The 288,358-nt window shown below is 44.7% G+C and overlaps 3 protein-coding genes across 4 annotated transcripts in view; 2 read left to right on the top strand and 1 right to left on the bottom strand.

Moving 5' to 3' along the window:
- caskin2b (CASK interacting protein 2b) overlaps positions 1–110,007 on the top strand; it is a 208,091-nt gene extending 98,084 nt beyond the window's left edge. For both annotated transcript variants that reach the window (XM_078401164.1, XM_078401163.1), the window contains exons 3-21: positions 24,151–24,202; positions 50,585–50,682; positions 52,517–52,662; positions 54,127–54,222; positions 61,594–61,724; positions 68,281–68,389; positions 70,394–70,502; positions 71,143–71,237; positions 72,149–72,266; positions 74,810–75,019; positions 80,191–80,309; positions 81,845–81,920; positions 87,496–87,590; positions 89,408–89,518; positions 91,908–92,009; positions 95,100–95,238; positions 95,858–98,158; positions 101,771–102,113; positions 104,898–110,007. In XM_078401164.1, the coding sequence (XP_078257290.1) occupies positions 24,151–24,202; positions 50,585–50,682; positions 52,517–52,662; positions 54,127–54,222; positions 61,594–61,724; positions 68,281–68,389; positions 70,394–70,502; positions 71,143–71,237; positions 72,149–72,266; positions 74,810–75,019; positions 80,191–80,309; positions 81,845–81,920; positions 87,496–87,590; positions 89,408–89,518; positions 91,908–92,009; positions 95,100–95,238; positions 95,858–98,158; positions 101,771–102,113; positions 104,898–104,991 (4,544 nt within the window). In that variant the 3' untranslated portion in view covers positions 104,992–110,007. The remainder of the gene's footprint in view (positions 1–24,150; positions 24,203–50,584; positions 50,683–52,516; positions 52,663–54,126; positions 54,223–61,593; positions 61,725–68,280; positions 68,390–70,393; positions 70,503–71,142; positions 71,238–72,148; positions 72,267–74,809; positions 75,020–80,190; positions 80,310–81,844; positions 81,921–87,495; positions 87,591–89,407; positions 89,519–91,907; positions 92,010–95,099; positions 95,239–95,857; positions 98,159–101,770; positions 102,114–104,897) is intronic.
- Positions 110,008–116,091: 6,084 nt separating this feature from the next.
- Positions 116,092–205,202, bottom strand: tmem94 (transmembrane protein 94). The gene is given in 32 exon segments (XM_078401162.1): positions 116,092–120,248; positions 121,859–122,029; positions 124,995–125,088; positions 126,979–127,073; positions 129,997–130,142; positions 130,734–130,815; positions 135,489–135,574; positions 136,717–136,794; positions 144,589–144,778; positions 146,552–146,660; positions 147,358–147,457; positions 147,983–148,098; positions 149,931–150,066; positions 152,268–152,449; positions 153,513–153,730; positions 154,692–154,794; positions 160,922–161,095; positions 162,826–163,153; positions 163,443–163,646; positions 164,926–165,099; positions 168,133–168,237; positions 170,870–170,926; positions 171,617–171,733; positions 174,177–174,263; positions 178,788–178,890; positions 179,271–179,422; positions 181,956–182,158; positions 184,462–184,598; positions 188,225–188,352; positions 192,101–192,217; positions 205,111–205,170; positions 205,173–205,202. Coding segments are annotated over 32 exon segments (4,155 nt in total). The 3' UTR covers positions 116,092–120,175.
- A 268-nt stretch (positions 205,203–205,470) lies between these two features.
- LOC144594914 (transient receptor potential cation channel subfamily V member 5-like) lies at positions 205,471–272,544 on the top strand. Its single transcript, XM_078401843.1, has 16 exons — positions 205,471–205,930; positions 210,465–210,860; positions 243,767–243,864; positions 249,617–249,739; positions 250,119–250,259; positions 251,664–251,762; positions 253,766–253,932; positions 256,785–256,934; positions 257,031–257,243; positions 260,342–260,428; positions 262,476–262,552; positions 264,391–264,556; positions 264,945–265,011; positions 265,886–266,154; positions 268,612–268,718; positions 271,586–272,544. The coding sequence occupies exons 2-16, from the start codon at positions 210,763–210,765 to the stop codon at positions 271,824–271,826; spliced, it is 2,103 nt and encodes a 700-aa protein (XP_078257969.1). The 5' UTR covers positions 205,471–205,930; positions 210,465–210,762; the 3' UTR covers positions 271,827–272,544.
- The last annotated feature ends 15,814 nt before the right edge of the window (positions 272,545–288,358 follow it).

Raw genomic sequence — 288,358 nt, 5'->3', positions numbered from 1 at the left:
TTATAAAGGTGTATAAAATCGAGGGGATTAGATAAGCTAAATGCACAGAGACTTTTACCTAGAGTAGGGGAATCAAGAACCAGAGGATGTAGGTTTAAGGTGAGATGGAAACATTTAATAGGAAGTTGAGGAGCAACATTTTCAGAGATGTCAGTGGGTATATGGAACGAGCTGCCAGAGGAGCTAGTTGAGGCAGGTACAATAACAACATTTAAAAGATACTTGGACAGGTACATGGAAAGGAAATGTTTAGATGGATATGGGCCAAACAGGGCAGGTGGGACTAGCGTAGATGGGGTATCTTGTTTGCCATGGGCATGTCTGAAGAAGAGTCCTGACCCATTCTTTACTTACTGAATACAGAAATTAGTAGCTGTGGCCGTTTGGATCTGGTTTTAATGCAGTTACTTTGTTTTTCTTTAGTTCTGATCTGAGATATATCCAGATGCAAATTTGCTGAGATTCATTTTGTGCTGACATTTCAAATTCCTTGTTGTGTGATGAGTGAGCGATGCCAGGCAGATGAGACACTGCATATCTTCAATAACAGTGGAGTAAATGCTGATGGATTATAATGTTTACTTCCATTGCGATTTGCAATTTGATGATGATGTCATCATTCGCAAGATAACATATTACTAACCAACACTTAAAAATAAATAGTGAGCATAAGCAGTAAAGTACACCTTGCATTCTGTTGAACTATTCTACAGGGGGATTGTAAGCATCCTGATGTATTCACCACAGTGGGTGATGACAGTCTGTACCACAGTCCCAAGATGGTGCAGGCAACGGGTTGTTTTGAGGCCACTCTCAGTGAGGTTAGAGGCAAAGGGTGACAGATGCCACTGCCACTTCTCACGGATCAAAGTTATGAAATTTGATTTGCCAAGATGGTGTTTGCCATGAATCTCGGAGAGTTGTACACACCTTGTGAACCCTGGTTTGACAAGCCCAGCTCTAAAGTATCAGGTGTGGACTTAAACTCACTGCTTTCTGACTTGGGCCTGAGAGTGCCACCTACTGATGATCAGCTGACATGGAATCACGGTCTGAAGAAGGGCCTCGACCTGAAACATCACCTATTCCCTTTCTCTGACCCACTGAGTTACTCCAGCTTTTTGTTACTCCAGCTTCGGTTTTAAGAGCATCCGCAATTCCTTTCTCACATCAAGGGTGGGGGTCTGATGAGGACACCCCTCAAATGAAGGAAGGGAATATGACCCCAGGGAGCCACATGAGTGGTAATGTTGCTATGTGTAAAGGAAAAAAAGAGATATGCTACCACTACTGGGTACAAAACTCGTATTATTGAATGTATGGACAGAGACTACGAATGCGTTAAGAGTCGGCGCTGTTTGCTTTTCTGTATAATTTTTATGAAGAGTAAGATTTATTTTTGGTTAAAATAAACAATGGTATGGCTCGGCCTTAGCAGCGAAGGAAATATGAGACGCCTAACGTGGTGGCAGAGGAGTTAAATTACCACAACATGCTGGAGTAACTCAGCGGGACAGGCAGCATCTGTGCAGGGAAGGAATGGGTGACGTTTCGGGTCGAGATCCTTCTTCAGAAGAAGGGGGTCTTCTTCGGAACCTTCCTGTTCTGAAGAAGGGTCTCGACCCAAAACGACACCCATTCCTTCTTTCCAGAGATGCTGCCTGTCCTGCTGAGTTACTCCAGCATTTTGTGTCTATCTTTGGTTTAAACCAGCATTTGCAGTTCCTTCCGACACAGTTAAATTACAGTGCCAGTATCCAGATGTCTGTATGAGCAATCCAGTGAGCCAAGTTCAAATCCTACCACAGTAGCTGGGACTGTATTCTGTTAGGAAAACCAGGGCAAAAAGGAATCAGGTAACAAAATAGGCCCTTTGGAATAGATAATACAGGAATATATGCTTGCTTACAAACTGCACATTGATGGCTGGTCACAGATTGCGTCCATGTTGTGAATTTCCCTACAATGCTGTGAGTGGCATGATTGGACAGGAGTTAAGCTGCTGCCACCCTTATGTCATGGATTTGCTTTGTTCATAACTGCTCCACAGTTAACGGACAGAGCGTCAAAGTAAGTGTGAGAGAGAGACAGAGACAGGGAGCATGAGACAGAGACAGCGAGCAAGAGAGAGAGAGAGAGAGAACGAGAGAGAGAGAGAGAGAGAGAGAGAGAGAGAGAGAGAGAGAGAGAGAGAGAGAGAGAGAGAGAGAGAGAGAGAGAGAGAGAGAGAGAGAGAGAGAGAGAGAGAGAGAGAGAGAGAGAGAGAGAGAGAGAGAGAGAGAGAGAGAGAGAGAGAGAGAGAGAGAGAGAGAGAGAGAGAGAGAGAGAGAGAGAGAGAGAGAGAAAAAGAGATGGGCTATTCTCAACCTGCCGTTCATTTTAAAGCAACCAGTCACATTACAGATGGTGTTTGTTTCTCAGTTGGCGTGACTGGTGGGAGTTTTGATCAGTCCAGGCTGTGCACACTTGCGCTGAGGAATCCCACGCTCAGGCTAATAATCTGCACTGACTCCAGAGAGCAATGTCAGGAATCTTGGCACAGGTCACGAGATAAATTCCAGCTGTGCTTCTCCTGCTCAGTGAAGTGGATGGGCAACTCGCAGCCAGTGGGAGTGGTTGGGAAGTGGACTACGGTGGGGCTTTGTCATCAGCCTGCACCGAGTTCCCCATTGAGCCCATGACGTGGGTCCACAGGGACTTCACGTAAAGTTGAGGTGCCCACAGGTTGCAGTTGTGGCAAGCCTTGGCTTGGTTAGTCTCCACACTGAAGGAGGTGATGTCCCAACCCCTGAGGTGATGTCCCAACCCCCAAATGAAACCCATCCAGCTGTACATGTTGAGCGTGGTCTGTGTAACAGAGAAGTGCAGGTCGGTGTAGTCTGTTTCATTTGATACCCCAAGCACGTCTGGCTTAAGTGCTGCTGTTGGTACCGACATAGTGGGCCGTGGTAGCCCAGCAGTTGCTTCATCTCCAGGGATCCCTGGTCTGATCCTGACCTTCAGTGCTGCCTGGGTGGAATTTGCAAGTTCTGTCTGTGAATATTATCCCAAAGAACGGAAATGTTCTTGGCCTCTCGTGTCGGAAACAGAATCAAAGGTGAGTTGATGGGCATGTGAGAACAAGAACAAATTGCAGCAAAACCGGAAAATCAGTGGAATGGGGCCAATAGGCCAGCTTCCTGGGACTTGGCGTTGACTCGATGGGCCAAAGGAGCAAACTCCTTCTGAGTTGTTATAAGTAATTGTCTTTTACATTGTTGCCTTGCATGACGAGGTAGGCATTATTGGGGGCGTGCAACAGATGAGCAGAGGAGGGTGCATTTGAGCCTGTGGAGCACAACGCCTGCTTTTATTATCCTGCCTCAGATACGGGCACTGTTTACAAGACCAGCCTTTACTGCCCATCACAGGGGGGGGAAGGCCTCCTTCTCAAACCTACTGCAGTCTGTGTGGCGGTCAGTGCTTTTGTTGCGTGTGGAAGGAAATCCAGATGCTGCTTTACACTGAAGAAAAAGCTGGAGTAACTCAGCGCATCAGACAGCATCTCTGGAGGAAAGGAACAGGTGACGTTTCAGATTGAGACCCTTCTTCAGACTGAGAGTCAGGGGACTCACCAGCTGATTAGACATCACGATTAGTTCAAGACTCAATATGAAGAAGGACCTCGACCAGAAACGTCACCTATTCCTTTTCACCAGAGATGCTGCCCGACCCGTTGAGTTACTCCAGCTTTTTGTGTCTATCTTCACTGCTTTTTTTGTGACGGTATGACCAATTGTGTCACATGAACTGTAGATGCATACCTGCACATATTTGTCGACAAGAAAAGTACTGGTGGTGAATAAGACATTGGGGGTGTCCTCTTTTCTCAGAAAACAAGGCTTCCCCCCTTGCTTTTGTGGATCGAGCCCACATCTGTGTCCCACAGTTTTAGATTTAGATTTCGATTTTTTTAGATTTAGAGATACAGCACGGAAACAGGCCCTTCGGCCTACCAGGTCCGCGCCGCCCAGCGATCCCCGCACATTAACACTATCCTACACACACTAGGGACATTTTTTAAAACTTTTTTTTACATTTGCCCAGCCAATTAACCTACATACCTGTACGTCTTTGGAGTGTGGGAGGAAACCGAAGGTCTCGGAGAAAACCCACGCAGGTCACGGAGAGAACGTACAAACTCCGTACAGACGGCGCCCGTAGTCAGGACCGAACCTGAGTCTCTGGCGCCGCATTCGCTGTAAGGCAGCAACTCTACCGCTGCGCCACCGTGCCGCCCTCGCTCCCCCTTCCGCCAGACGGAACAAGGATAGAATTCCCCTGGTCGCCACCTTTCACCCCACCAGCCTCCGCGTCCATCATTGCACCATCAGTCAGATTTTCCCATGCTTACCCCATCCCACAGAGACCATTCTCTCTGCAATTATGTGGTTTGCTCATCACTTCCCACCCAACCCTCCCTCTCGCCAGGCACTTTAATCTGCAACGGCAGGGGATGTAACAACTGCCCCTACACTTCCTCTCTCACGTCCATTCAGGGACACCAACACACCTACCAGGTGAGGCAGAGTTTCACTAGCACCTCATCCACCTTCATCTGCTGCACTTCAGTGCTTCCAATGTGGCCTCCTTCCATCGCCAAGACTAAGCGTAGACGAGGTGACTGTTTCACTGAACACTTGCACTCTGTCCACCGAGGCCCACTGGAGCTCCAGGTTGCTAACCATTGTAACCCACCCATTTCCATTCCGGCCTTTCTGTCCTTGGCCTCCTCCATTGCCAGAGTGAGGCCATACACAAACTGGAAGCACAGCACTTCGTATTCCGTCTGGGTGGCCAGCAACCCAACAGTATGAACGTTGAATTCTCCAATTTCAAGCAATACCCCCCTCTGTTTACAACCCCCCCCCCCCCCCCAACCCATTGCGCTCACATTTCTCCAACCATCTCCCACCATCCCAGTCACTCTGCTCCTTTCCCCTCCATCATATACCGATCTTCCATCCCCGAATCCCACAGTTTCCTTTTATCCCCTTCAGGATTGTGGAGGTGATGGAATCTCAATGAATCTATGGTTTTTAATCTTCTTCGTTCAGAAGTGATAGGAGAAGAATTAGGCCATTCGGCCCATCAAGTCTATGCCGCCATTCAATCATTGCTGATCTCTTTCCCTTTCAACCCCATTCTCCTGCCTTCTCCCCATAACCCCTGACACCCATACTAATCAAGTGATGAGTTTGAATCAGATTGATAATGATGACTTGGCATGTTATTGCAGTGCACCTTGTACATGTCCTCCTTGGAGCTCAAGCTATTCATTACGTGCTTTTGCCCAGTATCCTGAACACAACCATCTTCAGATGCTTCATCAGTAATCTTCCTTTCATCATAGGGTACAAGGTCGTGCTATTCACTGATGATTGCACAATGCTCAAATCCATTCGCAACTCAGCAGCAAATGAACACGCGCAAACCTGCATGCATTAATGTGGTAGATGGAAACTGGGCAAGGTGTGGATGGAGAGCAGGGTAGGGGGCACATGGAGGGTGTGGAAAGAGAGGGGTGAATAGAGAGTGATGATGGAGAGTGGGCAGTGGGTGGCTGGAGACTTGGGAGGGCGTAGCTGAAGAGTGGTTGGCAGGCAGGGAGGGAGTGGGTGGAGTGTCGTGAGAGTGGGTGGGTGCAGAGCGAGGCAGGAATTGGTGCAGTGAGGTTTGGATAGGGTGGGGTTTGTGGTGAGTGGGTTTGGACGGCGTGCAGTGTGGGTACCCCTTGACTTGTGCAGTGGCTCATTTCCAGTGTTCACTGCAGTAAGGCTGTGCTGTGATCTGCATTTTGTAAGCTGTTTAAGCATATTTACATACGGTACATTTACGAAATGTGTTATTTTCTTAAATCAGGACAGATGGCACAGTGGTTTCTAATTGGGCAATTAGAGAGGATGATGTGTTTGCGGGCCCTGTGGAATTAGACTCCAGAGCTCCACCCTCGGCCAGTAAGCCCAGATCCATACATAGAACAAGCTTGCCCAACTCCCAATTATAGAGTCAGCCAGTGACACAGCCCCACCTTTGCCGGCTTCAGTCAGTGTGGTGCTCGCTGGGTGCTGGGAGGATGGCCAAGTGGTCCACCGCTCCTTTGCTCCTAACTTGGGGATGGAAGAACATTCATCCTGAGCAACCGCTCCTGTCAGTAACGTGGGAGACGGGTGGGCCAGTGGAGGAGGGGGGGGCAATATAGTAGTTGGGGACAGGACTTCATTTCTCAGTCCCACAACGATTAAGAATCTTGCAGATTAAAGTGGGTTGGGTAATTGAAAGCTGTCCATACCCATTCAGCCGTCCTTTGACACAACGTTGAGTGTTTTGTCCTCTCCTCTCTGCCTCTCACCTTCCTCTCACCCATTCTTCCTTGCTTCCTGTGTTTGTCACTCTTCTTTCTTGCCCCCTTTGCTTCTCGTTCTCCCTGCACCTCTGTCTTTCTCTTGGTCCCACTTTAGTTGCATCACTCGCTCTTTGCCTTCCTCTCTCTCCCTCTCTCTCTCTTTGGCTTTCTCTCTATTTCTTTGTCAGACACCCTCCTCTCTCTCTCTCCCTGCCCTGTCCCCTTTTCCTTATCTATTCTGCCGTTTAATACCAAGGTCTAATTGTGACCGTGGCACCATATTCTTGTCTACCCCTCAGAAGCCTTTCACCCAGTTACTATCTATGTTGCCGTTTAATGCTGTTTGTACCTCCACCTTAAAAATATTCAGTCTCTACTTCCAGAGGAAGTGTTCTAAAGACTTACAAAGTTAGGGAACTCTCTGCAGGGAAAAAAATAGCCTCATCCCTGACATAAATACGGTATGATGCGATAGAACTTTATCCAGGTGGGAAATTGATCAGCCAACAGTCATAAAACACAAGATACATGAATCACGATATTAAAGTGACGAGTGGAAAGGATTGGGGATGTGCAAAGATTGGGATGGGGGAGGGGGGCCAGTCTATCCCATGACAGCAGGGGGGGGGGGGGGGGGGAAGGGGGGCCATTCTACCCCATGACAGCAGGGGGAGGAGTTCTACAGTTTGACAGCCACAGGGAAAAATGTGGTGTATTCTGGTGTGGAATATAAATGTGGTGTATTCCGGCATAGTGTATATTGAATATACCACATCTGAATATAAAAGCAGAAAATGGAAACTGATGGAACCATTCAGCAGGTCAGGCAGAATCGATGGGGAAAAACCCCCCAAAATCGTGCCCTTGTTCAAGCAAAACTCTCAGCTGTGAATAGAGAACCAGTGAGACATGGAGAGAACATGACAAAAAAAGGGAAGCAGCTAGAGGAACTCGGGTCAGGTAGCATCTGTGGAGGGAAGTGGCCAATTGATGTTTCGGGTCAAGACTCTTCCTCTACTGTTGTGACCCAGCTGGGAGACACGGTGGCGCAGTAGTAGAGTTGCTGCCTTACAGCGAATGCAGCGCCGGAGACCCGGGTTCGATCCCGACTACGGGTGCTGTCTGTATGGAGATTGTACATTCTCCCCGTGACCTGCATGGGTTTTCTCCGAGATCTTATGTTTCCACCCACACTCAAGACCTACAGTATGTTGGTTAATTGGCTTGGTAAATGTAAAAATTGTCCCTAGTGGGTATATGATAATGTGCGGAGATCGCTGGTCGGCACGGACCCGGTGGGCCGAAAGGGCCTGTTTCCGCGCTGTATCTCTAAACTAAACTAAACTAAACTAAACTAAAGCTGGAAATGTAGCGGGAAGCCCCGCTGGACAAGATGGTGGTGTTGGGAAGTGCCGAGGAAGGACACGGTGGCGGTGGTCGTGAGTCTGGGTAAGAACATGGTCGAAGAGTCAGCGAGCAGTGGGAATCACAGAGGGGGAGCAGTGAGGGAGGATCTCACGCAGGACTTCCTTTGAAGAAAGGAGGAAAAGTTCTTCAAAGAAAGCAAACCTTTCACAGTGGGTTAGTAAAATGGAGATACTAGAAACTATGAGATGCTGGAATCTGGAGCAAAAACAGAAGTCAGCAGGTCAGGTAGTATCCTGCGGAGGAAATGGACAGTCAACGTTTTGGATCGAGACCCTTCATCTGGAATATGGGGAGAAAACATTTTTTTCCCAAAGGTATTCTTTATTTATAATATATACAGTGAATACAATCAGAGGATTTTGCTAATTTTGCTATTAATTCAATGTCTATGAGTTTAGTTTAGAGATACAGCATGGAAACAGGCCCTTCGGCCCACTGAGTCCAGGCCAACCATCGATTACCCATTTACATTAGGAAGGAACTGCAGATGCTGGTTTAAACCCAAGATAGACACAAAAAGCTGGAGTAACTCAGCGAGACAGGCAGCATCCATCTCTGGAGAGAGGAATGGGTGATGTTTCAGGTTGAGACCCTTCGTCAGAGAACTAGTTCACGTTATCCCACCTTCTCATCCACTCCCTACACACTGGGGGCAATTGACAGAGGCCAATTAACCGACCAAAGGAAGACACAAAGTGCTGGAGTAACTCAGAAGGTCAGGCAGCATCCCTGGAGAACATGGATAGGCGATTCTTCAGGTCGGGATTCTTCTTCAGACTGATTGCAGGGGGTGGGGAGGAAAGCTCGAAGAGAGGAGGGGCAGGACAAAACGTGGCAGACAATAGAACACAGGCAGGGGGTGGGGGGGGGGGGGGGGTTGCTGGGCAGCTGATGTGGGGGGAAACCGGAGCACAAGGAGGAAGCTCGCGAGGTCACAGGGAGAACATGCAAACTCCACTGACGGCACCCGCAGACAGGATCGAACCTGGATCTCTGGTGCTGTGAGGCAGCAGTTCTACCTGCTGCACGACTGTGCCATCTTCTCATGCTTTAACACCATTTCAGAGTTCTTCCTTCTGAAAGAGTGAGTGGTACACCTGACGGCAACAAACTGGCTGCTGTAAGAGAACAGGAGACCAGGGCCAAGGTGATCACTTTAAGGAATATATTAAGTGGGCGCACAGATGAGGGATTCAGCTTTCTGTCACGCCTGCCTGGAGTTTGGAAATGCTCTTGCAACAGAGACGTAAGATTAAAGAAAACATTTTCTTAAAAAGCTGTAAAGGGTGTCTTGCACAAGTTTTTGTGCTGAATAAAGGCTCTGGTTGTTCTTCAAACTCCGCCTTATTTTCTCCCTTTCATTTTCCATCAAGTGATCTGACAACTATGTGGAGCGGGAGTGCGTGAATAGTGTTTAATTAGTCCTCTCACACGCTGTTAATCAGTGTTATCTGGAGGTGGGGCAGGAGGTGGGATGGGTGGGATTTGGTTGGTGGGGGTGGGAGGAACAAGAAAGAGAAGCCTTGCTTTGAACTGAGTGATTCTTATCGAGAGTCATAGTTCAGCTGTGGGTGATCCTGAGCGGCAGGGAAGCACTTGGGCACTTTTGAAAGTGCGTTTAGTTTTGGGCTTACAGAGTGGCTGGGAAATGCAGCACGAACACTTGTTTCCAATGCCTTCTCTGAGCTCTCCCCGGCCAGGAGGGACTTGACATCTTCGAGACCCACCGCAGACGGGAGAAGCAGTGGAGACGGCAAGAGGAGAGAGTCACCTGAAGGGAATTGGGGAGCGAGGGCTGATGCTGTTTTAAGCAGGATGCTGAGAGGTATCGGCGGGCCGAGGCATTTGCTGAAGACCTGGAAGTGAAGCGGATCCCCTTCAGCTCTTATTCGAGGGGGTTAAACAGGCCCTCGGACTCTTCAAGAGAGAGGTGTACATGAGGGGTGATGTGAGACTTGTTGATGGCTTTGTTAAGGGGGCGGGAATCACAAAGGAGAAAGTGCAGCTTGGTTGCACTGGAAGTAGTGAGTGCTTTTCTGTCTCCCCGTTCTGGAGCTCGACGGTAGGAGGGAGAGTGGAATTCCGGCAGCACGCCCGAGCGTGACTGGGCTCTGAATCTACTTGTTGCAGCAGAGCAAAGTTTCCTTTCAAATTCCCTCAGAGAGAAAAAAAAACCCACTTGGCTCGGGCAGAAAGGGGGACAGGAAGCCAAGTGGGTCCCGGGAAGCTGGGAGCACAGAGTGGCAAAGGATGGCACGGCGAGCAGCTCGCTGAGGAGGTGTGTTCCAGGGGCACTGCCACACCAGAGTCGCCTCCGCAGAGCTGAGATGACTGCCCGCAGATGCTGAAGGAGCTTCTTGCTTGTGGTATTCATTTCCAGGACACTCAAGCAGAGAGCGCCATGGGTCAGACCAGTTCCTGCACTCAAACAGGTTGGTGTCATTTAACCTTTGATTCCCATGCTGATCGACCGATTAAGCGCATAAATAAATCCCCTTTCTTTATATTGAATCCTCTTTTGGCCTTTTAGATAGACCTTTGAAGCACTTTTGATCCCCTTGTCTTGAGTGGCAATGATTCCTGTAGACTGTGCCAGTGTTGCCCATTTGCTCGGGTTGTCTCCCCCAAGTGGGAACCTGCACGTTGAGGTGGGCAGGTGACTTGGGTCCGCGGGGCGAAGAGATTGTACATCCGAAGATAGACACAAAAAGCTGGAGTAACTCAGCGGGACAAGCAGCATCTCTGGAGAGAAGGAATGGGCGACGTTTCGGGTCGAGACCCTTCTTCAGCTTTTTGTGTCTTATCTTTGATTTCGCATCTGACATGTCGCGTGATCTCCAGCAGAAACCTGAAGATGTAGCCGCAGCTGACTACCCCAACACGAACCCAGTATCTCCTGCTACAGTGGCACAGACTGTGAATCTGTGTGGGTAATGAGTGGTCCGTGAGTAGGGTGATTAATATGAATGAAGCTGAGTGGTCCAGTTACCATCCACTCTTTCTTATTTCAAACATATACCTTATATACACAGCAGATACAATTTGGACGCGTGTTTCTCTACATTGTGCCATGACATCAATGCCATCTATCTACACTGCATCAATGCCACTTGGTCTTCACTTTAAACTATGCACCCTTGAAGTGTTTGCAGGGCTGTTACACGGGGGAACCCAGTCCCTCAGCGTCTATGGTGGTGGGACCCTAGACTATGGTCGTTTCCCACAGTTACTCTATTGATACCCGGTACTTTGGAACATGCCAGTTGAACCATTGCACCCTTTTCAATACCTGCTTGTCAAATGCAGTCCACAAAGAGGTGGATGGTCATCTCATCCACACTACAGCTGTCTCAAACAGGGCATTGCCCCCCTCTCACTGCCAACCAAGAGACGTCTAGGTGATCATAGGGGAGTTGTGCCGATGAGGCATTCTGCCAAGCGGTTTGACAGTCTGCTCGGGGACACCATCCCACAGGACCCATCATGCCCTGCCCCCTCAGTGCCTGTAGCATGCTCCCAGCAGCAGGAGCTCCTGTCCCATTCCACGTGGTTGACCCTTGATCCCTGTAGGACCCGCAGCCCAATGTTACGCAGAAGGCCGATTGAAATCATGTCCCACAGCTAGCGAGGGAAACCTGCATGTGTGTCAGTGGTAGGTTACCTCAGGATGTGTTACAGTCAAGCAGGCTCACGTTATAATGTGATGTAGGAAACTCGGCAGCAATTGACATCCAGCAGCACCCAGTCAACAGCAGTGTTGTGATGCCTAGATGTTGTGAATGACACAGTGGCACAGCTAGTAGACCTGCTGCCACACATGACAAAACCCAGGTTCGATCCTCACCTCAGGTGCGGTCTGTGTGGAATTTATGTGTTCTCCCTGCTGCCAAGTGAGATTCCTCTTGGTGCTCTCATTTCTTCCCACGTCCCAAAGATGTGGGTTGGTGAATTAATTGGCCACAGTAAATTGCCACCTTGTGTGCGGGCCATGGTTGAATATGCGGGAGAGTTGATTTAGTTTTTTTTTAGAGATACAGTGGAAACAGGCCCTTCGGGCCACCGAATCCACGCCAACCACCGATCACCGCACAATAGTTCTATGTTATCCCACTTTTGCATCCTACACACCAGGAGCAATCTAAAAAACCTGCACGTCTTTGGAATGTGAGAGGAAACCGGAGCACCCGGAGAAAATCCGTGTGGTCACAGAGGGAAAGTACCAACTCCGCACAGACAGCACCCAAAGTCAGGGTCTCTGGTGCTGTGAGGCAGCAACTCTACCAATGACGGGAATGAGGTGATAATAAAATTAGATGAATGCAGTGTAAATGCGTGGCTGATGGTCCTTATGGACTCTGTGAACCTGTTTCAGCTCTGTATCTCTCCATGATTCTGTGTAATGGATATCCAAAGTCGTGTTTGAGATAAACATCAAAAAATCTATTTTCTCTTTTAAAGTTGAGCAGAGGATAAATAATGATTTGGATATTGAGGAGAGCTTGCTGCAGGCTCTCTGACTGCGTAGATCTCTCTCAGCAGTGCGCTGAGCATCAAAGCATCAACAAATCTATTTTCTGTAAGTGTAGTTTTTGTGCACAAAGTTTGGGAATGGACACCTGAATTCCGCGATCCTCCATCCTAGAGACTGGAATATTCCACGACTGATGCTTCCACCAGAAGAACTCTTTAGAACCAACAGAAGTGCCATTAGGATTGATGGTGGTCCAGAGAAATGGCTCCTGTCCCAAGGAATCCTGACTGCAGAAGGATGGACGTTAAGCATAAAAGATGACAAAACCAGTTATTGTACGAGGAACAAAGGTCGGGGAGTAGTGGGATAGATTTGAAAAGGAGGGAATGTGCTGAGCCTGTCTGCTGGTGGGCTGCTCACAATGCCAACACAAAGTGCTTTAAACAGAACAAACTTTGTGTAAGGAGGACCCTGCCCCCTCCCCCTGGTGAACCGCAGGGTGGACTGAAAGGCCCTTTCAGTCGAGCTCCTTTTGTAACCGAGACTGAATGCTGACTGCTCATTGAAGGCGAGGACCTGCATCTCGTAGCACCAAGCCTCCGTGGCACTTCTGGAAAGAGCCTCAGGGTGTGCCAAAGCTCTTTCCAGGTAAAGCACCTTGAAAATGGCAGGCACTGTTGGGGCCAATGGCAGGCACTGTTGGGGCCAATCTTCGCACGTCAACCTCCCATTACCAGCACTGAGGCAACAAGATCAGTGTTGTCTGGGTAGGGGAGGGGAGGAGGGTTTAATTTTTTGTTGTTGTCTGGGAACCAACTCATTAAAAAAAATTATATTTACCTTAGTGCGGCAATGTGATGCAGTGGTTAGTGCTGCTGCCTCACAGCACCAACAATGCAAGTTCAACACGAGTACATACAGACACCAACGTCAAGCACGCTCCCATCTATAGGATTGGTAGAGAGTGTGCAACCGCCCCTGCGATTGTACCTACTCTGTTTTCATCCCATGTCCCAGGGAGATGCTTGTAGCTAGATTGTCTGCTGCAAGTTACTCCCAGTGTCTGTAAATGGCAACAGAAACGAAGGAGAATTGTTAGGGATGTGAGAGAGAATAAGTTGTCGTTATACGGGAAAATACAGGGAGAGGAAATGGGGCATCACTCTGACGGGCCGAGTGGCCCCTCTCTGGGTCGCAATGAATCAGTAAGTCCCTCATGCTGTGGTGGGATTGCCAGCCTAGATTTCAGTCACTGTAAAGAAACATGAAGCTGTATTTAGCGGCAGCATCAATGCAAGACTGCTAGTGGCGATGGACTGCTAGTGAGTGCACTGAACGTTGCCAGAGCACCAGACTCAATGGTGATGACTTGCATGGTTCATCAGCCTGCCAACACTCGGGTACAAGGCTGGAGACAACCCGATAGCCTGACAGACCTCCTGTGTCACTGTACCCACAATACTGAGCACCATGGCGATGGGGGACGGGAAGGGGATACAACTGTTTAGAAGTGTTAGGCTGGTGTTGCAGTGTGATTGCATTCACCTCCTGAGGAGAAGCACTGGGCTAGCAGGAACGGCAGGAATAGTGTGTTGGCGTCGAGACATGGTTGGTTTGCTATGGAAAAAGTATATCATTACAAGTTCAAAGTAATCACCTGGACGAGCTGCTTCCCAGGAAACTTGCTTCAGCACCAGAGAACAAAGTCCCTTGGCAACCCCAGCATCCAAGGTTAATGAAGAATATTAAACGTATTCAAAGTGCATCATTCCCCCAGGAAGCCTTGTCTGTGATCGCATGACTTATGATGATAGGGTCCTCTGAGACACCTGCTAATCCACTTAATGTGAAAATGATTAATGAAGGTTATAGTTGAAGAGCGCTGAGTTGCGGTGAAGGAGGAGAGACCAGTATTGATGGGTTATGATCAGTCAATGCTGAGGCTTCAACGTTGAGTGCATGGGATTTCTAGGCATCCACCTTGTTGCAAACCTGAAACCTCTTCCCTGATTGTTTCTGCGTTGCGTTGTGTTGTGGGTTTTCACTCCCACTTATTGTAGTAAAAGATTTGCATTTGAATTTTGTGCACAGAACTACTTGAGCGCAGAAGGCTGAACGAAATGTGCATTTGACAACCTTCCACGTGGGGTAATGCATTAATGTATCGGGCAGTCCATTTTACCAACGTTGGCTGCTGAATAAATATTCGGTGATACTGAGGGAGAACTGCCTCGTCCTTCTTCAGAAGGCGATTCACTGCAGCTTCCTGACTGCAGGCTGCAGTTTGGTTTAATACCTCAGCCGTGCCAACAATGCAACTCTTCCTCAGTACTACAGTGGCAGCCAACTGCTGGTAACAATGCAGCTCGCAATACTGCACTGGAAGACATTTTTTTTAGGCCCCCCTCGGTCATGGCTGACCGTGGGTGATGCATCCTAGTTGGCTGTTTGCTCCACACCTCGGCTAGAGCAGCGTCGCTTGTGACTGAAGAGACCAATGCGGGAGTGGCAGTCTCTGTGGCAAAGGTCACGTTTGTGTGTGGTCTCTGGTCTGTTAAAGTTGCTGCGCTCCTTTCTGCGTGCCCGCTTGTCTGCCGCTGCGTTCATCAATTTCTCTTCCCCCATTTTGAGATGTTGGTTCAGGTTACGTCTCCACCTCGTACGGTCAGCTGCAAGGCTCTCCCAGGACTCCACATCGATGTCGAGCGCCTTCAAATCTCTCTTGCAGACATCCTTGTAACGTAGCTGGGGGCGGCCGATGGTTCTCCTCCCAGATGTCAGCTCTTCGTAGAGGATGTCTTTTGGAATACGGCCATCCTCCATGAAGACAACTGCTTACAGTAATACAGCACTCCCTCAGTACTGCAGTGGCAGCCAACTGCTGGTAACAATGCAGCTCGCAATACTGCGCTGGAAGACAACTGCTTACAATAATACAGCACTCCCTCAGTACTGCACGTCGAGGCAGCACAGTTCAGTGCAGGGTGCGGGCAGTACTGCACAGGGCAGCTGATGGCAGCAACGCAGCACGTCCTCAGTACGGACTAAAAGGCGGCACAGTTAACAGTGTAGCACGCCCACAGTATTGCACAGAACAGCTGGTGGTAACGGTGCCTCAGTATTGCCTTGGAAAACAGTGCCAACACAATGCATTCCCTCATTACTGTACGGATAACCACGTCCTGGCAACAATTCAGCTCTCCCTCAGTACTGCATGGATAAAAGCCGTCGGTAACATTACCTGAGACAGTGAGCTCGGGACTGTGCAGTGGGTGTTGAACTCACAGAGGGGAATGCAGTGCCAACTGAGTGATCTGCTCAGAGGGAAGTGAAGTCTGTTACCACTGACAAAGGAAAATAACCCACAAAGTCCCATACCACTATTGGCCTTTGATCGACGTCTGATCAGAGATATTAAATGAAGGTGAAGTCTTTCTCACGTGAATAGCCTATTGGTACAGATGCAGATGGGCACCAGAAAGTCAGTTCAAACAGATCCCATCCCCACTGTTTTCAGGTCATGAACTATTTCCAGTTAATATTTTGCGTGCCAGAGAAAGGGAGGATTGCCGTGGTAAGAAATTGAAAACTCCCTGAGAAAGGGAGTAGCTCGACGTTGCAGGTTGACAAGCTGGCGTTGCTGATACTGTCAGTGGGTTCTGTGGTCAGTAGCTCCTGCCGCTGAAAAGAATTAATGGTCGGTGACAGGTAGCTGAAGCTACAGTGGAGATAATACAGAGCAACTGTAGTAAGTGGGTCAGATTTGGGTGAAACCCCAGACATGATTAAGCAGGAAAATGGAGGCTGCTTTTAGAGGAACACAGCAAGTCAGACAGCATCTACAGAGGGAAATGGGCACCGACAATTTGGGTTACGACCTATCATCAGTGCAGACAAAGGATATCAACCCAAATCTTCAGTCCACTTCCCTCCAGCAGCTCTCCATTGGTGTCCATGGAGAAGCAGGCACCTGTGGCCACCTCTCTCTCCCAGCCTGGCTCATGGTCTATTCAACTGCTCACCATCTCCCCTGTCTCCTCTCCACACCCCTCCCTCCAGCGTTCCGAAGCTTCCAACATTCCCTTTCTACTGCTGCCGTCTGCAGTTTCCACATCAGACCCGTTCTCCCGGGACTCTGGAAATTTATCAAAGGCTCTCAGCAGTATTTAAATTAGTTACAAAAGGACATAGCTCATGTTAAAACATTATTAAAGAGTCATAGGTCACGTAAAAACATTATGAAATGACATAACTAAATTTCCTTCATCGTTAAATGATGAACAAACTGCGCAGTCACCATGATGAGATGATGTCAAAACAAGACACGAGGAACTGCAGATGCTGCGTTACAAAAAAAGACACAAAGTGCTCGAGTAACTCAGCGGGTCAGGCAGCATCTCGAGAGAACATGGAAACTGAAGAAGGGTCCCGACCCGAAAAGTCGGCACCTGCTCGTGCTCCGATATCGTCACTGACCCGCTGAGTTACTCGAGCACTTTGGATCTTTTTTTTAATATGTTTTGACTCTTTTTCAGATACCTGGAGCAAGGGTGTACTTGGGTGGCTTTGAGATGCTCATCACCCAGTATCTCCTCGAATGTCCGTCTTGAATGGCTGACGAGTCTCTTGTTCCCATTTTGTCCTTGTGTGTCAGTAAACATGACTGGCACTGTTAAAGGTACGCATGCAGTGCCTACTTGCAGTATCGTAGCTAGTGGTCGGCTACGAGGCACGAGACACCTTGGTGAGATACATGGGATGCAAGTGCAAATACAGGAAGGAGGGATGTCAATGGAGGGCAGTGTTGGATCACTGTGCAAATGGGGGTAGAGAGGAAGGCTAGGTCACTGGGCACTGGCGGCCATGTGCAAATGGGGGAATGAAGGATGGCAGTGTGTAAACAGGGAGAGAGGGCACTGGTGGCCATGTGCAAAAGGGGGAATGAAGGATGGCAGTGTGTAAACAGGGAGGGTACAGGTTGGCAGTACGCTTGAATTAATCTGAGAGAGGATGCGCGGGATGGCATTGAATATGTTGTCAATGCTTAAGGTCTGCATGGACGTGTTGATGATCCCCAGCGTTGCAGCGTTTTGGATGTACATGGGAACTGGTGGCTCGGGCTGGATGGGTTGGAGAATGAGGATTGATGGCTATGCTGCAGGACATTGCCCCATCAGAGTCGGGCAGCTGGACTGCTCAATGTCTTTAACAAGCAGCACCAGCTGCCATCTGTTTTGGCCAGAGGTTTGTGTTGGAGATCTGGGCCTGACCTTTCTTCCCAGAGGAGAGCAGGACTTTGATGTTGGCACTTTGTGGTGCCTCCAAGGACAATTGTGGGCGTCAATATATGTAAGACTGCGGTAAATAGACTCTTGATAAGCAAGCGAGGGGAAAGATTATGGTGGGGGGGGGGGGGGGGGGGGGGGTGGTAGATGGGAATGTGGAGTTGATGTTACAGTGAGATCAGCCATAATCTTATTGAAAGATAGCACGAGCTCAGGGCTGAGTGGCCTGCATCCCGTAATTCTTATGTTCACAAGTATTTACTGATGCCTGCAGGTATTCTAACTTGGAGCCTGCAAGGGCGCAAAATGCCACTCCCATCTGTTTCTATATTTGAGGCACAAAGGTCAGAGTATGAATCCATTCTGACTTTTAATTATTGTCAGATCCTGCCAGCCTTTCTCCAAATCCCGATTGGCTCGTGGAACAGCCACAGCTAGTTCCCAGAGAGGGAGTTATTAAAAATCGGCAACAGTTCAGCAGACAAGAAATAACTATTGCAACCCAGTGTTTAGAAACTGTAAACGTGCTATTATGAATTCCCTGGTTTAGCATCGAAGTGTGACCTTTCAAGCCCTCGTTGTCTTGGTAACCGTGTCGACCCCGGTATGGAATGGCACGGACTGGGTTGCTAGGTATTGACATAGGCTGCCTTTCATTATGACAATTGATAGACTGGCCAGTGGTGTTCCACTGATTAGTGACGGAGTGTTGAAATGCTATAACTTAATCTCTCACTGATCCACCGATGTTGCAGGCAGTGTGTCCAGACATCCACAGGTTGCGTTGAGAGCTCCACGCAGGGAGTTTAGTTAAGTTTAGAGATACAGCGCGGAAACAGGCTCTTCGACGGAGTCCACACCGACCAGCGATCCCCGCACGTTAACACTAACCTACACACACTAAGGAAAATTCGCACTTATACCAAGCCAATTAAAACTGATATGAGACCAAAGAGTTGTGAATTTGTGGAATTCTCTGCCACAGAGGGCAGTGGAGGCCAATTCACTTGACGAATTTAAAAGAGAGTTAGATAGTGCTCTAGGGGCTAGCGGAATCAAGGGATATGGGGAGAAGGCAGGCGCGGGTTACTGATTGTGGATGATCAGCCATGATCACAATGAATGGCGGTGCTGCAAATGGCCTCCTCCTGCACCTATTTTCTAAACTTACAAACCTGCACGTCTTTGGAGTGTGGGAGGAAACCGCAGATCTCGGAGAAAACCCACGCGGTCACGGGGAGAACGTACAAACTCTGTACAGACAGCAGCCATAGTCGGGATCGAACCCGGGTCTACGGCGCTACAAGCGCTGTAAGGCGGCAACTCTACCGCTGCCCACATTGTGGTGGATTGTGTTGAACCTCATTGTGGTGGATTCTGGCCTGGTGCTTCATCATCCAGCACGGCTGATTGTTCCCCTCACTTTAAACTGACATCAACCCATAAGAGGGAACTGGGTTAAATGCTGCACAGGACTCACAAAGGGCTTGTGTCTTCTCACCATGTGAGTGGCAAGGTGGAGCAGCGGTAGAGTTACTGCCTTACAACGCTAGAGACCCAGGTTCGATCCTGACTACGGGTAGTATCTGTACGGAGTTTGTATGTTCTTCCTGTGAGTTGTGTGGACTTTCCCCGGGTGCTCCGGTTTCCTGACACAATCCAAAGAAAAACAGGTTTGTAGGTTAATTGGCTTCGGTAAAAATTGTAAATTGCCTCTAGTGTGTAGTGTGTGCTAGTGACTGGTTGGCGAGGACTCGGTTGGCTGAAGGTCCTGTTTCCGTGCTGTATCTCAAAACTAAACTAAAAATATGCATTCCCATCATAAATTGTCTTCACAAAGCTTTTCTCAGAAGAATTTTCATGGTAAAATTGTATTTTTGCAACACCTCAACAATTTTCAACTATGTACTTCTTTAAACCAAGGCAAGGCCCAATGGACAGCAGTTGGGAATACCAGATATTACGGGCCAAGAAAGGTTTGGTTGGCATAGTAAGGCCACGAGTAGAACTGCTTCCTCACAGCTCCAGCGACCCTGGGTTCAGTCCTGACCTCCAGTGCTGTCTGTGTGGAATTTGCATCTGTGCGAGTTTCCTCCGGGTGCTCCGGTTTTCTCCCAGATCCCATGCGAGATCACCAGGTGAGTGGTAGAATCTGGGAGGGTTTTTTGTGGACATGGGGGAAAAACAGGTCGCAGGGAAAACTTGTGAGGAATGGGATTGTTATGTGACCTAGCATGGACTAGATGGGCTGAAATAGAGTCCCAGGTTGCAAGGAATATGGAAAATAGCCCCAAAAAGCTTTTATCAGGCAAGCCATGAAACTGGACACAGAGTGGGTGATGAACTAGATGATCATAAGCTTTGTCCGTGAGACAGAGTTCCAAGAGAACTTTGTAGGTGAGCAGTGCAGAGAGGCTGAGGGGAGGTCTAGGCAAGAAGCACATTATAGACAATAGACAATAGGTGCAGGAGGAGGCCATTCGGCCCTTCGAGCCTGTACGCACCGCCATTCAATGTGATCATGACTGATCATTCTCAGTCAGTACCCCGTTCCTGCCTTCTCCCCATACCCCCTGACTCCGCTATCATTAAGAGCTCTATCTAGCACCACATTGGAGTGGTGCAACACCCTGAGAGCGTCAATAGGCTGGAGGGAGCTGCAGTGATACAGAGAGGCAAAGCCGAGAGAGTGTTTGAATGCAAGGGTGTGGATTTTGCCAGATTGCGAGATCAACAAGTGCAAAGTAATTGACTTGCTGGAAGTTAGAGTGTGCGACACCGATGCAGAATATAACCCAGTCCTGTCTGCTTGGTAAATGCCAGTTTTAAGTGACAATTACCAGAGCCAGACAAGAGGCTATAACTCACTTTGCTGACATTAAGCCTTGCATGAAACTCTCATCACAAGCTGCAGCTTCTCGCAGGAGCCCATCGTAGTCTGGACAGTAAGAGATTCATTTATGTAATTCTATCGTTCCCTCGCTAATTGTGGAGGAACACGACTGGCCGGAGTGTCAGTGGTCATTCTGAACGGCACACATGTACAGCTGGGAATGATATTAGGAGGGCTTTGGAATAGTCCTCTCTGAAGGTTTGAGTTTCAGCCACATAGACCGGGCAGGTCGTTCCCTCCGCACGACTCCCCACCAGCCCAGTGACCCCATCAGCAGGTGAAGGAAAATGTATTAGCTGCATTCTTCCCAACAGCGGGGATTGGCAGCAAAGAGTCGGCCTGAAATAGCCGGGCCAGAGGTTGGTCAAGGCAAATTGTTCGTCAACAGCAGAGTGGGATGGTGTACATTCTGGCCGCCCACTCGGCTCAGCATTAATCCAGTCTATGCATTCTTGGAGTAGGAAGCAGAGTCAGGGCATTGTGTTTAATTAGCGCCCTCCACAGCCTCACAACATTCCAAAGCCGTCTGAAGCTGATGAACTGTCAGCACTTCTGGTAATGTCAGAAATGTGAGACAGTTTGTGCTCTGAGAGCTCCCAAAGCAATAAGATAATAATTTGTGAGTGATATTAATTTAGGGATTGATATCGTTCAGCGCACGGGAAGTAATTCCTTGCTGTTCTTCAAATAGGCCGACAAGGTCTTATAACGAAGGGATTCAGCCCACCAGGTCCTTGCCAGCTTCCAAAGGAGCAACCCCATCAGTGCAATCTCTCCTCTCATGTTCTTCTATCCCTGCATCCCCTTCGCCTTCATATCTGCCCATCAACTCTCCTTTGATTCTTTTTGCCATTAATCTGCAATCAGGGGTCATTCACAGCAATCGATTAACCTATCCGCAGAGGTTGATATGTGAGAGGAAAACACCTGGGGAAGTTTACACGATCACAGGGAGAACATGCACACTGTGCTCAGACATCCCAATCCCGGTCTCCTGAGTGGTGAGGCAACCACACTAACCTGCATCCGTGTGCTGCGCTTTCTGTCTATTTGATGGGGGAACATGCAAACTCCGTACAGACAGCACCTGTTGTTAGGATCAAACCTGGGTCTTTGGCGCTATAAGGTAGCAACTCTACTGCTGCACCACTATGTTACTCCTGCCTACCTTCACATGCCTTAAGACATTCAGCATTTCCTCGATCGTAATACTGACTGTCCTGGATACACTTCCATTAACTGTCCCAATGTTAACATCTCATCCATGTATAAAAGCAATGATGGATGAGGTTGGAATGTAGTAGGGCAGGCCCTGGTTTGAGTTGAATTTTTAGTTTGGTTTAGAGACCAAGTCCACCAAGCCAACCGGCAATCCCCGCACATTAACACTATCCTACACGCACTAGGGACAATTTTTATATTTACCTAGCCAATTTACCTACATACCTGTACATCTTTGGAGTGTGGGAGGAAACTAAATATTTCGGAGAAAACCCAAGCAAGTCACGGAGACGTATAAACTCCGTACAGACAGCATCCGGAGTCGGGATCGAACCCGGAGTCGGGATCGAACCCGGGTCTCCGGCGCTGTAAGGCAGCAACTCTACCGCTGCGCCACCATGCCGGCCTAATATTAATTCAGCAAACACAACAGCAAATGTAGTGGACAAATACTGGGCCTGTATCCTATACAAAAAGTCTAATGATATTTTGTTAATAACTTGCAAAGTGCCCAGGTAATTGAGTCAAAAGCAGCCTGTGATGTTTGGCCTGAACGTGAGCACAGCTGCCCCAGGACATCAGCGCTGCTGATTTACTTGCTCTTTGTTTCCAGCTAGTTCATTGTGGTGTGTAATTTTGGCCAATAGTTCATGAAAACAGAGCTAATGATTAACTGAGTTGAATTGGTGGCACACTGCACTGATCTTGCATTCAACACAAAAAACACAGCTAAATCACCGTGTCTAGACCAGCAAGCAGCCGGCTGACTACTCCATCACACCGAAGGAATTTGCATTGTAGCAAGGCCTGGGTCTCCCCAGCATCAACCTTCCTTCTATTGGAGGTGGTTGGGCCCACCCTACACTGGAATTGTTGACTGAGGAGGGACCTCATTGAAACATACAGGATAGTGATACAGCCGCCTAAACCTACCTGATCTCACGGTTGCTCAACACTTTAATTCCCCCTCCCATTCCCACACTGACCTTTCTGTCCTGGGCCTTCTTCATTGTCAGAGTGAGGCCCAGTGCAAATTGGAGGAACAGCACCTCATATTTTGTTTGGGTAGCTTACACCCCAGCGGTATGAACATTGACTTCTCTAACTTCAAGTAGCCCTTGCTTTCCCTCTCTCTTCATCCCTTCCCAGTTCTCCTACCAGTCTTACTGTCTCCGACTACATTTTATCTCTGTACCGCCCACTCCCCTGACATAAGTCGAAAGAAAGGCCTCGACCCGAAACGTCACCCATTCCTTCTCTCCAGAGATGCTGCCTGACCCGCTGAGTTACTTCAGCATTTTGTGTCTATCTTTGATTTAAACCAGCATCTGCAGTTCTTTCCTACACAGCACAGTGAAAGGCTTGGATAGAGTGGATGTGGAGAGGATGTTTCCACAAGAGTCTAGGACTAGAAGACATAGCCTCAGAATTAAAGGACGTTCTTTAAGGAAGGAGACGAGAAGAAATGTATTTAGTGAGAGGGTGGTGAATCTGTGGATTTTTTTTGCCACAGAAGGCTGTAGAGGCCAAGTCAGTGGATATCTTTAAGGCAAAGATAGATAGATTTTTGATTAGTACAGGCGTCAAAGGTTTTGGGGTGAAGGCAGGAGAATGGGGTTAGGAGGGGGAAGATAGATCAGCCATGATTGAATGGCGGAGTAGACTTGATGGGCCTCATGGCCTCATTCTACTCCTATCACTTATGACTTTCTGACTTGCTGTGATATGCTTCTTTCACCTTTTCCTAAGCTGTGTAGACCAGAACTGTGCCCAATGGTCCTGGACTGACAAAGGCTTGATACGATTAACACAACTTCCCTGGTTCTGAGTTCACCATGCCCCATGGTGATGTGTGAAATCTGTTCCTCTCTGGAAACATTAACACTAGATAAAGTATAAGTGGGTCTGTGGCCGTCATTACGGGTTAACTTAAGATGACCATTTAAGAGCAAGTGGATTTTTCTGTCCGTTTCGATTATCAATGACAAAGATTCACAGGTCCCTTAGAGAGCAGTTTTTTTGCTCTTTCAACTAACTATATTCTGTAATTTATGTATGATTTATGTTTGCATGGATGTCTATGTGTCTGATACGGTTGCAAGCAAGACTTGCATTGTATCTGCACCTCATCGTACCTTTTGCATATGACAATAAACTTGACCTATCTTATTGCATGTGGAACTTTATGGTGATTTTTCTGACAGTGATAGTTCAATGTTAGACCTATGGTGTCACTTGACTCAATTCTCTGTTTATACTCATTATCATTAAAAATCTGTAAATGCAGAACAGAAATTGTTGTCCGAAGGACCATTTGGCCCCTCTACCCTTCATGAAGATTGTGGCTGATCTGCTCCCCTCTGCTTCATGTTCCAGCACCGGCCATGTGTTTCAAAGTCTGCAAGTCTAGCTCTGTAACCGAGATAGTCTTCTCCTGTCTAACTCGCTGTTCTTTCTTGAATTACAGAGCTCCTGGGCTCCACAAAGAGGCTGAATGTTAATTACCAAGATTCGGATGGGTGAGTACCAAGAGCATCCTGTTTGCATTAACTTTGCCAATGAAGAAGCTATAAATCAATTTAGCCACAGGACAAAGCAATAACTTGGGGAACTTTCTTACATTGAGTGGCCAGTACTGCCTATCAAAAAAGGAGATGCATTTACTGGGGAAAGTTTCACAAAACACACTCCAAGTATCTGTTTACCTGGAACAAGCTGATGTTATCTGTGCAGTTGATACCATCTACATGAAAATACAATGGGCAGTTGGTCTGTAGCTGGATCTGCTGTTATGCAATATTCAACAGTTCTGCCCAGTTCTTGCTGTGAAATAGTTGTGGTTCTGCCTGATGCAAAAGTGATAGGAACAGACCATTCAACCCATCAAACCTGTTCCACTATTCAGTAGAAACAAAGACCTGCAGATGCTGGTTAATACACAAATGGACACACAGAACTGGAGTAACTCAGGCAGCATCTATGGGACAATACGGACAGGTGACGTTTCAAGTGACATCTTCTTCAGAATATCACCTATCCATGTTCTCCAGGGATGATACCTGACCCACTGAGTCACTCCAGCACTTTTTGAGTCCTTTTGTGTTATTGTATTCAGATCATATCATATCATATATATACAGCCGGAAACAGGCCTTTTCGGCCCTCCAAGTCCGTGCCGCCCAGTGATCCCCGCACATTAACACTATCCTACACCCACTAGGGACAATTTTCACATTTACCCAGCCAATTAACCTACATACCTGTACGTCTTTGGAGTGTGGGAGGAAACCGAAGCTCTCGGAGAAAACCCACGCAGGTCACGGGGAGAACGTACAAACTCCTTACAGTGCAGCACCCGTAGTCAGGATCGAACCTGAGTCTCCGGCGCTGCATTCGCTGTAAAGCAGCAACTCTACCGCTGCGCCACCGTGCCGATTCAGATGCATCATAACTGTATTACATCAGGAGGGAAGGAGGGGGCATTGCCATTTCTGAATGTCCTTCATTTACTTTCAGCAAAGAAACATCAACCAAAATCTTCCCCATTTCTGGCGAAGGGTTTTGGACCTGAAATATGATCCCTGTTTCTATAGCCACAGATACTGTCTGACTCGCTGAACGTTTCAAGCATTTTCTGTTCTTATTGACAATTTTCAGTGTCTGCACTTTTGTTTTAATTTTAAAACATCAATTAAAGTTTGTTTTGAAGCCAGCGGCACCCACAGGATCTTGGTGCAGCCTTGCTATCAGATGATGCGATAACTGGGAACTGGGGGAGGGCTGGCATCCAGTCTTATAAAAGAAACAAGATACAGATCACTGAGGCATGTGCGAGCAGTTCGACCGCTAGACTGTGAAGAGATTAAACTCAAAACTTCGGGAAATAAACAACAGGTCATTCAACGCCAAAACACAGAAAATGCTCGAAACACCCAATGCGTGCGGAGGGAGAAACAGGATCATATTTCAAACCGATGACCACTCATGTGAGCTTTAGAAATGAGAGAGTGTTTGGGTATGAATTGTTCTGCTGAAGGGTGAGCATCCAGAGCATGAGGTGCCCCTCCTTCCAGTGCAGGTCGGCCATCTATTCCCATCAAGTTTGGATTTGTTTGGAGTTTACATCAGCACCTGAATGACGTAGGCACGGTGCTGGATTTCCTTGTGCTGAAGACAGTGGCCAACACTAGGCAAGATGCAGTCGCCAGAGCGATACCCGCTGTCCAGTACCCCTGCCAAGCTGGCTGCCCTCTGTACACGAGCTCAGCCCGTCAGTGTTGACGTTGTATTCAACCTTGCAGCCGACCCACACCTTATAAACCACCACGCGATGGCAGGATCGCAGCCAGGATCACAGCCTGGGGTACGGGCAGTGGGTGTGGTGTTCACATTGCTCATGTTTTGTTGTGTGGTGGTCCTTTGCCCCTTAGACCACAGGTAAATAACAATAACACAGTACTGACGCTCCTGCCTAATTGCCTCCAAATTCTCAGCAAAACACAAATGCCAGGGTGACTGGTAAAGGGCCTGCGATGTACTAGTTTAGCCAGAGAGCAGCCAGGAAGGTGAATTTGTTCCCAGTTGGTATAAATAGAACTGTACAGCAGAAAAACAGTCCCTTCGGCCCACAGCATCTGTACCGACCATGATGCCAATTTAAATTAATCCCATCTGTGGATGGCACAGTGGGCAGCACGATGGTGAAGCGTTAGACCTACTGCCTTACAGCGCCAGAGACCCGAATTTTATCCTGACTATATGGGTGCTTGCCTGTACGGAGTTTGTACGTTCTCCCCGTGACCTGCGTGGGTTTTCTCGGAGACCTTCAGTTTCCTCCCACACTCCAAAGCCATACAAGTTTGTAGGTTAATTGGTTTGGTATAAATGTAAAATTCTCCCTAGTGTGTGTTGGATAATGTTAATTTGCAGGGATCGTTGGTCAGTGTGGACTCGGTGGGCTGAAGGGCCTGTTTCCATGCTGTATCTCTAAACTAAAAAAGAACAAAATCTGCCTGCCTGCACGTGGCCAATATCCCTCCATTCCCAGCCTGGTCCTGCACCTGCCTCAATGCCTCTTTAAGCGTAGCTAGGAGTTTACAAGGAGTTGCCGTTGATGAGTAACAGTGAGTTATGAGAGCCAGTCTAGGTATGTGAGGTCTGTGAATACGGGGGAACATGGGATACATCTGGAGATAGCCACATCACTGAAGGGGTTGTGCTCCGGGAAAAATCCGAGGGTTTGCCCAAATCGTTACTCCTTGTCTTAGGCTAGACAGTGAGTGTTGATGGCTCAAAGGGCTCTGCCTAGCCTCGCTCCCCGTCTGCCTCCGGACCTCCTGCCTGGTTTTGGGAATCTCCGCAGGCTGCAATTGTGCGTTCTTAACGCTGTTTTGCCTGGTTAAAGAAAATAAAAGAGTTGCGTTCTTTCAGTGCACATCATAGTGTCAGGAACAGCACAGGTCGAGCACTTTAGGAGTGTTGTTGGTACAAAGCAGAAACAACAGCTCATGCACAACAAAATCCACAATCAGAGAAATGAAAACCATCAGACAATAAATTATTCCAGACAGAAGCATTGTCAGGAATAGGGAAAGATCCCTCTTGTCGTTCTTTTAAATATCTTTTCTGATTTACAACACAGACTTTCCCTCAAACAATTAATTGGCTGACAAAAAAAGGACTTTGAAGTGCTGCAGGCACTGACTATGTGCACTATGTGCTTGAGGTTTGCCCAGGACCTCCTGCCACAGCTTGACCTGGTGGGTGTCAGATGAGATCAGGGAGATGAGTCGGAACACAGGGCCTGTGCCCGAGGAGCCTGACTCAGGCATGAAAATATTTAAGCAAAACATGCAGTTCAACTAAGCGATAGGGCCGAGTCACGAGTTTGTTCCTGCTCGCTGGGTGAAGATGAACATCAAACAAACCTGTGGCAAGCCTGGCCTCAGGAGTTAGGAATCCCGACACGCTGATACTAAGAGGGGAGATGGATTGGCGGCTCGGTGGGAAGCAAGCTCTCGTGACTCTGTTGCAAGCTGCTCAAAAGGTCCTGCCTGGAAGCGATGATTAGTTGAGTTCCACCGGGATCCCCACCTGATTTTGCTTCTGCCCTTCCCCTTCTTCAAGCACACTTGACCATGGCTTTCACTGTGACGAATGAAAGATGGATGGATTCTTGATTGGGGCGAAGGCAGACAAATGGGGTTCGGAGGGAGAGATTGATCAGCCATGATTGAATGGCAGAGTAGACTGGATGGGCCGAATGGCCTAATTCCGCTCCTATCACTTATAATCTCCTGAAAAGTCATCGATGGCTACACCATGAAAGATTGCAGTGTCCAACAACACAAGACTCCTTTCCCAGTGTGCATTTATAACTCGAAGCAAAATACTTTTGAAAACGGCTTATCATGTTTTCCACATCCCTTATCCAAGAAAGAAATTCAACCTTAACGCGCCTTGAGCAATCCTATCCTTCCCTCACTTGTTCCCCTCCAGCACAGTCTCTCCCACTTTCCCATCTACTCCCCATGGTCCCACCACCAACCATAATTTCCTTGCCACTCACCTGCACGAGGGATAATTTACAGCGGACAATTAAGCTGTGAAGCAGCTCGTCTTTGGGATGTGGGAGAAAGCCAGACCAAGCAAGGAAAGACAACATGGTGACAGAGAGAATGTGAAAACCACACACACACACACACACACACACACACACACACACACGCACGCACACACACACACACACACACACACACGCACACACGCACACACACACACACACGCACACACACACACAAACGCGCACACACACACACACACATCTAGCTGTTGCTCCCCTGTGACGAGCAACTTAAACGGTCAGTTCCCAGCATGTTCTTGTAGCCTACCGCCATGACTCATTGGTGGCACCCTGATCACTAAGATGCAGGGGTCCTGTTGTGGGGACGTTCTGCACCGACAATCGCAGGCCGTCACTCTGTGCACTGCGGAAGGAGAGCAGTACCATCGGAGGTATTGTGCTTCAGGATAAATGTTAAACTGAAGCTCCTCTGCTGCCTTCAATGGGAATGATGATCCCACTGTTCCATCTTTGGCATTGCTGAGCATCATGGCTTCAGTTGCATCCTGGACATTAGCACAATATTTTAAAGAAAAGGACACAAAATGCTGAAGTAACTCAGCGGGTCAGGCGGCATTTCTGGAGAACATGGATAGGTGACGTTTCGGGTTGGGACCCTTTTTCGGACATCTTCTCTCCTACAATATTTTAGTCTTTATTATAAATGCCATTTGTTAATAAAACACGAATGCATACAAATATGCATACAAATTGGGGCGCTGAAATATAGTGTAGTTGAAATAAAGGCTCAACCTGTAGTCCTTTTTGACTATCAGACAAAGATTCACAGGTCGTTTATATCACAGTTTTTTTTGTTCATTCAACTATATTCTGTAATTTATGTAACATTTATGCTTTCATGCGGGTGTATGTGTGATACTGTTGCAAGCAAGATTTGCATTGTATCTGCACCCCACCGTATTGCTTATGACAATATACTTAACCTATCTTGTTGCATATGAAACTTTATGGGAATTTCCCTGAAATCCAACAGTGGCAACCTTTGGAGAAAAAAAATTTGATAAGTGGGGTAGTATTTTGTTGTATAATGTAAATCTTTCCTTTACTGTATGTTTACTTTACTGCCACTGTATGTTTCTTTTTTTCCTAGTCAGATGTGCAGCACTTTGGTCAACGTGGGTTGTTTTTAAATGTGCTATACAAATAAATTGACTTGACTTGACTTGACTTGACTTTACTCTCAAGTCAGCTACGAATTGTGGTAGCAACACACTTTGTACCACATGCTCATCTTTGCAAATAGGCAAATATTATTTTACGTTGTATATTTTGTGGCAACTGGATGTGGCCTTGATACGTTAGGTGAAAGGTTACTGCAAGGAGACAGAAGGCAGAGTTGAGGTTATCGTCAAATCAAGCATGAGAGCAAGTGGGAGGGAGGATGTTACCGGGTACAAAGTGAGGAATGAGACCGATGAGATATAATGAACCGAATGGCTGTCCATCTGTTTGGTAAGAAAATATATGAAAGCTTGCTAAATGTGGAGCAGATTTGAGGGCCAAGTGGCCTACAAGTTCCTTATTTGTACACTCACTTTGCATGCAAGACTTCTGGCACGTTGAGGTGCCCTAGAGATGGGAAAAGCCAGAAAAAGTGAACAAAATACTGATGGGTTCAAAATTGTAAGGAATATTGATAAAGATAAATGGAGAAAAAGTATTTCCATGGAGAAGTTGGACAAACTTGGATTGTTTTCTCTGGAGCATCAGAGGAGAGGAGGGGGCGGTGGGGGGGGGGGACCTGATGGAAGTATATAAAATTATGAGAGACATAGATAGGGTAGACAGCCAGAACCTTTTTTCCCCCCTGGGGTGGAAATGTCAAAGACTCTAAAGGAAATGTGCGGGGCAAGTTTATTGCACAAAACGGTGGGTGCTGGAACATGCTACCATGGGTAGTGGTGGTGGCAGATAAAATAGTGACATTTAAGGTGCTTTTAGATGGGCACATGCATAGGGAGGGACATGGATCATGTGCAGACGGAGGAGATTAGTTGAACTTGGCATCTTGTTCGGCATGGACTTTATGGGCCGAAGGGCCTGTTCCTGTGCTGCACTGTTCTATGTTCTAGAGTCTGTGGTCAGTACCTGGATGACTGGTGTTTTTCAGCGCTGATACAATGAGGCAGGCCCATTGATCACTACACCGTCCATGTGATAAGCAAACATCCATGTAATGAATCGTTGCGGCAACAAAGGGTGGATGATTGATGGAGTGGGCAGGTGTTTTTTTCAATTGAGTTGTGGCACGGCATGTCTGACTGGAAACAGTGCAGGGCCTTAACTTTTGAACGTGGAAAATTGTAAAATTAAAATTTAAACTTGTATAGGAAGGTGAATTAAACGATCGGGAAGATGCTACAAGCAAGATCTCCCCCCTCGGTGCTGCTAGCTTCCATTTTTCTAGGCGGCACAATGGATTGCAGATGTTGGAATCTGTAGCAAAAAATAGGAGAGCTGCTGGAGAAACTCAGTGGGTCAAGCAGCATCTGTGGAATGAAATGGTTTTGACCCGAAACATTGACTGTCTATTTCCATCTACAGATGTCGCCAGACCTGCTGCGTTCCTCCATCAGCTTCCCATAATTCTAAAGATAGACACAAGACGGTGGAGTAACTCAGCGGGACAGGCAGCATCTCTGGAGGGAAGGAATGGGAGATCCTTCTTCAGACCCATAATCCATAATTCTAGTGCAGCTCTGAGTATTTACAGATGCGTGAAACGAGGGCTTTATGGCTGATGTTTTCTGATCTCCCTGAGCCAGAGCAGGTGACACACGATGTGGTCAGGTTGCGTCTTGTCGGTGGAATGTGAAGCGGTTGAGGCTGCAGCTGCATAAGCCAGGAGAGTGCACTAATGGGCTCCTGTATTCCAGCGTGCTGGCAGTGTGAGAGAATGGGGCCTACGGTTTCTGCCTTTATCAGTGCGGTGCAGTTTGCCTTCGGGCAGCTGTCACTGGGATGCTGCCAAAGTGCAATATTTCAAGCGCGAGAGAGAGAGAGAGAAAGAGAGAGAGAGCGAGAGAGAGAGAGAGAGAGATAAACTGGCAGCACTCTGCAGATGTCGTTCCCGCGGGGTGTGATTTGAATCCTCGTGTCAGGATCGTGCCGACACTGGGAAGTTGTTTGCTCTGTGGAATTGGCATTTTGACCATCTTACCCCGGGCTAGAGAGGGGGGGAAATACCCCGGAGTATTTCCTGGCAATGAATACCCAGGAAATACCCCGGGGAGTATGATCATTGCACCCAGAGAGCTGATCATTGCCAGGAAGTGCAAGACTCGCCCAATTAGCAAGCATTTGCTTAACAAATCTTCACCATAACATGGGGTTTTATTTAATTTCTCATGTGTCACAATGGGGGAGAGATGGAGCATTTCAAGACTATTTTCTAAATAAAGCCCCATTAAAACATTGAAACATTTAACAGTCTTCCTGATCAGGTTATGGAGAGGTGTCTGCAGAATAAACAAGCTATTTAAAATGGGCAGCAAACTCCAGCACCTGTGCTCTTCCACCCAATCACTGCATTAACGACCTGTATATTAACCACTGATTTCTTATCATCCTGGGCAATTGGTACCCCCTGCAAAAGTTAAGGGATTGCTGTACAAATGTTCACATCATGAAAGTTTCTGCAGAAATTTAACCCCTTTTTGAATCAAGTGAACACCACAATATATAGGTTTCTGCATGGTTGGGGAGATCATAATGGGGAGATCATAATGAAAGAGTTGAAACTTTGCAAAGTGGCCCTTTCAAAGGAACACTGGTGTTGCTCCTCTGGCAGCTCATTCCATGTACCCATCATCCTCTGAGTGAAAAGTTGCCTCTCAGGTTCCTATTTCCTCTCTCACCTTAACCTCTGTCTGGTTCTTGATTCCCTTACTCTGGGTAAAAGACTGTGCATTCACCTATCAATTCCCTTCATGATTTTATGTGGCCTCCTTCACTGCAAGGTATAAAGTCCTAGCTTGCCCAATCTCTCCTGATGGGTCAGGCCCTCAAGTCCAGCCAATATCCTCGTAAATCTTCCCTGCCACTCTTACCAGCTTCATTGAATGCTTCCCATAGCACAGCAACCCAAACTGAACTCAGTGCTCCAAATGCAGCCTCGCCAATGTCCAACGCAACTGTAACATAAGGTCCCAACTTCAACACTCAATAGAAGATAGACACAAAAATCTGGAGTAACGCAGCGGGTCAGGCAGCATCTCTGGAGAAAAGGAATAGGTGACGTTTCAGGTCGAGACCCTTCTTAAGACTTCGAGTCAGGGGAGAGGGATCCAAGAGATATGAAAAGGTGAATAGAGCAAATTAATGAACGATATGCAAAAAGACAGATCAAAGCCAGCAACAATGATCAAGGAAGGGTGGAGCCCATAATGGTCCATTGTTGGCTGTGGTGAGGATGATAATGAGTGATACAAACAGTGAAACTCAGCAGGATGACAGTGAAACTAGTACGACGACTAGGGTGAGGAAGGATGGAGTGAGAGGGGATGCAAGGTTACTAGAAGTTTGAGAAATCAATATTCATCCCGCTGGGTTATAAGCTGCCCAAGTGAAATATGAGGTGCTGTTTCTCCAATTTGGCCTCACTCTGACAGTGGAGGAAGCCGAGGACACAAGGGTCAGTATTGGAATGGGAGGGGGGGGGGAGTCAGTGTTTGGCAACCAAAAGATTGCATAGGCCAGGGCAGACTGAGCGGTGGTGTTCAGCGAAACGATCCCCCAATCTGCGCGTGGTCTCGCCGATATAGAGGTGTACACACCTGGAACGGCGGATACAGTAGATGAGGTTGGAACGGGTGCAAGTGAACCTCTGCCTCACCAGAACTGATGAGGGCTAATGTACAAAAAGCTGTCTTTACCATCCTATCTACCTGTGACGCCACTGTCAGGGAAATGTGTACCTGTTCTCCGAGATCCCTCTGCTCTACAACACTCCCCGGAGCCCTACTATTCATTGTAAAGGTCCTGCCCTGATTTAACTTCTCAAAATGCATCACATCACACACTTATTTGCATTAAACTCCACTAACCATTCTTCCGCCCACTTGCCCAGCTGATCAAGATTCTGCTGTAATTTTTGATAATCACCTACTTTAGTGTCATCTGCAAATGTATTAATCATGCTTTGTACATTGTCATGTAAATCATTGACGTAAATCACAAACAGCAATGGGCCCAGCACCGATCCCTGAGGCACACCACTAGTCACAGGCCTCCAGTCCAAAAAACAACCTTTCACCACCACCCTCTGCTTCCTTCCATGAAGCCAATTCTATATCCAGGCAGCTCGCTCTCCCTGGATCCCATGTGATCGAACCTTCCAGAGCAGCCTACCATGTGGAACCTTCTCAAGCTTCAGAACGAGTGGAACCAATCTGAGGAGGGTAATTTGCTAGTTAGTGCAAACATAACCTGCGGCTCCGGCCCCAAGTTTGAAATTCCTTTTGCAAATCTGCCTGCCTCTCTACTACACTAGTTAAATTACTGGACTAATGACCCACAGGCTTAGACAAACAATCAAGAGACTCGAGTTCAAGTCCAGCAAGGCAGCTGTGGGATTAAAATTTACATAAAGTCTCAACTTGGTGATGATGACTACAAAAATTCTGGGATGTGATAGAACACAGAATAGTCCACCACAGCAATAGGCCCTTTGGTCAACAATATCTGTGCTGAACATGATGTCAAATTAAACAGGTGATCCATATCCCTACGTTCCATGCATCTAGAAGCCTCCCAAACACCACTGTCGTATCTGCTTCCAGTACTCCACTACCATCTCTGACAGCGCGTTCCAGGCATCCACCACAGTGTGTAAAAGAAATACCTGCTCCATTTAGTCTCCTTTAAACTTCCCCTTCTGACAACACCATGCACTCTAGAATTTAACGTTTCCACCGTGGAAAAAGGATTCTGACTCTCTACCCAATCTGTGGCTCTCATAATTTTATAACCTCGTAGGTTTAGGTTTATTATTGTCACATGTACCGAGGTACAGTGAAGAGCTTTGTTTTGCATAGTATCCAATCAAATTTGATAATGCTATACATAAATACAAACAAGCTAAGCTCAAGTACAAGAGGTAGAGAGGAAAGAATAGAGTGCAAAATATAGTACTTAACATTATAGCGCAATAGTTCCAGAGACAAAGTCCAATGTCTGTAGTGAGATAGAGAATAGGACTGCACCCAAGCATATGGCAGGACTGTTCATAAATCTGATAATAGAGTAGAAGAAACTGTTTCTGAGTCTGGTGGTGCAGCTTTCAGGCTAATGCATCTTCTGGCCGACAGGAGTGGGGAAAACTAGAAATGACTAGATGGGGAAAGGTCTTTGATGATGTTGGCTGCTTTTCTGAGGCAAATGATGGAGACAATGGTGGGGAGTCTGGTCTGTGTGATGGACTGGGCCACATTCACAAGTCTCTACAATTTCTTGCAGTCTTGGATGGAGCTGTTCCTCAATCAAGCTGTGATGCAACTAAACAGTATGCTTTCTATCACGTCTCCCATCAACCTCTGATACTCCAGAGAAAACAATCCAAGTTTGTCCATCCACTCCTGATAGCTGTTACCTTCTCCAAAGCCTCCATATCCTTCCTGTAATAGAATAACCAGAACAATAAACGATAGGCAATAGGTGCAGGTGGAGGCCATTCGGCCCTTCGAGCCAGCACCGCCATTCAATGTGATCATGGCTGATCATTCTCAATCAGTACCCCGTTCCTGCCTTCTCCCCATACCCCCTGACTCCGTTATCCTTAAGAGCTCTATCCAGCTCTCTCTTGAATGCATTCAGAGAATTGGCCTCCACTGCCTTCTGAGGCAGAGAATTCCACAGATTCACAACTCTCTGACTGAAAAAGTTTTTCCTCATCTCAGTTCTAAATGGCCTACCCCTTATTCTTAAACTGTGGCCCCTTGTTTGGCCTAACCCAAAGTTTTATAAACTGCAACATAACATCCTAAAGATAGACACAAAATGCTGTGTAACACAGAGGGTCAGGCAGCATCTCTGGAGAAAAGGAATAGGTGATGTTTTGCGCCAGTGTTTTGTGTCTTCGGTATAAACCAGCTTCTGCAGTTCCTTCCTACACATAACATCCTGGCTGTTTTACTCAATGCCCCATTTACTCAAGACCTGGTTCACTAATGCCAATTCAGGGGAGGGAATGGGGTGCCCTTCGCCGTCTGTCCTCTGTTTGACTTCCAACCCACGTGGTTGATGCTGAAAAGAGCTAAAAAGTCAAACGGTTCAGGATAGTTTGGGATTAGTCATTAATGTTGCCAGAAATGCTCACATCGCAAAAAGAAAATGACTGGATTAAAACAATAATCATCACATGACGCTTGGTATCAGTTTTTAATCCGGTCATGCTCCTCCCGAGAGCTTGGGACCTCCTCGTGCGTTAAAGATGTAATACAAATGCATGCGGTCATTGCTAAATGTTCAGATGATAAGCGTGGCAATGCACTGCCTGCCTGCACGGAGGGCAGAAGTGGACTGAGGAGCTTTTAAAGGAGACTGGAAAGCAACTTTAAAAGGACAATGAGGAGTAGGACTGATCATACAGGACCCAGACACAGTGGGCTGAATGGCTTCTCCTTGCTTATCCTTGGCAGTCCTTCAGAATCCAGGATGACTTGCTTCCACTTCAGTAGTATGGGTTCTCACTGGGCTGGTGCAGCCGGGGTAGAGGTGCTTGGTGGGTTAGTTGTGCGGGTGGGGGTGGTGGTGGGAGGGTACTTCGGCGATAATGTTCTAGATTCACAGCCACAGTATCATACAGCTGGGAAACAGGCCCTTCGGCCCAACCCCTCACTGCCAACCAAGATGCACCATCTAAGCTAGTCCTATTTGCCTGCTATATGAACTAGGTTGAACGATATGAGCTAGGTTGTCCAGTATTATCAGGCCCTTGGGTGACTGCCACCTCTATGGGGAAGCGACGGACTAAAGGAATTATGTGGTCCTGGTACCTTGCAGCCTCCTTCATTCACATTGTTTGGGGTGGGGAGGATTGGTAAATTATCCGGCCTTAATAATCTGAGGGATGAAGCTCCACCTGTAATAGAGATGAAATGGCAGTGGTACAGAGCAGCAAGGACTGAAATGGTCGTCTTATTTACCTGGTGATGCCGATCCCGTTTCCACTGAAGCATTTCCAGGTGAGCTGTACTCTAATGGAATCTCAGGTGGAAGCTGTGCACTCGATTGGTATCAGAACCGTCAGCCCTGGGGCAATGGGGTCCAGTTCAGAAAATCATATATTCAGTTCCACGGTGTTAGGTTTAAAAAAAAAACAAGTAGATATTGTCAAGCATGAAAGGGTTCAGCGAAGATTTACGAGGATGTTGCCAGGACTAGAGGGCGTGAGCTATAGGGAGGGGTTGAAGAGGCTGGGTCTCTATTCCTTGGAGCGCAGGAGGATGAGGGGTGATCATATAGAGGTACACAAAATCATGAGAGGAATAGATCGGGTAGATGCACAGAGTCTCTTGCCCAGTGTAGGGGAATCGAGGACCAGAGGACATAGGTTCAAGGTGAAAGGGAAAAGATTTAATAGGAATCTGAGGGTTAACATTTTCACACAAAGGGTGGTGGGTGTATGGAACAAGCTGCCAGAGGATGGAGTTGAGGCTGGAACTATACCAAGGTTTAAGAAACAGTTAGACAGGTACATGGATAGGTCAGGTTTTGGAGGGATATGGACCAAGCGCAGGCATGCGGGACTAGTGTAGCTGGGACATGTTGGCTGGTGTGGGCAAGTGGGTCTGTTTCCACACTGCATCACTCTGTAACAGAGGGCTGAAACCAGGCTGATACCTTGGTGCAGTATTGAGCAAGTACCGCACTGCCAGAGGGACGGTTCTTGCAGTATTATCTGCTCCCTTGTGAATGTTCCCATGAGAGCAGGAGATTCTTCCCAACATCTCTTAACAGTATCAGTCTCGCCACCAACAACAGAGGCCCGATCTGTTTATTCACTCATTGATGCTTGCGGATTCCTGCGTGCAAAACCAGTTGCCATGTTTCCCCTGTTATCCCATTGACTTCATAATTTCCTTCTTAGTTGTAAGAAGCCTGAGCACATCCTGAGGTACTCTTCAAGTGTAACGTTTGATCCCACTTTCTTACTCTTACCTTTCATCACTCTTTCTTTCTCTTCATGATTCCTCCACGCTAATCTTTATTCCTCTTTATTCTGTTATTCATACATCCTTTTTCACATATTTTTCACAGTTTCTTTCATACGTTGTAACTCTTTTATACTTGCGTTTACTTTTCCTTTGGCTGTCTACTCCCTTGCCTCTCTTTCTCTCCTTTTCTTTCTCTTCTTTCTCTCCTTTTCCCTCCCTCCCTCCCTTCCTCCCTCCCTCCCCTCGCTCTCTCCCTCCCTCCCTCCCTCCCTCGCTCCCTCCCTCCCTCCCTCCCTCCCTCCCTCCCTTCCTCCCTCCCTCCCTCGCTCTCTCGCTCCCTCCCTCCCTCCCTCCCTCCCTCCCTCCCTCCCTCCCTCCTCTCGCTCTCTCCCTCCCTCCCTCCCTCCCTCCCTCTCTCCCTCTCTCCTCCCCATGTCTCTCTTTGTGTGCCTCCCTCTCTCCCCACCCCCCCACTCTCTCTCTCTCTGTTTTACCTGCCTGTGTGTTTTTCTCCACATCTCACTCTCTCTCACACACACAAAAGGCTCTCATGGTGATGAGGTAATGGGAACTCTCTCTGTTTGTGTCTCTCGCTTTCTCTCTGTCTCGTGCCTCTATCTGTTTCTTTGTTTTGTTCAGTCCGTATCTCCGATTCTGTTTCCCTCATTCTCATTATCTGCCTCTTTCTGTTGTGTTCCCCTGATTGCATCTCTCTCTCTCTCTCTCTCTCTCTCTCTCTCTCTCTCTCTCTCTCTCTCTCTCTCTCCTCTCTCTCTCTCTCTCTCTCTCTCTCTCTCTCTCTCTCTCTCTCTCTCTCTCTCTCTCTCTCTCTCTCTCTCTCTCTCTCTCTCTCTCTCTCTCTCTCTCTCTCTCTCTCTCTCTCTCTCTCTCTCTCTCTCTCTCTCTCTCTCTCTCTCTCTCTCTCTCTCTCTCTCTCCTCTCTCTCTCTCTCTCTCTCTCTCTCTCTCTCTCTCTCTCTCTCTCTCTCTCTCTCTCTCTCTCTCTCTCTCTCTCTCTCTCTCTCTCTCTCTCTCTCTCTCTCTCTCTCTCTCTCTCTCTCTTCTCTCTCTCTCTCTCTCTCTCTCTTTTCACATGGTGATGAGGTAATGGTCCATGTCTCTCTGCTTTTTTTTCTCTGCAGCTTTCTTTGCATTAAAGAAGTGTGAATTACAGGAGCCCTGTGTCGGTGCAGCTCCCAGTCCCGAGGCTGACAGTTGAACTCTGGCAGACAGAGCTGGGTCTGTGAGAAGCCTTTGGCTGGAACAATGGGCTGCATTTATCCCAGCTCATCTCAGCTTCACACTCAGTCATCAGCTCAAGTGCAGGGATGAAAGTATCAAAGGCGTGGAATTGGGAAAGGAAGGAAAAGAGCCTGAAACTGACAGCCTGCAATTCGTCTTCACGTTACCAATGTCCACACAAAGACTTCAATTAAACGGCTTTAAAAAAAATAAATCAAATTTATGGTGGAAATCATCCTCTGAAATCCAATAAGTTTTGGCAAAGTTTATAAAATCGGAAGGGATGAAATATTTTATTTTCCATTTGTCAAACAGGTTTCAAACTGCACATCCCTACGAGTGTGTCAGCTGGCTTATTGTTCACTAGATTGGGTCTGAGAAAGGGGTTCCGCTCACTCTCTAACCCAGAGAACAGACCAGTGGGTGGGCACTTTGGTGGGCTGGCTTCTTTCTGCCAGTACATTGTGGAAGTTTAGTTTAGTATAGTTTTAGTTTATACTCTAAACTAAAACTGGAAACAGGCCCTTCGGCCCACCGAGTCTGCGCCGACCAGCGATCCCCACATGTTAACACCATCCTGCACACACTAGGGACAATTTACACTTATACCAAGTATACAAACCCAAGCTAATTAACCTACAAACATGTATGTCTTTGGAATGTGGGAGGAAACCAAAGATTTCAGATTTTTAGATTTAGAGATACAGCGCAGAAACAGGCCCTTCTGCCCACCGAGTCCGCGCCGCCCAGCGATCCCCGCACATTATAATAATAATAATAATAATGCATTACATTTATATAGCGCTTTTCATATACTCAAAGACGCTTTACAGGGATTTAGAGAACATAGGGAAGTGAATAAATAGATAAATAAGTAAACGAACAGAGAAAGGAGACAGAAGGTGAGGTGACCTTCAGTGGTTGAAGGCAGTACTGAACAGGTGAGACTTCAGTGATGTTTTGAATGTGGTGAGTGTGGAGGAGTCTCTGACGGTTTGTGGTAGTGAGTTCCATAGCACTATCCTACACACACTAGGGACAATTTTTACATTTTACCCAGTCAATTAACCTACATACCTGTACTTCTTTGGAGTGTGGGAGGAAACCGAAGATCTCGGAGAAAACCCACGCAGGTCACGGGGAGAACGTACAAACTCCGTACAGACGGCGCCCGTAGTCAGGATCGAACCTGAGTCTCCGGCGCTGCATTCGCTGTAAGGCAGCAACTCTACCACTGCGTCACCGTGCCGCCCCAAAGATCTCAGAGAAAACTCACGCGGTCACGGGGAGAATGTACAAACTCCGTACAGACATCACCCGTAGTCGGGATCGAACCCCCGTCTCTGGCCCTGCAAGCACTGTAAGGCAGCAACTCTACCGCTGCACCACCCGTGCCCAAGGTCTCATTTGTAATCACTCACAGAGGTCAGGACTGAGGCTTGAGTGCCGTATGATTCATTTACATTGTGAAGCCACAAGGAAGCTTCATCCTTTTTTTTGCGTTACGGAGCGCATAGCGTCATGGTTTCCTGGGATCGCCGTGAGGAGGCTTCTGTCACGATCCCCGACGCAACACTGATGGGAATATTTTGAGGGTCCCAAATGCAGAATGTATGAGTAGAAACTAATTAATGTCATTGTAACTGTTTCCCACAATGCTGCCTGTGGGCTGGGGGTGAACATCGGTGGAAGGGGGTTGCAGAGGCCTGGTCACTTGAAGCATTAAAGAATAGAAAATCATTTTTGAAAGATAAGGGAATTGAGAGCCGTACAGAGGTGGTACATGAGAGATGAGGTCTGACGTTGACCCATCCCTTCTCTCCAGAGATGCTGCCTGTCCTGCCTGGTTATTCCAAGATTTTATGTCTATCTTCGGTATAAAGTGGCATCTGCAGTTCCTTCCAACACAGTGGGCATTCTTGCATGTGCTGATATTTGGTTACAACATCGAGTTCTTGTCGGCCATCTTGACTGGATGTAGCTGATAAGAACATCGGGCCATTCAATATTTATCAACATACAACCAAGTGATTATCTTTGTTTCTCTCTTTATGTCCATTGGCACACTTACACGCGGAGGCATTGGAGCAGTGATGTCAAACACCATGCAATCCATATTTTGACAGCCCTCATTCAGAATTCATTTGCATGGATATGGTGGCTGACTCTGGGAGAAGCGTGCCTTCACCAAACAGCCAACACCCCTGGACCCATTCCAAAAGGCAGGTACCGGAGACAGCAGGCACGCAGTCTGTCCTGGAATCTGCTGAGAGCAGGAGCCAGGTATTCAGACACTGCTGTAAATGAGCAAATCTCCAGCCAACCGGAATTATGCAAACCCGTTTCCCATTCCCATGGATGGAATTACCAGCTTTTGTTCTTTGAATCCAAGAGATAAATGTGTTCTATTTAGTCTACTGCAAGTGTGAACTTGCCCTATCAACACAAACAACCTCCATCCACTGGAAGAGAAAGAAAAATATTCCCTTAGGTTGTGCCAGCAGACTGCTCTCATTACTTACAGAGGGTAAGTGGTTGGGGGGAGGGGGGGGAGGGGGGGAACTACGCAGCAGCGCTATGAGAACAGACATGTCTTAGGCGATTGAACAAGTATGATATGCCTGTTATAATCTGAGTTAAGGAAAAAAACAAACATTTTTCAGAAAGCAGGCTAACAATCAGGGCTTGACACTAATTTCACTGTACCTTAACTGGTATATGTGACAATAAACTGACCTTGAAACCTAGATCTCAGTGTGTAATTAGGTTTGTGCAGGAAGGAACTGCAGATGCTGGTTTAAACCAAAGATAGACACAAAATGCTGGAGTAACTCAACGGGTCAGACAACATCTCTGGAGAAAAGAAATAGGTGATGTTTTGGGTCGAGACCCTTCTTCCGACCCTTCTTCATTAGGTTTGTTGGATGTTGGAGATTTTAGGCTGGCCATAAGTCATCTCAAGGGGCATATGACGTAAGGTCTTTGGACTTATGGTTTTTGCGGTTCCCCGAGTACAAATGATGGGTTTGTTTTTTTTACAAGCTTCTGTTTGTAAAGTTTCTTCTTCAGGAAGTATGGCACATTGCTGTGGGAGCACTGGATTGGATTGTTAACTAGCTCAAGGGAAACTGACGGGAGACATTTGATATCTCTACGGCTGAAATTGGACGTGTAAATCCAGGGCTTCAAGCAACTCTGGTTTCACTAGCAATGGACTGGAAATGCCTCACGGATTGTATCAGGGCAAATTTCCCAGGAAGCTGCCCATTGAGTTTGTGCCAGGTTAACGTGGCAATTCGAATGGCCGTATGGAAATGAATGAGAAACTATTAGGCTGGGATGGTCAGTAGATCATATGGTCAGTAGTCATAGAGTAACACGGTGTGGAAACAGGCCCTTTGGCCCAGTTTATTCATGCCAACAAGGTTTCAAAACTGAGCTAGTCCTTTTGCCTGCATTTGGCCCATATTGTTCTAAACTTTTCCGGCCTATGTATTTGTCTAAATTACCTTTATACCCGGCTCCACAGATTCCTTTGGTGGCTCATTCCATATACACAATAGCCTCTGTTAGAGGAGATTCCTTGGGTCCCTAAAGATTTTTTTCCTTCTCATCTTAAACGTATGACCACTAGTTCTAATCTCCTCTACTCTGGAAAAGGTCTCATCCTATCCAGTGTCTCCTTATAATGCACACCTTCCAGTCCTGGTAACACCAGAGAATTAGAGTCATACAGCATGGAGACATGCCCTTCAGCCCAGCTCCTATAACAGGGCGACCAAACTGCACATAATACTCCAAATGTGTTCTCACTAACGTCATGATGCCCCAACTTCTGCACTCAACATCCTTGCAGATGAAGGCAAGAATGCCAAATACCTTCTTCAACACTGTCTAGCTCTGTCTAGCTAACCATCGAACCTGTGCCTCCCCCATTCTGTGTAAGAAAATAACTGCAGATGCTGGTACAAATCGAAGGTATTTATTTCACAAAATGCTGGAGTAACTCAGCAGGTCAGGCAGCATCTCAGGAGAGAAGGAATGGGTGACGTTTCGGGTCGAGACCCTTCTTCAGAATGACTCCCCCATTCTGTAGTCTCCTTAAAAGACAAGGCTTTGTCAGCCGTCATTTCCTGCCAAACATCAATTGTATTTTCCCCTTCTACTTAACCCTCACAGTCTGCGCAAAATCCAGCACAACCTCCCCTCAAATACATTCCGAGCAAGCAAGGCGGTGTAGTAGAGATCAGGTCCTGCTATTTCAGACCTCTGACATTTCTAGCATTGTTGCTGGGGATAGAAGCAAATTTTCTTGAGTTACCTTCGACAGCTTGGATTTACATGTCACCTTGGTAATAGATCACAAGGCATTGACAGAAGCCAAATCACCTGACCATGAGTGGCACAAGTTGACATTGGGACAGGTGATGAGTTTGGTGTTCAGGAGCGACAGAGGAGGAAAAACATTTCTGGATCTGGCAAGGTTTTGAAAGGTAATCCCAGGGATTGGCATCTAAATGCAGAAAGTACATCAGCCATTGGGAGTCAGGGTGCTGAATGGGCAAAAATGGAGGAATGCAAAATGCGAGGTACAGCGAGGTGGATGGCACCATGGAGAGAGTGTCTCCATTGTACCTTCAAGGCATCAGGTGAGCCCAGAGATGGTGTTTGAACAGGACTTGTAGTGACTTGGGTACAGGAAGCAGTTGTTAATCAAGAACGATAAAAGATGAAATAACCAATTCCTGGAATCTGAATTTCACACGGAATAAACAACTTCAGTGGAAGTAGATTCTGAACGTTTGGGTTATTTGCCATTGCAGGCTTCATTGGCCCACGGCAATCTGATGTGCTATGAGCAGCATGAAAGGAAGTATTCTACTGTAACATTTTGATAGTAATTTAGATGGCTCGATGATCATAGAGTGTATTTGTCAGAATGCAGGCTAATTATGGTGTGACCTTTCCCGAGTTCCGAGTGAGTGGTTGCCAATGAATGCTGGAGTCAGAGAGCTGGGCGATGAGTGGCCAGGGATGGAAACTTGTCGGCAGATTATCATCGCACAGACGCCTGTGCATGATGGAGCGTGATCAGAGAGTTTAGACAGGACCCTGCCTCGGAGTGGGATGCGATCAGGGTGGAGTAGGATCGTTACGTGAGTGACTAATGGGCAGAGAGGTGAAGTGCAACTGCCTCCCAGGAGAGCAGGGGACAGGGGTGGTATTTTGTTACTTCTCCCTCTCTCATTACCCTCTCTTTCAAAGGGCTGTGGAGTAGGTCGGCCAGTGCAGAAAAGCGCAAAGAAATGATGACTAGAGTCATCCAGCCTATGCCAACCGTCAGCACCCATCAAAACTAATCCCATTTTCCAGCGCTTCCGTTGGTTCAATGGTGCTTTTATCGTCACATGTGCAAAGTGAAATTCTTTTCCCACGAACAGTCCAGTAGAGTATTGCCATACCTAAGCGCATCTCCCATTAGCAAATTGAACAGAAATAGTCTACTGATCCCGCATGCAAGAGTCCCCATGCTTTGGCACCATTTTGGGCCACAGTTTAAGAATCAGTGGTAGGCCATTTAGAACAGGGATGAGGAAAAACTTTTTCAGTCGGAGAGTTGTGAATCTGTGGAATTCTCTGCCTCAGAGGGCAGTGGAGGCCAATTCTCTGAATACATTCAAGAGAGAGCTAGATAGAGCTCTTAAGGATAGCGGAGTCAGGGGGGTATGGGGAGAAAGCAGGAACGGGGTACTGATTGAGAATGATGAGCCATGATCACATTGAATGGCGGTGCCGGCTCGAAGCGCCGAATGGCCTACTCCTGCACCTGTTGTCTATTGTCTATTTTCAACGTCCATTCTGTGCTTGAGATCCTTGCCGTTCCAGGCAGGCCCCAGGCTGCTGCAGGATCTCCAGCCATCGCCTTCCTTGGACATCTGGATTGTCCAGCGAGCCGGCGTCCTCTCCTCGCCTGTCCACCTTTGTTCCCCGGTGGGTGCCTCCCGCAGCCGTTCTCGAGGGCGCGGTAGGCTAGACCCTGGTCCCTCTCCTCTCCTATTACCCTTGCCCCTCACCCGTCACGTCCCTCCTGGTCACCTGCTCCATCCTCTGGTGTTCGGGGGACGAGCAGGGGCCGGCTCGGTGGCCTCCCCCTTGTGGCCGTGGCCCACCGGGCCCTACGAGCAGGGGCTGGCTCCACGGCTACCACCAGCAAGCCGCGGTCCACGTGTCTTGCGTTTGGCTGCAGGTCACCGCCTTGGCAATGCCTTATCGACTCAAGTGCTCATCTTGGTGCCTACGTGTTTACTTTAGTTTAGAGACACAGCTTGGAAGTATGCCCTTCGGTCCACCGAGTCCATGCTGGTCATCAATCATTCGTTCACACTAGTTCTAGGTCATCCCACCTTCTCATCCACTCCCAAGGCCCTAGGGGTAATTTTACAGAGGCCAATTAACCGAGAAACCTGCAAGTCTTTGGAATGTGGAGGGAACCAGATCAGGAGGAGACTCGCGTGGTCACAGGGAGAACGTGCAAGCTCCACGCAGACAGCACCCGAGGTCAGGACTAAACCTGGGCCTCTGGTGCTGCAAAGCAGCTGCTCTACCAAGTGTGCCACTGTATCGCCCTGTAACACACCGTGACATCCTCAGCCCAGGTTACCCCATCATTCAGTGTGTTCTATATTCCAGCCACAGATCCCCTTTAAGTCTTCTTCCTACCCATTAAATCAATGCTGTCTGGTTTTATGGGCCTCCACTATGGAGCAAAGTTTCATAATAATAATAATAATAATAATAATATATTCCTTTATTTGCCCCACACATATGATCTACTCTTATCTGTTTCTCCTCATAGTTCTGCACACCTCAATCAGGTACCAATTCCCCATACCCCTCAGCCTCTACTGCTTGAAGAAAAAACAACCCCATCCTGTCCAGTTGCTCCACATAGCTTCAATGCTGCCTTCCGGGCAACATCCTGGTGAGCCACCTCTTTATCACCTGTAGTGCAATCACCATCCATCCTACAGAGCTAAACGCAATACTCCTGCTGTGGCAGAAGTTTTTGTTTTGTAATGTGTGGCACTATAACCTCCCTGCCCTAATATTCTGTAGCCTGGCTAATTAAGTCAATAATTCACTGAGAGACTGATTGATTTCAAGAGAAACCAGAGTGGAGATTCGTGCTGCGTTTATCCACTTCACTTTCTCTCCCAAGATGGTCACTGGAGCAGAATCTTTGGGCTCTTCGGGGTACCAGTGTCTTAATCAGAACCGTGGCAGTCAAGATCACCAAGCTGACGCAGGCCAGCAACGTTGTGTGTGTAAACCAGTAGACATTCCAGTGCAGAGTGAGGATGTGTTCAAGGCAAGTTGTTGTTGTTGTTGGCACAATTATGCTGAGGTGCTGGTACAATGAAAAGCTTGCTTGCAGCAGCAACATAGGCTAACAGGCACGTAAATGCAGATAACATGCAAAAACATAAATTGTACACAAAAAACAATGCATTAGTGCAAAGCACAATGGGCGGCACGGTGGCGTAGAGTTACCACCTTACAGCATTAGAGACCCGGGTTCGATCCTGACTATGGGTGCTGTCTGTATGGAGTTTGTATGTTCTGTGCTGGTAGTGGAAGGGTGGGTAAGCTACCTATCAGGGCAGCTGACTTTGCCCTGGATGCTGTTGAACTTCCTGAGTGTTGGAGCTGCACTTGTCCAATGAAGAAGAACCCTTCACAGTCCTGACCTGTTCCTTGCAGATGGTCAAAATCCTCTGAGGATTTGCGAAGAGATGAAATTTGTCCTCCTTCTCACCTCCCGTTCTCGACTCCTTTGAAATCAGTCAAACTAAAAATGGGCCGCTCAGTCTGAAGAAGGGTTTTGACCCGAAATGTCACCCATTCCTTCTCTCCAGAGATGCTGCTTGTCCAGCTGAGTTATTCCAACATTTTGTGTTTACCTTTGATTTAAACCAGCATCTGCAGTTCTTTCCTACGCATCTGTAGTTCCTTCCTACACAGTTGGAAAGAGCAGACGTGGTTTCTCAAAAACAAAACTAAAAATGGGCCGAGATGTTCATGAGAATTGGAGTGGCTTTATGCCTCGTGGTAAAATCCTGAATTGCTTGCAGTCTTTTTAAGGTGCTTTCCTGGACCCTCAGACTCTCCATATTTGAATTCGGCGGTGCAGATTCCGCCCCGACTGTCAGATGAGCTGCTTTTTGCAGCATGACAAAGGAACAAGTGGATATGTTGATGGAGCGACAAGGAAGAGGAGCAGCCAAGATGTCCTTGAGAAGCACAAACACAAGTTGGAGCGAATGGCTCATTCTTGTCCCATAAGCCGCAGTTTCACATTCAGAATTTGGCCTCAGGTGACGTTGAACTTAGCTTGTAATAGAGTCATAGAGTGATACAGCATGGAAACAGGCCCTTCGGCCCAACTTGCACCACACCAGCCAACATGTCCCAGCTACACTCGTCCCATCTGCCTGCATTTGGCCCATATCCTTCCAAACCTGTCCTATCCACTGTGTCAACACAGTGAGAGATTTGCTGCTGACGTTCGAGATGCTGGTGGGAACATCTTGCAGTGGAGAGAGATGCTGGTGTGGCACACTGATGATAGTGCCTACCTTGTAGAGGCCACGGGGTTGCACTGAGACAGCCCAGTCCTTTGTTCCATGTTTGCATACCCGGGCAGGCAATGGCATTTCCTTAGTAACATTGGGAAGCATCCTATCAGCCAAGCCTGGAGTGTGAATAGTTGGCTGCCTGCCGGGACATTCAATGCTCTTGTTTCATTTGATGCCTTTCTCATTCAGCGTAAGATGCTTTCACTGTGTTTCATGCTGTCTGGCTGGATTGTGCTTACTCCTCAGAATGCACCTTACTATATCAATGCTGTACTCTACAACACTTAGTTGCACATATATAGACACAATGGGCTGCAGATACTGGTTTTGAAAAAAATTGCTGGAGTAACTCGGTGGCATGGTGGCACAGCAATAGAGTTCCCGTCTTACAGAGCCAGAGTCCCGGGTTCGATCCTGACTACCGGTACTGTCTGTATGGAGTTTGTGGCATCTTCTCATGACCTGCATGGGTTTTCTCCGGGATCTCCGGTTACCTGTCACACTCCAAAGACATGCAGGTTTGTAGGTTAATTGGCTTGGTGTATGACTGTGTTAGTGTGCTGGATCGTTGGTCGGTGCGGATTCGGTAGAACGAAGGGCCTGTTTCTGAACTGTATCTCTAAACTAAAAAACTAAACTCAGTGGGTCAAGCAGCTTCTCTGGAGGACATGAATATGTGACATTTTGGGTTGGAACCCAACTTCAGATTGATTCTGGTAGGAGAGAGAAAGTTGGAAAAGAGAAGGGGGCAACACAAGTATTCATCTGAAGCAGCTTGGGCCTTTCACTATGTCTTGATTAATGTGTAAAATCAATCGTAAGAGCCCGAACAGATGAAAGGTGTTGAGCTGAAGAAGAGGTTGTTGCAATATGATTGAGGCTTTTGGACGAAGCAGAGGAGAAAGGGATGTTCAGGTGAAATGGTGATCCAAAAGTCATCTTACAAAAAATATTCAGTTTATTGTTTGAGGTGAATTTGCATGTGTTAATTGGACAAGCTTAATGGTTAAACTATGTTCTGTAAGTACAATAGATGGCCCATCTTGCAGGCCCTGATGGTTGAGGACCTCATTGAAACAGAACCTCGCAAAAACTATTCAGTGTTTTTTAAGTAAAGCCGTGGGAGTTTTCACTGCCACAAAGGAGGACCTTTGGCCCACCTGTGAAGAGGTATCCCCAACCATGCAAGTCCAGGTCCTCAAGCTCTCCCTGTCTCAGGACGTGACGTTGCTCCTCAATCGGTTGCCACTAAATGCACCACATCAGTCTCACCACCAAACATTCAGCTCAGTCAAGTAGGAAACATTGGGAAAGTGGCAATTTCAAGAGAGTAAAATATATTGTTTAGCTCAATGGGGTGTAATTAATTCGTAAGTAAAAGCCCCCCCAAAAAAAATCAAAATCTGAGACTCTCCGCAATTAGTGGAGGTGGAACAGCAAAAACGCTTTGGTGTGTCAAGCAAAGCACTGGCACCTGTTAAATTAATTTTCAGATGAAACCATAGAATAGACTTAGCGAAGGCTTCTCAGAAATAAGGGTGTGCTGGAGGAAAGTGACCAGAACAATGTGAGTTGAAATGTAATACAGCAGGTTCGGAGCTGTGCTGGCTGGAAGCAGCGTGCAGTGACACACGTACTCCATGAACAAGAGCTGAATAGACTCGGGATGAAAAGTATCCAATTACATTCACACCAGGTAATAACCATCTCCTACGAGAGCGAGTTTAACCATGTCCTCATATCCGGCAGATGCTATTGACTAGAAACTCAACTGGACTGTCACATAAATATTGCGGCCATAAGAACAGGTCAAGAGACCAGGTATTCTGTGGCAAGTAACCTAAAACCTTTCCATCATCTTGACCACAGGGCTGTTGATTTAGTGTTGGAAGTGGGATGAAGGTGCACAGCTCATTTTCAACTAGTATCGACTCAATGGGCCGGAGGTCGAATTAGTCACCTGTCGTGTAATTTTCTGTACATTTATTCTACAAGGATTGATTTATTTACATTTGTTCGATATTCTGTAATGGATGAGTGTAGCTTCATTAGCTCTTGAGAAACTAGGTAATATCCAGTACAAAGCAGCATGCTTTTCATTCATACTCTCTCTTACCTGCCCCTTCAACAAAACATATTGCAGTCTCTTGCCTGAGCTACTCCCAACAGTACATCCCAAACTTATAGAATCTCCCGCCTAAAATGATGGCTTCAGGTATGTGATAATACCATTGACTCTGTTTCTCTTGGAGATACTGCACACCGGATTCGGAGCACATTGTGGGAGATTTTTCTTATCGGTGAGTTTAAATCCTGGGGCTTCCTACCCATCAGCACATTGTGGGTACCTTCACCGCTAACTTTGGCTGTACCAGCAAGGTCCATGTTACTGATACGTAAAAACAGTTAAGTGGTTCCTATATTTAACCCATTCTTAAACTCAAAAGTCATTTGCATCCCTGCTAATAAGATGGTGACAAACAGTGCTCAGAGGAGCCACAGATCCTGAACGATGTGAGGAGGTGAACAATGAGAAAAAGGCAAGAGGAAGTTGGGAGGAGACGTCAGAGAGGTGAACACAGAGGGATTGGAGGTAGGCGATGGTAGTAATGGAATGCAAGAGAAAATCTGAAAATCGCCTTCAAATTGAGCTTCAAGCGGCTCAAACTAATGCAAAGACAAATCTGGCACTAAAACATGGAAACTGCTCAATGCAAGGAATAATCCAGAGGTGCATCAATGTCCGAGCAGGGTCTTGCAGACTAAAGCTTTGGGATCTATTCCAAAAACAATTGCAGTCATTGGACTTCAGAACCTTAAACAGATGAACAAAAATGGGTGGAAAGGAGTTTCTGATCATTCTTGTCTCATGAATTACGTTGTGCAAAACACAAAGTTCTCGAGTAACTCAGTGGGTTGGTAGCATCTGTGGAGGATCTAGAGAGGTGATGTTTCAGGTCAGGAAACTTCATCTGTAGATTCCAGCATCTGCAGTTCCTTGTTTCTTCATGAATTGTATTCTCCATCTTTATAATCAACATTGTGAAGAGATAAAATGCAGTGAGTGGTATTTCAGCAGTGCCTCCTCGGTCATCTTCGACCTGACCGTTCCAGGACAGGGGGAGGAAGGCAGCTTCGTGTTAGGCAATGATGGTACGGAGGAGGTCCAGGCCCCTGTTGGTTTGTGACTGCCATTGTTGAAGTGATGTTGTTTTTCCAACTGCAGGTTCTCCGCCTTGCATCATGCTGCACTTAGTGGGAGCACGGAACTCATTTCACTGCTGCTGGAGGCTCAGGCAATGGTGGACATCAAGGACAGCAATGGTTCGTGTTGCCTCTTTGCTTTGTATTTTGCTCATTGTTAAATACCTCATGGCTTTGTGTCTTCTTGTCATGGCATCCTTTTCCAGTTCTGCAATCCCCAGTTTTCTTTACTGTTCCCATTTTTCCTTATTGCAGCATTGGAGGCTAGTGCTCAGTTACCTCAGCCGGAATTCCCTCACTAATTCCGTCTCCTTTTCTTGTCCTTTAAAGTAACCCCTATAACCTACATTTGTCAGACTTACTGTCTGTGTGTTTCCTACAATATTTGACTACAATTATGGCATTTCAGAACAACATTGGCCCTGATTGTGCCATTGTAATGGCATTGAAATAGCCTGCATTTATGGTTGGCATCTGAAGAAGGGTCTCGTCCCGAAACGTCACCCATTCCTTCTCTCCCGAGATGCTGCCTGACCTGCTGAGTTACTCCAGCATTTTGTGAATAAATACCTGATGACAATTTCTGGTCTCTGCGCATGTATGCGGAAAATCAATACATGTTTAAATTTGTTTTAATGATAATGTAAAGCAGAATTTCTCTCTAAAAAGAAAAACATTACGTCTGAAAATATGTAGAATCTGAATCACCAAATACTGGGGGTGTTCAGCAGGTCAGGCAGCATCTATGGAGAGAGAAACAGCTGACCATTGACAGATCATCACAGTTTTATCTATACATTTTGATTGTCATTTCCTCAGAAAATTATGTAAAAAATAGAACTTTTTACTTTTTTACGTTTAGAAAGCTTGTTATATTTAATTTTCTACCTTGTAAATGCTGAAGCTTTGTTTCACATGCTGCATAATCTTTGACAAGTTTGTCAAAAGTTTGTGCTGACCATTCCTTGGTTTGCTGCCCAAGAGAAATCTTCATTGTGAGAACTTCTTCACAACACCAAAGGCCACAGCCCATCAGATCTAGGTTCCTCTCAGCAGAGCAACCTCATCTGTTCCACAAAGGAGGCCATTTGGCCCATTGAGCTTTACTAAACTCCATGTATACACCTCCCTACCTTCATCAATCTCATTTGTCGCCTCCTCAGAAAGTTTAATCGTGTTAGTTACCTGCCGTGTACAAAACCGTGCTGGCTATCCCTCATTAACCTATTATCTTCCAAATGGCAGTAAATCGTATCTTGAAGAATTCTCTCCGACCGTGTCCCTACCAATAACGCGTGGCTCACTTGGCCTATGTTTCCCTGGATTCTCCCTACTTCCTTCTTAAACAAAGGAACAACACTGGATCGTGTCCTCTGGGACGTCACCTGTGCCTAGAGAAAGTGAGTCTGCCCTATACAGAAATCCTCTTGGAACGTTTTATCACATTCTTGGTAATATAAACCCAGGTTGATTTATTTCCTCGCCCTCTGATCTCACCCACACCTGCGCCGGTCGCTGCAGGTCCTCTTTAGACCAGTAGGGGAGATAGTAGCAGCTTATTCTTTGTTATGCTGAAAATAAGCAATTTTGTCCACTTGGACAATGCTATTCTCCTTCGACCATGTCCTCTCTTCGCCTCGGCTTAATTTACCCGTCTTTGAGCCCTTTCACTGGAAACCTTAATCCATTGAACTCAGCTGCGAGAGCTCTAATGGTTCCAGCACCCTTAACCTCCTGAGTCAGTGCCCATTCCGTGTAAGGGATGTCCCCGTAGAGGGGAAAATGGACCATGTGAAACTCAAACTCTGGCACAGATCATTTGGGCCGAATGGTCTGATTCTGAATAGTACTTTTTTGGCGCTCGAGCACTAATTTTTCTGATGGAGCACCTTCGCTCGTGCATGACTGCTTGTTGATGATGCTCTTCTTTGTGCCTGTTTGGTGCACGGTACAGGAATGCGACCGTTACACTACGCAGCGTGGCAGGGGAAGGTGGACCCCGTGAAGCTGCTGCTTCGTGCAGGAGCTGTGGTGAACATGGCCTCGCAGGATGGGCAGATCCCGTTGCACCTCGCGGCCCAATATGGTCACTATGAAGTGGTAAGTGGTAGCTGCTCTCTGTTCCTGACCTATTGTCCTTGGGCGCGCCCATTGTTACCAACAGCGTACCCAGATGTTGCCTGGATTAGAGGGTATTGGCTATAAGGAGAGATTGGATAAACGGATTATTTTCTCTATAGAGCGTTAGAGATGATGGAATCCTGATAGAAGTATATGATATTGTGAGAGACATGGATGGAGTAGTCAGTTGGAACCTTTTTATCCAGGGTGGAAATGTCAAAGACTAGAGGGCATAGCTTTAAGGAAAAAGGGGAAAGGTTTAAAGCAGATTTGCAGGGGCGTTTTCTCACGCAGAGGTGGAATGTGCTGCCCATTGTATTGAGGTCCCACCTCATTCTTCTAAACTCCAGCGAGTGCAGGCCCAGTGCCATCAAACGCTCAGCATATGTTAACCCACTCATTCCTGGGATCATTCTTGTCAACCTCCTCTGGCCCCTCTCCAGAGCCATTACATCCTTCCTCAGATATGGTGCTCACAATACTCCAAACGCGGCCTGACCAGCGCCTTATAGAGCCTCAGCATTACATCCCTGTTTGTGTATTCTAACCCTCTTGAAATAAATGCTGGCATTGCGTTTGCCTTCTTTACTACCGATTCGACTTGCAGATGAACGTTTTGGGAGGCCTTTTTGGGACTAGTTAACAATAGTCAATCACAAACCAGACAAGGCTCAATTCCGTTACTGGGAAAACAATTTGAATGCTAATGTTATTGGAAAGTACTGCTCAAGTATCAAAGTATGCTCTTAAAATGGTTGTAACAGTTCTAGGATGATATTCAGGCAATGATGGTGTTGGGCCCAGGTGTTGTTTGGGCTTGTTTGATGGCTGGTTTAGGTTGACCAGGATGCAGTGAGCATTGCCTGTCCTATTTGCCATTGACTAAGGATTTGCCTGGGGCCTACACTTGCGGCCGGTGGGGACTAAGTGTTTGCATGCTGAGCGACTCCATTCTTTGCTTATGACCCTGCGTCAGTCAGAACAGGCAATAGGCCTGCAGGGACTTGTTTGTTTTCACTTAGAGCTCTGTGCTTAAAGGTGAGTGTTGCCTTTCATCAAGAACAGAAAACAAATCTTTCCGCTGCCTGAGGTCATGACTAGGGAGGGAGAAGCTAATCACCCGAGACAAGGAGCAGCGGGCGGAGGGTGTGTGGCCCGGCCCACCAGGGTGAAGGGTGGGACCTGGGAGCAAGCAGCACGTTGAACGGGTGCGTGGAGTGAGTGCACTTGCTAACGCACTGTGTGTGGGAGCAGGGACGTGACAAAAGATGCAATCGGAACGCAAAGATCCTATCTGGACATTTGAGATCTTTTGATTATAATTATATAGCCAAACAGTGAAGCAGGGAAATGGCTTAAACTGCATTCTGATATTGGTAGTTTGTGTTTGGGCCGGGTTGGTTGGCCTGGTGATGTCAACAATATCCATATCTTCTCTTGCAGTCTGAGATGCTCCTACAACACCAGTCGAATCCCTGCATTATAAATAAGCTCAAGAAGACACCACTGGACCTGGCCTGTGAGTTTGGCAGACTGAAGGTAAGACTGCTCCCTCTGTCATTGGGCAGTTGAGATGTCAGTGACTAAGGATCCGGACCAACCATTTCTCCAATGTCAAGCCGGCAATTCCTGTTTCAATAGCAATAGAAACGCAGCAGGTTTTGTGCAGCAAAACTCAGACACGCTTGGGGATTTGCTGGTGTGGACCAGCGTATTTTCTAGACCGTTTGTTGTTCCTCCTATTAGTTGCCCATCACACTTTTTTTTAGGTGTTATTCAATAATACAATGCATGGAATAGTGGCACATCAGTAGAGCTGCTACTTCACAGCACCAGAGACCCAGGTTCAATCCTGACTATGGGTGCTGTCTGTGCGTTGTTTATGCATTCTCCATGCGTGGGTTTTCTCCGGGGGGCTTCGGTTTCATCCCACACTCTGAAGATGTACAGGTGTGTAGGTTAATTAGCATCTGTGCGTTGGGTGTGAACGTGCGATGACGTAGAACTAGTGTGCGGGTGGCCCCCGTGGACTCGATGGGCCGAAGGGCCTGTTGCCACACTGCACCTCTGAACTAAACGAAAGTAAACTATGTTAATTACAATATTTTCTGTTGAACCTGGTGCAGTTTAAGGGAGCATAAGCAGGAAGGGCCCCAATGTGTTTCACGGGAGTGTGGGAATCTGGATCCATTGGGGGTTTCAAGGGGGTGCAACAAACATTGTTTTGATGAACCGGATGATGATCCATTGGGATTTCTAAATTGTCAAAGAGTGGAGTACTGTAACTCAGCCTGACCATTCACTTATTCCAGCACTATTCCACCACTAATCTTCAGTCAAATAGTGGATTGTCCCAAGTTTAAAATCATTGTTTGAAAGGCCAAAGTGCTGTAATTAAGAGAGGCTGCTGTATAAGTGTGGGAACTGCGAGCCAGATGCTAGCACAGGAAGTGCTAACAGAAGGGACATCAAAATGGGGGAAATGTGGGAATCACGAGAATCTCCGGACTGAGATGGGAGGATCGCGCGGGGATCTTATCTGAGGTGAAGAACTAGCAGGGATTGAGCATTTGAAGTATGCTGTGTGGTTGGGCTGTTAGGTTGAGATGTGTGGAGAGAATGAAGAGGGACAGTTCAGCCCTCTGGTCAGCGCATTCACATCTTTCCTGTAGTGTGGCAACCAGAACGGTTACAATATTCCACAATTCAAAAACTTAGAAGAATAAAAAAGTTCAGTATGTCTCCAATGATTATTGCCAATCTCTACAGATGTACCATCCTTTCCTACATTGCCACTTAGGCCCACATTTGCAAAAAAAAACTCCAAAGAGAACAGTCCAGGGAACACTATCCAGCCTCCCTTATAACTCATGCCCTGGCCTGGTCAATCCTGGTGAATCTTTCCAGCACCCGTTCCAGCTTAATGACATCCTTCCTATAACAGGGTGATCACACGATACTCCAAATGTGGTCTCACCAATGTGTGTTGTAGCTGTACGGTCTCACCAATGTGTCTTGATTCCTCCTCTGAAGTAGTTGAGCATGACCCTTAAACCACCATAGTCGCAAAGATTTTAAGTCGTTCCACCAGCACCTCTTAATCTCCTTTGAATGCTGCACATTTTTTAAATTTAAAAAATGTGCCCTGAATGTTCTGGGTTCTGTCTTGCGACTGGCCTTGTACACCGCTGGATATTCCCACCTCTGCTGTCATACATTCAGTTGGTCTCTGCTGTAGTTGGAGGGTTTACTGCAGCCTCGCTGTGCTGGCATTGTGTTCTTCAAGGAATATGTGCGATTCGAGGCAGCGGTTTGTATCCGAGCAGTGCCTCGCAGTACATGGGTGAGCTGCCTTTAATACTTGTCAACGTTATAATCTTGATGTGAAAATAACCGTCATTCCTGACAGGAGGAATGGACCAGATAAATGCTGTAGGAATTGTGCTCAGGCAGGGATTCCCCAGACAGGAGGTGAGGTGAATATTCAGGAGTGAGCAAATAGAAGCCCGTGAGCCAGTGGGTCAACTCAGTTTCACACAGTCACACGCCATCAGTGATTCCATACGTCAGAGGATTTGAATTCATTTGAACATTTGTTTTAATTAAAGTCTACAAATGTCTCAGTAATGTCAGCTCTGCCACTTGGAGAAAGCTCATGGAAAGCAGAATAGCAGCCAGCAAGGACTGGATGTTTAAAATCTCAATTCCTTTGAGCTGTGGTTAATCTTATCGGGTGGACATCTTTGAGTTTCGGAAAGCCGTGACCTCTATCAGGAAATGTGGATGTAACGGTCAACCTGTCACTTTCTGTGTCAGTGTAGCAGAGTGCATTTAAAAGGACGAAAGAATATTTAATAAAATAACACAGATTATCAGGCTGCATAGAGGCCTTGGTGAGTTAACCCCATATCATAAAAGGAGGTGGCCATCTCCTCTCTGGCTCTTCAGCAACAATCGGTCGTGGAGGATTTTGTTCAATTCTGAACTTCTTTCCGCATCGGAGAAGAAAACAGTTTATTGCGTGTCCTTCCAATAAGCGCTACACATCTTTTCAGTAACACTTTCACCCTGTTGATAGTACTCCTGTTGTTCGAAAACAGCACATCCTCTCAATCAATGCCAATCCTCTCTCTCAATGCCATAGAACACAAGCTCTTCAAATACTGAACACTCCAAACTAAAGGAACAAGCAGGGAATATCAATCTAACCCAATGGTGTCAGGAACTGGTTATTCAATTGAAGAGTGTAAAATTCCTGCATTAAGGCTCCAGAATTAAAACCTTTAGTGGTCAAATAGATGACGTGGCAGTCCAGTTTGGGTATTGGAGGTGTGAGCCTCGAATGCAAGTTTGTTTTTCATCGTTTAGTTTAGTTTAGAGATACCACATGGAAACAGACCATTCGACCCACTGCAGATAGACGCAAAATGCTGGAGTAATTCAGCGGGACAGGCAGCATCTCTGGAGTGAAGGAATGGGTGACGTTTCGGGTCGAGACCCTTCTTCAGATCTACGGCCCACCGAGTCCACGCGGACCATCGATCGCCCATTCACACTAGTTCTGTGTTATCTCACTTTCTCATTCACTCCCTACACACAAGGGGCAATTTTATAGAGACTAATTAACCTACAACCCCAAAACATTGATTGTTTCTTTCTCAAAGATTCTGTCTGGTCTGCTGAGCTGTTCCAGCGGTTTCTGTTCTTTCTTTCGCTGGCACAAATCAAAGGTATTTATTCACAAAATGCTGGAGTAACTCAGCAGGTCAGGCAGCATCTCAGGAGAGAAGGAATGGGTGACATTTCGGGTTGAGACCCTTCTTCAGACCCTTCCTCTGGCAGCTTGATCCATACACCCACCACCCTTTGTGTGAAAAAGTTACCCCTCAGATTCTGATTACCCGTCAAATTATCTTGAGGAAAGATTTACCAGTAAGGATGAGAGGCAGTGAGCAACATATCCTGAGTGTCCTAGTGTCACGGCTGGCAGTCTTGCTGGGCAGCTGCCCCATCTCAGCCAACTCTCTGGACAAGATGTTAAACGATCTTTAGAATTCTCCATCCAAGAGAGCCTCAGGTGCTGAATGTATTCAAGACTAATTAATAGTATAATTTCGTTCTGGGTCAATATATTTCCCTCAACCAACTGTGATTAAACAGATTATCTGGATGTTATCACGTTGCTGTTTTACAGGGTCTTGCTTCATGCATATTGGCTGTCATGCATTACAAAGCGACTTAATTTCAAAAATAAGCCATTGACTATAATTCATATGGGAAACACTAAAGTCATGATAGGTGCCCTTATTTGTGCATTCTCTTTTCACCAAAAAAGTAACGTGTGTAACCGTGTCAGTGACATCTGTGTATGTTTGCAAGAACAGGGTGCAACAATCCAGCCCATTGCATGAGTAAGTCCAGAGCTCACCGGATGATCATTAACAAAATTACTCCTCCCGCGGCCCAACAAAATGTATAAATTAGGGAGGAATTGTGCATCAAGTCATGTGGAGAAATAACCTATTATGCAAAAACGCAATGTCAGGACCCAGGTTGTCTATTATAAGCATAGGAACTGCAGATGTTGCCTGTTGCGTTGAGTTGAGTTACCCCAGCTTTTTTGTTTTGTCTGTTATAAGGATTGTTAAGAATCGACTGTTCCATTTGTTGGTTGTTTGGCCCTTCAAACCCTTGCCTATGTGTTTATCATTCTCACTCTTGCTATCCCCAAAGCCATCAATAGGAGAAAAGGTTACAGCCCCTGGTGTATTGAGCAGTCTGACCGTGCTGCGAACAAATGTATTCTTGGCTGTCAAAGTCTGATCCTTCCACAAATTATACAGTTTCCCCTGTGCTCAATTTATTTCACTATGTGATGAAATTCTGTACAAGATTTGCTTGTCGTCAGTGACTAAATTAGACTCCAGTGAATCAAAGTAATGTTAACCAGATTGACCATATGGTAGCTCAATGTTTTCTACACTGTGTAATTATTTGTGGGTGTACATGGAATGAGGGGTACTGCCAGTCTGTGTAATTAGTTGTGCAGGAAACTGACAAAATACCCTTCGCTGTAGCTATTACATGAGCCTTTACTATTGCTCCTTCCCAAAAGCATTTCAGCACACACATCATGACTTATTGTGTAGTCATGGAACAGATTTCTCTGTCTCATGCTCTGCAATTTGGCACTGGCTAACGCTGACCTCTGGATCTGCAGACCCTTTGCTTTAGTTAACCGGGTTTGTACCTGAGGCCTGGACTGCATTTGGCCACATGCTGTTTGGCTGAGAGTTTGTCACTCATAAGAAGAACACATGAAAATCAAAAGTAAAATGCAGAAATCTGAAAGAAAAACAGAAATTGCTGGAAACCCTCAGCTGGTCAGACACTATCTGTCGAAAGAACAGTTAATGTTTCAGGGCTAAGGCCCTTCCATTGTTATTATTCCTTCCACAGATGCTGCCTGACCTGCTGAGCATTGGCAGCATTGTGGTTTGTTTCAGTCTAATTCATTCCTAATTCAATGCAAATATACATTGCAGAGTTTGCCACGCTCCTCTGGTACGAAGGAAAATGTGAGGTTTCTTACAGGGAATTATTCAGTGTCCTCATTACTGGCCTGTGACTGTTATCATTTCAAGGCTTTAACCCACAGTGACCGTGACAGTTTATTGTAGTTCGTTGAACTATTTCTGCCAAGAAGTACGTTGTATATTTCTACTCTCTGCTCTCCCACCACCACTTCCAAGCGCATCGCCCCCTCTGGTTTTCCGCATGAGATGAGCCGTCGGTTAACGGGATGGATGTGCGCAGCTGGGTCATGGGATACACAACCCTGATTCACCATGCGTTCACCCTGGCCTCATTCCCGGCAGTCACAGAACGTGAATCATTTTGCTTGTCTCCCTGAATGGGGTGAATTTTTAGTTGGAGAAGACACACCTGGTGCCATATTCTTGGCAACTAGTAACCCCTGACTCAACGACAGGATGGAAGACAGTAACATTGGCCTTCAATGCAAGACGAGTTGTGTACAAGAGTAAACATCTTGCTCCAATTCAATAGGGCACTGGTGAAATACTAAATACAGTTTTGATCTCTCTATGCAGAGATGCATGTACTTACATTAGAGAGAGTGCAGGCTAGGTTCACCATGTTGAGTCCGGTAGATACAATTGTTGGGCACAATGGCCTTGGAGGTCAGAATCAGGCAAACTCACACCACTGGCAGCTAATCTCTGGTAGCGATCAACTGTGTTTGGCACCAGCTGAAGTTGCATCTCGATAGCCCTGCAGTTAAATGATCCAGAGATAGTTGCCAGCAAGGCTCGACTCTCAGCGCGGGTTAATTTATTGTCATGGGAACACCAGAAAACAGATGGTTCTATCAGACGAGCAGGGAAATAGGGCAGTTAACCTTTCAACACAGCTTGGGAAGAGCATAGTCCAGATCAGCATAAGGCAGGACTTCCAATATAACTCCTGCATTTCTAGTTCAATGTTACTATCTCAGTACATGCCAAACAGCTGGAGAAGTGATGTTGAAGTCGAGTCATTCTATAATGTCGGAAATATGGCAGTCAGTTGATGTAAAATAACACAGTCAACAGTGAAGTGATTGACATTGGTTTAGCATTTTGGCTGGGGTGCTGTTCCCAGCCCTGAAAACAAATGCCTCTTACTCCTTGAATGCTCACTAATATTTGAGTGGGCTGATGGGGCTTCAGTTTGATGTCTTATCTGAAATGTGCTCTCAATGGATCATCCACTCCAAAGGAGAACTTGAACCCACAACGTCTGGCCCAGAGAGGAGAATGGGAACATGACTTTCACTGGGCATGGAGTGTGGGAAAGTGATGTTGAGATATACAGGGGCAGGTATTTGAAGAGGTGGGGATGATTGGAAAGGATGACCGAGATGCTGGGAGGAGCCCGGAGAGTAGGGTTGAACAGAGACCCAGATGTCGGCCTTTCAGGGTGGATGAACATGCCCTTCAGGTGATGAGGTCACATTAATCAAATGGCATAAATCAAACACCTGTCTTCTGTCAACCATGGTACGGTAGGATGGTTCAGCGGTAGAGTTGCTGCCTTACAGCACCAGAGACCCGGGTTCCATCCTGACTGCGGGCACTTGTATGTACGGAATTTGTACATTCGCCCCACGAGCCAGCATGGGTTTTCTCAGGGATCTTCGGTTTCCTCCCACACTCCAAAAGACGTACAGGTTGGTTGGTTAATTGGCTTGGTATAAATGTTTTTTAAAAACCGTCCCTAGTCTGTGTAGGATAGTGCAAGTGTGCGGGGATCACTGGTTGATGCGGACTCGGTGGGCCGAAGGTCCTGTTTCCGCGCTGTATTTCTAAACTAAAATAAACCAGTTGCAAATGTCACCTAGAGTTCCTAGTCCTCCAGGTTTGACAACTCTAACTGCAGGCTTCATGAGTAACAGCTAGGGCTTATTCGATATTGAAGTTCAGCCAGGTCCATATTGGTTTTGGTCTGAACGGTGCTGTGTCCACAATGGATATTGTGGAAAAGAATGCACCACGGGAGAAGAATGAGGAGGAGATAAGACTTTTCTTTGCCTTCCATCACAGTGAGGGTGTGCCTGGAGCAATCACTGTGATGGCTGTTTGTGTTAAAAAAAATTGTAATTGTGTGTCTTGTGTTCTTTATTGTCTACTGCCGGACCCTGACGTGAGAGGACGCTGGCGCTGTTTGTTCGCCGCTTCTCCGTCAGGACAGTTCGTTTGTTTGTTTTTCTGTCTTGACTGTTTTTGTAAAGCGTCTTTGAGCATTTGGAAAAGCGCTATAAAAAATAAATGTTTATTCTTATTATTCTTATATTGTTAATCTCTCAACGGCTCTGATGTGATTTTCTCTCTCTCTTGCCTTACTCCTCAGGTCGCCCAGCTCCTGCTGAACAGTAACATGTGTGTGGCCTTGCTGGAGGGTCAGTCCAAAGACAGTGCCGATGCCAACTTCACCACGCCACTGCATCTGGCTGCAAAGAATGGGCACAAGGACATTATCAAGTACTGCCTTTCATTTTAACGCGCAAACCTGTTTTTCGCCCTGATATAAGATGCATTTTGGCTGGGGTAAAATACATGGTCGGTGTCATTCACGGGCCTGGATGCCTCAGTAAAGCAATTCAAGGGGTTGTTTAGCTGGTTCAGGAATTGGAACACCTGTGAGTTGTGTTCATATGGCTGGCTGCAAGTCCCTCTATTAACAGAAGAAATAGAACCATTCAGCCCCACATGTCTGTTCTGCCATTGAATGAGATTATAGCTGGGCTTTCGCCTCAGTTTTCTTCTTCGCTGTGGTTGAGAGTCCTGGTAGGGTTTGACAGTGCAAACTACAGGCCTTACAATTATATGGAATTTGCAGAATCACCTCCCACGTCCCATCCAGCCACCCTTTTCCCTCACTTACTGACTTAGCTTTCCTGATGTCCACAACCCCCTTCCACACCTTCTCCATCTCTTTACTTTCCTCCCAACTGTGAAGTGTCCTTTAAAAAGTCCTCCAACTATTTGGAATTGGACCATGTTGTCCAGTTGCCTGATCTGAAACCGGCAGATGCCGATGACTGTAGAAGGTGATCGAAGTGATCCGGGCAGGCTGATGGAGAATTGCTGTTGCGTGAGACTTATTCTTTTGTACGAAGCGCCACAAAAATCCTCCAGCGTTAGAACCAGGGGCTCCGAGGAGAAATTAATCTGTGGGTTTCACCACGTGAAGTGTTACATGAGTGTGGATAATGCCTGCCTTGAAATAAATCTGCAATGGCAGCAAACCCATGTGCGACTTTAGTGGACTGGAGGAATCATGATGAAGTCTGAACTACAAAGTGATGCTGACTGTCCCTAATTAGTCCATTCTCAACCAAATGGGAGTAAATCCTATCCCAAAAAATCCTCTTCAATACTTTTTCACCACTGACGTGAGGCTCTGGGGGGCTTTTATTTCCGGGATTTTCTCTACTTCCCTTAAACAAGGGAACAACATTGGCTACTCTCCAGTCCTCCAGGGTCGGGCCCGTGGCTTCAGAAGATGCAATGATTTTCTCCATGCTCCTGTAATCTCCACTCTTGCCTCTCTTAATAACCAGGGATAGAACCTGAGGATTTACCCACCTTAATGCTCTTCAAGAGCACAACACCAAATCCTTGTTGATTTCAAACTGTCCTTGCAAATGTGTGTTCTGGTCTTTTACAACAACAAACTGCTGATTCTGGAAATCTGAAATCAAAACAGAAACTCAGCAGCATCAGTAGAGAGAGGAACAGATGTAAGGTCATAAGTGATAGGAGCAGAATTAGGCCATTCGGCCCATCAAGTCTACTCCGCCATTCAACCATGGCTGATCTATCTCTTCCTCCTAACTCCATTCTCCTGCCTTCTCCCCATAACCCCAAACAACCAACCTAATCAATAATCTATCTCTGTCTTCAAAATCTCCATTGACTTGGCCTCCACAGCCTTCTGTGGCAAAGAATGTCACAGATTCACCACCCTCTGACTAAAGAAATCCCTTCTCATCTCCTTCCTAAAGGAACATCCTTTAATTCTGAGGCTATGAACTCTAGTCCTAGACTCTCCCACAAGTGGAAACATCCTCTGCACATCCCTTCTATCCAAGCATTTCACTTTTCAGTATGTTTCAATGAGGTCCCCCCCTCAAAGTGCTGGAGTAGCTCAGCGGGTCAGGGAGCATCTCTGGAGAACATGGATAGGTGACATTTCGGGTTGGGATCCTTCTTGGTTGTGCTGTGTGAGATGAAATGTTGTTTCTGAGGCTAGTGAGTTTGAAAACGATGCCAGAACTGCACATTAGATATTGTAGTATTATTGACATCATCAGGGGAGTTTTACACCAGGTCCGATGGTAACAAAAATAACACCAGGAGGTCAGGGGGCAAATTTCCCGATGGGCACTTTGGAAGTGAGCCTTGTCATAGGCCGCTGCCTGTCACACCTTTTTTCAATTGCACAGCACAGATCTTATCCCCAATGAGGGGTGCACTCTCTAGTTTGTATCGCCACTCACAGGGCTGTCTGAAGTGAGGTTTGAACCTTGCACCCCCTGACTCAAATGGGAATGAAATCACGGAGGCAAAAACTTTGTCCAATGAACTGAGTAATCACTATATCTTAAAAATGTATTGCTGCCACAACAAAATTTAATGACTGCCTGTAGATTGATAATTCCTTATGCACGTATGTTTACTCAGTGGGGTTCTGAGCAAGGTTTTGCCTACAAGTCGCAAGCAATAGTAGACCAAAACGATGGGGTATCTCAGCTCAGATACGTTGCATTTTTAAAGGTTCTGCACTGTCCCATCAGATACTCCAAATGCAGGCACAGTCCACCTTTTCCGGGGTTACATCCGTGCCCACGTGTCCCTGGAGAGGGAACACGCGGTGTCCACGGGGAAGCTGGAGGCCTTCCGTGAACGCTGGTCACCGCGGGAGGTCGAATATATTACTGACAAAGTTGGCGGAATTTTAATTTGATCATTGTTTTGTTTGTAAACTGCCGATACAGGCAGCTTTTGATTTGATCGCGTTACTATTTCATATGTTTGGTTTTGTTTTGGGAATAAAGTATTTGTAACAAAAGAAAGTGCAGGCACAGTGTGGGTTGGAAGCAGAGTTAGTCTGCATCTACACTAATCCAGCAAAGGCCGTGAATCGCAGCTCAGGTTGGATGTAGATTGTGCACCTGCTTGTGTGTAACTAATAAGGATATGTCAACCTTGTATCTTGCTGTCAAAACACCAGCCATTCTGTTCATTGCAGTCACAATGCTATTGATTAATGGTCAGTTTGTCAGTGCAAGGCTCCAAATCCTTGGATGGAGTCCACTGTAACACTTGAACCCCTGAGCGCACGTTGCCATTTCTCTCAGGGGGGAGGGGATGCAGAAGGGGCCGGGACTGCCCTCCCTATAACAGCTGCTGTTGTCCTTTGTGCATTAGCATTTGACGAGGTGGCAGCACTGATCTTCCCCAGTGGTCAGACAGGACTTCAGGCATAGCTTCCCAGACAGCAGCTCGTTAAATTATAAACAGACTTACAGTCGACCCTGACTCCTACCAGTCAGAGTGCCCCATTTCATGCATCCTCTGGCTTTCCAAGGACCTGGCCTCTTGCCAGGCACCGCGGACAATTTCTTCTAGTTAGGGAGTCATACGGCACAGAAACAGGCCCTTCGGCCCTTATGACCATGCTGACCGTTATGTTCAAATCTACGTTGATCCCACGCACCACCACTTGCTCCGAAGCCTTCTATGCCTGGGCTCGTCCAGGCCCTTTGTGGACCTGTGAAGGTTCCTGCCTTCATCACCCAGGCAGGTGTTGAGCTCCAGTCCCCCACCACCCTCTGGTGAGAAAACGTTCCTCATCGCCTCTCTGTTGATAACTCTAAAGCTTCTAACCCTTTAGCAGAGGCCCTCATTATTTCACACACCACACTTTCTTCCCCCTCAGCCTCTAGTGTCCCAAAGGAAACAACTTCAGCCTATCCACATTGGTCTGAGTTTCGTCTCCTGGAATTTGCCTGTGTTTTTCTCATCAATTCACCCAGAAGGATTTTTTTGAGAGTCTGGTCATTTCATCCATTATTAGGACAGACTTTGGATCCATATTTATTTAATGACTTGAATCTAAACCTAGCTATCGTGGTTTGAATCTGTTTCCAGGTTAATAGTCCAGGTAACTGACTACTCTTCCAATAACTTCCTCAGTGGGCAAATAGCTTGGTGGCTGAGGATTTTGAAGAGACTTTTTCTTTCACAAGCTGAGGACATTTAAAAGAATTTCACAGAGAGTGAAGCACTACTTAAAGTGTGTTGGCATTGCTGTGCAGGAAAGTTATCAGCAAATTTTCCACAGCAAGGTCCCACAACCTCAGAGTGAGAGTGATCGGGTTATATCTTTCATGTTGACCGGGGTATCAGTATTGGCCAGGGCACGGCCATCTATTGTGTGAATTAACATTTGGGGATCGTTCGTGTTCTGCTGGAGGAGCAGACTTCAGCCGTCTGGAAGCGGGGATGGGATACGGAGATGCAGCGATGGAAGTGAGGGGAGCCGAGGTGTGGGCATTGGGTGCCTTGTGGTTGGGGCTACTTAGTGACCTGACTGCCAAATCTGGGGAGTCTACGAACTGCTCCCCACATCCCTCACTCAGGCCTGGTTGGACATCTCAGTGCTCAGATGCCCGGAGCTGCCCTATTAAAAAAGAAACTATTGTCATCATCTCCTTGATGGTCAGAAGCAGAAATCACAGTATTCCCAGTACATGTTCCATGTGGAGCAGCACCAGGGAAATGATCACACTTTATCTGCTCAGATATATAATCACAGCAAGGTAGGAACCACTGGAGAAGTGTTTAACCATCTGCCTCAGTGGGCTGTAACCCTGCCTGCCAAGGGGGCTCTTGCTTGTATCAGCTTCAGGGCAGCTTTCATGGGATTTGTAATGTTGATGATTAAACAGTAATGAGGTGAGACACTCACAGCTTTACAGAGGCGTTAGTTTAACCGAGAATGCTAATTAGCTTGCAGCCTTCAGTCACCACATGTCATGTTAGCAGAGGATCAATTGTGGATCTAAGTGGAGCAAAGCACTCTCTGTGTGTTCGCAACGCTCTGCATGCATTAGGCTCCAAGCATCCACATATCGCATACACATCCACTGTTTGTGCTCATAGTTTATGGTGCACACATTTATTATTTATTATTGCACACAGGATTCAGAGCAGGTGGATAAGGTAGCTGCTGAGCAAGAAATCTGTGGAGGCATAGTTTTAGAATAATGGGTCATGTCTTTAAGATGGAGATGAGAAGGAATTTTTTCCTTGCATGGGGAATGTGAACTCCCAGTAGAGGTAGCGTTGCTGTCCTACAGCACCACAGACCCGGGTTCGATCCTGGCTACGGTGCTTGCCTGTACGGAGTTTGTACGTTCTCCCCGCGACCTGCGTGGATTTACTCCGAGATCTTCGGTTTTCTCCCACAACCCAAAGACGTGCAGTTTTGTAGATTAATTGGCTTGGTATAAATGTTAAATTGTCCCTAGTGTGTGCAGGGCAGTATCAGACTTGATGGGCCGAAGGGCCTGTTTTCGCGCTGTATCTCTAAACTAAACTAAACTACAACTCCAGAGAGCTGTGGAGGTGAGTAGTCAAGGCCTGTCAATCTGTAGGTGAGGATTATGGGGTGGGGGCAGTAAAGAGGAAATGAGAGCCATTATCTTATTGGGTGACAGGCCCTGCTTGAGGGCCAAATGGCCTTGGCATGCTCCTATTTATGAAGAAAGGTCTCGACCTGAAACATCACCCATTCCTTCTCTCCAGAGATGCTGCCTGTTACTCCAGCATTTTTGTCCGTCTCCTATTTTTGTGTTCCTTTGTTCTGACGATCTTAAAACACTCACGGTATGAAGGTTCTATTTGAATGTTAAACGTTTCTTGAGGAGGCAGGTATTACCAATGTATTTGAAAGGGTGGAATGGATGCACTTGGCCCAGAACTCATCAAACCTTCCATCATTGCCATAAATCGAACATGCCAATAGCTTTGCAGACAGACCTTTATCTGTGGTCCTGAAGTTCGGGTGCATGGGAGTGCTGTCATTTCCTCTGCTATTCACTCTCTCCCTCAACATGTAGCAGCGGTCTGTTTTCAAGAGAGAGTTAGATTTAGCTCTTAGGGCTAACAGAATCAAGGGATATGGGGAAAAAGCAGGAACGGGGTAATTATTTTGGATGGTCAGCTGTGATCCTATTGAATGGCGGTGCCGGCTCGAAGGGCCGAATGGCCTACTCCTGCACCTATTTTCTGTTTCTAAGGTGCCTCTGCCAATGCCTCTGGGGCCGTGCTCCTCACATCATGAAGTACGTTTGATCTTCGGGAACGGAACCTCTGTGCTCACCTCACAAATGGTCGCACTGAGATCCCCATGCACCCCTCAACTCGAGAGCGTTACACAGTCGGTTCACGGGACCCTCACATGATCTCCCTGTGGGGGGCCTTGCCCCTCCACCACAGGGTCCTCCTGTGCATGCTTTTAATGGGAATTTCTCAATGCATTCCTGATGCATCTTGTTTTGTGCGGGCATCCCCATGCCTGCTTTTGGCAGAGGATCCCTTTGCTCTCTGCCGATATGGGATTCACTTATCCCTCTCGGTGGAGTCCTCTTGCCACTCTTGCTATGGAGCCTCCCTGTACCCACCTCTCAGTGCACTGTGTTTGCTCTTTCAATTGTGGATTTCTATGCCGTCCTCTGCCTGAGGTACCACGCACCTTCGCTCTGCAGTGAAACCCTGTGGCCTCTCCCTGAGGTCTCCCACTGCACACTTTCCATTGTCATCCCTGGTATCCTTTCTGCAAAGTTGACTTGCACACTGTCAGAGGCTCCCTCACCACAACATGTCCTTGCGCACTCTCACAATAGTGACTCCCTCCACCCCACTCCTCCTCAGTCCCCTGCACTTTGTGCTGGGTCAATCTCCTAAGACTAACTCCGCACGTTCTCCCCGAGCCCGGCTAACCCTGCCATTCCTCTTTGTGTTCCAGGTTGCTCATCAAGGCTGGGATCGATGCCAACAGGGTGGCGAAAACAGGGACAGCATTGCATGAAGCAGCACTGTGTGGCAAGACTGAAGTAGTCCGATTGCTGCTCGATGTAAGTCTGCCGGGGGTAAACTCTGGTAAAGTAAATCAACAGTGCCCTCCAAGCTCCACAGACTCAGCTGTCCAAGCTGAGTTCCACAGAGAGGAGCCTTCAATTGTTCATTGGCCTCCAACACCCTCACCTACACCAGCCCTTCATCTCCCAATAGATCATTAGATCATTGTCCTTTGGATCACTCTGCGATCTACTTCAAGGTGACTCCATAACCACTTTCAGCTCCCTCCCCACTCCTCAAACCTCCTGTCCCTCTGTTGTTCCCATCTGCAACCACCCCTCCTTATTTGGTTCCACTCTTCCTCTTCCATTCCTATCAGATTCCAGATTCTGCATCCTTTTGTTCTCTACTTATCACGTTTCAGCCTTCTTTGCAAGGCTGCCTATCAGCCTTCAACCCCTAGTTGCCTATCAACCCCCCCTCACCTGGACCTGCCTACTGCTTGCCAGCTCTTGCCCCACCCTTCCTTCCTACCCCTTTTCACTGGCAACATCCCCTCTACTCTTTCAGTGCAGATGAGGGGTCTCAACCCAAAATATTAACTGCCCATTTCCCTCCGCAGATGCTGCCTGGCCTATTGTATTCCTCCACCAACTCTCCTGTCTTTGCTTCAGATTCCAGCATCTACAATCTCTTGTGCCTCGGACTTGTACACCTATCGTTCCCTCCAATGCCTCATCCTTCAGTGCCCATTCTCACTCTTTCCTCACCTTTAATGATTATTGAATCAAGAGGTTCTAATGTCCTTTCCACCCAGTCAATTAGATTTGAAGTGTGGCACCTATTACAACATAGGAAAAGGCAATTGTGAACACAACACATTCCTCCAAAACCCCTATGTGATCCTCAGAGGATCTACTTGTGAAATTAGTTTAGTTTAGTTTATTAGATAACCAGGGATAGATAGCAGTGCAAACGTAAGTACATAGTGCAACCTATACAAAGTCCATAGTAGATAGTTGCTGGGGCTGTGTTGTGGTTAGGATTGTGCAGTATGATTGAAAAGTGATGATTGATGGGGAGAAGCTGCCTTGAATCTTAAATTAACGGTTCTCGGGCTCCTGTACTTAGTCCCTGAAGGTAGCAACAAGATGAGCACGTGACTGAGGTAGTGTGGGTCTTCGATGTTTTGGTCTGTTTTTGTGAGGCGATGCTACCTGTAGATCCCTGTGATACTATGGGAGGTCTCTACCCACGATGTTCCGGGCAATGTTCACCACCTTCTGCGGCCTCCTTTGTTCTTGGGCGTTGGAGTGACTGAACCAGGCCGTGATGCGACCAGTCAGAATATTCTCGACTGTACGCCTGTAGAAGTTTGATAGGGTAATCTCCTCAATCCTCTGAGGAAGTAGAGGCAGTGAATAGCTTACCTTGTAATCGTATCAATGTGCTGGGCCCAGGATATGGTCCCAGGACAAACCCCTGCAACTTTGTTGGTGCCCTTTATGTGGCGACTCTTTGCATACTCTGTGTTTGGTACGCAAAACAAAGAATTTCACAGTGGCATGTCATACGTGATAATAAAGTATCAATCAATGAATCAGGGCTGAGGATTGATCGTGGGACTCTGGTGCTGTGAGGTAGCAGCTCCCTCCCTGTGCTTGCAGTAAGGTGTGAGGGGCATACAGCTTGCCCAGTGACGGCATACAAGGAGAGGGTCATTGAACAACCCAGCCCAGTTTGCCAGCAACTGGGCAGCTGCCAACTTGCCAACCATTCAGCAGAGTGTGTCTGTCAGAAATGGATAACTATTTTGGCTGGCAGAAGCACCGTCCTCAATCCCGCAGCCCATCCTCTCCCCACTACATGTCATGCTTTTCCATCTGGAATTAATTGGAATTAGCGCCAGTGTGTACCCAAGGGCTTTTGCTGGTTCTATGGGGCGCGTGAGGAGCGGGAGGCGATGGGGGGAATGGCTGAGGGAGTTGGAGGGAGGGTTGAAGAGGTTCAAGCCTTGCCTCGTCATTCATCTTTACTCTCTCACCCCATTCCTTGCGCAGGCAGGCATTGACGTCAGCATCAGGAACACCTACAGCCAGACAGCCCTGGACATTGTCAACCAGTTCACCACCTCGCAGGCAAGCAAAGAGATCAAGCAACTACTGAGAGGTAAAGAGGGGAGGGGAGGAGCTCTGTACTCTTGTCAAGCATGCTCCCGGGGGACCGTGGGGATGGGGCTTTTGAGATAGTGCTGAGGGAATGTCGGAATGGAACTGCGGGAATGTTGAGATGGAGCGCGGGACTGTTGGCAGTGTACGTCAATGTGTGGGATGGACACAAAATGCCGGAGTAACTCAGCGGGACAGGCAGCATCTCAGTCTGAAGAAGGGTCTCAACCCGAAACGTCACCCATTCCTTCTCTCCAGAGATGCTGCCAGTCCCGCTGGGTTGCTCCTGCATTTTGTGTTTATCTTTGGTGTAAACCAGCATCTGCAGTTCCTTCCTGCACACTGAACGTGTGGGATGTCGGGATGTCCCTGTGAGAAGAGTACTTTTAGAGTGCTGGGATGTTGGGAGTGTAATGTGGGATTTGGGGAACAGAAGTGGGAACTTTAACCACCTCTTGCAGAAGATTATAAAAGCATCCGGTGGATTCTTAGAACTGACTAAAGTGTGTAATAGGCAAATCACAAGCTGCCGACACGTCCACTCCAACCGGTGAGATGTGCCGTGCTGTGGGTGCCCAGGGGGGTGGGTGTTTCACACTTTCACGCCTCCTCTCATTATCTGGGTTTCTCTCTCTCGACAGAGGCCTCGGGAGTTCTGCAGGTCCGAGCCCTGAAGGATTGTTGGAATATTCACGACCTCACCTCGCTCAACGTCCGGGCAGGCGACATTATCACGGTGAGCAGCCCTGCCATTGGGCGACCTGCAGCAGGTCGGCTGTACGTGAACCTACCTGCTAACCATGGCTCTGTGTAATCCCAACCCCAGTGCAGCCGTGCCATATTGTACATAGCCGAACGTATTGCATCAAAGTGCATGGACACAAAATGCAGGGGTAACTCAGCGGGACAGGCAGCATCTCTGGAGAGAAGGAGTGGGTGACGTTTTGGGTCGAGACCCTTCTTCGGACATCAAAGTGCATGCCTCTGTGTATACTACACATCATAACAATGCTCTAGGGTATATGTCAGGGAATAGAAGGCTCCCTATGTACATAACAGGGTTCCCTGTCTGTATTATATGAAATAGCACACACCATGCCTGTATTACACAAAACAGCAAGCCTCTGCCTGTATTACAGGGAATCTGAGCTCCCTCCGTATATTATTAATAACAGGCTGTCTCTATATGTTACTGGGAGCACACAGGCCCCTTTCTATACCTCAGGCACCAGTCGGCTCACTGTATCTAGTATTAGGCTCCTTGTGTATATTATAGGCTATAACAGGCCCCCTGCCTATACGACTGCCAAGAGCAGTCTCACTACATATTCCACAGCATGTAGCATCCTTTGGTGCACCATGCCTGATGTGAAGGCCTCATATTTATTTGGAGCAACCCTGTGCCTCTATTTAAAGGGATTAACAGCAGTTTCTCTTGTATCCCAGGGTATTCCGGGCTGCCCTTGGGTAGAGAGAGTACTTGACTGTGTATTCAGCGGCAGCTTCCTGTGGTATGACAACGACAGCAGTAAACTCTCACTTTATTACGCTCTGCCCAGTCAGTGCAGCCACCTTCCTCTGTGCCACCCATACTTCCTTGACTCTCTGCGGTCGGTGACGTGGTCTGTCGCTCTCTCCCCGTGGCAGGTTCTTGAGCAGCACGCTGATGGGCGCTGGAAGGGCCACATTCACGACACCCAGAAGGGGACGGACTGCGTGGGCTATTTCCCCCCATCCATTGTTGAGGTGATCAGCAGGCGATCAGGTCAGTGCTCGTGCCAGCCAGGGCAGGGGGGGGGGAAACCTCATTCACTTTCACACAAGCGTCCTGCATTCTGCGATTTAATCACATTCAAGTGTAAGACGGGTAAACTTTTGTGGGATACTGATATAGAAGCTGGTGGGAAGGGACTGTGGTGTAGATTAAATGGAACTGAATCCAATACTCGGAGCCTGCTGGGGATATAAAAGGACACAATTTGTTTCCATTGTAAGGATGTCAATTTGGGACTAAGTTTTAGGATGTAGTCTAGTTAAGTCCAGTCATATGCACAAGTGCAGTGAAAATGTTGCTTGCAGCAGCAGCACAGGCACATAGAATCAGACAACACACAAAAACATAAATTATACACAATTTACACACATATTCTTCAAGATAATAAAAGGAAAGTAACTGTGCAAAAACAAGTCATTAGTGTATGAACATAATTAGAATAACAAGTCCACAGCAGTGTAGGAGGTGATCCGTAGTGTTTCATTGTGGAGGTGGGATTAGGGTTGTGGAGATCCGTTCAAGAACTTGATGGTTGCAGGAAAGTAGCTGTTCCTGAACCTGATGGTGTGTGAGTTCAGGCCTCCTGTCGAATGGGAGCAGTGAGAAGAGGGTACGGCCTGGATGGTGGGATTCTTGATGATAGAGGCAGCCTTGTTGATGGACTGTGAGGACAGTGTCCTTGATGGACTGAGATTGATGGACTGAGCTTGATGGACTGGTGACACAGTCCACCAAACTGTGCAGTTTCTTGCTTTGGAATTGATGTACCAGGCCCCGATGCAACCAGTCAGGATAGGTTGTACAATGCCTTTGTAGAGGTTTGTTGGCATAGTCACTGACATGCCGAATCAAAGAAGGTAGTGACATTGTTGCACCTTCTTCGTAGTTCCTTCCGTATGCTGGGCCCAGAAAAAAAGTCATCTGAGATGTTAATGCCCTGGAATTTGAGGCTGCTAACTCACTCCATTGCCAATCCACTAATAAAAACGGCTGTGTGGTCTCTTGACTTACATTTTGTAAAGCCAACAGGATGGGTTTCTGAGGCTCCTGTCATCTCAGTAGCCTGGCAAGGTTCACGTGGCCCATTTGGCCACTGGCCAGGCTGGCTACCCGAGCCCTAGAGTTGCTGATGGATCCATTCCCAACTCATTGAAAGGTGCCGTCCCTGATGTGGTCTGGCAGAAGAGCTCAGAATCTGACCTGGGAACGGCCTCCACCCACTCTGCCTGGGCCCCAGGGACCACTCAATCCTCAGAGTTACCTTGGCCTGGGGACCAGGGGCTAGAAACCCAGGACCATGATTAACCTGGTCTCATTTTCTTGCTCCCATGTCTCAATCAGGTTCTTATGCAGTTGCAGCAAAAAAACAAAGCTGATGGGAAATAGACGGGCGATCTTTCATCATTGGGACCTTTCTTCAGACTCCCTCCATAGATGCTGCCTGACCCGCCGTGTTCCTCCAGCAGTTTATTTTATTGCTGAAGATTATAGCATCGGCACTTTCTGGTGTCTTCATATCCAGTCGCAGTTGTACAAAATATTGGTTGGACTACACCTGGAGTATTGTGTACAATCATGGTCGACACACTACAGGAAGGATGTGGCAAACACGCGTTGTAATGTGTCACAGTACCACTGGAGACAGGTCTTCCACTGTACAGTGGTTGGGACAGATCCTCCACTGTACAGCGGTGGGGACAGACCTTCCACTGTATAAAACGGGGGTACAGTACCACTGCAATGGGTCTGTCACAGTATAATTCGGGTAGAGTGCTGGTGGGTCGAGTCTGTCAGTATATGACATGGGCATCACTGGTGGGGACGTATTACACTGGGATATATTGTCAGGAGGGGAATTATGGGAAAGGGAACAGGAATTGGGAGGACCAGAGGTGAAAGGGAAAGAGAGAGAGAGCGAGAGAGGAAAACACAGGCGGTAAGGGTTACTTGAAATTGGAAAATGTACTGTTCATACCTTTAGTTAGCATTGGTGACCTAATTCCCTGTTTGGACCATTCTCCCTGCTATGTACAACTGTGTTGCCCTTCATCGTCAAATGGTTTACCAATTTGTAGTTGTGTCACCTCTGATTTGATACCGGCTGTCATTCGACTAGTTTGAAGCAAAAGTCACTCGGGGTTGAACGGTTCACTCACGAAAAGGGAATGTGAGTTGGTTCAGTTCAATGTCCTCAGGAGATACATGTAGGTGAGTCATAGAATCTATGGTGGCAGGGGTTGTTGAGAGGAAAGTTGGGGGAATAGGGGAGGATTAGTGTAAATGTGTGGTTGATGGTTGGCATAGACTGGGGCCAAGGGCTTGTTTTTTTAATGCTATTTCTCTCTATGATTAATACTGTGGTGAGGAACGGCCATTTAGTAAGGCTTAGTATGTACTGAACCATATCCTAGCAATGCCATAGCTGGTAGGGGGTAAGGGGATGGACAGGTGGTGACAGGATGGAGTTGTACGATTGCATCTGTGGAGCAGTGATGGTCTGATCGGGCTGCCTGTTGTGCCTTCTTTGTATCCAGGCACCCTGACTCGCCATGCCTCAGTGCCACCTCATCAGCGGCAGCTCTTGCCCAAGACACACCAGCACAGCTCGATCACCTCACAAGCCGACGAGATGCAGCAGCATTACCAGCAGATGTACTCGCAGACTCTGCCCGCCCATCGCACCTTCAAATGCCCAGCCTTCAGCCGGACCAGTCACAACACCGACAACAGCAAGCTGTCTGAAGGTAACCCAAAGTCCAAGGCACTGGCTGGGAACGTGGGATTTCATATTCCCAAATAGCTCTCCGGCAGCTTGTGAAGATGGGACGAGGTGTGGGAACAGGAGTGGGCCACTCAGCCCATTGAGCATCCTCCCCAGTTCACACTTCTGAAGAAAGGGTCATCGACCTGAAACATTAACCCCGTGTCTCTTTGCACAGGTGCCGCCTCGCCTGCTCAGCATTTGTAGCATTTTCCATTTTATTTCTGCTTTCCAGCAACTGCAGGTGGAGGGAGGTGTTCGCCTTACTGCACTTGTCCTTCTTGGTGGTCAAGGTCAGAGATCTGGGAGACGCTGTCAGAGTAGGCTGGGCATGTAACTGCAGCACATTTTGTAGATGGTGCACAATGCAGACACTATGTGCCAGTTGTTGCAGAGGGGTTGAATGTTTGGCGTAGAGGATGACCAGTGGGCAGCCTCGTGTTGAGTTCTTCACAGTTGTTGGAGCCGCACTATCCAGGCAAGTGAAGGGTAATTCATCACTCCTGACTTGTGCCTTGTAGATAATAGAAAGGCTTTAGATATCAGGAGGTGAGTTATTCACTGTAGGATGCATGTATAGGATGTAAGATGTATATCAAGTCAAGTCAAGTCAAATTTATTTGTCACATACACATACACGATGTGCAGTGAAATGAAAGTGGCAATGCCTGCGGGTTGTGCACAAAAAAGAATTACAGTTACAGCATATAAATAAAGTTAAGAAGTTACTATAGTGTAGACAAAAATTTAGTCTCTGGGGTTATAAAAGTTGACAGTCCTGATGGCCTGTGGGAAGAAACTCCGTCTCATCTTCTCCGTTTTTACAGCGTGACAGCGGAGGCGTTTGCCTGATCGTAGCATCTGGAACAGTCCGTTACTGGGGTGGTAGGGGTCCCTCATGATCTTGCTTGCTCTGGATCTGCACCTCCTGATGTATAGGTCCTGCCGGGGGACGAGTGTAGTTCCCATGGTGCTGTGTAGTTCCCATGGTATATGTGGCTGTGGAAACATATATATGTTTCTGCATAGTGCTGACCCCCAGGCTGGGTTTGTGGCTTAAATGTGGGTCTCCTGAACAACCTGGGAAAGTGGCCTAGTGTTCTGAGTGGTTGTTCTAATTGGGAGAGCATGATTTCTTAATGATGCACTCAGACCTTTTGGTGGTTGTTTTATATTAGCAGTAAAAACGTTGACCCATTGGGTGTTCTTGTCTGTGGTAGGGAATGGCATGGACCTCTCACTCTCCACAGCCCACCTCTTTGTACATGCTGAGGATATCTGGGTCCTCAGACAACCAGATCTCGGTAAGCATTCTGCTTGCTGACCTGCTCATCCCTGCTCCCGTGACATCTCCTAATGTACTGGAGCAACTGTGAACATTGTCTTCCCACAGCCAATGCTTCTTGTTCAGTGTGCAGTATACTGAGACGATGCTTCTGCCCACCCTTCCCAATCCCCTAATGTCATGGAATGGGATATACAGTGCATTCAGAAAGTATTCACACCCCTTCACTTTTTCCACATTTTGTTACGTTACAGCCTTATTTTAAAATTGATTAAATTCATTTTGTAATCATCAATCTACACACAATACCCCAGAATGAAGCACAAACAGGTGTTTAGAAATCTTTGCAAAGTAATTAAAAAGAAATAACTGAGATATCACATTTAAATAAGTATTCGGACCTTTTGCTATGACACTCAAAATTGAGCTTGGGTTCATCCTGTTTCCATTGATTATCCTTGAGATGTTTCTACAACTTGATTGGAAATTGGTAAATTAAATTGATTGGACATGATTTGGAAAGGTACACACCTGTCTATATAAGGTCCCACAGTTGACAGTGCATGTCAGAGCAAAAACCAAGCCATGAAGACAAAGGAATTGTCCGTAGACCTCCGAGACAGGATTGTGTCGAGACACATATCTGGGGAAGGGTATAAAACAATTTCAGCAGCATTGCAGGACTCGAAGAGCACAGTGGCCTCTGCCATTCTTAAATGGAAGAACTTTGGAATCACCAGGACTCATCATAGAGCTGGCCGCCCGGCCAAACTGAGCAATCGGGGGAGAAGGGCCTTGGTCAGGGAGGTGACCAAGAACCCGATGGTCACTCTGACAAAGCTCCAGAGTTCCTCTGTGTAGATGGGAGAACCTTCCAGAAGGACAACTATATCTGTGGCACTCCACCAATCAGGCCTTTATGGTAGAGTGGCCAGACGGAAGCCACACCGCAGTAAAAGGCACATGACAGCCCGCTTGGAGTTTGCCAAAAGGCACCTAAAGGACTCTCAGACCTTGAGAAACAAGATTCTCTGGTCTGATGAAACCAAGATTGAACTCTTTGGCCTGAATGCCAAGCGTCACGTCTGGAGGAAACCAGGCACCGCTCATCACCTGGCCAATACCACACCTACAGTGAAGCATGGTGATGGCAGCATCATGCTGTGGGGATGTTTTTCGGCAGCAGGAACTGGGAGACTAGTCAGGATCGAAGGAAAGATAAATGGAGCAAAGTACAGAGAGATCCTTGATGAAAACCTGCTCCGGAGCGTTCTGGACCTCAGACTGGGGCAGAGGTTCACCTTCCAACAGGACAACGACCCAAAGCACACAGCCAAGACAATGCAGGAGTGGCTTTGTGACAGGCCTGTGAATGTCCTCGAGTGGCCCAGCCAGAGCCTGGACTTGAACCCGATCGAACATCTCTGGAGGGACCTGAACATAGCTGTGCATCGACGCTCCCCATCCAACCTGACAGAGCTTGAGAGGATCTGCAGAGAAGAATGGGAGAAATTACCCAAATACAGGTGTGCCAAGCTTGTAGCGTCAGATCCAAGAAGACTTGAGGCTGTAATCGCTGCCCAAGGTGCCTCAACAAAGTAAAGGGTCTGAATGCTTATGTAAATGTGATATTTCAGTTACTTCTTTTTAATTACTTTGCAAAATTTCTAAACACCTGTTTTCACTTTTTTATTATGCGGTACTGGGTGTAGATTGATGATTTAAAAAAAAAAGAATTTAATCCATTTTAAAATAAGGCTGTAATGTAACAAAATGTGGAAAAAGTGAAGGGGTCTGGATACTTTCTGATTCCACTGTCCTTAACCTGCCTCTAACTGCTCGCTCCCTCCCTTTACCTGTCCTGCTGAGCTCTTGTTTATTGATCCCAATTGTGCTTCTAAAGTAAATAAAGCTTACCCTCTATTGAAATCCCTTTTCCCCATTAATTGTCATCTATAGTTTATTTTTAAGAAATGTAAAGGGAAAGGACTAAGAATGACATTTCAGGGCTAGAGACAGAGTCAAGTCAAGTCAAGTCAATTTTATTTGTATAGCACATTTAAAAACAACCCACGTTGACCAAAGTGCTGTACATCTGATTAGTTACTATGGAAAAAATGAAACATACAGTAGCACGCAAACATAACAGCACATACAAAACAGTTCACAGCGCCTCCTCAATGAGCCTCAAACGCTAGGGAGTAGAAATAGGTTTTGAGCCTGGACTTAAAGGAGTCGATGGAGGGGGCAGTTCTGATGGGGAGAGGGATGCTGTTCCACAGTCTAGGAGCTGCAACCGCAAAAGCGCGGTCACCCCTGAGCTTAAGCCCAGACCGCGGGATAGTGAGTAGCCCCAAGTCGGCCGACCTGAGGGACCTGGAGTTAGAGAGGTGGGTTAGAAGATTTTTGATGTAGTGGGGGGAATGTCCATTTAGGGCTTTATATGTGAGGTAAAATGCACAGGTTGTGAGATGCCACGGTATGGGGAACTGAACGCTTCAGTGATGGGGGTGGGGAGTTGTGCAGAACTGCGGTCTCAGTAAGAATGAGACCTCAGTCTTTATTTCAATGCAGGATTTACTGTATAGGAGAAAGGAGAGTACGGGATGAGGCATTTGGAGTATAGGAACAGAAGATTCAGAGGACCACTGACCTTGCCTCCTATGTCTCTATTGCATCTGTGTCCCTTTATGCTGAGGTATTTCTCTGTCCCCTGAGTGTACAAGAAGCAAGTCTTTGAGGATGGGGTACCAGTGCCACACTCAGCTCCTCGCCAAGCCTGTTTCCCATCCATCCTCACACTCTATTTTCCACAGTAAACGCTGGAGTTCTGATGTTGAACCATTTGCAACATTGAAACTTATTATTAATCCGAGAAGTCTTCATTTCAGGAAACCTCCACCGTGTGTTTTTAAGGAATTTGGAAAAGTTCTCTGCATGGAAAAAAAGGAATGTTCAGGCAGTGTTTTACATAGCGGACATGTTTAAATGCTTGATAAGATCAATGAATAGAGCATCACTTAACACGGGAAGATATCCCAGGAAGTAATACAATTGATTGATGAGAATAGGATAGCAAGTCAAGGATTTAGGGGAACGATACATTTGGTCATTCAGAGGGTGAGTCAGGTGTGAAGGAGAGGACGTGGAGGAGTGTCTGGAGTATTCCACTGGATAGCGCTGTAGTTCTGTGTTACTGGGTGGAGGAATGTTTATCAGGCCTCTGGGCCCTGTTCTTCAGCCCTCAATATCCTGCACTCACCTGAGACGGGAAGCAGGCTTCAGTTTACCACATCCGACAAAAAGCACCTGTGGCCTCCAGAGTGCTCCCACGGGGCCAGGGCCGTCTTAACGCATGGGCCTGATGGGCACTTGCCCGGTGGCCCACGAGCATAGGGGCCCCATGCTGATCTGTGTATGTTAAGTGACTTGCAATAAATAAATACTACTTTTAAAATGTAGGTTCAATAAGTGCTTTTTTCGCAACATTTTCGGTCACTGTGCTTCTCACAGCGATCTGTAAGTGCTTTTCGCAACAATGTAGCACCCTAAGTCCATCGCTAAGTGCTTTTCGGTAAGTGCTTTTCACCGGCACGACGGGGGGGGGGGGCTGGTAGGGAAAGGGGGGTGGGGGAGAGTAACGGTAGGGGCCCCAGTACACTGCTTTGCCCGGGGGCCCATAATGCTGTAAAAACGGCCCTGCACGGGGCAGGTTACGTGAGGATGTCTATGGACCGGGGATTGCACCAAAGTGAAACAAATGGTCGTGTGGGTAGATCGTTGTTGCGCTTCGTGCCTTTCCACCGATCTGAGTGCCAGTGCTGAGGGCTGACAGCTAGTTGGAAGTAATCGTTTCCCTCTGTTTGCAGGTGACAGGAATAGCGTGGGAAGCACAGGGAGTGCGGGCAGTATCCGCAGTGCAGGCAGCGGGCAAAGCACCGACAGTGCCAATGGACAGACTGCCAGCAACAGCAGGGAGAATGGCAAGGTACGGGGAGCCTCGCTGCTCATCACAAAACACTGGCATGTGATTCAGACCGAACTATCAAAGCTGCCACAGCCAGACATAAAAATAGTTTTTTTCCCAAGAGCAGTAGCTCTACACAACAGCCAAAATGCCTGGAGCCTCTTTTTACTCTGGGTACTTTATTTTCACATGTTTAAATTATAATGTTTTATTTTTTTAATTGTCTGCTGTCTATTGTGTTTTTATACTTTTGCGAGCAAGGCACCAAGGCAAATTCCTTGTATGCACACATACTTGGCCAATACATTTTCTATTCATTTTTTTTAGTCAATGTGAAAATAGCCACTGGACCCTGCAAACCTGACCTCTACATTTGTAGATTCAAAGCACATCTCAGTGTATCCATCTCCCTTCTCTAGGAAGCTGTGGGGCAGGAAACCGATGACAATGGGTGCAGGATACCTGGCAGAGGAGGGTGGGCTGGGCTACAATGGGTGTGTGATGGGGTTGGTGATGGCACTGATGGGGTGTGTGATGGGGTTGGTGAGGTTGGTCATTTGGTGTCATGCCCTCTGCAGTTACTTTGAAGCTCCTGGAAAGGATTTGAAGCCGCTCCAGCTTGCTGTTAGCCCCCTCCATTGTCCACCGGTACAGTTCCCACCGTGACCGTCAGCCTCAGCGTCTCCACAGACTCCGATCCCCTCTGTCCACCTGGCCAGTCCTCGAGTGTGTTTCCCCCTTCCCCCTTCTATGGTTGGGCAACCCCAGCATTGTCATGGGACCAGCCATGGGTATTTTATCCTATTTCTATCAGCTGCCTCCAGTTCATGGTGTGTCACCTGCACTCTCTCTGCAACAGAAACAGTGCCCCATCTGCCCCCGCCCAACAGCAGCTGGTCGACCAATGGCTTTTATGCGGACAAAGGTTACACGGGAGAAATCATCTAATTTTAGAACAATGCAGAAGCAGACTCTCCCTGTTTCTCCGTACATTCGCCTGCTATTTCTCCCTCCACTCCCCCCTGAAACTCCTCCTCACCCTCTCCCCTCCTCCCTCCTATCTCCTTCCATCCTCCCTCCTGTTCCACTTCTCTCCCCCTCCCTTCCTCCTCCCTCTTCCACTCCACATACTCCAACTTTTTCAGTCAGAGAGTTGTAAATCAACCTTTTCAGTCAGAGAGTTGCAAATCTGTGGATTTTTCTGCCTCAGAAGGCAGTGGAGGCCAATTCTCTGGGTGCTTTCAAGAGAGAGCTAGATAGAGCTCTTAAAGATAGCGGAGTCAGGGGAGAAGGCAGGAACGGGGTACTGATTGTGAATGATCAGCCATGATCACATTGAATGGTGGTGCTGGCTTAAAGGGCCGAATGGCCTACTCCTGCACCTATTGTCTATTGTCTATTGTTCTTCCGCCTACCCTCCTCCTTGCTGTAATTCAGGGCATGGGCTGAGGACAGGTGACAGTACAGACACACGTGGCAAAATAAAACAGTTTTGAACAGTGAGACCAACGTGCCGACGCCATGCATCGACCTGTATTTGCTTTGTTTTCATGCAGGCAGCGCCCCCTGGTGGGGATCAGCAGGCCTGCATCAGTACAGAAAGTCCCAGCCAACAGATGGACCAGTCTGCAGGTAAGAGCCACCTGGGTGAACCAGCCTGATCTCTGCCTTTGACTGCGTCAAGGCCGCTGTGCACCATGCTGTAAACACACTGACTAACTGTGAACCTATCGTGTCTTCAGAGTGGGGGAAGCACCCCAAGGTGCGTGACGAAGTTGTGAAGGGGAGTTAAGTTCAAGACTGATTCAAGAGGCACACGGTGAATGTCACGCTAGCACGGAGAATAACAGGCATCCGTGCACAACATACAGTGTGCTGGGGAGGAGCACCGGCGTTCTGGGTGGAGATTGGGATGCGGAAGACTTGATTCAGGTTATTCCAAACACCTCCCACTGGTTTAGACGTTCCCTGGCCAGTGGTCTCTCTGCTGGGATTCGGTACGTGGAGAAGTTTCATTGCCTAATGCATGGGAATAGAACGATGCCTGCTTGGGCCAGTAGACAAGGGGCTGTGGTGGGCCTGTGGGGATCTGGTTCCAGGGCCCATCGCTGGGGGAGTGGAGCACCCGAGGCCCAAGTGTTGTGCTCCCTCATGCAAGCTCCGTTCTCTCATAGATGCCTTCTCTTCACTACTGTAGGACACGCCACACGCAGGTAGACACCAGGTGCTGGAGTAGCTCAGCGGGTCAGGCACTATCTCTGGAAAAAAAGGATGGGTGATGTTTTGGGTCGGAACCTTTCTTCAGACTGAAAGTAGAGGGGTGGGAACGAGAGGTAGGAGGTGACCTATTGGCTAGGAAATCGTCATCTGTTACTGCCCCTGGTTTGTTCTGGCCTTTTGCTAAAATAAAAATAGCCAATCCTGACGGTGCGTACAAACATATATGCAATAAATGCAAAAACAAATAAATACATAAATACCATTATATTAAGTACAAGAATTTTTAACGGTGTTGCCTAGTGCAAAGGTAGTGTTCAGTTCTCGTATGGCCCTGGGGTAAAAACTGTTCTTAAGTCTGTTTGTTCGGGATTTGATCGACCTGAAACGTCGACCAGAGGGCAGATGAACAAACAGACGGTGGCCGGGGTGGGATGGATCTTTTATTATTTTGCCTGCTCTACTGAGGCAGCGTAGGCTGAACAGGTGCTCCAGGGAGGGCAGTGAGCAGCCGATGATCTTCTGGGCCGTCGTGATGACCCTCTGAAGGGCCTTCCTGTCCTTTTCTGAGCAGCTGGCATACCATGTGGTTATACAGTATGCCAGCACACTCTCGATGGAGCAGCGATAGAAGGACAACATGAGCTTCTCCTGCAGGTTGGTTTTCCTGAGGATCCTCAGGAAGTGGAGTCTCTGCTGTGCCTTCTTTACTGTGGTGATGGTGTTGGTAGACCAGGTAAGATCCTCTGCGATGTGCGTACCCAGGAACCTGAAAGCGGGTACCCTTTCCACACAGACCCCCAAGAAGGGTTCTGACCCGAAACGTCACTCATCCTTTTTCTCCAGAGATGCTGCCTGACCCGCTGAGTTGCTCCAGCACTTTGTGTGTGTACATCTTCGGTATAAACCACCATCTGCAGTTCCTTCTGACACACCACGCGCAGGGGTAGGTCAGGGGTCTGGAGACGGAGATATGGTTGAGAGTTAATGCCGAGCAACGGTGGTGGTGACATGCTTAGGGTGCAGTAATTGTGGGAGTTGGTGGTCAGGGTGGGGATCGCAGGCAGGTCGGTGGTCAGGGGCCCGTCACAGGTGGGCAGTCAAGAGTGGGGGAAATTATGGGGTTAGGGGTGAGTCACCAGAGCAGTAAATTGAGCCTTAAAATGGAGACACAAGAAACTGGTCTGAAGAAGGGTTCCTCCCGATCCAAAACATTCCCCTTCCATGTCCTCCAGAGACGTTTCCTGACCCACTGAGTTACTCCGGCACTTTGTGTAATTACAATAATTTGAGCCTCTTGGGCAAGGTTTGCTAGATTTTTTGGGGGGGTGTTGGGGTGGAGTGGCACAGTGCGACCCCACGTGAGAGCTTTAAAGGACTGGCCGGGTGCTTCTTTGGGCAGTGTAGTCTCTGAACCACACAGGGAGCAGCAGCTTGAAAGGTCAGCTCAGGTTTCTGACCTGAGTCTCGAACCAGCGTAAGTGTTACTAACTGAGCCACGATCGATATTCAGAAGTGGATTCATGATTTGAAATCCATCCACTTTCCACCCCCTCCTCACTCATTCCTCTTCCCTTTCTTCCCTTCGTTGCTCCACTCACTCCTCCACTTCTATCTTCTCTCGCCCCTTCAACCCTCTCATTCCCTCCTCTCTCCTCCACCCATCCCTTACCCTCCCCACCTTCACTTTCCTCCTGTCCCTTCCATTCCTATTGCTCACCTTCCCGCTTCTTCATTCTTCCCTCCTTCCCTCCCTTTGTCTCTTTCTACCCTTCCCAATTTCCTTTCCCTTCCTCAACTCCCCTCACTTCCATCTTGTTCCCTGGATGAGTTGGACACATTGACCTGTTGATGGAAACATAACCATTTTAGAAACATAGAAAATAGGTGCAGGAGTAGGCCATTCGGCCATTCGAGCCTGCACCGCCATTCAATATGATCATGGCTGATCATCCAACTCAGTATCCTGTACCTGCCTTCTCTCCATACCCCCTGAACCCTTTAGCCACAAGGGCCACATCTAACTCCCTCTTAAATATAGCCCATTTTCTCGCATTTCTGTCCACTCCCCTCATTCCTCATCCCTTTCCGTCCCCCTTCCTCTCTCTCACCCTCCTCTTCTATTTCCTCCTTCTGCTCTCCACTCCCTTCCTCCCCTCCTCACCGCCAGAAGATAAAAACGGCCCGGCGGTATAAAATCGACTTACCCTTGTACGCATTGACCTTTTGATGGAAACAGGGCCATTTTCTCATGTTGCTCCTCTCTGCAGTGGTCCCACATTAGGTTAGTCTGGGACAGGACGGGTGTGCAGTCCGTGGGCTGAAGGGATGCCAGACGTGGTCATGTTGTCTGCCAGCACTCAGCTGCTCCACCCCATGTTCCAAACGCTGTTTGCCCCAGGTCTTTCATCCTTGAACTGCCTAGTAAATTGACAGGTCTAATTTACAACTACTTGCTATGGCATGTCTCTGGGTGGGAGGTGTGGCAGGTGCAGAGTTTACTCGCCTTCTCTCTACTTCCGAGGGCTGAATATCACTATATGTTCAGTAAGTCATATTTGTGCATCTTCACAACTGGGATATCCTATCTGAAGCCCACCCCCCCCCCCCCCCCCCCCCCCACCACCCACACACTATCATTCCTCTCTCCTGAAACCCCAAATCACGCAGCCACTGATTTCTAATATGATCTGTCTTTTCTATTTCTACATCCGCCTAGAATGCAGCTTTTGGATTTTGCTTTAAATGCGTTCTCAGGCCCTGGGCCAGAGGGTTGCATTGGTGGGATGCAGGCAATTTGCCCCAACTCAGCTGCTGATGCTGGGGAGAGAGAGGGCTGTTGAGCTGGGTGTGGGAGTTTGTGCTTCGAAAACGCCCAGCCAGAGCCAGTGATGCTGAGTGTGCCCTGGGGGTATGGTGGGAGGTCAGACCCCACACCATGCAAACTGATCCACATCTGGAATGGACAATGCAGCCTGTTGCCTGAGTTTGAAACATATAAGATAATTAGGGGATTGGACACATTAGAGGCAGGAAACATGTTCCCAATGTTGGGGGAGTCCAGAACAAGGGGCCACAGTTTAAGAATAAGGGGTAGGCCATTTAGAACGGAGATGAGGAAGAACTTTTTCAGTCAGAGAGTGGTGAAGGTGTGGAATTCACTGCCTCAGAAGGCAGTGGAGGCCAGTTCGTTGGATGCTTTCAAGAGAGAGCTGGATCGAGCTCTTAAGGATAGCGGAGTGAGGGGGTATGGGGAGAAGGCAGGAACGGGGTACTGATTGAGAGTGATCAGCCATGATCACATTGAATGGCGGTGCTGGCTCGAAGGGCTGAATGGCCTACTCCTGCACCTATTGTCTATTGTCTATTGAACGATTGGTTGAAACTGCTGCCTACAGAGGAGAGGCATAAATCAGGACACCGTTTCTCTTAAACCTTGAACCTTAAACCCGTCTGTTTCGGGTGGCACGGTAGCATAGCGGTAGAGTTGCTGCCTTACAGCACCACAGACGAAGGCTCGACCCTAACTGGAGGTGCTTGTCTGTACAGTTTGTACCTTCTCCCCGTGAGCTGCGTGGATTTTTCCCGGGAGTTCTGGTTTTCTCCCACTCTCCAAAGACGTACAGGTTTGTGGGCTAATTGGCCTGGTAAAATTGTAAACTGTCCCCAGTGTGTGTTGGATAGTGTTAGTGTGCGGGGATCGCTGGTCGGCGTGGGCTCGGTGGGCCGAAGGGCCTGTTTCCGCGCTGTATCTCTAAACTAAACTAAAACAATCGCACTTCTATTTACTGAGGCCTTTGAAATAGTTCATAGTGTAGTCTGGACAAGTTGATCCGAAGGTCCTGTGTCCGTGCTGTGTGACTCTGTGATTAAGAATCTTTTGGTCAGCCTGATTTCAAAGTTGGTGTAAATGTGAGTTACACTCGTGGGCACTTTACCTACTGGCCTCTCTCCGTCTGTTTTACCGCCCAGTCTCTGTATGCTTTATACCATCCTGCCAGCGTTTTACCCATGGCCCTGCACACGTTCCACCACTGGCCTGCCTGTGTTTGACACACCGGCCTGCAAACATTCTACCACAAGCCTGCCTGCATTTTGTTCACTGGTCCACACACTTGTTATCCACTGGCCTGTGAGCATCCTAACCACCGTGTGTTTTACACACTTTCCTGCACACATTCCACCCACCAGCTTGCATGCATTTTATCTACCGGCCTGCACATGTCACCCCAAGTCCAGTATGTGTTTCACCCGCTGGCCAGTGCACAAAGTGAGAGAGAAGTGCCTCAGATGAGTCTGCTGCTGACAGGGTGGGGAGAGGGGTGGGTGCACCGTGCAGTGAGTGAGGAAGGGCTTGTTAAAGTGCCGCCAGATTTGCAACGCTGTTGTGACTTCCTGGTGACGGGGAGACTGCTAATTCCCAGAGATCATGTTTCAAAGATAAAATGTCCATTTGGCTGCCGGGAGTGGAGCAACCTTCCTTTGACAACTGGCTTGCATTCCGCCCCACTGTTCCCCAGGCTTGTGTGAGGCAGCGCTCGCTGACATCGCCGAGCTGTGGAGAGAATCGGTCACAAAGGCTCAGGGGCACCTGTCCGAGCCGGACAATGGCTAAACACAGAGCAAAGCTCGCTCTACACTGTCTCATCTCACACTTCCAGGGCACACTTCTACACTGTCTCGGCAAATGTTCCCAGGACATGGTATTACACAGGTTAAATATCATTATGAATTCCATAATTGGCATTCTGTAGTGTGCCTCCTTCTGTGTAATTGTAATTCTGTGTTGCTCGCAACTTTTCTGGGAGAAACCCCAAAGGACTGTGGTTGCGACATGCAATGAACAGTTTTGTGCTGTGGACCTGTGCCAGTTAGAACTGGAATGAGACGGCCAAATTAACTGCATTTGTGGTCTGTCAGGTAGCGTGGAGACTGCTGTTTCAGCGTGGGCTGTTGTCTCAGTCTTACCACCGGTTAATCCTCTTTACAGGCAAGCAGAGACTGCCAGACATCCCCAACTACAAGTCTGGAGAACAGGGATACACGCAACAGTTCATTCACCCCGACCAACTGCTGGAGGGCAAGGTGAGTGAACCAGGAAAGCCGGAACACTTCCGACTTTAACTAATATTGCCTTTTGATTGAATTTGACTGCTTTGAAGGAATTAGGGTTTTGAAGTTTTGATTACTAATTTTGATGGGAATGTGGAGAGAATAAATGCAGAATTGTGTAGGATTGGAGTGAATGAGTGCTTGATAATGGGTGAGGACTTAATGGGCCAATGGCTCGAAATACACCTGTCCAGACATGTACACAATATACATGGTTACAAATACAACTAAACATGAACATGTTTTTCTATGCAGATTGGCACACGAGAACACAGCTATAGCTTATAGCTGAGTGCATTTGGCATTCTTTGAAAAATATTTGAAAGTCATTGATAATTTTGTACCCACACTATATAAAGAAGCACAATAATCTGCCACCATTCATTGAAGATTAATTCATTGAAGATTAATTCATTGATGGATTGAAATATACAGCGTGGAAACAAGGCTTTCGACCGACCGAGTTCACGTTGAGCTTGGTTCACACCAGTTCTATGTTATCTCATTTTTGTACCCACTCCCTACACACTGGGAGCAATTTACAGAGGGACGGGGGAGGAAACTGGAGGACAAAGAGGTCACAGGGAGAACGTGCAAACTCCACACAAACAGCACCCAAGGCCTGGATCACACCCGGGTCTCTGGTGCTGTGAGGCAGCAGCTCTACTGGCTGTACCAGCAGGCTTGAGAGGAACCGCAAGGAGGGAGCTGGCAAAGGTGTATTATTGAGGCCTTGTCGCGTTCTTTCCACCCTGGCTCAAAAATTTGGTTTGGAGAACTACAGTTGCCCTGCTCTGTCTTTCTGTTCCAACAAGCTCGAACTCCAGCTGGGGTTTGAATTCACCATCTCCCATTCTCAAATAACCAGACTTTGTCCGAGGGCTTGGCCGATGAGCTCTCACAAGCTTTCCTCACACCGGCAAGGTGTTTGAGGGAAAGGGCGCCGCAATCCAGCCCATCACTGTCTGCATCGTTTCCAAGCACCGCTCCCATTCCCAAACAACACTCATGGATCATGGCTCTTTTCTTTCTCAGCCCATGGCCTCTGAGGTTAGGAGTTGTGCTGGTGTTTGCTCTTGACTTGCAGTAGCTCCTTCAGCACCAAAGCAACAAGCTTGGGCTTTGCAACTCTGGCCAAGGCAAACCTTTCATCCCACCCAACAACCCCAGCTTGTGAAAAACTCCAAACACTAGGTCATACAGCACAGAAACCCTAACCCAATTTGTCTATGCCAACCAAAATGCCCCATCTCAGCTAGTCCCATTTGCCTGTGTTTGGCCCGTATCCATCTCAGTCATTCCTATCCATGTACCATTTGTAGTATTTTGCAGAAAGTTGTGTCACTCAGGGGTCTTGTGAGTACGAGAAATGTTTTTTGTTAAACGACAGCTATTGTCATGCAATCAGGTTTGGCATAGTTCAGCAAAGGAACCCTAGAGTATAGAATGATAGAGATATACAGCATGGATAAAGGTGCTTTGGCCCACGGAGTCTGCACCAACCATCAACCTTCCATTTTTACACTATTACTACTCTGACCCATTTTGTTCTCCCTACATCCCCACCAACTCCGTCACTTGCGTACCCAGTATGGACAAAAGCCAATTTTGGGTTCTGGAAGGAACATGGAGCACCCAGGGGAAACCCACACAGATTTAGCAAGACATGCAAACTCCACACAGATAGCACCACAAGTCAGGATCAAACCTGAGGGTGTGCCAGCCTTATACTAGCGATGCGCTGCGATTGGCAATATCGGGTGTGATGGCATTACCCCTTCTCTCTGCAGGACGCGGAAGCCATCTTTAACTGGCTGAGTGAATTCCAGCTTCAGCACTACACGGCCAACTTCATCAACTCTGGTTACGACGTGCCGACCATTAGCCGCATGACCCCGGAGGTGAGTACCAGGGACCGGTGGAAACATCACCCTGCTGCCTGGCAAAGCTCGTGACCCAGGCTTCCCCCGCAGTGGACCCACAGATGGGGAGCTTGTGAGTAGAGGCAAAGGCCCAATGAGGCAGAGCAAGGCAAGGTCGAGGAGAGCAAGAGAGACTGTCTCAGCACAGGATGGGCTACTTCAGCTCAGCGTGACTGCTGCTGTGAGCTTTCCTCTTAGTCTGCTTTGATCAGCTGATGGGTTTAGTGCCTCCATTTGTGAGTGAGAATGTGGCTGAGAAAAAGACATCGTGGTGCATACTGATGAAGGGTAGTAGAGAAACTAGGTAAGATTCACATGGGATTAGGGAAGGGGTGAGGTTTAGCCTCCGAATAAATATATCTGTCGGGTTGCTTGTGAAAATTTGTAGAATTTCAACAAACCCAAAATACTTTGAACCTGGAAGGGTCTCGACCCGAAACCTCACCCATTCCTTCTCTCCAGAGATGCTGCCTGTCCAGCATTTTGTGTCTATCTTTGGTGTAAACCAGCATCTGCAGTTCCTTCAGTTCCTTCCTACATACTTTGAACCTGCTCTCTCCCATTTATACTGCAGTCAAAATTAGTGCCACCGGCCGTTGGCCCACATAAGGTGCTTTGATGCCTTTCCCTTTGCCAAGGCTGTTTAGTCTAACCCCAATGGTTGTAACCCTTCTGGGTAAGATGATCCTTACAAATCCTTTTCCTTGCTCTCACAAGTGCCTTCACTGTCCTTCATGGACACTTACCAACTCGTCTTTCCATTAGTTTTCACCTGAATGGAATGTGCTGTTGATTACCAGCGGTAACGTGACTTAAACCTCTTTTGGAGCTCTCTCCTGAATTCCCCATCAGATATATGAATACATCTGGCCCCTGGCTATGTTTTTTCCCATGTGGGAACATCACAGTGCCATACAGTCCATGCATCCATGCCTGCTTTTGGTCCATTTACATTGGCCCTATTTGCCCACATTTACATTGACCCTATTTGCCCAGTTTAAGTGTATGTCTAAATGTTCCTTAAACCTAACGATTTTTTCTAACTCCACCACCTCTTCTGACAGTGCGTTGCAGTTATCAACCTCTCTCTGTGCAAATAATAAACCTCTCCGATCCCCCTTAAAATGTTCTCTCACATTAAATTGCTGCACTCTTGCTTTTGATACTCCTACCATGGAAAGAGGTTTCTGACCATCCACCCTTTCATGGTTCTCAGAATCTTGGCATCCTTGCACCCAAGTAATCCCTCCTTCATTCCAGGGAAAACAAGCCCTGCCCATCCAAACTCACCTCATGATTGCCCCTCTTGTCCTTTTTTTGCCCTTTCAAAGAAAGAACCCAGTTCTTTCATCTGAAAGAACCCAGTCAAATTTCTCCTCAGCCTTTCCCTTTGCCAAGGCTGTTTAGTCTAACCCCAATGGTTGTAACCCTTCTGGGTAAGATGACCCTTACAAATCCTTTTCCTTGCTCTCACAAGTGCCTTCATATTCGCTGCATTGCCATTTCCTTGATAAGCAGCTGAGGTAGACGAGGGTTGGGATAGCTTAGGGCCACAGATCACAGATTCACATCAACTATTTATTGACAACATAGTGAATATCAAAGGGAGGGAATGACTCTTAAACTCTCAAAGCCAAATTCCTGGGAAAACAGAAATAATTACAGAAAATTCTGGATGGAGAACGAAACAGTCCTAAACCTTTAACTATTTCTGCTTTTATTTCAGATTTCTAGTGTCAGCAGTTGGCTTGGTTTTCATTTACTGAAAAAAATAGTTTACTTAAAAAGCAAAAGAAAGAGACAGCTTAGGTGGCACAGTGGCACAACGGTAGAGTTGCTGCCTTCCAGCACCAGAGACCTGGGTTTGATCCTGACTACGGGTGCTGTCCCTACGGAGTTTGTACGTTTTTCCCGTGACCACGTGGGTTTCCTCCGGGTGCCCTGGTTTCCTCCCACACTCCAAAGACGTACAGGTTTGTAGGTTAATTGGCTTCGGTAAGTTGTAAAATTGTCCCCAGTGTGTAGGTTAGTGTACGGGGTGATTGCTTGTCGGCGTGGTCTCGGTGGCCGAAGGGCCTGTTTCCGCGCTGTTGTCCCTAAAGTCTAAAGTAAAAGCTTCTTCCAATAAAAGCAAGGTAACTTAGCCAGACAAAAATACAGTGAGTGGAGGATAGTTACACTGTTATCATATACATAAAATCAATACAAAGTACCAAGCTTGATTGAAGAATCCCTGCATGGCATTTGCTGCCCTGCCTAGCCCAGGGTGTGGCTTGGTCTGCCATGATTTGGAAACCACACAGCAAAGTGGGTGCTCACCACAGCTGGCTAATGTGATCAACACTAATCAGCACCATCCTGCACACAGGACCTGACAGCGATTGGGGTGACGAAACCTGGTCACAGAAAGAAGATTTCGACGGAGATTGGCAAGCTGAGCATTCCGGAGTGGCTTCCCGACTACAAACCAGTGAGTTATCCATGTGGTGTCCAGAGCTAATCCTACCAGAATCTTCCCCCACCATCTCTCCTCACCTTTCTTTTTTGCTCTCTTGTTGATGCATCAACCTGCTTATGAACCAGATTTCCTCTGAGTCCCCCTCCCAAAGCGAGGATACTGCCCTCACCCACATGGCTTTAGAAGTGAGCACTAAGAGAGCTGAGCCCATATTGACCATCTACCTTTCCCGGGACTGATGTCCAATTCATTGAGATCCGTTTTTAAGCCTTAATAACCAAAAGCGGACTGTTGATAAGCTTTGGGCTTATCAATTATTAAATCTACAGCTGTGTCACAGACCCTTCAACTCACCAGGGCCCAAGTTCCACACTCCTTTTAAACTTATTAGGATCTTGTTTCCTCTGCTCCCTTTAAATTCCCTTTGGTGGAATGAAAATTTCAATTATAGTACCACGTAACTATCTTTAAAAAAGTGAAATAAAAGTGTGTAATAATTTCTTAAACTCCTATTAATTAATTAATACCATTGATAGGAATAAGGGGGATAACACTTTTGCCACTGTGCTTCCAGTGTCGATCAGCATTGCAGGTCAGCAGTAGCTCATGTCATGACCCGGCAGCCGCTACATGGCTTCCAGGCTCACAGCTGCTCAGACATTTCCTCGAAGGCCACTTGCAGTGTTTTCCACTGAAAGCCGGCAGCTGTCCACCGAGACCTGTTACAACCACCGGCGTAGCAGAGTATAAGAGCCCCAGGAGCCCGCAAAGGCTGAGTTACGGGTGTAAATCATGAACGTCTGTTTGCAATGTAGCGTGGTTTAATTTCTAAATGGTGGGACTGTCATATGAGGAAAGATTGAAAAGACTAGGCTTGTATTCACTGGAGTTTAGAAGGATGAGAGGGGGTCTTATAGAGACATATAAAATTATAAAAGGACTGGACAAGCTAGATGCAGGAAAAATGTTCCCAATATTGGGGGAGTTTAGAACCAGGGGCCACAGTCTTAGAATAAAGGGGAGGTCATTTAAAACTGAGGTGAGAAGGAACTTTTTCACCCAGAGAGTTGTGAATTTGTGGAATTTTCTGCCACAGAGGGCAGTGGAGGCCAAATCACTGGATTGATTTAAGAGAGAGTTAGATAGAGCTCTAGGGCCTAGTGGAATCAAGGGTTATGGGGAGAAGACAGGCATGGGTTACTGATAGTGGATGATCAGCCATGATCACAATGAATGGCTGTGCTGGCTCGAAGGGCCAAATGGCCTCCTCCTGCACCTATTTTCTATGTTTCTATGGTTGGGACCTGCACATGCAGAGGGATGATGTGGAAATAATGGTTCAGGTGTTATTCCATCTACTGCCCTTCTCTGCAAAAAGACACAAAGTATATTCAGTTCCCTTGGAATGTTGAACTTCAGTGATCTCCCTCACCTAGTGAGAGAGATCACCAATTTCATCTGGAAGAAGGGATGTGTGCAGAAGGCCATGCCGTTGTTACTGGCAATGCAGCCCTTGGCCTGCTTTGAGTTTGTATTCGTGGATGCCATGAGGATATCCTTACCAACGTGCTGGCATTTCACACAATGTTCCTTGCTGAGATTCAGGTAGGGGAATTGCTCCCTGAATATCGCTGGTCCGGTACCGCATCCAATTCCTCTCTCTTCTGGCAGTGAGATCTGCTGTGCATGACCTCTGCTCATTCTCCCAGTCAATGCCCAATAATGCATCAAACGCATTGTGAAGAAGCCTTGAAATCGGCTCAGGTCCCTTGATCAGTTGCAGCACCATTCCTACTTGACACCTGAATGTTTGTACAATTGCAACAGCAGCTAGCATCCTTGACAACTCTCTCTCCTATGCTTCATCAAGTTCACAAGTTATAGGAGAAGAATTAGGCCATTCAGCCCATCGAGTCTACTCCGCCATTCAATCATGGCTGATCTCTGCCTCCTAATCTCATTTTTCTGCCTTCTCCCCATAACTCTTGACACCCGTTCTAATCAATAATTTGTCTATCTCTGCCTTAAAACTATCCACTGACTTGGCCTCCACAGCCCACTGTGGCAATGAGTTCCACAGATTAATTATCCTCTGACTAAAGAAATGTTCCTCCTCACCTCCTTTCTAAAAGACCGCCCTTTAATACTGAGGCTATGACCTCTGGTCCTAGACTCTCCCACCAGTGGAAACATCCTTTCCACATCCGCTCTATCTATACCTTTCATTATTTAAGTTCATTGAGGTCCCCCCTCAACCTTTTTGAACTCCAGCGAGTACAGGCCCAGTGCGGTCAAACGCTGATCATATGCAAACTCACTCATTCCTGGAATCATTCTTGTCAGCCGGCGGTTTATATTTATTCATCTGCTTGTGATAAGTTGGCATCATGAATGAAGGTTTCCATTAAAGGGCACACGCACACCGGTATCGAGTTGATATGAAGCAATATGATACGATCACAATATGTCTAAGAGTCTTAGGGCCGCGCTAGGCTCAGTCTCTGTCTCCTGAAGGCTTGCTGAGAGAGGTAATTTGGAAGGCATGTAGAATAAGTGAACCCAGCTATAACATTTCCAGTGTTCAAAGTCATTGCCAGTGATTGGATTAAGCTGCAAAGAATGACCACTATGCACAAAATGCATCAAAGGATCCCTGTACCTGTACCAAAGATACTAGAAGAGCAAGATGAACCACTCCGTCAAAATCGCCTATATTGAAGTGTAGTACGCGAAGGAGCGGAACGTCCGCCATTTTAGTAGGCAAAACCCACCATTCGCTATGCCTCTCGCAGTGTAACCAGTGCTTTGGGGGAACAGTATGTGTGATGATACCATTAAAACGCAGAAAATATCTCATCAATCAATTCACAGATTTTTACTATTTTTCTTTTTAAATGTTTCTGCCAGTTTCTGCCTACTAAAATGGTGTCATGACATACTACGGTTTTAGGGTCGAGTGGTCTACCTTGCTCTGCTCTATTATCTTTGATCAGTACCCCAGTATAGAGAGGGATTGAATAGGGGGAGAGCATTCCTTTGAACTAAACGTATGAGGAATCTGGAATCCACACCCTGCTCACCCTCGGCTACTCTGTCTTGCAGGTGGGTTTGTTTGAGTGGCTGAGTGCCATCGGCTTGCCTCAGTACCACAAGAAACTGGTGGATAACGGTTACGACAGCATCACCTTCATCAGTGAGATCACCTGGGAGGATCTGCAAGAGATTGGAATCACACAGCTGGGTAAGAATGGCTTCCGACCCGTTGCAATAGACAATAGACAATAGGTGCCGGAGGAGGCCATTCGGCCCATCGAGCCAGCACCGCCATTCAATGTGATCATGGCTGATCATTCTCAATCAGTACCCCGTTCCTGCCTTCTCCCCATACCCCCTGACTCCGCTATCCTTAAGAGCTCTATCTAGCTCTCTCTTGAATGCATTCAGAGAATTGGCCTCCACTGCCTTCTGAGGCAGAGAATTCCACAGATTCACAACTCTCTGATTGAAAACGTTTTTCCTCATCTCAGTTCTAAATGGCCTACCCCTTATTCTTAAACTGTGGCCCCTGGTTCTGGACTCCCCCAACATTGGGAACATGTTTCCTGCCTCTAACGTGTCCAACCCCTTAATAATCTTATACGTTTCGATAAGATCTCCTCTCATCCTTGCAGTCAGAAGCACAACACTTAGCGCCGTTTGGTGATCTGTGCATGAGGTCTCGACTGCTTTCCATTGAGCCAAGGGTCCCCTGACAGCTCCTCCCTCCGCCAGTCTGTGCTGACGTCTGTAACCCGAGTATGTCTTAACCATACCGTATGGCCGAGAGATTGCCATTTGAGTGACTTTGTGCATTTTTGCAGGGCATCAGAAGAAGGTGATGATCGCAGTGAAGAAGCTGCTGGATGTACAGAAGGCTCTAAATCAAGCAGAGGTGGAGGCCAAGACAGAGACACTGCGGCGCAAGGCTCCCAGGGCACTGGAGATTGTCACCATTGAGCCCTCTCAGGGGGAGAACGGGGAGTGTCATTCTCCGCACACTCCCAAGATGCTGACCTTCCAGGATAGTGAGCTGAGCTACGAGCTGCAGTCGGCCATGTCCAACCCTTGCTACAACTGCCAGGAGAGCCTCGTAATGAAGCAGATTGGAGCCATCTCCAGGAGTCAGGAGAGCATCGGCATCCGATCCCGAGGATCTGGCCATTCCCAGGAGAACGTTCTCAGGGGCACCAGGTCAGACAGCAAGTCTCAGGAGAGCCTGGGCAGCGGGGACGGCAGCAGTAGCAGCGGCAGCAGTGGGAGGACCACCTTCCTTGGCCACTCTCGGGACACCACACCCGCTCAGCTTGTGGGTCGAAGCCAGGATAACGGCAGGGCTTTGGGGAACTGCATTGGAGGCAGCCCGAACAAGGAAAGAAACGGGCCAGAAGGGCGAGACCACTACCAGAGGCCTGCCCCACCGAAGGGGGTGCCCACACCAAACCCAGTGAAGATACTGCAATCACAGTACCCACTGCCCTCATCACCGAGCTTCACTCCACCCCATACTCCAAGTAAAGGGAAGGCAGGCCTGGGCCTGGTCTACCCACAGCTTCCCATCAAAAGTAGACCCACTGTCTTCTCCTCCACACTGGAACGTCCCAAGGCCTCAGCTCAGAATGTCCCAAGGTCCCAGCACTTGTTGCAAATGCCAAAACCCACAGCCCAGGTGCTGGTCAACCAGGCTTTAATCTACCTGCACACCCAGTGTGGTGTCACCAATGGAGACGGGCTGGACGATGGGCCGCCATTGCCCAGCACCATGCCCATTCTGCAGTATCCCAGCCCGGGCACGGAGTTCAACGGCAGCAGCCGCAAGCCAAAGAAGAGGTCTCAGAGCCTGACCCGTTACGCCATGTCAGACGGTGAGCCTGATGAGGAGGAGCTGGACGTTGGGCCCGTCAGCTACTATGCCACCCTCACCCGGCGCCCGGGACGCTACGCGGCCTCCAAAGCCCAGAGCCCAATGGACAAAAACGTCATCCGCAGCCAGTCACTCGCCATCCGAGGGAAGAGGAAGGGACCTCCGCCCCCTCCCCCCAAGCGCCTGAGCTCCGTGTCCAGCTCCCACGAGCAGGAGTTTGAGCCTGAGATGGTCTCCTGCCCAACCTCTGCCCCCTGCAACGCTCCCGACCTGGTAGAAGGATTGCCCGTGCAACGGGATCCCATCGAGGGCAACGTGAGGAGCATTGCTGCCCTCTTGGAACTGACTGGCTCTCCTGGAGTCCAGGCCAAGCCTTTGGCCTTGCCAAAACCTTCCAAACCAGAGAAGAAGGAGATTCCGGAAGTGAGGAAGGAGAGCCAGCGGACTGTTCCCAAGAGCCCTGAGCGTTGCCATGGCATGTCCGTGTCGGTCAAGGTCACCCCTGGGCTGCCGGAGAAAGCCAGTGATTCAGCAGGCCGGTGGCGAACCGTCAGCGAACCTGCGGTCAGCGTGGAGGCCCTGGGGGTGGCCGGAGTCACGGAGGAGGGCGAGAAGGCGATGTTGGATACAGAGGACGAGCCCAAACTGGGGATAGGGGACCTTGAGGCCTCCTCATCGTCTCAGAACAGCTCCAGCGAGTGTATACCTTTTGCTGAGGAGGGAATATTGACCATCAAGCAGCGGCCAAAGCCAAACAATGGCCCCAACCGAGCGGAGGCCGGTGTGGACTCTGAGGCTGGCGTGGAGGGAGTGCAGGACAAGCCAGGCTTCGAAGGCCAGTTGGCGAATGACATGACCGACACATCTCCCAGGCAACCGGAGGTTCCCGAGTTCAACCTGACAGAGTCCGACACGGTGAAACGGCGGCCGAAGGCCAAAGAGAAGGAGACGGCAGAAGGTTTGAGCGGACCGGAGCAGCTGTCGCCCCTGCATTGCGGGCCTCGATACGCAGAGGCCCAGGCTGTGCACATTGTGGACTCCGGCCCACACCTCAAGACTGACTTGGACGATGACGCCTGTGTGGAGTTCAGGATCGCTGAGATTGAGAGGAGCATCCAGTCCTTGGAGAAGGGAACCAATCAGACACTCAGACCCCCACTGTCTCCCAAACCAGCCCTCCCCTACCTCCAGCAAACTCCCAAACAGACCGGCTCGGTGGCTGCTTCCAACAGGTCTTCCCCAAACAGGACGCCGGCCACAGGTAACATCAGCAGTGTTGTGGAATATATGGGGGGAGTTGGCAATCTGCGGGTTCAAACTCAGGCTTTGATCCACGTTGGAACTGCAAGCCAGATCAATAATGGCTAGAGCATAGAAGTTAGAGCATAGAACAGCACGTGCAAGAACAGGCCCATTAGCCCACAATGTCTGTGCTGAACACAATGCCAAGAACAATTCTTATCTTCCTGCACATAATCCATATCCCCCTGTTCTCTGCATATCCATCCATATGCCTCCACCCCCAGCAGCACACTCCAGGCCTCACTACCATCTGTGTAAAAAAACTTAACCCACGCATCTCCTTTAAACTTTGCCCCTCTCATCGTAAAACTGTGCCCACTAGTATTTGGGAAAATGTTCTGACTGTCTACCCTATCTACGCCTCTATTAATTTTATATACTTCTATCCGGTCTCCCCGCAACCCCCGATGTTCCAGAGGAAACAATCTAAGGGTGTCCTCATCTCCCTGCAGCTAATCCCCTCAAATCCAAGCATCATTCTGGCAAACCTCCTTCTGCACCCTTTCCAAAACCTCCACATCTTTTCTGCATTGTGTATAAAATCATGAGAGGAATAGATCGGGTAGATGCAGTCTCTTGCCTAGAGTAGGTGAATCAAGGACCAGAGGATATAGGTTCAAGGTGAAGGGGAAAAGATTTAATAGGAGTCTGAGGGGGTAACCTTTTCACACAAAGGATGGTGGATGTATGGAACAAGCTGCCAGAGGAGGTAGTTGAGGCAGGGACTACCCCAACATTTAAGAAACAGTTAGACAGGTATATGGATAGGACAGGTTTGGAGGGATATGGACCAACCTTGGCAGGTGGGACCAGTGTAGCTTGGACATGTTGGCCGGTGTGGGCAAGTTGGGCCTGTTTTCACACTGTATCACTCTATGACACTGGGGCAACGAGAACTGCATGCAATTCTCCAAATGTAGCCGAACCAAAGTCCTATAAAACTGCATTATAAATTCCTGACGCTTACATTCAATGCGTCAACCTATGAAAGCCAGCATTCTATATGCCTTCTTTTCTACTCTATCTACTTGTGTTGCCACTTTAAGGGAGATATGGACTTGGACCCCAAGATCCCTCTGTACATCAATGCAGTTAAGGGACATGCTATTAATCGCATATTTTCCCCTTGCATTTGACCTCTCAAAGTGCAACTCCTCATACTTGCTCGCGTTTACCTCCCTCTGCCATTTCTCTGCCCATTTCTGTCGCTGACCTATAGCCTGCTGCATACTTTGACAACCTTCCTCACAATCTGGGACCCGAGCAATCTTGGTGTCATCTGCAAATTTACTAACTAACCTGTCCACGATTATGTCCAAGTCATTTATATATATCACACACAACAGAGGTCTCAGCACAGGTCCCTGTGGAACGCCACTGGTCACAGACCACCAGTCTGAATATTGTCCTCCCACCACAACCCTCTGTCTGCTGTCAGTCAGTAAGCCGGTTCTGAATCCATACGACCTGTCACTGTTAATCCCGTGCACCTTACTCTTAATCTGGGTAAACAGATTTTCTCCCCACCTTAATCTGGATCAGTTTACCGTGGGGAACTTTATCAAATGGCTTACCATGTAGACAACAACCACTGCTTAACCCTCATCGATCACCTCCTGAAATAACTCGCTCAAGTTAGTAAGACATGACCTGCTGTGTACAAAGCCATGCTGACAGTCCCGAATTAACCCATTCTTTTCCAAATGGGAGTCAATCCTATTGTGAAGAATCGTCCAACTCCAATAGCTTCCCTACTGCTGATGTGACCAAGCTCACTTCCCAAAACATCTTATTCATAAGAAATATTATACAGGAAACATAATACAGGAAACATAATACAATCTGTACGTGTCTTCAGTTACATGTATTGTGTTCTCAAGCCAATACATTTGTGGCACATTTGAATAATGCTATAGTAATAATTTTATATGCTATGATAATAATAATGTTACATGCTATAATAATAATGTACACTGCAGACATCTCGTTGCACTGGGAAAACCAAAGTGTATCTTCCACAGTTGATTGATCTTCCAATAGCACTATGTGGAGTTGCCCTGGAATTTGGAGCTCTGCCATTGCAGACAACAAGCTGACCAGGTGCTGGGCTGAGGCGATCTCAGGGTCAGGCTAAGCTGTTAACCCTTCCACTGCCAACAGCCCACAGAACCCGCTGCAGTTTCTTCTTCAGGGACTAGGGAAGGGTGGAGGCTGCTGATGAAACGTGGAGCAAGGCTCTCGTGTCAACGTCAAGAGTTCTCCTTGTGAAGAAGTGCAGTGGAGTACTCTGAACTCTGGCTAATATGTCTCTCTGCCAATCCTATTACTACAGAGTGGCCATTTGTCGTTGTGTATTATTCGGACGAGCCGGCACGTTTGCTATTTGGTAATAATGACCATAATCTGAAACAAATCCCTGATGTGCTCCATGCAATGGAAGCCCATAAAAGGTCCCTTGCCAACGTAGTCCTTTGGTTAATCTAATTTGCCTCTGGATTCGAAGGCTTGTGTTATGAGGAGAGATTAAATATATATTTTTCCCTAGAGCGATGGAGACTGAGAGGTGATATGAAGAAGGCAGATAAAATTATGAGAGGCATAGATAGCCAGTGTGTGTTTCCCATGGTAGGGTGTCCAAAACCAGAGGGCATTGTTTTAAGGGAGGAGGTTTAAGGGGATCTGAGGGGTAAATCTTCTCACATTGAACATTTGGTATCTAGAATTAGCTGTCAGAGAGGTGGTGGAGGCAGAAACAATAACAAGAGGAGTTGAGTATAGGAGCAAAGAGGTCCTTCTGCAGTTGTACAGGGCCCTAGTGAGACCGCACCTGGAGTACTGTGTGCAGTTTTGGTCTCCAAATTTGAGGAAGGATATTCTTGCTATTGAGGGCGTGCAGCGTAGGTTTACTAGGTTAATTCCCGGAATGGCGGGACTGTCATTTGTTGAAAGACTGGAGCGACTAGGCTTGTATACACTGGAATTTAGAAGGATGAGAGGAGATCTTATCGAAACGTATAAGATTATTAAGGGGTTGGACACGTTAGAGGCAGGAAACATGTTCCCAATGTTGGGGGATTCCAGAACAAGGGGCCACAGTTTAAGAATAAGGGGTAGGCCATTTAGAACGGAGATGAGGAAAAACTTTTTCAGTCAGAGAGTTGTGAATCTGTGGAATTTTCTGCCTCAGAAGGCAATGGAGGCCAATTCTCTGAATGCATTCAAGAGAGAGCTAGATAGAGCTCTTAAGGATAGCGGAGTCAGGGGGTATGGGGAGAAGGCAGGAACGGGGTACTGATTGAGAATGATCAGCCATGATCACATTGAATGGCGGTGCTGGCTCGAAGGGCCGAATGGCCTCCTCCTGCACCTACTGTCTATTGTCTATTTAACATGCATCTTGCAGATATTTAAATGAGGAAGCGTAGAGGTATGGGGGATTAATGCAGCCCAGTGTACAGGTGGGCGCGATGGTCATCATTGACATGGTGGGCCAAGGGGCCTGTTTCTATGCTGCACAACTCTGACTCTGAGCAAAGCAGATTGGTAATTGTTTGGTCTCTTTTTATTTCAGAAGCCTGCCACAAGCAGTCTCCTCTGCCCAGCCTGCCCATCCCCCCAAAGCCTGCCCCAGCCCGAGGCCTCCAACTCAGCAGTCCCAGAGCTGGCAGGTCTCCGCAGGTCATCAGACCGAGCCCCACCACACCAAGGCTCCCATCCCATGCCCAGCTGCCGGGCCCAGCGGGTGCCCCAGGGCCCACAGCCTCGGCCGCTGGCGCGAGCAGGCTGACGGAGGGCATGGTGGTCCCACAGGCGGCACGTGCTCACCAGCGACTGGAGCAGACCAGCAGCTGCCTGGAGGCGGCGCTCAATGCAGTGGAGCAGAAACTGACTCAAGAGGATAATGGCAGAGCAAGGTAACCAGTGGCAATGAGCACCCATCTCCTGTCGCACCGTAGATACACCCCTCACTGAGTAATCCATCCCACAGTGGGGAGAGGAGGCAAACTGGGACAACAGCAGGCCGACGAGAAGGAACAGATTAACATTCTGCCACGCCAATCAGTGACTTCATGGCAGATCTGCTATCCTAACTTCTACCGCCAACTCATCTTTCTAAAAGAAATACTCTGCTCTTCCTGTATGACTTGATTGGAGTCATGGAGCAAGGAGGTCCTACTGCAGTTGTACAGGGCCCTGGTGAGACCACACCTGGAGTACTGTGTGCAGTTTTGGTCTCCTAACGTGAGGAAGGACATTCTTGCCATTGAGGGAGTGCAGCGTAGGTTCACCAGGTTAATTCCTGGGATGGCGGGACTGACATATGATGAAAGAATGGATCGACTGGGTTTATATTCACTGGGATTTCGAAGGATGAGAGGGGATCTTATAGAAACATGCAAAATTCTTAAGGAATTGGACAGGTTAGATGCAGGAAAAATGTTACCGATGTTGGGGGAGTCCAGAACCAGGGATCACAGTTTAAGAATAAGGGGTAGGCCATTTAGGACTGAGATGAGGTAAAGCTTTTTCACACAGATTGTTGTCAATCTGTGGAATTCTCTGCCGCAGAAGGCAGTGGAGGCCAATTCACTGGATGTTTTCGAGAGAGAGATAGGTTTAGCTCTTAGAGCTAACGGATTCAAGGGATATGGGGAGAAAGCAGGAACGCGGTACTGATTTTGGATGATCAGCCATGATCATATTGAATGGCGGTGCTGGCACAAAGGGCCGAATGGCCTACCCCTGCACCTATTTTCCATGTTTCTGTGATTCTCTTACCCTCTTATTCAATATCTGTCTTGAACATTTTTCTCAACTGCGTGTCCACACTCCAGAGTAGAGACTACCAGGGAATGCGTAACAAGATGTCTCCTCCTCTCCATCCTGAGTGGCTGAACCTCCGACAAACATTCATCGTCTACATCACCAAGTAGATGTCAGCTAAATGTTAAGGTCTAATCTCTCCTCAGGAGACTCCTCGCATCACTCTAATCATCCATTATTGCACTCCCTCCAGGTCTAAACCCTATACATCCTTCCTTAGATAAAGAAAGCAAAACTGAGCCCAGTTTTTCAGGTAGGGTCTCACCAAGCCCCAGGTTGATGGCTTGATCTAACACTCCCATCCTCTTTTGAAATCTGCCTCATAATGTTTGATTTCCTATTTGTTTGCTTTGACTGCATGTTAACTTTAACTGCATGTTTCTTGTGATTCTGCTACCAGGATTTCCTGAACTTTAAATCTCAACACTATTCATCTCATCTTTCTGGGGAAAAGAAAAAGTTGCCTTCCTATTTTTCCAGCACAAATGTTAACTTTCCTCCTCGTGATACATAATTTGTTACCCACTTGCTCTGCAGACTCTCTATGCGCCTCATATTTTACGCTCCCATCTAGTTTTGGATCATCAGCAAACCTGCGTATAATGTACGCAGTGCGCTCATCGATGTCATTCATGGAACTTGCATGCAGCCAAGACCCATGGAGAGTTAGCAGAAACATTCTTGCTATATCTTGCTGTCTTGAAAGTGAACTGTATTTTCTGAATCTTTCTGTCCCTTAACCAATCCTCAAGCCATGCAAATGTAATAACCCCTGATTTTGGATGCTAATCTTTTGTTTGGCATCTTCGCAAGGCTTTTTGATGATTGAACTATGCCATAGCTTCCTCGTCCCCTGCATTCAGATAGCTGGTTGTAATTAATGTAATAACCAAAAACTGAATGTGCCGGAAATACATCTAACCAGGCGACATCTGTGACAGGTGAACCTGCTCAGGATGCTCAGGAATGGCAAGGAGGCTCTATGATGAAGTGGGAGCGGAAGGGTTCGGTGACAGATGGAGGGAGGTGGGGTGCTTCCAGGCGAAAGAAGATGTTCAGGAAAAAAAAATGATGGCCCAGGAAAGATATGGGTGCAGAATAATTATCTGACATTACAGGAGAGCAGGGGGTGAATGCTGGACATCTTAAACAGAAATAGCAGGTGTGGTGATACTTAGAAGGTTTTGCTGCCAAGTGCAGGAAGCAGGGATATGTCACGAATTGAGAAGCGATGATGTTCACCCAGCTCACGTTAAGTTTCATGGGCACAGTATTGCAACCAAGGACATGGGGTCAAAGTAGCAGTGAGATGGCCTTACGCACTTGAGGTGCCGATCTTTCTCCCCAAGCTGCTACTGGGTTAATTGGTGACTACTGTTTTGGGGCATTTAGATTTGTGCAACCCTGCCAGAGGAAGGGATGGACATGGGTGAAGCTGGTGACTCACGACTCCCAGAGCCCAGCTCCAGTCCTGACCTCCAGAGCTATCTGTGTGGAGTCTGCGTATTTACCCTGTGGGTTTCAACGCACATCCCAAAGATGTGGGTGATTGATTAATCGCTGACTGTAAATTGTTCCCTAGTGTGAAGGTGAGTGGTAGAGTCCGGGGAGATTTGATTGGAATGCGAAGAGAATAAAATGGGACGGAAGTACGATGAGTGTAAATGGTCAGTGTAGACACAGTGGGCCAAAGGGCTTTTTCCCCTTGCTGTGCGATGCTATCTCAGCATCCACCCCTGCCCTGTCACCTTGGGTGGTATTCTGCCCCTAGTGGATGTCCGCGATGGTTTCTTCAGACTTTGACCAACTCTTTACATTGCTCGAGCAGATATTTGGTCCTCTCTCATTGCCGCCTCTGCCTTTGTTCCCCCCAGCTCCAAGTCCACGAAGTCTGCCGGCAACATCCTGGATGACATCGGAAGCATGTTTGATGACCTCGCTGATCAACTGGACGCTATGTTAGACTGACCAGAGTGCTTCTGGAAGCTGTCCCTTTCCTTTCCACAGTGAGGCCATCGGTCCCAGCAGAGAGCTCTGCACTGCCGCGGGCTGGAGGTGCCCAGGGAACACTGACTGGGAAGCCCATGTTAGAGGCAGGAATGGACACTGATAGACTTGTGCTGCATCTGATCCCCAGGGCCTGGTTGAGGGTGAACACCCCTAGGATTGGCTTCAGGCTGAATTACCTGCAGCTGCGATCATGGCAAGATGCTGGCAGCTTTTAACCAAGTACCTATGAACACTAACCACGGGCATCAAAAGACACTGCATTTATTCCTTTTATTTTTATAAAATGTGTATAGATATTTCCCACACTGTCGGCTTCAACTGACCCTGCAACGAGCACTTAAATGAGTTAAAGCACAATATGTCGACCTGGCTTGGCTGACGGAAGAGAAGGTTCTAGGTCAGTTGCACTGGACAAAGATCTACAAACTACTGTTGCTGAAGATTCATAATTGCACTCAATGTAAAAATACCCGTTGATTAGAATCGGTTAACCTTCGAGTGCTGCGTTTTACAGGCAGTCACAAGCCCCTTAGATTAAAAACCCGACCTGAAATGTTTCCATCAGTCTGAAGAATGTCCTGACCCGAAACATTGTCTGTCCATCCCTTCCACATATGCTGCCTGTCTCGTTGAGTTCCTCCAGCACTTTGATTCCAGCATCTGCAGTCTATGTCTACAAGTTTCAAAGATGACTGGTGGTCCACATAGAAAGAGGACACTACCTGTATCACCACCCAAGCTTAACACAATAATGTCTAATCTTAAAAACGCAAGAAAATGTTGTTTCCAGGTGCACAAAAGACAACTGTAGGTCATTATAATTCCTATTATTATTCAGGCAAAAGGTAAAGCTGCAGAACTCATCTGAAAGTTGGTGCCAACCAAATGTGCCAACAGGATTCCAGGTCCCACATTCTTGTACAGTGCCTTGAGGGTTTCCTTCACTACACTCTTGGTGCTATGTAAATGCAAGCTGCTGTAGTTCCCACAGACTGCGGAGGTGACCACGTTTGGGTTGAACCTTAAGATCGAATTCCATGCAGTTTGAGAATCCAAACCTGCTGTTGGCTCTAAGTGCAGAGTAGCCACCAATTCCTCGTGGGTGAAGCCTTCTGCCCATCAGTATCCATGTGGGAACTTGGCTTTTAATGATTTCCAGTGGACCATGATCCAGCATGCGTACTCAACCAAATCCCCCGACATTCCACTTTGGCATTGTTTCGTTTAGTTTACCTATTGCCATGTGCACAGAGATGACGTGCAATGCTTGTTCTGCGTGCTATCCATTCAGATCATACTATACACAAGTATAATAGATCCTCTTCAGGTACAGCACGCAGAGTCGCCATGTTCCAGTGCCATCTTGCAACGGCCAAGTCTCTGGAAAGTCTGACCTTGGCCCAAGGACACATGATTTATTGCAGCGCCAAGTACAATTAAATCAATAATTTATTTTGAACATTCCTGTTCAGGTTTGGTTCTCTCTAATTTATAGCTGCAGAGGCTTGGCATTTGCTGTGTAATCACATAGGTCATTGCATCCTTTCTGTGGGCTATTAGCAATGATGTTTGCTGGGCGATAAATTTGTCTCATCCTTTAGAACTTTTTATTCTTTCTCCTCAAAAACCTTTGAACATTCTGCTGCTGCAAGGTCCACTACAACATTGTCCTCGCCAAATAGTTTCTGGTTCGAGTGACTGCAGGCATTAATGCAGATTTTCTCCCCAGCCTGGTGGCCTTTCCTGCAATAGCCATCTGCTCACCTCCCAGATTCACTCAGGTGCTCTCCTTCATCCTTCCCTTTATAATGCCCAAGAGCAGGGCACTGATTTGTACCTCCGTGAGGGCTTCTGTCCCCGTATTTAAGTGTCTCTAGCTGATAGAGTGAACCATTGCCAGCTATGGTCAGCTATATGTCTTGTGTTTGATAGTCTGGTCCAAGTAGCCCTGATATTGTTGCTTCTCATTATCTTCTTCCCCTGAACTGTAATATTGACAGATGCCGTTAATCCCCCTAGAAAGGAGCATTTCTTATGAATACTTAATTCACAGTTCCGTATGTCAGAAAAGAATCATGAAAATTATTTGTGTATTAACAAAATGAACCTTGCAATGTAAAAACAAAATATTTTTCTAAAACAGCTCAGTGGCAGAAAGCGAGATATTTAAACCGAGGTCAGTATTTGACAAACAGGTCCTGGTTATTGGTCCAAATCTAATTTGGTTACAGAATCCCAGTGCATGCCCTGTAATTACCACCGCTCTTTTTACAAGTTTGTGTGCCTTTCCTGGCATGTCAGCACATATGTGAAAATGTGTGTGTGCGCGTGCATGTTTTTAAAAATGTGTTAACACTATAATTGCAGGCTGCCATGTAAAGCATATCAGTACAAACTTAGTGTGTGTATTATACTGATTACCGATGGTAATGGATTGCTGTGCCTCGGATGCCTGAAAGGATCAGAGTCAGGAGCACTGACCTTTCACAGCTGGGTTTTACTGAACCTGCCCCCTTTGCTTCAGGGAAGGAGAAAGGAATGAAGCATCTGCACAATTGGCACTGCTGTACACATTGGCACTGGCACTCCAGTCAGTGGCACCTCCTCATACGCGTAAGGGCCTTCCACTGTCATTGGGAATTGCATCGAGATCCCAGGCCATCATCAGTTTCTTGCAAGTTAATACCAAATGATGAAAGGCTTAGCTTTAATGTGGGAGGTGAAACTGTTTCCACTGGTGTATGGTTCGTAACCCCAGGGCACACATTTTACATTGGGAAAAACAGCATTGTAGTTCTGCATGCCTCGTTGACTTCTACCAAAAGTGGCAAGAAATGTCAAGGTGTTTTATACCAGTGCAGCTGAGTGGAGCTGCTACAGCAGATTACTCCAGCATTGCCATCGACCACTGTGCGTCCATTCAAGCCCTGGTAGAGTATGTGGCCCTTAGTGTAGGAAGAGTTACTTGTCTCTCGAGGATGCTTGACATTTTGTTATATATTTGTGCTTTGCCTGAAATATTTTCAAGGCAAGCCATTGCCACAGACAACCAACATTCCTGTAAGACTTGCAATTTGTGGCTTCGGTGAAAATTGCCCTTCCTTAGGAGTATAAATGGGAAACAACAAGAACACGGACAAAACAAAGCCCTGTGCTCCTGGGCACCTACCCCAGTTGGTTGAAAGAATGACCATTAATTGCGACTGGAGAGTTAGACTGAATTTCATTGCCTGTCAGAGTAAACAGCAGAGACCTGTGATAGACCCAAGATTAAAATCTAGAGGGACAGTCTGCCTTCAGAAATCAGCTGCATTGCACTGCATTATTTCCACTGCCTGTTCATTAGCTCTAGGAGCTGTCACAGTCTGGGCATTAAGTTTGATGGTGTGGGTGGAAGGGGAGCGGTTGGGGGAGAACTTCCAAATGGCACAGTTTTGTGTGACTGGATATTTGTGCGTTGGTTAGCCCTACCACACTCAGCTGCTCCCCGAACTCCACAGAGTTCTGATACAACTCAGGGCCTCTTATAGCTGAGTGCTAGAATCTGGAAGGGCGATTGATGGGAATGGGAAGAGAATAAGATGAGTGTAAATGGAGAGTTGATGGTTGGCACAGACTCAGTGGGCCACACAGGGCCTATTTCTGTATCGTATACTTCCGGGGATCGAAGACACAATCAGATTAATTCCCAGATTATTTGACCCCCTTCATCTACTACTACAGAAAATAAAATGGAGGATATGCTTTGGAATGGTCTGGCGAGATATGGGCCAAACATGGCCACATGGGACCAGCTTAGATAGGGGCATTTTAGTCAGCTTGGATGTTAGGCCAAAGGGCCTATTTCTGTGCTGTATGACTATATTTGGATCCAAGTGCTTTACAGCTCTGCACCAGTAAACCTGCCTTTGATACATCACATATAGCTGTGAGTGAGTGAGATGTCTAGCAGAGACTAGTGTGCAGTCCATTCCAACACAATTGACCATTGGGGAGGGCAATCAGTGTTTGGTTTCTCAGCAACTACTGGGTGAAACATCAATCCAACCGCACCCATGTAACACATTCACAGCATAAATATATGAGTTTGATGTTTGGCATTTACTTGACTCAAACTAAATGAATTATGACTTCAGTAGGTGTAACAGGCTCGACGCTTACAGAGAAGTGGTCTGATATACTTTAAACTGGCAATTGAAAAGTGGCTTTAGCGAGCGACCCTGGTCATTGTGATGCAGGGCGGCGCAATGACTGGATAAGCACAGCGGTATTCCACAAGGCAGATGGAGATGGCCCCAGTTACATGAGCACGTGTGCTTTGTTGAGTCTGTTGTTTGGACTGGCCTGGTGAGCTATGCCAGCCTGGCTCGCTCAACCTCCAGTGCAGCGAGGGCAGGGAGTTGCTTCGCAGGAAGGTCACACAGCCACCACTCACCGACACTCTTGTTCCTATAGGTTCCAGCTTGTAAATAAACAGCAGATTCCATAGCATTGTGGTGGTGATAGATGGGCTGGCCACAGTGGTGATCAGTGTACATCACACCCCGATCCAAGCACAATTCTGCCTGCTGTAGCAGTGCGAGTTTATTATGTAAATACCTATCTGCTCCTACCTTACAGAATAATATATATTTTTTGAAAATATTTTCTTCTCTTCCTATAAATGTACCAAATGAACTAGACAGAATCTACAGAAGAGAGACGGATTGAAAGTTGGCGGGGCGGACAGGGATACTACACTGGATTTATTAAGAATTCTTAACTGCTGTAAGATTAATTAGTGCACAGAATTATGGAACCAGTTAATGATAGCAAAGGGAGAAAGGCACAATGTAACAATGAAAATGCTGTTTTGAGCTATGTAAAAGCTTGATCTATGTAAAGTACAACTTACTGACTTGTATTATTGTAGCAAATGTGTATACTGTGTATTCTGAAATTTCTAACATTGTGTGATCAAGAATTTCAATTTTTACCTGCTTAACTGCAAAAACACAAGCTTGTGTGCAAGTTATTTCCCAGCCTTGAGAAATGGAATCAACAGAGCAAAGTAAGAATTGTGGCTAATTTCACTGGCCTGAAGTGTTCAGTGTGGTTTGTGCTATGTGCCGTCACTGGGCCCCTTGACGCAAGATTTGAAACAGGAACAAAACTGCTCCTTGCTGAAGCACCATTAACAACCCGAAAGGTAACCCTCTAGGGCGGCCCGGTGGCACAGTGGTAGAGTTGCTGCCTTACAGCGCTTACAGCGCCAGAGACCCGGGTTCCATCCTGACGCTTGTCTGTACGTTCTCCCCAAAACCGCGTGGGGTTTCTCTGAGAACTTCGGTTTCCTCCCACACTCCAAAGATGTACAGGTTTGTAGGCTAATTGACTTGGAATAAATGTAAAAATTGTCCCTGGTGTAGGATAGTGTTAATGTGCGGGGATCGCTGGTCAGTGTGGACTCGGTGGGCAGAAGGGCCTGTTTCCACGGTGTATCTCGAAACAAAACGAAGCTAAACCCAGGTCATGGTTGGTGAGGACAAGCGGCCAGGGGTGGAGCACCCAACGACTGTGTGGCCCCCACCTCTGCCCCTCCCCACAACTGGCTCCATTCATGACTCGGCCTCACACCACACTAGCTGCTTCAGTGAAGTACCGGAGGGACCCTGTGCAAGTGTGATTTCCCTGCAGGAATGAAAAGCAGGATGGAGATTGTACCCTGGCGATTGGAGTCTGAAACATTATTTGGAAATCCGCTATCTATTTAACTGGCTTCTTTCACTTATGCTTTGGACTGTCGGTGAAGAGGCTCACCGAATATTGAGGCATTAGCCTCATTTAACTTTGACCATAAGCAAAAGCAGCGGCCAACAGGTGATCGCTTCAGCTTCAATGTGGTTGCACCTACTCAGTGTATTTGACCCTGACACCAGCTCAATATATATACAGGAACCCACTATCCATCAATAAAAGGCATACCTCTTTTAGAGGGGTTAAATCATCTAGTTCATCCAGAGGCTTTTGCTATCTGGTTAAGAGCAGAAAAAAAAGCAAGTGAGAATTGATGCTACAAAGTGGAAGCAGGGCCTCAAACTGCTAATTACTCCAGGATATCCATTATTATATCTGCAAAGCTGCTGCTGTAAACCCTGCCCCTCTATCACCCCAGATTCCAGACTCTTAACTAATTCCTCATTCTTCAATATTAAAAACCCCACAAATCGCCTGAACTGGATTTCAAAGTCAAAACTTCTTACAATTACAGGTGACCTGTGCATTGTGGTCAAGATGGGGGGAGGGGGAGGGGGGGGGAGATAGGTTTGCTTTCATAGAAAGCAGCACATATCAGGATTTCCCAGAACGTGAAACTGTCATCTCTACCTGCATGTTGTTCATCGCCGGCAGCAAGATGCCCTCCCGGATGTGTATGATCTGGGAAAGAAACTAAGACCGACGAGGATATGAATTTCTGTGGCATGGACCGGTGGAGTCAGGGAATCTCGTCCATGTCTGACGAGGTGGACAATTTCTCGGCTTAAACACTAGCTGTGGCAGATGGGCATACAAGTTGCTAATGATGTAGAGGGCAGTGGGATGACTGGACCTTTAGCAACAAGGATGCACATTAACCAAAGTCAAGTTAAAAGTGCCTCGGATGCATCACATACAAGATTGCCACTGCTGTGAGTGGGATGACACGAAGCTGGGGGGCAGTGTTAGCTGTAAGGAGGATGCTAGGAGGCTACAAGGTGACTTGGATAGGTTATGTGAGTGGGCAAATGCATGGCAGATACAGTATAATGTGGATAAATGTGAGGTTATCCACTTTGGTGGCAAGAACAGGAAAGCAGACTATTATCTGAATGGTGGCCGATTAGGAAAAGGGGAGATGCAACGAGACCTGGGTGTCATGGTGCACCAGTCATTGAAAGTAGGCATGCAGGTGCAGCAGGCAGTGAAGAAAGCGAATGGTATGTTAGCATTCATAGCAAAAGGATTTGAGTATAGGAGCAGGGAGGTTCTGCTGTTGTACAGGGCATTGGTGAGACCACACCTGGAGTATTGCGTACAGTTTTGGTCTCCTAATCTGAGGAAAGACATTCTTGCCATAGAGGGAGTACAGAGGTTCACCAGATTGATTCCTGGGATGGCAGGACTTTCATATGAAGAAAGACTGGATAGACTCGGCTTGTCCTCGCTGGAATTTAGGAGATTGAGGGGGGATCTTATAGAAACTTACAAAATTTTTAAGGGGTTGGACAGGCTAGATGCAGGAAGATTGTTCCCGATGTTGGGGAAGTCCAGAACAAGGGGTCACAGTTTAAGGATAAGGGGGAAGTCTTTTAGGACCGAGATGAGAACTTTTTTTCACACAGAGTGGTGAATCTGTGGAATTCTCTGCCACAGAAGGTAGTTGTGGCCAGTTCATTGGCTATATTTAAGAGGGAGTTAGATGTGGCCCTTGTGGCTAAAGGGATCAGGGGGTATGGAGAGAAGGCAGGTACAGGATACCGAGTTGGATGATCAGCAATGATCATATTGAATGGCGGTGCAGGCTCAAAGGGCCGTATTGGCCTACTCCTGCACCTACTTTCTATGTTTCTATGTCTACCAGAGATGTGTGTGCAATCCACTCCAATAGGCCTGGGGAGAGCACATCTGTGTGTGTTTGCTTTCTCAACTACTGAATGAAACCTCTAATCAGCTGCACTTGGATAGAGCTCTTAATGATAGCGGAGTCAAGGGATATGGGGAGAAGGCAGGAACGGGGTACTGATTGTGCATGATCACAGTGAATGGCCTACTCCTGCACCTACTGTCTATTGTCACCCAGCTATCATGCCCATGTAACAATTCACAACACACATTCACGAGCTTAATGTTTGCCATTTACTTGGCTGCAGTACATTTCAAAAGGCAGCAGTTTGATTTGAGTCTATTTCGGTGTCGGAGTAGCAGCGGGAGATTTCAAAAGACAGTCTGTAGATTGCCTGAATTATCAAAAATGGCTAATTGAGCAGCAAATTAAAAAAATCAAAGGCAGGGTGCTGAGGAGCAGGTGAGTGGAGGCAAGTGTGAAACTTTGTTCATTCTCCTTGCCAAAGCCACTTGAGCCAGAGGGGGACAGGAGGTAAAGGAACAGTCTGCTGTTTCTTGTGCGTGTTGTGCTTTATTTTCTTGGTTTTAGCGCAGTAGTGATGGCAGGTAGAGTTGTGCATATCCTGCATGATATGGGAAGTCAGGGATACTGCCAGAGTCCCTGATGATTACACCTGTGGGAATTGTGTCCAGATGCAGTTCCTTAAAGGTTGCATTAGGGAACTGGAACAGCAGCTGGAAGATCAGTTCCTCGAATCCTGGCCACATCATTGTAAATGTAAAATTAAAAGTCATATTAATGTTAAGACAAAACAAGTTGTCTAAAGTGCCCATTCCTGTGCTGGAGTGTTCTATGTAAGCAGAAAGGAGTAATCCTTAACTCTGAGGGAACTACCCAAGATAATGACTGAAACTCATGCAGCCCGTCAAACCACATCGTAATGTACCAGTCAGCAAGAGATCAAACACTCCAAAGATACTATTTATTCCCTTTGCAATTTGTTTTACAAGTTACAAGCTTCCATAGTAAAAATTAAAACAGTGCAACATTATTAAATATCTCTAACATTTACACAATGTACATGATTTATAAAATGCCACTGAAACACAATTGTCTGTGGCATTAGAGGCTTTCAACCATCATCCATTGCCAAACTGAAGCCCGCACTAGAAGAAGACTGACAGTTTTCAACTGCATGTGCAAGTATAACTTAACGTTGGCCACAAAGCCCAAAGCCATTGGATCCAAAACGGCAGCATGCTGATTGCCAATAATAAACGGAAAGATTTACTTTCAAAACCATGGAGGAAAATAGATTACAGTCTACCCTTTTTATTTAAAAAAAACTATGCAGTGTTGAAAAGGAAAGTCCATCTTAATTACATCTGGAAGGCAGTTTAAAGCTTCAAATTTTGAGTAGCAAAAATAAATCTTTGTTATATTGAGTTTGTCCTTCTAAGAGTTATCACAACAGGGAGAGTGGTGGTGGTTGCACAGGCTTCTGTCAGAAAGGTAGATGAGATATGCCAAATGGCATTCTACAGTAAAACTCCAATAATCCAGCAGCCTCAGCAGTTCGATGGTGCCAGACTGGCAGATGTTCAGCACCTTTGGATGTTACTCCTATTAAAACCCTAACACATTTCCAATATTTAAAAAAAGATACTACACTGTAGTATAATTTCCTTGAAAGGGGCAAATGTAAAGGAAGCACAGGGAACAAGTGAAACATGGTAAAAAGGGAGGCTCAGTCAGTCAGATGCTGTACCATAGGGATTTCCAAGCAATCGGATAGTGGATTATCAGAGTTTTATTGTACTCTGCTTTCAATAGTCTTTGCCACAAGTCCAATCTGAAGCTATTATCCAATGAACATTCCAGTTATAATGCAAAAATCTCAACATTCAACCCAGACAATGTATTTAAAAACAAAAGTAAAAAATAATGCATTTGTGGTGCATGGTCAATAGTACAGTATTTACAAACCAATGGACATTACTATTGCACCAATAATTACTCAATTTTGCCTCATTCAGATCTAATGATGGACAAAAAGCACAACTCGAGATATGGGAAATTCACTGATGCCCCTTGCAGGACTCCCCGGGAACGCTGCATCACTACGAGGCCCACATTGCTTAACTAATTAACTACGGCCAGTCATTCAATAGATAATTAAGTGCATGCAAAGGGACTAGGGGACAATGAGGAACTGAATTAACATTTGTGATAACTTTAGAGATTAGAATCGTATCAACGCTACGTACTGTTCACCAATTTCACCCGAAAGGAAAGCCAGTATCGTCTACAGATCTCCATCAGCTGCTGACAATTTAAAGCTGTGATTTTGCAGTTTGGCACGAACAAGCTACAGTAGTTAACATTTAACAACGGGTGTAAGACTTAACATTTTTTTTGGCCTAGTTTTCTTCAAAATGACAAACGTTTGAACTCCTGTTTCTCAGCCAATTGCTGTGATCAGAGGCTCTCCCTCAGAGAGAACTGTGAGATTTCATCCCCAAAAGTACTTTTTACAACTTGCACCTTTTATAGCACGTTTCTCCTAGACAAACATGCAGATGCGCTTTAAAATAACAAAGATGAAGCAGTACCTCACTATCACCCTTTACAGAAACCAAAGACCTGTGTGCTATTCAAATGCTCTTAAAAGTAAATGCCAGTACTTTACACAAGATCAAGGAGAGTGGCACTGAGCTGAAAGATCACCCATGATCTTATGGAATAGTGAGACAGACTGCAAGAGTCCAGACTTTGCTGATCGCTGCTAGTGATTCGGTTGAAAAACAACCAGTTTTTATGTTTAAATGCCAAACATTTAACTGGGTTTCAGAACCATCCCAAAATGTACACACCAACATTTAGAAACCAAATTTGCTCAGACATGCTGTAGGACTCCCCACGGAGTCCACTGTCTCAGCTCAGTCCTGCTGGGTTTCCTTTGCACTTGTACCTGGGGACCCTGCACTGAGGCCTGGCACTGATTTCAATGGAGTCTGTAGGGCTTCTGGGAAGTAAAGGGAACGGTAAGCTCATCTCCTATTCAACACAACTGTTTTTGTCTCATGTATTTCTCAAATTGATCTTGGGTGGTAGGAGTTTAAAATGTAGTAATTTTCAATTTTACTTTTAGATTTTTGATTTAAATTACATTCAAATGTTGAAAAGCACTCAAGTTTTTACACTTGGCAAAACGGTGGCAGGGCCTTGCAAATCAGTCAAAGTTTGAGAGGAAGGTTGAAGGCCGTGGCTCCTTTCACGTCTTGCCATCAGAATCTGCGATGCTTCATACCAGCAAGATAAGGCTTCTGCATCCAGCCCAGTTATAGACACAAAATGCTGGAGTAACTCAGCAGGTCACGCATCTCTGGAGAAAAGGAATAGGTGACGTTTCGGGTCAGAACCCTTCAAAATAATTTCTGACGGGTTCTGACCCGAACTGTCACCTATTCCTTTTCTCCAGAGAAGCTGCCTGACCCAGTTACTCCAGCATTTTGTGTCTCTCTTCAGTATAGACCAGCATCTGCAGTTCCTTCTTACACATTTTATCTGGGCCAGTTATGCATAGGTTGTGGGTGGCAACTGTGGACAGTGGGCCTGCATCTGCAAGGTCTGGCCAAGGGCTAATTCTGGCATGCTGTTCTCAATGATCAGTGCAGGCAGGGCACACTTCATCAGCCTGTAACTAAAGGCAACACCAAAGGCGATTTGTCACTTCCCCGGCAGCACAAACATGTGACTAGGCAACCTGCCTGTGGGCAGGTAACAGATGTTTTCTGTGCATTATCGGGTGGTAACTTTGAAATCAGTGCTGTCATGAGCTGTCATGAGCTGTTTTTGAGGCCCCGTTTGGCTCCTTTGATTGTTGAACTTGACCTTTGCACACAGCTGCTTTCTAAACGCAAAATACATGAAAACAGAATGCAATTGAAAGCTGCTTCACCGCTCCAGTTCAATCAGTTACAGGGCCACAAAAGATAATGCCTCAGGAAACAAACTCCATGAGAACTCGACATTTGTATAAACTCCCACAGGACTATCACATGGAATAACTTGACAATCACAGAATGTCTGGCTTCCTGTCTAACACACTACCAGTGAAGTGAACATTCAACAGTACAATAACAATCTTGGAAAAAGCAGACGACAGGCACAAAATGCTGGAGTAACTCAGCGGGACAGGCAGCATCTCTGGAGAGAAGGAATGGGTGACGTTTCGGGTCGAGACCCTTCTTCAGTCATCCAGCATTTTGAGTCTATCTTCGATTTGAGCCAGCATCTGCAGTCCCTTCTTACACATTTGGAAAGAGCAGACGTGGTTTCTCAAAAACGAAACTGTTTTTTGTAATCACTGAATTGAACAGTGTAGCAAGAGATGAAATTTGGCATCTTTGAAGGCTTGTGTGAGGAATTGCAAGGCATTTTGTGTAACAAGATAAAACAAGCATTTGGTGAGCTGGCAATTTAATCTGTTGATGGTTCTGCCTTCCTCGCTAAGCCTTGCTGGAAATCAAAACACATTCTAAAACTCACTGGAGTTTAGCAACTGCATCATCAGGGGGTGATAATACACCACAAATCAGTTGCTATATAAACAATACCTGTGGTTAGTGCACTTGTATTACTTTGAATGATACACGTCACCTGACGAGCTGGTCCTTAGCACAAGAGTAAAGAGTTATGTGGGTGAAAGAGAATGTGCAAAACTTTCAGGCATTTTAATGTTACTTTCATATGTGGAAATGTACAACGATTAGTATATGTCACAATTCTTACAGTGCAAGGATTGATGTAATTCTGGAAATATTAAAGATTTAAACAGCTACAAATAGAGACATAGAAACAGGAGAGGAGATGGTGAAAGGAAAATGTGGCCGAAAAGCAGTGCACAGGCCTTTTAGAAGATGAAGGACTGAATAATACAATCCAGTCACATTGGTATATGAAGCCACATTATCTCTACAATCCAAAGTGCCCAATACTTAAAAAGGTTAGCAATTTAACTTTGGGTAGCCAAAATGGTAATTTGCGTTGGACAAGATGGACTGGCAATTCCTCTATGCCCATGTTAATTCACTAATATATGGCAGATTGAGAAATTGAGGGTTATTCAACGGCATTAAAGTTCAGTAGCACCCATGGTTGAATGGGCTGGATGCTACAGAATGAACCATACACCAGGGTAAGATCTTTTCCTATCACTTTCACTGGTGCAGAGAGCAAGATGATAAAAACACGGCAGGTTCAGGCTAACTGTGATCACCAGCATGGTGGGAGGGGAAACTCGAGTTTAGATTCGTGATACGTGTAAGGCGTGAAATGGAGGCTCTAGATTCAAAATTTTGGGGAGTGGTGGATGGGTGGGCTGTGCTATGAGACTGGGAGGAGAGTGGTTGTAGGGGACTTGTGACAGACAGAAAGCCAGCCAGTCAGGTAACCTAACCAAGTCGGGCTTGGAGTGATGGGCTGGGACAGGCTCAGATGGCAGCACTGGACAGCTGCAGAGGCTGCAAATTCCCCACAAGTAGCACACTTAACAATCGTATTGACTAATTGCTCCCTTTGCAACATCCCTTAAAGAACATGGCACAAGCATGATGTTATTCTGCATACATCCGATATGGATGTGTGTTGGCAGAACAAAATTGGTTCAAAACGGGAAATGCCCGGTCAAAATTCAAGCATGCCACTTTAGCCCAGAGACCATCTGATCATTCACTTGAGATGGGTAGTAAAAGCATGCTTTTTCATTTCTGTGCAACAATTTCTAGGCCAAAAGTTCATGAAACATGTGAATTGAAAGCCACTGATACCAAGGTTGAAAGGACAAGCAAGGTAGCACACTTCCTTCTTCACTTTAAACTAGGGATAAAATGAACCAGAAGGTGAACACACTTCCATAAAAGACGAGAAGCTGCAGCGCTATTTTCCTGCAATGTCCTGAATGGGAGTTGCAATTTTTGAGTACAAGATCGATGTACTTATCGAAACATATAAGATTATTAAGGGGTTGGACACGTTAGAGGCAGGAAACAGGTTCCCAATGTTGGGGGAGTCCAGAACCAGGGGCCACAGTTTAAGAATAAGGGGTAGGCCATTTAGAACGGAGATAAGGAAAAACTTTTTCAGTCAGAGAGTTGTGAATCTGTGGAATTCTCTGCCTCAGAAGGCAGTGGGGGCCAATTCTCTGAATGCATTCAAGAGAGAGCTAGATGGAGCTCTTAAGGATAGCGGAGTCAGGGGGTATGGGGAGAAGGCAGGAACGGGGTACTGATTGAGAATGATCAGCCATGATCACATTGAATGGTGGTGCTGGCTTGAAGGGCCGAATGGCCTACTCCTGCACCTATTGTCTAATGTGCACAGGCAGCAATACTACAATTTCCTTCTCGTCTCGCAGACTGTGCATATTCAGTGCTATAGATCTGACGTCTGGTGAAAAATCATTAACTTGGAATATTATCTCTCTACCCACAGATACTGCCGGAGTACTTCCAACATTGTGTTTTTATTTCAGATTTCTAGCAGCAATTTGCTTTTGGGCTGATCCAGTCAAATCAAGCAATCAATTCTTTGACTGTAAAATGACAGCATGTGAACTGATGATTTGAAACATTTAGCCTATTCCCTCACTCATCCAATATCGAATTACTTTGGGTACAATCTACAATACCTCTCAAATACAGTCAGCCGGGCGCTGTATAGACACACAGGGGCATACACATACACACAAAAACATGCCAAGTACTTCATTGAGCTGAATGTGCATGGCTGGGCTTGACAGCAAATCCTGATTCTGGTGGGGTCTGTGATCTAAAACCATATAGCACCTCCTAGCAGCATGCAGAAGTAACCTAACCAAGTGTGAAGGGGTGCTTAATGGATACTGCTGTGGCAGCTAGAACGTCCACAAGATGGAAGGAATTTAAAAATGGGAGGCAGCGATAAGATTCCTGCTTCCTAAGACACTTTAAAGGTTAAGGGCTCCGAGTATATCATTACCAGCTGCTACATAAGGGTCTCTTTCCTTATTGATCGTCACCTGAAACCCATAAAACTGGAAAAGGTGACTCTCAACAAATCCTTGTGGGGAGGGTTCACAATTTGCTTGTAAAGCCACAACCAATGTTATTTCCTTTGCTGAAGTCTCAGCTCCTCACTTCTGACACGGAGATGCATTCCCCCGCCACTGCTCGACAGACGCATGGTGAGAAAGATGTAATGTTGAATCTCTCTCCGGTTTCTGGAGGCCAACTGTTACATAAGGGTCTTTTTCCACTTTAGCTTACACTAATGTGCATTTCCAGGTGCCACTTCCTGAAGCTCCCATCTCTCTGCTCTGTGTGTTTGACCTGAGGTATCTGGTAAACCCCTTCAATTGATGTGAGGTTTTCAATTTCTAGTGCAGTTTTGAGGTCTTCATGCAGTAGTAAAACAGTGCTTGTGGGCCAGCTCCTTGTCTTGACCTATCTGAAGTCGGTGTAGAAGTTGCTGCTCCTCTCCAGTTAGCAGCTCGGCTCATCAGCACTTTTCCCAGTGTCAGAACGGAGAATTCATTCCTAGCTTGGTTTCAAACTGCAGCTTTTGCCTCTTCTGGTAACGGTCTTGTACTCTAAAGAGACAGGAAGACATGCTCGTTTAGTCCTGAATTAATGAAGTACATTATCCCCAATGGATGCAGGTAAAATAGTTGGATTTTTATGACACTCTGAAAGCTTCATGGTTACTTTTGCTGATAATGTTATTTTATTCACAGATCTATTAACTAACGTCAAATTCTCAAACTGAGGGGTGAAATCACTTTACGCAAATTACTCATTTCCACTTCACTAATATATCCATCAATAATTTCAATTACTTGACTGCAGACTTATAAATCTCAATTTTGGCCATCGTAAAAAAGTTGGTTAAAGAGCACACAGATGAGAACGAGGCACCAATTCTGAGAACACCTAACCAGTCTCTAACAGATTAATTAAATGAAAGGAAATGAAGCATACAATAGGCAAGAGAGTATTATTGTCATGTGTCCCAAATAGAACAATGAAATTCTTACTTGCTGCAGCACAACAGAATATGTAAACATAGTACTGTAAACAATATGATAAACGAGATTTTAAAAAAATCAGTGTATATACATGCATACCCACAAGTACACACACATATATATTAAAATATATATATACATATACATATCTATACACATATACACACACATATATATGCACACACACACACACACACACATATATATCCATATGCAAATATATATATATAAACACACACATATATACACACACACACATTTTATCACACAAAATATCACATTTTATGTACCTTCAACCTTATCAGTACATACATTATTCATTAAAATATAGGTCTATAAAACAATTAAGGGGAACAAAATCTATGATGTGCTACAGCGCAGTGAGGAAATAAGTCGTGAAAAGAATGTAAAGGCCCAAATTGCAGGGCCTTACCAAGGTCGAAAGAATGAATGGAGAAATAAATTCAGCAATGAGAAGGCACAAAATTGAAGTCTCAATCAAGAATCTGCAGCCTAACCATTTTGCCGTGCAGAAATTCAATCCAAGCTTCACAAGGAACAAGCTGAGCACCAAGAGACAGGGAACAAATGAATGACTGTGCAGCCAGAAAGATGTATGGAGAGAAGGGTTTTACAGGAAATGGATCAGGCAGTCAGCCATAAATATTGGAGCATTCTGGCCCTGTAGAACAGACCCAGTTCACAGCAATAACTTGAAGATGATGAGTTAACCCAAGACACTGTAGCAGTGTGATATCAGAAAGTTGGAAGTGGAAGCAAACTGGTTACTTATCAACTAGAATTGGGAATGGTATTTATCCAAAACAGTCCACCTTTCCATAGGATGAGAGAGATGAGAATGGAGCCCTACACTGTGCCCTACAATGTCCCATGAATAATCCCATGGATCCCATAAGATTTTCCCTGTATATTTTTATGACAAATTAATACTGAAACCATTTTCAGTATCAAAAATCAGAATTATTTTTCACTTGTACAGATTCACCAGCTGCAATTATTGAAAGATATCCTAAATTAAATGATCATTGTTAAGCTTACCAATACCTCAAGTAGCAAGAATGTTCTCAACCTTTTGTGGGATGACTCTGGCTGTAAGCTAACAACGAGCTCCAGGGCAACTGTTATTTCTGATCCTTGTAAACCTATGCACTTACCTTATTTCATGAAGCTTGACCACTTCGTTGATAAACACCACGAGAATGACAGACATTAAACCGAGGAGCCAAGAAATCAGTGGGATGTCCTGCAGGTCAAAGGTCAACTGGGTGTCCATATTTTTCCACAGCTTTAATTCCACCAGCACCAATACAATTTGGCTCATCAGCCTAGAGATCACAAAGGAAATTGGTTCAAGTACAATTCAGGTATGCAAATCCTGAGTCATGAACCTTTTGACAGGATGATACTTGCACGGTTGTTTATTACCTACAAAAATCGGCACGGTAGCGCAGCGGTAGAGTTGCTGCTTTACAGCGAATGCAGCGCCGGAGACTCAGGTTCGATCCTGACTACGGGTGCTGCACTGTAAGGAGTTTGTACGTTCTCCCCGTGACCTGCGTGGGTTTACTCCGAGATCTTCGGTTTCCTCCCACACTCCAAAGACGTACAGGTATGTAGGTTAATTGGCTGGGTAAATGTAAAAATTGTCCCTAGTGGGTGTAGGATAGTGTTAATGTACGGGGATCGCTGGGCGGCACGGACTTGGAGGGCCGAAAAGGCCTGTTTCCGGCTGTATGTATATGATATGATATGATATGATAATTTGCATACAGCTCTGTCATTTTGCTATACAGTCCTACATCTGTTTCATCTAACTTCATTTACATGTCCTTGTATTCCTTTCTATATAAACAAAGTTTTTCACTGCATCTCGACACATGTGACAAGTAAATCAATAGACAATAGGTGCAGGAGTAGGCCATTCCGCCCTTCGAGCCAGCACCGCCATTCAATGCGATCATGGCTGATCCCTCTCAATCAGTACCCCGTTCCTGCCTTCTCCCCATACCCCCTCACTCCGCTATCCTTAAGAGCTCTATCCAGCTCTCTCTTGAAAGCATTCAACGAACTGGCCTCCACTGCCTTCTGAGGCAGAGAATTCCACACCTTCACCACCCTCTGACTGAAAAATTTCTTCCTCATCTCCGTTCTAAATGGCCTACCCCTTATTCTCAAACTGTGGCCCCTTGTTCTGGACTCCCCCAACATTGGGAACATGTTATCTGCCTCTAATGTGTCCAATCCCCTAATTATCTTATATGTTTCAATAAGATCCCCCCTCATCCTTCTAAATTCCAGTGTATACAAGCCCAATCGCTCCAGCCTTTCAACATACGACAGTCCCGCCATTCCGGGAATTAACCTAGTGAACCTACGCTGCACGCCCTCCATAGCAAGAACATCCTTCCTCAAATTTGGAGACCAAAACTGCACACAGTACTCCAGGTGCGGTCTCACCAGGGCCCGGTACAACTGTAGAAGGACCTCTTTGCTCCTATACTCAACTCCTCTTGTTACGAAGGCCAACATTCCATTGGCTTTCTTCACTGCCTGCTGAACCTGCATGCTTCCTTTCATTGACTGATGCACTAGGACACCCAGATCTCGTTGAACTCCCCCTCCTCCTAACTTGACACCATTCAGATAATAATCTGCCTTTCTATTCTTACTTCCAAAGTGAATAACCTCACACTTATCTACATTAAACTGCATCTGCCATGTATCCGCCCACTCACACAACCTGTCCAAGTCACCCTGCAGCCTTATTGCATCTTCCTCACAATTCACACTACCCCCCAACTTAGTATCATCTGCAAATTTGCTAATGGTACTTTTAATCCCTTCGTCTAAGTCATTAATGTATATCGTAAATAGCTGGGGTCCCAGCACCGAACCTTGCGGTACCCCACTGGTCACTGCCTGCCATTCCGAAAGGGACCCATTTATCCCCACTCTTTGCTTTCTGTCTGTCAACCAATTTTCTATCCATGTCAGTACCCTACCCCCAATACCATGTGCCCTAATTTTGCCCACTAATCTCCTATGTGGGACCTTGTCGAAGGCTTTCTGAAAGTCGAGGTACACCACATCCACTGACTCTCCCTTGTCAATTTTCCTAGTTACATCCTCAAAAAATTCCAGTAGATTTGTCAAGCATGATTTCCCCTTCGTAAATCCATGCTGACTCGGAATGATCCCGTTACTGCTATCCAAATGCTCAGCAATTTCGTCTTTTATAATTGACTCCAGCATCTTCCCCACCACTGATGTCAGACTAACTGGTCTATAATTACCCGTTTTCTCTCTCCCTCCTTTCTTAAAAAGTGGGATAACATTTGCTATCCTCCAATCCACAGGAACTGATCCTGAATCTATAGAACATTGAAAAATGATCTCCAATGCTTCCACTATTTCTAGAGCCACCTCCTTAAGTACTCTGGGATGCAGACCATCAGGCCCTGGGGATTTATCAGCCTTCAGTCCCATCAGTCTACCCAAAACCATTTCCTGCCTAATGTGGATTTCCTTCAGTTCTTCCATCAATACCAATACCAATATTCTACTTAAATTTCTACCATTAAGTTTCCAACAGTAAACAATGTCTCCCAAGTTACTATTAGTAACCATCTCACATTGATAGCCTCTGGTTTTACACTTCCCACAAGTTGAAAACCATCTTCTTTATCAACTCATTTTATAGCTTAATAACCTCCATCCATGAACTCACTATTTCTCCCACTAACTGCTTTTTTAAGACATTAACTGTTTTCAGAGAAAAAAGACGTGATCTCAGAGTTACACAGTCATGGCACTCTATGCCTCGGGACCAGGGCCTTCAGCCCAAATCATACATGCTGCCAAACAAAAACAACTGGTAAATTAAATTCTCAATTATTTCAAATTGCATTTCATTCCAAATATCCTCACGTAGTTAGAAGCATCCCAAATCTTAACATTCAGGTTTTTTTAATTTGAATTATATTATGTGAAATGCAAAAGAAACTAAAGGGAGATAAACTTAGTCATTTATCCCCAGAGCAGTGAATAATTTAACACGACTTGCTTTTTATTTCTTATTAGTTAAAGAAAATTGCAAAGAATAAAAATAGACACATGTTCAAGGAGAATGGTTGCGAGTTGTAAAGGCAGAATCAGAACACAGGGAGCTTTACCTTGCTCCAGATGTCATCTAGAAGTACTAAACGGAGCACAGAAAGGGGTATCATCATTACGCATTTCACCTGAGGTGCATGTTCAATGTGTAAAGTGCTCTTCTCTGGTGATACTTACACTACAGGTAAAGTGAGACACCACCATAAGTTACTGAAAGGACTTTTCCTCCACAGGGTTTTGGACCAGTGAACATGGCTGATGGAAATGCAGACTGCAAAACAAATTAGAAACCAACATATTAGGGCACTATATTTGTACCCGAGTAAAGATAGAAGTACACTTAAATAACATCTTGTGTAAATAGGAACCTAGTTTCTCACAGGTAATTTGTTTTGCGACATGTTAAAACTCAGAGTAGCTCATGGTTAGTCATAGCGAGATACAGCTGGAACCAGGCCCATTAGCCCACACTGACCATCAACCAGTTATTTACAATAATCCTATATTGATCTTTGCTTTTTATTCCCATATTCTCTTCATCTCCACCCTGATTCTACCACTAGCATTAGGATAATTAACAGTGACCAAGAAAACTACCAATTCACATATCTTTGTGATGTAGGAGGAAACCAGAGCACCCGAAGGAAAAGTCTGTTTAGAGGGAGAATGTGCAAACACCACACAGACAGTATTCAATTCCAAGGTGAGAATTAAACCTGCATCTCTCGTGCTCTACCAACTACACCACAGTGCAGCCCAAATGGTGTTGACTGTTCTTCCACAAGGCCTTAGTTGAGACAACCCGCAGCAGAACAAGATTCTGGACAGTAAATGACGAGGGACACTGTGAATTGCATCCGTTACAGGTATACAACACAGTCTGTTGCTCCGGTGGAGATTAGAAGGGAGCATACACCACACAATCAGTGCTTGAACAGGACACAGCAAGAATAGAGTTCAGAAAAACACAACCGCCTCCTGAAATGGCAGCATTGGTAAAAATCACAGAACATCTCACTTGTATAATATCGTATGGGGTTGAGAGAGGATAATAAACTTGTAACGGTGGATAGCATGACATGTTTTACAAATGGGTTCCGTGAGATATTTATTGGTGTTTTTAGTTTTGTGATTCCCCACTTGTCAATAACGTATACACACAAGGATTTAATTTTCTTACGTGCTAATTTCACAGGATTTGCCGAGAAATCACATTCATCGATGAATTTGCCCACTGGGGCAGCAGAGTGGTGCAAATGGTAAAACTGCAGCATCTCAGGTTCGATCCTGGTCTAAATGCTAATTGTTTGGAGTTTGCAAGTTTCCCCTGTGCCCACTTGGGTTTCTGCCTACATCCTAAAGATGTGCGAGTAGGCAGGTTAGTTGGTAGTTATTGTTATATAGGTGAGTGGTACAATCTGACGGGATTTGATGGGTATGTGTAGAGAATAAAATGGGTTCAATGTAGGCAGCAACAGAGTCGTTGACTCGTAGGTCATGTTTTCACGTTGCATGGCTCAATGGAACTATGACAGATATTTGATTCAAAACGACAGGAGACCTGATGGTTTGCTGCTACATTCTTCTATACCAGTCTGCAGTCTTTAGCATGTGTGAATAAGCGTGAGCACCCGGAGAAACCCAGTGTCATGGGGAAAACAGGCAAACTTCATACAGACAGCACTGGAGGTTAAGATTAAATCCAGTTGGCAGGAGCTGTAAGGCAACTGCATTACCAGCTGCATCATCCGAAATATGTTAGGACATTATTTAATTCAAAATATAGAGTACTAAACATGCAAACAATGAGACACCTAGACAGTTTTGATCTAGTCTAAAGGAAATTTAGTCCCACACCTCCATTTATACTTAATTGTTTTGAGACAGTTTTCAACTACCATCTTCAAAGGATTGACAATTCATCTTGCAATTTAACTCAATTTTTTCCATTGTGAATTTTTTGTTTGCATGGATAGCTCGAGCATGCAAACATTGCTTGACCTTGCCTTTTAATCACCCAGAAAGTTGAGTTGTGCAGTTTTACAAGCTATATAGCTCCCCAGTGGAAAAACAAGGTGACATTAGATGAGTAGCAGGAACACCTCTGATAACCACATGAATTCCAAGCAGTCATCGACTCTAGAAGCAAGCTGATGATTACCTGTGTGTAGAACAATGAAACAGGCCATCACTTTCTGAGCCAGCAACAATCCATTAGAATACTTGTCAAACCATATTGGTGCTCCCTCTGCAGAACTAGAACAAAAAGCACACCATCAGTCCATAGTTGCATTGCCTTCCGCTCATCTCTACTGCACTATGCAGGGAAAGTGTAAAACAGCAGAGCAAGGATCTCATTTTTGTTTGTGCCTCTCTTGCCACTGGCAGTAATTGCTACTTGGACACAATTGAGATTGATAACCTTAGCTGCAGGAACTAAATCATCTGAAGTCCCTCCATAATGTGAGTTGCAGAATGTTATAATCCCAGAACTGCTTCTACTTTGGCTTCTTGTTTATACTATACGACACTACACGTTCCCAGTTCCTTGAGGATGGTGAACGACAAAGTCCCTTTGTTCATAACTCTTCCACCTTTGAAATTTTTAATTGGGAATGTCTGTGTAGTGCAGGTCAGATATGTTATTTACATTGCTCATGGTTGTGAGATGTTGCTTGGAAATTAACTCAATATTGGAAACCTGTCATTGCTTTCTGATTTTATGACCCAATGCAATCAATCCTCAGTCTGCTGCTAACAAGGACATTACTATTGACTTGTAATATGCTGGGAATACAAAGTGGTGATATCAAGAAAACTGCATAAAGCTTTGCCTTAGAATGATTTTTCAGCACAGATCATTGGGTGTCGACTTACACTTTGTAGTTTCTTCCCCATACCATTAGTGTTGATGTAGGAAAAAAAACTGCAGATGCTGGTTTAAATTGAAAGTAGACACAAAATGCTGGAGTAACTCAGCGGGTCAGGCAGCATCTCAGGAGAGAAGGAATGGGTGACGTTTCGGGTCGAGACCCTTCTTCAGATGGAATCAGTCTGAAGAAGGGTCTCGACCCGAAACGTCACCCATTCCTTCTCTCCCGAGATGTTGCCTGACCCGCTGATTTACTCCAGCATTTTGTGTCTACCTTCCATTAGTGTTGATACTATTTAATACATTTTAGGCTCCAACATATTAGTTAAATACTAAATCCACCATTTGGGTTGAAAAATAATTACACAAAAATCTCCACAATTTTTTAAGCACAACCAAACGTCTTACCAATAAGAAATAGTGCCACCTATGGGACAACTGTACACAGTACAAGTGACAGAGGCTCAACAGATAGTTTACCACATCTACACCAAACCCAAACCTATCAGGAGTAGACGAGGGCATTCGATTCAACTTGAGAAACCAGCTATCAAGACAGATGTGTACAGCAATTCATTCTTGCCTCGCACAATTAAAGCATGGAATAGTCGTCACCCTACTATAGTTACTCAACCAGACGCAACTAAATTTAAGGCAGCTCTTCTTCTCCAAGAAGCCCTTCTTGCTTAAGTCCATACTCCGCCACCTCCAGTTTAAATTCCATTTGGAATATTTTGGAGGACCAAGAACCAAGGCAAGCATGCTGCATGTGTTCAATATCTGCCGATCCACGTTTTGCCATTCAGGTTGATAGGGACTTGCACCCAGAGATCCATCTGTACATCAAATGTTCCCAGGGAGTCTGTCATTTACTGTAAACTTCCTCTTGCATTTGACCTCCCAAAATGCAACACCTCACATTTGTACAATTAAACTTAATTTGCCATTTCTCCGCCCGCATTTCCAACTGACTTTTTACGTACTGCTACATTTCCATTTCAGTCCTGGCCTGAAACGTTGATGGATACCACTTGATCTAGTGTTCTTACAGCATTGTCCTTCTGTTCTAAATCACAATGTGCCAATTCATTGAGAATTTTCTGTTCAGCCATTTGCTGTTCTCACTTGTTTTGTCTGGACTCTGAGATTTGGATAACCATGTAATATTCTAATAAACTATCTCTAGCAGGACCCACAACAAGAGGCACTGCGATGATACTTTAAAAATTGGCGGTAATAAATGTGGCATGGGTATGTATGTCAACTTCAATGCCGGAGTTTGGCCAAGTCTTCAAATACTCCTCATCCCTATTATCTAACACCACAACTAAATTATTTACTGCTTATCGACTTTGCATGTGATTTATTTCCATTAATTAAAAAAAAAATCTGATTTCTAGTTTGGAACATTTTTGCATTAAAGCCACTTATTGGTGTTTTATTTACAAAAGCAGACTCCTGTGATAGAAAGTATCAGAATTCTTCAGGAGGAACCCAAGGGTTGGCTTTGGCCACTCATTACGTGGCATCATCAAAGTCAGAAGGTTGTCAGTCCCAATCATTTGCCAGAGATCCAACTTCATAACCCAGACAAGCAAGGCAGTGTATTGTCAGAAGATGTGGTCTTGTGAATAAAAATTTAAAACGTCTGCTTTCAGGCAAATGTAAAAGATCCCACTGCACTATCTTGAAAAGAAGCATTCCTCACCACCAGTGCCCTGGCCAAATGTGATAATTGAACAAACACTCCTAAAATAGATGATTCCGTCATTAAGAGTCATAAAGTGATACAGTGTGGAAACTGGCCCTTCGGCCCAATATGTCCCAGTTACACTAGTCCCACCTGCCTGCATTTGGTGCATATCCCTCCAAACTTGTCCTATCCATGTACCTGTCTAACTGTTTCTTAAACGTTGGGATAGTCCCAGCCTCATCTACCTCTTCTGGCAGCCTGTTCCATACACCCACCACCCTTTGTGTGAAAAAGTTACTCCTCGGATTCCTATTAAATCTTATTCCCTTCACCATGAACCTATGCCCTCTGGTCCTCATTTCCCCTACTCTGAGCAAGAGATTCTGTGCATCTACCCGATCTATTCCTCTCATGATTTTATACAACTTGATGCGAGGAATGCTGCAGCAGTTAAAGAAATGACTGTAACTTAAAGAAGGCTATTGACTGTAAAGTGCCTTGTGCTTTTGAGGTTGTATTGGACACGGATCTCTAATCTAAACTAAAAAAAGATGGAATGCAAGCTTTTTATCCAAATTCAAACCTGCTCCTGGAGTTGGGGTATGGACACTCACCTGTTCATTATTGACAAGCAGTTGGTAACATTTAAAGATCTAGACTTATTACAAAACTCCTGCAGCATAAATCCAAAGCAAATGAGGTAGGCAAAAACAGTGAGGCTGAACTTGACCAGGAAGCACACAAGGAAGTGCTGCTGAGTCTGCAGAAAGGAACACAGAATGATACCATCACATCGGATATCAGGTGAAATTATATGTCTCAGCATTACGAACACTGACATTAATGCTTTGATGAAGATTCTTTCTTTTGAAAGTAATCGATTTTTCACTGTGACAGCATACAATTGTTTAGTGTTTACTTTGTGTGTGACGCCAATTAAATGCTGATTAAATGCCAATTATTAAAGTCTAGGGTGGAATGATCTTTCAAGTGAAACTGGACTGTAGCAATTTTTTTCCTATATTTAACAACTATGCAATGTCTCTTGGTAGCTGTCTTTTGCTCAAATTGCTTACATTAATTGATCCAGAAAAGGCCAGAGACACACGGGCCCATTCATCCATGCCAGTGCATAATGCAAATGGTATATCAAGTGATTTAATTTCCATGAAATGAACTAAAACTGTAATATATTGCATGACATGCACTTTGCTGATTATAGAGCCATACGTACATTACAGATTACTGCTTTAATATGGCCTACTACAGAACCATTTTTATATTTTTCCAAGGTTTGTCTTTTAGTACAAAATGCACACAACAGTGATTGCAGTAATGAATGGAGTCTCACCTTTTTTGGAATGGATACAAAGTTTTTTCCTGTTGCTGCTGTCATCACCGAACTGTCTGGAGGCTTCCCCAACAAGGCAGCACTGATTACAAAACAAAACTGACAATGAAAAACCAGTCTGATTACCTCCTTTCAAAACATGCTTATTTTTCTAAGATGTTCAACCTTCACTTTCTCGAAGTTATTGTTTTCACTTAACCATTCCTAGCACATTTGGAACTTGAAACAGCATCCATTTTGTGCCATTCCACAAATGTGGGTGTTAACGGATCAAATCACTTCACCGTGATCATTTCTTCTTGTTTTCTTCTTGGATTTGGCAAAGTACCCTCATGGACTGATTTTCAAATTTCCCATTTCCAATCCTAGAATCGACAAAAAAATTGAGAACTCCGAGAGATGATTACACCAAAATATAAAATTCTTATGGGGCTTGGCAATGCAGATGTAGGCATGATGCTTCCCCAAGCTGGGGTACAGATGTTATCCCCTCCGGATGCGAGGAATGTCTTTCCCCACATCATGGTCAATGTCTGCAACTGCCCACCCAAAAGGATTGTGGCAAGTAGATATTAGTGGATTTTTTGATGAATATATCAAGAGATCAGGTGCTGAATTGAAAGGTTACTGAGTGGCTAAGCAGGCACCAGAGGCTGAATGTCCCACTCCTGCTTCCATTTCCCATGTCACATACAATGCCTAACGTCACATCACTGGTTTATAATTCTGGTTTTCTTTTCCTTGTCTTTCCTGTGGCTGTCAAAAGTGGAATTAATTAAGGTGTAGACCTCCTCCTCCTCCTCCAACCTCATCTACTGAATCCGCTGTTCCAGGTGTGGACTCTTATATAACGGCGAGACCAAGTGCAGACTTGGCGATCGTTTCGCTGAACACCTTCGCACAGTCCGCCTAGGCCTACACGATCTCCCGGTTGCTAAACACTTCAACCCACCCTCCCAATCCCGTACTGACCTTTCTGTCCTGGGTCTCTTCCACTGTCAGTGTGGCCAAACACAAATTGGAGCACCTCATATTTCGCTTGTGCAGCTTACAACCCAGAGGTATGAATATAAATTTCTCAAACGTCTAGTAACTCTTGCTTCCCCTCTCTCGCCATCCCTCCCCCACCCTAATTCTCCGACAGGTTTCACTGTCCTCCTGATTAATTTTACTGTTGGTATGCCTTGCACCAGGCACAAGAAACTGCAATGCTGAAATTGCCAGCAAACAACAAAGTGCTGGAGGAACTCAGGGGAGACGGGCAGCATATGTGGAGAGAATTGACAGATGTTTTAGTTGTGACCCTTCTTCAGACTGACTTCCCTCACTTTCTCCCACCACCCACCCACCATTCCCATATCTCATTTTATCCCCTCCCCCGTCCCTTACACATATCCCTCCCCCCCCCCCCCCCCCCTCTCCAACTTTACATTTCACTCCCCTGTTCCTTATCTGACACTCTTTTGTCTTTAGCTTTTGATGCTATCTCACACAAATGCCACCAGCCCCTCCGCCCCACCCCCCAATCTGGCACCTATCACTTGCCAGGCTTCTCCTCCTCTCACTGCCAGCTTTCTGTTCCCTAATCCATCAGTCTGAAAGGTCCTGACCAAAAATGTCGCCTGTCCATTCCCTCCCCAGATGCTGCCTGGCCTGCTGAGTTGCACCAGCATTTTGTTTTTATCCAGGAATTGCAACCTCATCTTAATACTTCACTTATTTTCAACTGGTATTGCCCAATGAAACAATGAGTCCATTTCATATACCTTAACAAACTGGCAACCAATAAAGCAAATCAAAGCCTGTAGCTAAATCTAACAACCTGGTTAATGAAAAGATCACAATTCTCTTGACATGGATTGATTATCAAAGAGCTTCTGAGTATATGATCCACACCTTCTAGAGTTAAGTGGCTGATAATCGTAATTAATCTGTCCATGTATTTTTGTTACACTTTACTAATAAGGAGTCATAGAGTGTGACAATTTGGGATTAAACTTTGTTTATCTAATTAGGGGAGTTGCAAGGAGACTTGAGATACCGAGGTTCTGCTCATCCAGCACAGAAGGTTAAAGGAAGATTGAGCACAGGAGTTCCAAATCATAAAGAATTTTGACATAATATAAAGGCAGAAACTCCTAACAGATACAGAAAACAAATTAAAGGCAATTGGAAAAATGTAAAGCATGAAAATGTTTCTACAGCACATTGCTTTGATCTGGAAAGCACTGCAAGTAGGACCAATAAAAAATATTTAAAAAGTGATAAATACTTTGAGCACTGCTCTGGAAGGTTAGATTGCATGAGACCCTGGGTGAGTTAACTAACTGGATACAGAATTGGCATTATGGTAGGAAGCAGAGGGTGGTGGGGGAAGGTTGTTTTACAGATTGGAGACCTGTGCCTCGTAGTGTGCTTCAGCAATTGGTGCTGAGCCCATTTCTGTACTTCATCTATATCAACCATTTGGATGAAAATGTACAAGCTTGAAGATGACACTAAAATAGGTTGTATCATAGACAGTAAAGATGATCATCAAGAATCTTGATCGGCTAATGGAGTTTACTTAGATAAGTGCGAGGTGTTGCACTTCAGGTATCAAACTAGAGCAGGATTGGCACAGTCAACAATAGGGGCCTGGGGATATTGTAGGGCAGAGGGATCTAGGAGTACATGTACTTTATTCCTTAAAATTGGCATTGCAAATAGATAAGGTGAAGGTGGCAGCTTTTGGCACATTGGCCTTTATCAGTCAGGAAATTGAGCATGGAAGTTGGGATGTCACGTTACAGTTGTGCAAGACAATGGTGAGTCTGCACTTGGAATATGGTGTTCAGTTTTAGTTACACTGTTAGAGAAAGCTGCAGAGAGCGTAGAGAAGATTTACAAAGATGTTGGCCCGAGATGCAAGGAGAGGTTGGGCAGCTAGGTCGTTATTTCTTGGAGTGTGGGGTTGATGAGGGGTGATCTTATAGTGGTGTATAAAATCACAACATACATAGATAGGGTGAATGTACATAGATTTTTTTCCCCAAGGCAGGGTAATTAAAAACTAAAGGGTATTGGTTTGAGGTGAGAAGGAAAAGATTTATTAATAGGAACCAGAGGATCAACTTTTTTTCCTCACAGAAGGTGGAACAAGCTGCCAGATGTTCAAACCCACAACAATGTGATTGATTCTTCATTGCTCTGTGAAGTGGCCAAATAAACCATTCCGTTCATTGTTAATTCAAGATGGTAATAAATGCTGGTCTTGTCAATGATGGCTGAACCCATTGAAAATTCTGCTTTAAAATAGTACATAATCTATCAGCGATTCATTAAGTGTTAAATTGCTTATCCATGTATTGAAGTAAATACAGATGCAAGTGTAACAGTGAAAATGACATTCAATTCAGAAAAATTGCACATGCACCAGAGTTGGAAACATAGTGTTGTATAGAAGCACCCCCTGATCACATCTTGGTAGAATTGGGAGTGCAAAGAAAGATTTTTTTTAAATTTTAATATAAACAGAAAATGCAGTTGAAGGCACATTAATCAGAGCAGGGAAGGACTGTGTTGTATAACTGAAGGATCAATGAATCAGAAGTGTTTCAGAGTAGAAAGATTGGGATAAATTTGATCCAGTGGTCACTGGGTTGGGTTGACAATCAGTTAAATCATTGAGTTTGAGAGAGATTGATGCTGGGTTTCATTGGAAATGGCACCAGAGCAATGGAAGTAGGGGTAGAGAGTGGAATTGGATGTCAGAGAAGGAAGGGAATATCATGGCCTTCACTGGGACAACTCATGCGATCAGTGCGCTAGAGATATCTGAGATCGATGGGTGGAGTAGATCATGAATACTGACCCCAAAGATTAAAAGGTAAGTATGAGATTTACTTTAGGAGCATTGCAATCGGTGCTGCCTTATCTAGTTGTCCCAAGAGTAACTAATAATGGTTGTTCTCAGGGCAACAAGGTCCAATTTGCCCTCAGTGTTCCAAAAGGAGCATTACATATTGTTCGACATAGTTTGATATGCATCTGTTCCCAAAATTAAGTCAAGACCATGAGGGGCATGGTTAAAGTGAACATTAAGTCTTTTAGCACTGTAGAGGATTTGAATACTGGAGGGCATGGATTAAAGTGAGAGGGAAGATATTTAAGAGGGACCACAGGGACAGCTTTTCATTCAGAAGATAGTCTGTTTGTTCAATGAGCTGCCAGAGAAAGCTGTGCATGCAGATAAAATTATAACTATTAAAAGATATTTGGACAGATATGTGGATAGGAAGGGTTTTGAGGGCTATGGGCCACATGCAGGCAAATGGGATTAGCCCAGTGTGACACCTAGGGAAACATCGATAAGGAGGGCTTATTTCTGTGCTGTACAGTTCCATGACTCTGAAATAGGTGAAGCAGGTGCAATAACAACATTTAAAAGACATTTGGACAAGTGTATGGTGAGGAAAGGTCGAGAAGAATGTGGGCCAAACAAGGGCAAATATGTATGTTTCCATTTTCTTTGACTGTAAAATGTGGCAGGGCTATGAAAAGAAGGCAGGAGAATGGAACTAGTTAGCTCTTTCAAAATAGCACACTACTGATTGCATGATCAGAATAGACACTTTAATTATTCCTTCATCAGTATTTCTATACCCACATTATGTATTTATACATTAGGAACATCAATGTAATTTCCAATCTGATGAGTGCAAACTAAAAACTTTCTCTTTGCATTTGTTGCTGACAGGTGTCGTATATACCTACCTGAGCAATGGGTAGCAGAAGCAGGACAGCCAGAGAATATCGGTGGTGCCAAGTGGAGGTGGCAGCTGAACAAGACAGGCCAGAAACTGCTCAAATACAAGAAAGACTGGTTTAAATAAGGGGGGCATCATGTCTTTAAGAACCACATTAAGTCAGTAAACATTTTAAGGACAAATGCACTATTACAATAATGACATGGTCTATCAGACAACACAAGTCACATGGGGAAAGCATTATCCTTCTGAAGCGCCATTACACACACAGCCAACAACATGCCTAGATCGTCAGATCAAGAATTTGTTCAATATCTCAGAGGCAAGCATAGTGTGACTGAGCAAGTGAAATCTGAAAGATCTGAAGGATTAAACGAGGGGGAGAGCCAGCTGCTAAATGGATTTTCAACTCATAGTTGAACATCTCTTCGACCGTCAAGACAAACATTAAAAATGGCCATGCAGTCAAGGTGTAAGATGGAGGTTCTTGGGACCACCTGAATAAAAAGGGTTTATCTTGAGATAAAATTCTAAAGTGGAAATATTACATTGGCAAGGTTGACCATTGAAGTTTGAAGCGATTTAAGCACGTGACGAATCTCAGGGAGCCTTTCATCTGTTCTACCAGGCAAAATAGCTCAAATTAAACGAAATGCAATTATTTCCAAGATTGCGTGATCAAAATATATTTTTAATGCATTAAAGAACAATGAACTGCAGGACCGATGCTTGCTGATGAGCCACCCAAAATTAAATTAAAAGTGGGCAACACTGCAAATACCCTTATTCACTCAACAGTGAATAATTTTCACAAGATTTCAACCAGAGTTCTATTGGTGTCAGAGAACGGCTCATAGCATAACAGAGCAATCCCTCGTTATAACAGGAATGGGTACCAACTGCATCAGTTAAGGCAAAGAGAATCCATACAAGGAGCTACATAACTGTCCAACTACAAAAGCCAAAGTAAAAGATCCTTTGAAAAGGATTTTGCAGTTTATTGCATATGCTAGGGAGAGCAAAGAGAGGGAAGGATTTGCCTAGAAACAAATGGTATTAGGATTGAAGAGTAATGGGGGGACAGGGAGGTCAGGAGTTGAGTAGGGATAAGGTTCATTACTGAACTCTGCTTAGAGCAGAAGAATATTTATAATTTTGTACAAGTATTTAGACTGAAGTAAAGATCTTGCCCACATTAGGTAAATGTAAAGGGAAACAAAAACATATTTTCCTACCTGTATGAAAACAAGAGTAAGCTGACATTGTAAGAGGAACAGAAAGCATTTCCTGATTCCATATGTTGTGTGCCGTGCCTGTAGAAAGAAACGGGAACACCATAGTTAGAGTTTGAGTCATGGAGCTATACAGCACGGAAACAGGCCCTTTGGTCCACACCGACCAAGTTGGCATACTGATCTAGTCCCACCTGCCTGCATTTGGCCCGTTGACCTCTAAACTATTCCGATCTATGTATCGATCCAAATGTCTTTTAAAAGTCATAATTGTGCAGTTAAATGAAACCACAGGGTGATATTCAACTTTGCTTTACCTTTTGTAAATTATACACAAACTAAACATGTGGATACTAGCACATGTTGTGTGGACAGTATTTATTTTTTGTTTAACCATGTCTTCATTTGGTCCTGGCCTGAGTGACTGGGCAACTGAGTAACCTCGCCTGATGAACTGGTGTATTACAGCCACATTAGTTCAGATTAGAAGAACCAGTTTTCCACTCATGGATTCCTGGAATGAATACTTGCTCTCTGGCTACACACACAGGAAATTTGTGCACAATTGTGGGCTGAATGCTTGTCCAACACACATAAGAAATATTAGTAGCAGTGATTCTACCAAACCAGTCTTACAAAAATCGAATCATCTCCCAATGCTGTTTATGATGTCCACTCAAAATTAGCTTTAACATTTTACATTCTTGCAAAGGAAGATAGACTATGAGTCGGTGCAGGTCAATTGTGAAGATGGGGAAATATGCCCCAATATCCAAGCAAACATTTATTCCTCAATCCATCTCTTTAAGTGGATAGTTTAGTTTATTATTGTCACGCGCTCAGAGGTACAGTAAAAAGCTTTTTGTTGCGTGTTATTACAATCAAGCCTTCCACAGTGAGCCAGTGTATTATTGAGTGCATTTAGAGCAACATTAAATTGAAAGTCTCAATACCTCCTCTTAACTCACATCCAGGAAAGTCTGCAGAAGTTTCAAACAGGAATGGTGTAAGGTATGATGGCTTTCAAAGCAAATATTATGCACCAGGGGCATCCCGAATCAATGAGCGATAATGATTCCTCGATGAGGGACAATGGCTACATAGATCAGTCAGGACTGGGACTGTTTTCTTGGAGAGCACGGTGGAAGAGATTAGATGAAGTCATGGTGTTCACTTTTGTGAAGGTGCTGATCATTAGACACGTGTGGACTAATTGTAACGGGAAAGAGAATTAATAATGACACAAGGAGAGACATTTTTATACAGCACGTGGTTAGAACCTGGAATGCATTGCTTACAGATAGGGAGGAAGCAGGATCCACGATGGCCTTCAAGAGTGAATTACATAGATGATTGATGAGGATAAAGCATTGCAAGGCCACAAAGAGCTAGAGACAAAGGTGGTGCAACTGAGAGTTGTTCTGGTAGAACCAGTGCAAATATGATAGGCTGAATGGCCTCATCTGTTGTAGCCATTGTGAATTCCATAGAGTTTGAGACACCCTATTGGTTATAAAAATGTTACTGGTACTTGTTTTTTTCAGACTTGGTTCCAAAATTAACATCCTACTGCAGGAATTTAAAAATATCATCAATATATTTCTAGCTTTCCCTAGATTAATGATTGGCAGTCTCTGGGGAGGTACACAGCATAAACTGACTGGCAACAAGCCACCGAGATTGTATATAAATATCAGATTCAATTTGGTTCATCAGATGTCTTCTTGACAAATACTTCTCAAAGTGACATGAATATCTTTAACCTTGAAAATGCTGATCAGCCAAAATACCTCAGGATATATTTAGACAGAAGGCTGTGCTTAGGGGATCCCGTTACCAAATATCAGTGGGATCATCACTAGGACTGGCACCAATTCAGCAATAATCTTGGATAATGCAGTAAACAGTTCTTTAATCCAGTATGAATCTTGCATTGCATTGATGATAGGTGATAAAGCAGGTGTAGACTCTGCCCCAATTAGTATGCCATATTAAATAACTAGAACAGCCACCCAAATAGCTTCTTACATAAATCTTGATAGTGCTGTGATATTGCATTATAAAGACAAAGCCCAGGCCTGTTGCAGAATTAGCTGATCTCAACAGTTCTTTCAGAAGGAATTATGTCTATCCTCTAATTACCTCAACCAGGGATGGAAAGTTAGTTACAATTCTTGCCCCCATCTGGGACACTTGCTGTCCCCATGATGAAAGTCAAGAGTGGTGGGATCAGAATACAAACAGGATTGGGATTAATTATGGAAACACAAGGAACTGTAGATGCTGGTTTACAGAAAGACTACACAAAGCACTGGAGCAACGCAGTGAGTCAGGCAGCATCTCTGGAGGACATAAATAGGTGGCATTTCACACTGAAGAAAGGCCCTGAACCAAAATGTCACCTATCCATGTCCTCCAGAAATGCTGCCTGACCCGCTGAGTTCTTTGTAATGAACATATAATGAACACTTGTAATGAACAACTCGCACCTGATGCTCTGCAGTTGCGTCTATGCAATGCTGTTGCAGAGCACAGTTAAAAATGGTCACGGAACCATCCAATACAATACAATACAATACAATACAATATATCTTTATTGTCATTGTACCCAGGGGTACAACGAGATTGGGAATGCGCCTCCCATACGATGCAATAATTTAAGTAATTTAGACAACAGCAACCCAACGAAACGAAACAATTGTGACAGTTTTAGACAGGGTAAAGTGCAAGTTGATCTATGCGTTGTGGCCATCCGGCTCAGCAGGACCGGTTCATAGCAGCTATGGCCCTGGGGATGAAGCTGTTCCTGAGTCTGGAGGTGCGGGCGTAGAAGGCCTTGTATCGTCTGCCCGATGGAAGGAGTTCGACCAGACTGTTGCAGGGGTGTGAAGAGTCTTTGTGGATGCTGGTGGCTTTTCTGAGGCATCGTGTGTTGTAGATGCCCTCCAAGTCTGGTAGCTGTGTTCCGATGGCCCTCTGAGCTCTATGGACTACCCGCTGTAGAGCTTTCCTTTCTGCCTCCGTGCAGCTGAGGTACCACATAGGGATGCCATGCGTTAGGATGCTCTCTATGGTGCAGCGGTAGAAGGTCGTCAGCAGCTGTTGGGGTAGACCAGACTTTTTCAGTGTTCTTAAGTAGAACAGTCTTTGTTGTGCCTTCTTGACCAGCGCAGCAGTGTTATTGGACCATGTTAGGTCCTCCGAAATGTGAGTGCCCAGAAACTTGAAGCTGGACACTCTCTCCACACTGTCCCCGTTGATAGAGATCGGGGCATATTCCCCGTTATGTGACCTATGGAAGTTGATGATCAGCTCCTTGGTCTTGGTGGTATTTAGGGACAGGTTGTTATCCGAGCACCAGTCCGCCAGGTTCTGAATCTGAGTCCGTCAGCCAGCTGAATCTAAAGGCAGTGACAATATAAAAACCATGGAACCACCCAAATGGTTCTGTTTTAATTGCAATTCGAGTGTGAAACCCACTACCATATTAAATGGATGAGGCAAAGAGCAGAAATATGTTTACGGGGAAACTAGATAAGTGCAAGGAGGACAAAGTAATAGAAAATCGCTGATGCGATTAGCAGTGGGCCAAAGGTCGCATAAACGGCAACATAAACTTGCAGCTAAGTACAGCAAACAGCACTGTCAAACGTTGTTTACTAGCATGAAAGGTTTCACTGCAACATTTCTTTGATGCCTTCCAATGTGTTTATTTTGGAATTTAAGTGCTGCACTCTGGATTTAACTTCAGCACCCGTGGCAGTAAATGCAATGCTGCCATTTGATGCCATTTTACACATTTCTTGCTGAGATTATCGTGTCACAATTTTTTCAACGCTTGATCTTTGGCTGTTAAGGAGTCACATTCTTTCCACAAATGGATTAACCATTCAAGAATGATTGGTCCAGTTTTTTTTCCCTATTTTCTATTTTTAATCTCAACACATGTCAGGAGAACACAGCAGCTTCTACTCTTAATATGTAATGAATGTACGACACAGCATGTGAATTAATTAGAAAGTTGGATCATCAGAATCTGAGGAGACAATTCAGACAACTCTGACCTGCCACACTATGTAATCTGATACTGAGCGATTGGCACCTCAAAGTCATTTGACGGTTTTTATTTCACATCCCTTAAAACCTTAATCTCCCTCAGTCAAAAACCTCCAGTTGTCCCAGATTACAGTCATGCAGGGCAAGAAGTGGATGTGGAAGTCAGTGTCGTAGATTTCCATTATCATTGTGTGGATAGGTTTAAGGGGCTTATTGGCCTAATTCAGTTCCTCATGCAATAAATTTAAAATCATATCCTCCTATTATCAATAACTGCACCCAAAGATTTGGCCTATCCATTTGACACCCCTAAAACCTTAACCATGGACACAAAACACGCATACGCAAAATATAACATGATTAGATCACCCCACAATCTTATATTCTTGATCTCTTTTCGCAGTAATTATGACTCTTTAATGAAGAAAATCGACATTTACTCAAAAGCAAAATAGGGCACATCTGAAATAAAATACTGGAAATACTCAAGTTTGGCAGCATCAGCAGAGAGAAAATATTAATACTTTGGATCAATAACCTTTCATCAAAATTTGTGGTTTTTTAACCCCGTTTCTCTCTCCAAAGATGCTGTCTGAACCAAACTAAAAAAAGGTAAAAATGGAAAATGTTGAAAATATATAACCATATAACATATAACCATATAACAATTACAGCACGGAAACAGGCCCGTTTGGCCCTACCAGTCCACGCCGACCACTTTCTCTGACCTAGTCTCATCTATCTGCTCTCAGACCATAACCCTCCAATCCCCTCCCATCCATATACCTATCCAATTTACTCTTAAATAATAAAATCGAGCCTGCCTCCACCACTTCCACCGGAAGCTCATTCCACACAGCCACCACCCTCTGAGTAAAGAAGTTACCCCTCATGTTACCCCTAAACTTTTGTCCCTTAATTCTGAAGTTATGTCCCCTTGTTGGAATCTTCCCCACTCTCAAAGGGGAAAGCCTACCCACGTAAACTCTGTCCGTCCCTCTTAAAAGTTAAAAAACCTCTATCAAGTCCCCCCTCAACCTTCTACGCTCCAAAGAATAAAGACCCAACCTGTTCAACCTCTCTCTGTAGCTTAAGTGCTGAAACCCAGGCAACATTCTAGTAAATCTCCTCTGTACCCTCTCCATTTTGTCGACATCCTTCCTATAATTTGGCAACCAGAACTGCACACCATACTCCAGATTCGGCCTCACCAATGCCCTGTACAATTTCAACATTACATCCCAACTTCTATATTCGATGCTCTGATTTATAAAGGCAAGCATACCAAACGCCTTCTTCACCACCCTATCCACATGAGATTCCACCTTCAGGGAACAATGCACAGTTATTCCCAGATCCCTCTGTTCCACTGCATTCCTCAATTCCCTACCATTTACCCTGTACATCCTATTTTGATTTGTCTTACCAAAATGCAGCACCTCACACTTATCAGCATTAAACTCCATCTGCCATCTTTCAGCCCACCCTTCCAAAAGGCCCAAGTCTCTCTGTAGACTTTGAAAATCTACTTCATTATTAACTACACCACCTATCTTAGTATCACCTGCATACTTACTAATCCAATTTGCCACACCATCATCCAGATCATTAATGTAAATGACAAACAACAGTGGACCCAACACAGATCCTTGGGGTACTCCACTAGACACTGGCTTCCAACCTGACATACAGTTGTCAACCATTACCCTCTGGTATCTCCCATTCAGCCATTGTTGAATCCATCTTGCAACCTCACTATTAATACCCAACGATTTAACCTTCTTAATCAACCTTCCATGTGGAACCTTGTCAAATGCCTTACTGAAGTCCATATAGACAACATCCACAGCCTTGCCCTTATCAATTTCCCTGGTAACCTCTTCAAAAAATTCAAGAAGATTAGTCAAACATGACCTTCCAGGCACAAATTCATGTTGACTGTTTCTAATCAGGCCTTGTTTATCCATGTGATTATATATATTGTCCCTAAGTATCTTTTCCATTAATTTTCCCACCACAGACGTCAAACTAACAGGTCTATAATTGCTAGGTTTACTTTTAGAACCTTTTTTAAACAAAGGCACAACATGCGCAATGTGCCTATCTTCCGGCACCATCCGCGTTTCTAATGACATTTGAAATATTTCCGTCATAGCCCCTGCTATTTCTGCACTAACTTCCCTCAATGTCCTAGGGAATATCCTATCAGGACCTGGAGACTTATCAACTTTTATATTTTTCAAAAGTGTCCGTACCTCCTCTTCTTTGACCCTCATAATTTCCATCACTACTCTACTTGTTTCGCTTTATCACATAATTCAATATCCTTCTCCTCGGTGAATACCGAAGAAAAGAAATTGTTTAATATCTCCCCCATTTCTTCCGACTCAGCACATAGCTGTCCACTCTGACTCTCTAATGGACCAATTTTATCCCTCGCTATCCTTTTGCTATTGACATATCTGTAGAACCCCTTGGGGTTTACTTTTACATTACATTACTTTTACATTATTTGCCAAAGCAACCTCATATGTAGGTTATGTAGGTTAATTGGCTGGGTAAATGTAAAAATTGTCCCTAGTGGGTGTAGGATAGTGTTAATGTACGGGGATCACTGGGCGCCACGGACTTGGAGGGCAGAAAAGGCCTGTTTCCGGCTGTATATATATGATATGATATCTTTTTTTCGCTTTTCTAATTTCCTTCTTAAGATTCCTTTTACATTCTTTATATTCCTCAAGAACCTCATTTACTCCATGCCGCTTATATTTATTGTATATCTCCCTCTTTTTCCGAACCAAGTGTCCAATTTCCCTGGAAAACCACGGCTCTTTCAAATTATTATTCTTTCCTTTCCACCGAACAGGGACATAAAGACTCTGTACTCTCAAAATTTCACCTTTAAATATCCTCCATTTCTCTATTATATCCTTTTCATAAAACAAAATGTCCCATTTCACTCCTTTTAAATCCTTTCTCATCTCCTCAAAATTAGCCTTTCTCCAATCCAAAATCTCAACCCTTGGTCCAGATTTGACCTTCTCCATAATTATATTGAAACTAATGGCATTGTGATCACTAGACCCAAAGTGCTCCTCAACATATACCTCCATCACCTGACCCGTCTCATTTCCTAACAGGAGGTCCAACACTGCCCCTTCTCTGGTAGGTACCTCTACGTATTGCTGCAAAAAACAATCCTGCACACATTTTACAAACTCCAAACCATCCAGCCCTTTAACAGAATGTGATTCCCAGTCTATGTACGGAAAATTGAAATCACCCACAATCACTACTCTGTGCTTACTACTAATATCTGCTATCTCCTTACATATTTGCTCTTCCAATTCTCGTTCCCTATTTGGCGGTCTATAATACACCCATATCATAGTCATTTTCTCGGTCTGTCACCCTTCTTGCCCAGAGAAAGGTGTAATCTCAGAGAAGACGCATACACCATCAGCAGCACCTTTAATACAGCGAATGTGCTGTGTCGGCGCCTTTCGGAAAAGATTAGATTTCATGTGAATAGAAGACAGCATAAAGTCTCAAAAAGGAAGAAAAATATTGCAAAAGTATTTTTTTTGATATCCCAACGCTAATCTACTTTATAACGGCGCCTCAGAGAAAGGAGTTGTTCGTAATTAAAACATGTAAATTGCATCATAGGAAGTGGGTGGCAGGAAAATAAAAGTACACCATAATTCAGAATTCAAGTCAGTGAATACGAGTACCCAAGGCAAATGACCCGGAGAGGGAGTGGGGTTGGAACTGACAGTTTAAGGGGGATTATATTGCAACTTGATCAAACACGTCTACCTGTTCAATGAGCTTGATGATGCTGGTGCTTTCCTCCTGGTGAAAGGAAATGGAACATGGCAGGCTGTTCAAGAGGCTGGATAACTGCAGAGGGGAAAGCTCATCGGAATCAAATGAAACATTTGCACTGGTGGCGTAGCCAAAGGTCTCCCAGGAGCAGCGGTATGGGTAGAGTGGATCCATTGCAACACTGTCAATAAAATAAAAAATCACAAATGAACACCAAATATTTTTAAAAGATTACCCAATTGGTTGTTCTCACATCTGCCACACGGTAATTCACCACAAATCACTCGTCACAATAGGTCAATTTACTTCCCTCACCTGTTGGCTGGTACTTACTGAGTAATTCGAAGATAGTTTACAATGCTGCTAAAAAAAAGAACATTGAAGAACATTGCAAGTTCCCCATTTGGCAGAATTTGTTAGGTGTATCCCATCAAGCCTTGGAGACTTTTCCACCCTAATGGTCATCCAGAGATGAAAATGTCCTTAACCAGTATGTGGATAGTCCAACTCATGGAGGGGCCATACTGGGCCTTGTATTGGGAAACAAACCTGGCCAGGTGACTGGTTTTACGGAGATAGTGATCACAACTCCGTAAGATTGTTTTGAATAGGGACAGTTCAGGATGTCGGGAGAAGGTTTTTACTTGGGGCAAAGCAGATTACAATGTCATTAGGTAGGAGTTAGGCAGCGTAGATCGGGGGCAGTTGTTATTGGGCAAATCCACAGAGTCAGTGGATCAAAGTGCAAGGTCAGTGTGTTCCAGTAAGGAGGAGAGATTGTAAAATTGGTCAGGATGGAAAAGGAAGCGCATGCCAGGTTTAAGAAGGTGGCATCAGACAGGGCATATGAGGAATATAAAGCAAGAGGGAAATAACTCAAGCGGGTTTATTAGAAGGGCCAGAAGGGGCCATTAAATACAATTTGCCAGTCGGATTAAGGAAAATCCAAGGATTTTAATACACATGTTAAAAGCAAGAGGGTGACCAGGGAGAAGGAAGGACCACTCAAGGATAAAGGATGGTATCTATGCTTAGCGTCGTCGTAGGATGTAGACGAGGGCTAAATCGGTACTTTGCATCGTATTCACCAAGATGAACTTGGAGGACAATGAGATCAGTGTGGATAATACTACTTCAATCCAATCAGTTATTCATAAATCCATTCCTCCTTTTCAGTCGCAATGGAAAAATCAGTGTTCAAATATTGCAATTTATAAATTCACAAGCAATTGATGCATTATACTTCAGAGAAATTTTGAAGTTAACGTTCAATGATGATTAAATTATTCACCAAGGTCTATCATTATGCAGAGTCAGCTCAGATTATTGCACTCCAGCTTCCAAATTAGAAGTTGTGGGGCCAAGACTCAATGATGGAATATTGACATTGACTCTGATATATTGAATGTTGGAGTATCAGAGAAGCCAACATTCGCACAACATTGGAGGAAAAATGTTCTTTTTAGTTGGGTGTCTGCAAGAGATCCTCTAGCACTTGTGCATTTGCACCATCATTTCCTCAAAACAATGATCAATTATTCTGTAAATGTTTATCTGAATGTAAACTGTAATGGTTGTACTTAAACTTTCAATTTCTACATAACATTATCTCTCTCAAAATAGCTGTGGGAAGTAGGCAATATTAAGATTGAGACGTGTTCTTGGTGGCCAAGTCATCATCCCATACTTGAGCTCTTCTGCACTTGCTAGAAAGAGGACAGAAGACTCGTGGAGTAGACACAGGAATGTATTTTAAATTCCAAAACGTAACCTATTCCTTTTCTCCAGAGATGCTGCCTGACCTGCTGAGTTACTCCGATCATTTTGTGTCCTTCTGCTTTGCCAAATCTCCTTTGACTCTTGCTCAGGACTAGATCCTTTACACTTAATGTGTGCAAATACTGACTGGTCCAGAAATAGAGCGCACGAAATGAGAGGCAAATAGAATCCTCACCCAATGTCACTCTGTAGGAAAAGACAGTTGTTTCGGAAGTTGGCAGAGCTTCCCAGGCAGCAGATCACCTCTCCATGTTCTTGCATGATCTTCATCATCTCGCACATTGCTGGGGAAAGAACAGTTTAGGTCTAAAGGAAAACTTCAGAACTGCACAATAAAGAGAGTTCCTACATGCTGCAACCACAATGCAATCAAAACTCTTGCACTCGCTCACCCAACCTTTGCATTTTTTTCCCAGGACTTCCAAACCACAAATCTTAAACTGAATTCTGCTGATTTAAAAAAAAATTTTTTTTGTTCCTTTCACCTCCACTCCTCCGCCACCCATTAAGCTTGGAGGAATCAGATGTTGCAATGACTTTCCACAGAATCAAAAATAGCTACCGGTTTACATAGCACGGCGGTGCAGCGGTAGAGTTGCTGCCCTACAGCACCAGAGACCCGAGTTCGATCCTGACTACGGGTGCTGTCTGTACGGAGTTTGTACGTTCTCTCCGTGACCGCATGGGATTTCTCTGGATGCTCCGGTTCCCTCCCACATTTCAAAGACAGGTTTGTAGGTTAATTGGCTTCAGTAAGAATTGTAAATTGTTCCGTGTGTAGGATAAAACTAGTGTATGGGGTGATCGTTGGTCACTGCAGACTTGGTGGGCCAAATCCACAATTCACTGTGCATAAAAGCAATTTTTCCCATGAATTTTATTTTGCCAAATAATTTGACTCAGTGCCCTTAGGTTATCAGTTCAGAGGAGCATCACATATTAATTACTATGGTTAAGAGTACACTGCAGATGATCACTTACTGTCCTGAGTGCAGTCGGTGAACAGAGGGACCAGTAAAGGCACATTATCAATGTTCTGAAGATGTGGTCGAACTTGGTTGATTCCTCGTGGCAGTTTAGCCTAAAGGTAAGGTAGGGTTTAATTTCCATTACTGCAAGAGAAAAATTAAAAATACATGTAATAATGGCATATGCTGGCTATATTGGACCCATCCAAAGCATGGTTCAAAATGACAGGTTACCAATACGCCTTCATGTGCCAGTTATATTGAACTCCACTAGCTAGTGTTTCTGTGGGACATTTTACTTTACTAAATGCCACATTGCTTGTTGCTGTCTTTGCTAAAATTGCGCTGTGCAATTTCCTTAAAAATGATATCCTTGGATTCAAATCTCATGATTAACAAGAAACATTAGAAGGTCTCTGACCTTGTAGCATTCTTCGATAATAAATATTTAATTGTTGCAGATTAATGACCATTTCAAGAACATGCTTTATTTTCACTTTTTTTTTTACATATCCACATAACATATTTTCACATTTGTTCTAACCATGTGAGGCAAAGGGTTCAATGCAAATCTCAGTTTTTATAATGGAAATAGTCCACAAATTCAGCAGTGATCCATCACAAAGCCTCCAGCTTACCCTGTTATGATCTTCCAAAAGGCTGGGCACATCACTGTCCGTTGGCTGGAAGCTAATGAGATCAGAGTGTCTCTCTTCATCCACTAGTAATGCTCCCTCTGCATCATCCTTTGAATCTAAAAAGGTCAATGGTTATGATAACATTCAGCGGGGTTCAATTATTTCTCCTGACTTGAAGGAATAGAACAAACCAACTAACAGGCAAAGTTCATTCTGTGTAGCCTGTTATACAGTACAAAATATTTTGCAAGTTCAAGGTAGCTCAGTCCCACAATATTAAAGGCCATCGGAATTTAAGCAGTGGAGTCATATAGTTGATCATTAATTCATGCTGCCTTTAAAATAATGCAATTTTTGATCGTACAAAGATGTAAAGAATTGCTTTAAACATCAGTTCAAAGACAACAGATTTATTTTGACTGCTCTCTGTAACGTATCACAAGAGAATGATAAGTTGATGGAAGAGGAGCAATGATGGGTCCCTTGAAGACAGAAACAGGTGAATTTATTACGGGGAACAAGGAAACGGCAGACGAGTTGAATAGATACTTTGGATCTGTCTTCACTAAGGAAGACACAATCTCCCAGATGTACTAGTGGCCAGAGGATCTAGGGTGACGGAGCAACTGAAGGAAATTCACATTAGGCAGGAAATGGTATTGGATAGACTGATGGGACTGAAGGCTGATAAATCCCCAGGGCCTGATGTTCTGCATCCCAGGGTACATAAGGAGGTGGCTCTCAAAATTGTGGACGCATTGGTGATCATTTTCCAACGTTCTACACATTCAGGATCAGTTCCTGTGGATTGGAGGGTAGCTAATGTTATCCCACTTTTTAAGAAAGGAGGGAGAGAGAAAACAGGGAATTATAGACCAGTTAGCCTGACATCGGTGGTGGGGAAGATGCTGGAGTCAATTATCATATCATATCATATCATATATATACAGCCGGAAACAGGCCTTTTCGGCCCTCCAAGTCCGTGCCGCCCAGTGATCCCCGTACATTAACACTATCCTACACCCACTAGGGACAATTTTTTACATCTACCCAGCCAATTAACCTACATACCTGTACGTCTTTGGAGTGTGGGAGGAAACCGAAGATCTCGGAGAAAACCCACGCAGGTCACGGGGAGAACGTACAAACTCCTTACAGTGCAGCACCCGTAGTCAGGATCAAACCTGAGTCTCCGGCGCTGCATTCGCTGTAAAGCAGCAACTCTACCGCTGCGCTACCGTGCCGCCCATAAAAGAAGAAATTGTGGCACACGAGACCACACCAGGAGTATTGTGTGCAGTTTTGGTCTCTAAATTTAAGGACATTCCTGCTATTGAGGGAGTGCAACGTAGGTTCACGATGTTAATTCCCGGGATGGCGGGACTGTCATATGTTGAAAGAATGGAGCGACTGGGCTTGTGTACACTGGAATTTAGAAGGATGAGAGGGGATCTTATTGAACATATAAAATTATTAAGGGATTGGACATGCTAGAGGCAGAAAACCTGTTCCCGATGTTGGGGAGTGCAAAACCAGGGGCCACAATTTAAGAATAAGGGGTAGGCCATTTAGAACAGAGATGAGGAATAACATTTTCACCCAGAGTTGTGAATCTGTGGAATTCACTGCCTCAGAAGGCAGTGGAGGCCGATTCTCTGGATGCTTTCAAGAGAGAGTTCGATAGAGCTCTTAAAGATAGCAGGGTCAAGGGATATGGGGAGAAGGCAGGAACGAGGTACTGATTGTGGATGATCAGCAATGATCACAGTGATGGCTCGAAGGGCCAAGTGGCCTACTCCTGCACCTATTGTCTATTGATGGACAAGTAGAATAAGAATTATACACATGTGCAATTTGTACACTGAGATTTTATAGTGGATACCATGTTCTGCCCATATCACACTTATTTTACACAAGCTTCAGTAGAAAGTAGTAAAAGGTTCCCTACCCAGAAGGTCTTCATGCAGAGAGCCTGCATGGCTTGGGCTGGACTGTGGAATCTCAGAACCTGAGCCTCCACTGTACGGCAGCAGAGAGATGTGACAGTTCCAGCCTGTTTCTAATCCCATCTTTTCTGCAAATACCTGGACAAAAGAAGACATGATTAGAAACTAAGTGAGTGCTCAGTTGCATTCCCTTATATGAGAAGCTTTCCAAGGTAAGCACAGCATAAAGTATTTATTAGTCGTGTCATCAGGTGCAAGAGGACATTTCCCCCCCACACATTCATAGATATGAAAGCTTTAGGAATATAGAAAAGGTATAGGAAGGGTTTATAATAATAATAATAATAATCCATTTATTTTATATAGCGCCTTATCACATGCTCAAAGCGCTTTACAAAAACAATTAACATAGAAACAAACAGACAAACAATCCTGACGGAAAAGCGGCGAATACTCAACGCCAGCGTCCTCTCACGTCAGGGTCCGGCAGTAGACATTAAAAAGCACAGGACACACAGATACAATTTTTTACACAAAACAGCCATCACAGTGATTGCTCTAGGCATACCCTCACTGTGATGGAAGGCAAAGTCTTATCTCCTCCTCATTCTTCTCCCGTGGTGCCACGAGGTGATCGAGGCTCCCAACTTTTTGAAGCCCCCACCGGGCGATGGAAAGTCCCAGGGCCGAGCCGAGCAGGCCGATGAAAGTCCTGAGCCCCCACCGGGCGATGGAAAGTCCCAGGGCCGAGCCGAGCAGGCCGATGAAAGTCCTGAGCCCCCACCGGGCAATGGAAAGTGCTGCGGCCGGGCCACGCAGGGCGATGAAGGGCCTGCGAGCAGGTCGATCGTACTTCGCGCTTCAGGGCGGTCGAAGCTGCTACGGCTGGAGCTCCCAAAAGCCGGTCACCAGCCAGGGACCTGCGAACTCCCGATGTTGCGGTCTGCAGGGCCCACGGCCGAAGCCTCCGAGATGGTAAGTCCAGGCCCTGCGACCGGAGTCTTTGAGGTCGATCCCAGCTGGAGGCCGCCGACTCCACGATGTTAGGCCGTAGCGCGAACGGAGATACGACACGGTAAAGGTCGCATCTCCGTTGAGGAGGAGATTTGAAAAAAAGGTTTCCCCCAACCCCCCCACCACCCCCCTACATACACAGAATTAAAAATAAAACAAAACGTACATTTATCAACGACAATGACAGAAAAACAAAAAAAAACAGAGAGACTGCCGGTGAGCCACAGCTGCAGAACACAGCCACGCCCCCTTTAGAGGGGTATAGGCCAAACGTGGGCAGGTGGGACCCATGTAGATGGGACATCGTGCTTGGCATGGGCAACTTGCACCAAAGGGTCTGTTTCCATGCCATATGACTGACTCTATATGTGGAGATTTATACATGCAAATATAATTACAACACTGTGAAATACTGGAACAAAAGTCATGCCTGCATTGAATGCCTTTTATCACGAGAGTATCCTCAAAAACTTTGCAATCACTTAAACATTGAAAGTTTAATCTGGCTGATAAGTTTCATATAGTAACATCAAATGAAAAAATGTAGCACATAAAATATTTCTGATGTTAGACGACCAAAATTAGGTCATGCTCGGCACTTGAGTGGCGAGAATGTTATTTGCCACCTATCAGTTCAGGCCTGGATATTGTCCAGGTCATACTGTATTTGGGTGTGGACAGTTTCCTCATCTGAGGTGGCATGAATAGTGTTGAACGTGCAACCATCAGCTAACATCCCTACTTCGGATCTTATGATTGAATTCGGAAGTTATCTTGCTTTTTGGTTCCACAACGCTCAATTGGCAATTAAATGCTGGCTCAGCGTGCAATGGCCACATCCCTTGAATGTGGATTAGACTCGATGGGCCGAATGGTGTGATTCACCCCCTATGACTTATGAATGAACAATTAAAGAAAAGGAAATATCATTAACAGGTGAATGAATGCAACTCCTGGTCTTGGAAGAGATCAGGAGCCTGCAGGTATTGACAATGCAAGTCAGTTTTTTTCTTTCAAACTGCAAATGTGGAAACACCATGTCATAAAGCATTAAAAAAAAACTTTGAAACGGTTCCTTTCTATTGCACTGAAATTTTTTAGTAGCGGTCAGGTATTTGCACTCAATTCTCTACGACCGGTTCGATCTCGCAAAATCTGTACAAAATAATAGCTGAGTCTGTGTTACAATAATGCTTACATTCTTGCCTGAGTCATTAAAATATAAATGCGGAATGCCAAATGACATCAATTATAGCACAGCTAGCCATCTGAGATAATATTAGGCTTCAGGCCAAAACAGCAGAATCCAAAATTAGAAACGGTACCTTGCTTTTTAACTCATCTTCCAGGGAGAAGTAGACGAACCTGATGCATGCATTCACAAGGCTGTCGATTAGCCTAACTATGTCCAGCCGAGCTTGATATTGAGAGGAGACCATTCCTATGAAGATCTGTCCACTCAAACCTTGGATGCAGTCTTCCTTCTCCATCACTTCCACTATTCCCTCTGAAACAAGTAATGACTAGTAAAACATCATTTAAAAAAAACCTGATCAATAAATTCCATATTTTATGGATAAATCCCCTTAATTGAGATAGTGCAGGTTCTTTGTTGATAGATTGCAGGGTAGATACAAGGTGTAGAATTACTTGAAAGGATTGAGTTCGATAGTAATTCTCCAAAGGATATTGGATAAATATTTGGAAGGAAGAAATGTGCAGGGAAAGGAGCAGTAGGGCGTGCTTGTGAAGAGTTCTTTCGAAAGAAATCAACGGTTAAAAGGCCTACTTCGGTGCCTAAAGTCTGGCATGAGCTCGACCACGACTGCAATCGGCAGAGGATTGTGGATGTATGCAAAAATTGAATTTTACTGTACCTAGGTACATGCGACAATAAATTACCATTGAACCATTGGGATGTAGCCCAGTCCATCACAGACCAGCCTCCCCACCATCAACTCCATCTACACTTCAGCTGCCTTGGCTGTTCAGCTGCCTTGGCTGTCCAGCCAACATAGTCAATAACCATTTAACCTTGCTCATTCCCTCTTCTCCCTTCAGGCAGAAGATAAAAAAAGATTGAAAGCACATACCACTGGATTCAGGTGGAGTGCCTTCCCTGCTGTTATCAGACTACCGAACAGTCATCCAATAAGCTAGGGTGCAGTCCCTATCTTCCAACCTACCTATAAAATGACTGGACATACCTGGACGGTAGTGCAACCTATTCCTCAGAAACCCTGTAATCATTGTTAATGACCCCGCCCCCTCCCCTGACATCAGTCTGAAGAAGGGTCTCGACCCAAAACGTCACCCATTCCTTCTCTCCAGAGATGCCGCCTGACCCGCTGAGTTACTCCAGCATTTTGTGTCTATCATTGTTAATGTGGCAAGGAGGAGAAAATAGTATGTTGCACCATAAAAGAAACATTAATGTGCCATTAAAAAGGCTAACAAGTCTCAAGGCTTGAACTGGCACTGGTACCAATGCAGAAGGAAGAAACAAAATCTCTTTCACTACCACATGCACTACAAATAAAGACATTTAATTTTGGGAAAGCCAAAATTACCATCAGAGCTCCAGCTGTTCCGTCTGCTGCCATGTTTAATGGGTGTGGTTCCCGGTAAATCATAACAGGTGAAGATGGCATTCTGACCCGGCACCTGGACCAACTCGATGCATTTCCCGTTCAACTCAGAGGATAAGGTGCAGTGCATCGGCTTGTAAGCAAAAGCTGAACAGTATCCTGAGAGACATGTTCGTTGGTAGAAATCTAGCACTTTTTTCCTACGGCAAAATGAGGGGAAGACATTTACAAAATAGTGTACTGCAAAGTCGTATACCCTTAACCAAATAGCAACAATTGTTTTCAGAAAGTGCATGTAAACCTTTCCTATCCATGTAACTGTCCAAATGTCTTTTAAATGTTATTTATAGTACTTGCCTTAACTACCCCCTCTGGCAGTTCCATATATCCACCACCCTCAGATTGCCTCTTATATCTTTCCCCTCTTTCCTTAAACCCATGTCCTCTGATTATTGATTCCCCAACTCTGCGTAAAAGACTGTGCATTCACCTTCATGATCCTATACACCTCTAAGATCACCCTTCATCCTCCTGCGCTCCAAGGAATAAAGTCAAAGCCTACTCAACCTCTCCCCTTAGCGCAGGCCCCCAATTCCCGGCAACATCCTCGTAAATCTTCTCTGCACTCTTTCCAGCTTAACAACATCCTTCCTGTAGCCGGGTGACCAAAACTGAACACAATACACCAAATGTAGCATCACAACATTAACATAAATGCAAAGTGATTCTGTATAATCCTTGATTTGCTCAAATGTTCTGCTATCACTTCCGAAATATCATTTCCCTTACTAATGTCAGGCCATGAGTTTGCAGTTGGCAATTTACCTCCTTCCTGCTTTCTGAAATAATGAGGTTACATTTGCTACCTTCATACCTGTTTAAATTATTCTAGAATTTATGGAGTTTTGGAAGAATACAATGTGGCATGCATCATTTCCATTGCCAACTGCTTCAAAACACAACAAATATAGGTCTTCAGGTCCTGGGAATTTATTGGATTGCAGTCCCATTGATTTCTCCTTTTTTTACTAATGATGGTTTATGTTAACTCTTCATTCACTCCAGATCAAGTGTTCTCCAGTATTTCTGAGAAGCTCTGCGACTTCTTTGGTGAAGACAAATAATTGCTTAATTTCTCTATCAGGTCTGGGAGGAACAAACCTGTCGGAGCCAGAGAGGGGGTAAATATCTGCACCATCCCAGAAATCTGTGCAGGCCTCTAGGATGACATCAGCTGTGCCGTGAGATAACATCTGCACACTATCTATGAAAATAGAAAAGAACACAGTAAAATCTATATATTACTAAAACTCTCATCTTGTTTGTTCCCCTCTTCCTGTATGTTTGTTTGTCCCGTATGTTTCTTTGTGCCGTTTTCATCCAAAAAAAAACGGTACACGATAGCGCGACAGTTTTAGGCCCACCCTACTCACCATTCCCCCGCGGTCTCAATAAATCGACTTTTGTTAGTTTTTAACAACAATTTACCTAACTTTAATAAATGCGCTCTCACCCCCCCCCCCCGCGCTCTCCCTCCCTCCCCCCCCGTGCGGCATGCCCCACGCCTGACCTTCCTCCCGTCGTGCAGCGCGGCGGCAGAGGCTCCAAAAATATGGGCGTCGCCGCAGTGTTGTGTCTAGGGTATGGCAGGTATGGCACGTGCACTGGGCGCCACTTGAAGGGGGGCGCCACAGAACAGTTTCTATTAAAGTCAGACAAGCCATCCTCGGATAGTGAAAAAAAATTCTTCAGATGTATGATCTGTCTTTGATTATCATGAGTGAGAAGCACTAGGATAGCCAGATAACTTCCTTCAATTTAGTGGAATGCCTTCAACTTGTACAATGGTACAATTATTCACACTATTGAGTCACGCCAAAATATTGCAGACTACAAGACTACCATAGCTACAAGAGTATTACAGCGTTTCTGATTCCGGCTCAATCTCTAAAAGTGATCGGTATATTGATTCCAAAAATCAGTTCTTGGCCGATTCCATTAGACCAGCTGCAGTCTCCTATTCATCTACTATCTAAACCCGCATTCCGCTACCACATGACTTCACTCTCCCTTTCGGCCTGAGTCCACTCAGCGCTATTATCCGATTCCATTATCTCTTCTTGCATTATGTGCAAACAGATACCCCCGTACAAACGAGTCAGAGACCATCTCAACTACGACCCAATCCCCGTTCCCTCAAGGCCTTGCTACGCTCTTCTCTGACATGTTCCATCATTTCCCGCCGTTCAGCCCAGTTTTCTTCGGCCATTTGCCAATGTGACCAAATTCCTCTCTCCTTTGCTGCCTGTTGACATTCCTTGCCCACCTATCGTCATTTCCTCTATCACATCCTATATCAGATTCTTCTATGCTCCAATTTGACTACGGACCATGATCTCTGCCGGGCTTCCCAGCCTCTGTCCACTCCCTCCACCACTTTTCGGTTTAGGTTTACTCTTGTCACAGGGGACAGGAAAATCTCTTTCTCATGCTATCCAATCAGATCGGGTAATAAATCCAATCAATGTTTTAGGTGGCTGTATTTTAACAAAGGTAGCTATCTTATTTTTACTAAGATTTAAATGTTTCTGTATGTCAGTAACAATGTGAAACATTGAAAAAGTTAACAGCTTTGAAGAAAATAATTATTTTGCTGGTCCATAGTTTCTTGGTATTATGGCGAGTCCGAAAACTTGTTGGTTGTAGAAGAAGTTTATTGCAGCCGCAATATTCGAATACAAAGTTAAACAACAAGGTAAAGGACAACCATCAAAAACTTACTGTCTTCTTCGAAGACTTCGCCGAACTGAACATTTCGGGCGCCAAAAGCGCACATGACAACGCTGGCCAATCAGCGATGTCGCTCTCTGGACCAATCCCTACGGTCGCGCTCACACGTGACCTTGCTGGCCAATCTGAGGGTTCGACGACCCGGACCATTCTCTATGGTCGCTACATGACCCCCCCCAGAACCCGAGGTACGGAACCTAGCAGGGAGCCGGATTTCGCGACCATAACGAGTAAGGAGAGGGGCAGCCTGAACCACAGGAGCAGGGGATTCCGGACTTGGAGGAACTGCCGGAACGGGGGGTCCTGGAGGAACTGCCGGAACGGGGGGTCCTGGACTGAGCGGAACTGACGGAGGTCGGCCTCTCCTAGGGGTTTGGCCGACCAGGACTGGTTGATCCGGATCCAAGTGTGCAGGTTTGAGCCGGGACACCGAGACGAGCTCACTCCTGCCGCACATGTCTAAGGTGAAGGTAGCCGTTCCCTTACGCAAAACCCGGAACGGCCCTTGATAGACCCTCTGCAACGGGGCACGATGGGAATCTTTTCGCAGAAACACAAACTCACAGTCCTTCAGGGAAGGCGGTTCATGGACCATGGGACACCCATGACGTGAAGTCGGAACTGGAGCCAGGGAACCCACCCGTGCCCGGAGAGATGCTAAGACTGATGGGACTGGGGGCAGCTGGTCTGAGGGTTCCGGAAACAAAACTCCGGGTACTCGAAGTGTCGAGCCATATACTAGCTCCGCGGACGATGCACCGAGATCTTGCTTAGGAGCAGTCCGGATGCCCAGAAGAACCCAGGGGAGTTGGTCTACCCAGTCCGGGCCTTCAAGCCTTGCACTGAGGGACGCCTTAAGTTGACGGTGGAACCTTTCTACAAGTCCATTTGCCTGGGGGTGGTATGCAGTAGTGGGTTGTAACTTGGAACCGTACAGTTCTGCGAGCGCGGCCCAGAGGGACGAAGTGAACTGCGGCCCCCTGTCAGTGGTAATAACTGCCGGGACCCCGAAACGAGCTACCCAATGGAGGGCCAAAGTCCTGGCAAAAGAGGCTGCCGAGATATCAGACAATGGGAAAGCCTCTGGCCACCGGGTGAACCGATCCACCACCGCGAGGAGGTGGGTGTAGCCCCGGGAGGAAGGCAAAGGCCCGACCAAATCCACGTGGATGTGGAAAAAACGAACTGCTGGGACCTCGAACCCCTGTACGGGAGGCTGGACATGGCGCTGGACTTTAGCGGTCTGACAGGGAACGCAGGAACGCGCCCAACCCGCTACCTGTTTCCGTAGGCCATGCCAGACAAACCGAGCTGCTACTAAAGCAGAGGTGGAGCGGATGGACGGGTGCGCCAGCCCATGAATGGCATCAAAAACCCGGCGCTGAAGGGAGGGCGGTACTACCGGCCTGGGACGGGGAAGGGAAACATCACACCAGACCTTTGTGCCTTCCGACCCGCAGGCTACCTGAGTCAACTTCAATCCCGAAGTGGTGGACTGGTATGCCGAGGCGGTATCCGCTAGAAGCTGTGCCTCCGCAAGCTCCTGGGGATCCACCTCGCAGTCCACCGCCGAAATAGGGGAAAAAGCAGGTCTAGACAGGGCGTCAGCAACGGCATTAAGCTTACCCGCGACATGACGGACATCGGTGGTAAATTCGGAGATAGCAGTCAGGTGCCGCTGCTGGATGGCCGACCATGGGTCAGACAATTTGAAAAATGCAAATGTTAATGGTTTGTGGTCCGTAAAGGCTACAAATGGGCGGCCCTCAAGGAAATACCTGAAATGACGAACAGCTAAATAGAGGGCCAGAAGCTCTCGGTCAAATGCGCTATACTTCAGCTCAGCTGAATTTAGTTGCCGGCTTAAAAAATGCCAAGGGCTGCCAACGGCCACCGACCTGCTGCTCCAAGACCCCGCCCACCGCCACGTCAGAGGCGTCAACCGTCAGGGCCGTGGGGGCGGAGGGGCTCGGGTGGACCAACATGGTGGTGTCTGCTAATGCTGCCTTAGCTGCTGTAAAAGCCGACTCTGCGGCCGGGGACCATATCAACTCTACCGGTTTTCCCGCAAGGCACTGGAAGAACGGGCGCATGACCCGCGCAGCTGCCGGAACGAACCTATGGTAGAAGTTAACCATACCTACGAACTCCTGTAGTCCTTTTACTGTGGTGGGCCTGGGAAATGCCCGGATAGCCTCCACCTTCTCGGGCAAAGGGGAGGCGCCGGCAGGGTTAATTCTGTGCCCTAAAAAATCAAGAGAAGGGAGGCCGAATTGACACTTGGAGGGTTGGATAATGAGCCCGTGGTCTTGGAGCCGCTGGAACACAGTCCGCAAGTGGACCTGGTGTTCCTGCACTGAGGGGCTGGCGACCAGGATGTCGTCTAAATAAATAAACAAAAAGGGTAAACCCCGACCCACACGGTCCATCAGTCGTTGGAAAGCCTGTGCCGCGTTCTTTAAACCGAAAGGCATACGCAACCATTCAAACAACCCGAATGGAGTAATCGTGGCAGTTTTCTGTATGTCCTCCGGCCGCACCGGAATCTGGTGGTATCCTCGCACCAAATCGATTTTGGAGAACACCACCGCTCCTTCCAGCCCAGACGAAAAGTCCTGTAGGTGCGGTATGGGGTAGCGATCAGCCGTGGTGACAGCATTGAGACGCCGATAATCGCCACATGGTCTCCACCCCCCAGATGCCTTGGAGACCATATGCAACGGCGAGGCCCATGGGCTGTCGGACTGACGGACAATGCCCATTTCCTCCATCTTCCTAAATTCCGCCCGTGCCACCACCAGTTTGTCTGGCGGTAGTCTCCTGGCCCGAGCGAAAACGGGAGGGCCCTCGGTGCGGATGTGATGGACCACGCCGTGCTTGGCCGAAGGCGTGTCAAAACGTTGGATGAGCAGCTCTGGAAACTCCGCCAGGATCTCAGCATACGAGTCAGGGGCCGCGACGACGGCCTGGACAGTAGGGCTGGGCGGGGAGGCGATTGTCGGAGCGACGGGCTCCTCGCTGGCGGAGGGTCGGAGGTCGTTACCGCGGACATCAGGGACCAGTGAAAAAGCCCAGAGAAAATCTGCGCCTAGGATCGCTTGTCTGACGTCTGCTATGATGAATGGCCATTCGTACGTGCGGAGGCCTAACACAAGGGACATCTTCCGTATACCGAAAGTGCGAATGGGGCTGCCATTAACCGCGATGAGGGTGGGACCTGTCTTACCCGTTCTGGTTTCGAGGTCGGTCGGCGGCACTATACTGACGATGGCTCCCGTGTCTACCAAAAATTCTGTGTCCGTGAATCGATCGTGGACGTAGAGGCGTCGGTTCTGGCCAATCGCAACTGCCCCTATGTACGATCGGCCGAGGCATTTCCCGCGAAGGTACAAGGTGAGCGGCAGTTGCGGGATTCTCTACCCCATCGTAGGTGATAATAGCACCAGCCGCGCTTGTGCGGATCTTTTTGGCGGGCTTTCGGAGAACTGGCGGGAGACGCGGCGCCATCTTGATGTCGCTGTGGCGTGGCCACCGATGTCGAGACCTTGTTGATCGAACCGCTTGCCTTGTTTTTAGCCGCTATGAGCGCGTCCGCTTTCGCTGCATATGCTTCGGGGTCCTTAAAAGAACAATCCGTGAGCAGCAGTCAGACATCCTCAGGAAGCTTCTCTCGGAATGCCTGTTCGAACATGAGGCAATCCGTATGCTCACCGGCTAGCATCATCATCTCGGCCATGAGAACGGACGGCCGTCGATCTCCGAGGTCCGGTAGGTGCAGAAGTCTTTCAGCGCAATCATGCCTATTAAACCCGAAGGTTCGCAGTAACAATTTCTTCATTGCCTCGTACTTGCTTTCCGCAGGCGGATTAACGATGAACCGCATCACGCGTGTGGTCGTCTCCGGTGATAGAGCGCTGACGAGATAGTAATACTTCGTCGAGTCGGCCGATATGTCCTTTATATGAAATTGGGCTTCGGTGTGGACAAACCAAGATTGCGGTGAATGTGTCCAAAACAACGGAAGGTGAACGCTTACCGCGCTTAACTCCGGTGTGCCAGGCGCGGCATTCAACAACGAGGCGTCGTGTTCCTGCATAGTCGGTGATCGTCCAGATCACGTCGGGGTCACCAATATGGCGAGTCCGAAAACTTGTTGGTTGTAGAAGAAGTTTATTGCAGCCGCAATATTCGAATACAAAGTTAAACAACAAGGTAAAGGACAACCATCAAAAACTTACTGTCTTCTTCGAAGACTTCGCCGAACTGAACATTTCGGGCGCCAAAAGCGCACATGACAACGCTGGCCAATCAGCGATGTCGCTCTCTGGACCAATCCCTACGGTCGCGCTCACACGTGACCTTGCTGGCCAATCTGAGGGTTCGACGACCCGGACCATTCTCTATGGTCGCTACAGTATAGGTTTATTTTAAACAGATTTATTGATAAAAAAATATCTTTAAAAATTCACTGAGCCAAAAAAGATGCATAGTTTGTGCAAAAAAAACAAGTTGCCCATTAGTGTATCTTAAGGGAAAATTCTAAGTTGACTTGCAGGCCAGCGTCAGATACAAAATTTAATAACACTGAGGATAAGACTCACCGGTCAATGTATCTCTCACAAATAAACTGATCATGTGACTGAGTGGTGGTCTCCTCTTGTTTACATTCAAAAGTCGGCGTGGCACCGGTTCTTTGACCATCTCTGCTATCGGAAGTTGATACATGGTCAGATGATTCTCTTGCTTGAAGAGTTCTTTGGCACCAGGGGTAAAGCCTACAAAATAAAAAACACTAAATTTATTCCCACGTTTCGTTCAGAAAGAAGGAACTTCTTTCCTTACTTCCTATCTTAGTTGCTATTGAGGGTGTGCAGCGTAGGTTTACTAGGTTAATTCCCGGAATGGCGGGACTGTCATATGTTGAAAGAGTGGAGCGACTAGGCTTGTATACACTGGAATTTAGAAGGATGAGAGGGGATCAGTCAGAGAGTTGTGAATCTGTGGAATTCTCTGCCTCAGAAGGCAGTGGAGGCCAATTCTCTGAATGCATTCAAGAGAGAGCTAGATAGAGCTCTTAAGGATAGCAGTCAGGGGGTATGGGGAGAAGGCAGGAACAGGGTACTGATTGAGAATAATCAGCCATGATCACATTGAATGGCGGTAGGCCATTTAGAACGGAGATGAGGAAGAACTTTTTCAGTCAGAGAGTGGTGAAGGTGTGGAATTCTCTGCCTCAGAAGGCAGTGGAGGCCAGTTCGTTGGATGCTTTCAAGAGAGAGCTACATAGAGCTCTTAAGGATAGCGGAGTGAGGGGGTATGGGGAGAAGGCAGGAACGGGGTACTGATTGAGAGTGATCAGCCATGATCGCATTGAATGGCGGTGCTGGCTCGAAGGGCTGAATGGCCTACTCCTGCACCTATTGTCTATTGTCTATTGCTGGCTCGAAGGGCCGAATGGCCTACTCCTGCACCTACTATCTATTGTCTATTAGTTGTCCAATAACTACAGAATGAGAACATGGCCTTTAATTACTTATTTAAAATTGTTTACCATCTTCAGGCTCTTTTACTGTCAATCGCATCTCAACAGGTTATGGCAAATAAAAGGTATAAATGCATCCATTATACTGGAAGTAAAACAAGTAACTAACTCTGCATTACCAAGAAATTTAAACTGATTTTAGGATTGCCCGACAATTATTAATGTGGTATTATCTAAAAATCTTCAGTGACTATTAAAACATAGCAAGTTTGCAAAAATACAATTCAAATGCGATTTTTCTACCAAGTGGATACAACAGCATTCTAGCATATAACCAGAGTGTTTGTAATCTGCAACAGGCTAATTTACAAACCAGATACAGCATGAAATCTGTAGGCAAAAAATAGTCCATCAACAGCAGAAATTAATATTTTGTCTTACAAGCAAATCAAAGCACACTTTTTTGTTGGTTCTTCAATGTCACATTACCTCACATTTTGAATGCTCAGCTAAAATACTTGCTGCCAATTCAAATAGTTATCCTTGAGGAATCTTATACAATTGTATAAGATTTTCATGAGTCCACTCTCAAAGTTTCAAGAGGTTGTATAGATTTGCCATCTTCACCTACTCTTATAAACAGGCCAATGAGTTTATTAAAAAAAACTGCAGCTCCTGAAAATCTTAAATAAAAATGCTGGAAACACCAGTAGATCAAGCTCAACATGGAAAGAAAAAAAAGACTAATATTTCCAGTAGAAGATCCTTCATCAAAAGTATAGGCTCAGTTTTTTTTTAAACTTCTAAATACCATGACCAATTCAACCACATCAGCCATGATCTTACTGAGGGAGCAATCTCAGCTGTGCAGCCAACTCTTATTGCTATTATGTAGATGAAATAAAACAGTGTGTCAAATATGCGCAGATCAGAAATCACATCAATGTTAAATCCATTCAGATGTTGAATCTTAAAGTGAACACTTCAATTAGTTATCTTGGAAACACTGGACTATCCACATACCTATGAGCCTGGCTAATTCACAGAGCCCCCAAGGAACATGGATTGGCACGGCTGTGCCTGATGTCTCTTGCAGGGCGATATTGGACAGATGATCAGAGAAGCGGCACACTTGCTCTGTAACGGTGGAGTAACATAGATTGAGGAGGATGTTGAGCCCCAGTGGTTTCAGTGACGAAATGTGCAGTTGCCAGTTCGAGTCATCAAACTGAATACTGGCCGGATTCTGCTGGTCCTGAGAGAGGCTCAGCATTTCCAGGTGGTAATCGCAGATATAATCATCTGCTTCCAGGTCAAGGTCTTCATCAATACCGCTCACCTGTAAAACACACTGGACGAGATGCAAATTAAGTCAATACTCATGGCATCTATTCCTTGTGGCTTCAATATCTGCTGTACAATTCACCCAGACAAATTGAAGAGACTTAAATTGACATAAGTTCCACCAATGGGGTCAGAAATAAACAAAAATTTCAAATAATCTACATATTATAAACCATTCCCACCACTGGCCCATGTAAGCTATTGGCATGAAAAACACTTGAAAACTAAAGTTAACAAACTAAAAAGAAAATACTTGTATAACCAGAAATGTTTCGTACAATTTCAATCCTCATTACCTGTGTCGCATCATCCACCCCTCCTTCTGTGTCCTTGCTGAAGCTGACACTGGAGCCTGACAAGTGCTTGCATCGCCGATTGTCACTTCGTTTCCTCAACCGCGGAGTGCTCTCAGTCTTTTCCTCTTTTTCCTGCTCGACCTCATCGGTGATATGTAGAAATTCCAGACCAGTGTTGGGCAGTAGAGCATCAGCTTCCCTGGGCTAGGGATTTTTAAGTGTTGGAAATTAAACACATTCCTTTTCAACAAGCCCTGGACAGTTTTGCCTTTGAATGGCCACACTCTGCTCTTTCTACCTTTCTTTAAATGCCTACTCAACTTTCCTTTAAGTTCTGGTTGAATGTTTTTCTTTAAAGCAACAGAATCTAGAATACATTTATTTCACAAAATGCTAGAGTAACTCAGCAGGTCAGGCAGCATCTCAGGAGAGAAGGAATGGGTGACGTTTCAGGTCGAGACCCTTCTTCAGGTCTCGACCCGAAACGTCACCCATTCCTTCTCTCCTGAGATGCTGCCTGACCTGCTGAGTTACTCCAGCATTTTGTGAAATAAATACCTTCGATTTGTACCAGCATCTGCAGTTATTTTCTTACAGAATCTAGAATACAATTCACCATAAAATATTTTCTCATCTTCCCTCTGACTTTTCTCCATAACTCTTGATCTGCATCCTTTTGTTTCCAACCTTCAATCTTGCCACTGGAAAATATTCCTCTAATTACTCTAAACTCGGCCCAATTCTTAAATTGCACTAATACTCAAGATAGTAGCATTAGAATACAAAACTGAATGCTTAAGACAGCGAAATTTCAAATCTTCAATCATTAAAAATTGTACAAATGAACATGGTCCTATGTTGAGACATACAGCTTTTCACACCGCTATTGATTTATTGCCACCCATCAAACCAGATCGGCCCTGAGGTGCAGGGTTTGATCTTTACTCAGATCGTGCTTATTTCTAGAGGTGGGCTATGGATGAAGGTGGAGAAAAGAGCTACACGTCATCTGCTCCTCTGTGGTAGTAACATGGAAACAGCTTTAGTCATGCATGTATTCTGAGGGAAGGTTCTGGTTTGGTGAAAGAGGGAGTAGTGTAGAAGGATCAAAAACATTCAGGGCATATTATATGGCATACTGAAAACAGGAAGCACGATAATCTTAGGCCCATGCAATGCACGAATCCATCCTTTAACAAAGACCACTGATGAGTTTTGCAACTGTGGACATTCAGAGTTCTAAAGACACATGGTGGAATTAAATGTTCTCATTCTGTTCTCAAATTCAAATTGTTTTTAAATGTAAACTTTACAACACAATACTTTTTGCCAAAAAAAAGCTTGTTGGGTATGACAATGTTTTCTCTCCACAACAGGTAATCTTGAGCATTACATTTTCACAGTAGTCACACAAATATGGAATTAAAAGATTGAACAGAAGTTCTGGTTCTACTATGAATATCAGGATAAGGAAGACACTCACCTCATCCTTCTCTTCTTCCATCTCTGGATGACAAAATGATCTCATGGACATGTCATCTTCCAGGTCCTCTAGGCTATCATGTGCTGTCTCCATACGCCCGCTAAAAAACAGAACCGCTTCCGGACTGGGATTGGGCCAGGACAGTATTCCTTGCTTGTCCACACAGCAAAGCACCTAACAATTCAAATTGACAATTATAACCCTGAATTGGAAAACCCAAACAAATACAAGCTAACTGGGCTTCAGGTCTGAATCTAGAATAGGAGTGGCACAGCAGTGCAGCGGTAGAGTTGTTGTCTTACTGTGCCAGAGACCTGGGTTTGATCCTGATCAGGAGTGCTGCCTATTCCAAGTTTGTATGTTCTCCCTGTGACCACGTGTGTTTTCGCCGAGTGCGCCGGTTTCCTCCCACATTCCAAAAACATGCAGGTTGGTAAGTTAATTGGCTTCAGTAAATTGTCCCTAGTGTATAGGATAGAACTAGTGTACAGGTGATCGCTGGTTGGCATGGACTCATGAAGGGCCTATTTCCACACTGTGTCTTTAAACTAAATAAGGGAAGGTTTTGAAAGGAAGTCAGAGTCAGTGACGTGAAAAATGTTTTCCACAGGTGATACTGGGACAAGGAGACATAATGATAACAGTCCGAAGAAAAGTTAGGTTAAAACTTGCTGAAACAAAGGATGGTAGAACAGTAAATGATTCTCTCAATGAGCTCAGTTCGTCATCATTAAACAGAGATCAACAAGATTCGTATGATTATATGGAGACAAGTGAGATGGTCTTGATTTTATTAAGTACAGAAGCAAGCTCAAGGAGCTAAATGGTGGCCCCTGTTCCTGCGTACTTAGAATTTCCAACATATCACATTTCGGATTTCAGCACCAGAGTGCAAATCCCACATACTTCTGTGCACCTGCTGACAATCAGTAACCACATCATCAAAAAGTTACAACACAAGACCACTCAGTCCACACCAAAGATGAAATGAGAGTTTCTACCTCTGTAGTTCTTTCACACAGTGAATTCCAGGCCCCTGCCAATTTGAAGATAATTTTCCTCACCACCTACCAATTACTTTAAATCCAGCCACCAATATTTTTAATATGCTTTGCTACAGAAAATAGCTTCTTCTTTATTTAAATCAGATCCATCACCATTTTAAACATCTCAAATTAGCCTCCCCTCAGCCTCTTCTATTCCAATGAAAACACTTTATTCAATCTTTCCTTCATAACTAGTTTTCCAACCCAGCCATGACATCGTATATTTCCTCTGCACTCTGTTATTGCAATCACATCCGACCTGTAACATGATCACCAGACGTACACACAGCTCATGCTGCTTCCTAACTAGTTTTGTATGTGCTCCAAGTACAACCAAAGATACTAGAGGAGCAAGATGGACCACTCCATCGAAATCGCTTATACTGAAGTGTAGTACGCAAAGGGGTGTAACGTCTGCCATTTTAGTAAGCAAACCTTCGCTATGCCTCTCGTAGTGTAATCAGTGTTTTGGGGAACAGTATGTGTGATGATACAATAAAAATGCAAAATATATCTCATCTATCAATTCACAGATTTTTCTTATTTTTCTTTTTAAATGTCTCTGCAATTTTCTGGCTACTAAAATGGTGCCATGACATACTACGGCTTTTAGGGTCGAGTGGTCTATCTTGCTCTGCTTTATTATCTTTGAGTACAACTCCTCTGCTCCTATATTTTATGCCTTGGCTAATAATGCAAAGCATACCATCTTATTAGTCTGTCCTGCTATTTAAGGATATGTGGCTCGAAGAGCCGAATGGCCTCCTCCTGCACCCATTGTCTTTTGTCTATTGGACACGCATAGCAAAGTCACTTTGCTCTTCCACACCACTCGGTATCATACCATTTATTGTTTATTCTTGACTTGTTATTCCCCATATTACCTCATACTTTGATGTATTAAATTCCATTTGTTACATTTCTGCCCAACTGATCGTACAGTAAAACACTGATAATCCTGCACCCCTTGGTACTTTATGGTGCTGCTCAAGATGTTACTTTTAATAATATCCAGCCACTTTTATTTCAGTTTATTTACATGTTACACAGCGTTAATACATGTTCCAATCAATCCAACTTAGGGAGTGGGGAAATATAAAAGTGTTCCAGACCTTGACTCAGTTTCTGAAATGCCTAAACCCCAGTATCTGGAATCCCAACCCAGGCACCGGCTATACACGCAGATTGGGGTCCAGAACCTAGTACCAGCCTCACTCCGTACACCCAGCTCACATACCAAACCACGCAGATGATAGACTATCAAGATTTCTGAACAATCAGATGCTGTACTAACTGGAGTTTTTCCTGTACATCTTCCTGGTCGAAGGTTTTCCTCCTCAGTGCTTTTAAAACAGATAAATTATTTCCTTGCTTAGCCCCTTCAAAGAGTGTGTTTAAGAACTTCAGGAAGCCCAATGAGTGTAAGAGGCAAAAACTAAAAGCCTTTCAAATTCCAACGAGCTAAACATAATTAAATCTTTTTTTTTTTAAGTGTCCAGAAACAAGAGAAATTGGAATTTGGAGCAAAAAACAAAATGCTGGAGGAACTCAGTGGTTCAGCCAGCATCTCTGGTGGGAATAGACAGATAACAGTTTGGGTTTGGAGCCTTCTTCAGCTTGATCAGTCTTATCCAATGTCAGGCAGATGTAAACTACATTACAATATATTGGTGTTTGCAAGATAACTTTTTAAACTAAATTTCAAGTAGCAAAGGTTGATTTCCTTCTCAAAATCTCAGTAACATTTTTACTAATGAACATCATACTATTGTTCCTGCGACTGCAGGGATCTTGGGTACTTTTGTATGGAGTTATGACCGTGTGGGTTTCTCCGGTTGCTCCAGTTTACCTGCCACATTCCAAAGTTGGGCTGGTGGGCTGTGCCCACAGTAAAAATTGCCTCTTGAGTGGGCGGATGGCAGGAGGATCAGAAGATATTTGAGATAGAATAGATTACAGGAAAACAAATGAGGGAAATGGGACTGATGTAAATGTCCTGAGATCCTTCAAAGATATGACAGGCCAAATGGCCTATGCTGCAAAGAAATACCCTATGCCAATACCCCACACTGATTTTCACGGAAAATTTGTGTTATTTCTTGTATCAGACAAGAAGATGCCCACACTACCAAACATATGTACCAAAACAATCAATACTCACTGTGACAGAGCCCAGGTTCTGAAGCAGACTGGACGTGTAGCAAAGGGTAAGTGACTTTCCTCGCAGTAATGACCAGAAGTGACTCCAAATACAGGACATCATTTCCTGTTGGCAAGTACAGACGCAGAGATTAAATCGACAGGTGCAAATTATTAACTTTTACGAAAATGACATATGTTAAAAAAAAATCAAAATTACTGAGCTTTTTGAAAAGTACTTTTTGTATTTATTAAACAGCTGATGCATACATTTCTCATAAAAGAGAGATGGGGGATGTATACAGTGTTGGAGTATCACAATGGGTCAGGCTGTGTCTCTGGAGAACATGAATAGGTGACCTTTCAGGTCGGGAGGCTTCTTCACTTGGAATTGTTAATTCGTCCCAGCTGGATGTCAGCTCCGACTGTTTCGTTATTTAATTGACCTGTCTGAATAAAACATCGCCTATCCTTGTTCTCCAGAGATACTGAGCTACTCTAGCACTTCATGTCATTTTTGGAAACCAACATCTGCAGTTCACTATTTCTCTCTGGGAAATCACATTCCCACTTCCCTTCTCCAGCTCGGATTTTTCTATCATGATACCTAGATTCCCCTCAAACTCCTTCCTATCCCCTCTATTCAGCCTGCCATGTCCTTTCCCTTCAATTCAAGCAGGAAGCGAAAGATTGGTCAGGCCAAATAGCTTATGTTGCAAAGTAAGGCGAAATGTGGTTACTCCACCACCCAACACTGATTTTACGACAATCTTCCTTTTGCAAAAACAGTCTCACTAAAGTTCTCCCACAATATCGTCAGGATCTTAGGCCCCCCTTCGGTCATGGCTGACCATGGGTGATGCATCCTAGTTGGCTGTTTGCTCCACACCTCGGCTAGAGCAGCGTCGCTTGTGGCTGAAGAGACCAATGCGGGAGTGACAGTCTCTGTGGCAAAGGTCACATTTGTGTGTGGTCTCTGGCCTGTTGAAGTTGCTGCGTTCCTTTCTGCGTGCCCGCTTTTCTGCCGCTGCATTCATCAATTTCTCTTCCCCCATTTTGAGATGTTGGTTCAGGTTACGTCTCCACCTCGTACGGTCAGCTGCAAGGCTCTCCCAGGACTCCACATCGATGTCGAGCGCCTTCAAATCTCTCTTGCAGACATCCTTGTAACGTAGCTGGGGGCGGCCGATGGTTCTCCTCCCAGATGTTAGCTCTCCATAGAGGATGTCTTTTGGAATACGGCCATCCTCCATGCGGTGGACATGGCCCAGCCACCTCAGCCTGCGCTGCCTGAGTAGAGTGGACATACTCGGAAGGCCAGCGCCAGACAGAATTTCGGCGTTGGACACACTGTCTTGCCAGGATATACCCAGGATACGGCGGATGCTTCTAAGGTGGAAGGTGTTGAGTCTTCTCTCCAGTCTGGCATATGTAGTCCATGTCTCACTGTCGTACAGCAGCGTGCTGTTGTCACAGGCGTTGTAGACTGCTATCTTTGTCTTCACTGTCAGCTTTGGATTGGTCCACTCGAGTTGTGAGGCAAGCGAGAGTTGTAGCTGCCTTCCCGCTCCTCTTGTCAATCTCTGTGTCCAAGGAGAGGTTGTCGGTGATGGTGGAGCCGAGGTACGTGAACTGATGGACGGCATCGAGTTCGTAGTCGTCGATGGTGATGACGTCTGTATCCTCTCCCAGGACGTTCTTCTTCTTCAGGCTGATGGTCAGCCCAAAGTCCAAGCAAGCCCGATAGAAGCGGTCCATCAGTGACTGTAGTTCCTGCTGGGTGTGGGACACAAAAATCCCTGCTGGGTGTGGGACACAGAAAAAAGGAACAATGCTGTTCAGAACTAAAAAGAGCATTTATTTGGCCGTTATCTGACAGAACAAACAATGAAGTGGAGAAAAAGATTATGCAGAATGTTGTCTTCTAAAGCTCCCATCAGGAGTCAGATACATTTATTCTTTGTCTTTCCCTCCTTGCCAAATGCAGGAAAACAATGTAATCAAAGGAATTGCATGGGTGGAGAATGCCACATCAAATTAACTTCCATAATTTCATCATTACTTTTTGATCAAAAATAATGAAACAGCCAAACAGCTGGAGCTGCCTTTCAGCTGGGATGAATTAGCAATCCCAAAGTGAAATAAAATCACAAAAGTACCCTGGTTTAAGACTTTTTTTTTGATGTGTTGCTGACTCCTTACATAATACTAGCATTTGAGCCTGAGGAAGAGGGATTACAGTCGGGATTTAGCCATTCACAGAGGCATTAGCAGACAGCAATTAGAGAGAATGACAACTGGTTTGTGTCATTTTTCAACCCATGGCTCTGGTGACAGGCTTAAGGAATCACAGTTCTAATGAACATGCCTAGTTGAATGGAAAATTAAATCCTACTCTGTAATTGGGCGCCAACAGGCCACGTTGCCAGGGGAGTTTTCAAAGGATTTGACAAGCTGCACTTCACACCCCAGGTAACAGTTTGTCACCTGAAGCAAGTATCACCAGAAAGACCAAAGCAACAAAAACCAATAGCACACACAGCAAGTATGAAAGTGAAAGGAAAGCACAGCTGGCAACAGTTGCCAAGAAAAATATCAAAATGGTCTTGTTGACAAATAAAACCCATGCTCATTCATACTTATAAGCACTCCCACAACAGGCTGTGCTTCAAATACAATCGGCAAGGAACAAATGAAAAGTGCATCAGACATATACAGATTCAAAACTCAAGAAATGTAAAACAGCTATAAATCTCTACCTTTGTAGTAACCACTTCTGTGTAACTGCTAAGCGTATCCTCAGAGAATTTTGCCAACTGCATGGAAAGAATCAATAAGTTCTAATCAGAACTGATCAAAGTGCACCTCATTAAAGAGGAGTATCAAAACTGGCGGTTAGTGATGTGAATTCTGAAAAAAAAGCCCATTGTCCCAAAATGTTGACTTTTTGTCTCGCCACAGACAATGCCAAACCTGTTAAGTATTTCTAGAACTTTGCATTTTTATACCAACATGGATTCGGTCATCCAAATAGCCCATTTCTACGTGTCATAAAAATAAATTAATTAACAAACTATTTTTAGACTGTCTGAAATTCATTACGAATCAGGCAACCTGGGAACACCACTCAACTCAAACTACTTTCACAGTTGGGATCAGAAGGTGGACTCGCCAGTCATGCACAATATAAACATATCCAATGCACTCTGCAGCAGGTCTGAGAACTGTGTCAAAGGAACCATCAGAACACAGACATCTGTGCAGGCAATCTGATTTAGTGATATACCATTAAATTAATTTTCCTACCACTTAATTATCATGCAATGATCTCACAAAATGGATGAGAACTCATAACTTTATATCCACAACAGCTTTACAAATGTTAAGTACATTCACGAGCTTCAACGTTTACTTAAAATGAAAGTCAGTAAAAGTCATGCCCTCCTTAGCAGCTATCTTATCTGCTGTTATCCCACATTTAATTTTAGACAGAAGAAAAACCTTACCATGCGAACAGGAGCAGCCTTGGTGAACTGTGCTAGAACTCTAGCTTCTCCGTAGGCTGTGACCAGCACCCACACGACAGGAAAGAACAAGGGGAGAATGGGTAGAACGCCATTCACCTGCACATGAAAAGTAATCATGGCAAACTGATTATCTTGAATAACTGCGTACAAATTAACACCCCGCCCCTTCTCCATTAGGTTTGAAATCAACTTGCCTTCACTTGTGAATAGGAATTAAGGAGTCATGGCCAGATGCAGGAGACAATTCAGCAGCAATGTTATGTCTCAGGAGGATCATTTTAAAAGGTTTGGACATGATCAAAACACATCCAGCTAATAGTACAAGAATGAGGGAAGTTACAGGAAGCTAATTAAATTAATCCAGCAGTATCAGTGAGCTTTAAACTCAGGGAAAGGCAGATGCTGGCTTACAAAAAAGAGTGCTGGAGTAACTCAGCAGGTCAGTCAGCATCTCTGGAGGACATGGATAGGCAATGTTTCGGGTTGGAACCCTCCTTCAGACTAATCGTAGTAGGGGGAGAAAACTGGAAAAGGCGTGAGGGTGGTACACAGCCTGGCAAATGACACAGGTGAGAGGGTGTTTGAGGACAAGTTGTGAGGACAAAAGCCGGAAATGAAAAGGAGACAAAAGGATGTAAGATAAGGAAAGAAAAGGAGTGAAATATAAAGCCGGGGGTAGGAGTATAGGTGGAAGGGACGTACGGGAAGGGTACAGGGACATGGGATAGAGGGATAAATGGGTGCACAGCTGGGTGGGCCACAGGGCAGAGGAGGGAGGGAAAAAAAAGAGGGGGGGGGGAAGAATGATACCAAAAATTTGAGAATTCAATGTAAAAGTCAAACCACACTGACCACTAACCAGCTTCAGTAAAAGAAAAACTGCAATTCCTAACTGATCTGGTTTACGTGTGACTCCAGTGTTCTTAATTCTCTGAAATGATCTAGCTAGCTACTCAATTGTGACAATTACCAAGTCCAAAAGGCAGTATTGAATTTCACACCCAGTTAACCCAGAAATCTTTCCTTTCTTGGGACACAAGCAAAAACTGGAGAAAAAAAGCTGCCTCAAGGACTAGTTAAATATGAAAACAAAGGAACAATAGAAAAATATGTAATAAAAAGAGTATAATGAGTCTACATCTATATTAAATCTTAGCATGTCACATAAAAATCTCCAAACCGGAAAACAATGGAAAAAAAGATGATAGGATGCAAGCATGAATAACAGCAATTTAGCTATCTAAAGGGCAGTAAACCTACGTTTAACAGATCCCTTTATAACGGATTGCGGACAGAACCTCGGCTCAGACTCCCTGGCCGCTATGAGCACAGGCTTCCGAGGGCACCTGCCCGACTGGTAAGGTGCACCAGCTGCTGCTTCTACCACCGCTTTGATCGCTCGATTGCCGCCACCTCCTCCTCCTGTCGCTCTGTCTACCAAAGATACTAGAGGAGCAAGTTGAACCACTCCGTCCTAATCGCCTATACTGAAGTATCGTACGCAAAGGAGCTTAACGTCCGCCATTTTAGTAGGCAAAATCCGCCGTTGGCTATGCCTCTCGCAGTGTAATCAGTGTTTTGGGGGAACAGTATGTGTGATGATACCATAAAAACGCAGAATATATCTCATCTATCAATTCACAGATTTTTGTTATTTTTCTTTTTAAATGTTTCTGCAAGTTTCTGCCTACTAAAATGGCGCCATGACATACTACAGTTTTTAGGGTTGAGTGGTCTATCTTGCTCTGCTCTATTATCTTTGCTGCCCACTCTCCCACTTCATCTCTCTCCCCCCCACTACACACCCCCACCCCAAGAGTCACCAATATACTCCACCTTTGACGAGGCAGCAGGTGAGAAGGGAGCCCCCCCCCCCCCTCCACATGGTGACCAAGCATGACGTGTCATTGGCAGTGGCCTGAAGAGATCGCTGTCCCCATTGGGCTACAATGTGAACCACAACAGCTGCATGAACCGTGGAAAAGTGCTCGTAGGTGCATCAGTGCCAGTTTTAAGATGTTTTGGAGTAATTCAGCAGATTGAATCAGTCTGAAGAAGGGTCCCGACATCACCTATCCATGCTCACCAGCGATGTGAACTGGCATGTTGAGTTACTCCAGCACTTTGTGTCCTTTTATGTATTAACCATCATATGCAGTTCAACTACATACAATGATATCTTACTTGGTTATACTGGACAATCGGCAATAACAGACACCATGGTCCGTTGTAACCAGGGTTTACTGTCTGTCAAACAGTGAAGTTAATTTTATTTTAACATTTTTATGTTAATCAGGACATCCCAAGACTCTCATATGCTTCCCTGACGACCCTGGTTGGAGATCATCTGTCTTGCACCTGATCCAGAGATACAGCTCAGGCTTGCATTAAGAGCTGATGTTATCTCTTTCAATGCAGTGTGGCCTCAGTGATCAATCCACTGAATTATCAGCCCAGTGAAGATAGGGAAGACTTGCTGGGAGATATTAAATGCTGCTATTCACAATTATGGTGTTATTGTTTGACTGGAACTTATTACCTGAAGTTGGAAGAAAGTAAACTGCCAGTTGCCGATTCCAGGAGCATCCAGAGCAAACCTTACTGTGTTTGTAATCAGAAATACAGCCTGCAAAGAAGACAGAATTCTGGATTAAATCTGCTATGATTAATAGGAAGCCCTTCAACAAACATGATGCAGAAGATCTTCCAATGGAATAGTCTGATAGTTTAGCTAAATAACCAAAATCAATTATTTCAAAATATTTTTAAAACATTATTTACAAACAGGGATAGAAAATGAACTGTTTGATGAAACTTTATCAGGTATTTTCAATTAACAATCCTCATAATTTATTCTGCATTGACACAATACCCTTGGAATTTCACTCCAGTTTTAAACACGATTACGCACGTTGCAACAAGCATTAATGCTTGTATCCGAACTAATGTGATTCCAGAGCAAATCAAGGGCGGCACGGTAGCGCAGCGGTAGAGTTGCTGCTTTACAGCGAATGCAGCGCCGGACACTCAGGTTCGATCCTGACTACGGGTGCTGTACTGTAAGGAGTTTGTACGTTCTCCCCGTGACCTGCGTGGGTTTTCTCCGAGATCTTCGGTTTCCTCCCACACTCCAAAGACGTACAGGTATGTAGGTTAATTGGCTGGGTAAATGTAAAAATTTTCCCTAGTGGGTGTAGGATAGTGTTAATGTACGGGGATCACTGGGCGGCACGGACTTGGAGGGCCGAAAAGGCCTGTTTCCGGCTGTATATATATATGATATGATATGATAACAGCACACATCTTCCTCTAAGTGTCAGCTGTACCAAATCTAGATTTGCACTGCACTAGATTTTGTCTTGGATCAACACAAAATCATACTTACACTTTCTACAGTTTGTGTGTGTGTATGCTTCACAAAAGGAGACAAGGAAATCTACTTTAAACCAATACCAGTTAATGAAAATTAATTTACATGGCAAATTTCACAACTAGCCTAAAGCTAGCATTACCACCTGCTGCAATGTATGAAACACAATATACATATACAGTATACATAGTCTGCTTTCAGAAAACTTCCCAATACAAGTAAGTGATAAAGGCCTGGTAGTGTGTTTTTGGATTGTTGACTGAGGAATAAATATTAAAGTGGACACAGGGCCAATATCCTGATCTCCCCCCAAAAGAGGGTAGACACAAAATGCTGGAGTAACTCAGCGGGTCAGGCAGCATCTCTGGAGTGAAGGAATGGGTGACGTTTTGAGATCTTTCTTCAGACTGCACACTGTGGCTGTATACTCTCCCCTGAAAGAGTGTCATCGGCTGAGAGAGCAGGCAAGACAATGCCTCGTCCATATGGGGGCACATCCAGCAATGTGGCACTCCCTCAAACTGCACAGAAAGTTGACCTGGACTTTTTGGGTAAAACTCTGGATTATAAAATCCACAAATATCTGATCCAAAAGCCATCTTGCAAAGTAAACAGAGCCAAACCCAACAGCTGTGACAGCTGCACCATCATTACGGAACTGCATGAAAATTCACAGTACAACAACTGGTCTATGACGATTTTCCACTTAATCCATACAACGCATTCTTCCACACTCTCATATTTGTCAGCTTCCCCATGTGTTGATCTATACCAGCATCTTAATTACTTCGACATGATGGCAAGTTCGACATTCTAAACCTTCCGGACATAGCTTCTGAATGCACACTGTAATAGCTCCTAGCTTTGGACTGCACTGCAAACATTTTGATCCCAATAGATTTGGCTGTTTGCCTGCCTGCCATATTATTCTGAAATGCTAAAGTAAAGAAGTTAACATTAATAATCATTGTACATAGATCGCATACTCACACTTTCAAAAAGTTTCCTGTCCAAAGCATTTATCGGGCATAAAATAGTGCTCATCTTACAAGGATTCAAGAACTGTGCCTTTATTTTTTTTTTAAATCAAAGAAACAGCATTGTATTTCTTTATAGAGTCATAGAGTGATACAGTGTGGAACAGGCCCTTCGGCCCAACTTGCCCATACCGGCCAACATGTCCCAGCTACACTAGTCCCACCTACCTGCGTTAGTCCATATCCCTCCAAACCCGTCCTATCCATGTGCCTGTCTGTTTCTTAAACGTTGGGATAATCCCAGCCTCAACTACCTCATCTGGCAGCTTGCTCCGTACACCCACCACACTTTGTGTGAAAAAGTTACCCCTCAGATTCCTGTTAAATCTTTTCCCCTTCACCTTGAACGTATGTCCTTTGGTCCTCAATTCCCCTACTCTGGGCAAGAGACTCTGTGCATCTACCCGATTTATTCCTCTCCTTTAGATTAGCTTCGAGATACAGCATGGAAACAGGACCTTTGGCCCATCAAGTCCACAGTGACCAACGATTGTCTGTACACAATTTCTATCTTACACACTAGGCACAATTTACAGAAGCCAATTAACCTACAAGCCTGCACGTCTTTGGAATGTGGGTGATGTGAGTAAACCCATGTGGTTACAGGGAAACTGTAAAATCTCCATACGGATAGCAGCCAGGATCGAATGGGAGTCTCTAGCGCTTCAAGGCAGCAACTCTACCACTATGTCACTGTACTGCCCTTTCAAGATTGTGGGCAATAAAGTGCATCTATGGGTTCTTTTCAAACTTAGTGAGGAATAACATTTGGTGAAGATTTCTCCCTCTACCATCCTTAAAGGAAACATTTTAAAATTCCACACCCCATAATTTTGTCTTTAATCTAAATCAAACTTTCTTCAATTACCCTGTATTTTTTCTTTCAATTAACTTGGCAGCCCAGTGGCGCAGTGGTAGAGTTGCTGCCTTACAGCGCCAGAGACCCAGGTTCGAGCCAGACTACAGATCTGTACAACGTTTGTACGTTCTCCCCGTGACCATGTGGTATTCCCCAGGTGCTCCTGTTTCCTCTCACACCCCGAAGCAGTACAGGTTAGTCAGTTAATTGGCTTTGGTAAGTTGTTAAAAATTGTCCCTAGTGTGTGTGTAGGTGAGTGTAAGGGGTGATCAATGGTCAGTGTGGCCACCTTGGGTCGAAGGGCCCATTTCCGTCCTGTATCTGTAAACTCTAAAACTTGAACCCATGACCCCAAAATACTATTTATTCTGCAAAGGAAATGGGCTCTTCCTCTCACTGTCTCGGTTTTCCATTTAATTAGTCGCCTTTATCCAAAAGAAAGCAATCTCAGGCTGGGTAGTTTCACCTCATAAATAATTCCCCAGCCTTGGCATAATCCTCACATGATAAATGCTTATGTTTTTTATCATCAAGAGCTAGAATAAGGATCCAATATGCCTTTTCTTCAGGCATCTGGGATTGTAAAATGTGTGATCCATATTCCTCTCTACTTGCAAGTTCATGGATATCGCTTGACCTGTTTGTCCTTCACAAATGACCTAATTTCCTCAGATTGAGTTCGCATTCACCAATTTTGTTCCTACAAAGATGTTTGAAGAAGGGTCTCGACCCGAAACGTTGCCCATTCCTTCTCTCCTGACCTGCTGAGTTACTCCAGTATTTGTGAATAAATACCTTCGATTTGTACCAGCATCTGCAGTTATTTTCTTACACAAGATGTTCAATAATATCTTCTTGCTGCCATGACTTCCGCTACTATCGACCCCACTGCCAAATAAATTTCTCAAACATGATCCCAACATATAATTGCAAAAGCGAGCCTCTTTGAATGCCTCCCACTGCCCCGACGGTGATTTATTTTTAAACAACCGTTTCCAGTCCAAAGGCCAAATTGTATTTCAACCAATACTAGGTGACCAATTAAAAACTGGTCCTGCTCCTTGTCATTTTCATAACTTTGAAATATACAAGTGAATTATCGTCACTGCCTGCAAAGTGCACTCTCCATGTGTCAATTTCTCGAAACCCAGTGGAAAATGATATGCGAGATGAAATGGTAAACTCCTGCTGGTCAAATCCACATGAAAAACAGCAATATTTCCAATGACTGAATTACAGCTTTGGAAGTCATTTTGCCCATTCGGTCTATGTTCCTGGAGCAATGCCGTCTAACCCATTCCTCCACTTACTTTCTTGTCATCTATTCTCTCCCCATCTTAGATCTCCTAGCATTACTAGGTGTAATTTAATGGCCAACCAGATTATTTTTGGGATGTGTGAGGTAACCTGGAATAAACCCACATAGTCTAAGGAAGAACATACAAACTCTGACTAGGCAGCATTCGTTGGTCAGAAGTGGACCTGGATCATTGGAGCTGTAAGCCAACAACTCCACTATCATGCATGCAGGTGAACAAAAATGATAGTTTTTTTTTTAAAATGCCGTTTACTGTGAAGGAAGTAAGCATGTCTTCTTATATTATAATAGTCCCTTTGGATATGCACACTAACCCAAATGTAATGAAAACATGGAATTTGAGAGTGGGAACATGGAATTTTAATTGATCCCAGCCTTGAAGGAGGCAAGGAAATATCCTGGTAGCAAATGTGCACAAGATGCAACATTATGAAATGGACTGCATTACACAAAGTGTTACCTACTAGCAGTTGATGAATGAGATATCCGGTATTCAAGTCTTTACTATACAACTCAGAAGGAACTCTGCAAGCTCTCTATTGTAAAATGACATGAAAGCGACTTACCAGAACGCAAGGAACAGTGTATTTCTCCATCGCTGATTGCACTGTATAGCGTTCATTATCAAGTGCGGTGACGGGTCGAGATAGTGCCAGGTCCAGACTCCGTCTAATAAACAAAATGCAACAACTGTTTTGCCTGTACCAAAAAAATGTATAAACTGGAGTCACAATATCAACTTAACCATGTATTCTCCAGTATCACATAAAACTATTAAATGGTTAAATCTAACAGCTTGGCTATATAACCAGCCCATTGCTCATCCAAGGTCTTGCAATGACTAGTGCAGCTGTATGTAAATCAGTTGAGTTGTTTTGTCTGGAACATTTGTCCCAGAAATAAAAGGAAACTTTATACCCAGATATCAAATATCCAATTATGCAAATAGTGATTATGCACCTTGGTACTTTTCAAGACATCACTCCAAGGCTAGGAGCTGAAACCACAGCACTTCCATTCAAACACAAGAAATGTTTAGCTTCTCATACCTAACATTTTCAAGAACTGGAGTCCTCACTACTCTGAAGAGCCTGTGTTGTTGAGGAACCTCAGGCCCCTTCTTTTCTTTTCCTCTGGGTGTCGGTGGGGGAGAAAAAGGTGGAAACAAATCACCAGGCTCCAGTACTATGTGTTCATCATCCTATTTCAAGCAAAGAAAGAAGGAGCAAGTGAGACAGATGTTCATTAAGACACAATAAAACACCCGCAGCCAATGAGACGCACTGATATGACTGATCATTATGATTAACGGTCATAAATTTAATTTATATTAACCAAAATTGTTTGATCTTCAGGGAGCAAAATTCAATTCTGCCATCTTGACACTTTTCTCCATAGATTTGATTACATTCATTTAGATTGGGAATAGGATGCTCTTCAGAGTCGCCAATGACAATATTTACCTATCTAATTTTCATTTTATATTGGTCTATCTCAAGATTGAATGCAATTCATTACCACTTTCTTCACGAAAATCCCACAATCATTGAGCCCTCTCACTTATCCCATGTCTATGCAAGTTCCAAAAAATCAATTTAATTAAAAATCAATTCTACTCTTCCATCCCCACTGTGCTAACAAATTTACTCTGCATCATTTTATACACAGGTAATAGTAGGTGGGTCGAATGCACTGCAGCACACTTTTAAATACATTATCTCCTTGCTTTTCTATTCAGCTTCAGGTGGAAAAGCAATAAATCCATTTAATATTAATGTTCTCACAGAAACCTTTCTAACTGTACACATTTAGACACAAACAATTATCAAAATGTAATACTCCATTCATTTCTTTTGATAATCTTAATGTCAAAAACTTCTTGTTTTTACACAAGATTTCAGCTACCTGCAGATTCTACAAGCCTATCCAAAACATGCACACCAATGAGATAGCCACTGCTTCATTATTAACCTGCATCCAGTAAGACCAAATCTACGTTCCCATCCACTCACAGCAATCTTTCACCTCTTTGCTCAATCTACGACTGCTTCCAAACGCTGGACATGCATTGTTTTTAATGCGACTCCCTAGTTCTTGATTCTCCCATGTGCAAATTTCTCCCTGTTCACCTTGTCAAGACCCATCAGGATCTTAAGTTTCAATCAAGCAAATCTAATTTTTATCCAAACTCCAGCAGGTAAAAACCAAGACTGCCTAATGTTTTTATTATACACAATGAACTGGAGGGGAACCAATATCCTGCAAGCAGGTTTATTAGTGCTTCAAGGATGGGTTTAAACTATATTAACAGTGGGGCGGTTCCAAAGCAAGCCGAAGGAAGGTGAGAGGCTGGACCGATATGGATGGTGATGAAAGAAAGATCAATGGATAGAATGGGCAGGGTCACGGCAGGGAGCGAGGAAGGACTGTTAGATTGAATTGCACTCATTTCAAAGCGAGAGGCCAGATGGGTAAGGTGGATGATCATAGTGCAAAAGGTTGAGATGGAGTGGAATGTGTGTTCAAGAAAGTTTCCTCAGGCAATATGTGGAGGGCAAAGTTTGATCTACTCTTAGGAAATTGGGTAATGCATGTGACTGAAATGTTCACGAGCCTGCCTTTTTGGGACCAGTGACTACTGTTCTATTAGCTTTAAGAAAGTTATGGATAAAGACAGGGCGGGCCCACTAGTTAAAATTCTGAATTGGGCCATCTTCTGCAGTTCCAGGGGAAAGTACCTGGGGAGGGATGAATGAACCAAGGACTTGGTTTAAGGGGATACACTCTCTACTGAAGGCAGAAATGGTGGATGTGGAAAGATGTGACTGGTGGTGAAATCACGTCAGAGGTGATGGAAATGTTAAAGGATAATGTGTAATCACGTCAAATAGCCCTCTCTATCTGCTTTACCTCTCTATCACCTCCCCCTTCCCAGTTCTCCCACCAGTCCTGCTGTCTCCGACTACATTCTGTCTTTGCCCCGCCCACTCCCCTGACATCAGTCTGAAGAAGGGTCTCGACCCAAACGTCACCCATTCCTTCTCTCCAGAGATGCTGCCTGTCCCGCTGAGTTACTCCAGCATTTTGTGTCTACCTTCAAAGGATAATGTGTTGGATGCAGAAGCTGGCGGGGTGAAAGGCGAGGACCAGCGGAACTCTATTCTTGTTCTATCGGGGGGGGGCAGGGCAGAATTATGGGACACAAAGGAAAAATGGCTGAGAGATCCATCTATAACAGAAGGGGGGAAACCACATTTACTAAAGAAAGAGGACATCTCGGAACTCCTAGAATGGAAAGTCTCACCTTGGGAGTAGTTGCAGCGGAGATAGAGGAATTTAGAGTATGGAATAGAGTCTTTGCAAAAGGTAGGGTGTGAGGAAATTTAGTCCAGATAACGGTAGGAGTTGGTAGGTTTATAGTAGATGCCAGTCGATAGTCTGTCCCCTCTAATTGAGACAGAGAGATCAAGAAAGGAGAGTGTCAAAGATGGTCCGGGCAAATTTGGTTCACAACCTCCTTAATACCCCAAATTGCAGTACCTTTTCAAAGGCTTTTTAAAATCCATATGTAGCGTGTCCATTATAAATACATTGACTCAAAAAAAAAATCTCCCCCCACTATCTCCTCTGTGAAAGAGTTATACCGTATTTATCACTGGTCAGTATTTAGCGCAACTTTCCTTTTCAAAGGACTGTTGTCCATAATTAATTCAAAGGAAAACAGCTCAGCTTACCTTAATACCTCTCAAGGAGGCAAAGGACTCTTGGCCGGGTCTAAGTGCAATGACATCGCCTTCCACTAGTAAACAGACAGGAAGATTTACCAGATGCCCATCTCTATAAGCCCAGTGGAGTGACCACGATGGAGCAGAAGGCATAAAGAGGTCTGGGTATGATGCATTCTCCCATTTCACATTGCCATTACCTACAAGGGTTTCTGCAAACATTGAACAAAACAGAGGTTAGCAATTAAAACAAATAATATTATTCTGTACAAATAACAATAAAGGTTTTAGACTTTATTATTTTATGACAAACATCGTTAAACAGGGCATGCGCAAAAGCTAGCTGTCTTGAACACTCTCTCTGGATTACAATGCACAAAAGCACATTGTTTCCTAATAGCTTGAGTGTTGGCCTCAAAGAGGCTGCAAGTTGCATGGTTGGAGAGATGGTTATCCCACTGCTTAATGCAGCCAAGCAAACGAGTGACCATCAGGAAGAATAAGGGATGCCAGTGGGCAATTAGGGAAACATCAGGATGCATTTCACTCCAAAACATCCTCAGTTCCGGAAAAAGGTCAGTCAGAACGTACCTTAGGAGTTTCCAGCCAACCAAAATCACAATTCTGAGGTTGGCTCAGATCAACAATGGGAAGGAGCAAGAGTCCAAGCACAACAGGAGTTTTGATATTAAGGGAATGGACAGGTACTTTTGCAGTCATAGACATGAATCCCAGCATAGATCCCCTGGTGCCAATAATAAGGATGTCACAAGAACATTCAATAGGAGGCCAACAGGCAGATGTCTAAGCTCAGTGCAGTATGAACGATATAAATAAGAATGCAGTTCTCTAATACAAATTTAGGGATCTGTAGTAGATTAAACAGTGGTTCCTCTCAGGATTGATAATAGGAACAGGAGGATAGATCAAAGGAGGGTACAGAGAAAAGCGCCTTACATTTCTTGAATCACTGACACTATTTCTGGGGAAGGATGGAAATGGTACAGTTGTTTGGGATGTACCTGAAGTGGGTACCATCTTTGGGTGAAGGTTTGCCAGCACCAGAGAGGATTTAAACTAATTTGGCAGAGGAAGGAGGCATTCCAAGTGGAGAGGGACAGTCCAGTGTAGAGGTACAGTCAGAAATTGAAGGAAAATCAAGCGTGTGCAAAAGGCAGATCGAACATGGATGTGATTTATGCACAGGGAAGAATGCAAGATGAATTGAGCATTGACCAGCAATTGGGAGCATGATTTTTTGCTTTTATTACCAGAGACATGGTTTAAATTAAGGCAGGACTAGCAACCCAACCTTCAGGCACAAATAAGAAGAGGCATAAAGTGGTGGCAGCTCCATCTTATTTATTTAAACAGTCCCTTACTGCAATAATGAGGAAGCATATCCTCGATGGCTCTTCAAACGATGTTACATGGAAGAGCTTAGAAATGAAGAAAATGGGAATGATTATTTGCTGGGATTGATCAACAGGTTCCCTTACAGGTAGTGAGAGATGGAGGAGTATATTTTTGTAGCAAATTAGAGATGCCACAATAATCTGTATAAATGTATACATATATAATATATAAATAAAAATAATAAATGAAGCAGAGGATATCAACTTTCCCAAATTAACTGGAATCATCTTAATGTGAAAGACTTAGGAAAAGTGCATATTGAGCCAATACATATGTGGTCCATTGAGAGAAGAGGCAGTACTCAACCTAATCTTGGAGAATGTAGATGAGCAAGTGGCTAGAATATCAAAGGGAGAATATTTTGGAGATGGTGACCATGACTGTGTAAATGTTGATAGAAAAACAAAAAGCACAAGAAGGGACCAGAAATTAAGGTTCTGAGTTCGGGAAGGTCGATATCCATATTATAAGATGGGAAATGTCAAAGGTAGGCCGGGAGCAGCTACTTGCAGTTGAGTTAGATCTGGCACGTGGAAATCATTCAAAGGTCAACAAAATGAGAGTCAAATTAACTGAAATTTAATGGTGAAAGGCAAGGATAAATCTAAGAGATAAGGGGTTGGTAAAAAGGACGTAAACAGCCTATTACAGAACTGTAAATAGGTGAGGCCGAACTGGAATATATTAAGCATTTAAAAAACAAATTAGAGCACAACCAGGGGGCACAAAATATTGCTGGCAGGCAAGATTAAGAACAATCCCAAAGCATTTAAGGTTAATCAGGAGAAGTGTAGGGTCCATTAGAAGCCAAAAGACAATCTGTACATGGATGGTTAGCATGGCTTGGCTGTCTGATCAATTTAATTGAATTATTTTGATGAGACATCGGTGTGTTACTAAGACTAATGCGATTGTAGTCTACATGGAGTGCAGCAAAGCCTTTGACAGGGTTCTGCATGGGAGCTCGATATAAAAGGTTCCAGGGCAAGGTGGTTAGATTGCTCTAACAATGACTTGGAATTAGAAGCCAGGCAGTGGAGGGTGTGATTTCCAGAATAATGGCATCTTTCCTATGATTAAAATGTTTGTGTTTATTCACCGTTTAGCTTCTTGATGATTTCTTGTAGTCTGGCAACGACCTCTCCCTTATTCAGTCGCCCTTGTCTTCCAATCACATACAGGTTGAGAAATATCAGAAGGAACAGTATTCCTGCGTTCAGTACTGCAGTGCCCTGGCTATGAGAAAGTATAAGAATTAGCTGCCTTCAGTCAGTAAACAAAAGTTAGACAATGGCAAGAGCATTCAATAACCTTAAGCAAACCCTGCGATCCTGTCAGTAACCTGATTGAGGGCCACTATTTCATGTCTCTTATTGCTGTCTTTCTTTCCTAGTCATCTTTTACAATGTTTCATGTAACAGTTTGCAGCATAGAAGGCTGCAGAGTCTGTATCAAGGCCCACAGATATTTAAGGAATTGGAAGTGAGCAAGATTCTGTGTTACTAGGTCTGCAAATGTAGTAGGAACAAGCAGCGATGATATTTTTAATTCTGCATCTTACTTTTTATGTATACAGAAAAATGGTGAGAACACCTGGATCAATAATTCCTCCAAGGAAAAGCAACTTTAAACAAATGTAGGGCTGAACTGGTTAATGTGAGGGGATTGCTGACCTAGGGCAGCCCGGGAGACCTTCTTCCCGAGCTTCAAATAGTATGTCCTTCTGTCAAATCACAGAGCAGCAAAATGCAGAAAGACCAGGGACAGGGCGGCATAGTAGCAGGGTTTGTTTCTCTGCTCACCTTCTTGATGGCTCGAGACCTGTTACAAATATTAACTGCCAAACTGCACGTGAGCGGGATATTATTTAGAAATAGAGATGATAAAGAAGAGATTCAGCATGCATCTTTTATTAGCTATATAAATTCTTAGGATGGCTGATCAGTTAAGATGGATGTAGCATCAAATTTTAACCATTGTGGAGCCAGTTAAAAGTTAAACTTGAATGTCACGAAAATCCAAAAGCAAAAAAATGGACATGCTTGCTCTATAGTTAAATTGTGATAAGCTTTTATTCTTAACATGAGTGAAGTTACTTATGAAATAGTTAAAACATTTTACCTGTCAAGGAACATGCAAAGGTAAACTATGTGATATCCTGAGGGAGCATGGTCTGACCTTTATGCTGACAATGAAGATGACATACGGTTCCATTTCCAAGGTCAATGTTTCTCGGATTGACCAATATAAAACACCTTCTATCATTAAGTTAAGATCTTCTGGCTGTTGTACACAATAGAACACTGAACTTCTATTTGCAAATATATCAAACTACTGAAGTGAATAACTGCATTTAACGTAAATATCTTCATTATAAATTACAACAGATATGAAAAGAGCAATTTTCTAGTCTTTAATGATAGGTGCATTATTCTTCGTAGTTTGTGTCATCAGCTGACAGTATTTTGCACTTTACTTTGGTTATTCATCAACCTATTTATTTAACTAGTCATCAATTAGAGTTCATAAGTCATAGGAGCAGAATTGGGCCATTCGGCCCATCAAGTCTACTCTGCCATTCAATCATGGCTGATCTATCTTTCCCTCTCAGCCCCATTCTCACGCCTTCTCCCCGTAACCGTTGGCACCCTTTCTAACCAAGAACCTGTCAATATCCACTTTAAAAATATCCTATGACTTGGCCTCCATAGCCATCTGCGGCAAAAAAAAATCCACAGATTCACCACTCTCTGACCAAAGAAATTCCTCCTCATCTCCTTTCTAAAGGTACATCCGTTTATTCTGAGGCTGTGCCCTCTGGTTCTAAACTCTCCCATTAGTGGAAACATCCTCTCCACATCCACTCTATCCAGGCAAGATTCAATGAGGTGCCCTCTCATCTTTCTAAACTCCAATGAGTACAGGTCCAGAGACATCAAACGCTCATCATACATAAAACCAATCATCCCCAGGATCATTGTTGTAAACCTCCTCTGGACTGTCTTCCAGCACATCCCTCCTCAGACATGGGGCCCAAAACTGCTCAACAAACTCCAAATGCAGTCTGACCAGTGCCTTTAAAGCTTCAGCATTACATCCCTGCTTTTACATCCTAGTCCTCACGAAATGAATGCTAACATTGCATTTGCCTTTCTTACTACCGATTCAGCTTGCAAATTAACCATTTGGGAATCCTGCACCAGCACTCCCAAGTCCCTTGCCACCTCCGATACCGAATAGTCTTCTATAGAATCGTCTTTTCTATATTAAAAAAATCTACGCCTTTATTCTTATTATCAGAGTCCAATGCTGCGCATTTTGTTATGTTGTATTCTCTCTGCCACTTCTTTACCCACTCTCCCAACCTGTCCAAGTCCCTCTGCAGACTCACCTCTTCCTCTGCGCGACCTGCCCATTCACCTATCTTCGTATCATCTGCAAACATGGCCATAAAACCATCAATTCCGTCATGCAAATCATTGATATACAACGTGAAGAGTACCGGACCCAACACCGACCCCCTGCTCTACCCCACTAGTCACTGGCAGCCAACCAGAAAAAGCCCCCATTATTCCCACTATTTGCCACCTGCCAATCAACCAACCTTCTCTCCATGTATCTTCCCTCTAATACCACGGCTCTCATCTTGTTTAGCAGCCTCACATGTGGCATCTTAAAGGCCGCCTCAAAATCCAGGTAAACAACATCCATTGACTCTCCTTTGTCTATCTGCTATTTACTTCTGCAAAGAATTCCAACATATTTGTGAGGCAAGATCTCCCCTGCATAAAACCATGCTGATTTTGCCCTATTTTATCATGTGCTTGTAAGTACTCAGAAATCTCATCGATAAAGGACTCTAAAATCTTACCAACCACTGAAGTTTGGCTATAGTTTCCCCTCTTTTGCCTCGATCCCTTCTTGAACAGTGGAGTAACATTTGCAATTGCCACTAGGAACCGCTCCTGACTCTAGTGACACTTGAAAGATCACGACTAATGCCTCCACTATCTCTAAAGCTACCTCTTTCAGAACCCTGGGGTGTAGTTCATCTGGTTCAGGTGACTTATCCACCTTCAGACTTTCAATTTAGTTTAGTTTAGTTTATTGTCACCTGCATCACGATACAATGAAAATATTTTTTTTGTTGCGTACCATACAGTCAGTGGGAAGACCGTACATAATTACAATCAAGCCGGCCAACGTGTACAGACATATGAGAAAGGGAATAACGTTTAGTGCAAGATAAAGTCCAGTAAAGTTAGTCTGAGTGTCTCCAATGAGGTAGATGGTAGCTCAGGGCCACTCTTTAGTTGGTGACAGGATGATTCAGTTGCCTGATAAGAGCTGGGACAATCTGTCCCTGAATCTGGAGATAGCTTTTACCTTCCCAAGTCATAGCAACTCTACTAACTTCTGCCCCCAAACTCTTGAATTTTTGGCACATTGCTGGTGTCTTCCGCTGTGAAGATTGACACAAAAAATATTCATCTGGCTTTTCTTTATTCCCCATTACTATTTCTCCAGCATCATTTACCAGTGGTCAAATGTCCACTCTACCCCTCTTTTACTCTTTACATATCTGAAGAAACTTCTGCTATCCTATTTGATATTACTGGCTAGCTTACCTTCATATTTCGTCTAGTCTCCCCATCTTGCCCTTTTAGCTACCCTCTGCTGGTTTTTAAAAGCTTCCCAATCCTCTAGCGTCCCACTAATCTTTGCAAATATTATATGCCTGAGCTGGTACACTATAATATACATTGATTAAGGAAATTTGTTGCACTGCAATATGTTCCGACATTAAGAAGTGGCCACTAGTCTTTTATCACAGATACTATGTTTAATGAGATACAGCTTACCTTCCATTTGGCTGGCTGCCATAGCAACACAGCAGTAAGATTGCAGCCAGCAGCATGAGAGATGCCCCTGGCCAATGGAAGCTGGAGCTTCGGTTATTCGGGTTGAGGAAGCCCTTAAGCCACACTTCCTGTAATAGCAAAATATGACAGTCATATGTCCGTGGAAATTACAGATCACAGTTTAAACATGGAACAAAGATTTACATAGAATTAGAAACAAGGAACTACAGCTGTTGGCTTTATTAAAAAAAGAGACACGAAGTGCTGGACTAAATCAGCAGGTCAGGCAGCATCTCTGGAGAACATGGACAGGCGCGTTTTCCGGCTGGTACCCTTCTTCAGACAATCGGGCTGAAGAAGGGTCCCGACTCAAAATGATACCTATCCATGTTCTCCAGGGATGTTGCCTGACCTGCTGAGTTACTCCAGCACATTGTGTCTCTTTTTTTTAACATAGAATTACACGCACTAGCCATGTGACATTAGTTCCTACATGAAGTCAAAATAATATCTGCTGGCCAAGACTGCGGGACTGCAAATTACAGAATTAGCAGTCAGCTGCACCAAAGAAAAAAGAAGAAGACCTAAGTTATAGGAACCGAAAACAAGGGATTAAGTGCGAGTTGGGTTACAGGCAACAGAATTTTGGATCAGCTCAGGTTTACGGAACTTGCAAGATATGAGAGCAAAGACAGTCAAATGCCTTGGAACAACACAACATGAAAAAGCAAAAATGTTGAATTCAAAGCGTCTTCACGAAATTAATAAGGAAAGGTAGACTTGCTTCCCAAAATTCTGAAGGAGGCAGCTATGAAGATAATGGATGCGTTGATTGTCACAGTGTCATACAGCACGGAACCAGGCTGCCTGACCTCTCCCTATAGCTCAGGCCATCAAGTCCTGGCAACATCATCATAATTATTCTCTGCACTCTTTCCAGCTTAACACCTTTCCTATACTAGGTGACCAAAACTGAATACAATATCCAAATGTGGCCTCACCAACTCCTTGTACAATTGTAACATAACACCCCAACCTTTATACTCAATACCCTGACTGATGGTCAATGTGTCGAAAGCCTTCTTGACCACCCTATCTACCTGTGATTCCACTTTCCAAGGAACTATGTACCTGCACTCCTAGATTTCTCTGATCAACAACGCTTCCCAGAACCCTGCCATTCACTGTGAAGGTCCTACTCTGGTTTGAATGCCCTCATCAATGTCTTCAAATAAAACTATGATTCGTGAGACACAATCTCCTATGTACAATAACGTAACACCTTGTTTAATCTGCATTTAGGACTCTCCCAATCTATCTGTAACTGGATTAAGGACTTCCTGACCAATCGGCCCCAGATGGTCAGATTAGGCCCTCACACATCCTCCACTCTCACAATCAGCGCCGGCTGCCCACAAGGATGCGTGTTGAGCCCTCTTCTCTACGCCCTTTACACCCATGACTGCACCCCCACTCATCCTACCAACGCCATCATCAAGTTTGCGGATGACACGACTGTGGTTGGACTCGTCTCAGGAGATGACGAGACAGCCTACAGAGATGAAGTCCAAAAACTGATAGGATGGTGTGCGGAAAACAATCTGGCTCTGAATCCTTCCAAGACAAAAGAACTCATAATAGACTTCCGAAGACACAATATGGGCTACACACCACTGCATATCAGCGGGGTTTGTGTGGAAAGGGTCCCTGCCTTCAAGTTCCTGGGCACGCATATTGCTGAGGATCTCTCCTGGACCACAAACACCATAGCGGCAGTCAAAAGGCACAGCAGCGGCTCTACTTTCTGAGGATCCTCAGGAAGAACAACCTGCAAGAGCAGCTGCTAGTGACTTTCTACCGTTGCACCATCGAGAGTGTGCTGACGTACTGTATTTCTATGTGGTACACCAGCAGCTCAGAGGCAAACAAGAAAGCCCTTCAGAGGGTCATCAACTCTGCAAAGAAAATCATTGGTTGCCCACTGCCCTCTCTAGAGGAACTTTACTCCCTCCGCTGCCTCAGCAGAGCAGCCAACATCCTGAGGGATCCTTCCCACCCTGGTCATCAGCTGCTCCAACTGCTGCCCTCTGGTAGACGGTTCAGGTCCATTACATCACGGACTAATAGACTCAAGAACAGTTTCTACCCCAGTGTCATACGTGAGCTGAACACTGCCAGACACTCACATAAAACTGAAGGGAAGGAACGGAACTGATCGGAACACTGTCAGTTACTTGTCAGAAAACATAAGCCTCAATTTAATACAAGTTTACATTCTACTGCACTTATATTGTTAACATTTGCTAAACTTATTACATGTTACAACCGACCGCACCTTATATTTAATTACATTATTTCTTTTATTTATTATTTTTTTTAAACGGCTCTTGCAATATGTTAGCTCTCATTGCTGTGCAATAACTTGCTGTCTTGATTGCACTGTACACTGCCTCGACCGTATTGTAATTGTTTTGTCTATATTGTATTAGAGGTCAGTTTGTTTAATTCAGTAGATTAGGTTTAGCTTGTTATAGATAAAGGTTTATCCTTTGTAGTCTGCTGTGTGTGATTGCATCATCTGGACTGCTTTAATTTCGCTGTACTTTGTGTAGTGACAATAAAGGTTTTTTACAAATTTTACAAAATTAAACTACATTAACCATTGCTCTGCTCAATTGCCCAACTGATCAAGATCCTGCTGTAATCTTTGATAGACATCTTCGCTGTCTACAATACTACCCACTTTACAAATCATGCAGTGCACATTTTCATTCAAATCGTTGATACAAATCACTAACAGCAATGGGCCCAGCATCGATCCCAGAGGCACACCTCTAGTCACAGGCCTCCAATCTGAGAAACAAACTTCCACCCGTTGCTTCCTTCCATGAAGCCAATTTTCCATCCAGTCAGCTAGTACGCCCTGGATCCCATGCGATCTAGCCGTCCAGAACGGCCTACCATGCGGAATCTTATCAAATGCCTTTGTGAAATCCATATAGACAACATCAATCTTTTTGGTTACATCTTTAAAAAAGCTCCGTGCAAAGCCTTTTCAGCCCATGTCCATCTAAATGCATGTAGGTCTTATCCTTCAAGATACTTCCCAGTAACTTGCCTTGCAGCAGTCATACCCAAATCCCAATCCTAGAACGCCCACATAACATTGGAAAGTAGCAGATGTAGCTTGTTTACGAAAGGAGGAAAGGAGAAAACAAAATTGCAGCTCAGTTAGGTTTACATCAGAAGGAGGTAAAGTGGTAGAATTTATTACTGGGAAAAGGTAGTTGGGCTCCTATAAAACAACAAGGATTGAGCAAGGTAGACACAAAATGCTGGAGTAACTCAGCAGGACAGGCAGCATCTCTGGAGAGAAGGAATGGGTGACGTTTCGGGTCGCAACTCTTCTTCAGACTGATTAGGCAAGGATTGGGCAAAGTTAACTTGGCTTTATGAAAGGGAAATCATGCTTGACAAACATGCCTGATTTTTGGAGGGTGTACTTACAGAATAGATGGGGGAATCAATGGATGCAGGGTATTTGAACTTTCAGAAGGTTTCAATAAGGTATCCCACGAGAAGTTATTAAGCAAAATTGGGATGCATTAGATAAGGGCAATGATATAGATGAGACTTGATAATTCTGCTATCACTCACCGTAGATGGAACAAGGTGATATAGATGATACAGCTGTATGGCAATGTCGGTACTTAAAAGGAAGCAGACGTTTCATGGGAATATAGACAAGATAAGTGAATGGGCAAGAATATGGTTGATGGATTACAATGTGGCAAAGTAGATTAAACAACATCATGCATCTTCCAACATATTGGGCCGGACACAGCGGATGTGGCACACCATTAACTATTCCCATACCTTCCAAGATTCCTTTTTTTTCTGCTGCTTCTGATGCTCTTCGAGGATTGCAGTGAGCTGGTTGTGGAGCGCCATCAGAGCCTGTCTGGTGGACAGACCCAAATTTGCCATCTCATCCTGTGAAATAATATAAATGTAGAAATTAGAAACATAGAAAATAGGTGCAGGGGAAGCCATTCGGCCCTTCGAGCCAGCACCACCATTCATTGTGATCATGGCTGATCGTCCCCAATCAATAACCCGTGCCTGCCTTCCCATATCCCTTTATTCCACTAGCCCCTAGAGCTCTATCTAACTCTCTCTTAAATCCATCCAGTGATTTGGCTTCCACTGCCCTCTGTGGCAGAGAATTCCACAAATTCACAACTCTCTGGGTGAAAAAGTTTTTTGCACCTCAGTTTTAGATGGCCTCCTCTTTATTCTAAGACTGTGGCCCCTGGTTCTGGACTTGCCCAACATTGGGAACATTTTTCCTGCATCGACCTTGTCCAGTCCTTTTATAATTTTATATGTTTCTATAAGATCCCCTCTCATCCTTCTAAACTCCGGAACATGCAGCTTTTCGTATTGTCAAAAAGGTTAAATTATCGAACTATAAAACAACTCTAAACAGGTCAAGTCTTTGCTGGCAACATGATTATCAGTAGCATTTCAATGAGATGTGATTTGCAATGTATTCCTCCCAAATGGTTATTTATAATCAATGAAGATATTCATACGCAATATAGCAGAGTGTGGAAGAGCCAGCATGATACATGATTGGGTAAAAATAATAAATAATCCATTAACTGCCATGATAATCTTTTTTTTAAAAGGCACAACACTGCAAACTTTTTAATGGCTCTTATATGTTGAACTGGACCAATAGAGATATGGATATTTACCAATGGACCCAGCAACATCAATTAGATTCATTTTCCATGATGAAAATTCACAATGAGCAATTTAAAAATAAGTGCCCATTTTCTTTCAGCTTTATTACTTTTACTGGAATGACAATAATGATATATCTGAAGTGACACATGGATGGATGACAGAAATGGATATAAAAGTGGATTTGTGTAATCCATTTGAATGTGGATAATTATATTAAATTGATACTTTCAGTTCACTTAAAAAAATTCAAAAGTGAAGGCAGTCCAGTTCGCCCATAAAAATGCTAATGCAAGTAATGGTCTATCACCCCCATTAACTAACAGTTATGGTGCAGGGACAATTGGATGCTGCTACAAATATTAGATACTCCCTATTATTAAAAAAACATTCACATTGGACTAGTTTCCCAGGAACAAAGGGAATATATTTCCTGGGATATTATGAAAACAAAATCAACTTGCCTGCAACAAAATCAACTTGCTCCAAGCTGGTACTGCTCAATGATTACAAAGATTTTCAACCTCATCCTATTAATTTTCAGGTGAATAAATAAGGTAGCATGTAATGCATTGTCTAAATAAACTACAATCACAGATAAGTCACAATTCAAACTGCCGCACATTTATTTATCCATTTATGCATAAACAGTACTAACCGATAGCACAAGTGTAATATGTAACTACTTACAGCAACAACAGAAACATTTCCACCGATATCCTGGGACCCCTACATGAGCATTCAAATATCTTGCAAAAAACACGCCACCCCTTTACTCTGCATTAAGTAAGCAAATTCTGCTAAATACAATCTAAATCAATACTCACTCATATCCTGGTCCATCTCTAGAGCTTTACTGTAGCTGTATTTAGATCTTTGAAAAGTATTAGGCACAATTTATACCTCAAGTTAGCCAGAAACACTGAGAAGAGAAAGTGCTGGCATCACAAGGGAAGCGGCACGCAAAAACATCTAAATCTGCTCCTGGTCACGCACGTGACGGACTCCGTATCAGCTACCGAGTGCAATGGAACCATTGATAAAGTTAACACAGGTAGCAATTTGGCTGGGAGTAGTCCATACCTCAAAAGCTGCCTTCCTGTTGTTTTAACCCTTTGGATTAAATTTTAAAGACAGAAATAGTCCCGATCAATTCTGTTGTACGGGTTAGAGTCAGATGATGAAAAGATAAATCACAGGACCAAATAAAGGATTGTCGGGCTTTTTCCACTCCTAATTTTTAATAACAGATTTGGTCAAGCTTAGTCATTCCCCCAAGTCAGATGATTATAGTTCAAGCCCAAATTCAGAGCATGAGCACATCAGCCTACTGTTGTGGAGAGAGTGCATGGTCATCAGGGAAAGACACAATTCTTGCAAATCACGCCGACTGTTCCAGTGAATGTTCTTGACACTATTCATATAAGAGTCAAGTGTTGCTAACGTTCTTATTTTGTTAGCTAAAAAGCATCAAAACAGATAATGCAAATCAGTGATTTACAGGATCTTGCTGGGTCAGTGACTAGTCATATGGCATGGAAACAGGTCCTTCCGCCCAACTTGTCCATGTCCCAACTACACTACTCCCATCTGCCTGCCCATATCCATCTAAACTTTTCCTATCCATGTACCTGTCCCAATGTCTTTTTAAAGTGTTTATTGTACCTGCCTCAGTTACCTCCTTTGGCAGCTCGTTCGATAAACTCACCACCTTCTGTATGAAAATGTTGCCCCTCGGGTGCCTGTTAAATCTTTCCCCTCTCACCTTAAACATATGTCGTCTGGTTTTTGATTCCCTACTCTGCATCTACCCTCCCATAATTGTATATCCCTCTAAAAGATTACCCCACAATATCTTGCACTCCAAGGAATAAAGTCCTAACCTACATAACAAAAATGCAAAACATTTTTTAAGGCTGAATAGAGATATATTTTAGCTCTGTAATTACCTTTAGAGAAACTTGTAAGTTAGCAATTTAGTTATTGATTCAGATTTTATGTGATGAATTAAAATCAAAGATTATCCACAAATAATTCAACCACCCACCGCCATGCCAATGCATACGGAAAAGCAAAGTCAAATGGAATGTAGCGTTGAGAAACAGATTACAAATTTGTTTTCAGTCATTCAACACAAACCATTTCCCCCGTTTTATATTTCCATTTAAATTAGTTTGTTGTTTTCTATTAGATAAACTGTTCACGACATTACTCATGTAAAAAACAAATTAAGCCAGCTCTGAAAATTGTTATGATCCATCTCTTCTACCTGTACACATTCCACGTATCTCACCTCAAACTAGTTGTTTCTTCAATTGATATATTTTAATCACACTGAGCAGTCAACAATGAAGCAACAGTATACTTCACCAGATAGAAATAGCCAACATAAATTTGTTTAAAAAAAACAAACTTGCTGGAAGAACTCAGTGGGTCAAATAGCATTTGTGGAAAGATATAGAGGACAACATTTCAGGTCAAGGCCATTCAGACTGATGCAGGATCGGTAGGTAGATAAGAAGAGGGGTGTGGTAGGGTATACCTGAAATTGAGTAGATAAGGGGGGGAGGAGGAGTACCTGAAATTAGAGAATTCAATGTTCCTTTCCAACAGTGCTTTGGTACACACCTTACACCCCATGAGATGATTTCACCTTTGTTGCCTTCACAGCCCATCCCAATAGTCGTGCTCAGCTCTGTGGAGCTTTCCGAATACTAGATGCCAAGCTCCTTGACTAATGTGATGCCAGGCCTTATTGGTAACAAGATACATTGGACGATGTCCAGCCAGAATTTCTTGAGTACTAATCCATATTTGGATCAATATCCATCTCAAAATCTAGGCATTCAGTACTAATCAAGCTGGTCTCAATATAGTGCAGGAGTAGACTACTACCGGTTGGCAAAGTCTGCCAGGGCACTAAACAGAGTGCCAGAAACAGGGCAGTGAGTAGATAAACATGGTATGTTATTTTTGTCTTTTAAACATGACTAAAGCTATCAGCATCTGCTTAAGAAAGTCTAAAACAAAAGACATTTCATGTGACTGGATCAAGGAAGCGGATTGGATTCAGTCTGACCCTGTCAGCAAAGACACATGTACCCCTGCTATAATTATACTGTCCTTTTGGCAGTCATGGGATATCTAGGCTCATAGGCAAGATTTTAGAATCATGGAGCAATAGCAAGGATAATGATTAAGGCTCGAGGAGGAGTTGTCCAAAATCAGCTGAGCATTTAGCTGAGCAATTGATAAGCATAACAACAGGAGATAGACACAAAAAGCTGAAGTAACTCAGCAGGACAGGCAGCATCTCTGGAGAGAAGGAATGGGTGACGTTTCAGGTCGAGATCCTTCAGCACAACAACATTGTATTTCACACAAAAAAGTGGGTGGTAAGGTTGATAGTGAAGATGGTTGTCAAAATTTGCAGCAGGATCTTGATCGGTTGGGCAGGTGGCCTGAGGAATTGTTAATGGAATTTAATACAGAGAAATGTGAGGTGTTGCATTTTGGGAGCACTAACATGGGCAGAACCTACACGGTGAACGATATGGCTCTGGGGAGTGTTGCAGAGTAGAGGGATCTACGAGTACAGGTACATAGTTCGTTGAAAGTGGCATCACAGGTAGGGTGGTCAAAAAGGCTTTTGGCACATTGGCCTTCATCAGTCAGAGCATAGAGTATGGAAGTTGAGTTTCCTCCCACACTCCAAAGACGTACAGGTATATAGGTTAATTGGCTTGGTGTATGTGTAAAATTGTCCGTAGTGTGTGTAGGATAGTGTTAATGTGCGGGGATCGCTGGTCGGTGTGGACTCGGTGGGCCAAAGGGCCTTTTTTTGGGTGCTGTATCTCTAAACTAAACGTATTCATGTTGCAGTTGTATAAGACGTTGGCGAGTCCGCATTTAGAGTATTTTATTCAGTTTTAGGCACCATGTTATAGTAAAAATGTTATCAAGCTGGAAAGGGTGTAGAGTCGATTTACAAAGGTGTTGCCAGGACTCGGGGGCTTGTGCTATAGGGAGAGGTTGAGCAGGGTAGGACTCTATTCCTTGGAGTGCAGGAGGATAACGGGTGACCTTACAGAAGCGTACAAAATCATGAGAGGAATAGATCAGGTAGACACGCAGTCTTTTACCCAGAGTAGGGGAAACGAGAATCAGAGGACCAAGGTTTAAAGTGAGGGGGGAAAGTTTTAGTAGGAACCCGAGGGGTAACCTCTTCACATAAAGGGTGGTGAGTGTATGGAACAAGCTGCCGGAGGAGTTAATTGAGGCAGGTACTATTGCAACGTTTAAGAAACATTTAGACAGGTACATGGATAGGACAGGTTTAGAGGGATATGGGCCAAACACAGGCAGGTGAGACTAATGTGGATGGGACATGTTGGGCCGAAGTGCTGTTTCCACGCTGTAAAGCTCTATAACTGTAATTGTAACTTACAACATGTTCACTCATTTTATTGCATTTGGATGCTCAGAGCTGATTTTGTTAGATATGCATCCATGTTTTGTATACAGACTGTCAAAAGACACTGTGGCAGTTACTATTCCTTGTTATGTCAGGTTGTGCTCCATTTAACAAAGCCTAAGAGCAGCATATATAACTGTATATTGGAAACACGCAAACAATTTATTGAATTTTCAACATTTTTTTAACATAGTGATCCTCAGACTCAAAAGTTTAATTGAATTTGGATTGAATTAACATTTTTCAAAAGAACGTAAATACAAGATATGGGATCACAAGCAATGTTGTAAATTCAGAACTTTTAACAAAGAAAATTATAGTTTCATCAACACATCACATTGCAAGAGTTTCTAGGACGATGAAAATGCCATTTGCAGAGTACAATGTCATTGCTGAACAACTTGAGGACTACTAAAAATCTACTAGCATGGTATAAAACATGGGATAAAGAAAATAGCTCTACGCAGCTTTGGCTACAAGCTGTTGATTTTCTGGTTACACACTCTGGGAAGAAACAACTAATGATCTACCTCATGCTTTTGAAATTGAAAAACAAAAGATGTCTCAACAGTTTTTGAACCCAGACTGATGTTACTCGAATGAAAAATGAATGTGCATTCAACTTTCCTGTTTTTACATAAATTAACCCGACCTGCAATGCATTTGGATTTAAGCATTTGGGGACAATTATAGATGGACGTGTGAAGCTTTACTTCTACAACGAAAGATCTATAACTTCTTTCATCGCATTCACCCTAGCTAACCTGGACTTCCAAACTTCGTACACCTTCTAAAAATGGATCAGCTAGTTAAAATGGACCAAGGACAGTGATGCAGCTGGTAGAACTGATGTCTCAAAACATGAGACCCAGGTTTGATCCTGATTTTGGGGAGTTTCCTCCCACATTCATAAAAGACGTGTAGGTCTGTAGGTTAATTGGCCTAAAATAAATAGCCCCCAATGTGTAGGGAGTGGATGAGAAAGTGGGATAACATTATGGATGAGCAGGCTGAACGACCCATTTCAATGCTGTATTTCTAAACTAAACTACAAGTCATGAAAATAAGCCGATCCCTTATTTTGTCTCTTGCACATCCCTTATTTTGTAACTGCAAAAAGCCATTTCCATGGAAAGACTTGTCCTGGAATAATGCATACACATATCCAGATAAATTCTGTTTGTCAGACATGCTACATTACTGAACATTAAAACAGCTTAAATTCTAATAATCTAAATCCTATACAACCTGATCACTTAGGTAAAGCCTCATTTGCAAGATTTGTGGCTACTTGATGAATTAGTTTTCCAGAATTTCCTCAGGCCTTTTCAAAATTCGAAATTCTAATCCTCTTTGACACTGAGCACAGAGACTACACTCCAGATGCGCGACAGCTGATATCAGAATTAAAAATTCCACACCCTCATTTACTAATGGATTAAGTGCCTGTTCCCCCATCAATGTTTCTGTGCCAAATCACCTTCATTCTCATTTATGGATTTTTTTCTTCCAGGCTGTTAGCGTAACAGGGACTGTAAGCAGACAGAACTGAGCCTATTCCTGTTTATAGTTAATTATAGTTGATTTATTCACAGACAACCAATTTCCATGAGTAACAAAAGTCAAAATCCCAGCTGATATTTGTTCCTTATCCTTTGGGCACTCCGTCTTCTGCACCCAAAAATCACACTTTCCTCAGGTTAATTGGTTCAGAACAAGTGAAAAATCAAATAGGACTCTTAAGATGCAACATAAGAAATCACTGCCCTCTAGATCTCTGAAGGGCTCCATTCGTGAGACTGTATTCATGTTGCATCGTGAACAGTACAAAAGTCTGTCCACTGCAACGTTATCATGACAAAACCTAGTCACACAAAAGTATTCAACGAGGTAGATTTAAAGGAGTAACAGAAAAGCGCAGGGTAGAGTAGTTGCCTTACAACACCAGAGACCAGGGTTCGATCCTAACTACAGATGCTGTCTGTATGGAATTTGTACGTTTCCCCCTGTGACCACGTGGGTTTTGTCTGGGTGCTCCAGTTTCCTTCCACACTCCAAAGACGTACAAGTTTCTAGTATAATTGGCTTTGGTAAAATTGTCCCTAGTGTGTAGGATAGTGTTAGTGTACGGGGTGATCGCTGGTCGGCGTGGACTCAGTTGGCCGAAAGGCCTGTTTTCATCCTCTCAGCTCTTGGACAGCAAAGTTGCAGCATATCTTTTGATGTGTTCCACGCATGAAAACAAACCAAAATATTGTACTTAAACAAAATGCCGGCAAAGTAACCCATTACTATTGCCAATTTCCACTCTCACAGGCTGAATCGAACTACAGGTGCTCCTCAGCTTACGATGGGGTTCCATTCCGAGAAACCCATCAGAAACAGAAAATATCGTGTCGAAATGCATTGAATACACGCGATCACGTGGCCGGAAGTGAGCCATGGCTCGCTATGGGTCGCTGATGTTTGCACCATCGAAATATCGCAAGTCGAAGCATCGTAAGCCGGGGAGCACCTGTACAGGTAGTTCTTCTGTAATGCAATAGTTGCATTCCAAAGAAACCTTGTGTGATACACAAAATGTTGTTATAATTGTGTCAACGGGGGGAAAAAAAGGGATTAGGGGCTAGAATGTTTCAGACTCACAATAACAAAGTTATTCCCCCCCCCCAGGAGGACTTTCAAAAAGTGTTAACGGCTTATTTTGTCTCAGCATGGAAAAGTACCAATGGTTGTTTGTATGTTACATTGTTCAATAGAGTATCATTGCATTAGCGTTAATAAAAGCAATGTTTGTTAATTTCCATCGCCACCCGTGGTGAAACAAACAGAATTGACACAATGGCATATGGCACTAATTACTGTGGGCAGGTAGTTTTTCCCCCTATCTGTTTATTTTTTCCAAGTCAGCTTTTGATTCTGCTCGTCAATTTCCAAAGTAACTTTTAAGTGGTTTTCTTGATGCCAATTGAAATTATATTATAACTAATTAGGCCAATGTAATACAAATAGTTTTCCCTAATTCTTCAATCACCTTAAATCCAATTAGCTATCTGGAAACCTGCTTTGTAGCAGAACTACCTGTATTCAAAGGCTCGGTGCCTCTTTCTTCCACCAGAGCTACCCCAGTGAAATCTACCATTGAAACCATTGAAACCATTGTTCATGCTCCAGATTTATTTAATCATATGACCGTTGGTTAGCCTTCCATTCTCAATTCACAAATGCCAACTTGTTATATAGCTTGCTACCCATATCACAAATCAACCCATACCTATTATTACCACGAAGGTAGACACAAAATGCTGGAGTAACTCAGCAGGACAGGCAGCATCTCTGGAGAGAAAGAATGGGTGACGTTTTGGGTCAAGACCCTTCTTCACACAGTGGGTCCTGATCACCGACAACTCAAATTTAAAATTCTCATCTCTTCATAATATCTTTTTCTCACATTCTTGCCCAACAACCTCATCTCAATTTGTTCACCAATGTCGGTTTCCTGGGCAGTTCATCTCACAGCTTTGGCCCTATCTGCGTCTCTGCTTTTACGCAGTTCTTAAAAAAACTATCTGGCTAAGCTTTTGGTCACCCCTTGCAATGTCAGCTTTGTTAAGGCATCTGTTTCATTGAGTTTCCACCATAATTTCAGGTATATATATCCCACCTCCCTTTCCAACAAGATCACATCCTTCTTTCTGCTCACACTCATCTAACTTTGCCAAAAAGATGTTTGCCCCCACTTCTCTCCCAAAGATTAACAAAAAAGCATAACACAATGATTAAAAATCAAATATAATGGAAAAGAAATGCTACAAAAAGTAAAATGCATTCTTACATAATCTTAATTCTGTTACATTATCATTTTAAAAGCACTTTGCAATATTGCAAGTTAATAGCAGTGTGAGCAGTGCAGTGAATGATTCATTTGCAAGGAGACTGACAACCAGTCATCATTTTACCCTGTAGGTTATCACAAAGTTACCGAAGAGATCAGGTGATCTGACGGAGATACTCAAAGATGATTGAATCGGCACACTTTACAACACTTTATGTTATTTGTACACATAGATTTGTAGATCTCCTACTGCTTGAATCAGAGGGTGGTCTGTTTTACTAATTCAGGATTCAGGAATGTTGTGTTGTGCATTCCAACATGTGGCTACAAAGGCATACTAATGTCGAGTTCATTCAAAGGTTGATTTCCTTGCAAGTTGGAGATTGGAATTCTAAATTTGTTTGTGGAATAATTAACAGCGCATTGTACCACTGGTGCTTTCTGCAGCAATATTATTTTTTTTGCTCTATCCAGTGACAGTGAATTAGTTCCTTGTAACAGTTTTATTAAAAAGTTTTGCAAAGCATACAACACAGGTTTGACAGGATATGCAAAGTTTCATACCTACACCCAACATAGGTGAGCTGTGTACATCATGAAACAGTCTCAATCTCATTACATTACTGATTTCAGTGAAACATTACTGTACAATATGGAGCTCTGGAAAAGGTCAAGTTTTAAAATGGTAGATGCCCGTACCTTGATGTCCAGCACGAGTACTTGTCTGGAGATTTTCTGTGGGACTACACTTCTTATATTCTGTGGCAGTATGAAGCCTAATGTCCTAAGGCTTGCGATCCTACGGTGTAACAATTCTTTCACTGCACAGGGCTTTTATTCCACAAAATGAGAAGTAAACTGCAGTCCCTGGACTTGTTTCAACAGTAAATAAAAATGTACTGAACTACAGAGGACAATGAATATTCAGATAAATTGGTCAATCCCTCACGCAACTCTCCTCCAATCCTCCTCAAGTTCTAACATATGTTTCTCTTCAAGTTAGTTTCCCATGTGGCCATTTCTTTACTGGAAAAATAAGTGTTTATTTTACAAAGCATATCTGGGAGCAAGTACAAACACAGTTTCCCACGAGAGCATTCAGGCAATTTCTGATACCAAGCACAAAGTTCAAGTTTTTCATAACCCGTATCCAGATCCCCTAGTCTGTGACGCTCAAAATTCCTGTTACATAGAATTAGGAGTTTGGCAAACGATATTTCAGGTTGTTGCTTGCTCTCATCTAGCTGACATGAGACAGCAAATACCCAATCGTTCTATTGATTTGTTACACGAGTCACAACTATGAATGTAGAACCCCAAAACATTAAATACTCCAAAATTCAAACTAATGCATCAATATAGAGAGCAGCAATGTATATACATCATCATGATGAAATAATAACATTGGTATGATATTGTTGTTTGTCACAAGTTCAGACAAAAGAAAAAAATAGGGATTCACGTCTGGCAACTTTAAGACCGTGTCAGAGTGCATATAGAAATCAGCCAACACACATACTATTTACCCAAACAGTTCCAGGCAAAATCCTCCGCTTCCTCAAACTGCAGTACAGACTCCTCTGCCAATACAATACAGGTTTCCACACAAAAAAAACTATTTCACCATCCCAGATGCCATCAAGGCGCAACTTTAGATTTAGCTCTTAGTGCTAAAGGAACCAAGGGATATGGGGAAAAAGCAGGAACGGTTACTGATTTGAGATGATCAGCCATGATCATATTGCATGGTGGTGCTGGCTCGAAGGGCCGAATGGCCTACTGCTGCACCTATTTTTCTATGTTTCAACCCCCAAGCCACTGCCCTGTACCAGTACAGCCTCCCACCCACTGCACCGAAGCCTCTGAATTCGACACTAACCTACAACAATGCATCCTCCATAGCGCACACCAGTGCAGCTCCTTGCTTGTCCACAGCAGTGCAACCCCACATGCACCATTGTAGCCCATGTTACTCCAACAGTGCAAACTCAGCTCCTCTGCAGCTACCACCAGTGCAGTTCCCCATCTCCTCTGCCGCCCGCATCGACAGCCCCCCCCCTCTTCTCCGCAGCACGTGCTAGCGCCGCTCCTTGATCCTCAGCATCTTGCAGCAGCGCAGCTCTCCAATCCTCAGCAGGCTGCACCAGTGCAGTCCCATATCAACCGTGGCCAATGCCAGCTTCGCTCCCCGACAGCTTCCTGTCTGTTTGCACCTGCTCCAGTAAAACCCCAATCTACACGCAGACCACCCCCCCCCCACACCAGTACATTCCCCCTGCAACCTGCATCATTGCAGAAGCCTGTTCCTGTGTAACATGCACCGTCACAACTTCACAATCCTCTGCAGCCAGTAAGATGCAGCTCCCTACACCTCCACAGCCTGCACTGGGGCACCTGCCCTGTTCCCTCTGCAGCTCTCCCGCAGCTCCACTGAGCCTCGACAACTTGCACCAGTGCAGCTTCATTGCTCTGTTGACAGACAAGTGCCAAGCTATAATCCTCCGCACCCCGCATTGATGCGGTCTCCTGCTTCTCCGCAGCCCGCATTAGCACAGGCCCTGCTGTCTGCGCATTGCACCTCCTCTGCAGCCAGCACCAATGCAGCATGCTCCTCCACAACCCACACAAGCTCAACTCCCCTGATCCTCTGCAGTCTGCACCAGTGCAGCCCTCAGTCCCCTGCCACATCAGAGCAGCCCCCCCAATCAAGCAGCACAGCCGCACCCACCAGCGCAGTCCCTGCTGCCCGCATCAATGCCCACTAAACGCTGTGCCAGTGCATTACCCTCAGTCCCTCCACTGTACCAGTGCAGCTCCCTGTCCCTTGCAGACTGCACCAGTACAGATCCCAGTGGCCTGTACTAGCGCAGTTCCACATTTGCAGCAGCTGCCGCCAGTGCAGCCCCCCTCCTTGCCATCCACACCAGTGTAGCCCCCCTGGATCCCTGCTGCCTGCGCCAGTCTACTCCCTCCACCCAGTTCCCTGCCCCAGTGCATCTCGCCTCTGTTCAGCTCACCATTAGCCTTTACCAGTGTAACTCCCCATCCATCTTCAGCCTGCACCAGTTCAACAGCCCCATTCCTCCGCACCAGTGCAGAGGCCCTGCTTCCTTGTTCCTCTTCACTCCTCATCATTACAGCTGCCTGTTCCTGCAGAACCTGCACTACTATAACTTATTCATCATCCAGTTAGCACCATGCAGCCCCTTGCTCCACCACAACCTGCACCAGAGTAGTCCTATTCCTCTGCAACCACAGCAGTCACTCTTTAGATCCCCACCCCAGTGTCCCCTGCATCTCCACAGTACACATCAGTGCAGGCTCCCTCCTATGTAGTCTGCACATTGCAACTCCCCTGCAGTCAACACCAATGCAGCTCCCACCCCTCCACAGCCCACACTTGTTTCGTTCCCCTGATCCTCTGCAGCCCACACCAGACCCCCATCCCCCAGCCCACATCAGTACTCTGCAGCCTGCACCAGTCCAGACGCCTCATCCTCTGCAACCCGCACCAGTGCAGATTCGTTCCTCTACAGCCCGCACCAGTGCAAACCCCTGCCGCTCTGCAGCCCGCACCAGTGTAGATTCCTGTTCCTCTAGAGTCCACACCAGTGTAGATCCCTGTGCAGCCCGCACCAGTGCAGATCCCTGTGCAGCCCGCACCAGTGTAATCCTTGCTCCTCAGCAGCCCGCACCAGTGCAATCCCTGCTCCTCAGCAGCCCGCTCCAGTGCAGTATTCGGCCCCTGCTCTTCTTCCTCCCTGCGTTCAATTTCCCACTCGCCTCTGAAAACAAAGAGTTGCGACAGAAATCACCGCACGCCATTACCTGGCCCTTGGGCTTCTGCATCTCCATGGCCTTGGTGCTAGAGAGGCTGAGCCGGACCGTACCCGGAGCCAAGGCCAAGGCTCAAGCCGCATCGGGACACCGGCCGCATCGCCTGGTCTCACTCCTACACGGCCGAGCGCGCCTGCGCGCTGCCCTTCTGGACCCGGCGGGCGTACTGCGCCTGCGCAATGCCCCTCAGGACCCGGCGGGCGTACTGCGCCGGCGCGCTGCCCCTCTGGACCCGGCGGCTGCAGTGCGCCTGCGCGCTTCCCCCGCTGGACCCGGCGTACTGCGCATGCGCATTGGAGTGGTTGTTGGTGCCCTTCCTTCGTGCATCGTCTGCCCTCCCAACGGCCTAAAACGGTGTGGATAATAGAGCCCAGTCTGGGAGGCCCAGGCAGGGCTTCGGGATTAGGGCGATTTGCTTCCACTCTTGAGCTGGCGGATGAGGCCCACAGACCGAGGTAGGGAGGCAGCAAAGGGACTGCAGATGCTGGGGATCTAGAGCAAGAATAAGCTGCTGCGGGACGTTTCAGACCCAGCAGCCCAGACCCAGCAGCCCAGACCCAGCAGCCCAGACCCAGCAGCCCAGACCCAGCAGCCCAGACCCAGCAGCCCAGACCCAAGATTTTGCCAGCACGAGGAAAACAAATGCTGCAAACAAGTCTGAAGAAGGGTCTCGACCCGAAACGTCACCCATTCCTTCTCTCCAGAGATGATGCCTGTCCCGCTGAGTTAATCCAGCTTTTTGTGTCTACCTTCGGTTTAAACCAGCATCTGCAATTCTTTCTTACTCAGATCAGATCACATGCAATTTAAGGTGAGGTATCCAATTGGATTGAAAATTAGCATGAAGGATAGAGTTAAAGAGTAGTTGTGGAGGATTGTTTTTCTGATTGGGGGGCTGTGACCAGTGTTGCGCCAAGGATATCAGTGGTGGGTCCATTGTTATTTATGCACTAACGATTTGCATGACAGTGAAGTTAATGTCATTAGTAAATTTTCAAACAACACCAAAATTAGTGGTATAGTGGATAGTGGGGATAGATTTCTGAGTTTACAGCAGGATGTAGATCATCCTGATGGAAAGGTGAGCCAAGAAATGGCAAATGGAATTTAATTCTGACAAATGTAAGGTGGTGCACTATGTCAAACTAGGACATAATTTGCATAGTAAATGGTAGAATCCTGAAGAGTGTTCCGGAACAGAGAGATCTGGAAGTGCAGGTGCATGGCTTCCTGAAGGTGGCAGTTAAGGTGGTCAGGGTAGTGAAGATTTTTGGCACACCTGCCTTCATTTGGAAGTGTATTGAGTATGAAAGTTGAGACATCATGATAAGTTGTGAGAGATTTTGGTGAGACCTCACTTGGAGTACTGTATACATTTGAGTTTGGTTTAGAAACAGAAAAATAGGTGCAGAGGTAGGCCATTCGGCCCTTCGAGCCAGTACCGCCATTCAATATGATCATGGCTGATCATCCTGAATCAGTACATTGTTCCTGCTTTTTCCCCATATCTCTTGATTCCGTTAGCCCTAAGAGCTAAATCTAACTCTCTTGAACATATCCAGTGAATTGGCCTCCACTGCATTCTGTGACAGAGAATTCCACAGATTCATAACTCTCTGGGTTAAAATGTTTTTCCTCATCTTTAGTTAGTTCGTTTAGTTCAGAGATTCAGCATGGAAACAGACCATTCAGCCTACCGAGTCCACGCCAACTGTTGATCACCCGTCCACACTAGTTCTATGTTATTCCACTTTCTCATCCACTTACTAAACATTAGGGTCAATCTAACGGGCCAATTAACCTACAAAGCCGTACATCTTTAGGATATGTGCAGGAAACTGGGGTGCCTCGAGAAAATCCATGTGGTCAAAGGCAGAAAGTGCAAACTCCCCACAGATAGCGTCCTATGAAAGGATCAAACATCTGTGCTGTGAGGCAGCAGCTCAACCAGCTGATTGCCCAGTTATTCGAAGGATGTCATTAAGTTGGGAAAGGTGCAGAAGATTCGCCAAGCTGTTGTTGGAGCTTGGGTTTTCGGGAGAGGTTGGGGCTTTTTACTTTGGAACTCAGAGGCTGAGGATGACCTGATGCAATATACAACATCTTGAGGGAATGAATCAGGCGAACACTCAGAGTCTTTTTCCGGAGTGGAGGATTCCAATACTAAAGACATTGGCTGAAAGCAAAAAGAGAAAGTTTTAAGAGGGACCTCATTGGTAACTTTCTTATCCAGTAGTGAGAGATTTAGCCAGATATGGATTGGAAGGGTTTAGAGGGATATGGGTCAAATCCAGAATGCCAGCTTGGCTCATCAGGATTGCTGAATCCGTCCTGGGAGTGGAGTTGGATTCTTTGGAGGTGTTTTTGGAGGGGAGGATGCTCCTCAAACTGTGGAGCATCTTGGACAATACAGCTCCATGACACACTGGTCAACCTGAGGAGCACCTTCAGCACAGACTGGTTCCACCAAGATGCAGCACAGAACGCCACAGGAGATCCTTTTTCCCTGTGGCTATCAAACTGTACAATTCCTCCTCCTTCTGTTATGGGGTAGACTGACCCCCCCCCCCCCAAAAAAAATCTTTGCACATCCCCAATCCTGGGCTTTCCACTCGTCACTTTAATTTCACGTATCTTGCGTTTTATGACTGTTGGCAGACCAATTTCCCTCTTGAGATGAATAAAGTTCTGTCGTATCATATTGCTAGCATTCTCAACTACTTTTGATTGTAATGCAGTTCTATTCTGATTAGACAGTCAGGAATAGAGGTAGCAAAACAAGGCTAAATTACACAAAAAGGAGCAAAGGGACAGCCCTTTAAGCTACGCCATTCCCAATTTATCTGAAAAGTGTTGAAATTATAAAAATATGAACAAATTAAATTCTTCTGAAAGTGAAGCATTTAAAACAAAAAAATTAAAACCCAGAAACATGAAACCAAGAAGTTATTTTTTAAATAAATCAGTTGTTTTAACTTCTAAATACTTAATTATTGTTGGTAAAACCTACAAACAGAATACACCAGCAGAAAATGGTGCATTTCAAAGCACCTTTATTAGTCCTATAATTTCCCAAATCATGGGAGCATATCAGTGAAAAACTAACACCAAAGAATAATATTACTGATAATCTGCTTTAGCTTTTGGTTGAATGATAAATATTGGCCAGGGCAATGTCGGGAACTCACCTGTTGTCTTAAAATAGTGACCTTTAATGTAATGTTGTAAACTGCCTTGAGCTGTTGTGAGCACAGTGCCTTGGCTTTATATAGCACCCACAGAGAAGCGACTTATTGCACAATGTGACTTCCCTTAATGTCAAGTAGCTTTAATTCCGATCATGACACTGATGCCCTGACTGGTTAATGTTGGAAGTCCTAGTTGACTTTCAAACTTGTGGGACTGGATTTACTTACTACAAAAATGGAACCTTACTATGAACTATACAAGGTGGTTTAGTCCTTGAAGTTTTAGCCAAACTAACCTTATGCATGCAAGCCAGTTACATATAGAACTTAAATTATTTTGTCGGTGGAGCACCTCAATTAAATCAAGCAACTAACAGTATATTTAACTAAAGTTAGCAAATGGCTTATATTTTAATGCAAAAACTTTTTCTCCTTCCACTGATGCTAATGTTTTTATTATTTCTGGCATTCTGTTTTAATTTCAGTTCACCATGAGCAGTGTTTAGCTTCTTCAGTATATTATATCTCACAGTTCTAGTATTTTTTCTCTCTTTCTGTCCTCATTTATATTCTTGTATTGATATTACCTTCATCCTCTCATATCTAGCGCCACCACCTTCTGCTCTTCATTCTCTCTTCGTCTCTACCTCATAACAGTCAATGCTTTTGTCCTTTCCATCCCTACCTACTCTCTGCAACTTAAAACTTGTTTGATTTCTAACTTTTCACAGATCGGATGAATGGACATTGAAAATATTATTGCCTTTTCTCTCTCCTCAAGTATTTTCTTTTCTTTTGCTCTGCTCACTGTCTGCTGTAGATCTAATCTAGTACCAATCCACTTGATAATAGACTGAAGTCCCTTCTCAGTACAAGCCCTTGCTTGTTCTTCTCCACAGGTCCACATTGCTTACTTTGTCTCTCATCCTGATGTTTAGTATTCTCCTGAGGCAGGTGTTAATGTTTGCTAGTGTGTGTGGGATGGTGTTAATGAGCGGGATTCACTGGTCAACACGGACTTGGTGGGCTGAAGGGCGTGTTTCGGCACTGTATCTCTAAACTAAACTGAACTAGTGTGAATGGGTGATCGATGGTCTTGGTGGGTTGGTGGGTCAAAGGTTTTGTTTCCATGCTGTATCTCTTAACTAAACTCTCCATTAATTAGAATGGCATGAGAGTTCGCTCCCAGGAAGTATTTTGTCCACACCAGCTATACGTAGAGCCCACAGTACTTTCCAGAATCACAGTCATCTGTTTCTGGCAGTCGATGTCTGGGGATATCTCTGTAAAGACATGAGTCCATCTCTGAATGCATACACTGTAGGGAATGCACAATGCAGCAATTCCCCTTGCCTGTTCTGGCTCCTGTAGGCTGCTAAAAAAGTAAATGTAATTTCCTCTCCTTAAGTTTGGAGTTTGAGTGACCCTCATAGTACAGCGAACAATGAGTATAAGAAAATAACTGCAGAAAACAACTGATCTCCCGGTGGCCCAGCACTTTAACTCCCCCTCCCATTCCCAGTCTGACCTCTCTGTCATGGGCCTCCTCCAGTGCCATAGTGAGGCCCGCCGGAAATTGGAGGAGCAGCACCTCATATTTCGCCTGGGCAGTTTGCGGCCCGGTGGTATGAACGTCGACTTCTCCAACTTCAGATAGCTCCTCTGTCCCTCCCTTCCCCTCCTCCTTCCCAGATCTCCCTCTATCTTCCTGTCTCCACCTATATCCTTCCTTTGTCCCACCCCCGACATCAGTCTGAAGAAGGGTCTCGACCCGAAACGTCGCCCATTCCTTCTCTCCCGAGATGCTGCCTGACCTGCTGAGTTACTCCAGCATTTTGTGAATACAGCGAACAATGAACTGAGATGTGGCAGAGCTTAGCTGTATCAACCTGAAATAATTGTGAAGCTAGGAATCTAAGAGTAAAGATGCCGATGACTTGCAAACGTAAAACAATCCAGGTAGAAGCGAGTCTGTATTTGAGGTAACAGGAGGCCATAGACTTCTCTGAGGGCTGAAATTACAGTGTTGGTCCTTTAAATTGTAAAAGAAACAGGATTAAGTGAACACTGTGTAAATAACATCTGTTGCTTTTTAATTAGTGGAGTTGAAAATTTCATGACAGTCAAATTTTATTTGGCATTCTCATTATTTGACAGAATGTTATGTCAGAATGAAAAGCTTGGGAGAAAAATTCCTGCCAAAAAACGAGAAGAGGAATTTCCAGATGGTCACATAGGGACTCAGAACATTAAAAAATACATTACTGCAGGTTGACCAGAATTGCAAAAGCATGGTACCATTATTTTGTTTAGTTTAGAGATACAGTGCGGAAACAGGCCCTTTGGCCCACCGAGTTCACGCTGACCATCAATCCCCGAGCACTAGCAAGCACTATCTTAAACACTAGAGACAATTTACAATTCTTACCGAAGCCAATGAACCTGCATCTTTGGAATGTGGGAGCAAACCGGAGCAACTGAAGAAAACCCATGCGGTCATGGGGAGAACGTACAAACTCCATACGGACAGCACCCAGTCAGGATCAAACCCAGGTATCTGGCGCTATAATGCAGCAGCTCTACCAGGATTTTATGGTGTTTTGAACAAATTTCAAACCTGTTGTGTTCTGTGGTCATGATTCTGTACAACTGAAAGGTTTGCCCAAATGGACACCATGTCCAAACGCTGAAAGAGTTGGCCACAACGTTTTAGCTGTAAAGTCGTGTTTAGATTTCACCCAGTAGACCAGCTGATGTCGTCCTCTCACAAGCATTAGATGATCCAAATGTGTAGTTTCCCAAATATCCAGTAACATTATAATCCCTTGGACCTAAATTAGCCTTCCACTGAAGGTTATTTAGTAAATGAGATTTATATTTCCCAACTGCCATGAAGTAGATCAAGCTTCTTTACCCCTGCAAGACCTGTACCAATTGCATAATTTAATGATTTAAGACAGCATTCTGGAGAATATTAACAAAGACTTGGTGTGTTTGCTTTCCATTTTTATTCAGATATAAAATGACCATACACACGGAGGCCATTGGTCAAAGCTTGCTTATGATTTATTTTGATGCTGCATGCAAAATTATTTTGTGTAGATATAGCCTGTGAACTCTTCGGGCATTACACTGAAAAGTAGCCCAAAACAAAGGGGTTATGAGCTATTTCGATGTTATTTAATAAAACTCTTATTTAAATGTTTTTCTTAATCAGTGTTTCCACCTTTCTGCCAAAAGCAATGATGACATTAGGCAACCTGCTCTGCTCCTTTCCCCTGTGGATGTAACTGACAGCCGACCAGTCATCTTCCTGACAACCATGATCCTTTCCCCAGGCAAACATTTCCAACCAGCAATTATCTCTCGATCTCTCTCTGCAGTCAGCTTAATTCTACTCGATGCCTATTTCTGCCAATCCCAATCCACATAACTGCAGGGAGGAAAGCTCATCGGAATCAGAATCAAATGAAGCATTTGCGCTGGTGACGTAGCTAAAGGTCTCTCAGGATCAGTGGGATGGTGAAGTGGATCTATTGCAACACTGTCAAATACTAAAAACTAAGTAAGGAATCACAAATGTCCACCGGCTGGCGCCATCAGCGATGGCAGCCTCGCCAACGGTCTGTCTGTCTTTTTGTCATTTTTGGTATTTTTAGTGTGTTTTAAAAGTATGTGGTAATGTTCTGGTTTGTTTTATGTGGGGGGGGGCGGGTGGTAGGAGTTTTTTTTGGTGTTTTTTGTCTATTGTCATCGTTTAATGTACGTTTTGTTCTATTTTTAACTCTGTTTATGTGGGGGGGGGTGGGGGAAACATTTTTTTTTCTAATCTCTTCAACGGAGATGCGACCTTTACCGTGTCGTTTCTCCGTTCGCGCTACGGCCTAACATCGTGGAGTCGGCGGCCTCCAGCTGGGATCGACCTTGAAGACTCCGGTCGCAGGGCCTGGACTTAGCATCTCGGAGGCTTCGGCCGTGGGCCATGCAGACCGCAACATCGGGAGCTCGCAGGTCCCTGGCTGGCTTTCGGGAGCTCCAGCCGTAGAGGCTTTGACCGCCCCGGAGCGCGAGGTACGATCGACCCGCTCGCAGGCCCCTCATCGCCCTGCGTGGCTCGGCCGCGGCACTTTCCATCGCCCGGTGGGGGCTCAGGACCTTCATCGGCCTGCTCGGCTCGGCTCGGCCCTCGGACTTTCCATCGCCCGGTGGGGGCTTCAAAAGTTGGGAGCCTCGATCGCCTCGTGGCGCCACGGGAGAAGAATGAGGAGGAGGAGATAAGACTTTTCTTTGCCTTCCATCACAGTGAGGGTGTGCCTGGAGCAATCACTGTGATGGCTGTTTGTGTTAAAATTGTATCTGTGTGTCCTGTGCTTTTTGTTGTCCACTGCCGGACCCTGACGTGAGAGGACGCTGGCACTGTTTGTTCGCCGATTCTCCGGCAGGATTGTTTGTCTGTTTGTTTTTATGTTATGACTGTTTTTGTAAAGCGCTTTGAGCACCTGGTAAAGCGCTATATAAAATAAATGCTTATTATTATTATTATTATTACCTTGCCAGAGATGTGATTGTTTTCTGGATCGTATCTCCGTTCGCTCTGCGGCCTAACATCATGGAGCTGGTGGCCTTGCTCGAGACTGACTTTGAGCCTCACAGCGGGGCCGTGGACTTACCATCGGAGCCTGCGATCCCTTGCCTCCAATGCGACCTGTGGACTTTAACATCGAGGAGCTCACAGTCCCAGTTGGCACTGATTCAACCAACTACAGTAGTGTCGTTGGTGAAAGTATGGATAGCTAAACCACACAATCATGGGTGTAAAGCGAGTAGACTAGGATGCTAAGCACGTAGCTTGAGGTGCACCTGTCTTGATGGTCAATGAGGAAGAGATGTTGTTACTGATGTGCACTGCTTTAGGTGCACCAATGAGGAATCTCAACAATCCAAAGGGAGGGGAGTTACAGAGGCCCTGGCTTTGGAGCTTGGCGTAGAGTTTGGAGGGAATGATAGCATTTGTAATGGGCAACATTGGGATGATTTGTGAGGATGGGCGATAGGGCTCACTGGGAAACTGGTTGGAACTGGATAATACTATCATCAGCTCCCTGCTGCGAGTTAAAGAGAAGCCATGTCTGGATACTGCATAACAACCAGTACACAGACTCCAGGGCAGGAACTTATCTTTGTACATACATAGTAAAATTGGAACTGCAAACGACATATGTAGCACACAACACTCTAAAGCATAGAATGGCAAAACAACTCACCCCTATTCTAGGTACTCACAGCACAGGCAGGATAGATAACAGGGGAGGAGGTGAAACAGGGGGGAAGTAGATAGAAAATAGTATAAAAATAATGTAAACTGGATCAGAGAGTATCAATAGACAATAGACAATAGGTGCAGGAGTAGGCTATTCGGCCCTTCGAGCCAGCACTGCCATTCAATGTGATCATGGCTGATTTCACAATCAGTACCCCGTTACTGCCTTCTCCCCATACCCCCTGACTCCACTATCTTTAAGAGCTCTATCTAGCTCTCTCTTGAAAGCATCCAGAGAATTGGCCTCCACTGCCTTCTGAGGCAGAGAATTCCACAGATTTACAACTCTGACTGAAAAGGTTTTTCCTCATGTCCGTTCTAAATGGCCTACCCCTTATTCTTAAACTGTGGCCCCTGGTTCTGGACTCCCCCAACATTGGGAACATGTTTCCTGCCTCTAACGTGTCCAATCCCTTAATAATCTTATATGTTTCAATAAGATCCCCTCTCATCCTTCTAAATTCCAGCGTATACAAGCCTAGTTGCTCCAGTCTTTCAACATACGACAGTCCCGCCATTCCGGGAATTAACCTAGTGAACCTACGCTGCACGCCCTCAATAGCAAGAATATTCTTCCTCAAATTTGGAGACCAAAACTGCACACAGTACTCCAGGTGCAGTCTCACTAGGGCCCTGTACAACTGTGCTCCTATACTCAACTCCTTGTTATGAAGCCCAACATTCCATTGGCTTTCTGCACTGCCTGCTGTACCTGCATGCTTCCTTTCAATGACTGATGCACTAGGACACCCAGATCTCGTTGTACGTCCCCTTTTCCTAACTTCAAACCATTCAGATAATAATCTGCCTTCCTATTCTTACCACCAAAGTGGATAACCTCACATTTATCCACATTAAACTGTGTTTGCCATGCATCCGCCCACTCACACAACCTGTCCAAGTCACCCTGCAACCTCATAGCATCTTCCTCACAATTCACACTGCCACCCAGCTTTGTGTCATCTGCAAATTTACTAATGTTACTTTTAATCCCTTCATCCAAGTCATTAATGTATATTGTAAATAGCTGCGGTCCCAGCACCGAGCCTTGCGGTACCCCACTAGTCACTGCCTGCCATTCTGACAGGGATCCATTTATCCCCACTCTTTGCTTTCTGTCTGCCAAACAATTTTCTATCCATGTCAGTATCCTACCCCCAATACCATGTGCTCTAATTTTGCCCACTAATCTCCTATGTGGGACCTTGTCAAAGGCTTTCTGAAAGTCAAGGTACACTACATCCACTGGCTTTCCCCTGTCCATTTTCCTAGTTACATCCTCAAAAAATTCCAGAAGATTAGTCAAGCATGATTTCCCCTTCGTAAATCCATGCTGACTCGGAACGATCCTGTATCTGCCCAAGGATGGGTGTCTCATAAGTTGGCCAACTTGTAATAAAGAAAGTGTGTTCTGAAGGTGGACCCCGTAATATCCTTCCATCTATGGCATTCAATATTTAGCTGTAGTCGATGAACAGCAGCCTGACGTATGCATTCCTGTAATCTAGATGGCCCATAGTAGAGAGCCAGAGAGATAGTATCTGCTGTTGATCTTTTGTGGCAATAGGCAAATTGAAGTGTATTTAGGTCATTTTTAAAGAAGGAGATGATATGCACCACAATCAACCTTTCAATGGATGGTAGTCATTGAGGCAGGTCCATGCAGCAGTCCATTTGAGTTAATCCCCAAAGGGCAAAATATGAGCAGATAATCTGTGTTTTATGCACAAAATGCTGGAGTAACTCAGCAGGTTAGGCAGCATCTCGGGAGAGAAGGAATGGGCGACGTTTCGGGTCGAGACCCTTCTTCAGACTGATGTCAGGGGGGCGGGACAAAGGAAGTCTATCGGTGGAGACAGGGAGATAGAGGGAGATCTGGGAAGGGGGAGGGGAAGAGAGGGACAGAGGAACTATCTAAAGTTTTATGTATCAGTTAGGAGACAACAATTGGGCATGACAACAGAAGCACTTTTTTGACTTAAATAGTGCATGGACTCTTGGGTTCATATGAGAGGATGAGGCTTTGGTTCAATGTGCAATGCAAATGATTGATAATTCATAAAGGGAGAACTCCTGAGTACTGCAATGGGCTGTCAGCCTTTGTGGATTTGAGGCACTAGAGTGTCAATGCAAACAACAGCCATTGTAGCTTAGAATCTGGAGTTCTATACCTCTTTTTCTTACTGGGTGGAGAAGCATGCAAATTAATCTGAGGGACTATATGGAAAAAACAAAACTAAAATGTGGAAAAAACTGTTGAACGGATTAAAAGAAAAATTGTCCCTTGCGAACTGTGCCTGAACACACACTCTCACCCTCCTTTATTGGCAGCAATAAAATCTCAGTGCTCAGGTTGATTGAAAAGCAGGTTTTAACAGTTACAGCTTTCAGTTGTTAATTTCAAAGCCTTCACAGATGGATTAAACATTGATCCAAGAAGAAAAACGAACACAAAGAATAACCATCTGCAACTATTTAGAACATTGAAGTAATTAAGTAATCCTTTACTTGTTTATGGAAGTTTTAACCAAGAGGCCCTCTGAACTTTAATCCATCACCAAGTCTTTTTTGGCATCTTTTGTGCCTCGACGTGGAGACGACCATGGGGGACACTTGCTACCTTGACCCTTGCTACCTTTTTGCTCTTAATATACCTGAAAGGATTTTCCTTTCTTCTGTTGTCAAAGCAATCTCATGTACTTTATGTGCCCTCTCCATTCTCCTCTTAAGTGTACTACTGCATTTTCTGTATTCCTCAAGGGATTCACTTCATCCCTGCTGTCAGTAGACTTTAGAGATTCAGTGCGGAAACAGGCCCTTTGACCCACCGAGTCCGCGCCGACCAGCGACCAGCGATACTAATACTATCCTACACAATTTTAGAATTTTACCAAAGTCAGTTAACCTATAAACCTGTATGTCTTTGGAGTATGGGAGGAAACTGGGGCATCCGGAGAAAACTCATGCGGTCACAGGGAGAACGTATTAACTCCATACAGACAGCATTCATAATCAGGATCAAACCCGTGTCTCTGGTGCTGTGCCACTGTTCTGTGTATACTCAACAATTGCCTCCTTTTTTTCTGACTCATTATCAATAACTTGTTTCTTTCTCCAAAGAAGTTACCTGACTTGCTAAGTATTTCAACAATTTCTGATTTTCACTTTGTTAGCTTTGTAGTAACATAATCATAGATGAAACATAAAGTCAATAAGTCTGTTGCAGTTCAAGAAAAGAAATTGGAACCTTTAACTAGCAAATATTTTAATTTTGAACAGCTGCTAATCTCAATAGACAATAGACAATAGGTGCAGGAGTAGGCCATTCAGCCCTTCGAGCCAGCACCGCCATTCAATGCGATCATGGCTGATCACTCTCAATCAGTACCCCGTTCCTGCCTTCTCCCCATACCCCCTCACTCCGCTATCCTTAAGAGCTCTATCCTGCTCTCTCTTGAAAGCATCCAACGAACTGGCCTCCACTGCCTTCTGAGGCAGAGAATTCCACACCTTCACCACTCTCTGACTGAAAAAGTTCTTCCTCATCTCCGTTCTAAATGGCCTACCCCTTATTCTTAAACTGTGGCCCCTTGTTCTGGACTCCCCCAACATTGGGAACATGTTATCTGCCTCCACCCACAAACTTAAGTAACAACTTAATTAACAATGTGAAACACATCATCCTTTATGTAAAATTTCCTAACAGTGAAACAGTGACTGAAGATTCCAGCAAAACCAAATCCCAGAAATAATGAACAATTACATGGATTACTGGATTAGGACGTTTTGGATTTTACTCCCATTGCAGGATTTAAACATGCAATGTAGGTTGGATTTCTGTGGGATTGCTGAACTGAGATAGCCACAATCCATCAGTTATCTGTTAAATTCAGCGTCAAAATTCCTAAAGCAGGTGGAAGACCCACGGCACCATTTGAAGAATTGCAAGCCATTTTTCTGGTCAACTTCGTTCAATGCCTGCCATTACCCAAAAAGACACTACTATTTCTTGTGGGATCTTGCAATACAAATTAACTTCCAACATTAATTCCCCATGATTGTACATCAAAATTAACTAATTGACTACTATGGATGATCTGAAAACATAATACGCATTATATTAATGCAAACCTTTCATTTCTACTTTACAGTAACTCATTAATCTGTTACTGCCGTGTGAATATTATCCAGGTGCTCAGGTTTCCTCCCACATCCTAAAAATGCATTGGCCACTTTAAATTTTCCCTTGTGTAGGTGAGTGGTGGAATCTGGGCTAGGGGAGGTTAGATAATATAAATGTGCTTTGATTAGTTTAAAAATGAGTGCTTGTTGGTTGGTGCATACATATTGGACCAAAGAGCCTGTTTACTTGCTGAATATTTCTGACCCCTGAGAATATCTTCTTTTTCCCATCATTGCAGTATCATTCAAGCAGCAACACTGTCTAGTAGCTATAAGAGTGCAGCTTGTGATATATGTTTGTCCCTCAGCTGTCTGCCAGGGTTGCAGCTGTGAGGCTGAGTACCACGAGCTGCAGGATCTTGCAGTGGACCAGTCAAGCAGTCATGCTGAAACTGACACAGGAATACCTAACTGTTCTCCTGTGAACTTTGCAAATGTGGATACAATCTTCAATGGACCTTTAAAACAGTGTTGGGCTGGCACATAATGCTGTTTTAACATCATTAGAAAGTAAAGCCATTTTCAGCCAGCATCTTTAAAGTCACACAATTCCTGCATATCCTGTTTATACTAAAGCTCTGGGATCAATGTTAACGGTAGAATCTGCTTCTGTAAAAGTTTTAATCCAAGTCTATTTTAAAGTTCCTTAGGGTAAACACATCATCAAGGAATTGATAAGAATATTAAGGGGTTGATATAATATTCTGTTTAATATATACCACGGAACCACCGTGAACAAAGTGAGATGGCAGCAATTCACCCCAATTTCTTTCCATAGTTTGGAATGATAAGCAGCCGCCTGCACCTTTCATTCTGGGGTCTGTGCATGTGTTAAGCTGTGCAATGACATTTAAATAAGCAGCTGACTGACGCTCTCCTCTGTCCACATTAAGGAAATAAGTAAGAGAGCAAAGTACAGGCAAAAATATGGGATGCTTAGTCGTGCACATTTGGCTTAACACTTTAATGTCCTTTCAATCCCTTCATAAGGGAAGTAGCAAATTGGGAGTACAAAGTACGCAGCCTGATTTCTTTGTCAATTTAAAGCAATAATACAGGAGATCAATTACCTTACATCTGCCATTCACCAAGATGAAATTTGCTATCGCTGACTGAGAAGACCAGAGGACATTAACTTGCATTATGACCTTGATTGTAAGACAAGCAATGCAGAATTCTGTGTAACTAGGTGAGCTTCTGGCTTACAATAACTAATGAGTATGCACATTCCTCCCGTCACTGAGCTGGATGTGCATATATCTAACCTGTTGCTTGGCCATAATCTCTAGAACCTGGAGCTTCCCATAAATTAAGGATTCAAAGATGTGACTACAAAGGATTCAAGTGACGTAACAGAAACAAAATGAGGCCAACCTAGTGTGTGCTGTTCTTGATCAAAATGAAAAAGACAGTTCTTGCATTTATATAGTGCCACCATGGCCTCAGGAAACGAAAGAACTTTAACACCAATAAAATGAGGTTGATTCTTTGGCTGGAAAACCACCATGAGGCAGAAATTAACTCTGACAGCATGTATTTTCTGCCCATTTATGGGCACACAGTATCCACCTGTGTAGTTGGTTCTGGCAACAGGTTTAAAGTAATTGGTAGAAAGATTCAAGGGAAGGTGAAGAAAAATTTCACGCAATGCAGGATACGTGTGAAGAGCTCACTGACTAAAGTAAATCAGCATTAGTAGAAGAAAAGTATTGGAGAAACTAATGCCATTGAAAGCCAATATCCCCAGGATTTGATGATTTATGTCCTGAGGGTTTGAAATAGCTAGCTATGGAAATGCACCGTATCCCATCCTCCAAAACTCCATATATTCCAGAATAGAAACAGAGAGTTGTACGCCATGGAAACAGGCTCTCCAACCCAACTCATGTTGCTGACAAAGTTGCCTAATGGAGCTAGTACCATTGCTTGGCCTATATGCCTCCAAACCTTTCCTATTCATGTACCTGTCCAAGAGTCTTAAATGCCGTAATTGACAAACCTGAGGTCGACATTAACTTGTACACTTTGGGCAAAGTAGCACAGTGGTTAATTTACTGGATTAGTAATCCGGAATCATGAATCATGATCCAAAGCAGCAAGTTCAAATTTCTAAAGTGCAATCTTGGAAATTTAAATGCTATTGATTTAACAGACAGTCATAAAACTAACCGGTTCAGTAATCCCCTTTCCTGTGGAAGTAAATCTGTTACCGATTCTGTCCAAGATTCACACCAATATAATTAACTCCTACCTGTCTTCCGAAATTATAAGCCACTTAATTGTAACAAACATGTATGAAAGTTGAACAAAAACACATATCTGGGCACCTAACACATCAAAGTTATACTCTTCCTCCTTGCCAATGACTGGCGACTGGCCCACAGATTAATTAGTCTGACATATAAGTATTCTCGAAAAGATGACCTAAAACTCTCCATTACCATACCTATAAAATAGGATAGAACTACCAGAGGTGATGCCACATTCATTAACATTTGGGATGGAGTGGTTTTGGGGAACCTTGGTATTGATTCTAAATCCTGTGAAGTTCCATGCAGATCAAATGTGGACGGGGAAACCATCAGAATTTGACACAATGTCATATTCCCAGGTTTGCTCATGATACTTAACTAGATGGGATTATGAGTACAGTGTAAGATGAAAAGGGACTTCTGGGGTGTATGGACAACTAGAAGGTTGAGAACATGACAGATAGAACATAATGTACAAAAATGTGAGGTGCAGATAACGGAAAAGCTGAGCATTTGTTAAAAATTAAGAAACAGGTCATATTGATACCCACACAATTTCCTTCATCAATTGGCCAGGTCAGCATTTTTCTTTATCACTTGGATCAACATACCACGATGGACTTTATAAAATTCCTTTCTAAAATCAATGTAGCCAACATCTAATGTCCTATGCTCATCAATAACATTCTCAAAAAACTCAAATCAAGTTAGTAAGATGTGACGCGCTTTAGACAAAGCTTTTCTGATTGTCCCTAATTTTCCCATTTTCTTCTGAATGCAAGTAACTCCTATCCTGAAGGATCCTCTCCAATAGCTTCCCTTCCACTGACAAGAGGTTTACCATCCTATAATTTCCTGGATTCTCTCTACTTCCTTTCTTAAACAAAGGAACAATGTTGACGACTGCTCTGGGACCTCACCTGTGTCTGCAAGGGATACAAAGATCTTCGTCGAGGCCCTTCCGTGTCATCTCCGTGATCCCACACTGTCCTGGTATATTGGTATAAATCACACTGGTCTCACTATTCCTCATGTATTTCTCCTTAGTGAATACAGATGCAAATTACTTGTTTGGGAAATCCAGGTTAGTCGGGAAGTGGTGTTAGGTAAATTAAATGGATTAAAGGCAGATAAATCCCCAGGGCCAGATAGGCTGCATCCCAGAGTGCTTAAGGAAGTAGCCTCAGAAATAGTGGATGCATTAGTGATAATTTTTCAAAACTCTTTAGATTCTGGAGTAGTTCCTGAGGACTGGAGGGTAGCTAATGTAACCCCACTTTTTAAAAAGGGAAGGAGAGAGAAAACGGGGAATTATAGACCAGTTAGCCTAACATCGGTAGTGGGAAAAATGCTAGAGTCAGTTATTAAAGATGTGATAGCATCACATTTGGAAAGTGGTGAAATCATCGGACAAAGTCAGCATGGATTTACCAAAGGCAAATCATGTCTGACGAATCTTATAGAATTTTTCGAGGATGTAACTAGTAGAGTGGATAAGGGAGAACCAGTCGATGTGTTATATCTGGACTTTCAGAAGGCCTTCGACAAGGTCCCACATAGGAGATTGGTGTACAAACTTAAAGCACACGGTATTGAGGGTTCAGTTTTGAGGTGGATAGAAAATTGGTTGGCGGACAGGAAGCAAAGAGTAGGAATAAACGGGTCCTTTTCGGAATGGCAGGCAGTGACTAGTGGGGTACCACAAGGCTCAGTGCTGGGACCCCAGTTATTTACAGTGTATATTAATGATTTGGACGAGGGAATTGAATGCAACATCTCTAAGTTTGCGGATGACACGAAGCTGGGTGGCAGTGTTAGCTGCGAGGAGGATGCTAGGAGGCTGCAGAGTGACTTGGATAGATTAGGCAAGTGGGCAAATGCATGGCAGATGCAATATAATGTGGATAAATGTGAGGTTATCCACTTTGGCGGCAAGAACAGGAAAGCAGAGTATTACCTGAATGGTGACCGATTGGGAGAAGGGGAGATGCAACGTGACCTGGGTGTCATGGTGCACCAGTCATTGAAAGCAAGCATGCAGGTGCAGCAGGCAGTGAAGAAAGCGAATGGTATGTTGGCATTCATAGCAAGAGGATTTGAGTTTAGGAGCAGGGAGGTTCTGCTGCAGTTGTACAGGGCCTTGGTGAGACCACACCTGGAGTATTGTGTGCAGTTTTGGTCTCCTAACCTGAGGAAAGACGTTCTTGCCTTAGAGGGAGTACAGAGAAGGTTCACCAGATTGATCCCTGGGATGGCGGGACTTACATATGAGGAAAGACTAGATAGACTGTGCTTGTACTCGCTGGAATTTAGAAGACTGAGGGGGGATCTTATAGAAACATATAAAATTCTTAAGGGTTTGGAGAGGCTAGATGCGGGAAGATTGTTCCCGATGTTGGGGGAGTCCAGAACCAGGGGTCACAGGTTAAGGATAAGGGGGAAGTCTTTTAGGACCGAGATGAGAAAACATTTCTTCACACAGAGAGTGGTGAGTCTGTGGAATTCTCTGCCACAGAAGGTAGTTGAGGCCAGTTCATTGGCTATATTTAAGAGGGAGTTAGATGTGGCCCTTTTTGCTAAAGGGATCAGGGGGTATGGAGAGAAGGCAGGTACAGGCTACTGAGTTGAATGATCAGCCATGATCATATTGAATGGCGGTGCAGGCTCGAAGGGCCGAATGGCCTACTCCTGCACCTATTTTCTATGTTTCTATGTTTAGTACCTCAGCTGCATAGAACAGTACAGCACAGGAAAGGGTCCTTCAGCCCACAATGATTGTGCCAAACATGATGCCGTTAAACTGATTTCTCAGCCTTTTCATTATCCATCCCCCTTCTTCTGCAGTTGTATAGGGCCCTGGTAAGACCACATCTGGAGTATTGTGTACAGTTTTGGTCTCCTAATTTGAGGAAGGACATCCTTGTAATTGAGGCAGTGCAGCGTAAGTTCATGAGATTGATCCCTGGGATGGAGGGACTGACATATGAGGAAAGATTGAAAAGACTAGGCTTGTATTCACTGGAGTTTAGAAGGATGAGAGGGGATCTTATAGAAACATATAAAATTATAAAAGGACTGGACAAGCTAGATGCAGGAAAAATGTTCCCAATGTGGGACAAGTCCAGAACCAGGGGCCTCAGTTTTAGAATAAAGGGGAGGCCATTTAAAACTGAGGTGAGAAAAACTTTTTCACCCAGAGTTGTGAATTTGTGGAATTCTCTGCCACAGAGGGCAGTGGAAGCCAAATCAGTGGATGGATTTAAGAGAGAGTTAGATAGAGCTCTAGGGGCTAGCGGAATCAAGGGATATGGGGAGAAGGCAGGCACGGGTTATTGATTGGGGACGATCAGCCATGATCACAATGAATGGCGGTGCTGGCTCAAAGGGCCGAATGGCCTCCTGCACCTATTTTCTATGTTTCTATACCTACCTAACAATGCTGTAATCGGAGCCCTCCCCTCAAGGTGCAAGCATTCCTATTCATAATTATCTTAAAACCTATTGAGCTGTGATCACTGTTCCCAAAATTCTCTTCCACTGAGTCACCAGTCGCTTGGCCAGACCCGTTTCCCAATACAAAGTTCATTATAGTCCCTTTTTGGGTTGGACTATCCACATACTATTTTAAGATTCCCTCTTGAATGCACCTGACAAATTATGTACCATCCAAAGTTTTTACATTGAGAAAATCGCAATCAATATTGGGGAAGTTAAAGTCACCCAGTATGACAATCCTGTTGCTTTTACATCTTTCTGTAATCTGTCTATATCTGTTCCTCTATTGGGCTGCCTATTGGGAGGCCGGAAGCAAAATCGCATTAGAATGATTGCACCGTGCCTATTTTGAACTCTGCTTCTATTACCTCAGTGGATGAACCTTCAAATATGTCCTCTCTGAGTGCACTGTGATATTCTCCTTGATCAGTAATGCAACTCCTCTACCTCTTTCACATTCCTCCTTATCACATCCAATACATCAAAAACCTGGAACAATAATCTGTCAGTCGTACCCCCTCACAACTAAGTCTGGGGAATAGCCACAGCGTAATAGTTCCATCTACTGGTCCAGTCTCTAAGTTCATCTGCTTTACCCATGATACTCCTTGCATTGAAATAAACACACTTCATTCAGCCCATCCATTTCCCCATGTTCATTAACTCCTCGCTAACAAAAGAAAGCAATGGAAGCAATCCAAAGAAGGCTAATTCCCAGGATCAACCATTGTCCTATGCCTCTCAAATGTGGTTTTCTTCTCCAGTTGTTTTCTTACGTGGTGGACACTTTCTCCAGTATCCTAAGCATTCAGTACTTTTCCCACAGATTCCAGCATGTGTAATCTACAAGATGAATTTCAGAAAGTCAACATTTTTTTAATTGGCTAATTTAGTCCATCATATCCATGCTGGCTCCCAGCAAAGAATCAGTATAATTTCCCCTTCCCTTTTCCCCAAGACTTAATCTTTCTCACATGTTCTTTTGCCTACCTAGAACAACAGGGAGAGCGGGTGAATGGGATCGCCATCACCTGCTGAATTCCCTTCACACACCATTCACCAACTTTGTATAATCGAGCGTTTGGGTTTCACATAAGTTTTTGGACAAGCAGCAATTTTTCAGCAATTCCAATTCAGGAAAACCACTGTTTTCACACCTCATTCCCTGACCCCTCAATATAAACTTGAGTCGTTTGATTACTAATTCCATCTCATGTCCAGATCACCATCCCAGGCTGCATATTTGTACATGCCCTGCGCGACTCAAGGATAAGCTTCCAGTTTGAATTTTGTCTGTCACCCGGCATGCCTGCTTCTATCTCTTTAACATAGTCCACCCCCCCCCCCCCCCCCCCGTCTCAGCCTTTTTATTACTGAAGCCATTTTTATATCTTCTCTGCTTCCCTTATTAGCATTCTGTTGCTGTTCTTGCCAGTCTCTCTGCCTCCTAAAGGTTGAGCTTATCCATGTGCACAGGGTTAGTTATCACATTATCCTAATGTTTCCATGTTTAAATCTCTCTAGGCCTCATTCTCGACCAACCCACACTTCTGCACATAATCTTTCATTTACCCATGCCCCTCCTGAGCACTTTGTTCCTCTTAGTTTAGAGATACAGCATGAGAAAAAAAACCTTCAGCCCACCGGGTCCAGGTTTACCATCAATCACCCATACACTAGTTCTATGTCCTACCCACTAGGGGCAATTTACAGAAGCGAATTAAACTACAAACCCACACATCTTTGAAATGTGGGAGGAAACCGGAACATTAGGAGGAAACCCACGCGGTCACAGGGAGAACATACAAACTCCGCATAGACAGCACCCGAAGTCAGGATCGAACCCGGGTCTCTGGCACTGTGAGGCAGAAGCTCTACTGCTGACTCTACTGTCTTGAGGATAGACCTTCTTATTTGCTCTACCATTAGTGGCCATGTTTGTAAATCACATGCCCCATGCTCTGGAATTATCATTTTAAACCTTTCTTTCCCTCTGCCTTTCTGTTCCTTTAATCCCATTACAATTCATCACTTTGACCAATACTTTGTCATCTTCTATTAATGTCTCCTTTCAGAAGCTCACTAACTCATTTACTTATAGCAATTCAATACCCATTCTTGACAAAAGGCATGCAACAAATGCTATCAATAACAAAAGTGTCACGGAAACAAATACAATAGAATAGCAATTTTCTTATAATGATTGGGTATAATGGGAAACTGCAGGACTGGACAAAAATCAAAGGGATAGGGACTGAAAGTCCGCAAGCAGAGTGAGCCAAATGGAAACTGCCTATGCGATTCAGTGACTGCATAACTGACTGACTATAACCTTTTGCACCAAACAGATGATGGGTGGGCAGGTTAGCTAACTGCTCTTGCTGTGATGCCTAATCTATTTTGAGGAGCATTTGCCATTTGCTTTGATCCAGTGAACTACACTTGCCAAATCAGGGATCTGATTGAGCTCACCAGATGAGGAAGTCCTTGAAACTTGATCAGGTCCAAACGTACAGGTCTAGTTACGACATCAGGACAGATGCCAGCAACCAACTGGAGTATCTTCTTTATTTCTTGTTCAATAAAAGATGATCTTGGCCGTTAAATCTAACATTGAAGTCCAGAATAATTGATTGCCTGATTTAATCAGAGGGGAACCTCAGCTTCCCTGTTGGAATTCCTTACCAAGATTTCTATGGCTGGAATGCTAAAGTTGACAGTTCATCAACACCATTTATGGACCACTGTTGACACATTTAGGCCTGTTTTGAATTTCCAGTTTGCAAACTGAAATGCAGTTACCTTCCAGGAGGTGGCAGTGTTGTCTTATAAAATGTGGCCCAGAAAGGACACTTGCATCATTCCCTTTCGGCAGGGAAAGAAAACACAAAATTATCGCAGGAAACATATTTTGAGGATAGATGCCGAGAAATTGAATTGTCCCTGTAGGGGCAAAATGGAAAGGCCACACGGAGTTATGTTCAAAGTAATGGGTGATTTATTAAAACTGGTGCGCACCAGGAGACCAGCTGATCTGCCAAGTGTGACGTTGGTATGGTTGTTATATTCTCAGATGGCAGATTACACAGAAACTTGACTAACAGTAAAACGAGATATTGATTACAGAATGGAGCTCAGAAAGACTTAATTAGGTAACAAACAGAATAAGGTAATTATCCGCAAAACTAACTTCGCCAGCAGAAGATCCAATTTTCTGTTCCAACGATGGGTGTATACTATAACGTAATTAATGCAGTTCCTGAAACTTGGGTGGCATCTTAATTAGGCAACAAGCAGAATAAGATAAGTATTCACAAGTCTATGTTCATTCACAGTAGATCTATGTTTCTATCCAATTTTCAGTTACAATGATGAGTGTACGCTATAACATAATCAACGAAGTTCCTGAAACTTGGGTATCATCACTGCTGCATTCCATGTTTCTACTTTTAGGCTTTGTCTGCGGTTCCCTCTCCTATTTTAGCACAACCCACATCTCTTTTTTTTACTAGTTATGAGCCCTCACTATTCTTTCCCCTTCAACAGTCCCCTACAACACCCATTTTTCAGATACTAATCGGGCAAAATTCAATTTTACCCAGAGTAGAGCGCGCTTGCAATAATTTTTTGCTGTATTTATGCCGACTACATATTAGGCCATCGTAGTGCCCTAGTTTCAGGTAAACATTTAATCTCATGTAAACAGCCTTCCACCTCCATGACATAAACTGAAGCAAAAAGTTTCACACAAGGACTGTCATGGAACAATCAAAGTAGAATTAAAAGTGTATCATGCTGGCTTTTAACTTTTCTTGCTGTTTGAGACAACATACAACATTTATTAGGAGACTTGGCTGGAGAGTTTCAGAACTACTTGCTGGCTACTCTGACAGACTAAGTCTGGAGAATGATTTTTTTTCAGCTATATAGTTCACTCCATGGATGTCTCAGTTAAACATGAATGACAGCATTCCGCCACTGAAGCCATAGTTATGGCCTCAACTGACAACGTGGGAACCTTAGGGCAAGAAGTAAGGTCCTGTACATTCCAGGAGCCTACTTCCAATGAGTCTTCAAAAAAACCTGGACCTGGAACTCTTTGACTAAAGAAAGTAGTCAGACTTAGATTTTCCAAGACTTTTATCACTGAGGTATTTTGTGGGACATGCTGTGGCCACACTCTGTGTCTAGACTCTGATATGGGGATGTCAAGGTTGCCACCTATCACTTTCCAAGCATTGTCCTGCCCTCACCTCTTTTCCAACATTCTTCCTCCTACTACAATCAGTCGAAGGAAAGCACCTGACCAAATTGTTGTCCATCCACGTCCTCCAGACCCACTGAGTTACTCCAGCACTCTTACACGGTCACAGCTAAGACATGCGCTATCTCCCGATGTGCTGCTCACCCAGAGAGGCCACCCAAACACTGCATTCATGAAGGTAGAATTTTAATGTGGGGCGCGTGACATCTTGGGCTGTGGAATTGCCAGCACTGCTGCTTTTCTGTGAGTGCAGCCAGCCACGGGTGCTCATAAGACTCTTGTTAATAACATGGAATTTTTCATCAACAGGAAAGGGTATTGCAGCTTGTTGTGGAACCTGAGGAGAATTTCCCCATGCCATGTTTCCATAAAGTACACTTGCCCCCTTCATTCTGAAGGAGTCCATAAAGCCGGGCATTTTCAGTGTTTGTCTCTGCCCAGGGGGGTGGATTATGAGGGATAAGGGCTGCCCTCCACTTTCCTAGCTATTCACAGTCATATGACCTCTACTTAAGCAGCTGTGTACAGTCACAGTGAGAACAACGCAAGGTGTTAGGCACTAGTGGAAAACATTTTCGATCTCTCCACAAATGTGTTGCTTGTATTAGGCCAGGGATACCCAATTATACACACAAAGCAGATATGGAGACTACATACTCATGTGCTGCCTGTTCAACTATCATACAATGAGCAGCCAATGCCCATGGAAAAGAGGCAGAGGCACAGAGCCTGTGGTCCCTGAGGCAGTGCCAGGATAGCAGCTGGAGCAATGATAGAGGAGATACTGGAGGATATCTCTATTCAGCCTTCATGACTCTGTTCCAGCTGAAGGGCGGAGGGAAGCCTCTTACATGAATACACTCATCATTTGCCAGGCTTTGGTCCTGCCCGCACCTCTCTTACAACTTTCTTCCCTCTACTACAATCAGTCTGGAGAAGGGTCTCTATTCATGTTCTCCAGATATGCTGCCTAATCCGTTGAGTTACTCCTGCATTTTGTGTCTTTCTGAGTTCAAGTGCAGGTTTTGTTAGTTTTTGCAGATAATAGACTCATTCTGATATAGGTTGGGCCTATGTTTTGTACAGTACAAGGGATAGCCAGGACTGGATTTTTACAAATGTAAGGAAGGTTGTCCACCTACTTTTCCAATTGTGTTGCAATTCTGACCCATGTCCATGGGGAAGTGGGCAGGTGGTCAGCAGGACTTTGACAGGATCGGTGGGCAGTTGGCAAGGTTGCTGCCACCAACCAGAGGCCTAAAGGTCAGCAGGACCACAGCAAAGACCCTGGAAGAACTTGCAAGGTAAGAGAGCTCCACACTGGTAATGTGAAACTCAATTTTTGAACTTCATGATGAATCATGGGTCAGATGAGGGATCATTGACATGAAACATTACATTTCTTTTTTCTTCTCTCCTTTTCTCTCTTTTTTTCCAGCTCCTATAGGCCAAAAGACCATTACTGGGATCTTTGATCCTCTATTTCTTGGACATTACCAATATTAATTACTTTATTAATGGACATACTTAAAAATAATTAGGCCCTGGACTCTGGAATTCATTTTAAGACCTCTCGATCTAGCCTTTAAAATTTCTCTTAAAACCTATCTTTGACTGAGCTTTTAATTGTCAATCCTATTGGACTAAAGTGGACTTGTCTCATGCCAACGTTTCGGTGAGGTGCTTGCGGTAGGTCAGCTAGCCCCTGACTTCCTCACTTGCAGATGACAACACAGAAGGAGGAACACATCCTGTTCTGCTGATAGGCACAGTCTCAAGTACAATTTTAATTAATATTGTTTTTAATTAATCACCATTGGTTACATGTGTTTCAAAATAAGTTTGATATTTTCCAATAATACAAATTATTTTTTACATTAATTAACTCTGTTTCAATTGTATTAAATGTCTCTGATTGGAGATGTTAAGGTTAAGGTTTATTATTGGCACATATACAGTGAGAAGCTTTGTTTTGCATGCTATTCAAAGAGATCAGGTGTACTATAGGTAGAAACAATCAGTTCAAACTCAAGTGCAATAGATAGAGCAACGGGGAAGGTACAGAGTGCAGAATATAGTTCTCAGCATTGTAGTGCATCAGTTCCTTATACTAAGTCCAATGTCCTCAAGTGGGTAAAGGTGAATTGAACAGTACCCTAGCTTGTAGATGGACCATTCAGAAAACTGATAATGGAGGGGAAGATGCTGTTCCTTAGTGTGGTGATGCGTGCTTTCAAGCTTCTGTACCTTCTGCTATTCCCAAACCAAGCTGTGATGCAATCTGACAGTATGCTTTCTATGATGCATCTGTACGTTTGTAAGAGTCACTGGAGACATGCTGCCTTTCCTCAGTCCTCTCAGGAAATAGAATTGAAAGGCTTTGAGAACAGAGATCTGTCATAAGACCATCAAGGCCTTAAGTTCCATCGCCTGAGGTCCAGACAACTCCATTACATGGCAGGACTGTGGCACCGACAAGATATTTTACTTAATTAGATATATGAGGCAACAAAATGTTAATGTATGTACTGATGCCAAATATGAGGTGTTATCTTCTTACACAACTGGGAGTCAAATCTTAGGTAGACACAAAACACTGGAGTAAATCCGCTAAGTTACTCCAGCATTTTGTGTCTGCCTTCGATTTAAACCAGCATCTGCAGTTATTTTCCTACACATCTTGGGAGTCAAATCTTGTTTGATATGTTCAAAATCCTATGGGATTTTTCACTGTGGTTAACTGCTTTATAAATGCACTGTAGACACGAAATGCTGAAGTAAAGCAGCGGGTCAGGCAGCATCTCTGGAGAAAAGGAATAGGTGTGGTCTAGTTCGAGACCTTTCATCAGAATGCACTGTTATTGTTTGGTGACCTTAGCCAGGATAACAGGTTGCAATGAACATGCTAAACCTGTGGGACGCGTGGATGTGGTTTGGTGGTGTTGCGGTAACCTTGGACTAGTGAATGCAGAGAAGATATTCAGGCAGGTATTGAGTTGCTGGTATCTGGAAAACTCTGTGCAGTAAGAGAGAACATTGGAAAAGACAAGGAAAGGAAACGTGTTATACAGATCAATGGGATTACACACAATGAATATACTGCACAGAATGGTCGGTGCAGCAAGTTATACTGCATCTTGCCCCGTCGAATCCTCTTTTACTAACCTATATCAATGTATGTATGAGTACTCTACACCACTCTTATTCCAGGTAATAACAGGTTCCGCGGGTATGGAAAGTATGATATAATCAGTGGAACTGATTGTTTGTATTTGCTGTTGGGAAGCTTGTCATCTCCTGATACAATTTCCCAGCAAGAACTGTGAGATCTAGACTTGGCCCTCATTCCCTTGCCGACTAATCACTCTGCAACATAAGAGTTTGCCAAAAGTTAAAAGAAAATTCTCCTGCTGACTTGACTACGCCCTCGGTAGGAGTGACCATTGCAGATCAGGTGTTGTGTCACAAACCTCTTTAATGTCTTCTTAAAGGGGCAATGTAGACCGGTCTTCAAACAAGCAAGAAATAGTGAGAGATGTCCCCACATCTCAGACCATGGAGCGACCCTTTGCCTCCACTCTGCAATGAGCTTCATTCTGCATGTGGCAAGTTTCACCGTTCTTTGTTCCATTCGCTGCTCAGTGGACAGAAGGGGGTTAAACCATGAAGTCAACACAATAACAGGTCATAAACTGTGTGGATGTGGGCCCTGAACAGGTGAAGGCTCACGGCAAATTCTTGCCCACTTCAAGGGCATTGACAACTTCGAGGGACTCTTTGGGAATAGTGGGAGCATTTGCTTCAGGGTCCTGACATTTCTTTCTCGACGATAGAAAGAAAAAAGAGCTGGAGGCAACAGATGAAGAAGGATGGTGGGATTTCTGACGGGAAGCGGGAGATGGTCTGTGTCCGACTGTATCAACACGCTCATGTTGAAGCTCCAGCCCAGGGTCGCATGGGAGGAGAAAGTCAGCAAGCTTCACGTGCTGCAGGAGAAGAGGTGAGAGCTAGTCCTTCCTTGAAATCTGCTCTTCCAGTTGCTGTTAGAACTGAGGCAGGGGCAGACACCGAGTCTGATTAAACCTGCAGTGGCCGAGCTCGCGTATGATAAGTAGCTATTGGGTCCACACCTTTGGATTCTCCTCCAGCAGTTTGTTTCCTTGCATTCCCAGCAGGTGTCCCTCCTGGCAGATTTCCCTTTTCCTAAATTGAGAGCCCCTTGGTTGAAATGACGGATGGAAGTCCCGAGGAGGCGAATGCTGATAATCCAGCTGAGGGTGAAGTGGGGGCAGGCAGGAGAGGGATTGTCAAACTTGAGTGACTGCCAAAGTCAGAGCAAAGATATTTCTGACACGTGCATCTAAGGACTCGCAGCGCGAAGTTGTGTAACACGATAGTTAAGTGACTGGGAGCTTTGTAACTTGGACAAGTGTAACGAGAGAGTCGTAATGTAAGGTATTGTAACTAGAGGTTTTGTACCGAATAGCAGTTTAACATGAGGCTGTGTGAAACTGGAATGTAGTATGTTGACAAGGATGGGTGTATAATTTGATGATAAACAATGGGAAGTTTTAACGAGATGGTATATAATTAGAATAAGAAAATAACTGCAGATGCTGGTACAAATCGATTTATTCACAAAATGCTGGAGTCACTCAGCAGGTCAGGCAGCATCTCGGGAGAGAAGGAATGTGTGACGTTGAAACGTCACCCATTCCTTCTCTCCCGAGATGCTGCCTGACCTGCTGAGTTACTCCAGCATTTTGTGAATAAATCGAATGGTATATAATTAGAGATTGTTCGAGTCAGATTTTATAATAGGGGACATCTAACAAAACTGTGAATGTGTGTCATAGAATCACACAGAATGGAAACAGGCCCTTAGGCCCATCTTGTCCATGCCGACCAAGATAAGCTCTCCAAGCTGGTCCCATTTGTCCCTGCCTGGCCCATCTTCCTCGAAATCTTTTCTAGCTATGTATCTGTCCAAAAGTCTTTTAATTGTTGTTATTGTACCTGCCTCAATCATTACATCTAGCAGCTTGTTCCATATCCCCACCATCCTCTGTGTGAAAATGTTGTCCCTCAGGTTCTTATTGAATCTTTCCCCTCTCACCTTAAACCTATGCCCTTTAATTTATGATTCTACTCCCCTGGGAAAAACCCTCCACATTCACTCTATTTATTCCGCTCTTTATTTTATGCACCACTTGTAAGATCGCCCCTCAGCCTCCTGCGCTCCAAGGAATAAAGTCCTAGCCTGCTTACCCTGTCCTGATAGCTCAGACCCTCAAGTCAATAGACAATAGACAATAGACAATAGGTGCAGGAGTAGGCCATTCAGCCCTTCGAGCCAGCACCGCCATTCAATGCGATCATGGCTGATCACTCTCAATCAGTACCCCGTTCCTGCCTTCTCCCCATACCCCCTCACTCCGCTATCCTTAAGAGCTCTATCCAGCTCTCTCTTGAAAGCATCCAACGAACTGGCCTCCACTGCCTTCTGAGGCAGAGAATTCCACACCTTCACCACTCTCTGACTGAAAAAGTTCTTCCTCATCTCCGTTCTAAATGGCCTACCCCTTATTGTGGCCCCTTGTTCTGGACTCCCCCAACATTGGGAACATGTTTCCTGCCTCTAATGTGTCCAATCCCCTAATTATCTTATATGTTTCAATAAGATCCCCCCTCATCCTTCTAAATTCCAGTGTATACAAGCCCAATCGCTCCAGCCTTTCAACATACGACAGTCCCGCCATTCCGGGAATTAACCTAGTGAACCTACGCTGCACGCCCTCCATAGCAAGAATATCCTTCCTCAAATTTGGAGACCAAAACTGCACACAGTACTCCAGGTGCGGTCTCACCAGGGCCCGGTACAACTGTAGAAGGACCTCTTTGCTCCTATACTCAACTCCTCTTGTTACGAAGGCCAACATTCCATTGGCTTTCTTCACTGCCTGCTGTACCTGCATGCTTCCTTTCATTGACTGATGCACTAGGACACCCAGATCTCGTTGAACTCCCCCTCCTCCTAACTTGACACCATTCAGATAATAATGTGCCTTTCTATTCTTACTTCCAAAGTGAATAACCTCACACTTATCTACATTAAACTGCATCTGCCATGTATCTGCCCACTCACACAACCTGTCCAAGTCACCCTGCAGCCTTATTGCATCTTCCTCACAATTCACACTACCCCCCAGCTTAGTATCATCTGCAAATTTGCTAATGGTACTTTTAATCCCTTCGTCCAAGTCATTAATGTATATCGTAAATAGCTGGGGTCCCAGCACCGAACCTTGCGGTACCCCACTGGTCACTGCCTCCCATTCCGAAAGGGACCCATTTATCCCCACTCTTTGCTTTCTGTCTGTCAACCAATTTTCTATCCATGTCAGTACCCTACCCCCAATACCATGTGCCCTAATTTTGCCCACTAATCTCCTGTGTGGGACCTTGTCGAAGGCTTTCTGAAAGTCGAGGTACACCACATCCACTGACTCTCCCTTGTCAATTTTCCTAGTTACATCCTCAAAAAATTCCAGTAGATTTGTCAAGCATGATTTCCCCTTCGTAAATCCATGCTGACTTGGAATGATCCCGTTACTGCTATCCAAATGCTCAGCAATTTCGTCTTTTATAATTGACTCCAGCATCTTCCCCACCACTGATGTCAGACTAACTGGTCTATAATTACCCGTTTTCTCTCTCCCTCCTTTCTTAAAAAGTGGGGTAACATTTGCTATCCTCCAATCCACCGGAACTGATCCTGAATCTATAGAACATTGAAAAATGATCTCCAATGCTTCCACTATTTCTAGAGCCACCTCCTTATAAGTCCTAATAACATCCTCGTAAATCTCTGCACTCTTTCCAGCTTAATGGCATCTGTTCAACAGCAGGTGACTAAAATGTAACACAATACTTCAAGTACAATCTCACCAACATCTTGTTTAACTGTAATGTAACATCCCAACCTCTATGTAGACACAAAGCAATATAGACGCTGATTTACAAATAAAATGCACAAAGTGCTAGAATAACTCAGTGGGTCAGGCCGCATCTCAGGAGAACATGGATAGGTGACCTGAAAGCTAACCCAATCATTTTTTAACCCTACTACTGTACTCAATTCCCTGACTGATGAAGACCTGTGTGCCAAAAGCTTTCTTCATCACTCTATCTTCCTGTAATGCCATTTTCATGAAACTATGTACATGTACTCCTAGATCCCTCTGTTCTGCAACACTCCATAAGGCCTTACTGTCACTGAGAAGGGTCTGCCTCGTATTAACTTCCCAAAATCCAACACCTCATACTTATCTGAATCCAACTCCATTTACCATTCCTCGGCACATTGGCCCAGCTGATTAAGATCACATTGTACTTCTTGCAACCATATTTATTGTCTACAATATCATGTATTTTGGTGCCATCATAAACTTACTATTCATGCCTTGTAAATTCTCATCCAAATCGTTGACAAGCGGCAAGAGCCCTGATCCCTGAGGCACACCACTAGTCACTGTGTGTGTGTTTGTACAGGTGCACAATGCCAAGATGTGTGGAACGCAGAGATATGTGCACACTAAGACCATGCAACAGTGCCTGCTCTCCTGTTGTCTTGGTCCCCCTTTGCTGTCTTGGCCTCATTCCACCAAGCCCATATGGTAGCTGGTGTGTATTAGCCATGCCATGTTACAGGAACCTCCACACAGGCAACCTTCTGGAATGTCAGGAACAGGAATGTTAGGGTCCTCATGTTCAGCTCCTGCAGCAAAAATGTCGCACGTCATTCCTCTGCCTTTCCCCAGGAATTCAGACAGTTCAAAATGCACATTATTTGACTGAGTGAAACATGGTGGCCAGGAGATTGTCAGCTCACAGAACAACGTTCTGGACTCCTTCAGGAAGAAAAATTGGCATAGGAACACTCTCATCGTGTTGAGCATTTCACCATGTCTCTGTGATTCTGCTGTGGAATGAGCTGAGGGATCGCAGGGCAGCATGGTGGTGCAGCAGTAGATTTGCTACCTTACCGTGCCACAGACCCGGGTTCAATCCTAATTACGGATATTGTCTGTACGGAGTTTGTACGTTCTCCCCGAGTTTTCACGTTCTCCCAGTGACCGCGTGGGTTTTCTCCGGATGCTCCGGTTTTCTCCCACATTATGAAAGAGGTAATGACGGTGCATTTGGATAGCAGTAAAAGGATAAGTCCAAGTCAGCATGGATTTATGAAAGGGAAATCATGCTTGACTAATCTTCTGGAATTTTTTGAGGACGTGACAAGTAAAATGGATGAAGGGGAGCCAGTGGATGTAGTGTATCTAGACTTTCAGAAAGCCTTTGATAAGGTCCCACACAGGAGATTGGTGACTAAAACTAGAGCACATGATATTGGGGGTAGGGTGTTGACATGGATAGAAAATTGGTTGGCAGACAGGAAGCAAAGAGTAGGAGTAAATGTGTCCTTTTCAGAATGGCAGGCAGTAGCGAGTGGAGTGCCGCAAGGCTCGGTGTTGGGGCCGCAACTGTTTACCATATATATTAATGATTTGGAAGAGGCAATTAGAGGCAACACTAGCAAGTTTGCAGATGACACAAAGCTGGGTGGCAGTGTAAACTGTGAAGAGGATGTTAGGAGGTTGCAGGGTGACCTGGACAGGTTGAGTGAGTGGGCAGATGCGTGGCAGATTCAGTATAATATAGATAAATGTGAGGTTATCCACTTTGGTGGCAGAAACAAGGAGGCAGATTATTATCTCAATGCAGTTATGTTAGGTAAGGGGGAGGTGCAATGAGACCTGGGTGTCCTTGTACACCAGTCACTGAAAGTTGGCGTGCAGGTACAGCAGGCAGTGAAGAAAGCTAATGGAATGTTGGCCTTCATAACAAGAGGATTTCAGTATAGGATTAAAGAGGTTCTGTATAGGGCCCTGGTAAGACCACATCTGTTGTGTACAGTTTTGGTCTCCTAATTTGAGGAAGGACATCCTTGTAATTGAGGCAGTGCAGCGTGTTATTGATTGGGGACGATCAGCCATGATCACAATGAATGGTGGTGCTGGCTCGAAGGGCCGAATGGCCTCCTCCTGCACCTATTTTCTATGTTTCTATGTCTATGTTTTCTATTCCAAAGACGTACAGGTTTGTAGGTTACTTGGCTTTGGGAAAAAATTGTAAATTGTTCCTAGTGTATAGGATAGTGCTATTGTATGGGGTTTGCTGGCCAGCACAGACTCGGTGGGCTGAAGGGCCTGTTTCTGCACTGTATCTAAACTAAACTAAACAAAAAAATCTCCTGACCCAATGGCTTTCGCTAACATGGAACCAACGTACTTGAATCATCAGCAAAGATGCCACAACCATGAAAACTATAGATGAGTCCAAAGAGGTATTCTGTTTCGACCTTGAGCAATCACTGCCCACTGATTCTCCCGGGTAACTTTAGTACCGTGGTTGGAAAAGACAGGAACTTATGGAAAGGCATGCTTGGCGTGGGAAGAATAAGGATAGCTAAGAGCAATGGAGTTACATGAGATTGCAAATGCTGGTATCTTGAGCAAAATATAAAGTGCTGAATGAACTCAGTCAGGTCAGCAGAGGGAATGGACGGATGGCATTTTGGATCATAACCCTTGTTATGATGGAATTGGGAATGTAGGGATGGGGCAAAGCTTGCAAAGGGATGTAAGGATGGGGCAAAGCCAGTCAAATGATAGGTGGACATATGTGAAGGGGTGATGATTGGCAGATTAAGATCGGTGGTGGTGGTCAATTGGTGGTGATTGTCCTCAGGACAAAATATTTGAAATACAGGTTTGCCACAACCAACATCGTATTTCAAATAAGATCTTAAAATGCTGATAATACTCAGCAGATCCAGCATGATCTGTGGAAAGGGAAAGAGAAATATGACTTTCTGTTTGAGACCGTTCATCACAGATTCATACATGGATTCATCATACGTGGATTCTTCTGTGAAACATCAGTGTCCCTAACAACCTAGAACCAAACTACTGAGAGTGAAGAATGGGGGAGAGCTTAACAGGGATAGAGAGGTAATCAATATCTACTGGAAGGAGCACCCCAAAGATTTCCCCAATAAAGACTGTGACTAAATCCCTCATCATACTGTCCATCATAACACTGGCGCTTCCACATTTCAGCAACTAATTTTAAAGGTGAAATTTTGGGGCTATTTGCATATTTTAAATTAAATTAATTTTTCATTGATTTTCATGGATCCCAAATTAATTATAACCTTTCACATTCATGCACCAGACTTTCTTATGTCATTAAGCTAGAAAGGGTTCTGAAAAGATTAACGAGAATGTTAATGGGACTGGATGGCTTGAGTTGCCAGAAGAGACTGCACAGGTTGGGTCTTTATTCCCTGGAGCAGAGGAGGCTGAGGGAAATGCTTGTAAAATCACGGGGAGTGAAGATAAGGTTGGTGGCCATGGTCTTTCCCCCAGGATAGGCGAGTCCAAATCAAAAGGGCGTGGATTTAATTAAGGAGTGAACATTTTTAATGGGACCTGTGGGACAAATGTTTCAATCAGAGGGTGGTGTGTGTATATGGAACGAGTTGTCAGAAGAAGCTGCAGAGGCAGGTGCAATTACAGATTTATATAAACATTTGGACGGGTATATGGATAGGAAAGATTTGGAGGGATATGGGCCAAATGTAGGCTAATGGGACTAGCTCAGAGACTAGTTGTCTCTGGTTTTGCTGAAAGGACTGTATAACTCTCTCGACTCTACTAATTTAATAAATACCGGTTCCCAGGAGAGCAAATCCATCATTCACATTCTCCCTCATCCAACCCCTGCAAATTCTTCTCTGTCTCACATGCCCCTTCATTACTTTTGCCACATATGTACAGCCGCATCAGCCTGTCTCGTCTTTTTCTTCTTTTGCTGTTGGTCTGTGTTTACTTGTACGTTTTTAGTATACTTTTAATTTTTGTATAATGTGGAGGTGGGGGGGGAAACCTTTTTTATCTCGTTCCTCGACGGAGACGCGACCTTTTCATCGTATCTCCGTCTGCACTGCGACTTTAACATCGTGGAGCTGGCGGTCCCTTTGTTAAGGGCCTGTTCCCACTTTAGCCGATTTTAAGGTGACTGCCGGCGACTGTCAAAGTCGTAGCAGATCACCGAACTTTTCTTTTACCCGACGACAATGACCACGACAATGCCGAGTCAGGTCGAGATTACAGCGTCTTCGGAAACATCGCGAAATTCCCATGCTGTCAATGCTTCTCCAGCGTCCTAATTTTCGCTGAAATCACTGAAAAGTCGGTAAGTACTTGAGAGTTTTGAACTATAATATCTTGTATGGGTTACTTAAAAACCAAGCATCACTGTAACAAGGCATAAACTGGATTTACTTCCAGTTTACTAATAGCTGTATTAAAAAATATAATTTTAAAAGTGGTTAAGTGGATTTTTGTGAAAGGTGTGTGGGCATTCTTTGAAAATGTACAGGAGATGCATATCTGGTTTCTGGGTTGCATATCTGGGTTGGGAGCCCACTTTAAATGTAATGGCTGATAGCCATAAACATCATGAAATTCCCACGCTTACCTGACCATCAAACTGTCGCCTCCAATCTACCTGTCAAATGGCCTGACGGTAAATAAATTGGTTAAACATAAGCATTTTATGGTATTTTGAAATGACTTTACTTATTTTAATATAATTTGCTTCTAAATGCATCTAAGAGAACCTAGTAAACCTGGGGACAGCATGCGACAGCGCCCGCAATAAGCAACGATACCTGGCGACAAGCCAGCTGTCGCCAAGAAATTTCACTCTGGATGATTTCTCAGTGACGCGCTCAGATCCACTACGATTTTTGGAAGACTCCTCACGATCATGCCCGCGACACCCGGTGAACTGTCGGTGACAGCCTAGTCACCGGCAGTCGCCTTAAAATCGCCTAAAGTGGGACAGGCCCTTTAGGGATCGACTGCGGGAGCTCCAACCGCAGGAGCTTTGACCGCCGTGATCGCGGCAGCTTCGATCGACCCGATGTGGGAGCTTTAATCGCCCCGATGCAGGAGCTTTGATCGCCCCGACTGCGGAAGTTTTGCTTGCCCCGACCGCGGGAGAAAAGGAGGAAAGAAGGTATAAGTTATTTGCCTTCCATCACAGTGGGGAATGTGAGGTCACCAATAAAACAAGATGGACGTGCTGCCTGCACTGGCGAGGACTCGGAGGGAGTGCCGTGAGTCCAGTGATCTCTGTGTTTTGCGGGGACATGGCTGCATGAGGACATCCTGGAGTCTGGTGCGAGTGTGGACAGCCATGATTGATTGAATAGACTTTATGGGCCAAATGGCCTAATTCTGCTCCCTTAACTTAAGAACTCAGGTTCCTGTTAAATCTTCCACTTCCTCCTTGTATGTTCTCATCCAAATCATTGATATAGAGGACAAAACAGCAATGCGCCCAGCACTGAACCCTGAGACACACCACTAGTCACAGGCCTTCAGTCCGAAAAACAATGATCAACCATCACCCTCTGCTTCCTTCCATGAAGCCAATTTTCTATCCATTCAGCTATCTCTCCTTGGATCCCATGCGATCTAACCTTCCAGAGCAGCCTACCATGCGGGAACCCTGTTGAATGCCGTGCCAAAATCCATACATACATATGACATTTACAGCTTAGCCCTCATCAACCTTTTTGGTCACATCTTCAAACAACTCAATCAGATTCATAAAACCATGCTGACTATCCCTAAATGAATATTGTTTTGAATTGTTGAATAGTGGCAGGTCTGGATGTTGCAGAAAGGTACTTAACTGGGGCAAGGCAGATTACAATGTCATAATTAGGCAGGAGTTAGGGAGGGTAGATTGGGAGCAGTTGTTATTGGGTAAGTCCACAGATGATGTGGGAGTCATTTAAAGGCCAGCTGACTAAAGTGCAGGATCAACATGTTTCAGTAAAGATGAGGGATAAGGACAGCTAGGAGGAAGAAAAAGTGAGTAGGAAAGATCTCAAATGTACGATTAAAAGGGGCCATGAAATGTCATTGACAAGTCGGAGTAAGAAAAATCCCAAGGGTTTTTATACGTATGTTAAAAATAAGAGGGTGACCAGGGAAAAGGTAGGACTACTTAAAGATAAAGGAGGAAATCTATGCCTGGAGTCAGAGGATCAAGATGAGGTATTAAACGAGTACTTTGCATGTGTTTTCACCGAGGAGAAGGATTGGAGGACGGTGAGATCTGAATGGAGAATACAAATATGCTTGGGTAGTTTGAAATTGAGAAGGAGGTGGTGCTTTGGCTTTTGAAGAACATTAAGGTGGATAATTCCCCAGGGCCTGATGGGACCTATCCCAGGTTATTGAGGGAGGCAAGAGAGCAGATTGCGGGTGGACTTGATGAGGATCTTTATTTCTTCTCTAGCCACAGGTGAGGTCCCAAAGGACTGGAGAGTGGCCAATGTTGTTCCTTTGTTTAAGAAAGGAAGTAGAGAGAATGCAGGGAACTATAGGCTGGTGAGCCTCACATCAGTGGTAGGGAAACTATTGGAGAGGATTCTTCGAGATAGGATTTACTCCCATTTGGATGAGAATGGGCTAATTAGGGATAGCCAGCATTGCTTTATATGCGGCAGGTCGTGTCTCACTAATTGAGTTTTTTGAGGAGGTGACAAAAGAGATTGATGAACGTAGGGTGGTGATTGTTATATACATGGGTTTTAGTAAGGCTTTTGAGAAGGTCCCTCATTTTAGGCTGATCCAGAAGATTAAGATGTACGGGATTCAAAATGACTTGATCGCATGGATTCAGAACTGGCTTATACATAAAAGACGGAGGGTTGTGGTGGAAGGTAGATATTATGCTGGGAAGTCTGTGACCTGTAGAGTTCCTTAGGGATCTGTGCTGGAGCCTGTGCTGTGTGTGATATATATAAATGACTTAGATGTAAATGTAGATGGGTTGGTGAGTATGTTTACTGATGACATCAACATTGGAGGAGTTGCAGACATTGAGGAATACTGTCAGAAGATACAGCGGGATATAGATCAGCGACAGAAATCGGAAGAGAAATGGCAGATGGCGTTTAACCCGAGCAAGTATGAGGTGTTGCACTTTGGGAGGATGAATATAAGGAGAGAGTATACATTTTAAGGCAACAGCATTGATGTGCAGAGGGATCTTGGAGTCCAAGTTCATAGCTCACTAAAGGTGCCAGCAAAACTGGATAGGGTGATAAAGACAGCATTATTCATTGATAGGGGCATTGAAGATAAAAGTCAGGAAGTCATGATGCATTCTCTATCTATTCTCAAACTCTATTTGGTTAGGCCTCATTTGGTATTTCCATTTAGTACTGGTCGCCCAATTACAGGAAAAATTTGGAGAGGGTGCAGAGAAGGTTTACCAGAATGGTGCCTGGATTAGATGGTTTCAGCTGCAGGGAGAGGTTGGATAGACAGATTATTTTCTCAGGAACGTTGAAGGTTGAGGGGAGACGATAGAAGTATATAAAATCATGAGATACATAGATAGAATGGACAGTCAGAATCTTTTTACCCAGGTTGGAAATGTCAAATGCTAGAAGGCTTAGCTAAAAGTGGAGAGGGGGAAAGTTTAATGGAGATGTGCAAGCCAAATGTTTTATGCAGAGAGCAGTGAGATCCTGGAATGCACTGCCAAGGGTGGTGGTGGAGGCAAATGTGACAGTGGCATTTAGGAAACGTTTAGATAAGCACATGGAAGTGTGGGGAATAGAGGGATTGTTGATCATGCACAGGCAGATGAGATCAATTTAACTTGGCATTATGTTCGGCACAAACATTGTGGGTCAAGGTGCATGTTCCTGTGCTGTACTGTTCTATGTTAGTAAAGAAAGTGCTAAAATATATTAGCAATGGTAACTGGACACAACATAAAATAAAGATTAGGCAGAGTAAAGAAAAATCTATCAATGAGAAATCATGTTTGACAAATTGAGAGATGTTTTCTGGGATAACTACCAAAAGGGTTGATGGAGAACCAGTGGATGTTTTTTGGCCTAGAAGATGGTCTTCAATAATTTATTGAACAAAATTAAAATAGGTGGGAATGTGGTCAATATGCTTTTGCAGACTACAAATTAGTTGATGGACACGGTGGGAGTAAATGATGCTGTAACTCATTGGCGGAACTAAGTATAATGTGTCCTAGTTTCCCTATGATGCAAAGGCAGTGTGAGTGCGAGGAGGAGACAGGAAATCTTTGGAGGATGCAGTGAATTGGTCAGGACAATGTGGAGAAATGTGAAGTCATTCCATTTTGTATGAAAAGCAGAATATTGTTTTAAGCAACGAGATGTTGAAAAGTGTCAGGTGCTCAGAGAGACCTGCGTGCCCTGCACAGAATTGCTGAAAGTAAACATACCTGTACTTGAGGCAGTTCAGAAGAAAGAGTAGAAAGGTTTTGACATCTTACCGCAATTGTAGATGACACTTGGTATATTGTGTACATACCTAGTCTCCAACACCTAAGGAAGGATATACCTGTATTTGATGAATCAACAGATTGATTTTTAAGATGTCAAATGTGTTACAGGAGGATAGATTAAACAGTTTGGGTCTCTGCTGTTGGCAGGGATGTCTACCAAGGCTCACAGACTTGAAATAAGGGGCCAGCCATTCAGGATTAAGATGAGAAGAAATTTCTTCACCCAGAGGTTAATGTCTTTGGAATTTTCTACCCCAGAGGATTATGGAGGCTTGGTCACTGAATGTATTCAAAATGGAGATTGGGAGAATTTTTAGACATAAAGTGCACTAAAGGATTAGTGGTTGGTGCAGGAAAGTAGCATTGAATGGTGGAGTAGACACGAGGGGCCAAATGGCCTGATCCTGCCGCTATTTTTTTTTGTTCCAAAGTCCTCACTGTGGCATTTGCAATTCCTCCCCTCCAGGATCACTGAGACACCTCTGTTTTCGGCTGCAAGAGCAAATGATGTGAACGTCATCAAAAAACTCCTAGAGTCGCCAACGGTGGACCCTTTTGAAAAAGGTGAGATCCCACTATTTATTGTGTAAAGCAGAGTAGCTTGGCATTTTTCACACTGTTACAAGAATCCCTTCTATATCATCCCTTAGTATTTTTACAAACGAGCATTCAGAAGCCTCAGCAAATCAGTAGCATATGAGTTTAAAAGGTGTGGAAATGACATTGTCCGTGATATGAAGACTTCACTCCAATTTAACCATATTTTTAGGCAGGATAGCAGTAGAGTAAACCCTCGTTTTAACGGACCCCTTTGTAATAAATTTTGGATGTAGCAGGCAGATCTATCGATGCCACCTCCAGCTTGTTAGTCATAGAGTCATGGCACACCTTCAACCACCCTGTTATACTAATAGAATATTAATCCCATTTTTTAATTTCTTGTTGCTGTTCTGAATGGAGGAGTGGTAAATAGATGGAGATAAACAAGGAAAAGGGAAAGATAAAAGAAAGCAATGTTTTAATTCTGATGCACAGAACACAGCAGTTGCTAAACAAATTAGAGTGGAAATGGTCAGCCGGTTAGGCAGCTTCTGCAGTGGGAGAAAAAGAGAGTCATTGTTGCAGATTGATGACCTTCCACTGGGAACGGCCTGTTCTGACACAAAGTGGAAGGGCTGGCTATCTGAAATTGTTGAATTCACAGTTGAGTCCCGAGGGCTGTAAAATGCCCAGAAGGAAATTGAGACGTTGTTCATTCAGCTTACTTTAGGTTTTGTTGGAACAGTGTAAGAAGCCAAAGAACGGTAGGTCGTAAACTCAGGCCATTGTTGCAGACAGAACATGGGTGCCTGCAAAATAATAATTCAATCTGTGTTTAATTTCACCTACACAGTGAAGATTCAGGGAATATAGTAAAATAAAATGAATAACTTTTTTTCTGACTGCATGAAACTAGATTTGATCTCAATTGAGCTCAACTGTGCTAGCAGCACAATGGTGCAGCAGTAGAGTTACTGCCCTACAGCACCAGACACCTGGGTTTGATCCTGACTATGGGTGCTATCTGTATGGAGTTTGTACGTTCTCCCTGTGACCATGTGGGATTTCTCCGGGTGCTCCGGTTTCTTCCAAAGATGTACAAGTTTGGTTAAATGGCTTCTGTAAAATTGTAGATCGTCCCTAGTGTGTAAGATAATGCTAGTGTATGAGGTGATCACTAGTTGCAGCAGACTCGGTAGGCTAAAGGGCCTGTTTTCACGCTGATGTTATAGAGACGTGTTTGCATCTTTCAGAGTATTTGATATTTTGGAAGGACAGACAAAATGGAAATGGGCAGTAGAAGAGTCTGCAATGTGCTGTTACCTCTCATAACAAGGAATGAATTACATGAGGTGGAGGTGATGAATGAGCTTGGCCCAGAAGATAATACAATAATCATGTGAAACTTTTACCTTCTAATGGACTGAGCAAGTCAATTTGGAGGATTAGTTTAAAGAGCGCTCTCAGGAGAGTTGTCTGCAAAAATGTGCAATAGAACCAATGAAGGAACAGACCACCGTTGACTTTATCGAACATAGAACAGTACAGCACAGGAACAGGCCTTACAATGTTTGTGCCTTACCTTCGCCTTACAATGTTTGTGCCGAACATGAGGTTGTTATACTGATCTCATCTGCCTGTACATGATCCATATCCCTCTATTACCCTGCACTTCCTTGCACCTATCTAAAAGCCTCTTAAACTCCACAATCGTATCTGTATCCACCACCACTCGTGGTAGTGCGTACCAGGCCCACACCATTCTCTATGTCAAAAAACGTGCTCCACACATCTCCATTAAACTTTCCTCCTCTCACCTTATAGCTACGCCCTCTAGTGTTGGACATTTCCACCCTGGGATAAGGATTCTGACTGTTTTGTATATTGAGGCAGTTCCAATGAATAATTTCATGGTAAGGAATCCTGGGGGAGAAAAATGTGATCACGATTATAATGGCATTTTTAAACTTCATTTCGAAAGAGGCACCGATCTGTTGAGAATTGGAGTTTTGAATTAACATAAACAGGTTATGTAGGTATGCGGTTGCTTGGTTAAGGTTAATTAAGAAATTCGCTCAAAAGGTTTGGCAGTGGACAAGCATTGGCAATTTAAAAAAAATGTTTTTCAAAACACTCAATTTACATTTCACTGAGAAATAAAACACTTCATGATTTAAAAAAAAAATCTATCCATAGCTAACTAGGAAAGTTAAAAGACGATATTAGATTTTAAAAATAGGCTTATAATGTTGCCAAGGTGAGTCGTGAGTTTGAGATTTAGGAGAGTTTTAGCAAGTAACACCAAATAATCAACAGTAAACAAACCAAAGGCCCAAGGAACTTTACAGCAGAAATGTCACTGAAGAGGAAACACTAGAGAAAATCAATCCCTACACCTGTAATTTAGGGTTTTTGCAGAGAAAATGGATTACTGGCCATAATCTTACAAAATTCTCAACAATCTGGAATAACTCCAGAAAATTAGATGGTAATAAATGTAATGCCACTTATTACAGGAGAGACTGAAATAATATTTTTAAGATCAATTAGCCTGATGGAAGTTCATCTATGAAAAATTAAGATCTATCATTAACAGGGCACTTAGAAAATAATAAATGTTAGCAGAATCATTTTGATTTTATGAAGGGAAATAATGTTTGATATCTCACAAAATGCTGGAGTAACTCAGCAGGTCAGGCAGCATCTCAGGAGAGAGGGAATGGGTGACGTTTCGGGTCGAGACCCTTCTTCAGACTAATGTCCGGGGGGGCGGGACAAAGGAAGGATATAGGTGGAGACAGGAAGACAGTGGGAGATCTGGGAAGGGGGAGGGGAAGAGAGGGACAGAGGAACTATCTAAAGTTGGAGAAGTCAATGTTTATACCGCTGGGCTGCAAGCTGCCCAGGCAAAATATGAGGTGCGTTCCTCCAATTTCCAGTGGAACAGTTTTTTGAGGATCAACTGAATGATGCTGTCATTAACGCTAATGCCTATTTGGGTTAACAGCAATATAATCCTGGAATTCAGAAAAAAACAATAAAAAAACACCAGGACGGTTCACACTCCAATTCACATGCAAAATCTTTCAGGATTGCAATGCCTGCAGCGATCGCGGCTGTCTTGCCATCCCATTGTGAAAGAATGGACGACTTGAGACTTAAACAACCACACTCCATGACAGCAACAGAGCAGTCTTTGCTGTGTCTGACCACCAGTCCCACCACAATCCATTGTGTGCTGTGAATGGGCCCACACCACTGGATTTCGTACCTTGGAATAGATCTCTTGAAAAGCAGGATACCCACCCTTGTATCTAGTGTGCAATGTTCTGTTGAGTGTTCCCTAAGCAGCACAGTGCTTTCCAGCTTTGGTTGCAATCACTCATCACTTTCCATTTTAAGAGATGAAGGTTTCATTCACCTGTGTACAGGACTCCTGAATTTATTTCTCATTGTTGTGTGCTGACGTGAAAGACAGCACGTACAATGCAGCTTAAATACAGAAATTATTGCACTAGGTGTACAAATGAACCTGCGTTGTGAGTGGGACAATCTGGGGAAAGAGTCCTCCACTGTTCATCTGTTTTTAGTGCACATTTTCCAGCACCATCAAATTCTGACCCCACTTAAATTTTCTGCCAAGTTTGCAACAGTGTCTGTTGAATTTTTTAGCGAAATCAGTACAACTTAAGAGCGGTGACCACTCAATGTAAATCAGTAACTTGAGTCAACTGCACATAGAAACCAGTAAATATGGTGAAGTTATTGGAATAACTGGGCGGGTGAGGCAGCGTCTCTGGAAGACAGGGATAGCAGGTGTTCTACATTGTGATCCTTCATTAGATGTATTGTAGTATGTGTGACAAAGTTAGAAAAGAGCTGGGGGGGCAGGACAAAGCCAGGCAAGTGATAGGTGGATACAGATGAGATGAGGGGGGTTTTGATTGGCAGATGGGTGGATGAATGTCTGAAATGAAAAGAAGACAAAAGGCTGTAAGATAAGAAAGATTGGGAAGGCTGTAAGATAAGATTGGGAAGGGCAAGTGACTGAAGTGTTTGTGAATTAGCTTTTGGGAACCAGCGACCAGTTCTGTTAACTTCAAGATGGTTATGGATGAAGGCAAGTTAAAGTTCTGAAATGGGGCGAGGCCAACGTTGATGGTAATAGACAGGATCTTGCTCAAATTGATTGGAGTAGGTTGTTTGTGGGCAGTGGAACATGGGAAAGTGGGATGCTTTAAAAATGTGATGACAAGAGTTCAGGGTATGCATGTGCCTGTTAGAGTGAAGAGGTAGGCAGGTGGGTGTAAGGAAGATTGGATAATGAGAGAAAATGATGCTCAGGTCATGAAAAAGGAGGCATGAGGCAGGTATAGGCAGCTGGGAGCAAGTGCAATACTGGAGGAGTTTTGGAAACTTAAAAGCATACTATAAAGGAACAAGGAGGGCAAAAATGCAGGAGATAACTCTGGTATTAAGGAAAGTACAACAGATATGTAAATATATCAGATGCATAGATAGGGTAGAGAGGCAGAAACATTTTCCTATGGTGGAAATGTCAAAGACGAGAGGGCAAGTTTTAACGCAGATGATGGTGTGCATCTGCAATGCGCTGCCAGGGGTGGTGACGAAGGGAGATACAATAGTGACATTTAAGAGGCTTTTTAGAGGGGCACATAAATATGCAGGGAAGTTGGGATATGGATCAAATGCAGGCAAAGGAAATTAATTTAGCTTGGCACAGACATTGCAGGCCGAACACCCTGTTCCTGTACTGTACTGCTCTATGTTCTAGGTACTATGAAATCGTGGAGAAAGACATGAAGATTGGGGAACTTGGGAGAGTTAATGGAAGTGTATTGAGGTTGAGGAAATGCTGAAGATCTAAAGGCGTATGAAGGTAGACAAGAGCAGCACAGTGGTGCAGCAGTAGAGTTGTTGCCTGCAGCACCAAAGACCCAGGTTTGATCCTGACTACAGGTGTTGTCTGCATAGAGTTTGCATGTTCACCCTGTGATGCATGGGTTTTCCTTGTGTGCTCCGGTTTCCTCTCACATTCCAAAGACATGCAGGTTTGTAGGTTAATTGGCTTCTTTAAATTGCCCCTAGTGTGTAGGATGCAAAACTGGGATGACATAGAACTAGTGTATGGGTGACCATTGGTCAGTGAGGACTCGGTGAGCAAAAGGCCTGTTTCCACACTATATCTCTAAATTAAAGTAAACTAATTTCCCGGGCATGATTAGATATATCCAAGGACAACTGTCGGAAGCTAGAGAAGAAATTGCTGGAGCCCTTGCTGGGATATATGAATCATCAAGAAGAACTGCCAAGGTTACTAGAGAATATTTATTAGAGTTACTGGAGAATATTCTGACGGGTACGATATATATGCATCTGGATAGCCGACTGGATAGAAAATGTGATGCCAGAGGAAGGGATATAGGTGGAAGGGGATGCAGGGAACAGGAAAGGGGTCAGATAGTGAGAGAGGACACTGAAGAGAGGGGGGGAGGGGGGGAGGGGGGTTGGGGAGGGAAGGTTGTTTGTCGGAAGAAGGGTCTTCCTGTGAAGTTCACCTGCTGAGTTACTCCAGCATTTTGTGTGTTTTTTTGTAAACCAGCATCTGCTGTTCCTCGTGTCGACTTTGTATAATTACGGTGGCATTATTCATTACTCCCTGGTAGGTGTGAGAATCTATGCTATTAGCTGGTATAGTCAATTAGAGATATTATATTTTGTTGTAGTAAAGATGGTAAAGAATTTGATTTAACAGGTGTGATGGGCGAAACAGCATTGCACATCGCTGCATTGTACGACAACTATGAATTTGCAAAGGTGCTCCTCGAAGAAGCGCCGGATCTCGTCAATGTACCAGCCACCTCTGAGCTGTATGAAGGTAGAGTTTTGTCATTTCAGTCATTTCTTGCCCTCTTTTGAATAGTTGAGTGTGATGGTGGAAGAAAATGGGTGGAGAAAAATCCTAAAGATTGAAAATGGCTGGACAAAGTGACTAGTGTTGACATAGGAGTTAACAATGGAGACAGTTGCTGATTGAAATATGGAATCATGTGATTGAGAAATGACAGCTGGATAAGAGTTAATTTATGGTGGGCAGGAAGTGAGCAATGTACAAGGTGCAAAGTAAAGGTGAAGCATGGTGTTTATGTTTCGATTAACGAGTTGGAAAATGTTTTGTATGTATGGAAGTATTGGCTGGCAGGGTGCAGAAGGACCCTTACTGAGAGGGACTGACAGCATGTGATTTTCTTGAGCAGGGAAAACAGCCCTGCACATTGCGGTGGCAAATGAGAATTTTCCTTTGGTTAAAGAACTGGTAAACCGTGGAGCCAATGTGGCATCATCACGTGCAACTGGGATCTTCTTCAAAAGAAGTGAAAATAATTTAGTTTATTATGGTAAGCATTTATCATTATTTTTTGCATGTACATCTCGCCTTACAGTACAGCACGTCTGAGTGCACCTGGACCTTTACACTGAGCGTTGATCCCTTCACGCCATGATCTAATCATTTGTGCAAGATTATTCCAAAGATTTTTCGAATTCTACCACTATTCTGTGTTTCCCCAAGCCTTGTATCTTTGTTGAAATTATTTCTTTGGGAACTCTTTATTGTTTTGAATTTGTTGCCTTGTTTTAAACTTTATTTTCGGACACTCGTTTTAAGAATCACTTCCTTTAAAATCCACTTTTCCCTAAGTTGGCTTTCATAATCGTCCATTCAGCACACTTCCGATTTAAAACTTGTTAATCTTGATCATTACTGACAGAACCACGAATCTCTATGGTTTTGTTGGAAGCAGGAAAAATTAGATATTAATTTCTGAAATATCCCAAATATACAAGACCCACATCGGATCATTTCATGATCAGATCATTTTTGAAAAAATCTAATCTAAAGAAATCTAAAAACTGGAATGAAAAAAAAATACACCTTTGTGAAGTGCAGAGAATATGCAGACAAAATATTGTGTTCAAATAGAATGGGAAGCAGCCAATGTTTCTGAACTTTCTGGATCAATGTAAGAATATGGTGCAGAAACAGCATTGAAGGATCATTGGAGTTTTGTTGTGTCTACTTTTCATACCTGCCTTCTTGCAATTTACAACAAAATTGCTTCTTTAATATCCTAAAAGTATTGATTCACTTTTGAATTCTACACTGTTGAGGAAAAAACATGCCTTATTAACTGATCTCACATCATTGGATGGAGCTGTGCGGTGTTAAAGATACAAGTACGAAAAACGTACTCGCTGGAGTTAAGGAGAAAGCTCATCTGCAAAAAGTGTTTTTCAAAATATTGGCGCAGTCACAATGGTAGATGAAATATGTAGAAAATATAATACTTTACAGACAACCTTCAAGATTAGTGAAAACCTAAAATATGATCTTTGGATTATGCGGTTCGTGACTCCAGAGGATTCCAATAAAAAGCTAAGATATTCATTCCTTGTAAAATGTGGGAAATAGGCTATGATGAAAAATATAATTGCAAAAAAATCTAGTCCACATATCTGGGATCCTGATTCATACCTCTAATATTGAACTCAGCCCTCAGGAGCCAAATTCTCCCAGCCTGTTTTGGTTCAATTTTATTGTCGGGAACATTCTTATCAAAATTAATTTCTCCTTTATGTCAACTATGTTATAAAAAATATAGCATTCAAAATATGACCTATAACAAGACTAGGATGATAACAAGACATGCTAATGCTAGTCGAGGGAAAGCATTAATGGACAAAGTGGCTTTTTCTCACCAATTCTCATTTAGTCCTTTTGATTTGCGGTCAATGTGTTTCAGGGGAGCATGTGTTATCGTTCGCGGCTTGTGTTGGGAATAAAGAGATTGTGCAGTTCCTGATTGAAAACGGAGCAGACATTAAGGCACAGGATTATCTAGGTAAGAATCCAAAATGGAAAGTCGAAGTGTTATTGACTTTCCTAGAGGGTGAGCATTGTCCAGTGATGCATTTTACCCAGTCTATCAGTCTGAAGACAAGCTGGCCAAGAATAAGAAGTAGGCCCTTCAACCCTTTAAACCCTTCTCCACTGTTCAATTGGATTGTGCCCAATCCATATCTTAACTTTGCTATCTTTCCCTGGTTCCATAGAACATTGAAAAACACAGCACGGGAACAGGCCTTTCAGCCCACAATGCCCATGCCGAACACAATGCCAAGTTAAATTAATCTGCTCTACATATACTTCCAATCCCTGCATCTACATTTGCCCATCCAACAGGTTCCCAAATGTTCCTCTCGTAACTGCCTCCACCACCACCACAGGCAGAGTGTTCTAAGCTCCTATGTGTAAAAACAAAATGTCCAGCACATCTCCTTAAGCTGCCACTCCATCTTAAAGGTATACCCTCCAATCTTTGACATTTTTACCCTGGGGAAAAATGTTCATACTGACCTTTCTGTCTGGGCCTCCTCCATTGCCAGAGTGAGGCCACACACAAGCTGGAGGAACAGGAGCAGCATCTCATATTTCACTTAGGTAGCTTGCACCCTAATGGTACGACCATTGAATTATCTAATTTCAGGTAACTGACCTACTAACAGCATCTATCTCCTTCCCCCCCCTCCCCCCCCCCTTTCCGTGTGTCCCACCTGGATTCGCACCCATTTCTTCCTCATCCCCTTCCACCTAAATTTCTTCCTCTGGCATCGCAATTTGTGCCTCTTCTTTCTTTATCTCACACTTTTATCTCTTCATCTCTGGCCTTTGTCCAGCCACCTACCTATCAACCCCACCTTCTCACTTGTATATCTCTATTACTTGCCAGGCTTGGTGCTGCCCCCACCACTCTTCCGGCTTTCTGAATCTCACACCACGGTGGGATTACCCTTTAATCTGTTGCATAAGGGAATACAAGCCTGTTCTATGCAACTTGTCTTCACAGTTTAACCTTATAAATCCTACATCACTCCAGTGGCCCCGCGCTCCAGCCCTCCAAGAGCCTGTTCTGCCATGCAATGTCATATCACAACACTTGTGATTGGGTCATAAGTTCTATCTGTCGTCAAGTGTAAGAAGATTTTTTGGAGAATATGATTCGGATGGAATATAGTCTCTCAGTCCAACAACTGCAGTGATGGACTCTCTTGAAGGGGGTTAGAGGGTGGAGTGTAGCCTTGTATGTACCTGATGAGGTTTAGCTGGGAGTCTGTGTGTTGCAGAGCATTTCATTCCAGAGAGACCATTAATTAGTCCAGGTTGGCATGAACAATAAACTGTACATCGGCTCTTTGAGATGGGAGTAAAAGATCTGACGGTATTATTTTAAAGAGGAAATTCTCCTTGGTATTATAGTCAAAGTTTATTCATGAACCAGCACCAAGTAAAACAGGTGACCTGGTGATAATCAAATGTTCATAAATTCATAAGTGATAGGAGCAGAATTAGACGATTCGGCCCATCAAGTATCCTCCGCTATTCAATCATGGCTGATCTATCTTTCCCTCTTAACCCCATTCTCCTGCCTTCTCTTCATAATCCCTGACACCTGTACTAATCAAGAATTTATCTATCTCTGCCTTAACAATATCCATTAATGGCCTCCATACCTTAAGTGGCAATGAATTCCACAGATTAACCACCCTCTGACTAAAGAAATTCCTCATCATCCTCCTAAAGGAACATCCTTTAATTCTGAGGCTATGACCTCTGGTCCGAGACTCTCCCACTAGTGGAAACATTCTCTCCACATCCACTCTATCCAGGCCTTTCATTATTCAGGAATTTTCAATGAGATCCTCCCACTGGCTGTGGGCGCGGGCTGCATTCAAATTTGCTGCTGTATTTCCTACATTACAATCATACTTTGGGACACTTTGAGGATGTGACGGGTACAATATGAATCCAAATCATAGTTTCTTTCTTCCAACGCATCTATTTCAGGTAACACTGTTCTGCATCACCTGGCCATTCTGGCACAAAGTTATACAGCACAGATGTATGATTTCATCATGTCCCTCGAGTCAGAGAGTGGAAATCCCACAGAAACGATCACAAATACTGATGGATTGACTCCCTTCAAACTGGCTGCTCTTGAAGGAAATATGCAGGTGACCGAATATTTATTGCGTTGCCGTTCCCGCGTCTTTGTAGAAGGCCGTAGCAACAGTGTCGGGAGATCAAACTTCACATGTACAGAAAGATGTTTTCAAATACTGCAGGGAATGAAGAAAAATGACAGACTAATCCCTATAAAATTGTCTCTGCGTCATAGGGCTACTATACAAGGGAATGCAAGTGTAAAAGACATCATTCTTATTTTTGCATGCTCTTCATACGATTTTTTTTTTCAAAATCATATTGCATAAGATTATACAAAGGAGGCCATTTGGCTCACTTTGTTGCCCAAAAATCAGCCTTACTAGCTTAATTTTCAAATGTTGCATATGGTGGTGGAAAGAGTAATTTTCATTCAGTGATGGGTTAAAAATGTTGGTCCTTTACTCCCAACAAACTAGTACATAGAATCATCCAAAAGAGAAGACTGGCATTTCAAAAGCACCTTTCACATCCTACTGTTTTTTTACATCTACCAAAATAATGATTGAATTGCAGTCACTGTTGTAATGTTGGTAACATGTCAGTCTATTTGTGAATAAGAAGTTCCCATAATCAGCAAAGTGATGACGGCTAGAAAATTGTAAGTTTAGTAATGCGGCACGGTAGCGCAGCGGTAGAGTTGCTGCTTTACAGCGAATGCAGCGCCGGAGACTCAGGTTCGATCCTGACTACGGGTGCTGCACTGTAAGGAGTTTGTACGTTCTCCCCGTGACCTGCGTGGGTTTACTCCGAGATCTTCGGTTTCCTCCCACACTCCAAAGACGTACAGGTATGTAGGTTAATTGGCTGGGTAAATGTAAAAATTGTCCCTAGTGGGTGTAGGATAGTGTTAATGTACGGGGATCACTGGGCGGCACGGACTTGGAGGGCCGAAAAGGCCTGTTTCCGGCTGTATGTATATGATATGATATGAATGCCGAGTGTGTGATAAATAATGGGCTGGGCACACCATACCACTGCATTTATATAAAATAAGCCTCGGGATCTTTCACATAGTGAAGCAGTCAGGGTCTCACTAAATGGAGCCAGTCTAAGTGCCTCAACCAAATAAGCGCATCTCTAATGCTATCACACTTCCAGTTGTGCGTCAGTGTGGATTTTAGTGCTCACTCACTGGAGGTCAATAACTACATCCAACTTTTTATGTGAAGACAGACTGAGGCACAACTGACATCCTTTTCCACTAGCAGAACAACTACATGGTGGCATAGCTAAATGTCCCATAGTATCTCAGAGAGAAAAGGTCACTGGGCTACAAAGAATATATGTGAAGATGCCTGAAGAAGAGGGCAGTATAGGAGATCTTAAATGAAAAGAGCAATGAAAGTAGCATAATGAAGATGTTTAAAATACGAGGTAGTGTCAAAGTATGCTTCGCTAGAGTGAGGTGCAGTGGCCATGGGGCGAGAGAATGTACAGAAATAGGGAGAGATTTAAGTGAGGGAGAGTAATTTGCATGTAGTCCCTGGGCAACAGGGCAATTATCTGCAGAACTAAGATGGAGAACTGGCTGAGTGACTTGGATGTAGGCAACGGAGATTTGGAGGAACTGAAGTTTGGGAAGTGCAGAAGAGTAATCGGAACATTGGAATGATGACGTCCAGAGTCATGGATGAGAGTTGCCACAAAGTAGTTTGAGGCAGAATAGACAATAGACAATAGGTGCAGGAGGAGGCCATTCGGCCCTTCGAGCCAGCACCGCCATTCAATGTGATCATGGCTGATCATTCTCAATCAGTACCCCGTTCCTGCCTTCTCCCCATACCCCCTGACTCCGCTATCCTTAAGAGCTCTATCTAGCTCTCTCTTGAATGCATTCAGAGAATTGGCCTCCACTGCCTTCTGAGGCAGAGAATTCCACAGATTCACAACTCTCTGACTGAAAAAGTTTTTCCTCATCTCAGTTTTAAATGGCCTACCCCTTATTCTTAAACTGTGGCCCCTTGTTCTGGACTCCCCCAACATTGAGAACATGTTTCCTGCCTCTAACGTGTCCAACCCCTAATAATCTTATCCGTTTCGATAAGATCTCCTCTCATCCTTCTAAATTCCAGTGTATACAAGCCTAGTCGCTCCAGTTTTTCAACATATGACAGAATGGCTGCCAAAGATGCAAAGTGTCTGGTTCAGTTTGAGGTAATGATCAATTGGTTGATATTGGTGACAAGAGGATGATGGTTGAAGTAGTTGATCTTCAGACTGAAGAAGGGTCTCGACCCGAAACGTCACCCATTCCTTCTCTCCTGAGATGCTGCCTGACCTGCTGAGTTACTCCAGCATTTTGTGAATAAATACCTTCGATTTGTACCAGCATCTGCAGTTATTTTCTTACAGGATCATTTCAGAGCTCTGGCAGGGAGTGGTCATGACTGGGATAAATTAACAGGGATTTGGGGAAAAACAGGTGTGGATTTCAAAATCAATAACTGGGTCAGATACGATAGAAATGAAAGGGAGGTTTACAAGAACAGGGTTAAGGATGGGTTTTTGAGGAGAAGAATAAGGGATAAACTAAATACATGGTGACGCATTAAGTACAAGAATCCCTTGAATTTTTCAAACTAGTAATTCTGGATGAGTACTAAGAGGGTGGGAGACTGTTGGTTGTGGAGAACAGAAGCTGGCAATGATCAACTCCCCTCAATCTGTGAATGCTTTTGGTAGATGATAGTGAGCTCTGATTGCAATTAGTTTGATTGCAATCCACTTGCATACACACATTTAGAACACCACCTTATCATATGGAATAGTTGACTATCTATAGCCATTCTCAAACATCCCCTTTCCAATCCGATATAAGATAGCAGTAGATAATATGTTGGATTTGTATTATCTTTTGCAGCTCTTTCAACATTTAATGAAAAAGAGAGAGCATCACATTCAATGCTTTTTCAAGACTATCTCCGGCACTTTCTGTGACCTCTCCGGCATTGACTCTTGGGATGATGACCACTCAGTCCTTGAACTCATCCTGCGTAGTAATGAAGATGAGGTGAGACAATGAGTTCTGAACAGAACCAACTGTTGCTGAAGATGGCTGATTGAAGGCTAATTGCTGAGCCTTTCTGCTTTTGTCTGTTTCTTGCAGGCCTTGGAGTTTCTGAACATCCCTGCAATCAAGACACTGATTCACTTCAAGTGGAACAAATATGGAAAATATTATTTCCGAATCCTTGCTTCCATATACTTTATTCATATCATCATATTTACCTCCTGCTGCATGTTTCGTCCTCTTGTACCACGGCGGGACAATGTCACAGACCCAAGAGATACCCAGATTTTGGAAGAGGCACCATTCGATGTTAGTACCATTACATTGTGGCAATGGATTGTTGTGGCTCTTTTAACTGCAGTGGGTAATTCTTGGGTGGACTTTCCAATAGTAGCCCTACTAAGGAGATGTAAGGGCAGTTGCTACATTCAGGAATGAAGTGACTTCCCACTGGAATTGCTAACCTTGAAAACTCTCCATTGAAGGGCAGTTATCTATTTCTCAAGAACTTTCTTTACTCACCAAGAATTTGAACTAAAGAAGCATGATGGTGCACTTAGGTAGATCGTTTCTGGTTCTAGGGACTGAGTTTGAATTATGTTGCTATTCCATCTGCGTGACTCAGCTAGGCTATCTCCAGCCTGGATAAGCCCTCTATCCCCAGGCAAGACTGGGTGATTCACATGTACTAACCATTCTAAGGATGGAAGCGAGTAAAACACTCTTTTCCACCATGTGCCCTGAACAAATTCATGACAAAGAAGCACAGTGGATAACTGGTGGAGCAGTCACTTCACAGCTCCAGTTACCCAGGTCAATCTTGACTTCCAGTGCTATTGATGTAGAGTTTGCATGTTCCTCCTGTGACCACTCAGGGACCCGCTGGGTGCTCTGGTTTTCTCCCACATCCCAAAGATGTACGGGTTGGAAGATTAATTTGCCACTGTAAATTGCCCCTTGTGTAAATGAGTGGAAATGGGTAGATTAAAATTGTTGGATTAGCATAAATGCTCAGAGTTAATGGTCAGTGCAGATGCCATGGTGCTGAATTAATATGAAAGTATAAAATCACTCATCCATGACAATATTAAGCCGACAACCTAGCTTGAAATCAACAGGAAGCAAAGGAGCACACTGTAGCCTCAAATCCCATAATATACCTGGGCTGGATTTGATTGGGAGAGAAAATGTGCAGACCTCTTCTGAACCTGACTTTGTGGGTGTTAGAGTGAGGAAAATTATTCTGTGACGTTCTGGCATGGTACTAATTTGGGAATATTTTATGATAATTGTAGAGTGACCTTTACTAAGCTCTGTAACTGGCCGTATCAGACAGGTGCACTAATTTGCACGCTGCATGGGAATAGGTAATAAAGAGGTGGTGTGAGGATGAGACCTATCCACATGTTTTCATGGCCGCCATTTCATTATTGACAGCATAATGCAAAGAAGTCTTGGTACACCCAGACATTTTCATTTCATGCACATTCTTGGCATTGAAGCATGCTTGAAACAATGTAAAATACAAAGTACTGGAGTAACTCATTGGTTTAGGCAGCATCTCTGAAGTACATGGATAGATGATGTTTCAGGTCGGGACCCTTTCAGATTGAAACAAGGTATTTTTGGTGGAATGGCTCACATCCATCAACTCTATGCCCTGTTCAGAGAGAGACAGCTCGACAAGATAAGAACAGGTTCCCTTCTCTGCTGCAATCTCAGTTTCTTAAACAGTTGAGAAATCCAGTCATTGACTGGGAAATGCTATGCCCTTCTGTTTGCATCCCTCCAAAGTTCTTGCACCATGGAGTGTGAACATAGATAAGCAAGTGTAGATGATGTCTCTTGCATCAAGTGGATACTCCCAGTTCAACATTGAAACACCATATGATGTCTTGTCTAACCAATCACAAAGCCATGTAGGGTCAAGGTGGGTGGTCATTTAGTTTAGTTATTAACTCCGTACCTGGGCATGAGACTTTGGCGGAATCTCCAAAAAGCACTGGCCAAAAGATACACCTAGCAATGTGTCCATAGAGGTCCCTTTGTCATTGTTGACACCTGCTCTACCTCCTCTCCTGCTGCCAACCATAGGGCAAGAGCAGACTGTGCAGCATAGCCCAGCTTACAATTAACTATGGAATTATCTTTGGAAAGTACTTCTGATTGCCTTCAAACCCATGCGCAACGTGTTACATTGCTGAGTAGAAAGTGGCTGAGAGGCCTTTTATGTTCTGCAGCTTCTGTGAACAGGACACTGTGGAAAGGTGCTTCCATGTGGATGATCCACAATGTTTCATAATCAAATAGGATCCAATTTCAGCGTAGTGTTCCTCAAGTATCACATGAGGAAAGACATCATTCATAGAAACACTGCTTGCCATAGCATGCAACTTGCTCAGAATTCCCAGGAAAGAAAGCAAACTCAATGCTAGCATTTATTTCAAGAAGGTTTGTATACAAAAACAGGGTTGTAATACTGAGGCTCTATAAGGTGCTGGTAAGGCCGCATTTGGAATATTATGAGCAATTTTGGGCACCATACCTGAGGAAGGATGTGCTGGGTCTGGAGAGGGTCCAGAGGAGGTTTACAAGAATTATCCCAGTAATGAGTAGGTTAACTTATGATGAGCATTTGTCGGCACTGGGCCTGTACTCGCTGGATTTTAGAAGGATGAGGGGGTCCTCGTTGAAACATACAGAATAGTGAAAGGCTTGGATAGAGTGGATGTGGAGAGGATGTTTCCACTAGTGGGAGAGTGTAGGACTAGAGGTCATAGCCTCAGAATTAAAGGACATACTTTTAGGAAGGAGATGAGGGTTTAGTCAGAGGGTGGTGAATCCGTGGAATTGCCAAAGAAGGTTGTGGAGGCCAAGTCAATGGATATTTTTTAAGGCAGAGATAGATAGATTTTTGATTAGTAGAGATGTCAGAGGTTATTGGAAGAAGGCAGGAGAATGGGGTTAAGAGGGCGAGATAGATCAGCCATGATTGAATGGTGGAATAGACGATGGGCTGAATTGCCTAATTCTACTCCTACCACATGACTTTATGACAACTTTGAGGAGAGTGCAGTTTTACCATGGAGCCCTTGTATTCAAAATTCACCCAAATGATCATGAAAACTATGACATGGGAAAGAATGTTTATCCCACTGACTCACAGGAGCTTTTATAAGGACTTTCTGTTCTTTTGAAACTTACTTAATGAAATATTATTAAATGTACCAAAGAGATTCCACAATGTGGCTGAATATAGGGACCACAACAGTGCTCACTTTTCTAGTCCTATCAAAAACCAATTGTGTGTCAGTAAGGTGATGCCATAAGATCTGCTATCTGTAATGAAATAATGACAATTACTCTTTTCATCTTTGAGCCATTTAATCTCTGCCTCTTGTTTCCAGCTCTGCTATATATCAAAAGAAGATTATATTCGTTTAGCGGGGGAAATCATTTCTGTCTTTGGAGCCATTGTTATCCTTCTTGCCGAAGTAAGAACATTTTTTCTTTCTTTGTGTGATGAAAGGAAGTGAGCATTGTCTTTAAAAAATATTGCAGCAAGTTAGAAATCAATAAAAGGCAAATCAAAACTTGACTGGTAGAGTTCAATATGTCCCTACAGTCACAGATAGTCATAGAGTCAAACAGCATGGAAACAGACCCATCAGCCCAACTTACTCATGCTGACCAAGATGCCCCATATACATTTATTCACAAAATGCTGGAGTAACTCAGCAGGTCAGGCAGCATCTCGGGAGAGAAGGAATGGGTGACGTTTCGGGTCGAGACCCTTCTTCAGACTGATGTCGGGGGTGGGACAAAGGAAGGATATAGGTGGAGACAGGAAGATAGAGGGAGATCTGGGAAGGAGGAGGGGAAGGGAGGGACAGAGGAGCTATCTGAAGTTGGAGAAGTCGACGTTCATACCACCGGGCCGCAAACTGCCCAGGCGAAATATGAGGTGCTGCTCCTCCAATTTCCGGCGGGCCTCACTATGGCACTGGAGGAGGCCCATGACAGAGAGGTCAGACTGGGAATGGGAGGGGGAGTTAAAGTGCTGGGCCACCGGGAGATCAGTTGCGTTAATGCGGACCGAGCGCAGGTGTTCAGCGAAGCGATCGCCGAGCCTGCGCTTGGTTTCGCCGATATAGATGAGTTGACATCGAGAGCAGCGGATGCAATAGATGAGGTTGGAGGAGGTGCAGGTGAACCTCTGTCTCACCTGGAAAGAATGTTTGGGTCCTTTGATGGAGTTGAGGGGGGAGGTAAAGGGACAGGTGTTGCATCTCGTGCGGTTGCAAGGGAAAGTGCCCGGGGTTAGGGTGGTTTGGGTAGGAAGGGACGAGTGGACCAGGGATTTGCGGAGGGATCGGTCTCTGCGGAATGCAGAGAGGGGAGGGGATGGGAAGATATGGCCAGTGGTGGGGTCCTGTTGTAGGTGACGGAAATGTTGGTGGATGATATGTTGGATCCGCTGGCTGGTGGGGTGGAAGGTGAGAACGAGGGGGATCCTGTCCTTGTTGCGAGTGGGGGGATGGGGAGCAAGAGCGGAGCTGCGGGATGTAGAAGAGACCCTAGTGAGAGCCTCATCTATTATGGAGGAGGGGAAGCCCCGTTTTCTGAAAAACGAGGACATCTCGGAAGCCCTAGTCTGAAACACCTCATCCCGGGCGCAGATGCGGCGTAGACGGAGGAATTGGGAGTAGGGGATAGACTTTTTGCAGGGGACCGGGTGGGAAGAAGTGTAGTCCAGATAGCTGTGCGAGTCGGTGGGCTTGTAATAAATGTCAGTCACTAGTTTTTCTCCTGTGATGGAGATGGTGAGGTCCAGAAACGGGAGGGAGATGTCAGAGATAGTCCAGGTATATTTAAGGGCAGGATGGAAATTGGAGGTGAAGTGTATAAAGTCAGTGAGTTCTGCATGGGTGCAAGAGGTAGCACCAATGCAGTCGTCGATGTAGCGGAGGTAGAGTTCGGGGATGGGGCCAGTGTACGTCTGGAACAGGGATTGTTCGACGTACCCGACAAAGAGGCAGGCGTAGCTAGGGCCCATGCGAGTGCCCCATATACATTAGTCACACCTGCCCGAGTTTGGCCCATATCCCTTCAAAACCTTCCTATCCATGTATCAGTTCAAATGTTTTTTAAATGTTTTTACAGTGCCTGCCGCAACCACCTCCTCCCACACCTCATTCCTTACACCCACCACCTTCTGTGTGAAAACTATTAAATATTTCCCCTTAAACCAGGTTCAATCCTGACCTCGGGTCCTGTATGTGTGGAGTTTTCCCTGTGAACGCATAGGCTTACTTTGAATTCTCTGGTTTCCCTCTACATCCTAACGACGTGCAAGTTGATTGGTTAATTGTTTCTGTTCTGGTGTTGGCTGAGGGATAGACATCAGCCTGGATACTGGGCAGTGGCTGTCACTTCTGAACTAAATTTTCCAGGTTCCTGCATTGCTGAAAGTGAAAGCTGCCACCCTAAATATCAAAAAATTACATTTGTGAGATGCATATTTTGATTACCTCTCCCTAGATTGTTGACCTCTTACGGTATGGAACATCAGGATATTTTGGGAAAACTGTTCTTGGAGGCCCATTCCATGTTGTAATGTAAGTAGAATAATAGTAGTATTCTAATTAAGTATGATATTGGGGTGTTAACTGCAGATATTTTATATTTCCATTTTTAACACTTTCCTTCTGAATCATTTATGACTCAGCTTGTCATCATTCTTATGAGGAGATGGGAAGATTTTGTTTTGTAATTTCCAGAAATGCAATAATGGATATGTGCTTGAAAAAAAAGTATATTTATTGAGAGTATGATGCATTGGATTTGTCTGTGTAGGTTTTGACCAAACCATGATTGGTTGAATAGCAATCAGTATTGTAAGGCTTTATGAACTGTTTTCCGATTCCTGCTTTCCATGTAACAGCTCTTTTATTGATCTGTTTTTGGAGGAACGTCTGAAGCTGTTTCCCCCCCCTCCCCCCCACATTCTCTGAGTCTCTGTTCTCAAACTGATCCGTCTCTCAATCGCTCCACACTTTTAAAAAGAAACTACTGCTTTCAGCAGGATTTTGGTTACGACGAGCTCCCCCACCATAAGCAATTTCCAATCCTTTCCCTCTGGTTTTTTTTTTTGTTACATGGATGTTGACGCTGAGAACAGCACAATTTATCTGGGTATCAGAAAATGCTGGAGTAACTCAGCGGGTCAGGCAGCATCTCTGGAGAGAAGGAATGGGTGACGTTTCGGGTCGAGACCCTTCTTCTGACTGATGTCGGGGAGGGGGGGTGGACAAAGAAAGGATATAGGTGGAGACAGGAAGACAGTGGGAGAACTGGGAAGGGGAGGGGAAGGGAGGGACAGAGGAGCTATCTAAAGTTAGAGAAGTCAATGTTCATACCGTTGGGCTGTAAGCTGCCCAAGCGAAATATGAGGTGCTGTTCCTCCAATTTGTGGTGGGCCTCACTATGACACTGGGGGAGGCCCATGACAGAAAGGTCAGACTGGGAGTGGGAAGGGGAGTTGAAGTGCTCAGCCACCGTGAGATCAGGTTGGTTAAGGCGGACTGAGCAAAGGTGTTGAGCGAAACGATCGCCGAGCCTGCGTTTGGTCTCACCAATGTAGTGAAGTTGACATCTGGAACAGCGGATACAATAGATGAGGTTGGAGGAGGTGCAGCTGAACCTCTGCCTCACCTGGAAAGACTGTTTGGGTCCTTGGATGGAGTCGAGGGGGCAGGTGTTGCATCTCCTGCGGTTGCAGGGGAAAGTGCCTGGGGAGGGGGTGGTTTGGGTAGGAAGGGACGAGTGGACCAGGGAGTTACGAAGGGAACGGTCTCTGTGGAAAACAGAAAGGGGAGGAGATGGGAAAATGTGCCAGTAGTGGGATCCCATTGGAGGTGACAGAAATGTTGGAGGATAATTTGTTGGATATGCTGGCTGATGGGGTGGAAGGTGAGGACAAGGGGGACTCTGTCCTTGTACGAATGGGGGGAGGGGGAGCAAGAGCGGAGCTGGGGGATATAGAGGAGGCCCTAGTGAGAGCCTCATCTATAATGGAAGAGGAGAAGCCCTGTTTCCTAAAGAATGAGGACATCTCTGATGCCCTAGTGTGAAACACCTCATCCTGGACGCAGATGCGGCGTAGTCGGAGGAATTGGGGGTAGGGGATAGACTTTTTGCAGGAGACAGGGTGGGAAGGAGTGTAGATAGACTTTTTACAATTTATCTGGATGTGCACTCCTCCAACATTTGCACTGGAAAGTGATCAAAAATGGGAACTCTAAGGGGGAACAAGAGGCAATTTTGTCCATTTTTTACCTTTTAGATATTCCGATTTATCTTTCTTTGGCTCTAAGTTAATGATTTCATATTTCCCAACAATAAGCTTTACCAGAGTTTACCCACTCATTTAACCATTGTCTTCCTCCCTCAACAGCATCTGCTATGCATTACTGGTGTTATTGATTTCCATTCTTCGACTGACGAGTGCCGGTGTGGAGGGGTTCTTCATGGCCATTGCCATTGCTCTGGCTTGGTGCAATTCCATGTTCTTTGCTCGAGGATTCAGGATTCTTGGGTATTTTGCCATCCTGCTCCAAAAGGTAAATTAATCGAATATTTAATTTAAATGTTTGTTTGTGTGTGTGTGTGCGTGTGTGGTCTTTAACGATTCAGCTGTGTAATAATCTTTATTTTCCATCAAGCCAATCTACTTGGGAAAACTTTAAAATATCCTTGACCATAAATGACAGTGATTGTTAATCAAGATCAATACATTCACATAACATTTACTGCTCCGGCATTTTAAGGAAAGTGTTTTATGTCTGTATATAGATTACAGTTAGATAGTTGGATAATTCATTAGCAATTTCCAATATCTGTTCCTGCAAAGATTTGTTCTTGTTCACACTACAGACAGATCACAGTTATCTGAAAGTTCAGCTCATTAGAGAATATATTCATTAACAATTTTCTTTATTTATTCCACAGGTTATTTTGGAGAAATTTTTAGCATTTGTAATATTAATGCTGTTGGTGCTGATCGGATTTACCACAGGTAAATCTAGTTAAATCTCTCTTCATTATTTTTTATTAATGCGTGTAATTGTTCCCCCAATGTGATGTGCTGTCTGATATTGGTTAGAATTTGATGGACTATTTTCCCTACTTTTGCTATTTTATTTAACGTAGAATTTACATTGGAATCAAACCATCACAATTATAACATGTAAACTGACTCCATCAAATCCACCTCAATACTTCCTCTTAAAGCCATCTCTCTGCTCTGCTGCTTTGTTGACTGGTGTATCTACCCATTAACTTATTTCTGTTCCTCTATTCCATTTAAGATCTTAATCCTCAGAGTGTTTTCTGTGAATGGACAGCACAGTGGTAGAGCTGCTGCTTCACAGCACCAGAGACCCAGGTTCAATACTGACCTCAGGTGCTGTCTGTGTGGAGTTTGCACATTCTCCCTGTGACCGTGTGGGTTTCATCTAGGTGCTCTGGTTTTCTTCCACATTTCAAACACATTCAGGTTTGTAGGTTAATTGGTCAATGTGAATTACCCCTTGTGTGTAGGATGTGGATGCAAAAGTGGGATAACAGAACTAATGTGAACGGGTGATCCATTGTCAGCGTGGACCCGGTGGGCCGCAGAACCTATTTCCACTCTGTATCTGTAAACTTAACTGATGGTTATGATTGGGATCTACTGTAAGATACAGATTCAATAGTGCAAAAGGGAATTGTATGATAACTTTAATGAAGAGGAAATTGCAGGAATGTAGGAAAGTGATTGTGAACTAGATTCCTCATTGATGTTCATGTGGCATTTGTCAAATGTTTTTTTTTAACTCCCTATATAACACATCCATGTCATCCCATTAGGTTTGGAGATTGGTGTTGATAATGATTTCTTTTTATTTCAGCATTACATTTATCATTCCAAGAGCTTGATCCTGCCCAATGGGTTCGTTTTAATGGCTTTAAGAATCTGATATTCCTCGTCTTCATGCTCTTTTTTGGACTCCTCGATATCCCACTGAACTATGAGAAGCACACACCTTTCATGGTCAAGATTTTATATGTGTCCTACATTATGATGACTTTCCAGTTGATGGTCATTCTCTTCATCTTCTTGATTGCCCATACACTCCGGCAGGTGATGAAGAAACGTGATGTACTCTGGCGAGCTCAGGTACTAGGTTTATATATATATTTATTTGTCTGTTTGTGCTCGGTTCATAAACATTTATTTGTCTATTGGAGCATAGTCATCAATACGTTGACCTTGCATAATGTCAATAAACCTAAATGGCTCCCAGCGGGCAAAAGCATTTGCGAAAGAAAGGATATTTTGCATTTATTTACCATTCATCACTACTTTGGTCATCTCAAAGTGGTTATCAGTATTTTAGTTTAGGGAACATGGCAGCCATTTTATGCATAGCAAGCTCTCATAAATAATAATCTAAGGGTCTCGACCCAAAATGTCACCCATTCCTTCTCTCCAGAGATGCTGCCTGTCCTGCTGAGTTACTCCAGCATCTTTTGTCTACCTTCGGCTTAAACTAGCATCTGCAGTTCCTTCCTCCTTTCTTATAGATAGCTTCTGAAGGATAAATTTTGAAGTGCACATCAAGAACTCATCTGATTTTCTTTGAAATACCTTAATCGAATTGTTCAAGTCCACTTGAAAGGACAGAAGGGGCCATGGTTTAATATCTCATTTAAAAGACATCAACTCAAGTGTGGCATTGCAGAAAAAATATCTGCGTGATGTCCAATTAGAGTCCTTGAAGTAGAAATAGGTCATATCGGAACTCCATCCACTTGCAAAGCTCCATGTCCCTTTAAATTTGGTTTGACCATGTCCCCATGTAATGTCTTTTGATATTGCTGTAGACATTGGGTCAGATCTCATTGTACCTGGCTCATGACTCACGGTTGCTGGCCCTGTGGCTACACAAACCTTTTGTAGCCACGCAGCTTTCTCAAAAGATACGTTTGTCAGATATGGTCAATTCTTTACAAATCATGTTTATTCTCATGATGAACTCAACATTTTCTAAGTGCTCAATCAGTCTTTAGAACATAGCAAAGTGCAGCACAGGAACAGGCCCCTTCGGCTCACGATATTTGTGCTGAACATGATGCCTAACTGCTCTCATCTGCCTGCCCATGAATCATATCCCTCTATTCCCTGTACTTCAAAATGCCTATCTAAAAGCCTCTTAAATGCCACTATCGTTTCTGCCTCCACCACCACCCCTGACAATGCATTCCAGGCCCCCACCACTCTCTATGTCAAAAACTTGCCCCCACATCTCCATTAAACTTTCCCCTCTCTAGTGTTGAACATTTCCACCCTGGGAGAAACATACTGACTCCATCTGCCTCTCGTAATTTTATATACCTATATTTCGTTAAGTACAGATTCCAATCGGATCTTTATTATATTAGTTTAATTTAGTTCATTGTCACGTTACAATGAAAAGCTTTCGTAGCATGCTAACCAGTCAGCGGAAAGACAATACATGATTACAATCGAGCCATTCACAGTGTACAGAGCATAGTAAGAAATGCTGCCTTTGGAATAAAGGTTTAAAAGAGTGGAGTGATTGTAATGTGTGATTGCAGATCCACCTGTAACCAGCACAAAGTGTTGTCGCTATCTTGGATCAGTTCTTAATATCAGGCTTCCTCTCTCTAGGCTTTCTTAAATAATGAATCTGAAGGATTAATTCCTGAATCAAGGGTAGTTTGGTAGATTGTGGCTGAAGAAACAACTGTCTATTCATTAGCTTTCTTTCGAACCCTGTGTAATATCTGCTCCTGAGGAAATGTCAAATCTTAAGTGCCGTTATTTTCTTGACGTTATTTTATGGCAGGTATTTAGCCATCCTAGATTCATTATGGATTTCTCTGAACCCAACAGATCTTTATCTAGTTGAAGAAGTTAAAGATGGACAAACATAACATTCATTATGTTTGCTATTTTTTAAAGAAATGTTCCCAGCACCTGGTTTCAAAAAGCTCATATTGGTTTATACTTTTAGTTACATTGATATATTTAGAGATACAGTGCGGAAACAGGCCCTTCGGCCCACCAAGTCCGCGCCGCCCAGCGATCCCCGCACATTAACACTATCCTACACACACTAGAGACAATTTTTACATATTACCCAGTCAATTAACCTACATACCTGTACGTCTTTGGATATATATCACAAGATTCTTTTTATTCCCATCTTTTCAGCCCTTTTTGATCCTCTTTCACTGTCCCTTGGATGTATGTCAGTCTTATGGGAAAACCCACAGCCTTCTCATCAGAGGCAAGAGTACTATAACTAAATAGGAGTTTAATACATTGTGAGATATTCCTAATTGCGCCCCAAGAGATTTATTAAATTAAAACGTTCCATTTATTCAAGGCCTTCCATGAATGAAGGGTTTTTTTTCAACTGTTTTTCACACCCATGTGTGGCGTATTTTGAAAAAAAAACCTGTAGATGCTGAAAATCTGAAATAAACATCAAAAAGGCTAGAACCCCTCATCTTGTCAGGCAGCACCTGCGGAAAGAGAAGTAGGATTAATGTTTCCGGTCAAAGACTTTTTATCAGAACTATGATATTTTTTTCTCTCCTACAATAGATCACAGCATCAATAATTCATATGGAGAGATGGCTTCCAAAACACTTCTGGCCTCGTGCTGGTACCTGCGGTGTGAAACTTGGACTTGATAACAACTGGTATATCTGGTGAGAGCACAGAAACCATTTCAAAGGTCCTCCTCCACTCGATGTCATCCCTTCCACCACCCTCAACATTTATTGACCCCCCACCACTGGCACATTGTAGCTAGTGTAAACCATCTACAAAATGCACTGTTGTTAGTCTTCTTGGCTACTTCAACATCACCTCCCAAACACATTATCCGCTATCACCAACAGAAAATAAAGCAGTAGGGGCCGAGAATACCACCACCTGCTGATTTGCCTCCAAGTACTTAAGAGAAATATTATTGCTGTTTCATTGTTACTGGGTTTCAATCCTGGAACACCCTCACAAACAGTACACTGAGAGTTCCTTCACTAGAAGGACTGCAATTGTTATGAAGGTGGCTCATCCCACTCTTCGCAAGGGCACCAAATTCTGGCCTAATGAGTGATGTTCAGATCCAGAAACATAAATCAGTAGGCGACTGAAAATACATTTAAAAAGTGCAGATGTTGGAAATCCGAAACAAAAACAGAAAGTGCTGGAAGCACTCAGCAGTCTTGCAGCATCTCTCTTAACGGAGAGAGAAACTCAGTTAACGTTTCACCATGAAGATAATCAGTACTGAACAGAAATGTGGATGTACGAATAGTAATGGTTTCGAGCAAATAAGTATCAAAAAGTAAAATAAATTGTTAGAAATCTGAAATTAAAACTATTTAGAGTCATATGGCATGGAAATAGGCCCTTTGGCCCATCCAAGGTGGCATTCTCAGCTAGGGCTATTTGGTCTGCTCCTGGCCCATATCCCTTTAAACCCATCCTATTCATATATCTGTCCAAATGTATTTTCCAAGTCAATTAAAGAGCTGGAGAGGTCAAAACAATGTTGATGTTTCAAGACAATCTTTCATTGCTAAATTTAATCAGTAGTTCTCCATGATATTAGAATATAGAACATAGAAAAGTACAGCACAGGAACAGGTCCTTCAGTCCACAACATCTGTGCCGAACATGTTGCCAAACTAAACTAATCTCATTTGCCTACACATGATCCATACCCCTCCATTCCTTGGACATCCATGTGCCCATCTAAAGGCCCCTTCAACGCCATTGTCTTATCTCTCCCCACCACCACCCCTGGTGGTGCATTCCAGGGACTTACCGCCCTCTGCGTAAAGAACCTGCCCGCACATCTTTAAACTTTGCCCCTTTCACCTTAACGTGTGGGGCAGATAGACTATTCTATCTGCCTCTCATTGTTTTATATGCTTCTATGAGGTCTTCCCTTAGCCGAGGACTCTCCTGAGAAAACAAGTTTGTCCAACCTCTCGTTACAGCTAATATCTCTAAATCAGGCAGCATTCTGATAAACCCCTTCTGCGATCTCTTAAAAGCCTCTGCATCCTTCCTTTAATGGGCTGAATAGAACTGTGTGTAATACTCTAAATGCAGCCTAAAAAAAGTCCTTTAAAGCTGTGTCTACTTCCTGATTTTTATACTCAGTTCCTGAACCTAAGAAACCAAGCAAAACATCTGCCTTTTTCTTCTCTCTCTACTGATATTGCCATTTTCAGGGGGCTATGTACTTGGACCCCAAGTTCTCATCTGAACTGTAATGCTGTTAAGGGTCTTTCCATTAACTTTATACTTTCCCCTTATATTTGACATCCCAAAGTGCAGCACCTCACGTTTACTTGGATTAAACTCCACCTGCCATTTCACTGTCCATTTCTGTAGTGATCTATAGTTCTCTGTATACTTCAACTGCCTTCCACATGGTCCGGCAATCTTGGCATTGACTGCAAACTCACTAGCCAATCCATCTACATTTACATCCAAGTTGTCTGTATATATATATATATAACAAACAACATGCGGAACAGCACTGGTCACAGACTTTCAGCCAGTATATCTACCTTACTAGGTTAATTCCCGGAATGGTGGGACTGTCATATGTTGAAAGACTGGAGCAACTAGGCTTGTATCCACTGGAATTTAGAAGGATGAGAGGGGATCTTATCGAAACATATAAGATTATTCAGGGGTTGGACACGTTAGAGGCAGGAAACATGTTCCCAATGTTGGGGGAGTCCAGAACCAGGGCAACCTTGGCGTAACCAACTCATCTACATTTATATCCGTATCATTTGTATATATCACAAACAACACAGATCCCAACACAGATCCCTGCAGAATTTCAGCGGTCATAAACCTCCAGTCTGAAAATTTTCCTTCCACCACAACCCTCTGCATTCTATCAGTAAACCAGTGCTGAACACATACAATCAAGTCACTATTAATCCCGTGCATGTTAATCTTCTGGATCAGGATATCATGGGGGACTTTATGAAATGCCTTATGAAAATCCATGCAGACAACATCCAATGCCCTACCTTCATCGATCACCTTTGTCACCTCCTTAAAAAACTTGATCAGGTTAGTAGGACATGACTTGCTGTGTACAAAGCCATGCTGACTGACTAAATAACCCATTCTCTTCCAAATGGGAATAAATCTTATCCCTAAGAATCCTCTCCAATAATTTCCCTACCACTTTCATGAGGCTCATTGGCCAATAATTCCCTGGATCCTCTCTATTTCCCATCTTAACAAAGTAAGAATATTAGCTACTCTCCAGTCCTATGGGACTTCACCTGTGGCTAGAGAAGATGAAAAAGATTGTCTTTTGCCTCTTTCAATAACCTGGGATAGGTCTCATCAGGTCCTGGGGATTTGTCCACCTTAATGCATCTCTCTAGTTAGATTTTCAGCACCCACCACTCCCCTTCTCAATTTATCGCAATGGTTTGCCATCTGATTCTCAACTGTCTCTTGAGCTGTAGTCGTTAAAGGCATGCAGAGATGTATGTTGCAAATGAATGACCTCTTTCTTTCGGTCTCTCAGGGTGGAAGACAGCAATGACTGCAGTGCAATGAGAAGCTCCTTCAATCCCAAGCCTGCAAAGGAAAAAGAACGTCCAGAATCTGGGAAGAAGATGGAGAAAGAGCAGGACCATTCACCCCCTGTCAGGGGCGAAGCTGGCTTAAAGCGAAGCATGGACGGGCAACTTCTCCACCGTCGGTCAAAGCCTCACCTTTTTGATGGTGCTCACACTGAGGTCAAAGAAGCTGAACACTGTCTGTGAACTACCATGGATACTTTATAATTAGTACCAGAGAAGCCAAAACACCAGTGCATTATCTGTCCATTCCCCCGTCAGTTTTGGAGAGCTTTACTTTGTAGGGACAGAGACATGCAGTCAGAATGGCTTCTCAGTGGCAAGGACCACTGGTCCTTGGACACTGATATGTTTGCTCAGACCGAACTTAGTTTGGTGAGCAGTGACAAGGCTTCTAAAGATCCTTCTTTGTTTTGCTTGTATGAACTCTGCATATTTAATGAATCTCCTTACCCATCAATTAAACCTTGTTTTCGATTATGAAGGTTCCATTGATTTATAATATTTATTGGAGTAAATGATACTTTGGGATCTAATTGAGGGATTCAGGTGACTGACATTGTGAAACCGTTTATGCAGCATAACTTAAGACAGGAAGTAACTTATGGTGTGACGTAAATGTGGAATTATGTTGATCCATTTAGAATATGGAATGCCTTAGTAAGATGATATACTGACTGCATCGATGTAAAAGATATCCATTTGGAATTCTCAGTGATTGGATTACCGTACTGTATTAGTTCAACACTGATCTACATAAATATTGAAACCTGTGTCTAACAATGTGGTATTTTAATCTATTTGCATCTCATCGCTTCCTATCCTTCTGGTGGACATCCTTAAAATTACAGCTGATCATCAATTTGCAGCCATGGCTGTGAGAGCAGTCCAGACCACAGGCTTCTCAGAGTGGGGAGGTTACTAGTAAACCTAAATTGGCTAAATTTAAATGTAAGTAATTTAGATTTTAACAAGAAGACAATGGGTGTGTGGAACCACAGATCCCAAGGAACCAGTGGGAATGATACTTGAGGGATGGGTGATGGAGGGGATTTATTTCTTTTGGAGCAGCCTACTGGATTGGGCTGTAAAATACATTCTTCTGTTCCCACCCCATTTCCTCGCCTTTTCCCATATCCCTGTGTGTTCTTCATTCACAACTAGTTATCTAATCCCATGTAAATGGTGTGTTGGTCTACTCATTGGGCACTGGCCATAAACTTCCTACCGTCAGTGTACACCTCTCCTCTGCCCTTTTCCATGTCCTCACACAGCTGGGATAAGGTGCATAGAGTGTAGGTCATAATCAAAAAAGTAATAATCTCTGGATTGCTGTTAGAGCCACAAGCAAATTGGCATCGGGTTGATGTGAATTAAACGTGTTGTTCAAAGATTGGTGTGGGAGGGGTGGGTTTGAATTTGTGGGACATTGGCATCAGTATTATGGAAAGAGGGAGCTGTTCCGATGGAACCCTGTACCCTGCTGGGACCAGAGTCCCGGTGAATCACATGACTATGGCTGTAGACAGGCCCAGGGTGGTTAATACAAAACTAAAGGTGTTATATCTAAATGCGAGCAGTATACCAAACAAGGTGGATGAGCTTATAGTGCAGTTAGAAATTGGCAGGTACAGCTTTGAGCGCTTTACAGAGTCATAGCAGAAAGAGGATCAGAGCTGGGAGCTGAACACCCAAGGAAAAAGCAGGTGGGTGGGCAGAGGGGGTGAGGTGGCTCTGTTGGTAAGGAATGAAATCTAATCCTTAGCAAGAAATGACATAGGATCACAAGATGTAGAATTGTTGTGGATAGAGTTAAGAGGCTGCAAGGGTAAAAAGACCCTTATGGGAGTTATACACAGGCCTCTGAATAGTAGCCAGGATGTAGGGTACAAATGACATCAGTAGATAGGAAAGGCTGTAAGAGAGGCAATGTTGCAGTGGTCATAGGGGATTTCAATATACAGGTAAACTGGGAAAATCAAATTGGTACTGGATCCCAAGAGAAGGAATTTGTGGAATGCCTCTGAGATGGCTTTTTAGAGCAGCTCGTGGTTGACCCCACTAGGGAAAAGGCAAATCTGGATCTGCTGTTGTGAAATGAACCAGTTTTGATTAGGGAGCGTAAACTGAAAGAACCCCTTCGAGGCAGTGATCATAATATGATAGAATTCAACCTCCAGTTTGAGAGGGAGAAGCTGAAATCTGATGTATCAGTATTACTGTTGAGTAAAGGTAACTACAGAGGTATGAGGGAGGAGCTGGCTAAAGTAGATTGGAAGGGATTCCTAGCAGGAATGGCAGGACTTTCTGGGAGTACTTGGGAAGACACGGGATCTTTTCATCCCAAAGAGGAAGAAACATACTTAGCGGAGAATGAGGCAACCGGGGCTGACAAAGGAAGTCAAAGACAGCATAAAATCAAAAGAGAAGACATATAATATGGCAAAGGTTAGTGGGAGGATTGGGAAGCCTTAAAAAAACAATAGAAAGCAACTGAAAGAACAATAATGAGAGAAAAGATTAAATATGAAGGTAAGCTGGCCAAGACTCTAGCAACATGCCAGAAATATAAGAGCGTCAGGGCAGAAGTGAGCACAGTTGCTATTACTGTGGAGAAGGTGCTTGGGAAGTTGAAAGTTGTAAATCTGTGGAATTCACTGCCTCAGAAGGCAGTGGGGGCAATTCTCTGAATGCATTCAAGAGAGAGCTAGATAGAGCTCTTAAGGATAGCGGAGTCAGGGGGTATGGGGAGAAGGCAGGAACGGGGTACTGATTGAGAATGATCAGCCATGATCACATTGAATGGTGGTGCTGGCTCGAAGGGCCGAATGGCCTACTCCTGCACCTATTGTCTATTGTCTGTCCTATGTCTTACACACTGACCAGTTTCCATGCTCTCATACAGCTGAGTTAAGGAATGGAGAGTGCAGACACTTGACCTCTCAACTGAACCTACTTCTCACACTGAAATGATCCCACATTTCCCATAGGCTTGCTCGAAATCAGGAATTTGTCCTGATTAAAATCTGTAGACTGAGCTTGTATTGGGCTAGTTGCAATGCAATGCAGCATGTTGCAGCTCTGTTGCATATACTGTATAATCTAATAAAGGTCATGATATTTAAACTGAGGATTGCTTGGCATCAATACACCTCCTATGCTGGCGGGAATGTATTCTCTAGAGGTAGATTTGCATTGTCCACCCTTGAACTATGGATATGTCACATTCAACAAGCCCGCCAATACAATTACACACAAAGGCGAGCTGAATGGTTACATTTCACAAAGGTATCTCCTCTAAAAAAAATTCCAGTTCACAGAAGGTGTAGGATAAATGTTGCATTTATGTGAGTTACTGATGAATGCAGTGATTGCAAAGTAAGGAAGAGAGTGCCAACAGCAATGACCCCTTACCGGTTACTATAAACACACCTTCCACAACAGGTGTGGCATGGTGACGTAGTGGTAGAGTTGCTGCCTTGCAGTGCCAGAGACCCGGGTTCCATCCTGACTTCGGGTGCTGTCCGTACGGAGTTTGTACATTCTCCCTGTGACCACGTGGGTTTTCTCCGAGATCTTCGGTTTCCTCCCACTCTCCAAAGTTCACTTTTGCAGTCGTTCTCCATTTAGATCATTTTTATACCTCTTACTGAGGTGCGTGACATTAATCCAGCGGGTTGAGCTGCTGCCTTACAGCATCAGAGACCCGGGTTTGATCCTGACTGCAGGTGCCCTCTGTACAGAATTTGTAGTCTCCCTGCGACAGCGTGGGTTTTCTCTGGGTGCCCTTGTTTCCTCCCACATTCCACAGATGTGCAGGTTTTTAGGTTAATTGGCTTCTGTAAAATTCTCTTAGTGTGTCGGATGCAAAAGTGGGATAACATAAAACTAGTGTATAGGTGATCAATGGTCGGCATTGACTCGGTGGGCTGTTTCCACACTGTTTCTCTGTATCTCTAAACTAAACTCCATTTGCCAGGTTTTCACTCCTACACTCAATCTACCTATATCCGACTTCAGAATCGATGTCATTATCATAACAACTATTTTCGTATCACTGGAAACCTTATGTTTAATTCCCTCCTCCAAATCATGAATATAAATAATAAACAATTGAGGCCAAGAACCAAATGCAGGGGAACTCTACTAGTTATCGGGCGGCACGGTAGCGCAGCGGTAGAGTTGCTGCTTTACAGCGAATGCAGCGCCGGAGACTCAGGTTCGATCCTGACTACGGGTGCTGCACTGTAAGGAGTTTGTACGTTCTCCCCGTGACCTGCGTGGGTTTTCTCCGAGATCTTCGGTTTCCTCCCACACTCCAAAGACGTACAGGTATGTAGGTTAATTGGCTGGGTAAATGTAAAAATTGTCCCTAGTGGGTGTAGGATAGTGTTAATGTGCGGGGATCACTGGGCGGCACGGACTTGGTGGGCCGAAAAGGCCTGTTTCCGGCTGTATATATATGATATGATATGATATGATATGATCCTCCAGCCTGGAATGGACCCATTTATTCCATTTTTTTTTTTCTATGTGACAACCAGTTTTCAATTCATGCTAACACACCTCATCCAATACTATGGCTCTTACCTTATGCACCAGCCTCTATGTGGAACCTTGTCAAATGCCTTTTTGGAAATCTAAGTACATCTCATCTAAGTACATAAAATGCTGGACTAACTCAGCGGAACAGGCACCATCTCTGGATAGAAGGAATGGGTGACATTTCGGGTCAAGACCCTTCTTCAGACTGAGAGTCAGGGGAGAGGGAGACACAGAGATCAGGAAGTGCAAGGTGTGAGAACAAGACATCAAAGGGGATACGGTTCAAGGAAAATGTAGAGTAGATCATTGTTCGCTAGGAGAAGGTGACAACGAAGCATACAGAGATAAATTTTAATCAAGGGGATAGTCAGATTGGTCAGAGAACAAGGAAGGGGTGGAATGCAGAGAGAGGGAAAGCAAGGATCACGAAGCTAGAGGTCAACATTCATACCACCAGGGTGTAAGCTGCCCAAGCGAAATATGAGGTGCTGTTCACCTCATAGCACCTGTTTTCATGCTGTCTGACTATAACCGCCAGAGGTTCAAAACTGTGGATCCATGATCATATCATCATATCATATCTATACAGCTGGAAACAGGCCTTTTCGGCCCTCCAAGTCCGCGCCGCCCAGCGATCCCCGTACATTAACACTATCCTACACCCACTAAGTACATGGAGTGCAGACCATTGGCAGCAGCAGAAAGGTTCTCCAACACAAATATAATCTCATGTATATTTAGATTTTTTTTTAGATTTAGAGATACAGCGCGGAAACAGGCCCTTCGGCCCACCGAGTCTGCGCCGCCCAGCGATCCCCGCACATTAACACTATCCTACACACACTAGGGACAATTTATACATTTACCCAGTCAATTAACCTACAAACCTGTACGTCTTTGGAGTGTGGGACGAAACCGAAGATCTCGGAGAAAACCCACGCAGGTCACGGGGAGAACGTACAAACTCCGTACAGACGGCGCCCGTAGTCAGGATCGAACCTGAGTCTCCGGCGCTGCATTCGCTGTAAGGCAGCAACTCTACCGCTGTGCCACCGTGCCGCCAGTATTGTATCTTGTAAAACCTAGTGTATGGGTGACAGGTAGAATCTTGGGGAAGTTGCAGGGAATAGAATGTAGAACAGAACAATACAGCGGAGGACCAGGCCCTTTGGCCCATAATGTCTGTGCTGAACATGACGCCGAGCCTAACTCTTAACTGCCTGCAATAAATCTATATCCCTCCATTCCCTGCATTTTCATATGCCTATCCAAAAAGGAAAGGCATATCTTTTGGATATGGAATGTGAATGCCACTACTGTATCAGGAAAATAAAATGGGATTAGTGTAGAACAATATGGTCCTGTTCTAATGTGACATTCCCACATGTTGATTAAGGTGGTGATCATCATTTGCTCTACAGTCCTGGCTCAGGCATCACAGTGAAGAGTTAATCGAGTTAATCATTTGCAAACTGGTCAAGCTGTCTGGGATCTTCTGGTATTTGAGCCCGAAGGCCCATTCCTCCTAGCAGCAGGTAAACAACGGTGCCTGACAGTACACTGTTATTGTGCCTGTTGTGCTGTTTGCTGTCAATAGTTTGTTCCCCAAATGACCCATGAGGCTAAGTGATTAGAGCATACAAATTCTGTGCAGGTGAGAAAATAAAACAAAGACCTGCACCTTTCCCAAACTCCATGTTGAAAGCAGCAAAGTATTTCAGAACCGCAGTCACTTTAAATGAGGCAGCCAGGTTTCACACAGCAAGATCACACGACAGCATGGTGGTAATGATCAGATAACCCTCGGCAATGTGTGAGTTGACATTTAAATGTTGGTGAGGGCACGACTGATAACACTCCTGTCACTAACAGGCACCTCAGATAATGGAAATCAAAGAACTACAGCAGCTTGGAAATCCAAAATTAAACTGAAAATGTTGGAGATATTCAACAGGTCAGGCAGCATCTATGGAAAGAAAAAATAGAAACCTGCAGCTCTCCCTTTGTGTAACAGGCTGAGATCCTGAACCCAGTGTCCTGGAGAAAAGCCTGACCCTGTCGACTCAGGGTTGATTGCTTCCCACACAGCTGACAGCTTCTCAGTGTGGTCCTTGTGTATTGTTGTGATCAATGGTGATGAAGTAGGAGCTGCACTAATTATGCAGGCTGTCACCCCCAGCTAGGATGGGATTTAAAAAAGGTGCATTTGTGAGGCATAGTGGCCCATTTCCCACACTCTTACATGCTGGCCGGTACATTCAAGGACACTTGACATCTTCACTCATGACTTCCCACATTGTTTCAACAGTTAATGAAAAGGGAGGTGAGAAAAGATCTTCTCCCCCATCACTTCCCAACGGCCAGACTGATCGCTGCATCCAATGCCTATTCTTCAATATTAAGCTGTTAGGTGTGGACTTGGTGTAGACTGCCTTAGTCCAAATCCAGGGTTCAAGCCGCACTCTTCTTTTCAGTAGGTAACCCAAGCCGACATGTCAGATAGTTACCGAAGCAATGGAACTCCTCTGGAGCTCAACGTATTGAGCATTTTCTACTTTGTTGGAAATAATCTACATATTTATTTAAAGCCAAGCGCAGCAGTAGTGTTGCTGCCTTACAGCGCTAGAGAAGTGTGTTCAGTCCTGACTACAGGGTGTTGTTTATACAGAGTTTGTACGTTCTCCCCGTGACCGCGTGGGTTTTCCCCTGGTGCTCTGGTTACCTCCCACATTCCAAAGTCGTAAAGGTTTGCAGGTTAATTGGCTTTGGTAAAAATTGTAAATGATCCCGAGTGTAAAGGGTAGTGCTAGTGTATGTGGATCGCTGGTCAGGGCAGACTCGGAGGGCTGAAGGGCCTTTTTCTGTGCTGTATCTAAACTAAACTAAACTAAACCAAGATACTTCCTGCCCTTTTAAGGCACATCTTAAAAAATGTCAATGCCGTGACACAGCAGCACAGGGGAGTACTCCTTAGTTCCTTGGTCAATATCTATCCCCCAGTAAACAATGCAAACAGATTCTCTGGTAGCACAGCGGTAGAATTGCTGCCTTACAGCGCCAGAGACCCAGGTCCCAGGTTCAATCCTGACTACGGGAGCATGTCTGTACGGCGTTTGTACGTTCTCCCGGTGACCTATGTCTGTTTTCTCCGACATCTTTGGTTTCCTCCCACACTCCAAAGACGTGCAGGTTTATAGGTTCATTGGCTTGGTATGAATGTAAATTTCTCCCTAATGTGTGTAGGATAGTGTTAATGTGCAGGGATCGTTGGTTGGTGCGGCTGAAGGGCCTGTTCCTGCACTGTATCTCAGTATCTCTAAAATCTGGGCATTTCTTTCCCTGTTGTGTGTGGGATCTTGTCATGCGCACATCCCACATTTACGACATGAAATAAAAAACAAAAAAAACTACAGAGGCTGAACATGTGAGATAAAGCTGCTTGTGTAAGAAGGAGCTGCAGATGCTGGTTTAAACCGAGGATAGACACAAAAAGCTGGAGTAACTCAGCGGGACAGGCAGCATCTCTGCAGAGAAGGAACGGGTGATGTATTGTGTCGAGACCCTTCTTCAGATAAAGTTGCTTGACCCGCTTAGCCATTTCCAGCAATTTTTGAATTTTATCCCAGGTTTTCTATATTGTAGCAGTGAGCACACTTCAGAAGTGCTGGCAATAGAACACTCTGCAACAGTTTGAGGCCATGAACATTTTCCTTCTTCTGTTTTTCGTTCCCTTTTACTTTGATACTCTGGATGAGGACATGGCAGGCAGTCAGATAGTTCAGAGGCCTAGACTAAAAATCTGCAGTCGTTAAAAATCCTGCAAAATTGAAATATATCATAATGAATCCTCAATTAAAAAAATAAATGACCAAAAAGCCTATCTGGTTCCCAGAACTCATTGAGGAGAGTTGAATCTGTTGTCCCAACTGCTACATGTGACTATAAACACACAGCAATATGGTTGTCTGTCCACAAAAATGACTTAACACACCACTCAATCTACTAATTAAAATGAACCACAAGAAGGATGGGCTCAGGCAATGGATTTGGACCAAGTTGCCCACTACTTGGTGTATAATTGTTTTATCAACATTGGAACTCTCTCCCCAACAGTCTTGTGGGAACACCTACACCGGAAGAAGTGCAGTGGTAGAAGAAGCTAACTCAATGGATGCAGAATAAAGGCTGGCCTTGCCAAATCTCAAATAATTAACATTCATGTGAGGAAGTTTTGTCATCCTCTGATGATGGAGCCCAGCTCTGAGGGAAGAGGACGGCAAAAACATTTGCAACCATCTTCAGCCAGATGGGCTGGGTGAATACCCCAAACCCTGGCCTCATCCTGCAACTCTCACCACACACCAGCCAGCTTTCATTGAATGTGAAGAAACACATACAAGGCTTCAACATCTCTCCAGATATCGTGCAGATAAACACATGTGCACACAACTGATTTGACCTCTTGCTACAAAGCTTCTTTACAACTGCAGCACCCAGATTTCCCAATATGAGGAACTAAGGGTCAAAAACATTTCCAAATCACTGCTGCTTTCAAACATGGTCAGTTCAAATTCAGATTCAGATTCTTGTGATGGATAATTGGTGTACGCAAAATATACATTTGAGCTTTCTTGCTGACTGCATCATTGAATAGAGTTGAAGGAAATCCACTTTTCTCTGGTCATAGTCAGAGAGTCATAGAGTGATACAGTGTGGAAACAGGCCCTTCAGCCCAACTTGCCCAAACCGGCCAACAATGTCCCAGCTACACTAGTCCCACTTGCCTGTGCTTGGTCCATATCCCTCCAAACCTGTCCTATCCATGTACCTGTCTAATTGTTTCTCAAACAATGGGATAGTCCCAGCCTTAACTAGCTCCTCTGGCAGCTTGTTCCATACACCCACCACCCTTTGTGTGAAAAAATGACCCCTCTGATTCCTATTAAATCTTTTCCCCTTCACCTTGAACCTATGTCCTCTGGTCCTCGATTCCTCTAGTCTTGGCAAGAGACTCTGTGCATCTACCCGATCTATTCCTCTCATGATTTTGTACACCTCTATAAGATCTCCCCTCATCCTCCTGCAATAGAGACCCAGCCTCTCAACTTTTCCCTATAGCTCACACCCTCTAGTCTTGGCAACATCCTCGTAAATCTTTTCTGAACCCTTTCAAGCTTGACAATATCATTCCTATAACGTGGTGCCCAGAACCGAACACAATATTCTAGATGCAGTCTCACCAACGTCTTATACAATTGCAACATGACCTCCCAACTTCTATACTCAATACTTTGACCGATGAAGGCCAAAGTGCCAAAAGCCTTTTTGACCACCTTATCTACCTGCAACTCGACCTTCAAAGAAACATGCACCTGTATTCCTAGATCTCTCTGCTCTACAACACTCTACCCAGAGGCCTACCATTTACTGTGTATGTAGGTCCTTCCCTTGTTCGACGTCCCAAAATTCAACACCTCACACTTCTCTGTATTAAATTCCATCAACTATTCCTCCGCCCACCTGGCCAATTCATCCAGATCCTGCCGTAATCTTTCACAACCATGGTAATGGTTTCCGGTAGTTTATTTTATCATTTATGTCTCTTTTGCTGCGTTGGCATACAATAAAAGCAATTGACTAATCTAGTGCTTGCTTTCTTTGAATAACTGGCACCCATCTCTGGCTGCCAGGTTGTGGGTAACTGTACATCTGCAAGAACACAAATTACCCTGGAGCTGTTCTGGCAGTGCTTCCATCTTGATTGGCTATCACATGCAGATGGTTGAAATTCTTATTGTGCAACAAGTGATAATCATTACATGCTGATAAGATCAGTCCACTGATAAGGCTTTTCTCATTCACTCATGCTGAAAGTGGTAATATTTTACAGCCTTTAACCCTTATGGTGATCAGAGTGAGATTGAACACGAAGATAATAAGCAGGACACTGACAATGGAAATGAATGGATCTACATGTCTGTGTATGAGCTGGACTCTTCCTCACTAAATGTTGAACACAGCATTGTTGTAGTGGATGCCAATAAATACATTTTCTTGATTTAAGCCTTTTCATCAATAGAATGGTCAATTGATTTCATTCGAAAGCAAGATATAAAGATGTTTTGTTTTTAAGTTTGATGATACAGCACGGAAACAGGCCCTTCAGCCCACCGAGTCCATGCCGACCAGCGATCCCCGCACACTTACACTATCTTACACACACTGGGGACAATTTACAATTATACCAAGCCAATTAACCTACAAACCTGTACATCTTTGGAGTGGGTTACAATAGACAATAGACAATAGGTGCAGGAGTAGGCCATTCGGCCCTTCGAGCCAGCACCGCCATTCAATGTGATCCTGGTTGATCATTCACAATCAGTACCCCGTTCCTGCCTTCTCCCCATACCCTCTGACACCGCTATCTTTAAGAGCTCTATCTAGCTCTCTCTTGAAAGCATCCACAGAATTGGCCTCCACTGCCTTCTGAGGTTAAACAGTGGCACCGTTAATAAAGCCATGGTTTTGCTATTTTAAAGACCTGAGTTCAGTCCTGACATCCATTGCTGTATAGATAGACACAAAAAGCTGGAGTAACTCAGCGGGACAGGCAGCATCTCTAGAGCGAAGAATGGGTGATGACTCTAAGTCACCCATTCCTTCTCTCCAGAGATACTGCCTGTCCCACTGAGTTACTCCAGCATTTTGTGTCTATCTTTGGTTTAAACCAGCATCTGCAGTTCCTTCCTACACATTGCCGTACGCTTGCATGTTTTCCCTGTAACTACATCGGTTTTCTCTGGGTGCTCGGATTTCATCCCACATTCCAAAGATGCATGGGTTGTTCAGATAATTGCCCACTGTAACTTATCTCTAGCAGGGAGGTGAATGGTAGAATCTCAGGGAAACTGATGGGAATGTGGGGAGAATTAACAATAGGAATTAAAGTGGGATTAATGTAAATGGACAGTTGATGGTCAGCACAGACTCAGAAGGGCTGAAGGGCCTGTTTCTGTGCTGTCTGTCTTGATGGCTTCATGAACTTAGCCCTAGAATATTGCTACATGAGACACTCAAATGGAAACCTTGAAACCTGCTTCATTGTCGGCACGGTGGCGCAGCGGTAGAGTTGCTGCCTTACAGCAAATGCAGCGCCGGAAACTCAGGTTCAATCCTGACTACGGGCGCCATCTGTACGGAGTTTGTACGTTCTCCCCGTGACCTGCGTGGGTTTTCTCCGAGATCTTCGGTTTCCTACCACACTCCAAAGACGTACAGGTATGTAGGTTAATTGACTGGGTAAATGTTTTAAAAAAATTGTCCCTAGTGTGTGTAGGATAGTGTTAATGTGCGGGGATCGCTGGGCGGCGCGGACTTGGTGGGCCAAAGGGGCCTGTTTCCGTGCTGTATCTCTAAATCTCTAAATTTAAAAAAAATCTTTAAAAATTGTAAGTTATTGAGACTGTAACATCTTAACATTCATGTTCAGAGTGTGTGTCGCAGGTGGATCAGCACTCATTAGCATTCTTAGTATCCATTTAAAAATTGGAGGTGAAGCTCCTTGTTGGGAATCTGTTGCTGATGGAACTCAGAGAATGCCAGGATATTGATGAAGAGCTGTGATTCAAGGATGGTGTGCAGTTTGAAGGGGATCATGTAGAACGAGGAGTAGATTATTCTCCCAATCTAACCTGTTCCACCATGGCTGACCTCCATCTTTAGTGCATCCAACTGACAAACCGAAAACCTGCAGTGGCTTTATGAACTGCTATCTGTGTTGCACGGGTTTAAGGGTGGACCGTGTTTCACAGATGTTAAATTAAAGAGTCATTTTCCGAGATATTCCATTGTGTAACTTAATGAGCTTGGCCTCTAAATGCTCATATTTGCAATTTTTGGCTGCGTTAGATAACTGAAATTGGGGCCTTCTCCAAAGATGCTTGGTGGACTGAAACTTTTTCAGTCAGAGAGTTGTGAATCTGTGGAATTCTCTGCCTCAGAAGGTAGTTGAGGTCAATTCTCTGAATGCATTCAAGAGAGAGCTCTTAAGGATAGCGGAGTCAGGGGGTATGGGGAGAAGGCAGGAACGGGGTATTGATTGAGAATGATCAGCCATGATCACATTGGTGCTGGCTCGAAGGGACGAATGGCCTACTCCTGCACCAATTGTCTATTGTCTATTGAATATGATGCAACCTTAACTGCCTTATTACCAATGAGTAAATTAAGATGGATACGCTGCATGGGTTGATGATGTTGTTTAGATTTAGAGATACAGCGCGGAAACAGGCCCTTCGGCCCACCGAGCCCGCGCCGCCCAGCGATCCCCGCACATTAACACTATCCTACACACACTAGGGACAATTTTTACATTTACCCAGTCAATTAACCTACATACCTGTACGTCTTTGGAGTGTGGGAGGAAACCGAAGATCTCGGAGAAAACCCACGCAGGTCACGGGGAGAACGTACAAACTCCGTACAGACGGCGCCCGTAGTCAGGATCGAACCTGAGTCTCCGGCGCTGCATTCGCTGTAAAGCAGCAACTCTACCACTACGCCACCGTGCCTGCCATCAAATGCCACTTTGGGTTCTACCAACTACATTTAAGGTTCAGACCAAATTACAGTTTGACACAGGGAGTGTCATCAATGAAGCATTGGGCCCAGGACAGTGTCCCGAGAAACTCTCGCAAAACATGTCCTGGCTGAGATGATTGGTTTTCTTTCCTTGCGCCTGGTTGACTCCATCCACTGGTGGATTTGCCACCTCTTCCCCCACCAGAACCCTCCCTAATATCAGGTAGTTTTATATTCCTTGATGCCTGAGTCTGTCCACAGTTTTCCTGATGCCGAGGGCTGTCAGCTTCATCTCACCTGTGGGATTCCACTTGCAACCACACTTGGATTAAACTGTAATTGGGTCTGAGCCTTAAATGTAGTTGGTAGAACCCAAAGTGGCATTTGATGGCAGTGTTGACGACTCCCACCGAAACTGTGCTGATGAACAGATGAATGATGCTGCCTGACCCATTGAGTTACTCCAGCATTCTGTGTCTACCTGACAAACAGAGAGCAGGTTGATGGGGTGTTAATCAATATGTTAATTTTCCCTGAATTCTTTTGTGGATGGGACATATCTGGGAAATGTTCCAACAAATGTTTCAGATCAGTCTGAAGAAGGGTCTCAACCCGAAACGTCACCCATTCCTTCTCTCCCGAGATGCTGCCTGACCTGCTGAGTTACTCCAGCATTTTGTGAATAAATGTTCCAACTTGTCATATTGAAACTGAAACACTTGGAAAGGTTTTTTTTTACACAGAGAGTTGAACAAGATGTGAGGGGTGGTGGTGGAAGCAGGTACAATGGTGGCATTTCAGAGGCTTTTGGATAAACATGTGGCTATGCAGGGAATGGATGGATATGGATCATGTACAGGCAGAGGAGTTGCCTGGAACTTGGAATCATGTTCAGCATGGGCATTGTGGTAGAAGCAGAACTTATAGATCGGGCATTTATTCACAAAATGCTGGAGTAACTCAGCAGGTCAGGCAGCATCTCAGGAGAGAGGGAATGAGTGACGTTTTGGGTCGAGACCCTTCGTCAGACTAATGTCAGGGGGGCGGGACAAAGGAAGGTGGAGGTGGAGACAGGAAGTTAGAGGGAAAACTGGGAGTTAGATGGAGAACTGGGAAGGGGGGGAGGGGGGGGGGAAGAGAAGGACAGAGGAACTATCTAAAGTTGGAGAAGTCAATGTTCATACCGCTGGGCTGCAAGCTGCCCAAGCGAAATATGAGGTGCTGTTCCTCCAATTTCCGGTGGGCCTCACTATGGCACTGGAGGAGGCCCATGACAGAAAGGTCAGACTGGGAGTGGGAGGGGGAGATAGGGCAGCTATATCCAGTCACCTGCTATTGACCGCTCGATCAAATTAATTAAAGACTGGTACCTGAGATGGCTCATAACTTACCCAATATCATGTGCTGTCCATGGTCTGCCAATACCCACCTTTTAAAAGTTATCCTTGTTTTCAAATTCATCCCTGACCTCACCCAACCCTATCCCGAAACACCTTTTCAATCTGACAGTTGTCAGATTTCTCTGTGGCCTCCACAACTGGCCCATTTTCAGTTTTAATCCCCAATGATGGTCGTGCTTTCAGTTTGGAATTATTCCTTACTAATATTTCAACTTTTAATTCATTATTTTTAAGATGTAACACAGTAAAATAACAAATCTTCCCTTTAATCAGTAAGGTGAAGGGAACTGAACCTGGTTAATGAATGGGGGAGTGGGAGCAGGGAGTCACTGGGGAGTGTGGGAACAGTGGGTCAGGCAGCATCTGTGGAGGGGATGGACATTCGATATTTTGGCCTGAGTAAATAACAAGGGCTCGAGGTGAAAAGGAGACAAAAGTGTGTCTGATATGTCAGACATTGTGGACAGTGAATTCTCCAATTTCAAATAATACACCCCCCACCCATCCTCACTTTCTCAAGCCCTTCACCACCCCCCTGTACACACACATTTCTCCCATCATCTGCCACTATCCTCCCCGCCACTCTGCTCCTTTCCCTCCGCACTCTCATCTCCCATCCTGAGTCGCCCATTTCCCTTTTATCACTCTTCTCTCCCCTCCCTCCTGTCCCCCTCCCCCCCCTTATCTCTCCCTCCAGTTATCATTTCACTCCTCGTCTTCTTTCCTTATCTCACATCCTTTTGTCTTCTTTTCCCCTCGATCTTTTGTCACTTACTCCATCCATCTGTTGATGTAAACCACTCCTCGCATGTATCCACCTATTACTTGCCAGGATTTGTCCTGGCGCCACCACTCCATTCCAGGTTTCATCCCCCTATTTCATTGGCCTGAACAGCAGTTCCGACCCAAAACGTCACATGTCCATTCTCTCGAGAGATGCTGCCTGACTGGCTGAGTACCCCCTGCACTTTGTGCTTTCCTCCAGCAGGCTTATTGTTGCTCCAGATTCTAGGTTCAGCAGTCTCTGGTGTCTCTAAACGTTTCTTAGGAGGGCTCGGCAAGGAATTTTGGAATATTTTCCTTTGTTGAATCTGGGCTTTCTTCCTTTTCTTTCATGCCTCTCCCAGGAGATTACGGATGGACGGGATGAGAGGGAAATGGAAGGGTGGAAGGAAGGAAGCCTGGTGACACAGCGATGCCATCCTACCGTGGGCAGGGTTGAGGGGATTGCTGCTCCTTTCACACTGACCGAGTGCAACGTTGCCTTAACTTGAAAATCAAAACACAGTTAATGATGGAAATTAAAATAAAAAAGAACAACCATGTTAGACATTCTCAACACATCAGGAAGTATCCGTGGAGACAGAAAGAGAATTAACACTTCGTATCACTGACCTTCTGAACTCAATGTCACCTCTATCACAATCCAACTCCAGCACCAGCCCACTGAATGCTCGTGAGCTTGTTTTTCCGATAGGCCTCATTACTCATGGAGCCAACATCTTTGCCACAGGCCTCTGTAATAGGGCTGATTTTAATGTTATGAGTTGTTGTTGATAGCATTCAGATATCTGTGTGAATTTTCCATTTCTGCAGAAACAACAAGCCCCGGCTGCGGGTGTTGAGATGTCTTCGTGCTACCACTGACATTCTGATTTGGTGCCCAGATTCAAGGAATTCAAGGAACAGCACAGTAGGTGACCATTCGAAAAGTTATACTGTATCTCTACTGACTCTTTCACTGAACTATCCAATTAGTCCCATTCCTCATTCTCTCCACACAGCCCTTTGATTAGAGTAATAGAGTCACCCTCTGAGTACAAATATTGCCCCTCAGGTTCCTATTAAATTTTACCCTTCTCACCTTCAACCTATGTCCTCTGGTTCTTGATTCCCCATAAATTGGGTAAAATTCACCCTGTCAATTACCTCATGATTTTATACACCTCCATCAAGATCACCCCTTCGCCTCCTGCACTTAGAGCAATAAAGTCCTAGCTTGCCTAATCTCCCCCTGTAACTCAGGCACTTGAGTCCCAGCAACATCCTTACAAAAATCATCTCTGCACATTATCCAGATTGATGACATTCGTCCTGCAGCAGGGCGACCAAAACTGAACACAATACTTCAAATACTTCGAACACGGCCCTACCATCCCAACTTCTAAACTCAATATCTTGTCTGTTGAA

The sequence above is a fragment of the Rhinoraja longicauda genome, chromosome 6 (genome assembly GCF_053455715.1).
Source record: "Rhinoraja longicauda isolate Sanriku21f chromosome 6, sRhiLon1.1, whole genome shotgun sequence".
NCBI lineage: Eukaryota > Metazoa > Chordata > Chondrichthyes > Rajiformes > Arhynchobatidae > Rhinoraja > Rhinoraja longicauda.
This window is presented reverse-complemented; position numbering and strand designations above follow the sequence as displayed.

What these genes read in the sequence shown, in the direction of transcription:
- LOC144594914 (XM_078401843.1), top strand. Translation starts at nt 210,763, where the DNA reads ATGTGGGAGCAAACCGGAGCAACTGAAGAAAACCCATGCGGTCATGGG. An exon ending in CCAGTCAGGATCAAACCCAG is followed by an intron (nt 210,861 to 243,766) that starts GTATCTGGCGCT and finishes CCTCCCCTCCAG; the next exon opens with GATCACTGAGACACCTCTGT. An exon ending in GATAACAACTGGTATATCTG is followed by an intron (nt 268,719 to 271,585) that starts GTGAGAGCACAG and finishes TCGGTCTCTCAG; the next exon opens with GGTGGAAGACAGCAATGACT.